At 38.5% G+C, this 226918-nt stretch overlaps 11 protein-coding genes across 22 annotated transcripts; 4 read left to right on the top strand and 7 right to left on the bottom strand.

Annotated features, from left to right (window-relative positions):
- Nucleotides 1–9394: 9394 nt before the first annotated feature.
- LOC117303598 (beta,beta-carotene 9',10'-oxygenase-like) lies at nt 9395–18298 on the bottom strand. Its single transcript, XM_033787805.1, has 10 exons — nt 18056–18298; nt 17167–17300; nt 16006–16275; nt 15284–15425; nt 14011–14184; nt 12974–13254; nt 12148–12250; nt 11701–11786; nt 10964–11075; nt 9395–9890 (listed from the first exon to the last, which is right to left on the bottom strand). Exons 1-10 carry the CDS (start codon nt 18282–18284, stop codon nt 9742–9744), a joined length of 1680 nt encoding a protein of 559 aa, XP_033643696.1. The 5' UTR covers nt 18285–18298; the 3' UTR covers nt 9395–9741.
- A 4097-nt stretch (nt 18299–22395) lies between these two features.
- Nucleotides 22396–79327, bottom strand: LOC117303684 (histone acetyltransferase KAT6B-like). 6 transcript variants are annotated; one of them, XM_033787948.1, is made up of 21 exons: nt 79242–79327; nt 75795–75874; nt 73969–74875; nt 62712–62829; nt 61778–61890; nt 58463–58541; nt 56904–57087; nt 51662–51727; nt 50148–51238; nt 42607–42770; nt 39237–39358; nt 38168–38240; nt 35809–36039; nt 35259–35352; nt 34000–34149; nt 32987–33071; nt 31407–31563; nt 30110–30811; nt 29345–29431; nt 27505–27679; nt 22396–27049 (listed from the first exon to the last, which is right to left on the bottom strand). In XM_033787948.1, the coding sequence occupies exons 3-21, from the start codon at nt 74530–74532 to the stop codon at nt 22782–22784; spliced, it is 8523 nt and encodes a 2840-aa protein (XP_033643839.1). In that variant the 5' UTR covers nt 74533–74875; nt 75795–75874; nt 79242–79327; the 3' UTR covers nt 22396–22781. The 6 variants fall into 6 exon arrangements, with proteins under 6 accessions (XP_033643839.1, XP_033643838.1, XP_033643841.1 ...); XM_033787947.1 differs by lacking the exon at nt 79242–79327 and adding an exon at nt 78937–79132; XM_033787950.1 differs by lacking the exon at nt 79242–79327 and adding an exon at nt 78937–79132 and having other exon boundaries at nt 29345–29428.
- Nucleotides 79328–82125: 2798 nt separating this feature from the next.
- On the bottom strand, nt 82126–93348 carry LOC117303683 (adenosine kinase-like). 2 transcript variants are annotated; one of them, XM_033787945.1, is made up of 10 exons: nt 93162–93348; nt 89453–89527; nt 88993–89125; nt 88317–88486; nt 87323–87428; nt 86300–86470; nt 85392–85427; nt 84961–85075; nt 84554–84640; nt 82126–83881 (listed from the first exon to the last, which is right to left on the bottom strand). In XM_033787945.1, the coding sequence occupies exons 1-10, from the start codon at nt 93200–93202 to the stop codon at nt 83757–83759; spliced, it is 1059 nt and encodes a 352-aa protein (XP_033643836.1). In that variant the 5' UTR covers nt 93203–93348; the 3' UTR covers nt 82126–83756. The 2 variants fall into 2 exon arrangements, with proteins under 2 accessions (XP_033643836.1, XP_033643837.1); XM_033787946.1 differs by lacking the exon at nt 93162–93348 and adding an exon at nt 90593–90761.
- A 173-nt stretch (nt 93349–93521) lies between these two features.
- On the top strand, nt 93522–97744 carry LOC117303682 (peroxisomal membrane protein 11B-like). 3 transcript variants are annotated; one of them, XM_033787942.1, is made up of 4 exons: nt 93522–93766; nt 95364–95498; nt 95824–95939; nt 96485–97744. In XM_033787942.1, the coding sequence occupies exons 2-4, from the start codon at nt 95425–95427 to the stop codon at nt 97069–97071; spliced, it is 777 nt and encodes a 258-aa protein (XP_033643833.1). In that variant the 5' UTR covers nt 93522–93766; nt 95364–95424; the 3' UTR covers nt 97072–97744. The 3 variants fall into 3 exon arrangements, with proteins under 3 accessions (XP_033643833.1, XP_033643834.1, XP_033643835.1); XM_033787943.1 differs by having other exon boundaries at nt 93522–93777; XM_033787944.1 differs by lacking the exon at nt 93522–93766 and adding an exon at nt 94432–94525.
- A 2359-nt stretch (nt 97745–100103) lies between these two features.
- LOC117303680 (autophagy protein 5-like) lies at nt 100104–107197 on the bottom strand. 2 transcript variants are annotated; one of them, XM_033787940.1, is made up of 9 exons: nt 107143–107197; nt 105792–105930; nt 105168–105295; nt 104513–104591; nt 103792–103954; nt 102970–103061; nt 102678–102789; nt 101839–101998; nt 100104–101309 (listed from the first exon to the last, which is right to left on the bottom strand). In XM_033787940.1, the coding sequence occupies exons 2-8, from the start codon at nt 105897–105899 to the stop codon at nt 101853–101855; spliced, it is 828 nt and encodes a 275-aa protein (XP_033643831.1). In that variant the 5' UTR covers nt 105900–105930; nt 107143–107197; the 3' UTR covers nt 100104–101309; nt 101839–101852. The 2 variants fall into 2 exon arrangements, with proteins under 2 accessions (XP_033643831.1, XP_033643832.1); XM_033787941.1 differs by having other exon boundaries at nt 107119–107182.
- A 656-nt stretch (nt 107198–107853) lies between these two features.
- On the top strand, nt 107854–114176 carry LOC117303609 (methylthioribose kinase-like). The gene is made up of 8 exons (XM_033787823.1): nt 107854–108676; nt 109699–109824; nt 110309–110438; nt 111333–111504; nt 111996–112233; nt 112562–112718; nt 113327–113429; nt 113946–114176. Exons 1-8 carry the CDS (start codon nt 108587–108589, stop codon nt 114100–114102), a joined length of 1173 nt encoding a protein of 390 aa, XP_033643714.1. The 5' UTR covers nt 107854–108586; the 3' UTR covers nt 114103–114176.
- A 2173-nt stretch (nt 114177–116349) lies between these two features.
- On the bottom strand, nt 116350–118280 carry LOC117304130 (39S ribosomal protein L54, mitochondrial-like). The gene is made up of 2 exons (XM_033788632.1): nt 118110–118280; nt 116350–116894 (listed from the first exon to the last, which is right to left on the bottom strand). Exons 1-2 carry the CDS (start codon nt 118276–118278, stop codon nt 116620–116622), a joined length of 444 nt encoding a protein of 147 aa, XP_033644523.1. The 5' UTR covers nt 118279–118280; the 3' UTR covers nt 116350–116619.
- A 138-nt stretch (nt 118281–118418) lies between these two features.
- LOC117304074 (spermatogenesis-associated protein 5-like protein 1) lies at nt 118419–124727 on the top strand. 2 transcript variants are annotated; one of them, XM_033788570.1, is made up of 9 exons: nt 118419–118615; nt 119138–120346; nt 120670–120987; nt 121371–121589; nt 122142–122297; nt 122647–122856; nt 122960–123283; nt 123761–123886; nt 124311–124727. In XM_033788570.1, the coding sequence occupies exons 2-9, from the start codon at nt 119138–119140 to the stop codon at nt 124464–124466; spliced, it is 2718 nt and encodes a 905-aa protein (XP_033644461.1). In that variant the 5' UTR covers nt 118419–118615; the 3' UTR covers nt 124467–124727. The 2 variants fall into 2 exon arrangements, with proteins under 2 accessions (XP_033644461.1, XP_033644460.1); XM_033788569.1 differs by having other exon boundaries at nt 118419–118625.
- A 5173-nt stretch (nt 124728–129900) lies between these two features.
- LOC117304071 (paladin-like) lies at nt 129901–177087 on the bottom strand. 2 transcript variants are annotated; one of them, XM_033788565.1, is made up of 19 exons: nt 176949–177087; nt 162831–163192; nt 158566–158745; nt 157894–158061; nt 149045–149284; nt 148458–148603; nt 147017–147128; nt 142341–142445; nt 141464–141559; nt 140612–140749; nt 139275–139391; nt 138115–138294; nt 137119–137172; nt 136079–136231; nt 134117–134266; nt 133260–133340; nt 132750–132890; nt 130872–131027; nt 129901–130054 (listed from the first exon to the last, which is right to left on the bottom strand). In XM_033788565.1, the coding sequence occupies exons 2-19, from the start codon at nt 163086–163088 to the stop codon at nt 129908–129910; spliced, it is 2622 nt and encodes an 873-aa protein (XP_033644456.1). In that variant the 5' UTR covers nt 163089–163192; nt 176949–177087; the 3' UTR covers nt 129901–129907. The 2 variants fall into 2 exon arrangements, with proteins under 2 accessions (XP_033644456.1, XP_033644457.1); XM_033788566.1 differs by having other exon boundaries at nt 162831–163114.
- A 181-nt stretch (nt 177088–177268) lies between these two features.
- Nucleotides 177269–186846, top strand: LOC117304102 (COP9 signalosome complex subunit 3-like). The gene is made up of 13 exons (XM_033788603.1): nt 177269–177483; nt 178215–178344; nt 178981–179099; nt 179604–179746; nt 180305–180379; nt 181171–181275; nt 181860–182000; nt 182942–183043; nt 183373–183444; nt 184196–184282; nt 184667–184780; nt 185587–185667; nt 186163–186846. The coding sequence occupies exons 1-13, from the start codon at nt 177429–177431 to the stop codon at nt 186217–186219; spliced, it is 1281 nt and encodes a 426-aa protein (XP_033644494.1). The 5' UTR covers nt 177269–177428; the 3' UTR covers nt 186220–186846.
- A 4196-nt stretch (nt 186847–191042) lies between these two features.
- LOC117304056 (coiled-coil domain-containing protein 33-like) lies at nt 191043–225944 on the bottom strand. Its single transcript, XM_033788542.1, has 23 exons — nt 225791–225944; nt 224805–224962; nt 223896–224037; nt 222127–222422; nt 221121–221255; nt 220468–220631; nt 220156–220304; nt 219519–219628; nt 218307–218506; nt 217633–217756; nt 216486–216618; nt 215331–215461; nt 211921–211992; nt 206935–207159; nt 199663–199829; nt 198650–198776; nt 196660–196789; nt 196380–196468; nt 195904–196087; nt 194936–195027; nt 194219–194305; nt 193026–193151; nt 191043–191640 (listed from the first exon to the last, which is right to left on the bottom strand). Exons 2-23 carry the CDS (start codon nt 224940–224942, stop codon nt 191566–191568), a joined length of 3096 nt encoding a protein of 1031 aa, XP_033644433.1. The 5' UTR covers nt 224943–224962; nt 225791–225944; the 3' UTR covers nt 191043–191565.
- Nucleotides 225945–226918: the final 974 nt, after the last annotated feature.

Below are 226918 nucleotides of genomic sequence, written 5' to 3'. Positions count from 1 at the left end.
CATTTTGAATCATCTGAAGCCAAGTGAGGCTTACAAAACCTTACCACAGATACTTGACCTATGATGTCGCCTCTGCAGCTAAAACAAGACCTCACCTCAGGGCCCAATTTCATAGAGCTGCTAAGCACAGAAACTTGCTTAGCATGAAATTTCTTCCTTGATAAAAACAGGATTACCAACATTAAATACCAGTAACGAGCAAAATGCAATAATGGAAATTTTGTTGGTAATCCTGTTTTTATCAAGGAAGAAATGTCATGCTAAGCAAATTTGTTTGTGCTTAGCATCTCTATAATATTGGGCCAAGGTCATGCATAAGATACATCAAATGGAGACAGAGACCTTTTGGCAAATACCCATTGCGCAAGCGCTAACTGCTGAATGAGGTGCATGCTGGTCCAGCTAGCGATCAAACTTGGGCGCTAGCTAGACTAGCATGCGCCTCATTGAGCGCCTACAGCGCGCGTACTACCAAGTATTTTGCGATAAGGTCTGTGTCATCTTCATTCAAGCTCCGCAATGCTATTTTCCCTGCTCAAATATTGGTCCTGCTAATGTACTGGTAGATTATGCCTCATCATCTGGAGATATCAATCTGTTGAAGACAAAAAGAAAGTTGCATGTCAATAGAAAAGCTAAAAGTTCGTTTGGAACTGTGGAGACAAAACGTTGGTTATTTCAAAGCTAAAAGTTCATTAGGGGAGCTGTTGAGATAAAACGTTGGTCATTTCATATTTACCCATATACGTTTACCTATTCCTTGACGTCTGCTGACCTCACACATCAAGGACATCAAGGAAGACTCGCCATCATCTGTAGTCTTGGTTCAAGACGTTTCTCGTTTTCCTTTCATGCACATCGCGTTGGTCGCGCTGTGCGTGAAAGCAAAACGAGAAACGTCTTGCACCAAGACTACATCGTCTGCTGGAGATCAGAAACCTCACACGTTGCCTCCTGAACCTGCTTGAAAGGATGAAGGGGGGTTAGTCTTATCTCTAGGCCAACTCTATCTTACCACTCATACATACCACTCATGATGCCATCTTTCATAAGGTTGTACACTACTCAAGAATATCCTTTTTTTCACCATCTTTTTTATTTTTTGGTCTCCTCAGAGTACAAAGCGCGCACTCGGCCGAAATTTTGTTCTTAGAGAAATCCACCACTCCCCCTTTTTTGAAACTCTAAACGGCGCTTTTACAAAACTAGATTGAAGTGGTATTTGACACTCATCATTTAAAAGTATTTATACTGTCTTCTACATTAAAATGTATGGGATTTGATGTGTAATTTATGCTTATATATAAAGTGAGCTACATTCAGAGTTTGATGTAATGCTGATATCGGGATTAAATACTTATTTATTGTCTAAATGATATATTTAATACACCTCAATCTAACATTAGTCATCAAATGAATGCATTTAAGTCTTTTGGACAGAAAGACTTTGAAAGCGATTATTTTTTAGTTTATTTCAGAACACAAGAACCTATAGGTTTTTGTGCCTATAGTAGGCCTACAAAGCGCGCACTCGGTCGAAATTTTGTTTTAAGTAAAATGTGTGTGTTTTACTCTAATCAGCGGTCTTATACACAACTAGGATCAAGCAGTATTTGACATTTTGTTGTCTTTTACATAAAACAGTTTTAAAACAAGTTAGCTATTTTACAATTTAAAGTTAGCTACATTCAGAATTTAATGTAATGCTTGATATCAGGTTTAAATAAGAATTTAGTAAGTCTAAATTATTTATTTAAAACTCCTCAATCAAACATTGACCACCAACTGAATGTTTTAAGAGAACATTTTGAAATCCAACCCCATTATGTAAACTTTTGCTTTGACTCTTAAAAATGTATTCTAATATATAAGCCGTTACAAAATTGAAGTTGAAGTAGTATTTGGTATCAAGTGATTTACAAATATTACGTTAGAATTACAATAGTCATGACAAGTAATCTTAAAATGACAACTGACGATTACAATATTTAAGTTGAAGTGGTATTTGGTACAAGTGATATACAACCATTACGATAGAATTACATAATCAAGACAATTAATTTTAAAATGACAACTAACGATTACAAAATTTAAGTTGAATAGGGCCACTGATTTTCCGCGATCGCGGAAAACGGACGGAATTCGCGGAATCCGCCCTTTGAAACGGAAAACGGGATTTCAGAAAATTTGATTTTTTTTTTTTTTTTTTTTTTTCTTAACGCCAAAACTATTGAAATTGCATTCTTTATTAAGATTCTTTTTGTTAAACTAAAAAGGCATCAGAAATCAGACCATTAAAAAGTTCGAGATCGTAACCGTGGATCATTCTGTTCTACTTCACACCACTCTCAATGTTTACACACATGATGTACACACGTTGTTAACATGGTTAAGCGAAGGGCATTATTCGCGGCACGTTTTAAACATTTTTTGTTCACCCAAATTGCATTTTCTCCCTCTCTTTTACCAACAATAATACACAAACTAGCTTACCTATGATCTATAAGAACACATACAATGTTTTTTCATCTCGGAAAGGTCTAAAATAAAACCGTAAACTGTCAACATTCTGTCGCCAAAGCGAAAACAAAATGGCTGACATTTTGTTTGTGGATGGAGAATGGTCACGTCCATAGACTTGTTCCCAAGTCTTTGATCATGCTGAAACAGCGCCCTCTTGTGGATACACTGCTGTCATTAGCCTACAATGTGGCTGATGCAGAGAATCAACTGCAGTTTTAGACTTGGAATCAAGTCTATCACATCATGTGCATTGATACTGCAGTCACAGTGCAACCTTTTTAGAACAGCAGTATACAAAATAATCCACAATTATAAAAAAAAAGTATTTTTTTGAAATTTGTCAGTTCAAATTAACATTTTACGAAGTCAACAGTGCAACTTATCTCAAATTGATTTTTATAAGTGTGTCCCTGGGTATTAAACAACCTTTTATCTAATTAAAAAAACATGAAACGGAATTTTTTGTGCCTGAAACGGAATTCATGTTTTTGCCAAACGGAATTTGCACTTTTCTGAAACGGAAAATCAGTGGCCCTAGTTGAAGTGGTATTTGGTACAAGTGCTTTATAAATATTACGTTAGACTTACATAATCATGACAATTAATCTAAAAATGACAACTGACGACTTAAAGTTTCAACACCGAAAATTTCCAGATGGACTAGTCTTCTAACTTTAAAACCATCATTGGCTTCGACCAATATGCAAATCAAGAAAGAGCCCAAGACAGTGTGAAATGCCATTGAAACTTAGTAAGGGACAACATCAACAAGTTTGTGTGAGATCTTGAAGTGGGTATGGGTGTACAACAGGGGAGGGACTCTGCAAGAGAACGGGTTAGATCTCCGTCTACCTTTTGCAGTCTTCTTTTTCTTGTTCTCTTTGTCTTGTCTCCATTTAGACAAACTTGGGGTATCCGACCGCCTTTTATTTTATTTGTTTGTAAAATTTTGCATCTCATTTTGATTGTCAAAAAGGATAACTTTCCGTATGGCACCACCACCTTTTCACTCATTTTTACAAAAAGGGATATCTCATTAAGGTAAATTAGATACTATGTTGTTCCATATCAAATGAAAAAGTTGTGGCGCCATGCGGAAACTTTTCCAAACTGGAAAAGGTCAGCAATCATTTGAATTGCTACCAGTTGCAATTTTTGCTCTTTGTTTTTTTTTTTTTTTTAACAAAAACACCATTGTGAATTTTTTTTTTTCCAAAATGTTACTCTTTGTATCCAATTGGTACTTTTTGAATCAAACGGATGCGTCTTGTGCCCACTAAAATGTACCTTTTTCGGCACTAGTTAGTGAAGTGACATGAAGAGGGGAGAATGGAGGAATTAGACCACACTCTAGCCAAACTGCATGATCTTTCCGGGGGTTTAATTGAAAAGTGGTCGGTCGGATACAGCAATTTGCCCCTACCTTGGTCCATTGGTGTCCTCTTGCTTCCAGATCCACAGACAATCAGCACACACAAACCACACAATCCATAGACACCTGCGTCTCTCCCTCTGCTGAATAGGGGAGCTGTTCACAAGCTGGTACCGCCTACTCAAAGTCAATTTCATTAAGAGTCAATTTATTAAGAGTCAACAAGCCCCTATCACCAATGCAATAGTTCAAGTTCAGGGGTGTACAACAGAGGCAATTTCTGTGTATTTGACCGAAGTCGGAGCTCAACCCGAAGTTGTCCACAGGGCCTGCTAAAGAAGGTCTCGAAAGTGAATTTTGTTCACATTTTCTGCAGTTTTATGCACCAAAAGATACTTCCTTCTGACAAAATGGAAGCTGAATTGCAGAAGGGTATGCTTATTGGCAAATGTTACAAGTTCAGTTCATCAAAAGAGCGGTGTCCAAATATCAAGAAGTGCTGTCTCTAATGCGTGGTGCTCCAGCGGTAGTCCAGTACTAAATGCCATGCGGTGTAAATCACGCACAGTGCTTCGAAAGCAGCGCCACATAAACTCCTGATTTGCATACAGCGTACAAACCCCCAATAACAGTTATGCAGGTTGCCGTATGCATCAATGCTTCGCCATTGTTCCTGTATAGTTTTGCGTGCGAATCATTTACTTGGGATTAAATACTTATGTAACAGTTCATACCAGGCTTTTATACTGCCTGTTGTCGCTATGCTGAAATGCAGAAAAACAGCTATTCCAACAACTTGTCCCACCTACTCCATTCTGGTGTTTTTCTCCAGCTAGGCCAATTTTAATCAATAATGTACAAGCATTCTTTTTAGAGGAAACGAGGCAGGAATAGGAAGATGAAAAAGTCTGAAGTGCAAAACCACGAAACTTGAACTCATTTTGACCACACTCAACTTGTATTTTTGACGACAGCTACGGACCGGATCAGTGCAGCAGAGGGGTGGGGAAGAGCCATGAGGAGCACTAGATTCTTGGGATGATGTTACAACTGCACATTATTCTTACTGTCTAATGTGATTGGTCTAAATGATGAATGGGTTGCGCTTGCAGCTGTTACCAATAACTGTTTCGGTCAATGGCCAGCGATCAACCAATGGCAAGCCCAACAGACACAGTTATTGGCGCGACCGCAAAAACGTAAAGCCCTGCTGTTTTGGGTGTGGCGGGATAGGGGTAGACGTTCTTAGGGGAAGGGGTTGCTGGAAAAAAAACTACCCATATTTAGCCGTTTGTTTAATGCGCTCTTCTTGTTTGGGTCAATAGACATTTTCCATGGTCAACCCCACTAAAACTCAATGGCATACCGTGCAAAATGCTAAATATTAATAAAAAAAATACACGAAAAATACTTAGAAGTCTCACAGCTTTTTACAGAGAAGGTGAAGTTATTCATGGACTCTTGAACTTTAATCCTCTGCTCAATTTAATTGGTGCGTTCGTTTAGCTTTCCTGGGTCGACCCGGTCTGTCTGCCCCCGGGGGTTCATAGTGACGTCATTGCAGGGGCTCACCCGGGTCAGCACCCTGCTTGTGGAGTGGGTCATAATATTGGGGCTGGCTCCAGGTGCGTGACGTCACCACGCGAGGGTGAGTGATCGTTCGATTAGCTCTTGTCAGGGGCTCACCCGAGTGAGCACTGCGGGGTAGACCCAGGGAAGCTAATCGGACGCACCCAATACGGGGAATTCCCTGGGCCCATCGAGTTACTCAAGCTCCAAATAAAAATAACGCTAAACCAGTGTAAATTCTCCAAACGTCCGAGCATAAATCTTGAAAAATGTCCCGCCGTATATGATTCACACCTAATTTTTCCCGTGGTTAAATCTGTCTTATATGGAATATTTTAATGGGCGCACCGATGACGTCACTAAGCACAAACCACGCCCCTATTGAGGCCAATGGGGACTGGCACCAATCGGTCTTAAAGACCCCATTGATTTAATTTGATACAGTTGTTATCTCGCCGGATAAAACACGTAAGCTTTCCATATCGGTGGTATGATTGGTCGATGGTGATGTTGGTCATTTTGGAAAGGCGGATAACAGGCACCGGTCTGATGGCCCAATGAGTTCAGTGGATAAAACCATGCCATGACGTAAAACTTCTGCTTTACTATTGTTCTGCTGCGAATAGACGTAGTTCGTCAGTTGGATACTACTGGTAATTGTCAAAGACCAGTCTTCTCACTTGGTGTATCTCAACATATGCACAAAATAAAAAACCTGTGAAAATTTTAGCTCAATTTGGTCGTCGAAGACTCGAAGTTGCGAGTTAACAATGAAAGGAAAAACACCCTGGTCACACGAAGTTGTGTGCTTTCAGATACTTGATTTCGACGACCTCAAATTCTAAATTTGAGGTCTCGAAACCAAATTGGTGGACAATTCTTTCTCGAAAACTACGTTACTTCAGAGGGAGCCGTTTCTCACAACGTATTATGCTATCAACCTCTCCCCATTACTCGTTACCAAGTCAGATTTAATGCTAATAATTATTTTGAGTACTTACCAATAGTGTAAAGGCCTTTAATAAAGAAACTTTAAATTGCGCAAAATCCACCTTTTAAATAAGGTGCTCAAAGCGCATAAACTTAAGGAGAGGAAAACATTGCTTAGCAAAAAGAGGTTTCCAGCCACTTAGCATACATTACCATTGCTGTGACTGGTTACCACAACCATTTATTGTTAGCAAGGGACTTTGCTAAGCAGAATTGATTGCTAAGCAGAAGTTTCTGATAAACAGTTTTATGAAATTGGGGCCAGTAGCTGCAACTACAAACTGTACTTTCGATCGCTTTACTTTCGATCGGTCCGAGGCTAAATCATTAAAATTGTTATTAATTTTCTTTAAAAAACGACAGTTATCAAGTCTGGTTTGGGTGCCTCATTTTATCCAATTCAAGGTCTTTACCAATGCTTGCACAAAATGGGAGTCAGGTGGTGCCCCATAATGTTACATAATAAACGCATATTCAACGGGATGTCTGTACACAAAAACATTGATGTACTTATTTCAAAACAATTAATTAACAAATTATCAGTTTTGATTTGCAAAACTAAAACTCGATGTTGGAAAACAGTGACCATTGTCCAGGCTCTGGCAGGCATTTCGTGTATCATGTTAGTTCATAATAGGGTGCGTTCGAATAGCTTCCCTGTGTCGACCCCTCGGTGCTCATTTGGGTGAGCCCCCGAAAAGAGCTAATCAAATGATCACTCGCCCTCTCGTGGTGACGTCATGCACCAGCCCCGAGTGGCCCGTTCTACAAGCAGGGCACTTGTTGGGGCTGACCCGGTGAGCCCCTGGAATGACGTCAAAGCTATTCGAACGTACTGGGGGCAGATCGGGGTCGACCCGGAGAAGCTATTCGAACGCACCCAAGAAGTTTGGATACTATTACTATTCAGACAAAGGCCAGTGTTCCACTCCCTTCACCCAGAATCATTGCTCCCCCATCCCAATTAAAAACAAATCACAGGTAAATTGTTTGGTACAGAACACCCCTCCTCCACAACTGTAAAGAACAAATAAGCACAAACAAACACCCCAAAGAAAGAAAACAACCAAACAAACAAACAAACAAACAAACAAACACACAAAAACTTCACTTGCTCCAAGAATTTCTTTATTTTAGAAAATCGTTATATAATAATATATCTTTCTGTGTACTTTAATTAAACAAGTAAATTGATACATTTAAAGATGACTGTTTTTACCCAGTAGTCTTTTTTTTTAAGTTTAACTTAATTCTAATTTACTATTGTCAACCTTTGGCAGATATAAAATTTGTATATCATTCTTTCTTTTATGAACAATGGAATCAAAAGTCAATTCTTAGAGTAACCAATTTTGTATACACCTTGATCAAGATGTTTCATACAAGACCATTATTATAAATATCTTTCAATAAATAACCTTTCTAAAAGATTTAGTAACAATAAAAAAATCGAAAACAAAATTAACTAGAAATATAATTATTCTCTACAATTTTCTCCACATTGGACAGAGATATCTTAATTGTATGAAATGTAGCCATGTAATAATAAAACTTCATGACAAGACTGACGCTTTACAAAAGCAGTCATTATCAAAAAGTTATGGTCAGAATTTATTCAAAATCATTATTCACATTCTCATACACAAAGGCAGTGGACACTATTGGTAATTACTCAAAATAATTACCAGCATAACACCTTTCTTGATTACAAGTAAAGGGGAGCTGTTGATAGTATAAAACATTGTGAGAGACGGCTCCCTCTGAAGTAGCATAGTTTTTGAGAAAGAAGTAACTTTCCACAAATTTGAGGTCTCGCAATCAAGCATCTGAAAGCCCACAACTTCGTGGTGACAGGGGAGTTTTTTCTTTCATTATTATCTCGCTACTTCGATGACTGATTTTCACAGGTTTTGTTATTTTATGCATATGTTGAGTTACAGCAAGTGATAAGACTGGTCATTGACAAACAGTGTCTTTAACAATGTAGAAAATAGAATTAGCTTTTGCAAACTGCTTACCAACCAACAGATGTAAATGCACAAAATAGTAAACGGCCAGACGTTTTGACCCTACCAAAGTCAGGTTAAAAAAAGAAAAATTTACAAAATAAATATATGTTTTATCTTAATAATAAGAATATGTGACAATCTCATTTAAACAAAATATAGAATCTTTTTTCATATTAAATTTTTTAGATGTGTTTAAATTTCACATTAAAAATATTATCAAGAAATTCCAAAATTAGTATTGTTTGAAGCTTTGCATGGTGTGGATTAATAGAAAGAAACTATAAATGAAAAGCAAACTTTCAGGTACAACCATGTGTAAATCTCTTTGGTGGGAGTGTTGGCTCTGAGAAGAGCCGGTGTGGTCTCGAAGTTGCGACGTTTACAGCAGAGTATACTGTCCAACACGTCAAGACCACACCGGCTCTTTTCAATAAGGCAACACTCCCACAAAAGAGATCCACAAATGGTTGTACCTCAAGTTTACTATTTTAATTTTTATAACACACCTCTTGTTTTTTCTGTATTCTGGTTGGCTGAAACAGTGCCCGGTTACAGCGCCCTCTCTTGACATGAACCGTGAACAGCACTACAAAACTTCCTTTCTTTTCCAGATTTCTGTTCTTATTTGACATTTAAGACCGAGCTGTGTTATAAAACACATATTGACTGGCATAATTCGGTAACTTGTGTACGTCTATTCCCCCTCGGGCCTGTGAGTGACCAGAAGAGGGGCCTATTTCCCGCGCGAAGAGGGGCCTATTTCCCTCGGCCTTGGGAAATAGGTCCCTCTTCTGGTCACTCAAAGTCCCTCAGGGAATAGACGTACACTACTTACCTCATTAACAGTCAATATGTGTATAATAGTTTCTTACAACTTTCAAAATGATTTATACTTTGACAAACTTGATTTCAAACAGTTGTTTTGGGGAGCTGAAACAACACACCCCGAGTGTACCTGTGGTCGAATGAGTTCCATACCAACATAACAATATGTTAATCATTTGAATACCGGAGCAACTTAAATGTAGCACAAAACCTAGACAAAATTTCATCAAACCTGTAAGCACAAAAACTTGCTAAGCACAAACAAATCTTGCTTAGCAAAAATTGGTTACCAGCCAGAATTCCATACAGTTGTCATTGCTACGACTGGCATCCAACTCATATCTTACTTAGCAAACACATTTTCTCAACAGTATTTTCGGCTTAACAGCTTTATGAAATTAGATCCTGGTAATTTCTTAACCTGAATACAACCGGAGTAAGGATTTCTCGTCTTTAGTTGGAGACGTACATGCCGTGGAAACCGAACGGAACCTCAGCCTTGATTTCTGCTCTTGCCACCTCCTTGAAGTCTCGAGCGTCCAACACTAGCAGAAAGGGGGACTTCCCCTCCCTGAGGTCATTCACTGCTGATAGCACTACCCCTGTTAAGCAGAACAACAATTTGGAAAAGTTTGCGGTAACACCATGTAATGACTATCTCTAAATGAGTTGGGGTGGTTCTGAAAAGAACAGTTTCAAATCGACATTTCGATCAGTATGCTCTGACCGTCTTCTGGAGAAAGCAACAACAGTATGGAAATTGTGTTAACCCTTGAGAAAGACACCTAATTCTCATCACGAGTTAAAAGACAGCAATTTTTCAATGTCTTTGAGTACAAAATATTGTACTTCCGCGACCCTGCAACGACGCAGCAGACATCAGCAGGATCGGTCTAAAAAGCTCATATGTAGGGCTATAATTAATTTTTGCATCCCATGAGGTTTGGGAAAAATACCTCTGCCATTTTTATTTATTGTAGCGGTCACCAGTAAACAAATTTTTTAGGCTTGAGGAGTTTGAAAGGCTCAAGAACAGTGTCCTTAGTACTAGACTACATCAAAGAGTTGGCTTTCCTTAAAATATATCGAATAGTCTAAATGTTCTCATTTTTGTTTTTAATGAGTTCACTGTTCAATATGGAAACGTAGACAATACTATCATCATGCTCTGTGTCATTGATGGGGGATGTAGAGCCCCCCCCCCCCCCCCAACCAATGCGATCTGATGCAGATTGCCACAGCTGCCGTGCCTGAGACTCGAGGGTCTACTTCCAGCTGACACACCCAGCCCAGGTGTTACAAAATCGGCCTTCTTGGTCTCTTCCAGGTATTACTGTGCTAAAGGTTCATTTCTGTGTTATTCACACACTTATATGTTTGGTTTGCGGTAACACCATGTGTGTATCTACTGATCCGGTAGAGTTTGTTCTTAAAGCACTGTCTTTCTTTATTTTACTACCGCGGAGTAGATTTATCGGATGTTCGAGATACTTCTCAGTTCTGAAAAGAACTGTCCTGCTTTTGAACTACTACCCAGGCGGAAGGTACAGAAATTGGCTGGGACTACTACTTTTGATTATAGGATTGTAATTAACTTCACTACTGCGGAGTCAGTTCTTGAATTGGTCGCAACGTTTCGACTAGCTTGCTCTAGTCATCGTCAGGAGACACTTACCATCATCCTCACTGGTCGAGTTGGGTGCATTGACGAAGATAGGCTCTGAGGGGCAGCATCCCTCCTCATGCCATCGCTGGGAAGTTGCAGTCCTTGTGTTCACTTTCATCAACTACAAGGAATATGGAATCAAAATACTACGGTTATCATTCAGAAAAAAAAGTACATCTCAAATTGTTCAGTATTTTTCGCAACTTGCTGAAATTGCGAACCTCTGTAAAGAACCTCAGGACCTTTTGGGAGTTAAGAGTGGTATATAAAACTGTTTATTATACTATTATTAATATCTATGTTTGAAACAGAATCAAAGTACAAGCTTGAAATTTCATCTTTGAGAGTGCAATTTGTTTTTTTTGCAAGTGAAACATCTTAAAGTCTTCAGAAAACTTTTAAAGGGACACAGAGGCTAAGGGCCAAGAGGCTAGTTCACGATTAAGGAAGGGACCTCTTTATATGTAGGATCCTTTAACTTCCATCCGAAAGCCTACTCCTAATAAAGAGGGTAACGGTAGGAGACACAATTAGATAGAGACAAGCATGGAGGCATATTCAAAAGGCAAATTCTTGTACAGAAATGCCTTATGCAACAGCAGAGTGGACTTCTGAACGGAAGTTAAAGTATAACAGAACATACAGACTGGGACAAAACAAGACAAACAAACAAAGCAAACGCTACTTAAACGAGCTAGGACCAGCTAAGACAAGGAGATAAATCATAACAAGAAAGTCATTCTTACCTCTAGATCGGTTCCTCCAATACCATAGAAGTATTGATATGGTTTTCCATTAAACTTCTCATAGTTGACTTTGGGGAACTCAATGGCTGCAAGTATGGAGAAAACCCAAACATTGAGACTATTCATAATTTTTACGAGAGATTATCTTACATCACAAAGTCTGGGGCCACTTCATCCATAACGTAGTTTTTTGAGAAAGAAGTAATTTTCCACTCAGACCTCAGAATTAGATTTGGAGGTGGTTTTTCTTCCACTATTATCTCTAACTTCAACATCCAGTTCAAACTTTCACAGGTTTGTTATTTTGTGCATATGTTGAGATACATTAAGTGAGAAGACTGGTCTTTGACAATTGGTGTCCAGTGTCTTTAAGGTTCAAAATGCACACAAAAAACTGGGCACTGACAAAAGTTAAAAGATTTGGAATTTATGGATTTTTTTACTCACTTTCATCAGATATTACTTCTGGAGTGCAATAGACTGTATCGTCGTCTCGCAGCACAGCAGTAGTCTTAGAGTTCTCTAGGGTGTTGAGATTAATCCCTGATTTCTAAACCAGAAAACAAAATCATTTTGAATGAAAAAAAAATAATTAAAAAATAACCCATAATTTTGTGCCGCAACCCTAAACTTTTTATTTGGCTCAAAAACAATTTTAAACATTTTGTAAATTAAAAATAATAAATTATTATGCAGTTTTTGCATATGTGGTGTTTTTGTTTGGTTCTTTTGTGTTTTAACTTATCGTTCATAAGTGTATGTGTAAATCATAGGTTTATCATTATATCCATATTTTTTAGTGTTCTGTTTTGAAGCTGTTTATCAATGTTTTGACATGTAAAATTTTCCATTGTTATCATTTTAAAGGATTTGGGTACTTTTTGAACCACAAAACACAATGTCCACAGATTTACATAAAACTTGCACCGTTTGAAGATAATGATAGTAGAAAGCGTACCTTAAAATATTAGTTGCTGAGGTGCTGCAGTTTTTGAGAAATGAGTAAAACAATGTCTTGAAAATACGTTTTTACATGCTAAAATAGTTAACGTCTCATGATCACTGAGACGAAAATTATTTTTTATGCTATTGTTTTACTCACTTCTCAAAAACTACAGCACCTCAGCAAGTATTTTTTTCAGGGGAGCTTTCTACCATCACTAACTTCAAACGGTGTAAGTTTAGTGTAAATCTGTAGACATTGTATGTTTTGTCCTAAAAAAGTACATAGACCCTTTAATGGACAAATAAATTCTAGATTTGAATTGAATACCTTTTCTTTCTCCACAGGCAGAACGAACCTTTTGGCAGTCCCCACTTCCGTCTCAACTCCTTTTCTCAGATTTTCAAGATTGATTGTCTGGACAATCTTCCCGTCCTCGTAGGTGGACAAATCAACCACCACATGACCGTCTTCCTCGTAGGCGTTGACTTGATGGAAACAGAAGAAGGGGTCGGCCACAAACTTTTGAGGGAGGAGCTCCCCCGTGTCCCATCTGGCGATGTGGAAACGAGCAGGTTTCTTTTCATCATACTGCATTACTTTTTGAAAGCCTACAAATTTTGGAAGGGGATTTTGCACAAAAAATGAAATGTGTGATAATTATTAAAGCCACTTTCAGTACAGAAAACAAAATAAAAGTTCACAGATTTACAAATAACTTACAGGGTTTACATAAGGTAATGGTGAAAGACTTCTCTTGAAATATTATTCTGTGAAATGCCTTACTCTTTGAGACAACATTAAAACAATATCAGTTCTCGATATCGAGAATATCAGATTAATTTTAAACACATTTCATGACACGCCGAAACGTGCGGAAACAAGGGAGGTTTTTTTCTTTTATTTTCTCCCGACTCCGATGACCGATTGAGCCTAAATTTTCACAGGTTTGTTATTTTATCTAGAAGTTGTGATACACGAAGTGTGGGCCTTGGACAATACTGTTTACCGAAAGTGTCCAATGGCTTTAAACAAGCAAGCGCTCGTACATTCAATTATATAAACAAACAGACAAACAAACAAACAAAGCAGGGCCAAATTTCATGGCTCTGCTTACAGAATCAGCGCTTACGGAACCAGGGAATTCTGTGCTTACGGCAAGCATATTTCACGGGTTAGCAGCGACTTTTGGCTTATGCGCGTGCGTACTTCGGTTTACTAGGCATTCTACGCTTACAAGGCTAGCGCAGAAATTCGGCGCTGGCACATAAGCGGGGCATCATGATTATAAGCGCAGAATTCGGCGGTAAGCAAAGCCATGAAATTGGGCCCAGGACCACTGGTCACAATAAAACAATCATTCAAACCTGTTTGGAATAACATATGCATCCGCATTCTGAGAAGGTTCAAAAAGAGAGGCTGTTCAAGGAACACGATGTAGTTGTCTGTCATAGAGAAGCTGTGATAGTAGGACGGGTATGTCTCGGTGGAAGGGATAGAGCACAGGATGGAAGCCTTACTCATTGGGTCTTCTGTCATACCTGTGGGTCAGATCAAAAATGAAACACTTTGAGAAGCTGTGATAGGACAACGGGTATGTCTCGGTGGAAGGGAAAGAGCACAGGATGGAAGCCTTACTCATTGGGTCTTCTGTCATACCTGTGGTTCAGATCAAAAATGAAACACTTTGAGAAGCTGTGATAGGACGACGGGTATGTCTCGGTGGAAGGGAAAGAGCACAGGATGGAAGCCTTACTCATTGGGTCTTCTGTCATACCTGTGGTTCAGATAAAAAATGAAACACTTTGAGAAGCTGTGATAGGACGACGGGTATGTCTCGGTGGAAGGGAAAGAGCACAGGATGGAAGCCTTACTCGTTGGGTCTTCTGTCATACCTGTGGTTCAGATAAAAAATGAAACACTTTGAGAAGCTGTGATAGGACGACGGGTATGTCTCGGTGGCAGGGAAAGAGCACAGGATGGAAGCCTTACTCGTTGGGTCTTCTGTCATACCTGTGGGTCAGATCAAAAATGAAACAGAAATCTCTGGATGACCATAAGATCACAATACAGAAGAGCTCCAATCAGTCTATCAAAGCCTCATCCTCTGTGGCTAGGTTCAAAACATCTTTAAACAATTTCGTTATTTCCCAGTAAGTATCGCTAATATTCTCCAGTAGTTTGTTCGTTTGTATGTCTGTCTGTCTGTCTACAGGGCCCAATTGCATGGCTCTGCTGTTCGCCGAACTCTGCACTTACAATCACGATTCCCCGCTTACGTGCAAGCGCAGAAATTTTTGCGCTAGCCTTGTAGGCGTAGAATGCCTAGTGACGTGGAGTACGCCTGCGCAGAAGTCAAAAATCGCCGCCAACTCGTGAAATACGCTTGCGTCCGTGCTGCCGATTCTGTGCTTACGGTAAGCAGAGCTATGAAATTGGGCCCAGTTTGTTTTGTCCTAAGCATTTTAACGTTTTTCATAATGTAAAGGCAATTATGTCAATCTTTCTGGTGAGGCGAGTTCTGTACTAGGTGCTCACGGAGCATAGAATATGTGTACAGTTTATTTTGTGAAACTTTCTTAATAATTTGATGTACCTAGTTCTGGTGCAGCTACCAGCAAGAAATTATTAACAATTTACCTGGCTCCGGTGGCGGTACCGTTATGATATTGTACATGGTCTTCTTTGCAAAGTGTGAGCCCATGTTGTACACAGTGCCATCTGGATCCATGTGTGGATGTGCAGTGGCTGTATGGACAGCCACAGTGTCTGCCAGGTTCACCTGGATTATAAAAAAAGCAAGATAAGATAAGAACTTTTACTACCGCTTTTATTTCTGACCCATTTCAACAAGAAACTTGCTAACGCTCGTATAAAACTTGTGCTCTCATTTTGCACAGTAGCTTTAAAAACATTTCTACCGAGTTATTTATCTCCTTTAGTTAAAGGAACACGTTGCCTTGGATCGGACGAGCGGGTCTATAAAAAGCGTTTGTAACCTTTTTAATAAAATGCATGGTTGGAAGTATGTTTTACAAGTAGAATACAATGATCCACACAAATTGCCACTAAATTACATGGTTTTCATTTTACTGTGCAAACTAACACGGTCGACGGTTAATGGGAGTCAAAAATTTGACTCCCATAAATGGCCAACCATATTAGTCGATGAGGTAAAAGGAAAACCGTGTAGTTTCGAGGCATGTTTGTGTGGATCATTTTGTTCTACTTTTACAACATCTTTCCACCCATATACATTTGACCGATCCAAGGCAACATTTTCCTTTAACAAAACTGGCAAACTTTGCCCATACGGGCACGCCTACCCACAGAAAAAAAAAATAAAAATAAAATAAAAATACCTTATCTAAAGTATCCAGGGTGCGTGGATCTATCTTCCGCAGTACACGCGACTCTGTCATTGCATAGCATTGATCTCCAACAAACGCCAAATTGACATTGCAATTATCAGAGTACTCCCGCTGGGGTTTGAATCGTGCCATGAAGCGACCTAGTAAGCTGAGGCACGGATCGGGGTGAGCCATCGTGCCAAACTCGGACACCACGATGCGGTTATGCTCCATGGCTTTAGTGTACGAATTGCTGCGCTGAAATTTACTCTGATAAGTCACCTGCGCATAGAATATCAAATTAAAAACACAAACATTTATTAATAATTATAATAGTAAAGACTTGTAATGCGAACAAATTCACCTCGCTTGGTGTTCAAGGCGCAGAACTTGCAAACACTGCATGACTTGCAAACACAAGGTTGTGGGTTCGAACCCTACCAAGCCCACCACTGGTTTCACAATGACTAGTATTGCTGTCTTTATAGTTACTGAATCACAATTTCGTGGCTGAATCATAATATATAATTTATGCAATTTATGCAATGCAGATGTCAGCGCTTGTATTGGCTGTTGCCAGCTTGGTGCTTATATCCCCTTGTGGGAGTTTGCTGGAGTCCGTTAACAAACAGGGAGACCATTTACGCAAACAAACAAACACCCCCAACAAGCGAACACAAATGAATACATTTAGGGCTTTTTTTTAGTTGTACATGTACTGTATGATCCAATTAAGTGTTTTTGCTGATTACTTTTTGCTCTGTTCATAATTTTTTAACATCTCTCTCTCTCTCTCTCTCTCTCTCTTTTTAGTCGACCTAGGTCGGAATCATGTTGAGGATTACCCATCCCTGTCTAATTCTCATTAGGTTGGGAAGAGCATGCAGCTGGAAGCACCCCGAAGTCCCTAGCAACTACAGCTCAGCTTCTGTCTTCCCCTGTTTCTCCTTCCATGTTTTGGTGACCAGGTGATAAGCTGATAGACTGGTTCTTTTGTGTTTGTCACCTGTGTAGACAGCCAACTAGCTGTCGCCTGCAAGCTGGCCATGGGGTAAAGAGCTGTAGCCCGTGTTATACCCCAGTAAGAGTGCCCTACATGTCTCAGACGATGCTGTTTTCTTTTTTACATAGACTATTCTGAATTTCTGAATGACCCTTTGATTGAGGTCTTACCTTTCCATTACTGATGTTGAATCTGGTAAGTAATGAAAGTCCATCAAACAGGTGATTATAGGTGTCATTTCCAACCTCAAATTTACCAGGGCCATTGCGAAGCAGGTCGCCATTTATCCAAGTTGGTACCGCCCCTGTCAACAAGGGAACAAAAACGACAAATCAAGTGTGGAGTTTTAAAGGGAAGGTACACGTTTGGTAATTACTCAAAACAAATATTAACTTAAAAACTGACTTGGTATTAACTAGCATTGGAGAGCTGTTGATAGTATAAAACATTGTGGGCAACGACTCCCTCTGAAGTAACGTAGTTTTTGAGAAAGAGGTCATTTCTCACTAAAATGATAAAAGACTTCTAGCTAGAATAGAAGTCTTTTATTCTTATCTGAAAGCACACAATTTCGTCCAACAAGGGTGCTTTTTCTTTCATCATTTTCTTGCAACTTCGATGACCAATTGAGCCCAAATTTTCACAGGCTTGTTATTATATGCTTATGATGGGATACACCAAGTGAGAAGACTGGTCTTTGACAATTACCAAACGTGTACCTTCCCTTTAGAGGCTGGGTACTTTTGGTGATTGCCAAACAAAGACCAATATCCTCAATTGGTCTATCACAAAATATAAATAAAATAGCAAAACCTGTGAACATTTGGGCTAAAGAATATTATTTTATTTTTTGGGATAACTTTCCGTATGGCGCCACCACCTTTTCACTCATTTTTACAAAAAGGGATATCTCATTGAGGTAAATCATTCGATATGAAATAATATAGTATCTAATTCACCTCAATGAGATATCACTTTTTGTAAACAAATTAGTGAAAAAGTGGTGGCGCCATACGGAAACTTTTCAAAAAAAAAGTCAAAGATCATCATGCATCAAACCTGTGATTGTTGTTGTCACTGCATCTGGTTGTTCTTCCACCGATTTATACATGACGCCTCTTGACCCGGCACCACTTGATGCGCACCGCACCATTTCATTTGGGATGTCCAAACTTTGACCACGATGAGCAGGCTGCTGGAACAACTTCTTAGAAACTGCAGCTGGTCGTCGGTGCCAAAGAAAACTTTGGGCACAGCCTCTTCCCTTTGCTACGGCGGCAGCAGCCATTTTGCGTGTGAAAAATGGTCACCCGGCCCATAACCCCACCTCCTGACCTCTGACCCATGTTATCATACACAGCCCCAGACAGTACGAACGTGATTACAAAGTAGTTCTTACTGAGTAATTTAGTACAGCCACATTTGAATGTTCTCACTTTTTTCTTGGGGATAGTTTTAAAAATAACTCAACTTCTCAACTCAAGCGCTACCAATTCGGTATTCTGCAGTTGGCTGCCTCCAAGTTGCCTGGAAAGTTACCTCGTGTGACAAGGCCCTAAGACCATTTTCAAAGTTGCTTTACAGCGATCTCACAGCAAATTTGAAGATAAAGAGTAAATTATAGGGTTAATCTTTGTATATTCACCAGGGGTATGGGAGTCCCGACATACATTGTGAAAACATTCGACCAAATTATTTTACCCACTCTTCCTTCCTCCATGGGCCCTCAAAGCGTGAAGTAGGCCTACTTTTCTTAAATCACAACAATTACTGCATGCATGCTCTAGACATGTCGCCCTGTTGTTGTGACGATCAGGGGATTTATTACTACTGGCTTTTGAGGTCGAAGTTTTTAACACCTTGGTGTTTCGACACCCCTCATGTGTTTCGTAACCCTAGCCCTTTAGTTAATAGACCCAACCCCATAGAGCCCCAATCTTCTACACTTTTTGTCATCCGAAAATAACGGACTGCCTATTGTTGGTTGGATAGCGGGATCGCAGTCCCCGTTTTGATTGATGTTGCCTCTGTGTTTTACACAGTTTGTAATTGACAGATTAAATGACACCAACAACCAACAAGAGAGAGGGGGTGGGGGGGGGGAGTTACTGATCATGCCATCGCTATAAATAAGCATGAAGGTAGCCCTCCATGCTATAAGTAAATAAAAAAATAGGCGTTGCCTTGGATCAGTCGATCTTTGGTCTGTGAAAAGCGTGTGTAACCATTTGTTATAAATTGCATACGATTAGAAAGATATTTTAAAAGTAGAATATAATGATCCAAGTGTCACTGAAATTGCGTGGTTTTCCTCTTACCTCGTTCGGCCACTAAGTGGCCGACCGTGTTTACCTCGTTAGTTCGCAAAGTAAAAGGAAAACCACGCAATGATTTCGAGGCAAATGTGTGTGGATCATTGTAAATTTGTATTCTACTTTTTTAAATTTAAAACATCTTTCCAATCATCTGTTTTTTTATACTAAACGGTTAACAGACGCTTTTTATAGACCAACTCGTCTGACTTAAGGCAACGTGTACCTTTGATAATAGCATGGAGGAAGCCTTGGCTGAAATGGGGGACCATATTGAAAATGGGTGTGAATAGACCTTTTCGCAAATACTGGGGCGCGCGCCTAAAGCCTGGAATTAGGTGCATTGTGGTCTAGCTGTATCCAAATTTAATCCATATCTATCCCACAATGCACCTCATTCAACAGTCTGCGCTTGCGCATTGGTATTTGTGATAAGGTCTATGAAAAAAAAATGGGCTTGGAATGACCATTTTATTGTTGGGGGGGGGGGGGTCACAAATCGGGGATAATCTAACTAGGTCATGTTATTTAGCCTTTTTTGAGCTGCAATGAGATTTTAGCAATGAACTAACGAATAAAAGAATAATAAAAACTAAGAAATAATTTCCAGACAATCTGTGGTATATTCTCAAAGTTTAATTTAATTCATCATATATACAGGAAAAAATTGAGTGACAGAGAGAAGATAGTCGCTGTACCTACTTATAAAGCCACCAGTAAGGTACAGGCATTTACAGAACACAAGGGTGTATTGATGTGAACAAAATAATTCCTGTGCAAAAAGAAATTAACATCAAGTGTAGTACACGTACAACAAAACCTTGAAAGAATTACTTATTAAAAAAAAAAACGAAAACCAACTTAAACCACTGAACTACAGATTGCAAAACACTCAAAATTAACAACAGTGTGAATAACATTTTCAATTATTATAACAAAACTAATCTTGATAAAAAGAATTGATCATAATTTATCATAAGTACAAATTGGTTGAATTTCCCAAATACAGTTACAAGATAATTATAATGCGTTGGTGGGGGGGGGGGGGGGGGGGGGGGTGAAATCTGAATCTTGTCTTTCAAAAAATACAAATTGTTTATTTGTTGTAATACAATCCATGAATTACCCATAAATTGCCACCCAATTAATAGGCACATTGACATGAGTTTACACTCAAAATGAATTTAGTTATTTTCTGAGAAGCTTGAATAAGTTTGTTGCAGTTGGTGGAACTGATACAGAATTTTATTTGAAAAAAAAACAAGAAAAAAAAAAAACATCAAAATTCAAAAGCAAATCTCGCTGACAGTGGAATTTTGCCACTTTGCATTCAATACTAGACCTGTACCATTAAAAAGGGGGGAATTTTTTTTTATTGGGTCGTTTATCTGCGACTGTTTAGTACAAAAATTATCACACAAATCTAAATAGTACACAACCACTCATAAAATGAAATTTAAATAATAAAAAACAGCTACCTCAAAAAATCTAAAAATGCAAACAAGCATGCAAGTTTTAAATGCAACGACGAAACTTCAAACTTTCTAAAACAACACTTAAGAGAAAGGAAAAAAATATTAGTCACTCTTTTCAAATATTCATCATGGATTCTACAGGAATCTATGAAATGTTTGTCATTTTGTACTAAGGCATCGGTGATCTATTCTTCCAAATGTAGTTTTTAGTCTACCCCTCTTCAAAAAATGTTCGGAAATTCAGTATGACCGTTTAGCGACTGTACACTTCACAACTTTTCTTTGACAGAATATTAACAGTGTAAATATGTACATGCTTGTTGACTGTGCAGTTAATAAACCGTTGTTATACCTCAAAGAAGAAAAAACTAAGCACACATAATATCAATGACTTCAAAATCTGTCAATAAAATAACGAAATTATTCATAAACACAGCGCAAAACCGTTTCCTGAATATCTTTTAATTTAGTTGATCTTTCCTTTTCAAGTTCTCTTAAAGAGCTGCAAAATAATAAATACATTTTCTTCGGAAAGGAAAAACTTTTAACTACCGTATCTCGCTGAGAAAAATACACCTGAAAAATGGTTCTTTCATATACAGACTACGATTTCTAGCCACACAATAAAGCCCATATATACATGCCTGAATAATAAACCACAACTGACGTACACAAAAAGTCCTGAACAATGTAACTGTAGAAAGTAGAGTACACAAATACTTCCTCCTACTCAAAAATTGAAATGAACACAATTTTTGTACAATAAATATATAATTATTATTATTATATATATATATATATATATATATATCTTTAGACGTTTACTATAATACAAGATCAGTTCAAAATCTCATGAAATCTCTGAGCAAGGGATGCATCTTGACCAGTTTGTTCTTAAAGCAACATACTATTGTACGGACTTCTCTCCTGTAAATTCCATGTGGTTCAAACACCCAATCTCACCAGACCTGGACCCAATTTCTTTCTAGAAATGTTTACAGATTTTTGAAAATTTGACTTGTCTCGTTCCAAAACATGTTGCTACAATTATTGTACCTTCACTAAGTGCAGGGTTTTATGGTCAAAATGGCACCACAACGTTCAGCAGTATGCTTTAAATAGCTTTAAAAGCAGAGCTTTGGCCTATGTTTTCTTTTTGGTAATTCCCGTTGAGGTACCATGAAAAGTTGGGTACCACAACTTTAAAGATATTTTAAAGGATTGGAAGAGGTGACAAAATAGTCAAAGACAGTGTTTATGTTTTGTGTGATCAACCACACATTAATTTATGCATGGAAAAAAAACGAACCTGTGAAAAAGTCAGACTTAATCGGTTGAGTGAGTCACCAGAAAGTTATTGAAAAACCATGCACAAATTTCAGCAAAACGTTTGGCTGTAACAACCCACAAGGGCTGATTGTGTTCGTATGGTTTTCAGACTTTTTTTGGAATGAGGAAATTTCTCACTAAAATAAAAAAAAGACTTCAGCTGAAGCCTTTTATTATGCATCTAAAAGCCGTCAGAGTTGTTCAACAAGTGTTTTTTCTTTCATTGTTCTCTTGCAACTTCAATGACCACTGGAGCCCAAATTATCATTGGTTTGTTATTTTATGCATGTGTTGGGATACACCAAGTGTGAATACTTGTCTTTGACAATTACCAAGCGTGTCCAGTTCCTTTAAAGCAAAGATAAAATACTGAACCTTGTGAATGGTCAGATGGATACTGTCCACATAACCATTTTAAGTTGTGTGAAAGTGTCCTTGAAAGGTTATTTGTTGTTGTTTCTTTTTTTGTCATGAGTGTGGCCAGTCATTTTAGCTGGAGAAGATAAAAGCACCAAGTTTGTACCGTTAAATTTACTCACTGGGCATTATAAAGTAAATTCTAGATTGTTGATCATTCTTAAATTGCAGTGCACTGTTTGAATCAAATGTTGCACCTTTCTCGTAAACTCTGAGATTTTTCGATGTGATTTTGAACATGGACTGTTTCTGTTACCGCCTCATCATTGCTTGACTGTGATTACCGATGTTGTAGCGTTGGTACACATGCTGTGGTGGTGTTGGGACGTTAACCATATGGACAGGGGGTGGCTCAATATACCCTTGGGCCGCCGCATTATGATATGCATTATGCATCACAGGCTGTGTGTGTCCAACGTAACCATTTAAGGTGGCCTGCTGTGTTGGATACCCCTGCATATAGTTGTAGTTGTGGTGTTGGGGTTGCTGGTGCTGTGGTTGCTGCTGCTGCTGCTGCCGCAGTGGGGGGTTCTGATGGGGCTGAAAAGTGTTCTTACAGACATGCTGCTGCATGACTGGCATGTTGCAGTGAGTACTTGAGTTGTGGGAGGGAGGGGTCGCCAGACGCGGAGGGTGGTTTGGGATATTCTGATTCTGCATCTGCGTATGCTGCTGATGTTGTTGCAGTTGATGAAGCTGCTGTTGGTGTTGCTGGGCTTGCGGCGTCGGCGGCGGCTGCTGGTGGTGGTGGTGGTACTGCTGCGACGGGTACTGCTGCTGGTGGTGAGGATAAGGAAACCGCTGCATTTGCAGTTGATGGTTCTCCATGGCGACATTTCTAAATCCGATCTGCTCATTCATCTGCCCGCCTATCTGCTGCAACTGCATCTGCTGCTGGTGCTGCTGGTGTTGCTGCTGCATAGGAGACCAGGCGTTTACCTGAGGGGGACGCATCTCCGACACTCTGTTGATTTGAGTGTTGGCGATGGGCGGAGTTTGCTTACGCTGCAGAGGCGGCGGCGGGGTCGTTGTGGCTATCAGTGGGGGTGTTGGGTTCTGTGGAGGGGTAAGATTAGCCGTGGGCTTCGGGGACCGTGGTAATGTTATTGGTGGATTGGGCATGATATCATTGGTCATCTTCTGCAGCATGGCTAAATTACAACTGGTGCTGGTAGACTTCCGTCGCTGTGAAGCCTGGCCGGCGTTGTACTGTCTGTTGGTCTTAAGGCTGTTGCGACGTGTGGGTGAATGACCAACATTTGCCTGCATACACGATGCCTGCTGTGCGGCCATTCCCGGAGAACACACCTGGGGGCTTCCCATTTGCGGACTGCATGCCTGATTGTTGATGGGCACCCCGTTCATTTGCGGGCTGCTACACACATTCTGAGAGTTGGCCATATTGGGGCTACACACCTGAGTATTACTCATTGTTGGGCTGCACACACTATTACTAATGGACATCACAGGGCTACACACTGAATTACTCATGGTAGGACTGCACACAGCATTTGTCATAGCTGGGCTGCATACTTGGACACTGTTGACGGCTGGACTCCGCGAAGGATTGTTCAAAACTGGACTCCGCACCTGAGTGTTCGCAAGGCCTGGACTGCAGGCCTGTACATTGCCCATAGCAGGGCTCAAGACTTGCTGCCCACTGTTAACCGCCGGACTGCATACAGTTGGACTCTGCATGCTGTTTACCTGTGGGCTCTGCATGCTGTTTACTTGCGGACTCTGCATGCTGTTTACTTGCGGACTCTGCATGCTGTTAACCTGTGGGCTGTGCATGCTGCTCATTTGTGGACTGTTCATATTGCCCACCACCGGATGAGGGCTCACACATGACATCTGTGGACTTACGTTCATCTGCGGACTGTTCATGCTGTTCACTTGATGTGGGCTTGGCAACTGTGGGCTCATGCTGGGTTGCATCTGTTGTGGGCTGACGTTTGAGCTGCACATTTGGGGACTGGCAATCATGTTAGGACTACACACTTGCTGCTGTTGATTAACCATACCGGGGCTACAGACTTGAGAGCTATTGCTGCTCATGCTAGGGCTACACGCTGGCTGCTGGTTTAAGCTGGGCTGCTGGTTTAAACTGGGCTGCTGGTTTAAACCGGGCTGCCCTGGCATCTGTGAGGTCCCCATGTTAGTGCCGGTCATGATTTGATTTCCCATCCCACTGTTTCCCCCAATCATCTCACTCTGTTCCACTTCGCAGATCTCTGCAATTTGCATGCAGGAGTTGCGGAACGGATGCTGAACATGCCTGCATGAAGGAAGAAGTTCGTGTTGTAACCTTCCCATTTGTTGCTCACAAGACAACTGGCGAGTCATATTCACGGCCTCGCCCTGAAGTCCATCTGGCAAGTTAGATGGCCCATGTGCTGTACTGTCTGTTTCCATAGGCATATTACCATATAGGGGATCTGAGGCTAGATCCGCGTCACTAGTTCTTGTGGCCATGCTGATAAGTTTCCCCGTTTCTTGCGTTAGCGTGTGAGTGTCTTGACTCAAAGCAGTCCCGTCTTCCTGTGGCAAAGGCATTAATGAGGATTTGTCACTTTCCATGTGATCCAACTGTCGAACAGATTCGTTGTTGTTCTGTTTCGGGATTTGGTTGTCAGTAAAAACACTTTCCGGTTCTGGTTGATTCTGAACAGGCAGTGGCTCTACAGGCTCACACAACTCAGAATAAGGAGATGTTTGGGATGGAGGATTCTGACTGGGGACTCCTTCAGCCAATATCCTCGGACACACTTCTTCAGAGACGTCCTCCGCAATTTGCCGTCCTCCGTGCTGGTCTTCCTCCAAGGGATGGGTCTCCTCAAGATCTGGCCGTTTCTGCTCAGCTGGTGGTAACTCCTGTTCCATGGGAATCTGCTCTTCGTCTTGTACATCATCCGCAACAAACTTGTCACTCTCCTCGTCGTCCTGATGTTCTTCATCATTAGGAAGAGGATTCTCCGCTTCAAACCTCTCATAGGAGCGCATCATGGCTTCTGTCTCTTCATCCTGTATGACGCTAACGTCCATGATAGATTCCACAGCTTCCGCAGTCTCTATCAACGTTGCCTCATCTTGCTTGCTACACTTAGGTGACCCTTCATCCTCAAATACACTGTCACTACCGTTTCGCTCTTTCTCCTCTGAAAGCTCCGAAAGACCGCTTACAGGCGCATCTGATATCTCTTTATTTTCAGTCAGGTCAATCTCATTTTCTTCCGCAGGTTCTTCATTTTCTGATTCCGCAGCTGGTTTAGCTGCAACTTCCTCTTCACTTTCACTGTTATCACTTTCCTTGTAAGGAACAGCTTCTGCTTCTGGAGACGGTTCCGCTCTAGCGTTGGTGTTTGTAAGATCAAACTTATTCAATTCAGTGTCTTCACCGAAAGCATCACTAGACTCATTAGAGAAGACACTCTTAAAAGATGCTACGCCATTTTCATCATGACTCTCTGACGATTTCCTCTCGTCGCAATTGTCTTCCAGATCGTTATCTAACACACTCGCTGCTTTTTTTATTGTATCACTCAAAGTCTGCTCTCGAATGTCTAGTCCGTCCGACAAATCAGAGTCTAAATCTGAGTCTTTCTCATCGTCAAGATCATCACTGACTTTGGCGGTGTGATTGAATGTATTAATCTCAACCACGTGGTTACTTTGCCTGTTCTTATCGAGGTCCGAATCCGAGTCACTGAGGGTGATGATGGGAGTGTCTTTGACGAGGCTATCCTCCTTGGGTGGAACTCCTCCGCGGAGAACCTCACAGGGGCTAGTCACCTCCTCACAGCCGTTTATTTTCGGACTGTCTTCAACGGTGTCATCTAGAATGTCATCATCGACAATGTCATCATCGACAGTGTCATCGTCGACAATGTCATCATCGACAGTGTCATCATCAACAATGTCATCATCGACAATGTCGTCATCATCATCATCATCCTCGTCCGTACTGCATTTTCCATCAACACAACGTCGCGTATTCTGCGGCAACATATAAAGGGACTCCCCTGTCGACACGGAACTCTTTGAGGAGGTTACAGTACTGTCACAATCATCATCCTGATCAGATTGGCTGGAGTCATCCGCGTCATTGCCATCCGATTCCGGGTTTCTCGGCACGGGCGGTGCCCGCCTCTTTTTGCCCTTCCAGGGCCAGCCACGCTGTTTTTTCTTTTTGCGTCGAGGAAGTGGCCTTATATTGTCCTGTAAGCCCCTCTTGACCCCCTTAGGCCACCCACGTTTTCCCGAGGCGGGGGTCACGGGCTCTTCGTTTTTTGGCAACGGTATTAAAGGTATTGTGCTCGCCTTAGATTGAGTTGTCACAGGCGCAGTCTTGTTTCGCTTTGTGTACTTTCGTGTGACGGGCCTGGGTCCTTCGTTGTTATTACTCTTGATTTTGTCAGCGGTGGTGCTGGTCGGCATCATAAAGTCGTCTTCTGAACCGATGTTGCCGTTTGGCTCAGCCTTCCGCCTTTGACGTTTCTTGTTGGTCTTCTTTCCATCAACTGAAACACAGGTACAAAAACTCAATGTTAAAATTCTTTAGTTTTAATTGGGATCCTTAATAAGATCCAAGGTCAATTAGAGATTTTCTGAACTTTCCTAAAAAATCTTTGGTGCATTCTTTCTTTTCTTTTTTTTCACTGGCAGACCTGCTCCACAAACATTCTTATTTGGTTGTATCCTTACACCGATACTGTGTAAGCACTGTATACTCGGTACTTTCCCGAGTTCTGTGAAAAAAATCAAGGCATTACTCAGGTGGGATTCAAACCCACGACCTTTGCCAATGTAGAGCAAAGGTACAAACTACTGGGGAAAAAATAGCCTGGGGTCATAAAAGAAGATTTAAGTCATATTCGCTCTTTTTAAAAAGTGCGCCATTCTGCTACGACGTCTCGGCGTTGCTACCAAGAAACGCCAAGAAAGTAAAACACCTCTGCTCTTTTGAAATGCCTACCTTTCAACTTAGTGGATGGGGTCTCTTTGGTTTTCTTGCTTTCTGCCTCACTGGGGGGCTCGTGCCGTCTTGGTCTCTTAGCGTCTGGTTCTTTCATGAGGGGATCGGTTATGATCGACTCTAGGACTGGGATCCGTCGTCGACGCTTCTTCCCATACTTCCTCCTCAAGTAAACCTGTAAAAGATATCAACAAAGCCTTTGGTTACGGTTTTTATTTTTGTTTAGATCAAGCTTCACTCAGAAAGAACTTCCCTGGCTTTTTATAAGCACATCAAACTGGGCCATATTTCATGGCTCTGCTTATCGCCCAAATTCTCGATGACAATCACCATTCTCTGGTCACTGTTCAAGCGTCGCTACTCTGCGCTAGCGGTGTAAGAAAAGAACGCCTAGTAACCTGAAGTTCACATGCGCACAAGCGAAAATTCCCTGCTAACCCGTGAAATACGCCTGACGTGAGCACAGAATTTCCTGCTACTGTAAGCGCCATATCTTTGCGGCCCTGATCAAATAATGATTAAAACACATGTAAGCCATGTTTGTGAGGAAAACACATGGGTTGATGGGGTGGTAGGGTGGGGGGGGGGGGGGGAGACAATAAAAGGTTAGAGGGGAGACAAGTAAATGGTGAGCTGTTTGCAAAAAACATAAGTAATGCACTTTGAACTTCAGGCTATGAAATGCCAGATATGTACAGAGAAATTTAAGTTAGCATGGATAGCATTTAGGTCAATTTGCCATTCACATTAGCATGATCATACACAAATACATAGAACCGAAGGGCTAGCAAAACAAGCAAACATCTTAAAGGCAGTGGACACTATTGGTAATTGCTCAAAATAATTATTAGCATAAAACCTTTCTTGGTGACGGGTAATGGGGAGAGGTTGATAGTATCAACAAAAATCATTGAAATCAACCATCTAAACGCACACAACTTCGTGTGACAAGGGTGTTTTTTCTTTCAATATTATCTCCCAACTTTGATGACCGATTGAGCTCAAATTTTCACAAGTTTGTTATTTTTATGCATATGTTGAGATACAGCAAGTGAGAAGACTGGTCTTTGACAACTACCAATAGTGTCCACTGTCTTTAAGGGTAAGTGCTGCATTGGATTTCGAAGAAGACATTCATTCCAACCGCATTATTTGCAGGAAAAAACATTGGACTACTAGAACTTCTCAAAATGTCACTACAATAGGTAGTCAACGATTCGTAAGAGAGAAAGAAAGAAGCAATCTCCAGGCACGTCAGGGCCCAACTTCATGGCTCTGCTTACCGTAAGCACAGAATCGGCGCTTAGGGAAGCAGGGAATTCTGTGCTTACTGCAAGCGTATTTCACGGGTTAGCGGCGAATTTTAGCTTCTGCGCACTTCACGTTACTAGGCATTCTACGCTTACAAGGCTAATGCAGAAATTCGGCGCTTGCACGTAAGCGGGGAATAGCGATCGTAAGCGCAGAATTCGGCGGTAAGCAGAGACATGAAATAGGGCCCTGCACTCAAAGGGCTCGTATTGGGGGTGGGGGTCCATACATGTAAGACCACAGGGCTTGTGGCCAAAATGTTTTTTTTACCAGAATTCTATATGAACCAGAATTCTATGGAGCGCCACTACAGCTCTGGCTGTATACTCCCCAGGGAGCTGAGAAAGTTATTGCAATGTTATTGGCCCAATGACCAGGGCACTAATGTAATGCGCATTGATATGGTTATTGTAAAATGCGCTTTATAAGAACTAGTTATTAATATAAGCAAAACAAACGAGAGGGACAGCTCCTCGTGTTGTCTGAAAACCTAAACAGGTGTTTTTTTCTCAGATGGGTTTGCTCTCACCTTTTCCTTTGTAAGTTCGGGCGGTGGTATGTCACAGCTATCACCCAAGACATCCGTTGAGCTCCGTTTCTCAAGACCCGTTAGCTGCTGACATGTGAGTGAGCAAGGAGTGAGCGTTAGGATTTTTGGTGTTGATGAAGTTAATAAAAGAGGCAGGCGTTAGAATGCGCTTCATGGAACAAAAGCTGAAGAAATTACAGTGCCTTTGTAAAATGTTGCCTGCGAAGTATTAAAGTAGGCTTGCAGGTTGATGGAAAGACTTGTATTATCAGAGACGAGGGTTACATGACTGCACAATCGATGCCATCTTATTTGGAATGATTTGGGGTTGAACAAAGAAAAAATTGACTAGAGCGGGATTTGAACCGATGACCCCCAGATTAACGTGCCGGCGCTCTATCAAACTGAGCTATCCAGCCCTAGTTCCGGCATGTTAACCAGAGGTCGTTGGTTCAAATTCTGGAATTCTGGAATTCATTGGAATTTCATGCTCGTTAGGAGAAGCACATTTATACATTCATGAGAAAAATTCAGGAAAAAGACAAAAGCAACCTGAACCATCAAGATAAAAGTCCCTCATCAATTTCTCTTAATAATCAATTTCTCTTAATTTCTAGTTATTTTCACATTTAATAATTTTCCTTCTTGCAGCCCCTTACAAAGAGTGGCTTTTAGCCTTGTTTGGGGAGAACTTGCATAAAAAAATATAAAATTATCCCAAAACATCACACAATTTTCCCCCCAGTTAATAACAGACTGACGTACCTTTGGTTTAATAGTATGCAAAGGCGCATCATCACTGTCTGTATCAGGTGATAACCTAGAGGAAGGGTTGACCTTCTGGCTCCGGTGACGACGATGGGCTTTAAGCCGCGACTTGGTCCGTGATTTACGATAGACCTTCATTTTGGACTTTCCCGGCGACGATCCCTCTGAGAGGAACGTCTTCTCGGAATCAGTCTTTGACTTAGACTTGCTAAGTTTGCTCTTCGACTTGTCTTTGCTTGACTTCAACTTGGACGACTTGAGCGATTTTTTCTTGCCTGACTTTGAATTTGATGTTGTCGACTTGCTGGTGGCTTCAGAGTCCTTCTCCGAGGTTTTCTCAGAGTGTGATTTCTTTGATTTCTTTGAGGAGGTGCTGCCGCTGGGAGACTTCAGCGACTTGTCCGATGACGTGGACGACTTCTTGGGCGTCAACAACTTGAACTTGGACGTCTTCTTCAGCTTGGACTGGGACGGCGGTGTCTTTGGTGGTGGGGATTTGGGCGGGAGAGCCAGGGTTGACTTCAACTGGGAGGGATCTGAGGTCTTGAGGGCGGCAACGTTCAAGCTACCTTTGAGAGGCGTCTTCAGGGGTCTGGGTGGACTCCTCATTAGTGTCTTCTGAGGAGATGACTTGGGAGAGAAGTCGAGACGTCGTCTCTCCTCATCAATGTCATTCACTAGAGCGCCCATCATTGCAACCTGTTGGCAAAATAACAACAACAGTGTCACTACTAATTTAACTTACAACATATTTGTATTTAAAACTGAAGATAAAGGTTTGAATTCTGCATATGCACTGGTATTCAGCTTTAAGATGCTCATGGCACAGGGACACATCAATAGATGTTTATGCAGTCCACATTAGGTTAGTTTTGACCAAAGCCAGTGATAGATCAAAATTAATATGATCGCGTAAAGCCTGCTTTATACTTCCTGCGAATGCCAATGCGAAGCGAATTGGACGTGAATTTGACATCACAACTATCCTTTCGCAGCGATATTCACAAGTGAGTTGAGCAGAGCTGAACTGCTGCGAATATTCGTTGCGAATTTTGTGACGTCAACATTCGCTTTGAATTCGCTTTCGCAGGAAGTATGACCCGGGCTTAAGTCATGCAGCGTGACTTTTTGTACACCATTTTTTTTTTTTTAAGACGGATTTATATTTGATGAATTGCGAGAAACCGCGAATCTACGAAAAATATGCATGCCTGATTCAAGAAGGCTCTGCAATTTGAATTTTTTGTTTAAAACAAACAAAAAAAGGATTGACAGTTAAGAAATTATCACACACCTCTCGTTTGACCTCTTTCTCTTCCTCCATGATGGCCATACCACTGACCACCAGGGGCGTCCATCTTAGACAGTCCTCCTCCAGCTCGATACGTCTACTCCGAACAACCTTGGCCTTGTGCTCATTAATTATCTTGTGCCTAAGCTTTAGTACAACCCTGTCCAAAAAAGTACATATCAAATTGAATACGATGGGACTATAAATCTTGAAAAGGTTTTTTAGCATAGAATAATCAGTTATAAAGCATTATAAGACAGGTCAGAAACTACAAAAAACTAAATAATTATTAGCATAAAACCTTATTTGGTAACGAGTAATGGGGAGAGGTTGATGGTATAAAACAATGTGAGAAATGGCTCCCTCTGGAGTAATGTAGTTTTCGAGAAAGAAGTAATTTTCCACGAATTTGATTTTGAGGCCTCGAAATCAAGCATCTGAAAGCACACAACTTCGTGTGACAAGGGTGTTTCTTCTTTCATTGTTATCTCGCAACTTCTATGACCGATTGAGCTCACAGGTTTGTTATTTTATGCACATGTTGAGATACACGAAGTGAGAAGACTGGTCTTTTACAATTACTAATAGTGTCTTTAAAGGAAAGGTACATATAACACTTGCAGATGCTTTTCACTTTCACTGACTCAATCAGGGTCAACTACAAGACTCATTTGACCTGACGCAACCTTCAAAGCTCTCTGATTTTGTTATGAAACCAGGAAGGTATTAATTGAGACTTGTACTTGAGAGTCACCAACTAATTTACTCGACTAGCCAGTAACTTTTGCTATGACTTAACAAAAAATGCAATTCCCAAGAGTCCTTCTTCACCTCAAAAAAACACACCCAGCTAATGAGCTGGTGGGAATGACCAGGCAAAAAAATAAGGGTTTGAAACTAAACAGCTATTCCACTCCGTTTGATGATGTTTTTGACTATAAATAAAACTACCAAACAGAAAAAATTCAAAATAAAATGTGGGTATTATGGTCGTTCTCATGATACTTGACTGCCCGCTTATAAACCATGGCTGCTAGTCGCACCGGGTGAGTTACTCTGTGTGCACATTTCAAAGCCCAAAGCCAACAGGACATTAAGTTTCAAAAGACTGAAAGTAACGAATGTTGACCATTGAAAACTGTTTTTGAGGCGACTTTTAGACTAATCTAACAGTGGCGTGTCATGGCCAAGCGGTCAAAAGCACTGGACTCGAGCTCTGGTGTTTTTATCAGCAGAGTGTGGGTCCATTTCCCAGTCGTGACACTTGTATCCTTTAAAAGCAAGACACTTAACCATTGCTTCGGATGGGATGTAAAGCGGCTGGTCCAGTTTGATCCACTTTAAAGCACCCAGTTCACTTATGACCAGGAGGTGGTTTGCCCTGGTGTTTCTGGCAGTGGCTGCTGAATGCTCGGCAGCACCCTGTTAATCCTCACAAGGTGCTACATAAATGGGTCCCATAATTATAAATAACAATGTAAACAAAATTAAAAGTCTGCAAATGAAAAAATTATAGTGCTTTGAGACGCCCGTAGATTATTAAGCACTATATGAAAACTCTATCTTATTTTTATTCATCCTACCTGTCATCCTTCTTGGTTACCATCTTAAGTGATTGTAGCGTTGATGCTATGTCGTGAGGACACATCCCTGTAGCTCGACTGATGCCTATAGTGATCATAAAAATAGTGTGTCAATTAATGGACTGAATTTTTAGTGGTAACCAGTAACAAAAAACATCCTATAGACTAAAAATCCAGGCGCGCACCGGGCGCACATGTATCGAGCACCGCGCCCCACTGCTGCGGTGTCTTCAACGCTATTTTGTGCACAAAAAGACACCGCAGTTGGTAATTTTTCAATAAAGGGCGCTACCAATTTTATTTCGTCGGATTTGTCTATTGATAAAGTTTCAAGGGGGTAATTCAAAACACTGTGGTCCAGTGGTAAGACTACAGGACTTGCAATCACAAGATTGTGGGTTCGATTGCTACCAAACTAACCACTGACTTCACAATGACTAGAATAGGTATTGTCCCCTAGTTATAAAATCACAAATTTTTGATTTGTGCAGTAATACATTTCTGGCACGGTGACTATGAGTACATGTAAATCAGGAGTTTGGGATTTGGCCTAGCCCTATAAATAACCCCAGTGATATCTTAATTGATTGACAATCTTTGTTTTCTTTCTTTCCAACATTTGTGGCATGTCACGGCCTAGCGGTTAAGAGAACCGGATTCAAGCTCTGGTGTTTCTGATCAGCAGAGTGTGGGTTTGAGTCCCGATTGAGTTCCGGTCGTGACACTTGTGTCCTTAAGCAAGACACCCAAGTTGGGGCTCAGGTAGTGCTTTCTGCTCTATCAGCCAGGCTTCTGATGGATGATACCCAACCCTACATCCGTATGGACTGTAAAGGTGAAAACCCTGTTTCAGCCCCTGGAGTAGGTGACAACAGCCCCTGGAAAAACAGTTGATTTTTTGCCCACACCTTGAAGTGCCCTTCAGGCCTTGTGTGTCTGGCGAATAGCATACAACAACAAAATAATGACTACCCCCACAATAGCCCTCCAGCCAACTTTCAAACATGACTTACTCTTGATGGTGATCTGTCTGTTATCTCCGTTCTTGTCCAGGAACTCTAAGATGACGCTACGCCAATAGGAGCAGTAGCTGACCCTCCCAAGGTCCGACAGGGGCTTCTCTGGGGTGCCTGGTTGACCCTCTTGTCTCGACAACAGATAACCTGATGATTTGGGGAGGAGGGGGGATGACGAACCAGTAAATGATTTGAGTTCTAATAATATGTGACCATCCACCACCAATGGGCTGTAAGGTCGCACTTGCACATTGCAGAGCCTATTAAATTGTTTGGGTTTTCAAGAAAACTTTGAGAAATCTGAATAAAAAAATATGTGGCTTTGAGAAATCATAACTTTGTCAAGAAATATCTGATTTAAATGTGGATGGTATCATTTTGAAGCTGATTACACACTCTCTCAAAAAATGCATTAATCCCATAACAGTGAAAGTGTCAACTTTACAGCCCATTGGTGGTGGATGATCACATATTGTCTATATCTGGGGGTTTTATTAAATAAATCATAACACAAACAAGAAATCAGTCTGTTGTTATTGAGGTTGAAATTTACGAGAGATGAGTTGTGTGATCCAGTGGTTAAAAATAGACGATGCAAGTCTTCACGTGTTAAAAAACAAACAAACAAACAACTCGAGCATAGACTATATTTTTCCATAAAATCAACTTTCCTTCCTAAAGTCTACTGACAAGAACTTCTTGAAAATAAAAAATACCAATACCCACAGCAACTTGTTATAATTACTATTTCGAACTTTGGCACTTTGGTACTGAGAAAGGTACAGCTGTGGTTAATTTACAGTGAATCTAGCTCAAATTTTCACAGGTTTGTTATTTTATGCATATGTTGAGATACACCAAGTGAGAAGACTGGTCTTTGACAATTACCAATAGTGTCCAGTGTCTTTAAACTTGCACAGTGTACAGGGGCACAAGTTGGGTTCAATATGGGGGCTAGCCCATACTTAAAAAGATACTTAGAAAGGTACGGCAGTGGTTTAATAGACCCTTCCCATGAAATATGTAAATTGCACATAGCGCCTGCGCACTAACAATTTGGTTGGCAAAATGAGGGAACATCGCGCTGTTTTGTACACGGCTAAAGGGTGCGTGATGCAGACGCGATTGCGCGTCTGCTTAGTGCACAACTCTATGGCGTTTGCCAACCAACAGGGTCTGTACGCATGCGTGAATGTAATTAGCATATTTTAGAAGGGGCCATTTACAGGGAAATGAGAGAAACCTTTGGTGCTTACTGAAATCAATGAGGAATCTTCCATATCCTTTCCGTTGGTACATCGGTAACGTCATGATGCAAGAGACATTGTACCTCTGCTGACAGTGCTTCTCCTGAACAGAGGGAAATAGAAAAAAAAAATGTTAGTTACAGCTAGTTACAGCCAAACTACTTTCTATCAAAATGCAAACGTGTAAAAAGACTTTGAGAATGTAGAATTAGCTGTTGCAAAATGCTTACCAACCAAAAGGACCTATGGTATAAATGCAAAAAATAGTCAATGGCCTGACAATTTGCCCTTAGCAGAGTTTCAGGTGTTTTTTTTTTTTTGTGTTTTTTTTTTTTGCTGTTTTTGTAAAACATTTGGAGTCAATTAAAATGAAAAAATATGACTCACTGCCTTATTAAATATTATGCATCGATCTGTTTTTAGTTCAAAATTATATTACCTGGAGTTGAACAAATTGAATTGAATTTGATTTAACTACATGTATGTAAGGCCAAGAATGGGTGTATTTTTTGTGGAAGCAAATCCAAGACGATAAATCAACAGCAACAAAAAAACTTACTTTAGAAAAGTAACCGACAAGGTGGCATCCTTTTGAATCGTTCTTGGTCAGGACGTAGAAGAGGAACGGCTCGACGTCGTAGTACAGAGTTTTGTGGTCGAGGAAAAGTTTCGCCAGAAGACACAGATTCTGACAGTATATCTTGCTGATGTTACCGTCCACTTCGAAGACAGAGATGTCGTTGTGACGATAGATCTCATTGGCCGGCGGGTGGTACCAACCACATTTTGCCTGGAAAAGAAAATCGTAAAAATGTTACAATGAAGTTTTTTTTTGTTTTTTTTTCCCCTGGAGGGGGAAATTTATTCAATGAAGTTACATCAACGAACAGGTCAAGGTTCAATAGGAGACTTTGGAACGCTAGGTGGCAGCAGACTTACCATGTAAGTTTCAATTGTTTACGTAGTTCTGAGCACGCGTACATTATCGAGAACAATGGAATTACCTGGTGAGTCTGCTGCCACCAAGTGTCCCAAAAGTCTCTCATTGATCGAATGCAACAATTTGAAGATTGACAGATTTGATATCACTTGTTTCCATGAAGGACATGCGATTTGTCCACACACATGTACAGTAATGTCTTACTCCATAATGTAGGTGCAAGTTCTATAAATAAAACCCTGACAAAGTTATATACAAAAATTGGTGGCCGTGCTACATAATCAAGAACAGCTGTTCTTTAAAGTGTACCTTCTAAAAATAACGAAAACTTTAAATTTTAGAAAATGGTTTGGGGTTGAACAAAGAAAACTGTCTAGACTTTGATTTGAACCATCGACCTCCGGATTAATAGTGCTGGCGCTCTACCAACTGAGCTATCTAGCCTATGTTGTTGGCCTCCCTTTTTTTGGTCAAATTTATAAAACAGAACAACTCCTTTCAAAGTTAAGGTTTTTGGAAGTAAACAGGAATAGCAACAATGTCCAAATGTTGGGGAGTGAAGTGGGACAATAGTCAAATACATCCCCCTTGGGTGTTTTATTCAAATGTCGGATTATAGGCTCATTCCATAACCTCCTTTGGACGGTCACTGTTCTAGTGTCCTTGTATAGACAATACATACTGTAATTAATTTGCCTTCCAAATAGGCTTAGAAGAACCAAGGGCACCTACAGTTGGCAGTACATGTGAAAGTGAAGGGCCTTGCTCTCGTGTTTAGCGGCATAACATAAGGCCTTGTTGTACATGTACAAATGCACTCTTTTAAATGCACTCTACAAGTGTTTAAGGTTCACCCAAACAGTTTGCCATTTGGTTTATGACTTGATCAAAATAACTTTGACTTCTTAGGACATAATAACTCCTTGATGTGCCTTCTTTGGTATTAGGCCAGGTTCCCCATATTATTTTGTATTGAATTGTATTAATTTTATTCCAAAAACGGAACAGTTGTTATTCATTTCAATTGTAAGATACTTGGACTTTACTATCTTAAAAATTGGTTTTTACTTAATAAATCTACAAGATATCACAATTCAAACAAATTAAATTTCAAGTAAGAGAACAGTCTTAATAGGTTTGAACTGAAGAGTAAATCTTGTACGCCCATCACATCATGTGTCATACATACTCTGGGTTCATACAAGGGGGTTGTGGTGCCCCTTGCGGCTCTCCCTCCCTTTTCTCGTTCAGCGTTTCGAAGCGGAAATATGTCACACTCTAAAGTTTGACAAAGACCACTGGCTGTCCATGGGAACACTAACACCTGCTAACTCACACTATACCCCCACTATAACCTCAATTTCCCTCCGACATCAGATAAATTTTTAAATTGCCGAGGGGGATAGGTATCCAGACAGTGGATATTAAAGGTATTGTACAGGATTGGTCCGGATCAAAAAAACGCCATTGTTAAATTTTTAGTCTGAGAGCAGACTGATTATTGAGTGAATATCACAAGAAAAGAAATTTTGGTAAAATATTTCACTCTAAAATGTGGGGGAAAATCCAGAAAATTGTATCTGAAAACATCAAGAAACTCAAGAGCTGATTTCGGTTGTTACAGCCTGAATTAAGGACAATGTGTTTACATGCTGAAAATTTTGCATGGTTTTCGCTATTTTGTCCTAACTCACACAATGAATTAAACCCACATTTTCGTTTCAGAGCCAACTCGACTCAGAAAAGATATTCACATGGTGTTACCGCAAATCTCTCTTAGTTTACTATATGGCCCTTTTCGAAACCACGGCTTCGGCTTTGGATTCGGCTTCAGGCTCCGTCCTCTCATCTGAAGCCCTGAACGCATAATATGCAAAGCAAGCGCAATTGTCAGAACAAACGCGGACCAAGTTAGCCTAAGCCGAATCTGGAGCCGAAGATTCCAAAAAGGGACATGATTCTTTGCGTTTTCACTTACCAGGTGTCTGACCAGGATACTCCTGCTCTTCATGTACTTCAGACAGAACTCACACAAGAACAGCTTTGGTAATCTGCAGCGATAAAAAAACAAATAATAATAAAATAATAATCTGTTTTTATGTGCCCCAGGGGTGGATTCCACAAAGAGTTCAGACTAGTCTTATCTCGAGTTAAGACAAGTTACTCGGACTAGCCATACGCTTTTTTTATCTCCTAGGACTAGTCCTAAGTTAGGACTAGTCCTAAGTTAGGACTAGTCCTAAGTTAGGACTAGTCCTAAGTTAGGACTAGTCCTAACTGTTTGTGAAATCGACCCCTGGTCACTTGGCCATTTAATTCATTCCTTAATGGGTCTATGTACTTTTTGTAGGACAAAAAACACAATGTCTACAGGTTTACACTAAACTTACACCGTTTGAAGATAATGATAGTAGAAAGCTTCCCTGAAAATATTACGTGCTGAGGTGCTGTAGTTTTGGGGTAATGAGTAAAACAATGTCATGAAAATAATTTTTGTGTCATGAGACCAAATTTTTTTAAAGCATTTACAAACAAATTTTCATTTCATTGTTTTACTCATTTCTCAAAAACTACAGCACCTCAGTAAGTAATATTTGAAGGGAAGCTTTCCACTATCATTATCTTCAAACCCTGTAAGTTTAATGTAAATCTATGGACATTTTGAAAAAGTACCCAAATCCTTTAAACCATGCAAAAATAGCATGTCACGTGTACAATATGTGACTGGTATCCTTCTCAATCTAGCTTAGCAGAAAACTGCCAAGCAATATTTTCTGCTGAAGCAGCTGTATGAAATGGGAAACTTTTGGACGGTTCTTTTTCACAGTTCTCGCCAGTAGTGCAAGTGCTCAGACCTACAAGGGCGCAAAACTGAGCATGCGCATGCACACTTAGAGTCACAAAAAAAGACCTTAATGTCTGCTGCCGGCAGCGTCTCAAAAGTCTTCCATTGGGCCCAGATATCTATTTGAAAAGTGAGTGTTCAACGTTTTTGCGTTTAGAGGTTGAACAGGAAAGCGTTTATTGTCCCACCACCTTCTTCTCACCTGGCGTATTCCTGAGGATAGGGTGACGAGTACCAGGTCTGGAGGTGGTATTGGCCAAACTCGATGCAGCTGGGTGAGCGACTCTGATGGTCAAGCTGCTGAGGCTCGGAGCTGCTCGTCTGCTGTAGGAGGCCAACCGAAAAAGAAAGAAAAAAACATGTTGCATCCAGGGGTGCTTCACCCATCCATGAAATCACGGCTAACTATTAAAGGGAAAGTACAGCTCATGTTTTGTTGAAATTTTTCTTTAGGTTTTTTTTTTCCAGAGCAACTCACGTCTGAGTGTTTCCTCATAACGTGCCCAAGAAAAATGCACTGATCTCACTCAGGATTTATTTGGGTTTATTGTGGCTTTGGAAAAGAGTGGTCTGTTGTTGGGATCTGCTTAACATCCTGCTGCATCCAACAACTACAGATCTTCTTTTTTTTTCTTTCTTTTCTTTTCAATTTTTTCTTTATATTTTTATGTTTGGCATTTTATGTGCAGGCTGCAAACATCTTATCTTCACAGAGAACAAATAAATCCTAAAATTGCTTACATTGATTGGTACAAAATGCAATAAAGTCATAGGTTCCATTCTGATGGTTTTTGTGTGTACCTTCCCTTTAAAGAGTGCCAATGGCACTAAGCCCAAGGTGGATTTCACAAAGAGAGTCATTTTCACTTAGGACAAGCCTCAAGTTTTTAGTAACTCCTGCCGTCGATTTCACAAAACTCTTCCTAACTTAAGACTAATCTTAGGACTCAGCACTGTAGCACGCAGACCTTAAGATTAATCCTTAGTTAGGACGAGTTACTCGTTTTAACTCGAGATAAGACGAGTCCCAACTCTTTGTGAGATCGACGGCAGGACTAGTCCTAAGTTAGGACTATCTTTGTGAAATCGACCTATGGAGTGCTAAGAACTCACTACAGACACAACAAACTAAATTACAACAGACACAAGGGCTGTCGCAAAGCTGCCAACATTTGCAACATGCAATCAGGGTGATTTTGTACACATCAGGGATATATTTAGAGTCTCATAATCAAAGGGGAAAAGTTCCCATTTTCAAAATCATTAATCAGACCATTGAAAGATTGGTTTATTTCCATGGCACTTTCTGCAGAATCAGGGAGATTTGGCGGCTTTTGCTTTCAAATAGTTAGCTTGCACTGCAAGTTTTTTTTTTTCATGGCACAGCAATCACATTACAAGAATGGTTAGAGTTTTTTATATTTTGTTTCCCACCTGTGAAAAATGAGTTCAGATCATCATGGTACGGTTATTTTTGAAACACTATGATGCTGTTAAAGGCCTAAAAAGTAAACGATTCAAACATCTTAATAATATTGCATAGATTTTTCTGTGTGTTTTGACTAATCCAACATGTCAAACGTAACCTTGATGAGGTAATTGAAACAAGAAAACTCAAGTCTTTTTTTTTTAAGCAAGAACAGTTTTTGCATCAAGCATTTGACCTTCAGGTGCCCTTTCATGTATTTTGAAAACAAATTAGTCATTTGCACTTTTGAAACTTCCTCCGTTTAATTTCTCCTTCGAAAAAAGTGTCATTCGTAATTTAGAAGGAGACACTAATTATTAAAACATTTTTTTTTGATGGAAACATCCTGCTTCAATAAGTAAACATACACCAACAACTGCAAATTTAAAAATGTCACGAAAGCATGCTGAAAAATGCATACTACACGCCCAAAAATCACAAATGTCAAAGCACTGCAAACTGCACATCTAACAAAACTCAACTAAAAAACACACACAAGCACCCAGCAAAATAAAATAACATGCAAGCCAGCCTTTACAGACCCTCTCAAAAGTTGAGAATAAAGATATAAGGAAAGAGACTTGAATTTATTAGGCTCTTCAAACTCGAAAAGAGCAAAGCTAATTTGATTAGTCTAATTGACTATAGCAGTTGGACGAGTCTTCCCCACTCCAAGTCGCCCACTTGATGTCGTCCATTGCCAACCTTCCCGTCCCCCCCACCCTCCACCCCCGCTCTCCAGAAAGACAATTAATAAATTCTGAAATTTAGAAATTTTCTATCATGCTCAGATTCTGAAAGGCAATCATTATGCCAAAAAAATGGTGAATAAATCTCCCTTAAGTATCAACAGTGAAAGGCCTATCCATGGCAAAACATAAAGACAAGCATACAATACTTTTGTGCAAATTGACTATCTGACTAATCAGTTGAAAAGAAGTTGTTTTTTTTGTTCTTCTTTCATGCAGCGTGCATTTATTATTTGCTTTTTTACACATGAAAACATGCAACAACACAAGTTTACATACATTTTTACCAAAAAGGAAAAAGCGCATTGCAGTTTTTAGAATAAGAAATACAAATTTTGTCTTCTTTTGTTTTCCTCTTTTCTTTTCTAAGAGCTAAGAAATAATATACTTTTAAGTTTCTTTAAAATCTTGATTCAAACTTTGGCAATGTCAAACCATTTATTGCCCTTACTGAAAGCAAACAAGTGTTATGGTTCTACAAAGCTCTAAACCAGAGTCAGATCTATAGCTCAAAAAGCTCAGAGCGTAGATTTATCAGAGAAGCTTATGCAGTGCTCATTTAACATAAAAAGTATGCCATGCATTCAAGTCAAACCGACTTCAGTATTTGACAACAAGTTTAAGTTTAAAGAGAAGAATCAACACTAACACAAATACAACATCAACAGGCACTCAGTGTGATTCAATCATCATGAATGGTAATAACACAACATGCACATCTGCTTTAAGTAGGTCATTTTGAAAATGCTGACAGTTTGATCTCAAGGATTGATTCAATTTTTAAAATAATCTTTAACCGGGCCCAATGTCACAGAGCTGCTTTTAAGCACAAGAGCTGAGGCCAAACAAAATGTACCATCTGTGACTGCTATCCTGCTCATTTCTGCTCAGCAGAAAATCATGAGGCAATTTGTTCTGCTCATGCAACTTTATGAAATTGGGCCCCAATGACAAGACAAATAAAATCAGCTTTTCAAAGAGTTTTGTTTGTACTGCATCAATTCACAGACAAGTACTTTCCAGGACTTGAATTTGGCCGTGTCTAACCTGACAGTTTCGTCAGTGGCTATGGCTTCTGAGAAGGGCTCAGCCAACAGCCACAGTCATAGCCGAAGTCACTTCATTAGGATTTGGCCATATTATCCGCACCAATACCCTTTATCCAGGAAGCCTCAAAGTTGTATGCATTTTTTTTCCTTTTTCTTTTCGAAATCGTTATCACCAAATCAATTAAATAAAACCCAACTGAGATCACACTTATCGCCTGACAGTTCAACACAAGTGATAGTGATCAAGTTGAAGAAGGAAAAAGAAAGAGAGAGGGAGAGAGAGAGAGGGTCGTAGGGTTGACTTACACCCGCTGTGGCTTGTTTGTAGTAGTCTGACATAATTACCATCAGGGCTCTCTCCTGCGCTTGCCGAAACATCTCCACGTCGCGGTCAGTGACGCCGCGCGGAAGCGACGGCTTCGGTGGGGCCGCAGCGGCTGTCGTCGTTGTCGCCGCCGAGACCGGGGAATCTGTGAGGTGGGTAAAGATCCAATAATTATTGATGAGCCCTTTGGGTTTGAGTGAGTGAGTGATGCATTATTGTATCATACAAAATATGGAAATGGGATACTTATGAAATAATCATGAGGAGCAGGCCTGTATGCTTTGTTTTTGAAAGGGCAAGGGCGCCAAGGCATTTTCTCCTTGGTGATAGGCACCCTATAAGGTAATTGTAAATTTCTACTGAAGCATTTCAAGGGCACCAAGGCAATGACCAGGGGGCATGGAGGCAATTGTCTTTGTTGGCTTTTGATATAGAATCGGTAGTATGGAGTTAATGTCACAGCAGCAGTATCACATGTACCTTTTACATGTTGGCCTTGGAAGTTTGGATCTTGGTTCGTTTTCTTGCAAAAAGCACTGATAATTGATTTATTCTCTGTGAGACATACAACCACACCGTAAATTACAATGCTACGTAAGCTTTGGCGACAATATATCGCGATATTCGATATAATCGCGATTAATTAAATTTGACATCATCAGTCTTCAAACTCCAAATGAAAGTTGTAGAAGAGACAGTCATAGCAAAAGAGAGGTGTTCTAATGACCTATTCTTCTGGTTTTACTCCAAACCTATGGGGTGCAAATGTCTCAGCTAGGAAATACATCGTGATATTGCGATATTTAATCGATATCGCGATATATCGATATTTCGATTAAAACCAAATCGATCCAATATCAAAATCGTTTCCAAATTCATATCGCGATATTCGATACGATCATGATATCGCCCAAGCTTAATGCTACGTTTGGTAAATTTTATCAAAACAGTAGTTAATGTAATGCACTTATTCAAAGCATATTTATTTATTTATTTACGTCAAGTTCCACATCCAACATCACAATCAGCTCAAATAGCAGGACTAACAGAAGGCGAAGAAGAAATGTTCAGAAATGCTCATGTAAAGCGCTCTGTCCTCCGTAGAGCACTATATAAATGCTTCATATTATTATTTATTATTATTATTATTAGGATTGGGAGGGAAAACCCACGCAATCAGGTAGGGATGGAAAACCTGATATGATGATTGGTCCCAATACAAATGTCCTTTTTTCGTAATTAGAAATGTCAATCTTTATTTCACTCACCTTTCAGATAATGCATTTTTTTAAATCAATCAATAATTGTTCACAAACACCCCGCAACGCAATGGACTAAATTTGAAACCCTAATTTCCTACGGTGTATACAACTTTAAAGTCCACTCATTGTGTCTTAAAGACTCTGGAAATCTATAACGAAAAAAAATACTGCACACAGAGAGGGCACACATGAGCAATGCGGGAGCACGGCAAACAGTTAGTGCGTAGGAAGCAGAAGAAAGAAAAAAGGGGAAGAAAAAGAATACAAAATGAATCATATCCCATTAAGGGGTAAAGCCTGATCTAAATTTAGATTCCAATACAGGACAGAAACGGCAACTCACCCTAAGCTTGTACGCTGTATACATTGTGTGTATGTATATTTAGAACATGCCAGGAAAGAGGGTTAAGTGAGACAGTGCATGCATGATTAGACCCATGGGAACAAGGAGATGTCAGAAAATGCACTTGAAGGATGTGGCACATACACACTGTACATGCTACAACTGTCCCAGCAAGGATTAGTATATAGACCTAATAGAGGGTTTAAAGGGAAGGTATATGTTTGGTTATCACTCTTAAAAATTAATGCCAATATAAACTTTTGGTAACATGTAGATGTAGAAGCCTAAATCAGCTTTTGATAGTAATAGTATAAAAAGCATTTTGAGAAACATTTCATTCACTTCAAAGTAGCGTGGTTAATTAAAAAGATACATGTATGAGTTTTTATGATCCCAAATTTGAATATGAGCAGCGGTTCTGCAGTAACGCTCGAGTATTCCTATTTTTGAGAATTTCTCCTTCATTGACATTATTCGCTCCAGATTTTCAGCGATATCTCAAAAACGAGACCATCTTCTGAAATGAAATTTTCACAAGCAAGTTTTATTGTAAACATCTACCTTTATGGATTAAAACAATAGATCTGTTCAAAAAATCAAAGGTATACTTTTTCCTTTAAAGGCAGTGGACACTATTGGTAATTACTCAAAATAAGTATCATCACAAAACCTTTCTTTATTACCAGTAATGGGGACAGGTTGATAGTATAAAACATTGTGAGAAACAGCTCCCTCTGAAGTGAAGTAGTTTTCGAGAAAGAAGTAATTGTACACGAATTTGATTTCGAGACCTCAAGTTTAGAACTTGAGGTCTCGAAATCAAGCATCAGAAAGCACACAACTTTGTGTGACAATGGTGTTTTTTTCTTTCATTATTATCTCGCAACTTCTACAACCGAATGAGCTCAAATTTTCACAGGTTTGTTATTTTATGCATATGTTGAGATACACCAAGTAAGAAGACTGGTCTTTGACAATTACCAAGAGTGTTCACTGTCTTTAACAGGGATGCTATTTTGGTCATGGGAAAAAAGGAGGAAAATTGTTTTGAGTAAAAGGACCAACTGACATATTTCAACGTTAGGCTTCAATAGACTTGTTAGACTATTTTAAAATCACAATTTTTCTGATACTTTCCCAAGGGCCCAAAAAATCACACTCAAGACGGAAGAAAATCATGCCTTCTTTAAGGAGAGGCGGATACACATCGTTTGGTATGCATCCAGGGTTATCATCAGGATTTTTTCAAACCTGTGGGGTTTCTAGGACTGTTGCATTATAATCCAACCGAGCTCATACAATGGTGAATTGAAACGGAGGCCGAATCATTAGGTTTAAACAGTACTGTATTGTATGTTAATGTCCCTTATTTCAGATGCTCTTATGCAAACAATCATATGCTGATTCACATACATGTAATGTATGACCTCCGGAAGACGATCCGAGCATAATGATCGAAACGTCGCGTTGAAACCAACGGTTCTTTTCAGAGCCACCCCAACTCATTAGAGATAGTCATTACATGGTGGTACCGCAAACCTTTCTATATCGTATTTCCACCATGCAAAGTTTCAAATCCTACTTAATAAAAATCTATAAAATGCTAATTGTTGATTAGAAATGTCATTGTATGTATGTAAGAATGCACTGTTTGGGTGCAAACACTCCTATTCTGATTCACATGTATGATTGAACAAATCTATAAAATGTTAATTGTTTATTGCAAATTCCATTGAATTTGTATGTATTTAAGCATACACTGTTTAGCTTACATTAAATTAATAAATGCATTGTGAAAGTCTGTGTTCCAGCATCTATGTTAATGATACGACAAAAGTTCTGCGAAAATATTGGACTGAAATTTTCTTTAAAGAGGGGCTCCAATTCAGTTTTGAGATGCAATCGTTTTCCAAAAGATGCGTATGAAAAGCAGAAAAGTCCATCTGAGAGCGAAATCTAGTACGAGTACGAGTTTGTGCATTTTTGTGCAGGAAGTTTTTCTTAAAGTTCATCCTGAATTTTTAAGATGAATCAAAAGGGATTTAGTTTGACCTTTTGACTGATGCACAAATTTCCTCTTTGGGATGTACAAACCTATTTGTTTTTATATCCAATGACGTCGGTCGACAGTCATGCTTCAAGATACACTCCGAAAGTGTATAAAACAAGAGGGCTTTTTTATCCTATTTTAACACGTGGCTAGAGATTTGTAATTTTCTATTCAACTTTCATTACGGCTCTATCTACTGGAAAAGGAGTGCAATTACAGAACTTAATTTGACATAGCAGTATTGTACAATATTGTTCCGTCCAAAAAACTGTATCAACACCTTTAACTGAGCAAGACTGTTTCAATGCAATGTCGGACCAATATGAGTCACCATTTGCTGATAATACAATTGCAGATTCTAAGCACTTGAAAAGAAAATTCTCACATTACAAAAGTCGAACAGACACAACTTTCTTAGTCATGATGTTGTACATTGTATTTCTGCAAATATGCCAGCTTCAAATCCCGATACTTGCCAAGAAGAGAAAACAAAATTCAGGTAATTAGTGGTACTTCCTTCTTGGGTTCACACATTTCATTTAAAGAAGACTGTTTACCATTTTCACTTTACGTTTCCCTGCCAAATTCCAATCTAAAGCAAGAAGCAACGGCTTAGCATTCTTTCCCAAGACAACATGGGTCAAGCAATAGAAATGCCAGTGCTGTTCTGCTGCCAACTTATTAGTGCTGAGCAAAAAAAACAATTTAACTGAAAATTGTTTGCGTTGGCAGATTTCTATGTAATCATGCACAGGTGTGTTATACTTAAGTAAATTGGCAAAATATCAGGCGACTTTAAGATCCCTTTAAGACACTAATCCTTCAATTTTGAAGAGTCTGGTCCATTACCCACTAATAGTTCACAAAAGGCTGAGGGTAAAATAAACGCATGATATTTCTTTTCCTCATTGAGTTGAACTTCAGGATTGCCCGAGGCAAAATTATAAAAGAAAACAACCTTAACTTGCGAGGAGTTCCCTTAACCCAAGAACAAGGTCAAAACACTTCTTGGAAATATGTGGGAAAGAGGGCAAGGGGAAAAACACTAATGTAAGAGGAATGAATCTAATGTGCCAATGCATCCAAAATAACATTGTACACAATTATTTATTCCATTTTCTTTATAGTGTGATATCCTAGTTTCTCAAAATCCATTTTAGAGGAATTTTTTCCCTAAATGCTTACAACTTTACAGAATTCCCCTACCAGAGATGTAGACAATTATTTATGCCATTCTCTTGGTATTATAAAATACTACAATTCTCAAAATCTTGTTGCTCGGTATTTTTTTCCAAATGCTGCGTACAAGTTAACATAAATTCCCAGCCACCCCCCCCCCTTTTTTTTCTTTCGTGAATGAAAAAAAATGTGTAAGTCCATCACGACATTGTACATAAATCAAAGTCTGGTGTTTGCAGATTTTCATTTTCCTTTTAATCAGGCATGATATTTGGTCTTTGAAGAAAAATAATTTTAATAAAACATTTTATCAAGTACAATAGCTGACCTACATATTGTACACATTGTGTCGACTTTCATGCACTTTTCAGGATATTATTTAATCACAATTTTCTGGGGTTTTTTTTCCCAGCAAAAAAATCAGACTTTAATACGAAGATTATCATGCCCATTTAAATGTAGACAGAAATACCTTCAAGAAAGTTCCCTCTTTCCCTAAATTCTTCAGATGATGAATGTAAGTTAATTGGGGCGCACTTTGCGACATAATTAAGGACATCGCGTTTAACCTCACTCAGAGTACATTCAGCATTGAGACCATACGTGTGATTAGGATCATTCCAAAGCAAAGTCCTTCACAGCAGCCTCGTTCAGAGGTTTTACAGAACATAGATCTATAGGAGACTTTCCAACGCTAGGTGGCAGCAGACATACCGGGTAAATTTCAATTGTTTACGTAGTTCTGAACATGCGCATAATTCTGAGAACAATGGATTTACCCGGTAAGTCTGCTGCCCTCTATCGTCCCAGAAAGTCTCCCATTGCCTGTGCCCTTTTCACACTACCGCGCCAATTCAAAGAACTAAAACCCCAGGAAACTCCTGGGGAATCTAACCCCACTGCCACATCATGTTTATTTCACACTTTTTAATGATGGGGTTCCTGGAGGAAAATGCACACTCAGGCCTTTCATAGAACTGCCAACGCAGAAAATATTGCTTAAGGAGTTTCTGCTTAGCAGAAATTAGCAGGAGACCAGTTATAAATTTTACATGTGACATATTCCGCGTTTAAATCCACTTTATCACTGCCTTTCTTTTCATCTCCCCCCACCCCCAGAAAAAAAAATTATTTAAAAAAATAAAAGTGTTCATCTTTTAATAAATGTTTACTCTCACATTGTAAACTTTGGGATTTCCATAAAATGTCAACTTTATGTATGATCATGGAGGAACTCCATGATTAACTGGTTTTCTCGATTATTATGTATTTTTATTTTATTTATTTTAGAGGCACCAAGATGAAGTTTTATTACCAAAAAATTGAAAATTTACAGGTCAATTATGAAACCCGTTTTAAAAACTCCAACACTTTCTCGGAAAATTGACATGGGAGATAGATCTACAAATATAATTGTACGTGAGTACAACCCCACCCCCCCCCCCACATATTGAACACGTACACAAACTTCATACGTCAGTTGATCCAACCACAGGTAAATTTCTCTTGACTATACAACACCTGCACTAACAACTGACCCTTGATACAATTTGCATGTTGGAATCAATTTAAACAAAATAAAAAACACATGGTTTGTGTGGAAGCTTTACTTTGTGTCAAGTCGGTACAAGTTCTTGTATCAAGTATCCTGTTTCCGCTTGATAAAAGTCACTTTTCTGCGAATTAGAGTTTTTATCGTGGATGACGTTTACTGTTTTGACTTCTGTTAACGTGTACCGCCACATGCAGCAAAAGTAATACGTTCTTCAGCCCAACTCGAACGTAAAGTGACCGGACATTCTCCTTCAAGTTTAACCTCTTTGCATTAGTCATCTTGTTTCGGTGAAATCTGCGCCGTCACAGAAGGGGTTAACTTTTGACATTTTTATCTCCAATTTGAAGCAATAAAATTGTCCGATTTGATTATGTGCTCGGTGTAGACTAAACCTGTGTTTAATTTTTTGCATCTGCATGGAATTTTGAACCTGCCAAAAACATGTGTGTAAAAAGTTTTTCTTGCTTTTGTGTGTGTTCCCAACAATTTCATGGAGTCTCATACCTTGATGTTAATTTTTTTTAAACTGTTGGTTAATAATTTTGCCAAGTGAAGTTCAAAGAACTGTGGAAGAACTTAACTATAAAAATAAATCAGCAATCAGCACTACAGATATTTTGTCAATTTACAGAATGCATGAAACAAAATCTATTGTTATGTCATGAATTAATGAAATCTGAAAGGAAAGAGGAAAACTGAAGAAAGTCGGGTACACTTTAGACATTGTTAAAGAATGAAATGTACAGAGAACTATTACTACAGGCTTAACAAAAAATGAAATGATACAGAAAGCATGGTGAGGAAACCAGCTTAGTATTCTGGGTTTAAGAAAGACACTGTTTCTTCAAGAAAGAATACTTTCAACAAAAGAAAACTCGGCCAGTTCAAACTTGAAGCACGTACACAAAGCAAATTGGTTTTTGAACAATGTTGAACATAACTCCCCAATGAGTGAATGATAAAACCACCTCAAGACAGAAAGCGAGGAAATCTACAAGCTACAAGAAGGGCAAGCTCTTAAACTACTCAAGCATGAAGAGATGATGGCACTAAGAGATGGGTTGGGTGGGATGATGGGTGTGTAAGGCGGAGTAGAGAAGCACACATCATGCAGAGATAATAAACTCTCTTACCAGATGACGGTTTACTGGATTTCTTAGTGCTGGTCGACGGCTTCGAGGATGTCACACTATCCGTTGGTGTCGACGTCCCCGATTTGCTTGACTTCTTCTTGACAGCAATTTGCCGTTGGACCGAGGCCACCGCCCCAACAGACCTGGTCTTCTTAGATCCCATTGCCGCCCGCGCTTTCTTCACAATCTTTGATGCGCTGGCCGACAGACCACCGCGCGATTTCAAAGACCCGTTTTTTTTATTGTTACTCCCGTTTGGGGAAACCTTGTCCACCGGCGTCTTACGCGGTCTCTTCTGCGGGCTGTAGATCGGCGGGAAACCGTACAGTCCACGCTTTCGAGGCTCCGTGGGAGCGGCGTAGAGATGGGACAAGCCGTCAAATAGACTCTTCAGCTGCGAGCTACCCGTGCGCATGATCTGCGAGTGTGGTGACGAGGAATTGGAGTGTGACTTGTCTTCAGCTGCCTGGGGTGTCTGCTGATGCTGCTGCTGCAGGTGCTGTTGGTGCTGCTGCTGCTGCTGGTGCATGGCAACACCGTTGAAGCTTGTCATGGGCGGTGGACAAGTCCTCTGCTTCCCGCCACTCGACAAAGTTTCCTCACGAATGGGAGCACAGACTTTCTCTTTGGTTTCTGCTTCTACTGGTTTCATTCCTCCACTCGGTCGTGACGATGGAGGTATGGGGTCGCTGTTAGACTTTTGCACAGGGCGGGGTTTGGGCGGGGGACTGATCGGATAGAAGCCCATGCTCGACTGCGAAGAGCTTCTGGACTTCCGCCGGTTGGTCGGCGTAAAGAAGCGACTCAATCCGTCGACGAGACCCTTGGGTTTGTACTTGGGGTCGTAGTAATGAGGCAGTGTCAGCACCGGGGGCTGATCTGGCTCCAATGTGGGCGTACAAAATGAATCTGGTGCCTCGGATACCTCAGTGGGTGCCTGAGGGTTGGGGTGTGTTTGAGACCTGTTGGGGGTCTTAGGGGTGTGGGTGGAACCCTTTCCCATTGATGTTGATGAGTAATTGCCGCCTAGCCTACGGTTCCCTGGCTTTGGGGGTCGCTTACCTGGGGGGCATCTTGGGCATTCAAAGAGCCTGCAGACATAACAGGAGAGGAATAATTGTTAATCTTGGTCAGTTTGACCTTTAAAAATCAAGTATTCATAATAATCAGACCCCAGAAGTTTATGTCAATATATCTTATCATCCAAGCTTGGAATTTCAAATTTGAAAGGGCAAGGCCATTTTGCTTTTGCAAAGGGCACTTCCATTGTAAAATCTGAAATTCTATGGGAAGGGGCACCAAGGCCAAGACCAGGGGCATCGCAGGCCTGATTATCCACCACAAATGGGAACGATCCACATTTCCCTTCTGACCAGAAATTCCAGCAACTTTTTAAAATTAGAAATGATAAAATCAAATCGGGCACAATTACTGCTCTTGTTGATTGATTTTTGTAACATCTTAAAATCGTTTGAAACAAATTTGAAAAGATCACTTTTTTTAAGAGTACTCACGACTTATGCAGCTTTGATTTGCCATTGGTGTTACCTGTACCATTACACCCTGGAAAGGAGCAGCCTCTGCAAGACAAAGAATAGAAATCCAATGATAAGAAGGTGGCTCTCACATTATAGACGAGGGCCCAATTTACACAAAGCCTGTAAGCACAAAAATTTGCTTAGCATGAAATTTCTTCCTTGGAAAAAAAAAAAAAACAAGATTACCAACCAAATTTTAATTTGTTGCATATTGCTTGCTACTGGCATTCAGTTGCTGTTTGCTTATCCTGGAAATCCTGTTTTTATTAAGGAAGAAATTTTATGCTAAGCAGAATTTTTGTGCTTACAGCCTTTATGAAATTGGGCCCTGTGGTTTAAATTAGTTTGACAAGTTTAACTGCTTAGGTTTGCTGTGGTTAATTGAAGGAAATCATTATCATACAAAAACATTTGAGTTTCATTTTCAAGGTGATATTTTTAGTTTACTGGTTTCACGTATATCTCCATCAGGAATGATATAAATAACGTAATTTTTGTAAAACTTGTCAAGAAAATGACATTGAGACTGTAGACTAATTATAATGCTGATGGCATTCAAATGCCCTAACAATGTCCAAAAGTGCTGAATAACCCTCCATTTAATTAGCACGTTCCTGATTCAGGGATGGCTTATTTCTGGTCTATAAGGCTGCATTTGGGTTCAAGGGAAAACTGTGTCATTGACATGTTTTGTATGGTTTGATTGTCTTTTGGCCAACATGTGAAGTGAAGTCTGTTTCATTCAGATTCAAGTCTGATAAGGGCTCAATTCCATTAAGCCTATAAGCACAAAAAATTGCTAAGCACAGAAAAGTTTTGCCTAACAGAAACAGGTAACATAAAGTTTTAACTATTGCAACTGATGCCCTACTCAATTTTTGCATAGAAATTTGCCAAGCAACATTTCTGCTTAACAGCTTTATGAAATTGGGCACTGGAACTGGTTTGCCCTGGTTTGAGCCATTGAATATGTGGCACAGTTTGCTGGTCTGATTCCAGTCAGCCCCAGTTTGAACCGGTTCTGATCTTGTCTGCTCCAGTACATGTATGTTCTTGAGACGTCTTGTTGATGAACAATTACACAGAACGGTTTGGCCTGGGCCCAATTTCATAAAGCTGTTAAGCGGGGAAACTACTGCTTAGCGAAATTCTTTGCCTAGCAAAAAATGGGTGGGGCACCAGTCACAACATTGTTAACTTTTATCCGGTAACCAGTTTCTGCTAAGCGAAGTTTGTTTTAGCTTGGCAAGGTTTTGTGCTTACAGGCTTTATGAAATTGGACCCTGGTGCTGGTCTTGTCAGATTTAGTTTGGGCTGATTCCATTCAGGTTTTGTCTCAATTCTATTCTCTCGTCAGGTACAAGTATGGTCCATTCTGATTATAAAAAAAAATGAAGTCTGAGGTAGTCTGGCTCCAGTCTTGCCTGGTTCCGGTCTGATCATGACTGTATGAATGCGGTTAATCTGGATTAGTCTTAATCGGTTTGGTTGTGATTGATTTTTAGGTGGTCGATTTCAGTCTACACAGGGTTTGATGGAGTCTGTTTCCAGTCTAGAACTAAGGAGTTTGGCGTGGTTTGGATTGATAAGGGTGAGTCTCTTAATAGATTTCCTGTGGTGTCAAGGTGAAGCAGACATATTAACGCTTGTAACAAGTATAAGATGTACAAAGACAGGTCCATTAATCTCTATTAGAAATCCACATTAAAGGGTCTATATAACTTTTGTAGGACAAAAAACACAATGTCCACAGATTTACACTAAACTTACACAGTTTGAAGATAATGATAGTAGAAAGCTTCCCTGAAAATATTACGTGCTGAGGTGCTGTAGTTTTGGGGAAATGAGTAAAACAATGTCATGAACGTATATTACAAACGTGTATTCATGACATTGTTTTACTCATTTCTCAAAAACTACAGCACTTCAGTAAGTAATATTTTCAGGGAAGCTTTCCACTATCATTATCTTCAAACCCTGTAAATCTATGGACATTTTGAAAAGGTACCCAAATCCTTTAAAGCCATTAATACATTTTCGGAACAGAACAAAAAAATAAAAGTTCACAGATTTACAGGGTTTACAGAAGGTGATGGTGAAAGACTTCTCTTGAAACATTATTCCATGAAATGCTTTACTTTTCGACAAAACATTAAAACAATCAATTGTTGATAGCGAGAATTACAGATTTATTTTAAACCCATGTCATGACACGGCGAAACGTGCGGAAACAAGGGTGGGTTTTCCCGTTATTTTCTCCCGACTCCGATGAGCGATTGAGCCTAAATTTGCACAGGTTTGTTATTTTATTTATAAGTTGTGATACATGAAATGTGGGCCTTGGACAATACTGTTTACCAAAAGTGTCCAATGGCTTTAAGTCAAGTCAAACATGACCGCGGTCCAAACGTTACATGACCGAGAGGAAAAGAAAAAAAACATCAATATGGGGGGTAATTAATGCCATATGAGTGGACAGTATATCAAAAGCAAACAAGTTGACCAGGATATGAGCTGACAGGGCGCGGATTATTATTTTGTAGTTTGATGAAGGACCCCGCTGCACAGTAGCACACCTTACACAAATGGCCTCCACTCTGCTGTCCCCATATCCTGAATGGCCGTTTACAGGAAATCATCCAATGTACAGTGGCCTCAGTTGTGGGCTGCCATTTTTATTATGAATCGTATCCTTCCAAGGACTACTACCACCTGCACGGTTTTGAAAAACCACTTCACGAATGGGTTCACTTTGGTGCTTCGCAGCGGGGACTAATGCCGCGCTGTGTTTGGAGGAAATGAGCGTTGCTAGTTCTGTCTAGCGCTTGGTTTAACGTTACGTAAGCACAGCAGCTCAGGCAAACACATTGGAATTTGGTGTGCAGGTCAGAGCCACAAAACCTTGTAGTCTGGAACACAGTGCCAACAAATTTGATGTCTGCGAGTAGCCGTCCAACCACTGTGCCGATTGCCGGATTACCCTTCGGAACCACTCAATTTGAAGCAGAGTTCTTCAGAATTCAATCATTTTATGATAACAGTGAGGTTTCGAATGTCGGAAGTCGTTCACTCTTTACGGTGTGTCCCCCACCCCCCCCCCCCCTTCGTTGTGGTTTTTTGTTGATTTTGCGGTAAGCCACTACTTCATCCCATCATTTGGAACTTACAGGAAAGAGCATATCAAATGCTTTCTAGTATGTCTGATAAACCGTAACGCCATGGTCAGATGAAATTTAATGAGTTTTACAGAGTACAAATGTTTACATTATGACGATTACTCTGTACGAGTGGACTCCATCCACAGACATCGAGCAACTGCCATGGGTGCCCCTTGCTTTAGTCATGGTACACTTTGTAAAGTTCCAACAGAATATGCACTTTCTCATGCATGTAGAAAGGCTCGTTTCCAGGTAAAAATTTGCTACGCCCGTTCAACAACAAGCTCAAGGACTGCACAACGTGCTTTGCCGAGTGTGTAAAATTGTAGCATCGATCCGCATAGCACATAATGTGACTTGGAAATATATGACCTTGATACAAAAAGGAACTTTCAATTGTGGCTTACTCAAGCATTTGCTTTTTGAATGCACTTTTTTTTGCATAAGTGGTAATACAATTAAGTTACATGAACGTAGACCATTTGTTTTTGTATTTTGTCTAATTATCTGACTCGCATGTTTTCTAATAATATTTGTCAAGGGAGAAAAAAACATTTTTCCTGTTGTTTTCAAGATGACTGTGAGATGATTTGAATGTTAGTCCATAGAATATTTACACATACCTGTTTGGGGGTCTCACCTAGTGATAGATCACAAAGATAAAGCATTCCCAATCCAGAACCCCCCACCAACGCGGACACCCACCTCATCGTGTCAAATTTAATTTGCCAGCAACGAGCGCCTTGCAATCAATTTAAAATCCAACAGAGAACCATCCTCACGAGAGAACTGCGGATGGTGAGACATTTCCATACACAAACCGAGTATCCATCATAACTCTACAGTGGGTGTGCGACCAAGCCCCCCCTGGCAGGAAACAACAGGCGAGGGCCTCACACTGAGTGATTGCCGAAGGAAGGCTGCGACGCTTTCAAGAAAAAAAAGTTTGGGTCTCTGCCCATCGCTTTTTTTTTTTTTGTAAGATCACAGGATCCCTTTTCATACAGGATGTCTGCTTCTTCCTGCATGTTCAATTGAGTGAAGTTGGCACAAATGAAGCTTTGATGCTGTGTGTTACGGATTGAACACCATTCAACTGCTGTGTGTTGGCAGACGTTGGTTTCGTAGCACGCATATTGACAGAAGATACCGAAGTAGGTCACACATATTATGAGGTTACAACGCAGTTTCTAGCAATAAAGTTTCAAATCTGGACATTTTTTTAAACGAGTGGAACATGATTTCCTATCTCTGACACAGATGTGTGCAGAAGCCCCAAAACAGGGTGCAACTTGCATCTTAATAAGGACTTTTAATTTCTGCTTAGTGAAGAAGAGTGAAGGGTGCAAGCTTAATGTTGTCCCACTTTCAAAAATTTTAACCATTTGTTTATTTTTCATGTGAAAAAGTTAACATTTTGGTCATACATATTTTAACGGATAGTACTGAATATTTAATCATAATCTGTCATCTTTGTGAAACTGTTCAGGCAAAAATGAAAAAAAAAAAAACTTGTAAGGACTCTGACCCACACTGTCCAGATTGTCTACCTTCGCTCATAACTTTTCAACATACATCGTTATAACAACCATGTATCCTAACATGACAAGCTTAAATTACCATCCTGCCCACAGTCTCAATGTCAGTCTATTAGCGGACTTCTTCCAGAAGGACGGTCTGCCAAAAACTGACACATCCCTAACACGACCTTGTCATGTCCCCACCATCCCGACCACCGAAGTGATTCACTTTTTTTTCTTTTTTTTTTTCCTCCAGCTCCGCAACCAGTGAACCCAAACCCCCATTTTTGATCTGGTGCAGCCTAATTTGATTGGGTTCACAGTGTGTCATAAGAGTCAACGACCTGTGGCAATCACAGAATACATTGGAGATGAGAGCTGTTAGGAAACGGACTGATGATTGAGATTTATATTTGATGCTCAATGAGGCCAGTGATTCAGCCCATGCTCCTACACTCTTGATACCTGTGAAGTGATTAAGTTGGCGTCTAACTTACCGACCTGATATATAATCGTTCACAAATATTGCTTCAAACTTACGTTCTTCGAGGGGCGGACTTAACAGACTGAAGCTTCAACCTGTTGGCTTTTCCCAGCTTGGACTGGTAGCTTCTCTTCAGGCCGATCGGTGCGCTCCCAGACGACGTCAACGACGAAGACGACAATGATAACGTCTTAATGGATTGCCACTTTCCAGTTTTACAAGGCTTACACTTCCACGGACCTACATTTGCCAGTCAAATCAGAAAGTGCAAATTAATTTATGAGAGAAAGAAATTTAAGATGGGCTTATTTACGAGGGGAAATTACTGAGGTTATTTAGACAATCAAATGTGGATGGACAAATAAACTTATATATACTATGTAACCTGAAATATCACATGTTTACAAAAAAGCTTCCTGCAGGCACAATTTAAAAACCTAACACCAAGTGAACAACATTTCAAGGACCTTAATTAAATTGAGCGTGCTTAGGCCAAACTTTAAAAACTTGGTTCAAGAATGCCCCCCAGTTTTGAAAAAAAACTGGGGAGAATTCCCTGTACAATAGGGTTGTGTCTCTTGGTTTTTGAGCATAGGCATCACTGGCTGAAGAAATATACTGCTAACCTAATCAGAACAGCAGCGTAAGGTATTATAGCACAAATGGTAAGCACGCTTACCCTAAAGTCGCAGCTTTAAACAGAAGTCAGTTTACTTTGATGAGCCAAAATTGTCAAAATATTTTGCCGACAACAGATGAGAAAAGTCACAACAAGGACAAAAACTCTATACATCATCAGCAAACGCTTCCTTGGGAGAAGTTGTGCATTGCATGCAGTTTCAGGATGTAAGGAAATCGTGCTAACTTAATTTTCGTGATGGCTTAGATATTTTATCTCAATTTGACCTACATCAGGGGATATTTCAGATTATCCTCCATATCAATGGCTTGTTTTCACAAATTTTGCTCGCTCAAAAAGAAAGACGCTTTAAAGAACTAGTGTTTATTCAGATTAAGTTATTGTTATTTTTCATAACTCAAAATTTGGTAAATTTTTAAAGGCTTTTTAACCAACAGACATCCTTCCTAAAAATGATTAAGCTCATTTGCAGCCGCGTTTCAATGAAAAAAACATCATCGGCTCAGAATTATAAGGTCGTTAGTGCAGTTTGCATGGATTTCATCAAAATGCAGATTGCATATTTTGGAGCTCCTGGTAGATAGAGTTTATCAACCAAGAGTGGTTTCCAAAGTAATTGTTGGCGAAAAGAATTTCTAAGAAAAACATTTACTTAAGTTTTTTTATTAATTTGTACACACTTGTACGCATTTTTTACTTAACGCCCTTTTGATTATTAGGAGTATGAAATTGCAATTGACGACGGTATAGCACTGAGCCAACGATATAACCTACAAGAACAAAATAACCCATGTACCTTCAGGGGAATACATATTTAAATTTTGATCTGCTTTTGGCTTTAACAATTACAGCCAAAGCTGGCAACTTGAACATTAATCACTATTTCAGCCTCCAGCCTCGGTTTGGTTACATTGATTTCAAAGGGAGAAAATAAATCAAGATGTCCCACCACCACGAAGGTATACTTATTCTTACCTTTGGGAACTCTTTTGAGTTGTGGTTTGACACAGCTCATGTGATGTCCTCTACCACACCATGCACATGAAATCAGCTCCTGTTTGGGAAAAACCAAATCAAATGTTTTTCAATAAATATATGTTCATTTTATTTTAAAACATTTCCAGTCGGTTTCAGGGGGGCAGTATCAATCTAGATCGCTTTGATAGAGTTCTGTATTTGCTAAAGAAGAGATTGATCAACGAAAACGGTGCACCTGAATAAAAAAAACATGTTTTAGGGGATAACACTTCAATTAAACAACTTTGAAAAATTATAAAAGTACATTTTTTGTGAGATTATCATTGATACAACATGAAAGTTTGGGTAAGTGGATTTCTTCATTCAAGCAATGTAACTTTCAAGATTTCCTGTTCCTAGTTTGTATGTATTTTCTGTTATTTTTATAAGAACTGTATAAAAGTATAAAAATGTTGGTTGCTGAATTGAATACAAATTAAAAAAATTAATTTTAAAAACGTTTAAAGTTTTCTTTTCTTCTTGTTTTTTTTGTATAAAACTGTTGGTTGCTGAACTGAAAAAAAATAAAATAATGGAAAAAATTAAAAATAATAAAAAAATAAAAATAAAAAAACTTTCAAGGATTTCTTTGTCTTCTCCTTTTTATCCTTAAGAAAACATTAAGTACATGTCTAAGCACTTAAATCTGTGAATTCCAAGATAGGATTAAGAGTCCAGTTCTTCAGGCTATTTCCCCAAGGTTATGTGAACCCTTTAGAGCCATGCATGTTTTGACATGCAGCATTTAATAGTACAGGGTGCAAGGTCCCTCCAATTACAAACCCATGGGTCAAGTTTGAACAGAGCACCCAGACAGATTGACTTAAAGGGAAGGTAGACATTTGGTAATTACTCAAAAGAAATATTAACTTAAAAACTGACTTGGTAACTAGCATTGGAGAGAGGATGATAGCATAAAACATTGTGGGTAACGACTCCCTCTGAAGTAACGTAGTTTTTGAGAAAGAGGTGAATTCTCGCTAAAATAATTAAAGACTTCTAGCTAGAAGTCTTTTATTCCTATCTGAAAGCAAACAAATTAGTCCAACAAGAGTGTTTTTTCTTTCATCATTTTCTCCCAACTCCGATGACCAATTGAGTTAAAATTTTAACAGGTTTGTTATTTTATGCATTGAGATACATTAAGTGAGAACACTGGTCTTTTACAATTACCAACAGTGTACCTTCCCTTTAAAGGGAAGGTAGACGTTTGTTTATCACTCTTTATAGCAATAACAATATTTGGTTTAAAGACACTGGACACTATTGGTTATTGTCAAAGAACAGTCTTCTCACTTGGTGTATCTCAACATATATGCATAAAATAATAAACCTGTGAAAATTTGAGCTCAATTGGTCGAAGAAGTTGCGAGATGATGAAAGAAAAAACACCCTTGTCTCATGAAGTTGTGTGCTTTCAGATGCTTGATTTCGAGACATCAAATTCTAAATCTGAGGTCTCAAAATCAAATTCACGGAAAACTCATCTTTCTTGAACACTACGTCACTTCAGAGGGAGCCGTTTCTCACAATGTTTTATACTATCAACAGCTCCGAATTACCCCATTACCAATTAAAGTTTTATGCTAATAATTATTTTGAGTAATTACCATTAGTGTCCACTGCCTTAAAAGGGAAGGTTTACTCCGGAGTAATGTGGTTATGAAAAAATCAGTTTGTATGGCCCAAAATTTTTATCTGAGAAGCCTTACTATAGCAAAGTAACGCTTATCAAATTTTTTATTCCTGTTTGCAGTGTTATGAGATTATTCTTCCTGCGTGGACATACATGTATTCTCGCCGGATTTTCGGCGATATCTAAAAGTGAATTGTTTCTTAAAACGCATTATACTATCGAAAGTTGGTGTAGGCTTCTACCCAATAGTTTTGATTGGCATTTTTTTAAGAGTGATTACCAAACAGAAACCTTCCTTTAGTTTAACATGTTTTTACTGTTCCTAGATGTACAAAAGTGCATCAGCTTGTATAAAACATTGCCTGGATTGTTTTGATACCTTGCCAAGTTATTACGTATTCCTTCCTCGTAACGACTCATTAACCAGGGTGTAGGAAATGAAAAATTTCCACTTAACAAGTTTACTGCTTGGTTAACTCTTCTAGTATTAGTATGCATGATGCATTGTGTTTTCCACTTGTTGTGCTGCATTAATTGTTTTTAATCAAAAACATAATGCAAATTATCTAATTTTTCCTTCCTGTTTTCTTAACGGCAAAGCATGAATCATCAAAATTTCGGGGAAATGTTGGGAAGGGCAATGGGGGGGGGGGGGTGAAGGTGGTGTGTGTATCCTCGGATATGAAAGTCTCCTGAATTCCGAAAAATCTACAGCGGGGTACTGGAGAAGCCTCCCGAATTCTGGAAAATTTATTTCGGGTAGAAGAATATACAGCAAGCAAGTTCTCAAAAGAACATATGAATCTACCCAGTAAGTAGATTACTTAATATAAATGGTGTTACCGCAAATCAAATTGATAGTTGATAGTTGATACCTCACCATGCAATGCCACAAATTCCATATCCTCAGATATGGTTATCTTGTACATTGTACATGTGTTGATCTAACGCCATCACCACCCACAGTCAATCTTGGTGCGCCATTTTGTGAGTCAGTTTCTCTATGCAGTATATTGTGCAGTGCGCATTTTAGGCAACATGCAAGCGTTTACACACTCATCGCATCTTTGCGTAAATGCAAATTGACTCCCAGAATGGCAGAGGAGGGGGCAGAAAAAAACTGTGTGTTACGCCAGAGCAAGAGATTTATAGTAACTTTCACACTGTATCTCTTATCCCCATGGAGAACAGTTTTGGGTAGGCCCCCTGGTAGTTTTTTTACCCAACGGTTCACCCGCCGCACGTTCACACTGCCAGCACCTATGTCCTTGGGCGTTTCTATGTCTTTGGATGTTTCTTTTGAATTTGGACTGCCTTTTTTTTTCAAATCGACGCAAATTTGCCACAACATTTCTGTACCCTGGCCAAAACCTTGGCTGTCTAAATGCACTATTCACCACATGCCCTTATCCCTGCAGGCTGACATAGTAGTCTTCATCATTCACTTGACCATTTGAATGCTTTTGGACATCATTCACACACAGTATTCTGAACAAAAACCACACAGTATGTCACATGTGAACAAAGAAGTACACAAAAAAAAACTCCCAAAACGTGGAGGACTCCATGAATTCGTCGGACCTGATGCCTTCAAGTGGGCCATCACCGACAACAGTCTTCTACAACACGGGACGTACCTGATCTCCCCTCTTGTCACAGATTGCACATGTTTTACAGGTGGCACACTGCCAATGGATTTGTCGGACCCTCTCCGTCAGCGCGGCCGAGTACTTCAGACAGGATGGGTGAGCTGGAGAGAGAGAGAGGGGGAGAGGAGACCGTATGCCTTACATTAACAAAGTGCTTCATTTGTCATAACAAGCGGCCAGCCATTGTGCTGCGTGAGTGTTATCACTGCATACAGTCCAAGGCGTTCCTAATTTGGCACCCTTGTACACTTAACGTCAGGTACTTGGCATTTGGATTTTTCTTATTCAATTGTCAATTCTGTATTATGAAGGCCATTTAATGCTGGCACTGAACATGTTTGTTACATGTCGCACATTTTCACGGCGACTGCATACATGTTACATACTGATGAACAAACACGGCACTGTGTCAAGTTGTGTACGAGTGGGCTAAACCTTTTGAAGATATTCTAGGACAATTTCAACTGACAAAACAAATAATATTGTCACATAATCATACAGTTGTCAAGAAATAATGATTAATGTACACTTGTAGGCCGACGTACAAATATGTGCACAAAACATGGATTAAGTAAGTTTTGCGCTTTCAAGTAAAAAATTTACTTTCAATTAAAAATTTTAAAAAATTAAAAGTCTGTTATTAAAATTGTCTTTAGATTTTACTTTCTGTTCAACAGTGACTTTTGGTTGACAAAAGAAAATTGTGTAAAATCCTAATTTCAATAAACACCAACTGACATGTAAAACAAGATGTGATTGCCACAACATTTGCAACATAATTATAGACTTCTTTCACATTTCCTGTTTTAAAATTTTAAAGCAGATAACTTGACTCTGATTCAGTGGATGAGCAGGTCCGAAAGCTTCTTAACACCTTAATATCCTTCTTTGTTGTCATAATCTTGGAAGGGGGGACTCTTACCGCTGTTTCCACAGTCCACGCAGGACAACAGCTGTTCGGGCTTGCCCTCCCTGTTACACTCAGCTGTCGCCTGGCAACAGCTGCACACGGCCATAGGAGGGGCAACTTGGCGGTCATCCTGTGATTATAGGGACAAGGAGACAAAGAGGGGGTGCAGAAGGAATGGGGAGAAAGAGATAAAAGAAACTTTTAATTGATGATCAGGGTACCAGAATAAATGAAGTTTTTTTAGTACAATAGGGTGTTGATTCGTTAAACCGACAACTGATCCGTCTGTTTTGACATATCAAGACCCTCCTTGCTTTGCTTTCGTGTACAACACTAATGGAAGGTCACTTTAAAAAGGTCCAGACAACAGGAGAACAAAGGGAAGTACTCGCTTAATGGTGTCCACAAATATGCTGTGTAAAAAGCAAAATTAAGTAACTACAAATAATAAATGATATTCAGCTTACTGCCTGTGTCACACAAAAACTGCACAAACGCGTTTCTAAGCACACTTCTAAATTGGGACAAGCCTATTATGTAATTCTGCTCAGGGTGATGAGCATCATGAATGTCCAATACATGTAAATACATCGAATTCCGTAGCTAGAGAATATCATGCATTTAACACAGTACAATACCTTTACAAACTAAGTACACTCAAACCTAAAGTGACTTTAATTTCCTTAACACTTTTAAAGTTCTGTTTTGATTTGTCCATGTCCCATTAAGCCATCAAATCATGACAGTTGACACTGTGATGTCTCAAGAGGCAACATGAACAGGGGTTGTACCTTGTACACTGCATGTTAAACATGACGTCTACATAGTGCGTGTTCATATAAAAGCGCAATCCCAGTATCCACCTCAACTACGTTGTATGTCGACCTTTTACCAATCTGTATGAATTTGTTTGCTCTCTCGCTCTTGTTTGTTTGCACGCCTGGATTGTTCAATGCATCAGCCTGTCCTCCTTCAACAAGAGCCGATCAAATAAAAACATTTGTCGCTTCATTTACAATGAAAGATATCGCTCCACAATTGTTGATTTTCTCCACGGGAGAGAAGTATTCACGAAAACCTAGACAATTGTGCTTGTCCAATGACGTGACATTTTTATTTTATTATATTTATTATATGAATGCTGGGACCCATCATAAGGTGACACCCTCTGTTGTATGAATACACATACCCGTCCCGGGCGTGTTCATGTATGCCTATGAATCATTTATAATAAAAGATGATTTTAATTCACTTTGAATACATCAGGAACACGTTTGTAAAGTGCTGTACTACATGTATTTGTCATGCACGGACAGAAAATGGTTGCAAGGACTAGTTGTCGCCAACACCTGTGGGTGCATGTGAGACCATCATTGCAGGTCAGATGCACTTGACACAACCCCTGTGTAACCTTGACTGAACTGTTGAAATAGCTGCATACTAATGCAGTGCCACTTCTTACGCCTGCTTCATTAAATAATATCATTGCAGACAAATTCAAAGTGCACTGCTGCACATTAATTATGCCCTTGTTAGTGTTTGTACATGTCGGCACATGTAATTATAAACGTACTGTCCCGTTACAATTTGCATTGGCTTAAAGAGTTCAAGTAGTATGGGATATATAGAACCAATGGATTAAATACATGTGGGTCAACATGTACTTAATCATCATTGATTTTTTGTGGGGGTTTAGTTTGCATCGTGGAATAATAACGTCGAAGAATTATGACTCAAGAGAAGAAAAGAAAAAAAAGAAAAAACCGCAGAAATGTTCAGAAATCCATCTAAATTGTCCAGGAAATTTCTTATTAACCCCCTGTGCAACCCCAGGCTACAAGGCTTGATTTCCTGTTCCTTTCTGAATTTAGATGGCCCATTTTAATCATGATCAATTTGACTCTCTCAATCTTTCTGGAGACAGCTAGACAAAATCTCTGGAGGACGACCAAAAAAAGTCACACTGCTGTAAAATAAAATGTGCAGTGTTTTGATGTACAATGTACAATGTATCACAGGTCATCCTGCGCACACTAATTTATTTCGGCTTTGGAGAGATACTGTGTTCATGATTTCAATCAATCAATTTTTTTTTTCCTGTGTGTGTGCGCTTGCTTGTGGCACAGACAACATCACCTTAAAGTGGATGTAATTAAAGTCAGGGTCATTCATACATGTATGTGAACACTGCAATGGAAAAGACAAATGCACTAGGACTTCATACACTGATAAGGACTACAAATTGTCCTAAGGTAAAGTGAAGCAGCCGTGTTTGACTAAATCTCGTTGGCCCGACGAGTGAGCATTTTATTAGTTTAAAGTAAACTCTGTCGGCGATGGTTTCTTCAGCAGACTGTTGACATTTTACTAGTCAATGGGTAGGCCTAAACGGTGTAATAACTGCACCTGGGAGTATAGACGGATTTAACCCCCTGAACAATCAGTCAGGCATCCAATGAATTGAATTGCCTCAGATCAAACCCCCCATTCTCAGGAGGACCGTGATTTGCCAAGTGGGTGCACGACATGATTAGCAACTCAATTTGCAACGACTGCTGATATACCAGCTCACACTATACAGGATGTATTACATTTCACTACAGGTGAAGTCGGCGAGGTTACGGCCTATAGGATGCCATTCACCCTCCTCAAACCTATAATTTGCCAGCGAGCTGAATGCTTTCCCACAGGGATGTACAGGGTCAACCCTCAGGTTCGGGAAAGCCTGAATTCCCCCCCCCCCCCCCATGCATGCTTCTCGCTCGACCTTTGAACTTGTGGCGAGGGCATGAAACAAATAGTCCCCATGGTTAATGATTAAATGATTGTCACAACATGTGTAGTTGGACACATAATACATGGCCCTTGTAAGAACATACACGTAGACCAGTGAACTTGAAACTGATAGCCTGTAGGTAATTGTGTACACAATATTCCTAGAAGGCCTCAGATCATCTGACATGAGAAATATCACAATTAACAAAACACCTTCACACTTTAGCAGGCCATTGCACACAAACTCCAACGTTAACTGAGCTAGACCCCCCTGTAAATATTTCTGTCTGAAATGTCATGTTTGATGAGAAATAAATAATCTAACTTCGCGTTTGGAGTTTATCGCTCAGTGAGCGTTTTATTCATTTTTATTTTGGCATCAATGCAATGCAAAATTTGTAATCGGTTTTTCACTATTCTCTTGTGACCCAGATGACCGATCGATCTCAAACTTCTACAGGTTTGTGAGTTTATGTATGGTGAATTACATAAAGTGCTTACACTGCCAGCAACTGTTTTGTTAGCAAAAACCAATTCTGTAATGTTCCTTTAAGTTTAATTCAAACCAGCTCTGAAGCTGGCATGATTTATTTCATACATTAGTTTACAGTGAAATAAATTTGTATCAATTTCAGTGTGTAAATTTTAAAATGTATTATTAATCTGTACATGTCATAGACAGGCAATGTAAAAACTCTGCTGTAGGTTTATTGAAAAACAAAAACACTAAAGTTGAGAACTAGATGTGTCGGCACAAGTACGTTCTAGTATTATAAACACACTGTAATTCCACGAATGACTACACAGTCCAATAACCCCACAAATAATATCAATTATTTGCGGCAACACATTGTAAGAGGATCCCGATTCCCCATTCTCCACAGAGTCACCACAGACAACATGTACCATACATGGTACATACATTACATGTACCATGTACTTACATGTACCATGTACGTACATGTACTATTCCATATACCTACATCTATACGTACATACATGTACCTGTTCATATGGCACCAAGTCCATGTACAAATACTACATAATGTGGTATACCATTTGCATGTACATAGCAGACCACTGTATCAGGTTACCACTCCAACACAAGAGTACCGGGTTTTTTTTCTCACTCTGTCTTTTCTTCACTGGTATTCCATCAACCAATATTCTTATTTCCAGACAACAAGAGGCCTGAACTGGGAAGAAATCCGACACCGAAACTAGAACTGGATTAAGCCCCCTCTGCAGACAACTGAAAATACCCTTTTGAAAAGAGTGCCAATTCATTACTCTGGCTGGCGGTGATCAAATGTATTGATTCTGACGTTGCAAATTTATAACAAAGATTAACAGCTTGTAATAAGTACATCAGGCATAAATTAAGCATCGTCGTGTGTGGGCCGCAATCACACCTAAACATCATAAATTATTTGGGGGTTTTAAACATTTAACTAGAGTGACAAGTGTTCATATTCTTCATACAAAATACAGTATGAGTTTAAACTGATCTTTCAAAAAAATCAAGATGCAATGGTTTAAAGACAGTGGACACTATTTTGGTAATTGTCAAAGATCAGTTTTCTCACTTGGTGTGTCTCAACATACACATGTACATGTATGCATATAATAACAAACCTGTAAAAATTTGAGCTCAATCGGCTGTCAAAGTTGCGAGATAAAACGACAAATAAATATTTGGCGGGGGGAACCAAGTTATTTTCCTTTAAAGACACTGGACACTATTGGTAATTGTCAGAGACCAGTCTTCTCACTTGCTGTATCTAAATGTATGCATAAAATAACAAACCTGTATAAATTTGAGCTCAATCGGTCGTCGAATTTGCGAGATTTCGAGACCTCAAATTCTAAATCCGAGGTCTCGAAATCAAATTCGTGTAAAATTACTTCTTTCTCGAAAACTACGCTACTTCAGAGGGAGCGGTTTCTCGCAATATTTTATACTATCAACAGCTCCCCATTACTCGTTAGCAAGTAACGCTTTATGCTAATAATTATTTTGAGTAATTACCAATAGTGTCCACTGCCTTTAAATATTGAATTGTTTTGTTTATATAACGCTGCGGTAAGATTCACTTCTGACCGGTGTGTGCTACGTACAAATTGTCCTAGGAGTAATTACACAATATAGTCTAATGCCCTTGAGTGTATTACACATACATAGTGGAAAGCCACGTTTTCTGAGAAGCAGCCATGTCGCGTCATCATCTGTTAAAATAATTGCATCTGGTTGTGATTAATTGGATGCACAAATAATTCGCTTGGGAAAATAGCTCAAATTCTCAAAGGGGCTGGCAGTACTTTGCAGTTGTTTTTCTCTTTTGTGTCGCAAGAGCTTTTTTTTTTTTAGTATAGCCATTTCAATGTTTACAGTATTCTTATGCTTTTGCATTGTACAAAGAATTTACAATTATAATAATCATCATGGAAAGTTCACTCAAATGTAAACATTGGATAATACACTGTATTTAAAAAGTATAACATGTGTAGTATTTAATTTGAGTACATTGTAATACAAATGTTAAAACTGTGTAGTGTGCACAAGATCATGGCTTTAGTACCAATCATGAAACCAAACAGAAGCTCTGAATGAAAAAAAGGGAAATAGTATTAAGCAGAGCTAAAAGCAATGGGGTTGACAGATTTTGGAACCAGAAGCAGAAAAGGCAGCAATAAAATGTATTTTTTTGTTGTTGAAAGCAGTGGAGTCACTTACCAAATGAGTACCAACAAACACGCCAAAACTTCGCATCAAAAATACGCTAAACTTTTCAAAGCAAAATTACTTTAAAACAAACAGTTACTTTTAATGTAATGCAATTTTGATTAGATTTCAAGACAGGACATTTATTATCTGTCTGACAGAAAAGGGTACATGTTTGTAAGTGATTGGTAAGTAGGCTCTTAAATACAGATTAATTGTTTTACATTCTTTGATAAGTAACCAAACTGCACAATGCTTTTTTTACGAGGAAATTGTTCAAATCAACTCGTTATTCTTTTTGTGTTATCTTTGTTGAACTGTTGACACCTTTCATAATGTGCAAACTGTGTACATCCTGCAGTACTGATATTGTCCAATTATTCTCCACCAAACCTTATATCCTGAACCATAATGAATATCTTCCAATAATAACAATGCTCTTGTCCTGTGCATAATGAATATCTTCCAATGTTCTCAATACAGAATATAAAGAGTGTGCTCGTCTTGATAAAAAAAAAAAAAAAAACATATTCTGAAAAGATTTATAATAACTTGTTCTAATTTTCCATACCACTAAAATGAATTACACCACGCACAAGTTTGTGTCCATTTTACCTAAAAGATTATTTTAAAAACACATCTAGATGTATGTTGGGTTCTGTACAGAATTTTTAAAGTTGAAATGTGGCAGAAACCAAAGGTATTTACAACGCGTAAATATAGGATGTTTGAAAGAGTCAAGATTTCTTATTTTGAAATCATTTTTATGAACTCGAGCTTACTTGAACAACTCACTTATGTTTCTACACTAGATATTAACAGAACATTTATGTATTTAATAATTCATTCTAAGGCCAAAGGTATTTAGCCAGCTACAGCTTACATGTATTTGTCACGTACAGTGTGCAGTAGATGTACATGTACAGTGTAGGCCTACATGTACATTTGTACATCCACCTAAAACCATGGGTATTAGGCTGTTTTTACGTGGATGAGGTGATCTGTTGATTTAGCAAAATAAAATTAATGCTGTGTTTACGGTAACCCGACCGACCTCGACTTTAACGGCCTTAAAAGCCTATAATCTCTTACATTTGGCATTAATAAAGAAAATGGATTATAAATTGTTAACATAACTGCGTGTACGTATCCACTATTCTTTTTGCTATTGATGCATTGAGGGCGAGTAAATAAACCAAGCGTTTCCCAATGAACCAATTCCGGACTCCAGCATTTGTATTTATCAATTGACCGTATTTTTTACTGCAACAGCGAATCAATTTTTTGCTTAGTATAGAAATTTGCCAAGCAGTATTTTCCTGCTAATTAGACAGCTTCATGAAACTGGGCCATGGTAGCTTGGCAGGTACATTGCATGTAAGCATAACTTTGTTGTGCTTAGCCACTTTGTGTGCTTCTATTAAGCAGCTCTGTTGAATTGGGCCCAGAGTACGTACATGTACTTGTAAGAACATGATATTAATTAAGAATCTTGTCTACCAAGAGTGTCCCTGAGTGGATCCTCTACACAGACTTAATACATACATAAATAACAATACTCATGGGGTATTCAAGGAGGTTACCCTCACAGGTAAGCATATTTCGATTAAGCATAATTTTGTTGTGCTTAGCCACTTTATGTGCTTCTATTAAGCAGCTCTATGAAATTGGGCCCAGAGTACACGAGCATGATAATTAAGAATCTTGTTTACCAAGAGTGTCCCTGTGTGTGGATCCTCTACACAGACTTTACACAATACTCGTGGGGTATTCAAGGAGATTACCCTCACAGGTAAGCATATTTCGATTAAGCATAATTTTGTTGTGCTTAGCCACTTCCAGTGCTTCTATAAAGCAGCTCTATAAAATTGAGTACACGAGCATGATAATTAAGAATCTTGTTTACCATGAGTGTCCCTGTGTGGATCCTCTACACATACTTTCAACGATACACATGGGGGTATGCAGGGGGAGGTTAACCCCCCTCAGGAGGTGTGGCCTTCAGACAAGGGCACCTGACCTGGTCAGTTCAACTCCTAGACAGGAAGTATCATTAAGCAGGTGGTCAACACATGGACATCGCCAATCAGAACATGTACATAAAAAGTATGGGAAATCCCTAAAGGTATTACAGGGCTGACAGGGTTTTGATACCTTTTGTAGATCAAGTTTTTGTTTTGGCCATGACATGAATCCCTACTCACTGTGGATGAAGATGTATGTTATAGAATTTACCTGTAGAAGTTTGAGCTTCATTTAGTCGTAAAGTTTTTCCACACAAAAAAAAGTGAAAATCACAGAGCCAATGTTTTCAGGAGTCGTGTAAAATTGTTGTACATTGTGTTACTCATTTCTCAAAAAGTACAGCACCTCAACAAGTAATATTCTTTTTAAAGGGAAGCTTTCCACCATCATTATCTTCAAACCGTGCAAGTTTAGTGTAACTCTGTGGACATGGGGTTTTGTGCCGTTAAAAAAAAAAAAGTAAAACAAAAATAATTAAAAAAAACCTTTTAACAGGATTGTACTGTTAGAGCCCTGACAACATAATGTACACATTATTGTAGTTGCAGATGATGTTTATGTTTTGTGTGATCAACCATAAAAACATGAAACTACAAACCTGTGAAAACATCTAAGCGTTATCCTTGTGTGTGAGTCAGGGGACACAATGTTTCTCACAATGTTTTATACTATCAACCTCTCCCCATTACTCGTTACCAAGAAAGGTTTTATGCCAATAATTATTTTGGGTAATTACCAATAGTGTCCACTGCCTTTAAATGTAATTTGCACATTCACGTACCTTGAATTAGATGCTCTGCTGGTCATCTCAAATTCTGTTTGATTTCTGTCTGATTGTTTGATTGTTTGTTGAACCTAATCATTGTTATTTCAACCTTTTAAATATATTCAAAGTATGCATGAGAATAAATAAAGCCTCCTTCATAAATAAATTAAGGTCGATTTTGATTTGAATGTATACAAAGCTTACTAATTTAATTGTACTAAACACGCACAACATCTTGAATCATGAAGCCCATCTGAAATCAATCCTTCTGCTAATAAAAAGAGGATGCTATCTCAACATGAGCTGCTATCAGATCCAAACTGTCAGTGATAGGCTTAGTTTTACCTGAAGATGGTTAACCATCCACTGTACACAAAGAAAGATGGAATGTGTCACACTTCCCCAGCCAAGGACTGTGAAGAAAGTGTATCAACTACATGTAAGTTTTAATAGTCGTGTTTCCGTTGGACTTTTTCTTCCACTACTACCTGGAAAGTTACCGTGACTGGCTTTGGTGTAACTCTACCGTGCGCTCCCACCTGGATCTCTTATTCTGCGACGTTTGCAAGATGAACTGATGGTCAACATTTCCATAAGGAAATTGGATTGTTTTTTTCATAACATGAAAGTTTTCAGGGAACAAAAGATTGATGCCGTAAAAAAACACCAATAACTTGTTTGGCCAAAGCTGCCTTTGAGTTGACGGGATGTTATTATACAATACAAGCGTCTCAACTAACAAGCACTGCACTTTGAGCAGAATTCCATGTTGTGTTTCTAAATACCCATGGACCACATGTAGTGACAACAACAATCTAATATTAGACTTCCAAAGAGGAATACCCATTGTAGTGTACTTGTGGTGGCTGTTGTTTGTGCCCCAGACAAAACTCCAGTGGCTTCGGGGCTGACATGGTTGACTCTACAACCACAAATCAAATACCATCCAGATAATAGTGGACACCTTTCCTATAGTAGTTACATGAAGGTTGATGGTGATAAATCGTTCAAACAATCTGGTTTATCTGGGACAGCCCTTAAATGTTCACACTTCCCAGCAGAGAGGGCAGTTTTCAGGTGATCAAGGCAATTGAACCTTTTCAGAAGCAGTTTGTATTTATTAAAATTGTTAACCCAGTCTTGACCTTAGAAACTGCATTTCTCTTTCAAGCTCCTATAGATGCAAGCTTTACATGAAATGAGTGCCAAAGTTGTATTACGTTTACATGAAATGATGAGTGATGGAAATCCCACGGTGTCACTGTCCATCAAAATCAGGCCAAATATGATTTCAACTACAACTACATTACACTGTACATGTAGGCCATAGAGTTATATAAGAATTAGAGGACGCACTGGCCTATATGAGCGCCCCGGCATGCACGCAGGCGGCCATTTTGTAAGTTGACAAAACTGGCATCCCACAGCGTGTGTTTGTGCGACCATTTTGTAAGTTGAACAAAACAGCATCGCGTAGCGTTTAATAAACACAAACTCCAACGTGTGTTTCATATTCAACACGCGTACAGAATGGCGCGCGCGTGTCTCCTTGCGGTCCCGTCGCTTTTGTGCACGAAGCATCACCCGTGCGCCCTCTAGTTCTTATATATATAACTCTATGATGTAGGCCTACTGTACATGTACACTACATTCACCCTTGGATGAATGGAATGCTACTTTATATGTACACCCTTGAATGGAATGCAAAGTTAAGAACAATCTTACATTATGAAACCCTTTGGCCAAGATTATTTCAATGATGAACAATAAAACCCCAATGGGGGGGCTACATTTTAGTGCTGTACACATGACTATAAAAATCTTGTTATTATAGCATCAAATGAGGATTTCATTATTTCAAATGAGAAGCAATGCAGGACACAAAATGTTAATCACAACCCTCTGGAAACCCTTTAGCCACGCTGATTTCAATGACAAACAACAAAAGGTCAACAGAAATTAGATATACGTACGTACACACAGAACTGCAGCAATAGCCGTGTAGCATTCATATTTTAAGTGAGAGATATTCATTATTTAAAATGGGATGCCAAGCGGGACAGTATAAACGGTATCTTTTGAGGGAGAAATGGGATACTTGACTTGAAGTGGAATTGCGGCTAGGACGTGTCAGATTGGTGCCGATACTCCGCATTCTGAAATTGCTAAGAGCACACATATTGCCGAGTCGTATGCCGTAATATGAAGTGTCAAATAAGTGCTTTGTTCAATCACGTGTTGAGTCAACCAAAATATGACACATTCAATTAGGGCCTTGTCTACTCATTTCAATCAAAGACCTCCTACCTTTAAAGGGAATACACAAATCTTTTTTTTTCTTTTCTTTTTACTTAGTTCTCATGTGTTTTTAACTTTTTAATGACATTTAACTGAGCATGATTGGTGACATCAATCAAAAGTGGGGCTGACGAGTCTCAGGAAAATTAGTATTTTAAGATTGTTCAATTTATTTAATTATTTCTTGTAAGCACAACTACCTTGTAACCTTTTGAAAGATAGAAAGATCTTGCATGGAAGACATTTTTTTAAACTTTTTATTTTGTTGTTTTTTTATATCAGTGACCAATGTCTGAACAAAATAATTTTGCTTTCTTGGGGTCAAAATATAAGCATAACCCCAGTCAGCGTCATATTAGGAAGTGCTTTAAAATTAAGTGATGACAGCGAAAGGTTTACCATGTCATTTGGCAAAAGTTATTCTATAAAAGGATAAATGACTCAAAAATCAGGCCTCAAAATAAACCATGACACCAACAGCAATTGCCGTGGTGCCCTGTGCTTTTGCCGAGGTGCCCTCTGCAAAGTTCCAGTACAAATTGACATTTTCCTTATAGAAGTGCCTCTTACCAGAGGTAAATTGCTGTGCCCCTTGAAGAGTGCAGTTCAAGGCCTGGAAAATGAGTTGAAAAATCTGAAATAAAGAATCTTAGTTTATTGCAATACTTTATGCTTCTTCTTACCTTTGAATTCACCGAGGTGCTACTACTCGCAGTTTCCTTAGAACGAGTGTTTCCACTCAGCGACTTTGGCATCTTGTAAATGCGACCATCTTTCAAAAGTTTGCCATTACTGGCCCCTTTTTTAGCGGCCAGCCGTATTTGTGACGTCAGCTCACCATGATCAATGTCCGCATGCGATTGGCGGATGTATCGCTCAATGCTCTTCAACGTCGATCCGCTATCGCCCAGATTGACGATGGCGTTCTGCATTAACTTGAGCATGTTTGAGTTTCTGTTTGGTAAGCTCGCGGCCAACGGGCCGCGCTTCTTCATTGTCCTCCCTACATCCGCGTCCCTAAAGGAGGCCACGCCCTTGTTGATCACCTTGGAAATATTGCCATCTTTGACGCTGAGGTCCAACTGCTCCAACACCAGAGTCTCACTCAATCCCCGGTTGGAGTGGACGACATGGCAGATGCGATCCTGTGAGGGCCTCTGCTTCTGCTTCTTGATTTTGGAGATGGCTTCCAGAATCCACTGCGTGTACTTCGGATTGGCGAGACAAGAGTCGCTATCCTTCACCATTATGCCCAGCCAGCTGTCACAAGCAGTTTCTGCTGGGGTGCATACTTTGGATCACTTTGCTACTTAGCTTTATAAAATCACATTGTTTGACAAGTCTGTAGTCAATTTTTTTTTTTACATTGTCAGGAAGTGTTTAATACACAAGGAGCTGAATACTTCCTGGTTGGGTGACCTTTGGTTTGACCTTTTGAATTGGTCAACAATAACACCAGTCCAATACAAGTTAGGATATTCCACTGGTGGCAAATGTACTGTGGCTAATCATACACTGCGGTTAAAAATCCTGTCTTTGTTGACATGTAAGTAGCTGATGACCTTGGCTTGGCTTGTTGCATGAACTGATCTGCCTCGGGAAAGATAAAAAGTGATATTTGATATTAACAGTGTAAATACTTTGCTGATGGAAAGACCGATAACAAAACCACAATGAAAATAGGGACATCCCAATGTAATTCAGGCCATTCAATGCTGCCAGCAGCCTTCACTTGCTTGCCCTCAAACTGTTAAAAATAAACAAATACCTGACTTTCTCAACTAGAAGAACCATTGAAACATGATGAAACAGTGTCAGAAATTGAACAAATCTGAATTCTTACCAGAACATAAAATGGTTTTCGCCTGTGTACAGGAAAATAACACGATGAAGCGACATCAATTAGAGATGTCCGTGGAAGCTTGCGAGATTTCTTACTGTTTACACCATTTGTTTATGTGTTGATGTTACAATACAAAGCAACTGGCCTCAAAAATAACCCACGGCACCCACAGCAATTGCTGTGGTGCCCTGTGCTTTTGCTGTGGTGCCCTCTGCAAGGTTCCAATAACAACTTACATTTTCCCCACATAGAAGTGACCCTTACCAGAGGAAAAATGTTGTGCCCCTTCTCGAGCGAAGTTCAAGGCCTGAAACATGATAAGTCTTCTATCAACTTCTTGTGTCTCAAAAGTCTCTTAATAAGGTTGTGATTGAGTACAACACACGTAAAACTTACATGTATAGTGTCTCTAGGCTTTGAGATGCTCAGAGCTACATGTAAGAACTTCAAACACTAAAGCCGGTTCATACTTCCTGTGAATGCGAATGCAGCGCAACGCATAATTCGCAACAAATAATTCGCAATGAATAATTTGCAACGAATAATTCGCATTACATGTAGTCGGCTTGTGCTCAACTCTTGTGAAACATTCGCTGCGAAAATAGCCCTGTGATGTCAAAACTCGCTTCGCATTGGCAGGAAGTATGAATCGGGCGTGACACTCACCTATACAAAGAATTGAGCTCAATATGAATTAACCTCAGTAGATGGTAAGTGTAGCTTTTCTATTTATCTTCAACAAAGTCCTGTCCATACAAAAAAAGAAAAGAAAATATTACTTATTAAAAACACGCAAAAGATATTAACACTATCAGCTGTAATGTAGTTGATCTTCAATCTTTCTTTCTCAAGAGTAAAAGAAATCAACGAATGAAAGGATAAAACTGTTTACCTTTTTCCCTTAACAGTTTGTTTTAGTGAAAATGCCCGCTGATAAATAAATGGACAAACTTTACATGACAAAAAATAGGACTCCGAGTGATATACTACTCATACTCATAAACCTTGTATCGTGCTGATTTGTCATACTTATTAATAATAATAATATGGCAAGGCTCCAATTCAACAACCACTTGTTTGTGCAGTATTTCAGGCTATTGCAACACAATGAATCATCTTCAATGAATAATTGCCACTATAGAAGATGACGGAAGAAAGATGAGACAAATCATGTGTTGCTTAATATGGCATGCTGAATGTAATCTGCCATGTGGAAGACAGTATAAATATAATGTAAATTGTTCATGTAAACTCATTTACATTGCACACGGTAAAATGTAAACATGATCTGTAGTGTACATATGTACACCATGATGTTTTATCACTTAAGCATGCAAGATCAATGGTACATGCATGTGTAGGCCTATATGCAAAGAACAGTCAGTGACATGTGCCAGCATGGTTAACTATTAAGCAAATGTCGCCCTCCAGAGTTGTAAGAGCTACATGTAGATTTACCTGTCACAGTGTTGAACAAATGTGCACGGCAACAGATGACTTTCGTCAAGCCAAGGCATAAAAATACAACATTTCTTGCAGGAGGTTTATGACGTGGAATTTAATATGTCAGATGTGTACACATGTTTACACCGAGCAATGCCCTTATGCCTAAGTCATGCCAGTGTCCACGGTCGGTCAAAGTGGTCAATCATACTGTCTTGACGCAAAAAGTTTAGTTCATTTTTCCAAGAACTCTGTGTGCTTCCCCCCCCCCCCCCGAAGTTCAAGGTCAATATGATGGGTACTTAACATGGCTGAAATTCTTGAGAAATTTGAAACCTGCATTATCTTGTCAAAGACACTCTGGTAATACGTTCCTACAAGAAAGAGGTCACTATACTGGTTCATGGTGGTAACTTGGCATGGAAATGATATGACAGATGACCTGTGATTGATGATGATAGTTTATGTTTTTATCTAAAATAGAAATTCTTCAGACAATTTGAGCTGCCACTTTATCCCATTAACCACCCAAATAATCTATTCGGAAAAAGATGTACACTTTGTACATTTGTTGAGCATGTACATGTATATAGGTTACGCTATCAATATGCCTCTCTTGTCTTCAGATTAAAAAAATGGAAAAGTGAGATGAAATCTTTGTAAACACATCACTTTTATTTCAAAATTGTTCTTTTTAGACTTCTCGTTCCTTGTGGATAATTTTGCAGTTCTTAAGAGGAAAGACTAGATGGTAACGAAAGAAACTTCTTTATTTAGTTTGATGACTGAAAACATGAATTTAATTTTAAGTGTAAACATTCCGTTTAGTTCAGTTTGACCAGTTCCAATCACAGAAAACCTAACTTGGTACGATTGAATGATGCATGTACCCACCGGACCATCTAACAAAGTTCAATTATTTTACGATTGGTTGGACGTAGTCGAAAGTTTTTTTTTAAAGATTTACTAACCAAAATTTCCAATTCCAAACCAAACAATAACAGGCGAGCAACCTATCTGAAAAGGAATGAAATATTACCCGGTACACATTATTAAATAAAAGCTAGGCTACAATAATAAGACATGCAGTGAGTCTGGAGGATATTTCAAAATTTAACCCCAACTTTGCAAAGGATTGATAGGTTTTTTGCCCAATAAGATTTGAATTTGTAAACATTGTATGGCGTGCAACTTTGAAGATCTTTGTACAATGCGTTGTATCAAAAATTGTATCAGAAAATACATAAATGTTTACAAAAGATAAAAGTAATTTGCAATACACATGAGGTACACATCATGATAAATATTATAAGCAAACCATGCTCCATCACAGGTTCATTATCTAGGCCGATACTGAACACATGGAGCTAGTATGGGTTTTAAAATCATCAACTGTGTACAAATATGTGGCTAGCTATCATTATCAAGTTACGTCAACTCCAAAGAGATCAAAAACTGCATAATAAAAGTACCGTATCGTAACTATGAATACGCAATGCCAATGGCTAGTCCCTACAAACTAAAACAAAAATTGCAAGTTACAAATCTTCACTGTCTAATTTCTACCTCCATGGTCTAACTCATATATATTCATAACCACGTAAAAACTATGCAGTAAAACTTTCCTTCTGTGTAAATTGTATGCTTGTTTGGGTTTGGTTAACGATGTGTTTTAACGCTAAGCTCAAGCCTATCGTACCGACAACAGAAAATCAATTATTGCCAGGACGATCACAGTGAAAACTGTTTCATAAACACAAGGTATGACCAATCCAATAATAATGTCAATAAATAATAAAATGATGTCAATTATTGGTGATTTTGTGTTCTCCTCTGTTTGATAAATCACACATTCATAAAACATGTTCAACATCATCCATGCCAAGATCATAATGCTACCCTCATACAGTATAGATACAAATCTCACCGAATTCATGCAGAAATCAAACATACACGTTACATTTGCAGTCGTGACTGTTGTTCATAATATCACTCACTCCATGCCATGCCAATGCAACCGATCAGTCAAAATATGGACTCCAACACTCAACAAATAATTTACAAAAATTGCATATCAATGTCAGGGAAATATTCACCTTTTTTGAAGGACTGAATAAATCAGCCTTGTTGTCCCTGATAATTCTATTGAATTTAACGACCGCCCCAGGCAACAAAGGTATGTTTGGGATCACCCCACTTAGCGAAAAACAAAGCAATGTTTTGGACGGTTCGATAAAATAATAAATGGTACTCAGTGTTGCGACGTGCACACACGTATTGGGGAATGACGATGTACAGTATATGGATGTACGTTTTACATGACGTACATGTACATACATACACTACTGAATGTGTGACAACTTACGGCAGACGACGATAAAATCGCTGACAGAAGGTTCCAAATCCAAGCATAATAACCGTCGCCATCTTACATCAAACCGAGTCATATTTACATGGTTGGTTCCAAATAAAGGGATTTTTTGAATTATAATTCTGAGAAGTAATAAATCTGCACTCAAGCATGAAAACGACAGAAAATTGATCAATCGCCCCTTGTAACTTTTGTCGATATGGGTAATTTGGCTATACGCCACTGCTTGCTAAACTTACAACACGAAAAGCAAGTATGGTAAGGAGAATTTAAACAAGATGAAACAAAAATAGACTTACCACACAATACAGGTACATTTCTAACAATTGAGGTTATTAAAATCCTCTTTTCTAAAACAATATTGTTCAAATTGTATAAACAAAAGTATGTATCATTCCCAAACTATGCAATTCAATAAAATACTATTAATTTCAGTATAAGTTCTTCTTACTATATTCCGTCCTAGATGAACCAACGTACGCCTACATCTTTTGTATTACGCAAGATGATTGGACAAGCATGGATCAAAAGATGATTTGATTGGCTTATTACATATTCTTGTGAAATCTGCGTTCACGTTTGATATCATGGTATTATCCCTTGAAGCTTCTTTTGAACCAAAGAAAAATAATATTATTTTGGAAAGATATTCGTTGAAATTAAAAATTTTTTAATCGGGTATAAAGCTAGCTGTCTTCGATTCTTGGCTCATCGTGTGGATAATTTTATCACGGGTGAACGCACATCTATAATATGGGACAAATAAACACAAAATTCCTGAAAGTGTATCCCAGTGCCATTCTTAAACCAACATATTATTTATGTTTCTACAATCCGGACCCGCTGGAAAATGATCGGCAATTCTTGGCAAGACAGTGAGGGGCGCTGTTTAAACAGAATAATAACAGTGACTGTTTTGCGCTCAAGCTGCGGTGTGAATAGTTTGATTTTGTTTGAACTTGAATAAGGAAGTTGTTAATTTTTCCCTCGTGGTAGGCCTACGCTATCAAGCCATAAGTAATTAATGCATTAATTACTTGCTAATTGGATTTGTTCCCGCATAGAGCATTGAAAACGGATGAGTTCTCTCTGAAATCTAATTTTACATTCCAGGTGATTTTGATTAGCCTATAAAGCTGGCATATAATAAATAATGAAGTGTTATTAAGTTTATTGTCCAAATTAACATGTTTATTTGCCCAGAATAACGGATATTTGGCACTAATTTTCGTTGCCGATAAAGCAAGAGTGTTGCCCGCCGGAATTGGAAGTTCGACTGTAAACTTTTTTTTTTCTCTCTTTTTTTTACTGCTCCATAATTATCTTCAGCTAAATTTGTATTGGGACTGGTGCAACCATTTCTAGAAATTGTGTCACAACTGTAATGTTGATTGACTATCGAGTTACTTTTGATTTTATATATCACTTTGGTCTAAACTTAATAGTCATGATGATACTAAAAGTCATGAATGCATCTTTTTCCTCCAAGAAATATAAATTGGCCTATAAGGAATAATTACGTTTGGTAAATTGGAACTCACTACCGTTTGTTTCAATCCATAATAATTATGCTATGTAACATATGGGACATATTAAAAAAATATGGTTGTTATCGTTTTTGAGATTTATATGCCGAAATCTGGAGTGGGGATTAGGTCCACCATGGAGGAAGGGGATCGAAGTGTCCATTCAAGAAGAAGAATCTGCAACTGGAATACACCGAGTAATCTCAGAGATAGGCCTACTGCAAATTATAACAATTTGATATCTTTTCCTATAACCGCGCAACCTTGTGAAAAGTTTGTCCAAATAATGCATTATATCCCCCCCCCCCCCAGAAAAAAGAAAAGAAAAAAAAAACTTCAAAAAAAAAAGGTGTTGTAAACAAAATATGTTTTGATTGTTTTTTTTAAATATTATTATTCCCGAAAGTGTTTATAACCAGCATTCAATATTTTGGTAGTTCATGCGTTGGAGGTAGACCATGGAGATAGAGTAGGCCTAAGGGCAGAGACTTACTCTGTATGGCTAGACCCATTAACTTATTATCAGTACGGTGCTTGCAATGAAAACTCACTCAAAAATATCCCTCCTATTATCGTAAAAAACAACTTGCAACCCGCCACTTGCCTCTGTCGAAGTGTCAATGGTTCTGATCTGGGCCCAATTTCATAGAGCTGCTAAGCACAAACATTGCCTATAGTATGACAATAATATTTTGCCTTGATAAAAACAGGGTTACCAACCAAATTTTCGGATGATTTTCAGGATAAGCAAAATACCAGCAACAAACAATATGCAACAATTTGAAATTTTGGTTGGTAATCCTATTCTCAAGGAAGACATTTCATGCTAAGCAATTATTTTGTTTTGCTTAGCAGCTCTACGAAATTGGGCCCAGTTTTCACAAGAGCGATAAGCTGACAACCAATCAACCTCAATTATTTGTTGAAAACTATACTTTGGTGGTCTTGTCGCTTTAGTTTTTTAAACTGGGGTATCATCACATGTGTCTGGGCTGAATGAGAAATTGATTCAAAAGAGGGCGCTATTGTACATTTTCGCCGTATTGAGAGTGCACCATCTTTTTTTTGTAGCATTTGGCAATCAATTCGAAATATTAAAAATTTCAAAAAGCTTCTTAAAAACCGAACAAATTTATTCTGTCAGCCTCTTGAAGACCAATATATTTTAAGGCAACCTTTAGGTTTCTTTTAATTTTGGCAGGTAAGCCGTTTGGAATTTTGTGCAATATACCCCCAGGAAAAAAAAAAACCAAATGTTTTTCCCCAGACCGACTTGCTGCCACTAGGCATTCCTTCCATTCCTAAGTCAAACAGGACCGTCTTTAGAGCTTAAATTGATCAAATCCACTCAAAAGTTTAAGCACAGAGCCCCTAGGTTGTGACAAATTGCATCCTAAAATGTCACTAATAAAAAGATTTTGAGGGCCTAGACTACGATAGTTTTAAAACAACAATGCATTTGGTATGATTGGATCCCACTAACCTATTTTTTTGTCAAATGTTGAGACAATACTGGTTTACAAATTTATTTTTTTCCCCCCAAAAAGTGTAGACAAATAGACAACCCTGCATTAACAAGTTGCTAAGGGAAAACACAGAGTTTCATTACCATTTAATTCAATTATAAAATTAAAAATCACAAGGGAAACTAACTGAGTTATTTTTAAGAAATGGTTTGGGGTTGGACAAAGAAAAATTGACAAAAGCGGTATCTGAAGCAACAACATCCGTCACATTAAACCAGAGGTCATTGGTTCAAATCCCGCCCAAGTAAATGTTTCCTTTGTTCGACATCAAACCATTTAGGTAATTTATTTCCAGAAGAATACATTCAAAGATTATAATCTACTCAACAACTTTAAGTTGTTTGATAATTGATTGAACATTCAAATTGTGTAAAATAGCATTCTGACAAAATAAAATATAAGTATCCATACAGGTGGTGTCTGCAAGTGAACAACAAAATGAACAACAAAAGGAACCCAAGTTTAGAGTAGAAGAGAAAGCTAGCTCAACATTATAAGCCAGTATAGACCGTATTGAATATGACATCACCATTCAAAAATCTGCCCTACAACATGGGGTTTGTGTGGCCTACTCTCCGAGGACTTGTTTCAACAGGGACAATAGGTCCTCACTAGTCGGTTCTTTGTTTTCATGGGTCCTCACTATAGTCATTTGTGTACAAAACCAAACGGGATTGCTTCAATACGGGAACAACAGAAAGTACATTAGGCGTCCTCTAACGTAATGGTCAAACACGACTGTGTGTATGCAATAGGTCCTCACTAGTCGGTTCTTTGTTTTCATGGGTCCTCACTAGTCATTTGTGTACAAAACCAATAGGGATTGCTTCAATACGGGAACAACAGAAAGGACAACAGGTGTTTGTGGGCATGTCTACTATTGATAATCGAGGACTTTAACAAAAGGGATCCGGGGAAAAAGTCACACCGGGGACAGTCCTCAGTAGATTTTGTGTACAAAACCAATGGGGACGTCTGAAAACCAAACTATGTCCAAACAATGGGAGAACGAAGAGAAGTCCTTGGTCTGCACCATACACATGCCTGTGTGAGTGTGTGCGTGTAGGTGTGCATGCAGGTGTCGTAGAAATCAAACCGGGAACGCTGCGTACTTCTTTGATGTACGCATTTTAACGCACATACTGTCTGCCCTACAAGTTGGCGAACTTCAAAGCAACAAAGGGATTATTCGATACACAATAAAAGGCAAGACTTTTATAAATCAAATGGCTTCCCAAAACTCATGCCAATCAATGCTGTAAAATAGAAACTGATTTTGCAAGGGGCAATGTAATATGGTAATGCACTGTTGAGATGTACCCCTGTATGCAAATAGGGTATGGTTATTTTATTTCCTCAACTGCCTCTATAAGCCAGAACACTGTTATCTACCCACAAAGTTCGACAACTGAACCAAACATGAATTTATATCGAAGCCCACCACCACGTAAATTTTAAAACAATTTTCAACATAATCTAAAGAACGGGAGACTTTTAGACGGTTCTTTATCACGGTAGTTCGCGCGCTCTGACTTATGCACGCAATACTGAGCCTGCGCGCGCACGCTCAGAGTCGCAAAAAAGTACCGATATGTCTGCTGCCACCGACATCTCAAAAGTCCCCTATTGATTGTTTTGGCAGTGCACCGGTCAATCTTGAAATGTATTTGACTCTTCTCATTACAACCTTGACAAATAGGAGAGGGGCTTTCCTAATTTTTTTAATAAACAATTTTTACGATGAATGTTGAGTGGATTTGAATTATTTGAAGTCAGCCTTTCCTTCGAATGAGACCCCTGATCTTTGAATGATGTAGCTTGCGGTGTAGTTGGCACATCGGACGCAATCTGAAATCTCTTTTCCTTGAACCATCTGTGCAAGGAATCCTAGAGATTAAGAATAGATTGGAAGAATGAATGTTATAGTTATGATAATATTACAGCATTTGTAAGGTGCGCCTTCCCGTAAAGCTTTCCGAGGTCTACTAATTTCCTTACATGAGGATAATAGTTATTTTTTAAACACATTTGGTTCATGGTAATAAATCCATGTGTGTATCTACTTGCCAAGTAGATTATGTTCTTTTGAGAATTTGTCTTGCCTTATATTCTACTACCTAGGAGCAGATTTTCGGGATTCGGGGGACTGAAAAGTTATTTTCATAACCAGGTTTTATAAACCTATTCAGTAAGGTAACTTCAGCCCAATGAATCTCAAAACTACATAAGAACTGTGGAATGGGCCATATTTTTTACCGCTTGAGGGCGCTATCAATCACTTCCGGGGGTATATTCATTCATACCCATAACTGTTATGAAAGATTGGAACACATTACCACCATAGACATCATATCCATCATGGACAATAAGACTTTTAAAGGAGCCGTTATAATCCACCTCTAAAGCAAATTGAAACTACGGCGCAACAAAAGTGACAGAACGCCTATTAATCTGTGCAGGGCGAATCGTGTATATCCTCGGAAGTGATAAAAAATACTATTTATAGCGCCCTCCACAGTCAAAAATAAGGCGCATTGCCCTACATGAAATTTGACCTACCTCCTACAAATGCATCACCGGCTCCATTGGTGTCTACGATTTCATCTGATGTCAACTTCAGTACCGGGTACTTCGTCACCTTACCATCTACATGCAAGAACAAACACAGTCTTGAAGAAGGTGTTTTTCCATTAACAGGCCTGGAATATCAGCTTTGTATTTTGAAATAGGGCACCCCATTGGAAAATCTTAAAGTCTTGGAAACTTTGTCAAAGCCAAGACATGGGGCATCAACGGCCATAAGCTCTTTGAGATATCTTGGAAACAATACTGTGACACTGTAAAGTTTGGGTAAACTTGTCTGTATCGACCAAACCGAACAGTCCACTTCTAAAGTGTCCACCATACCTCAAAAAGGTTACTGCCCTCCATGTAGTTTCAGGCCTGCATTAAGTAACAACACTCACCTTGTGCAACGATGGTGTCATCTGCACCTTGTGTGATGATCACAACGCGTTGGCGTTTTGTGTTCTTCTTTTCTAAGGCAGCTGTCTTGAGGGCAATCTCTTCAAGATCTTCTGTCTGTAACCAAATAAAAAAAATGGTATAAATTTATAATAACTCCAAGGGCAGCTTTTGATTTTTCTTGAAGGGCACAGCAATTTTTCTCTGGTAAGGGCACTTCTATGGGGGGAATATTAATTTGTATTAGAACCTTGCACAGGCCAACGCAGCACAAAGAGCATGATTTCTTTATATCTAACGAACAATTACAGTGTTGTTTTTTTTTGCAATTGTCTGAATTCCGTAAGAAGTCTGAAATTTCTTATCCCTGCAAACTGTGTCAGACCTCTACACACTGAGATAGTTCCTACACAAAATATTTTGTTGAACTCACCCCAAAGTCTTGTTCTTTGGCAAAGATTCCAAATTCCTAAAAAAAAAAAAGAAAATGGAAGAGAAAATTTAATAACAAACGAGCAGATAACAGCGACAACATTGACACAATTCCAAAGTTGTTTAAAAATATAGTTATGTCAAAACAAGCAATCTTGATTAATTTTGTTGTTTTACCCAGACTGTTTTGTTTGAGGTTTATTATTTTGATATCTGAAACAGAAAGGTTTAACCCCTTAAGGTTTCAAGCAGTATACCCTGCTTGTGTTCAGGAGAAAGACGAACAGCTGTCTCCTGAAGACGAGCAGAGTATACTGTTCGAAATGTCAAGACCAAACCGGCTCTTTTCAGAGCCAACGCTCACTCAAAAGAGAATTATTAAAGGGTAGTAGCCGCAAGTTTACAATTACTTATAGTTTATTCTTATCCATCACACCATGTAAAGCTTGGAACAAGACTCTTTGGTGTTGGATTGTGCGGAATTACGAAAAACTCTTGCTAAAACCCTTGTGGTCGAAAGATGATGTACTCCAAGGCCAGACTTACCATTTCATTTCCAAACAAGTAATCTACATAAGGCATACCCTCCATCTGTGGCTTCTTAAAGAACTGACAGATAAAGGGAGCTCAAGTGGGACTGGGACCAATGACCACCGGATTAACACACCGGCATTCTACCAACTAAGCTAGATAGCCCTATGATGGCAGTCAGAAGCCATACAACCATTAATTCAGGTATAGCCAAGGATCACTCATTTTGGCCCAACGACCAGGGCACTAATGTAGAGTGTGTTGATACTTTATGGTGAAATACACTATATAAGAACTAGTCATTATTTTATTAACCTGGGAAACGGCAGCCATGGGATAAATTTTTGAAAACCCCAGTGGACGAGATAGGAGACTTACCGTTTCATTTCCAAACAAGTAATCTACATAAGGCATAACCTCCATCTGTGGCTTCTTAAAGAATTGACAGATAAAGGGAGCTGACAGATTGGTCATGTAGACTTTGTTCTTCTCGTCGGCATGTTTTGCAATAGCCAGCATCGCCTCGGGAGACACGGTTAGATGAAATCCCTGAAAAGGCCAAAGGAAAAAAGGGTTAAGTTTCCGGTTAAAGAATTTGGGTACTTTTTGTAACACAAAACACAATGTCCACAGATTTACATGAAACTTACACCGTTTGAAGATATTGATGGTAGAAAGCGTACCTTAAAATAATAATGCTGAGGTGCTGTAGTTTTTGGAAATGAGTAAAACAATGTAATGAAAATCGTGTAACTGTGTTATAGCTGATGTTCAAATGTTGAGAATATGAGTTCTGAAAAGAACTGTCCTGTTTAGTTCTACCTTGGCGGGAGGTAGGAAATCACTAAGTGGATCGAGGGGACTCTTCGTTATTAACTTCAGGACGCGATCTTTGAGTGTAAATACCACAAGACCGCAGTTCTTGAAGCTCAGAATATTTACTGGACCCAAATAGAGGGGGCATGAGTGCATTTAAACTATTAAATACTCCCCATAATCCTCTTGAACATAAACGTTCACATCCTACTCAGGTGGAATTGGAACCCATAACCCCTGCATTGCATTCTAGACGAGGGCCTAACTTCATAGCTCTGCTTACCGCCGCCTTCTACGCTTGCGATTACCATTTTTTGCTTACAGGGTAAACACCAAATTTCTGTGCAGCGCTGTGTAAGCAAAGAATGCCTAGTAATGTGGAGTAGCATGCGCACAAGCAACGATTCACTGCTAACCTGTGAATCACGCTTGACGTAAATGAGAAATCCCTGCTTCTGTAAGCGTCTATTGTTTTTTACGGTAAGCAGAGCCATGAAATGGGGCCTGAGTCACAAAGTGTTGATGTTTACAAAGTCTCGGTGGTAATATGTATGCATGACTCATGAGAGTTCCTTTAATACTCACAGTATTGTAGAAATATTCAGCCTTTTCAATGAGTGCCCAGTTCTCTGGTTTGAGTAGATGATCGAGCTTGAAGTGGTTTGCTGCTGCTAAATTGGCAACAAGTGACCTGAAGGACAAAAACAAATGATCAAACTTTTTCATCTAAGACAAGAAATCTGTGTCTGTGATGCGATCTCCGTCATTCTGTACAAATGAAATGTACACGCCAATCAACGCAAACAAATCCACAGAGGAAAATCAAAACTGCATGCCTGGCGCGACTGTATTTTTATTATAAAGAATTGTGCACGAGGCATTGTCATTTTTATCTTTTGTGAGAGATCACCTAACATCACAATGCCATACGGCCACATCAAGGTCAGGGCTACACTACACCACCACAGGAACACATTGCCACCTACTCATGAGGCTGAAACAGGGTTTACCACCCTCTTCACAGTTTGAAAGGATGTTGGCCTCGGTATCATTTTAGCTGCATACCCCAAACAGTTTACGACTGGACGAACAATAACTCTTAAAGGCAGTGGACACTATTGGTAACTACTCAAAATAATTATTGGCATAAAACCTTTCTTGGTGACAAGTAATGGGGAGAGGTTGATGGTATAAAACATTGTGAGAAACGGCTCCCTCTGAAGTGCCATAGTTTTTGAGAAAGAAGTAATTTTCCACGAAATTGGTTTCGAGACCTCAGATTTAGAACTTGAGGTCTCGAAATCAACCATCTAAACACACAACTTGTGTGACAAGGGTTATTTTTTGTTTCATTGTTATCTTGCAACTTCGATGACCGATTGAGCTCAAATTTTCACAGGTTAGTTATTTTATGAATATGTTGAGATACACTAACTGTGAAGGATAGTCTTTGACAATTACCAATAGAGTCCACTGTCTTTAAAGGAGCAGTCAGTCAATTATCGTGTATACCCCGGAAGTTCTCAGAGGGCCCTCACGGGTCACAAATACAGTGGGTTGAAATACAAGAATTGCTCACCTGTTGTTGCCGGTGATTAGAGCGGCACATGTGCCTGTTGGCTGTTCAGCATTGACGAGGTACGCTGTACGGACTTTAGCTTCAGCCATCTTCTCTTTCATGTTCTTGGCGTATTCGTCCTCGCCGATACAACCAGAGAATACCGCCCTCTCTGGCTCCTCCAGAACCCACTAGAAATTAGACGAAAAGCAAAGGATCAAGTTGTGAGATTTATTCAGATTTCAGACTGATTTATTATAGTCTGCCCCACCCACCTTTGCAACTGTCCATCAACAGTGGCCACATAAGCGCTTTACACACTACTCAAATAATATTAATGGACCAGTTATCAGAAAACTAAACTGTACAATCAGTAGTCCCAGGTAGTGTTGACATGGCATGACAAGGGTCATTCGCACTTCAACTTATGTGTGTGTATGCCCTACCAGTCACTAAACAATGACTAGTTAAGTTAAGTTAAGCATTGGTCTTCAGTGCTAATGACACGACAGCAATTTAACTGGGGTCCCTTGCTTAATTTTTAGCATGGTTGTAAAAAATGAAGCAGTTATTGTCCAAAAGAACTTGGACACGAGATACATTTTGTAAAATTTTATGCTCCCGTTAAGCAAAGGACCCTTGCTAAATTGCTCTCGTGTGAACTTGACCAAAGAATGTTCAGCATCTTGGCACATACCTGAAGCACCCTCAAACTGTTTTGACAAGCACCGCCTGGAATGTACTCCACGTCAAATTTTTTTATCATCTCTTCGTATAACGGCAAGTGCTTCTCCTCCGCCAAGATTGCACAGTTGGCCTCCAAATCATACCTTAAACAAAAGATATTCAGAAATTAAGATAAAATAAAAGAGTGGGTGATTTAGTCTGGGTCAATAAGACATTTTTCATATTTTCTTTCATTATCCTCTTTCTTGCAACTTCAATGACCAATTGAGTCCAAATGTTCACAGGTTTGTTACTTGATGTATGTTATGATATAATCAAGTTAGAACCCAGGTCTTTGAAAATTACCAAAGGTTGTACGACGATGCCTTTTAGAGACATTTTCCATCCCTGGAAGTATGAAAGCCAACAGTCCGATCATTTTCTTCAATAAAAACCAAAATAAGCAGAGAAGAGGGAAAAACGTGACTCACTTGCTGAGGAAATCCTTGTCAGCTTTGGCTGAAATGTCCAAGAGCGGATTGCCGATTCCGAAGATAATACCTTCCCTGAACAAGAAAACAAAAAAGATTAACGTAAATCATTACAGTTACATTTAAAAGGGAAGTACATCTATTTTATTGCTTAAGGAAGAGTGCATAAATTCCTCATATAATTTTCAATAAATTTATACTTTGAAAAGTCACAAGTACAAACTGACCAGGTCCCAGTATGATGGCTTAGCTTACCGCCGAATTCTGCGCTTATGATCACCGTTCATCGCTTGCAGACAAGCGCCGAATTTCCACGCTAGCGGTGTTATTGGAGAATGTCTAATAATGTGGAGTATGCATGGGCACTCAACCAAAATTCCATGCTAACCTGTTAAATATGCTCGACGTAAGCACAGAATTCCCTGCTTACGCAAGTGCCTATATCTACGCTTATTTACAGTAAGCAGAGCCATGAAATTGGGCCCAGTACTCAGTAGCTGTCAAGAACTAAGTGTTAAAAATGTTTTGAATTTAAATAACCCAGTTAATCTCAATCTGAAAAGCTCAGATTATAAAATTTATCAACACAGAATCCTCCAAAGAAATACCAAACTAAACTCAAATAGTAGAAGTAAAAATACCACTTGAAAACAATTATACCACCCCACCCTAAGTTGCTAATTTCTGAGGTGTTACAGCATGGAGGTAGAACTTTAGAAGCATAGCTCCATAAGGGTTTTTGAGGTATGGCGGACGTGATAGGAGTGTACTGTTTGGTTTGGGTGTATGCACACAAATTTACCCAAACCTTATAGTGTTGTAGTGTTGTGTCCGCCATATCTCAAAAAGGCCTGTGGTAGAAGTATTGAAGTATTGAGGGAACAAGTCTCAGTTGTGGATGGAATGCTATACGGTGTTTGTGCATGGATTCTTTGCCAACAATAATTTGCAACTCTGTAAAGAGAATGTTTTCTCTATCCATGGAGGCTAGGTAGCCAGTCATTCTACCTCCATGGTCACAGCATGGAGTAAGTATTTGCTCCATGGTCACAACAACAAATCTCAACTCATAAAATAATTAATACAAGTCCAACAATCGCCATTAGCTGTATTAGCAGTGTAATTTCCACCTGTACGTACCTCGCCATTGCTAATCACTGCTTAAATGTAGCTTTAAGTCAAACAGAATAATGGTACCAATGTACAGTGTACACGTAGTAGTAGTTAGCCAACAATACACAAGCTGCACCACACACAGGAACTACCGGCACCTCCTACTCTCTTGGTCCCTCAGTTCTAAAAGGACACTTTCAACATTACACAGCAAATTACATGCAATCCCACAATGGACCAGTCCATTTGCTATCACCCCCCCCTTCCATGACCAGATGGGCTGTTTTGGGCTATACCATTTACACAACAGGTGTTTCCACTGATGAATTGGACTTTGATTAGGGCTTTATTTGCTTTATAAAAATTATCACAGGACCAGTGCTTTGACAATAAGTTTGTGTGCATATAATATGTAGAGTCTATTCAATTTGGGCATTCAATGCAAATGCAGATCAAAAGGTTTCCACCTCAGAACATTGCAATTAGGTAAGTAAAGTACAGCCATGCACAGAAGGTGCATAATAACGGGATTGAATGGTAACAATGTCAAACTTAACTGGACTGTTGGACCATGGAGGTCTACTCCATGGTGGACCTCCATGTTGGGACCATGGTTAGATTATTCAAAAACTTGACCCTGAAAAGTAAATAGAGTATATATACACTTCCACTTCTAGCATGATGGGAAACTGACCGTGTGACAGTTTTGACTATAATCAAACATGGGATGAGAGAAAAATCAAATGGACCTCATTGGGATTTGAACCCATGACACCTGACACTGAGCTATTGAGGCACAGCGGAATACCATGTGAACTTTGTTTACAATAAGTGTGACCTTGTGCATTCTTTAGGTATTATGGCAGGCAATATACTGCACTGGTCTTATGGGAGAGTTGACATTTTGTGTCATAATTTTCCACATAAATCAAAGAGTTATGAAAGTAAAAAGCTGGACAAGTTTTGAGATGTGCCCCCTTTCATCATATCAAAAGTTGATACAAATTAGACAATGCAATTTCCATCAAATATAAGATTTTGTGTTTTCTTCTATTAGGCTGTGTACAAATCATGCCTGCAGGAAGTCCAGGCTCTGTGGCTCTTTTGTAAAAAATATGTGATGTCACAGGTCACATCGTCTATACTTTCTCAGTATTGACTAAACAATAACACAACGAATGGAACTATACTATTTCTATGGTAACAGTGTACTTACAGTACATTTTGTCAAATTATAAACTGTTTGTTGAACAACTTTTTTTCTAAACATTTAGTTTACTTTTTTCCCCCCTAAAGAATACCAAACAAGTACTTTTGGGAAAACCTATAAATTTGATAATTTAAAATAACTATGCAAAGAAATATTTGCTTTCAACTGATTTAAGTTTGATCCTGTCTGAAATAAATAAAAAATATATAAAAAATAAACATTTTCCCCAAGATATTCTTTTAACATGTTATTTTTTTCAACAAGTTAGAAACATAATAAAATGTCACTGATGTCAACATAAAAATAATGCTAGGCCTAATTCTAAATCAAACTGTATTCATGAACGATCGCGCTGAAAATGAGCTCATAATGAATTTTCCTAAAGTGGGAAGGTAAAGTGGGCTCGCCTTTAGTTCCTCGAGACCTATAGGCTTTGTTGGTCCAGATCATATGTTAATTCGTGGTTGAACTCCAAGTCCAACTCCAACTGTCTAAACTCTAAAGCTCTCAGAGGTTCTCATTTACACACCTGGTTTCAGAGAAGCAATTATGGTTAAGCGCCTTGCTCACAACGAAAAAGGATACGAAAGTGAAATTAGATCCAAGTCCTATAATTATGATATTTGATTCAACCATCAATAATCATGGCCCATAGACAATGTCGTAAAAGCTGTTTAAAATTGCAGACAAGTCTGATTTTAAATAAAAGCAATTTTCTTTGCTCCTAATTAAGCATGCGTGGCACACCAGTCACACAAATTAACTTAATTTTGCCTTTGGCTGGTAACCTTTTTCCGGGTTATTGTAAACAACGTTTTTCCGTGCTTAGCATGTTTTTGTGCTAACTTTTTTAACACTGACTAATTTTGTTAATAGGCTTTTTAACATGAAATTGAAAGTGGGCTCCGAACTTGAGACCGATGCAGTGCTCCTACATGGCCTAACACACACACAACACACACACCAATGACTGTGTATCACAGGCTATTACAAAATTAGGAATAATTATATTAAACAACAATTATATTAAATTACAAAAACAATCGTGGTTGGTAAAGGGTTGGTTTGGAGGTAGAAATTTACAAACAAAATACACAATTTCATTTTGACTTTGACACAAAGCACACAATTCGCAAAATTCACAAAACCAATCTTTCCCCCTCTCTGCCAAGTCCGACCCTATCAAATCATCAAGTCAAGTCGAAGTTATACAAAATAATAAACTTCAAGTATTCTTCTACTCAAAAATTCACCGGGAGGAAATGTCGCTGTGAACAGTCATGTCACACAAACACCGGCTAGCCGTTTTGTCAGTAAAAAGTCATTGTTCAGCAGAGCGAGACAACAAAAAGCAGTGAAACTTTTTTTTGTTTTTTACAAACTCACGGTACATCCAACTTTGATCTTTTCGCTTGTGGTTCAGCCATATCACCAGAAGATGTTATCACTAAAAGGTAAACACGGTGTGTGTACGTGTATTACGTAACAAGTTGAACTGTGTCTGGTGATTTTGCGTGAATCGCGACTAAATTTGGACCCACACAAAAATAATGCCGCCGATTTGTGTGTAATCGAGTTAAACGGTAACCACGCCACGCGCGCTTTGCACGCATGCTGGCCATGCTTGAAAAGGTCACTTCCTAAAAAGTGGCAGACGACAGGGCGCCAGTCTAAATTTCTCTTTTTATTGTTTTATTTCCGCGTCGCGTGGTGGCGCTGTGACACATTGGCGGTCTCGTGGAAAAATCGGGGGGAAATGGGGATTGAAATGGGGGCGACACATTAATTTTGTTTGCAGGTACATGTAGTCTGCAGACGTATTAAACACTAAAAATATATGACTATAGGCTAGGGGTTAGAAGCAAGAATATACTTGCTGGCTGAGACTTCGGTGGTGTACGGTGGTGTTGATATTTACTCTCTGACTCTGTTCTGAGGACCCGATGAATATAAGAACTGTGTTTGTTGACACGGAGGCGCGACCGTCAATGGTTTGTATTACGTAATAACGGTATTCCCTCTTTGACTTAGTCTTTCTTTCTTTCTTGGTTTGAAACTTGGACAGTACTAGTAACTACTACCTAGGTGGGGACGCTACTCCAAGAACTATGCGGTTTCGTTGTTTCGCTATCGTCTCCCGTAACCGCATAGTTCGTTGCGATGCGGCCGTCGGGAGGAGGGTTACATTATCGCAACTACTAACTGTAGTATTTAGTAACCGCATAGTTCTAGAAGTAGGGGTAGGTGGGGACCGTCAGTCATTACGTAATAATAACAGTCCTACTGAAATTTCCAGTGCAAACTCTTGTGAATGTGATTGTGAAGTTAAAATTTTCTGTGTTCAAAGTAAAAATAGCAGACGACAATGACGGACGATGAAGGTCTAGACAAAGTTGTAAAAGTAAACACTAAACAGTAATGTGTATTTGTTTCCCAAAAAACAAAAATTCCATCATGGTTTTTAAATGCATGGTGATAGTGTCTACTTTCTAATTTCTTAAAGCATTGAGCAAAAATCTTGTTTATTGCTCCACGTCAGAGTAAAGAACATTGTCATTGAACCCCGTTTACAAACGTATTAAGACATTAAATGAGGGTTTGAGTCTTGTTTTTGTATTTGTAGGACATGTCAGAGTCCGCAGATTTACAACTTTGGCAGAAATCTTTCCTCAAAGAAATACTTGCTGATGAGGTGCTGTTCATTTTGAGAAATGAGTAACACAATGCACGTAATTAGGTTGCGTTTTAGGGTAGGAGACAACTTTTATTTTAGCATGTACAATGTATATTAGTGCTGCTGGTATACCAGTTCTCTTAGGCTAATAGATTCGTTCCGTAGCGGAAAGAACCTCATAGTTCTAGGAGTGGTATACCAGCATATCTTCAAAGAGTAAATCTGTGGACATTGTATTGTGTTTTATGTCCTTGTCCTACAAATTGTACGTAAACCCTTTAAATCAAATGGAGTTACAAATATAATGCGACCTTATCTAGGCTCATTCACTATCTTGGATTACATTTTTATTTGCTCTTTAAAAAAGATGCAAAAATTCTTGATAACAAATCTCTGTTGTATTGTAGTCAATGATGAATTACTGGACCAGTATTTTATGCATTGATATTGAACTTCTTGTAGCTTGTAAGTTGTGGCAGGACGGCTTTGTAGAGGTGCTGGGCCCAATTTCATAGCGCTGCTAAGCACACAAATTTGCTTAGCATTAAATTTCTTCCTTGATAAAAACAGGGTTACCAGCCAATTCCGTTTGTGGGATATTTCTTGATATTGGTATTCAGCTGCTGTTTGCTTGTCCTAAAAACCATGTGGGAATTTGATTGACATTCCTGTTTTTATCCAGGGAGAAATGTCATGCTAAGCTATGAAATTGGGCCCTGGTCACCTCTGTTGCTCCTCGCAACTCACTCACTGGCTTGGTATTTTTTAAAAGCTATTTTGCTTCTTTGTATCTTTATGTAATTGATTTGTATTGATATTTTTTATTTAGCCAGAGTACAGTCTAATAAAACTAATATGAAATTTGTGCATGACAATCCAAATGGAATGAAGGCTTATTCTGTGTTCTCTTTCAGTTCTTAGGTTAAGGTAGTTCTTCATCTAGGCTCGGAGGAAATTTGAAATCATCGAAAGACCATGATGTCGAAGGACTTAACTAAGAAGATCATCACGTTTAGTGGACAGACAGCTGGAAGGGACAAATTTTACAGGTACAAGTGCCTTATCATAAAGCTGTTTAGCAGAAAATACTGCTTAGAAAAGGTACAAGGTGCAACAATTTGAATTTTGTGGAAATTTGGCTGGTAACCAGTTTCAGGTAAGCAAAATTTGTCTGTACTTAGCAAATTGTTTTGCGGGGAACTTCTGAAGGGGCACTAAGGCCAAGAGCAGGGGCAACAAAGGCTCCTTGGTCTCCATAAGGTCTCCCATATGTGCTATCAAAAATTCTAGCTGCATGCCACAAAGGAAAGGTCTACAGTCACGCCGTGGAAGGGCTTCATAGTCCTGACACATTCTCATTTCTCTTTTTAACAGAACCTGTCAGTATGGTAGTAAGCTCCTATGGTGGTGTCTTGAACAGGGCAGCGGGGATCCAGACCTTATCAGGAAAGTCAAGACGCTGGAGAAAACAATCGGCACTAGTAGGAAATGTAGGTTTGGGACGTTGTGCCTCAAAATGAAATCACTCAAAGGGGCAGGGTTGGGGAGTGCTCCATTTTAAAGTTTAATATAATAAAATACATTTTCTGATAACCGTATGTGTTGGCCAGTAACATTTGTAGCCAGAAATATAACCTTCATAAGCTCTTCTGCATTATTATTATTGTATTTTGTATAATAATAAAAAAAGGAAAAGGAAAACTGGATAGCGGGATATTGTTGGCAATCTAGATCTGGATATATTCTCAACACTCTTACAAGAGCCAAAGGAGAAGAGAGCAGACAACGTAGAAACTTTCAGTTTAAGATGTGGGAGGAAAACCCCAAGAATTACTCCAGGGAAAACCCACGCACTCAAGTAGGGTCTGAAAACTCCATCTTCATAGTGCCCCCGATTGGATTCGAACCATGGTCCCAAAGGTGGAAGATGAGGCACTTACAGTTTTTTACACCAATCAGATTGCCCAGCGATACCAAGGTGTTCATGTGATAAAATAAGTCTTAACCAAATTTATTTTGTTAATATAATTTTCAGTGTTTCGCTTCGGAAAGAGTTTTGACGCAATCACCGCAGCAATGAAGACAATCCATTTACCGGACGTCTTCCTCAGCTTCACCATCACTCTCGCCAAACTCAACCAGTCAGTCTACCTCCTGATAGACCACACCCTGTGGGCGCATCGCATCGGTCTCGTCGAGGTCGACAGCAAGCGGCTCTCAAACCTCTCCACCCGATTCTGGCTGGCCACTCTCATCCTGAACCTGTCAAGGGATCTCTACGAACTCTCAAACGTGCTGAACGACGCGATGGCCCTCTACGCAAAGCGCGTCGGCGGCGGCGGGATCGGGAATCACTACACTTCCAACGGGGTAGATGGCCGAGACTCGCAGCATTTATCCACCAATAATAACAGTAGTCAGTTGGACTTTGTGATCCTTTGCCTTCAGCAAAACATGCCAGTCGTTCTGGATTTAGTGAAGAACACGGCTGATATATTCCTTCCGCTTTCAAGTCTTGGATATCTCCCAATTCCAGTTGGAGTCCAGGGACTTTGTGGCCTTATTAGCTCGCTTGTTGGACTGTCGACGGTGTGGGAGTCGACGCTCAAGATACAACCATAACATTGCTCTCTTTTTAGTTGAAGCATTTATATTAAATAAGAATATTTTAAATAATAATTGGATGTAAACTCATCAAAAATTTATTGTAAGGGAGCTTCTTAGGTCAGACATGTTCTAGGTGCGAAGAAGGTCCAATGGACCACTCCATAGATGCCCACTGGCAGGCCTGATACTTCACGGAGGTACTGAGAAAAAAATGCCTTGGTGCCCTTGCCCTTTCAAAAACGAAGCATACAGCCCCGCACTGGAATACTCTACTGATCCAAAATTTACGTTCCTACCGTTGCAACTTTTGAGACGCTCCCTAACATGAATGGTGTATTTATGTGTAGTTTTTTCATGGTGGTGGAAGACTAAATAATGTGAAGTTCAATTTTGTTTACTATGGTCTCAGCATTAAATATTCAAATACTTTTTAATTAATTTGTTTTATATTGAAACTCGGTGCAGTTAACGTTTTAAGGACTTTATTATCACATCCTGGGGCTGAATTCACAAAGAGCTTCAAGATTGAAGATCTTAAATGTGTATCAATCTTAATTGCTTAGCAAAATGTGTTGTCAGAACAGAAAACACTACGGCAAAACCGCGTAATGACGTGTCATGGCCTAGCGGTTATGATCAGCTGGATGTGGTTCAAGTCCCAGTCGTGACATAAATGTGTCCTTAAAGCAAGACACATAACCATGACGCTTCGTCCTTTCGGATGGGATGTAAAGCCATGATTGGTCCTGTGTGTTGTGTAACGCATGTAAAAGAACCCAGTGCAATTATCAAAAAAAAAATTCTTTTCATAAATCATCTCTACATTTTCCAAAGACCTGCCAATCCAACTATTAACTTATTCCTTTAACATAATTTATTTGGATATTATATTTAAAGGCAGTGGACACTATTGGTAATTGTCAAAGACTAGCCTTCACAGTTGGTGTATCTCAACATATGCATAAAATAACAAACCTGTGAAAATTTGAGCTCAATCGGTCATCGAACTTGGGAGATAATAATGAAAGAAAAAAACACCCTTGTCACACGAAGTTGTGTGCGTTTAGATGGTTGATTTCGAGACCTCAAATTCTAAACTTGAGGTCTCAAAATCAAATTCATGGAAAATTACTTCTTTCTCGAAAACTATGGCACTTCAGAGGGAGCCGTTTCTCACTATGTTGTATACTACCAACCTCTCCCCATTACTCATTACCAAGTAAGGTTTTATGCTAATAAATATTTTGAGCAATTACCAATAGTGTCCACTGCCTTTAGTATAATTTATTTATATATTATATTAAAAACAAATTAACAATTTATAGAAGCCTTTATCAGTGGCCTTGGTGCACTACAGTTTAATGTTCACATTCACTGTCGTCTTATGTGGCTGGTCTAGTTCCCAGTCTCAACTAATTTAGTTCCTTCAGGGGTATAAATGGGTACCTGGGAGGGTAGAGGTTTATATTGCGCATGAAAAAGCCTTTGGAGCGCCAAGGCAGCCCAAGGCTGTAAGGAAATTGTTTAAAAAGGAAAACATTCACCATCCGAGTAAACTTTATACATTATTGTTAATTTAATACAGTTATTCAAACTGGCTGGCTTATTGTTACATACATTATAATTGATATGTAGTTTATAATCATGACAAGTGGTGCATTGTTTGAGTAACAATAAGTAGTTAAAGCTCAGGCCTTTGAATTTTTTTTTTGAAGGGGCTCAGCATTTTTTCCTCCGGTAAGGGGCATTTCTAGTATGAGGAAAATGTTAATTTGTATTGGAACCAAAGAGCCATATAATATACATTGTTGGAACTTTGTAAAGGGCACCGCAGCAAAAGCACATGGTACCGTGGCAATTGCTGTCAAAAATTTGACTCCCATAAACGGCAGACCGTGTTTGTCGACGAGGTAAAAGGAAAACCACGCAATTTCGAGTGATACTTGTGTTGGTCATTATATTATACTTTTAAAATATCTTTCTAATCATATGCATTTTATAACAAACGGTTACAAACGCTTTTTATAGACCAACTCGTCCAATCCAAGGCAACGTGTTCCATTAAGCATTATAATCTCTGGTGTATATGGGTAAAACCAAAATCCCTGATGCATAATTAAAATCCTTTAACAGTTGTCTGCTAAATCATAAATTGTACTTGTGACATGGTAGTTTGGCTGGGTACCCTTATATCTGGTAAGGCTATGTTTGTTATGCATGGCTACATTTTCTGCTTGAGCAGCTCTATAAAATATTTTGCATATTTTGAAGCACCCGGTAAATAAGGTTTATTGATCAAGAATGGTCTTCAAAGTGTTTGTTTGGCAAAAACAACCTTTCAATTTCTAAATAAGACAGTTCATTTGTTGATTGTGGTTCATTTTTTCACATTTATATGCAATTTTTTATTTAATGACCTTTCAATGACTAGGAATATGAAGTTGCAGTTAATGACCCTATAGCTCCTAGCAGACGCTAGGTACATCAAAATACCACAATGCAATGTTCCATGGTTACCTATGCATGCAATACATCCTGGGTACCAGGCAACATCCCCAAATCGTTGACTATTGTCCCTTGCTCAAACTTGCTCCAAGTCTGTTCGCATGAGTGAATGTCATTAGCATTTTTTCATTTGAAAGGCTAATTAGCATTGTCAAGAATTTCTGTGCAGTCCTTGTGAGTTTTTGATCAAATAAATATATATATATATATTTGTATTTAAATGTAAATAAGCAAAATGAATCTGTCTGAGACAGTAAAGTTAAGTAACAGTTTGTATCTAGTGCATAGGTATGATTACCTACATCTTTATATTATATAGCACGATAGCAAATCAATAAATTTAAATCTTGGAAGCAATTTGTTATGATTTTCAAGCACTTGCCTCACACAACATAAAATAGGTTTTTTTACAACCCCTACGATATATATAGATATCATTTTAAAATATGTTGTAAGCTAGGTTTAAAGTAAATATTATCGCATTTTAAAATACATTTTAAGCAAAGCCTAACATTTCATAGAATGTAATATATTTTTTTATTGGGGGTGGGGGGGGGGGTAAAGTTTTTTACTCTTTAACTAGTCTGAGAAAGGTCACCCCCATTTCGTACAGCTGTTTGAAAGCAAGCAAAACCCCCTTAACACTATTACTGGAGTGGAGTGTTGATGTCAAGGGGTTTAGTTCCAACGAGATTGATCATTCAACAAGGTTTGTGTCTTGCAAAAAGGTTTATAGACTCTGCAAATTACCAGAAATCACCAGAATTCCTAAACTGCCGGTTTGGACATTATGAGAACTATCTCCTACTCCTGTTGATAACTGCTTTAATTCTTTCAAGAAAATTTAAATACTCAAAGGGAGGTTGAGAAATATTCTGAGTCAAGGAAAAACCTGAGGAATCACTTGCCTGAATGGTAAGCACAGAAACTGGTTACCAGCCAAAATTCCACAGTGTTGACATTGTTGCTGCAACTGGTGCCCCACTAATTTTTGCTTAGCAAAGAAATCTGCTAAGCACTACTCGATGCTGCTTTTAAAAGCTTTAAGGTTACAATTTACAAAGGGATTCCAGTCAAGTAAGCTGCACAATCCACATGGGTCTACAGAGACCAGTGTAAGAATTATTTACAAACTAACGCTAGAGTTTCATACACAAACTCCACTTCTCTCAGGAATAACAAGTTTACAAAAAACAATTTTGGTTCATAAAAGTGATAAATAAATTGCAATTCACGAAGAAGGAACATCATTGATTTTAGGAACATTGCAGTCTAAACTTCCAAGATGCGAAAACTGGAAAATTTGACGATAATTAGTGATTACTTGGAACTCATAAACGAAAAAGAGTTAAAGAGTGGTTATATTTGAACCAGGTACCAAATTTCACTAAAAGCACACAACTGGTTAAGCACAAAATAAGTTGCTTAGCAGGATATTACTGACCTAATCGGATATGGTCCCCGGCTAATTATTGCTTAGAACACAATCCAGTAAGCACAACTTCCTAGGCCAAGATTGTAACCAAAGATGTCCCTTCTTTAAAAAAAAAATAAATCTGAAAGCACAAGTATTACAGTTAACAATGCATTTATAATTAGTATAAATACCACATAGTGTACCTGTACAAGATACTACCCATGTCATCGGGTCAGTTCATTCTCAGAATTTCCTCGGCTCCCGGTGCAGTATGGAGCCTTTGCTAGCCCATTGACTCCTGGATGAAGAGAAGCAATTCATGTTGAGCTCTCTGCAAAAGAACACAAGTGTCATAACCAGGAATCGAACCAACATACTCCCTAAAAGCAATGAGAGCAGGGGCTTGCGTGTTAAAAAAGGTATTGAGAGGCAGTTGAATATTCCGACGGATTCAAAAGTTTAAGAAGGGAATGAAAGAGTAAGCGAGAAGGTCTTAACTGAGCGTTTAAAATTGGCAGGGCCATGGCTGTGTTGTAAAGGACAGAGCCAAAGGCGATGTCCGTTATCCGGGGGCCAGGACCGAGCAAGGTTTTAATGGATGCTTAAGAATGTTCAGGTGACCCCTTTTAACCAATAGGAATGCCTAAACTAGGGTATTTATTCATTCATTTATTAATGATTTACTCTTTGAAAATATATTTCCCATTAATGGTTTATTCTTTAAAAACACATTTCCCATGACTACCAAGGGTCGAACTGCAGGAAAATGCACAGAGAATAAAAAATGAATAAAGTCTATAAAATAAAAAAAACTTAGTTTTAAAAAAAATCAAAATTTGTAATCTGGTATCCCGTCTCACCATACGTTAGAAGTTCACATTTCATGACTGGAGACAGTTGCGGGGACTATGCAGATATGAAGGAAGTTGTCTGGATGACTAAGGTGCTCACTGAGCCATTGTACCGGGGTGTCCAATGGTGACTCAATCCCTTGTATTAAGACCTTGGTTTTACCTCCATCTATCAAGTAAAAATTGACATTTATAAATACCTCAGGCAGTTTGGCTGCTCCTATTGGTTGAGAGCGCGTCACGTGGGGGTGTTTAAACAGTTGATAATGACCAGCTGGAGCTGTTTATAACCGGTTGTGCCATAAAGGACCTCGCCTGCAGCTCCAAAAATTAATAACCATAAAAACTTAAATAGATGCTAAATGACTAGAAAAACTTTCTTGTTAAAGGGAAGGTATCGGTTAGGTTAGTGACTATTTTAGTGCTGTTATCCTGTTTTGTTCTGTAATCTTGTAACGGGCACATCCGCCACAAGCCTCGGCTTTTAGTATGAAGCCTCCATGTGATGTGAATGTGGAAATAAATGTTACATTGATTGATATTTTAAATTAATGTCGAACGGTAAAGAAGCCTACAGCAGCTTCTATTCTGATGTGATAGTAAAAGCATTTTGAGAAACATTTCACTTTGAAGTAATTGGTAAAATATCACTTTTTATCCCCCAAAATTTGAATCTGAGAAGCAAAACTGTTGTAACATTTATCACATTGGCATGTATTTCTATTAGGGACATATTCATCCCGGATTTTGGGCGATATCTTGAAAACAAAACCACCTTTTGAAATAAATAACAATCAAACAGTTAAGAAAATCCAAGGTAAAGTTTACTTTTAAGGACACGTTCCTACCTGTTCCGCTGAAACTCTCTGGAATCGCTTCCCCCAGAAGGTGTTTTAAGACGAGTGGTTCTCCCTGCTCCGTTACTGGCCGGAACAATTTCTGAATATATGTAACTTGTGGCTGCATAGCAAAAATAAAGTATGAGACACATAAGTTTATCAGGCCTTGAAATTAACCCTCGGCACCCACAGTAAGAACAAACTCTACCTGGCAAGCAGATACACACATGGTGTTACCACAAATACCTCACCATGCAGTGCCTTAAGTTATATGTACAGTAGTTTTTCTACACAACCTCACCTGGTAGATTTTGAATGGGACATACTTGAAAGGTTCATCGTTTAACCTCTCCATAAGACGGCGGTTTGTAGTCCAAAACTGGTCAAATTTATCTGCAAAGATGTCATTGAAAAAATGTAGAGATAACCAATTTAATCAGAAGATGACTTGCTCAGTCATAAGTTACCGCTTCAATTTTAATTCCTCAGCCTAAAGAGACATGCTGTTGTGTAGTTTAGTAAGAGACTACGAACACCCAAACACAACTCTGAATGAATGCGTATGGCACAGTGGAACAAGGCTACTTTTAATAGAGGTTGCCCTACAATTTAAGCCTTTCTTAAAGGGAAGGTACACGTTTGGTAATTGCCAAAGCTTCTCACTTGGTGTATCCCAACATAAGCATAAAATAACAAGCCTGTGACAATTTGAGCTAAAGTGGTCATTGAAGTTGCGCGAAAATGATGAGAGAAAAAAACATCCTTGTTGGACGAATTTGTATGCTTTCAGATAGGAATAAAAGACTGCCGGCTAGAAGTCTTTTATTATCTCAGTGAGAAATTACCTCTTTCTCAAAATCTATGCTACTTCAGAGGGAGCCGTTTCTCACAATGTTTTATACTATCAACAGCTCTCCAATGCTGATTACCAAGTCAGTTTTTAAGTTAATATTTGTTTTGAGTAATTACCAAACGTGTACCTTCCTTTTAAACAATTCGTCTCGTAGCCCCTTACCAAGAGTTAAAAACAGCAACAAAAAACCTGCCATAAAACATAAATCACAAAGTGAGAGAAGGGCTACCGAACAAGTATAAATTATTTGCCTTTAGTTCAGTTCCTTACCGTTTTGCAAGCCAGTCCAGAGTTGTTTGTGATCTTTCTTCTGCATGTTGTTGATGACGTGACTCCGATGTTTTAAGACATCTGCCTCTTTGAGACATGACATGTAGTGAGCCTCGACCACTTCTTTGCTTTTACAGTGAAGTATGTCCTCTTCTGGGAAGGTCTGTAAGTCAAAAAATAAAGGAGAAAAAAAATGTTTAAATATCACTGGAGCCTTTCAAATCTCTCCTCAAGACAACTGGGCCCAATTTCAAAGAGCTGCTAAGCACGCAAATTTGCTTAGCATGAAATTGTTTCCTTGATAAAAACAGGATTAGGCCTACCAACCGAATTTCCATTTTGTTGCTTTTCCTTGTTACTGGTATTCAGCTGTTGTATACTTATATCTTGAAAATCACGCAGAAATTTGGATGGGAAATCCTGTTTGCATCAAGGCAAACATTTCACGCTAAGCAAATTTTTGTGCTTAGCAAAATTGGACCCAGATCGAACACGCAACTAGGCTGTGGTTTGCAAGGTTTTTGTTTTCGTTCAATCATTAAGGTATTCGGTTTTGCTATACTACTTGTAATTAATAACTTTGTTAATCCGGGCGTTGTAGGTTCAAGTCCTGCTGTAGTCAATTTATCTTTGTCAGAGCAGAGATGAGTTCCCCATTGAAAACCTACATGTGATATGTGCTACATAAACAAATTTAATTGTTGTTATTATCTAAACTTACTTTGAAGTGAACCGTAACATTCCAAGGCATTGCTGTCCCATGAGCATACAGATCAAACAACACTCCTACAGGATAATGCCTGAAAAGTATACAACACAAGGTCATTAATAAAGGAACCAATTTGAACCAATTTGGTGTCCTTCCTTGCCTTCAACCTCAAGCACCCTGGTTCAAATCCTGTCAGAGCACTATGGAGATTGAGTTTTTAGTCCCTACCGGACTGCATGGGTTTTCCCTGGAACAGTTGGAACAATCTTCCTTCCATCCTTCCTTCCTCGATACACCAAGTGAAAGAAGTAGTCCCACCTGATTTTCTACCTTCCGTCCAGGTAGTAATTAAAAAGCAATACAGTTCTCTTCAGAACTGAGAAGTCTCTCAAATTCCGAAAAAGTCTGCTCAATGGTAGAAGAGAAGTCTCCCAAATTCCAAAAAAATCTACTCTGCGATAGTAGAATACATGATAGCAAGACAAGTTCTCATAGAACATCAGAGCTTTGGAAAGGACTGTGAACAACACAAACAGTGCTAAGACACATCGGTGTATGGGTAAAAAACAAAATTAACATTCTTTATTGTCTTCGGTACACATTACCATCTATTATACACATGGTGTTACTGCAAACCCAAATTACAAACTTAACTAGAACAACTTACCACTTGAGGGACTGCCCTTCATAGTCAAACCACATCTCATCTTCCTCCGTCTCATCTGTAAACTTCTTGAAATGTTTCTGGACTTTGTCCGTTACGAGCGTAATGTATGTTTGCCTTGAAATCAGCAGCTACATGGAAGGAAAGCAAATTGTGTTTATTACCTTCCAAGAGACCATAGCTGCGCCCATGAATGGCTTTTATCAAAATGCCCACGACAACTTTTCAGGGTTCTGCCTAGGTAGCGGTGGAAAAATGTTGCCCTGGAACAATTGCAAGATGGATCAGTAACATGGTACTGGTAGATCATATAAATAGACTCAAATCAAAGAAGAGCTCAAAATGAATGAAATTTTACATTTTACAGTTCGTTAAAAACCTTTGAAAAGGAAATTGCAAGTGTAATTTAAAAATTTGGAAATGTGTGGTTAGGGTTAGAGTTAGGGTTAGGGTTAGGGTAGGGTTAGCAGAGTGTAGCCCTGTATTCTATAGTTAATCCCATTTTTCCAGTGGTGTTTAATGGAAACACCGTTTGCAAAATGAAAATGGCCTTACCCTTTTAAAGATGAAAATCCAGGCCTGATTGTTTAAAATGGCTACCAAAAACGATACAAATCGAGAACTCACAAAAAAAGGGTCCGGTTGTTCAGATGTGACCTCATCACTTGCAAGGTTGAAGCAGATCGGGATACGTCCTTCCCAAACTTCTCGTAAAATCTCACGGTCGTCCGCCATATTGTTTGGCTATTATTTTTCAGTCGTCATTCTGTTGTAACAATAAAAATTAGCAAATTTAAAATGAAAAAATAAAACAAAAAGCAACCAAACCTATTCTGGCAATTAGTACAACATTTCTTTTTTAATGAATTCTTTTTACAGCAGGCTCTTGATTCAATACTGCAAAATTTAAGTAAACGAGCAATAGTTAGGCTATACTAATGTCCGAGACAAATGTTTGTGTATCCCACAGATTCAGTGACTTGCTATGATTTTCTATAATCCGATTCCAAAAATTGCCCAAATGCAGAGTTGGAAAATGTTTTACCACTAATGACCTGTTAGTTGCGATAACGTAACCCTCCGGCTACGCCATCGGGAGGAGGGTTACGTTATCGCAACTAATGACCTGTATGCCAGGACTGGGATTGTGCGGGGTTGTAACAAATACAATCAGCCTGAATGTTGGGAGCTGGCCAGGATCGTGATACACGCCCACCATGCCGGGGCTTAGCCCACCTTGTTGAGCTATCATATGGTGACAGTGATGAGACCGATGTTAAAAGCGGAGCCATTAACAGCTCAACAAGGTGGGCTAGCCGGGGCTGGGATTATGCACTGCAGGGTGGTCTTAACGCCGCCATATGTGGAGAACACTGCCAGCTACTTCTACTTCCACAGTCCCAGGTCCCCCAGTACTCCTAGAACTATGAGGTTCCTTCTGCTATTTGTTCCGCTATCGTCTCCCGTGAAGGGAGACGATAGCAAACAAACCTCATATAGTGGATCCCCTCACACTAGTTGTGCTATCGCGACGATAGCAGAACGAACCTCATCAAAAGTTGTAGGACTACGGACGCGGACTATCTATTTATTATACGATTTATTATAATGATCGTTATTAACAAGTTCAATTTTGATACAACACTAATTTCAATTGATGATTTATATATTTAATAATATTTAAATTTAATAATTAATTTGATTTATTAAAAAATATCATTTTTTAATTTCATCTTAGTTCAATTTTTATGACATTAATTTTTTTAAGCATTTTAATTTAATAAATTTTACACTTATTTATACAAAAATAAGTAAGTTTTATCATGATGATAGCTCCATGGTTTTATTCCGCTGCTCAAGTCGCCACAGAGAGAGAATTTACACCAATTCTACAGAACAAGATCATCATCTATCGTGACATAAAAAATAATGCTGAAAAAATGTGGTATTCTACCTCCGATCTGAAACTTCAACTCACCTCCTCTCAATCTCATATTGAAGCCGCCATTTTACTGAACCAACTACTGACAAACAGCGCCCTCTCAAGAAAGAAAATATGCAAGAGCTATTTTTTTATACATTTTAAATTTGTTTTGCCACGTGATCCAGAACACCGGTCAGGTGGCATGGTCTATACAACGTGCTTGGTCGTGTAAACAAGTTTCATACAAAACCTACACGTAGGCCTACATTTCTATACCTACCTCCATGGACGGCCGGACGTTGTTTACAACAAAAAAAGTAGTGATCAGTTGTAGAAGTTCAGCCAGGCATTAGGTCTAACAAGGTCTTTTGAGTTTATCAATTGAAAACTGAAGCAGTATACTATTAAAATAACCAAGCAAGGTAGGCGTATTTCCTTTCCAAACTCTTTTTGGGAGCTCGCACCTGAGGACAATTCTTTTAACTTTTGTTTTCGATCTTCGAGACCGTATCTGGATATATAGCATGGAGTTACTAGGTAGTACACCTTTCGAGTACAGAATGTTTATTTTTACAATGTACTACAGTCTAAAATTAAACATTTGACATGAAGCTTCATTCACACTCACAGTGGATAGGCCCTAATTTTATGGGGCAAACTTGGACTTTGATATCGGTTAGCAAACCTAACATTTACAATTGGTCTACCAAACAAAGAAATGAAGTCGAAAATATAACAATTATCGTCTAGCCAACACAGCACACAGCACCACAGAGCAGTGTGTTTCCTGTTTCCTTCCACCAATCTACCAGTAGGCAGACACAATGGTATTAACATAATTTTAAGTCGTCAAACAGAGGGGAATTTTATCGATGAGAAATTTTCTTCTGTGAAATATCTTTGCTTCATTAGTCACCATCATCACTTATGTACAATGTATGGATACAGTTTGGATAGTGAGTGGGAATATTACGCTAGAATGCATTGAAGGAATTTGACTTAAGTTTGTTAGTCGTTTATGGTCTACAAGAACTGAGATAATTTGGTGTGTGTAGTCAGAAACAAACAAATCTTTGCTTCATTAGTCACCATCATCACTTATGTACAATGTATGGATACAGTTTGGATAGTGAGTGGGAATATTACGCTAGAATGCATTGAAGGAATTTGACTTAAGTTTGTTAGTCGTTTATGGTCTACAAGAACTGAGATAATTTAGTGTGTGTAGTCAGAAACAAACTTGGAACATATTTTCTATTGTAGTCAGCTAGCTACGAGCATTTTGTCGGATGAATTTGTTTGAAGTCTTTTCACAGCAACAAATCACTTCAAGTTCAACACTGCTATAATTCCTACGAGTCTTAACTTCCCATGTCATTGTTGTAATACATGCTGATTTTTTGAGTGGACCTCCTGTTTCCTTGCGATGTACATTGTTCAAGGATTTTTATGGTGAATAAAGCTCCGTTTGTTTGCACCATTCGGGAATCTGACTAAAATGGATATGAGCAAAGAGGCGATTCAAAAGTTCCTCAATGGAACCTTCGGAAAGAAATGGGAAATGTCTTTCGATAATGGCAAGAAACAGGTATTTTGGTCTATTGACCTTTTGTTTTATGTAGATTTTCTATTTCCAAACCTGATCATGAGTGTTTGTTGCTGTCCCAGAAAAATTTCACTCATTTTTTACTCATTTTTACAAAAAGGTAAATCTCATTTGCTGGTTTAATTTAACTCTAATAATTAATTTATTTAGATGATTAAAAAGGTGTGTATTTCGCATAATATGTTGTATAAAGTACATTAACTGCCACAATAATTTAAATTTACGAGTAGACTGGGTGCCATCAAGTTTTAAAAGTTAAACGAGAACAATCCCAACTATTTAATGAGGTATATTAATTTGGGTTTTCACCTAATACACAAATGTGTGGTAGCACTGGCTACTCAGTACAGTACATTGTCAAAGACTAGCCTTCACAGTTGGTGTATCTAAACTCATGCATAAAATAACAAACCTGTGAAAGTTTGAGCTCAATCGGTAATCGAACTTGCGAGATAATAAGAAAAAGGAAAGAAAAAAACACCCTTGTCACACAAATTTGTGTGCGTTTAGATGGTTGATTTCGAGACCTCAAGTTCTAAATCTGAGGTCTAGAAATCAAATTCGTGGAAAATTACTTCTTTCCCCAAAACTATGGCACTTCAGAGGGAGCCGTTTCTCACAATGTTTTATACCATCAACCTCTCCCCATTACTCGTCACCAAGAAAGGTTTTATGCTAATAATTATTTTGAGTAATTACCAATAGTGTCCACTGCCTTTAAAAAGCTTTGTTGATTTTTGTTTCAGAGTTATATCTAAAAACATTTGAGAAATGTTATAAAACTAATGAAACCTGATACAATTTATTGTAATCTCCCTGGTTCAGTTCTTGTAGAGAAAAATTAAACAAATGAACTTCAAAAATTTCAGTTTTGAAAATCTATAGTCCCTTCTTATTAACAAAAAATAAACAGTATGCCTTCTCAGTAATGAAGACTATAGAAACAATTTTTTTTTGTGTTAAACTGTCATTTAAAAAGTTTTTAATTTGTCTTCTGTTGCCAGTTGTTCAGCTCTGACTGTAAAGTACAAAGTATAAGTGGTGGCTTTCTCAACAAAGTGTACCGACTCTTAAGGCAGGACCAGCCGGATAACTCTGTGATTATCAAGCATGCACCTCCATTCGTCAAAGTGTGTAATCTAATTTATTAGTTTATTAATAACGATATTTAACGAGGTAACCCATCCAGCACAGCTGATCATTTGGGGGCCATCACATTATATGAAAATACATCAAAGATACATTAATACAAAAATTTCAATGTCCATAGATTTATATTAAACTTACATGATTTGAAGATAATGATAGTAGAAAGCTTCCCTTAAAATATTACTTGCCGAGGTGCTGTAGGTTTTGAGAAATAAGTTATGTCATGAACATTATTTTAGCATGTACAACATACTTATAAATAACCAGTACTGGTATTTACGGGACTCTCCTGAAAAAATCGCTCTGTAATTTTCACTTTTTTGTTGTCAACTAATGAAGCTGAAACTTCTACATGTAAATTATTTACATACATCTTCATTCACAGTGAGTAGGAATTCAGGTCATGCATGGCCAAAAACAAAAGATAAAAAACTTTTAAGGAGATTTATGTTTTACGTTTTGCAGTTTCTTGGTCGAGAGCAACGTCTTGGAGCCGAGAGGGTCAACGTGGAATTCCTAGCCATGAGGAAATACCACCAGGTAGTCCCTGGATCAGTTCCTGAAATGTACTTCTACGACGAGGACACAAAATGCGGTAAGGCAGTAGACACTATTGGTAATTACTCAAAATAATTGTTAGCATAAAAGCGCACTTGGTACTGAGCAATGGAGAGCTGTTGATAGTATAAAACATTGTGAGAAACGGCTCCATCTGAAGTAACATTGTTTTTGAGAAAGAGGTAATTTCTCACTCTAACATTAAAAGACTTCAGGCCTGAAGCCTTTTATTGGGCATCTGAAGTACACAAATTTGTGCAACAAGGGTGTTTGGCTTTCTTTCACTATTCTCTTGCAACTTCGCTGACCAATCGAGTCAAAATTTTCACAGGTTTGTTATTTTATGCATATGTTGGGATATACCCAGTGGGAATACTGGTTTTTGACAATAGACCCTTAAAAGATGAACCTCAAATGCTTTACATAATACTTGTACAAGATTGTGTTGAATTTCACCACAAAGCTAATAGACCCTTCCCATGAAATATGTAAATTGCACATAGCGCGTGCGCACTAACGTTTTGGTTGGCAAATGAGAGAACATTGCGCTGTTTTGTACACGGCTAATGGGTGCGTGACGCAGACGCGATTGCGCGTCTGTTTAGTGCACAACTCTATGGCGTTTGCCAACCGAACAGGGTCTGTACGCATGGGTGAATGTAATTAGCATATTTCATGGGAAGGGTCCATTACCAAAGCTGTCTAATGCCATTTCCTCCTTAGATCCAATTCTCAAAAGTCATCAAAATAAAAACTGTTTAAAATGCCCTATGTTATACAGTAGGACTTTTAAAACCAAGATAACAACAAAGTAGAAAATATTCCCAAAGACCTTGATTCAATTCAGGGTTCGAAATACCCCAAAGTTTTGAAAAAATCCTAGGTAGGAGAACCCGACAGAAACCTTGTCCATTTTAAATATTCTTTTAAGTTGTCATGGAGGATCTAAGAAGTTATGAAATGATGAGTACACAATTGAGTCGTGGTCATCTACACATGGCCCTCGGCAAGGAGCTCGCGCTACTCATCGCCAGACTACATCGTGCCACTCACATCAAGACATTATCAACAGAGGACTTTCAAGAAATGGTATCAACATTCAGGTAGTGTGACTTGTAATGGAGTAATAATAATAAAGCAATAAATAGATACTTATTAAGTACCTTACACAGAGCCTCAAAGCGCTTTACCAAAAAGTAAGCATTAAAAGTAGGCCTACAACAAATAAAAAACCACAACAAAATATATTAAAAAACAGGTAAAAATGCCCATAAAAGACACCATAAAAGAAGAGACACCAATAAAGAAAATGGATTCAAAAAGGGGAGGGGTTACAAGCACTTACACCCTTACCCAAGCTCCTCAGCATCTGTCCATAAAAACAACACAGAAATAAAGAGCTACAAAAATATCTAAAATCACAAAGTAATTCCTTGTGAAAAAAATAACCAGGTGATTTTAAAAAACAATTAAAAAAAACAACACCCCGACAAACACCCCAACTGTTAGCAAACAACAAACAAACAAACGCCCCCAACAAACAGTTATTAAATTTTAAATCTTAATGGTTCTTTGCATTTGTTTATTTTAACAGAAACACTGAAATGGTGACTCTGAACTCCGACTTGACCTTTACCGGTGTGATTGACCCCAACGAGCCGACCAATCACTGCTCGGCAGAGTTGACTGACCTTGCTCGGAGTGTCCGTGATGACCAAGAGGTTCTTGAGTCGGTTCGGACACTTAATGATATTTTCACAGAGCAGAAAGAATGCCTTACCCATGGAGATCTTCATCTTGGGTCTGTAATGGTGGATGGATGCACACCTAAGGTAATGCGGCCCACTCAAAACCGTGGTCAAGTGGTTATACCGCAGGACTTGCAATCACAAGGTTGTAGGTTCGTAGGTTACAAGCTGATTTCACTATGACTATAATAAGAACTGTCGTCTAGTTACTGAATCACAGCTTCTTAATGTGTGCAATAATCATAGATGAGAGATTGGCCGTTGCCAGCTTGGTGTTTATTATGCATGAATCGTTTCTCAGCTTTCTGAGGGTTGGTGTCTAATCGTGAATGCTGAGGCCATCTAATAAGTCATACAATTGCTCATTTACAAGAAGAGTCAATTATTTGATCTTGGTTTATTCCTGTCAAAGGTGATTGATGCAGAGTTTGCTTCTGTGGGACCAGCAGGAGCTGACATTGGAATCGTACTTGCTAACTACCTCTTTTACTACGCTGCTAATCTGTTGTATCCTGAGAAGAACTATCCCACCTTCTGCCACCAAATTAGAGAGGCCATTATAACCACAGGTGAGCATTCATTTAAAGCACAAGGTTTTCATAAAGGTTGTATCTGATATGCCTGAAAGACTATGAGATGAAACTTCAACTCTTCATATAGAAAAGAAAGAAGGTTTTGCAGACCAAAACAATCCAAAGTCAACTGTAATGTATTATCACAGCCCATCAAATGGCATTATCAATTCCCTCTTTTGAATTGATGATTAAAGGCACTTGACACCTTTGGTAATTGTCAAAGACCAGTATTTTTACTTGGTGTCCCAACATATGCATAAAATAACAATGTGAACATTTGGACTTAATTGGTCATCAAAGTTGCAGGAGAATAATGAAAGAAAAAATACTCATGTTGCACACATGTTTGACTTTAAGATGTTTGACTTTAAGATGCCTAAAAATAGGCTTCAGGCCATACATGTATTTGAGCGAGAAATGACCCCTTTCTCATAATCTACGTTACTTCAGAAGGAGCCGTTTCTCACAATGTGTGATTCTATCAACAGCTCTCCATTGCAAATTACCAAGTCAGTTTTTATGCTAACAATTATTTTGAGTATTAACCAATAGTGTCCAGTGCCTTTAAGTAAGAAGTGTTTTGTATCTTCATTTTCTTTCAGTGGAAGTTTATTTCCTTGAAGCAAGGGACTATCTCAGTACGGAAGCCCTGTCTAGGCTGGTGTCCCAGACTGCAGGCTTCACTGGATGTCATATCATTAAATGGTAAGAGTTTATATAAAACATTTTGGGGGGTTGGGTACCACTCAGGAAGCGGAAGTTTGCAGAGATCGAAGCAATATTTAATATAGCCGTTTACGGGTAAGCTTGTCATAGCAGAAAAAATGTGCGTTAGCAAAAATATATTTCATAAATGACCGAGTAGATTGACAGCATGGTTAACAGTGTTTATGAAATAGAAACTGTGCAAAGGTCCACTCTGTGCTGTTAGCAGAAAATATCACTGTTCACATCAGGGCCAAACTTCATACACTCGTTTAGCAGAAAATACTGCTTAGCCAATTTTTTTGCTAGATGAAAAATGAGTTGGGTACCAGTTGCAACTATGTGAACTTTATGGAAAGTCAGCAAGTTTATAGCAATGAACCACAAAGTATTTGAAGAAAAGTGTTGTCCATATCCGTTAAACTCATGGTCAGAACTTGGTCCTGGAAATTTACAAACGCGCGAGACTTGCACAGTCAATGCTTATTTAATAATTGTTTCTTGGCTTGCTTTCAGGATGATTGGAATTGCCCAGTCGAAGGATCTCCAGGGTAAACCAAAAGCTGAGAAGATGTGTCTTAATATTGGAGTTCTGTTAACCAAAAGATATTGCAACATCACAACAACCAAGGACCTGCTTCACATCATCTTAGAAACAGAGAGTAAATCTTAAAAAGACATAAAGGCAGTGGACACTATTGGTAATTGTCAAAGACAAGCCTTCACAGTTGGTGTATCTCAACATATGCTTAAAATACCAAACCTGTGAAAATTTGAGCTCGAATGGTCATCGAACTTGTGAGATAATAATGAAAGAAAAAAAACACCCTTGTCACACGAAGTTGTGTGCGTTTAGATGGTTGATTTCGAGACCTCAAGTTCTAAATCTGAGGTCTCGAAATCAAATTCGTGGAAAATTATTTCTTTCTCGGAAACTATGGCACTTCAGAGGGAGCCGTTTCTCACAATGTTTTATACCATCAACCTTTCCCCATTACTCGTTACCAAGTAAGGTTTTGTGCTAATAATTATTTTGAGTACTTACCAATAGTGTCCATTGCCTTTAAAGGGACACGTTGCCTTTCAAGCTACTTTGAACAATGAAAACATTTTGTTCTGAAATATTGCAAGAGTAGAAAAGATTCACAAAAAGTATCTCTTGAAATTGTTTGTTTTTGGTGTAGTTTCAAGACAGAACACGGTCGGCTATTTTTAGGAACCAAAATATTTACTCCTCAAAATGGCAGGCTGTTAGTTCCGCTGGTTGTATTTCCAGAGGACAATTTTTGTTTTTTAACCACTACTCGCTAATTTCAAAACACTGTAAGGTTTTAGTGCATGCAAAAAAGGGGATAAGGATTAGTTCTACACAGAGACTTGAATGCACTGTGCCCCTTTGAATTAATTGTAAAAAATCCTTGGTACTTTGAAAAAAGGTTTAGACCAGTTTCCCCCAAATCAGTACAAATACCAGATCACAGGTCATTAGAAACTTTACAAACCCATTTATCGGTCAACCCTGAACATAAAGTGCAAACATTAAGTTGAACTTTTTATTATAATTTGTCTGCAAAATTTAGAGATTTTTTTAGTGAAAATTTTCTTTAAAAAGAAGAAATTAAGGTGAAAACATGATGAAAGGAACCACTTGTACAAAATTTCCATCAAAAGAACTATGTGTAGGTCATACTTTTCTTTTGGATCATAAAATGTGCTGTGCAACCCCTCTTTTCAGAGGGTTACTCTTAAAAACGTTTTTATGTGTGCATTAAATAGAGCAAAGATAATGGTTTGTAATTTGGAATATGTAAAAAATCAGTATAGAATGTATATTATATTTACACCATCTGGAGTAATTTTGTTTTTTTAACATTGTTATATAAACTTTTATAATAAACAATTTTTCTTGGAGCATGCGTAATATATGGAGCAAAGATTGAATTTATTTAAACAATTTATATTTATAAACAGTATACAATGTATCATAATTATATTTAGACCAGAGTACATGTATATATTTTATTTGGTAATTTAATTTTAACACTCTTTAAAATATAGATTTAATATTTTTGGGGGGCATGAATATTGCATGGAGCAAATATTGTTATTTTTTTGTAACTAAAATGAAAGTAATTTAAACAAATATTTAACCAGAATACAATGTATCGTATAGACCACAACCTATTATTTTGTTCATTTGATTTTAAGACTGTTAATTTTGTTGTTTTTTGTTTTTATGGTGAAGAGTGTGAGAACAACTTGTAGTTTTAATGTGCATTTTGTCAACTTTTCAACATTAGCATGAAGTTTTTTGTATTTTAGTAAACATTTGTGGAGTGTCACTGCCGTGTGGTCTAGTTCACCCGGCCCAAGCTAACTAGCTTGAAGTCCAGCCTTGTGATGTTAGTAAAAAATAAAATAACATATAATTCACCAAGCAGACATTTGGCGGAACGATTTTGCACTATAGGCAAAAAATTGTGGTAATATGACACTTTGTTTATATTTTTTTAATTTGTTTATTAAAATCTGCCTATATAGCAGCCCGACAGGCTGAATTATAATACAGATAAACAATGGTGTGCATGGTACTAATATTCAGGTAACGGTAGGTTTTGTTCAATATGACAATATTATTGTGGTGAGATTAATCAATAAAGTAGAGAAAAATGAAGGAAAAAATTAAAGTGGCTTGAAAACAATTTTTTTTTTAACATTGAGACAATTTTAACTATCGACTAGACACATTGAATCGAAGCATGACTATTTGAGGCGCGACTAGTCGAGAAGTAAAATGACTACAAGTTCCGCCAAAACTAACTCCCAAATTTTTCCATGAAACAGTCGCTCCACAGAGACCAACATTATGTGGTGTCCCTGGATGCTGATGCCGCACACCACAAACAGTTAACAGATTTTGTTTCCCAACAGAACACCCTGATGAGCCTCCATGTTTCAAAACCGATCTCTTCAAAGTTTGAATATCCATGGCAAACAATTCCCTAAACAGGCCTGCACGCTTCGGTCTTTGAAAGGGCAAGGGCAGCAAGCCATTTTCTCCTTGGTAAAGTGCACTCTATGAGGAAATTGTAAATTTCTATTATAGCATTTCAAGGAGGGCACCAAGGCAAAGACTAGGGGGCATGGAGGCAGTCGCCCTTGATGCCTCCGTGTGAAGTATCAGTCCTGCCTAAAACTTTTTCACCTTAGCGAGTCGATTGTTCCTCTTCATGTGCATCTCTCGTAGTTTCCTCCAGTACTGAGGTGAGTCTTGAGACATCTCCTCCAACTTCAACGGAGGTCCTATGTGAAGATCCCACAGCCAGTCTGGGTAGTCCTCATCGGGTCCGAGCTTTATGTCTTGCCCCTCCTTGAAGTAGTTGGAGCCGGAGCAGTGTGACACGAGGTATTCTGCGTCTGTGTTGACTTGCATTAACTCTTTGGGCTCAACTGACCTGCCTCTTCCTGTGTATGACAGAAGGAAAGAAGAAGTGAGGCTAATTCTTGTTGATATGACCTTATTTTGACACAAAATAAAGCTGTTGCCAATAACTGACTGTTCAATGTTGGCATTGAACTGACAGACACACGAGGAATGCAATATAAACACTTCTTCTGTTCTTATATATATTATAAGTACTATGTATACAAAGCAAAGCAATTCCAGATCCTTATTTATTGCCAATAAACAATAACTGGACGTTCCAATGTTGACATATATCTGAATTAATTATTGGAAGTATTAAATAATTAAATGCAAAATAAACCACAATAAAAACACCATGTTTTAATTGCAACTCGGGTAATTAATTGCAATTGTCTGCATTCAGTCTTATTTTAATTAATGAATAAAAAATTAAAATAATGATAAATAGTTGCTTTGCCTTTGACTTTTGGTTTGAATGTACCGTATTTTTGACTGCGAGAGCGCTCTGAATATTATTTTCATCACTTCCAGGGGTAATGTGTTCCAGTCTTTAATCAAATAAGGGAATAAATGGGTAGCGATGAGTGCTTACAGTTTACACGGCCGTTTAAAGCCGGCAGGGTCGAATTGCCGTGTAATCAAGGCCCGAGCCGAAGGCTCGGGCTATATGCGCACGGCAACGACCCTGCAAGGTTTTAAACTGACATTTAAAAATGAGTCATTACTCTTTTATTCGCATTCATAACTGCCCTTTTGTTAAAAAACGTTAAAAAAATACAATTACAGACACTTTGACAGTTGAAAATTTGAGGTTTGAAATATTTTTGTCAAAAACTTTGTGAATGAAGAGTCTGTTGCACATGGGTTGTGTGCACGCACACGCTTAGAAATAGATTATGCGCACGCTTAGAAGTAGATTACGCGCTGTTACTAATAGCTATGAATAGCGTTCCGCATGATAATCTTGCGCGCCTGACACGCGGAAGCTAGCCGGTTATAAACACTGGGGTCACTGGTCATTATCAACCGTTTAAACACCCCCACATGACGCGCTCTCCACCAATAGGAGTAGAGAAACTGTCTGGGGTATTTATGAATAACCGTTTTGGGTATGAATGAATAATGGTGAATACCCCCCAGAAAGTGATACAAATATGTTTAAGAGCGCCATCACGCGGTCAAAAATACGGCGCATTGAACTTTAAAATTAAATAAAAGTAGTAATGTTTTAAATTTAAAATCTACGTTTTTACCTGCTTTCTTTGCGAATGTAGCTGCCTGAATTTTGAAAACGACACCTTGACCAGCTGGATGTTGATATGGCAGACATGTTCGCTGAGAAATACTTGGGAAAAGGGTTGTTTTACTGATAATTTGTTGTCGCATGATGAAAGTACAAAACTTGTTCATGGAAGTCGCCATCTTGGAATAGCGCCCTCTTTAGTTTGAGAAACTCATTTACCTCTAGACTGGTGCCTATTTCGTTTGACTTGTAAAATGCAATCATGGAGTCTAGATCGATTTTAACATATTACCGCACACGTGTTTACTGATTATTCAAAACAACACTGACTGACCACTGAGTGTTGTAATCTCATCAACTCAAACTCTAGGTAAGGTGCCGCCAATGATGTAGATTTAGAGGATCTGTAACCATAACGACCAAGCGCCTTTGCATAGCTTCAATCAGTTCATAGTCTACAGGAGGAAGGACAGGTCAAATTAAGAATAAGGGCTACTTCGAAGACAACAAACTCTGGTGAAGTGCGGTAAAAAAAAAAACCCCCATATTTAAGTTTTTTTTTATTATGAATATTCAATATCCTGATCTGTTTGTATACTAAAATTTTAAATTGATTGAGTTGTGAATGAAATTGCCACTTGTGACTTTCACCAATATTCATCAATAAAAATAAACAACATAAGTTTAGCTTTTTCAGATATTAATAAAAATCAGATTGACAACAATATATGCTAGTTTTATTATAGTTACTTTTATCGGTTTTGGTTTTATAAATAAATTATACTATTACGACTTCTTCATACTAACTGAATTGTTTTTTATTATTACAATGATGTTTCAATCGAAACACAAGAAAATTTTGAGAACATCACATAATGATTCTGATTGCATTAACTTAAGCAGGGGGTTAATAACTTCATTTAAATCATTCCTTCGTTGAAAAGGAATAAATTTGCAACAAAAATCAACAGCGCCCAGTGGTCATTTTTATTAGCCTGATTTAGGTAATATAACTCTGATTATTAATTTTTTTCTCAGATGGTCAAGACTCAACATCGGTGCATCGACATGTCAATAATAAATTTAACATCAATGTTGGGGAGTAGCACTCAGCGCTGTTTTGTTGGTCCAACCGAGCTTGACAAGCTCGGAGTACCTCTGGGAAGCTGGTGTATTGTCCAACATGACGGTTATGAAAGCATCTGCTCGTTGTGGCTAAGGAACGATCTTCAAGATGGTTGGATAGAGGTTCAAGAAACCGTAACTGTGCACTCGGAGGAGTCCAGATCCCAGACATCAAAGACGAACTGCGTTACCGTTGAATCCATAAAGCTGATCCCAAAGCCGCCTCCGTCTCAAGGAATCAAAGTTTCCCTCATCACCGATTTTAAGAATCTAAGACATCTTCAGCAAGCATCGAGAGAGGCCGTGATTAGACAGCTCCGGCATCTCCTGGTGGGATACGCCGTTAGGAAAGGTTGTATGATATCGATCCAGTCGAGTTCCGGGTTTGCAGGTCCGAAGATTCTACACATTGCTGTTGATGAGTGTTTAGTGGAGAAGAATAATCAAACAGGCTTGGGACGAGCTTCAAATCAAAGAGAAAAGGGTGTTTCTTGTACCCAATCTGCGGAAGAAGAATCTGGTAACTCATTTGTAGGTGGTGATGGTGACGTACCTTTACCCCTTCTGTCCGATAACTTAAACAGGGCTGAAAACAACTCTACGAGTGAAGCATCTTCTGATAAACAGAGTACATCACCTGCCTTAGATCCGTCTTCATCGCCGATTCAAGATGCATCCTCTGACTTCTCTAAGTCGAAAACTATTCATGCCAAGGAACACTCTGCTTCACTCTCATCATTGTCGTCCAAAGCGACATCAGTCGATGAAGTCTCGAGTTCGAGGGTATCACATGATAGTACAGAGCTACCCCATGTTGATAGTTCATCATCCTATCCTTCAGGTGGCAGTTCATTTGTGCAGTTGATCACCGAGAAGACAAAAATCCACATTCAGAACATCTCTAGCACCGAATCAACGCAGCATTATTCAAATCGTCGCGGAGTTAAGGTCGGAGGTCTTGAGGAGGCGATGTCGTTACTCAAGAAACTCATCGAGTACCCCGCTGAATATCCAGAGTCACTGGGGAGACTCGGACTGATGCAGTCTCACGGGATTCTGTTGAGAGGACCTCCAGGATGCGGCAAGACGTCGTTGATGCAGTCTGTTGCTTCACAATGCAAGGTTCTTAAAACCCATTTTTTAAAAGTTATCTCGATTTTTCATCTTCTGTACAAAAAACACAGGCAAATCACATGGATGGGATTCAAACCAAGACATTGGCATTGCTAGAGCAGATGTCTGCTTGGTTCACATTGTGAAAAAAAAAAATGTTGCAAAATTATTCCAAAAAGCTTTGTGAAATTATGCAAAGAACAGGCCACAAAATAACCCCCAAAATAATTTTCGTCATAGAGTGCCCCCTCAAGAGTGAAGTTCAAGGCCTGAAATCAAATTTATTTGGTTAGCTTCCTTGGATGATTGATGTTTTTAAATGTATTTTTCAGGTGTGTCTCTTACAAATCAATGGAGCAGAAATATTCGGATCAAGTCCTGGAGAGAGTGAGACCAACCTACGCCAGGTGTTCGTTAAGGCCAAGACGATCGCCGAGACCCACCGCTGCATCCTCTTCATCGACGAGCTGGACGTACTCTGCCCCAAGAGGGACGGCGACGGAGGAACACACGAGGGCCGGGTCGTTGCCGAGCTCCTGATGCTAATGGATGAGGTCAGGGGTCAGAGTAAAGTGCTGGTTGTCGGGGCAACCAGCAGACCTAATGCGTTGGATCCAGCGCTGAGACGACCTGGAAGGTTTGACCAAGAGGTAAAGTCTAGGATTTGTGAGTTCATGAGAGAAAGTTTTTCTTAAAGGGTTTGGGTACTTTTTGTACGACACAAAACAAAAACTTCCACAGATTTATTTCAAACTTACACGGTTTAAAGATAATGATGATAGAAAGCTTCCCTTAAAATATTGCCGGATAAGAAATAAGCATGCGACCCTGTATTCAAGAAACTCCCATAAACTTTGTGGAGCACCTCATCAGCCTTTAGAATTCCTCCACGGAGTCCTTTTGTGTTCCCTTTTCTGTTTTGTTCTCGGTCTTCATAATCATCATCATATGAAATCATTTTGATGAAATTTATGTCAAATTATTTCTGTAAGAGAAAAGAAATCAAAAGCCACTCGTGTTGTTCATTTCCTAGGTTTTGGTAGGCATGCCTACCACATCACAGAGAGCATCCATATTAGAGTGCCATTGTCAGGGCATGCATCTTGCAGATAATGTGGATCTGAGTGAGTTGGCGAAGCAGTGCAATGGCTACAACGGGGCAGATCTTGCCTCGCTGTGCCAGCAGGCTATATTCAGAGCTCTAGGCCGAATCAGTCAAGATCAGGCAGACGGAGGTCTGTCCAACTCACTGGTAAGTCTAATCTGTGTTAAAGGCACTGGACACCTTTGGTAATTGTCAAATTCCGGAAATCTCACTTGGTGTATACCAACATATGCATAAAATAACAAACCTGTGACAATTTGGACTCGAGTGGTCATCGAAGTTGCACAAGAATAATGACAGAAAAAATACCCTGTGCTTTCAGATGCTTGATAAAAGGCTTCAGGGCTGAAGTTTTTTATTGTTTGAGTGAAAAATAACCTCTTTCCCCAAAACTTTCTCGTTCCAAGTAAGTTTTTATGCCAACAATTATTTTTAGTAATAACCAATAGTGTTCAATGCCTTTAAGGAGTAGAGATGATTTCTGGAAAACTTGAGTCCTGATGAAAATGCGGGCATAATTAAAACTATTATTTTTGCATACACTTCTAAACGATACAAATGGCTTACTTTTGTAAGAACTCTAGTTGGGTAGCTGTATAAAAAAAAAGGATACATAATTCACAAGGTTTTGCTAAAACCAGTGAATACCACAAACAAATGAGATTTATAAATAACGTTGTTTTATTTGATGGAATACAGGAATGCCCTACTGTGACTTTGGAGGATTTTATTGGTTCTCTGAGTCATGTGACACCCTCCCTTCATCGAGCAGCAGGGTCTATCTTGAAGGAGCTTCAGCCGGTGGGGTGGGATGCTATTGGTGGACTGACAGACGTCAAGTCACAACTCAAACAGGTATAGTTCTGTTTCAATTTTTATGTTCGAAGCATAAAAAAAACAAAAAACAAAAACAGAAGTGATGTTCGCAGAAGTGCATTTTTGGATGATCTTGGGGCGATTTTACAAATAGTTAGGACTCGTCCAAACTTAGGTCTAGTCCTAGGAGATAGTAAAAACTTAAGGCTAGTCCAAAGTTAGGACGAGTAACTCGTCTTAACACGAGATAAGACTAATCTTAACTCTTTGTGAAATTCATCCCTTATCTTCTAATTTCTGGCCTTAATAGTACTTTTTGTCATCAACAACAAAATCTGTGATTAACAAGAGCTTTACATGTTCCCTAAACATCAATCTGTTGTTTCAGGCGGTGGAGTGGCCGATGACACACTGGCAGAGCTTTGCTCGGCTTGGGGTCCGAGGCCCATCGGGGGTGTTGCTCTACGGACCGCCTGGTTGCTGTAAGACAACGCTGGCCCAGGCTGCTGCCACAGCGTGCAAGGCAACGTTCCTCTCACTCAGCTGTGCCGAGCTCTACTCTCCATTCGTTGGTAACTCGGAGAAAATCATTAGTGAGGTATGTCGGTAGAAAAACTAAAGTCAAGGCTCACCCTTGTCACTAATTCTAAAAATTATCTCAAGATATAATGACGATACAAATTGACTTTCACCCAACTCAGGTCTTCCGGAAGGCGAGGTTGACGACGCCCGCCATTGTCTTCCTGGATGAGTTAGACTCCTTGATAGGTGGGCGTGGCACCGAAAAAGGGCGCGGCCAATCAGAGCGCCTCCTTTCCTGCCTCCTAGTAGAGATGGATGGCATAGGTGTCCCGCCCGGTGAGGACACACCCACTGAGGGCGGGGCTGGTGATGGTAAAGCGGAGATGAATACACCAAGGGTGCTAGTTGTTGGTGCTAGTAACAGGATCGATTTGATTGATGGAGCATTGCTTAGGCCTGGGCGCTTCGACTGCTTGATCTACGTACCACCACCCGATAAACAAGTAAGTTATAAAACACTTTTGTTGTAAAGTGAGGTTTGCGGTAGCACTTGGTGTAAATCTCTTTTGAGTACTGTTTGTTCTGAAAAGATCAGTGGTTAACGACTCAACGTTTCCATCAGTATGATCTTAGTTTTACTCAAATCCTACTTTTCAAATCCTGCTTTTGTTTTAAATCGAATTTGTGACTACTCGTGTTGATGTTATTTGACGTTCATTACGGGACACAATGGAGTTATTTTCAAGCCCCCACAAAATTTAATATGAACAAGGTTGTCACATGATGTTAACTCTTTGTAATTCCAAATCAGTCCCTAATTGATCGTGTGGGTTTTCCTCCAACATCTAAAACTGAAACTTCCTTCCATGTCTCCTCTCATCATTGAAGTTCGTTTTTGTGCGAGTCCTTGGCTTTACAACCAGAATAAAGTGAAATGAAATGAATAAATGAAATGATTCTGAAATTGTTTTTACCTATAGGGAAGACTGGAGATATTGTCTGTGTACACACAGCGTATGCCACTAGATGAAGGCGTGTGTCTTGAGGATCTAGCTGACGTTACTCATATGTACACGGGAGCAGATTTAGAAGGGCTTTGTAGAGAGGTAACTATTATAAGAAATAGACTTTGTTTGTACATAGTGCATTACACACTAATAGTGTATATTTATAATGCGCCATGCCATGGGCAACAGTGTAGGCCAAATATCAATGTGCACGTATAATGGTCTACTATGCATGGGCTTTATGAAGCAAGCAATGGAACTCTCGCTTGCATCAAAAGATGATGGCACACGTGAATATATTGCTTTCCCAAAATTCAATGATGCAGAACTTAAGAGAAAAAAGAGGTCAAAACAAAAACTATGACATTTTTTCTTTATCCGAGGTGTCCACCCTGAATCCATGTTATATGTTTATACATGTAAATAATCAAATCATACTTCCAAAACATATCCCACAATACCTCCATATCTTCTACATACTTTTAAGACCTTTTTTTTTCATTTTCTATTTTTTGTCTTAAAGGCTGGCCTCTTGGCGCTTGAGGAGCACGGCTTGGACAATGTGGACTCCTGCTTCGTACAACAAAAACACTTTATAAGTGCCTTAGACTGGTGCCGTCCCTCTCTAACTGATGAACTAGTGGCTAGATATGGTAAAACAGAGTCAGATGCCAGTTGATCAATTGAAACATGTTGATGATATTGCTGGGTTCTTGTATAGCGCTTTATTTTTGGGTGTCATCTATGGGCATCAAAAAGCATCTTGTTCGAGTTTGTTTGGATAAGGTTCCCATAATTTCCAACCTCCCATAGGGGAAATGAACACCAATATCTCTCATAAAAGCATTGGGTTAACGTCGATGATTGTGAATTGCACAAATCAATTATGATTCATAATCATAATAGATGTTAAATTTGCATTGGAGATAAAGAATACTAGGAACGATAAAAGTACTGGGTTCTTATGCTGGCACTACACAACACGAAGGACCAACAGCTCCACATCACATCTGAAGGATGAAACTATGGGTGCGTTCGTTTAGCTTCCCTGGGTCTACCCCGCGGTGCTCACTCGGGTGAGCCCCTGACAAGAGCTAATCGAACAATCACACTCGCCCTCTCGTGGTGACGACATGCACCTTAGGTCACCCCCAAGTGACCACTCCACAAGCAGGGCACTGGGGGCTGACCGGGGTGAGCCCTGTCAGAGCTATTCAAATGTATTGGGGCAAACCGGGGTAGACCCAGGGAAGCTAAACGAACGCACCCAATAATAGATGAGTGTCTTGCTCAGTATAAATACACCAAAAAATTGAGTCTGGTGCACTAGTCCTCCTAGCCACGCGACTCTGTTAAAAACTCAACCTCTGAGAGCAACTTGTACGAACCTGCCGATAGTGACCGCAAATGGCTGTCAAATTAGTTTCTATTTTAAATGCACTGAACATGTAAATTTCATTTCTCTGTTGACAGACACGTCAAAGAAGCAACAACTTAATTTGCATACAAAATATCACAAAGACGCTGAATTTCATTTTGTGCTTTGGTCCGTTTTATTATTTGAAAACAATCAACTTCTAGTACAAACTCTCGGGTTTCGTGAATGGAAATAAACAGTTTGAAATGTTATTACTAAAATCTGAATTAAATTTGATCGTCATTATTTCAATTTGTTCAGTAATTATAAATGAATACAATAAAATGTTTACCACCGTCACCTTAACCTTCACCTTAACCAAATCTGAAGCATTTTCAAAAACTGTGTCATTTTTATCACAACTGTTTTTTCCCCTGTACCGAAGCATGATCCCAAGAGCTCCGTCTCCCCAGCTCCGGCTTAGACTTCTCGCGCTGTGTAAGCAGTGGAAACCAAGGAAGTATGAACCGGCCTTCAGAATTATACATTTCTGAAGCAGTGTTTATTTTGCACAAGGTGTTTGAACATCAGGGCCCAATTTCATAGAGCTGCTTAGCACAACAATTTTATACAAATTATACAAATTATCGAAATAGACTTCTCAAAATCGTCTCTTTTGTACGCCAAAAAGTAAATAAAAGCGACCCGCTTAGAATAACAAAACCCACAGCTATATTGGCAAAAATTGTTTAAAGGCAGTGGACACTATTGGTAATTGTCAAAGACTAGCCTTCACAGTTGGTGTATCTCAACATATGCATAAAATAACAAACCTGTGAAAATTTGAGCTCAATCGGTCATCAAAGTTGCGAGTTAATGAAAGAAGAAAACACCCTTGTCACATGAAGTTATGTGCGTTTAGATGGTTGATTTCGAGACCTCAAGTTCTAAACTTGAGGTCTCGAAATAAAATTCGTGGAAAATTACTTCTTTCTCCAAAACTATGGCACTTAAGCTGTTTCTCACAATGTTTTATACCACCAACCTCTCCCCATTACTTGTCACCAAGAAAGGTTTTATGCTAGTAATTATTTTGAGTAATTACCAATAGTGTCCACTGCCTTTAAAGGTTGGCACATGTACTCGTAACATTCCTTTGAATAATATGCCGTCATCCTTTCCCAATGCAACATTTTTTAGAGCAGATAAATATATAAAAAATCTTAGTATCTTTGACCACATGAGGGCGAATCAAATTTACATGATGCAAAATCAATTAATCTCTTTATAATTGTCGTTAATATTATTATTGTGGTATTTATTTGGCCATTGATACAAGAAAACAATATACAGGCAGTCAAATGAGACAACACTGTAATTGCAATGCAAGAAACTTGTAGTTAAAAAATACGGTCAAGGTCAAAGGTGAAGCGGAGAGACAACAAGAGAAACTCTTTCTTTAAATAACAACAAAATATCCAGTTAAATCAATGTGATTCATAACTGCTGTTGAGTGAGACGAGGTCCACAAATGCTTAACCGACAGCTAAGGTCCCAGCTGTAACAATGACTCCCTGAGCTACTTTGAAATATTGGTACACAATGCAGGGCATCAAAATGGCCGACATTCTAATTTTTGAGATCTGGGACTTATTTCATAGAGCTGCTTAAGAGCAGAAAATGTTGCTCAACAATGTCAGCTAAGCAGAAAAGAGCAGGATACCAGTCACAAAATTGTACATGTGACATGGTAGTTTATTAGCTGGTAAGCTTATTCTAGTAGGCACGAATACTTGTTATGCTTAGCTACTTGTTATGCTTAAGCAGCTCTATGAAATTGGGCCTGGCGATGAAATAAAAGGAGACCCATATAAGGGAATGTGTACTATACAGTCTGGTGCCTATACATGGCTTGATTTTCCACATGATGTCTGCAATGTGCCTAGGATATCAGTTCTATGAAAACACATTTTCTTTGAACAAAACAGAAACTTACACTTATACAATCAAATTAATTAGAAAAAAAAACATAATTTACATGGTATAAGATTTAAACTTATAGAAGAGATAAAAGTTATAATGCAATCAGTTTGTGTTGTTGCAAACAACTGACCTGGGCCAAATTTCATAAAGCTTTTTAGCAGAAAATACTTTAAGATGGAGGTAGATTTGTATCTCCTTTCATGCCTTTATAGAAACTTAGGTTTTCAAAGTATTAAAAAAAAAAAAAAAAAAAAAATCACTCCGCACTTCGCGGTAAAAATAAAAGCTCCGTCCCCAGATCTCAGATGATCTAAGGTACGCGCATACATAAGTTTACTCGCATGTACAAACTGTACTCATGCATTTTGGCAAGCAGATTCGGTGATCGTGTGAGAGCTTTGTGGTGAAATATTTGTTAGACATAAAGGTATTTTGAGCAAAAGTGATGTCATTGATTGTGCAGAGTTCAGGTATATTTTAAAGTATATGAACCATAGATTACTCTTCTAAAGATAAATATCGTTCATATTAGACTGTAGAAGTCTCACAATAATTGAAACATTGGGACCCGTAAATGTGCGCGAGTTTGTTTACCAAAGTGGTCAATCAAAAATGTTTGATTACGCGCACGACTTGCGCGAGTCTACACATACCCACTCAAAGAAATTCTCAAATTTGTATTAGATTGTATTATTAAATTTGTTCAATATAACTCGTAACATATCTAAGTTTGTGCGAACGGTGTGACGATAAAGAATTATTGCACTTCACAACAGTTTGTGATGCTCATGGCACATTGAAAATATAACATAATTAAATTATTCTGCAGTATTGTGGTTCACTTGGTGCAAACATACGTCATAAATCTATTCTTCATTTGTTTATAAATACATTCTCTCCATATAAAATACACTTCTTTTATACATAATAATTGTAGTGACTTTTTATTTTGAATCTTACTGTTTAGTACTAAAACAGTCGTATAAAGATAATACATTACGCTAGTTTGAGTTTCAATCTTACATATACATGTTTTCTTCATTTTATTTTTTACAAATAGGTGCATTTTTTTAATGTAATAACAAATATGTATCTACATAAATGATATCTATGATACAAATTAAAGTTGAAATCCAAGGTTTGACCAGATTATACTCTATTGAATTGTCCAAAACTCACAGAAAAGTGAGCAAAAAGTGATTCGCTCAAAACAGAGAAATTACAAATTGATTTACATTTGACAGACTTGAGATTGTTAGTTTAAAGACACTGGACACCTTTGGTTATTGTCAAAGACCAGGCTTCTCACTTTGTGTGTCTCAACAAATGCATAAAATAACAAACCTGTGAAAGTTTGAGCTCAATTGGTCGTCAAAGTTGTGAGATAATAATGAAAGAAAAAACACCCTTGTCAAAGAAAGTTGTGTGCTTTCAGATGCCTGATTTCGGACCACAAAACCTAATTCTGAGGTCTTAAAATCAAATTCGTGGAAAATTACATCTTTATTTTGAAAACTACGTTACTTCAGACTCAGAGGGAGCCGTTTCTCACATTGTTTTATACTATCAACAGCTCCTCATTACCCGTTACCAAGTAAGAATTTATGCTAATCATTATTTGGAGTAATTACCAATAGTGCCTTTAAGTCTGGTAAAGTAAGTTTGATATCAGACACTTGACACTCAAGTGAATGTCTGATAAAGTCTCCACAAAAAAAGTTGATCAGAGGCAGTATTCTAGATGTACATTTTAAAATATAAATCTATTCACATTTCTTTATTTTTGTCACAAATAAATTATTTTATGATACAATTTGTGTACAATTTTTTGTTTTCCTCTCCAAGTTTTCCCTTCTCCAAACAATTAATAATGCACGATAGAATGGCCGTTCAAGACACAGTGTGAAAAAAAGAAAACGTTTCACAAAACGGCTGAAAATCAATAAACGGCAAGCATATTCAACTGCTAGGAGGAGTTCACAAATATTTGGTTTGCCTTGGCACTATATTAACAGTGCCCGAACATAAACCAGACACTGTAAATTGCCACTTCTCAAACTGATATTTTGCAGCAAACACAACAAATAACGATCGGTACTTTCTCAAACTCAACCATCGTCAACAAATGATGACACCAAATGCGCGTGTGGCACATCACCCCAATCTATGCCACACCTTCTACGATGCCCACAGCCCTTGAGGAGCAGTGCTGTCTTGAAGACCTGATGGCAGCAAACGAGAAGGCAGTGAGATGCGCCCAATCATAGCCAAACATTTGAAGAGTAGATGATAGACTTGAAAGAAGAAGACCGTCAACAAATACAAAAACATCCGCCAAACACTTAAGCGCAAACTTCATAACACATTTCAACCTTCATATTACCAAATGATGGAAAAAATAAGAGTAGCAACAAGTGTCATATTTTCGGCAGGATTGTGGTGCAGTTGACTAACACAAATAATGCACAGTAATGCCGACATACATCTGTGTAAACAAATTACTGAAAGCATCTAAGCTATTTGGCCTCTCAACTCGGTCATTACGCACGGACGCATATCTCGAACAACAACCTTGCATTTTTTTTTTTTAAAGTGGCTAATGCTCTGTTTCTCTTGCAAGCCGTGGCTGAAAAAAAAAACACTCACTTAAAGCAGCAGCAAATCAAAATGACTGAAAGCTGAAATTCCGATAACTCTAATAGAAATCTAACATCCCTTGACCTTTCACCCCTTCACACACAATCATTTAGCTGCTCTGTGTTGACCTTTGACCTTTGACCTCAAACCACCGTCCCTCTGAAGTTGTGTTTTTTGTTCTTTTTCGTCCATCGTTGTCGCATGGAGCTCACAACCAGTATGTCCTCCTCATCCAGATCGTGAAAGTGCAGGTTGTCCAACGTTTCGTACACACCAATTTTACGGCCAGTCTGTATGTTGCAAAGTGTACGACACAGAAGATAAGCATTAAAGGATTTGGGTACTTTTTGTAGGACACAAAACACAATGTCCACAGATGTACATTAAACTTACACAGTTTGAAGATAATGATGGTAGAAAGCTTCCCTGAAAATATTACTAGCTGAGGTGCTGTAGTTTTTTGAGAAATTAGTAAAACAATGTCACAACAATAATTTTTGTCTCAGAAGGCGAAAATTATTTTAGCATGTATAACGGATTTACGCGACTCTTCAGAAAAACTCTGCTTGGCTCAAAAGGTCAGACCATTAACCTTTTATTGCATTTAAAAGTCCCATACCATAGGTCCTTTTGGTTGGTAAGCAGTTTGCAACAGCTACTTCTATTTTCAAAATAAAAACAAAAACCTAAACCAATAAAGACACTGGACACCTTTGGTAACTGTCAAAAACCAGTCTTCTCACTTGGTGTATCTCAACATATGCTTAAAATAAGAAACCTGTACAAATTTGAACTTAATTGGTCGTCAAAGTTGCGAGATAATAATGAAAGATAAAACACCCTTCTTGTCAACGAAGTTGTGGCTTTCAGATGCCTGGTTTCGCGACCTCAAAATCTAGTTCTGAGGTCTCAAAATCAATTTTGTAAAAATTACTTCTTTCTCGAAAACTACGTTACTTCAGAGGGAGCCGTTTCTCAAAATGTTTTATACTATCAACGGCTCCCCATTATTCGTTACCAAGTGAGTGTTTATGCTAACAATTATTTTGAGTAATAACCAATAGTGTCCACTTCCTTTAACTGTTTCCCTTGCTATTATTGACTTACATCCGTCATCCACTTTGAGAACTCTCTGTCCCAGTTGCTGGATCGTTCCAGATGCAAATAACAGTTGAACATGATAAGGTATATGTAACGCTCCAGATAGTTGAACGCCTGCTGCTTCAGACAAGCTGCCAATTCCTCATCTTTGGCCGACTTCATCTAGGGAGGCGGAGAGAAGTCGAGTAAGAGATGAAGATTTTGCAATGGCTCGCTCGAAAGAGAGAACAAGTAATTCTGAGAGGAACCAGGAACTCCTGTTTTGAATAGTTTGCTCTGTTTCAATATTGTGTTTGTATTTGTTTTTATTGTCAAAACCAATTACAGGAAAGGGAAAACAAAAATAAGACCTAAAAATTAACAGATAAAAACAACTAAATTTTAAGAATTGAAATTAGAAAAGATTAATTAATCAACAATTAAATAAGGAAATTCATACATATTGACATATAAAATACATAAAAAAAAACTTTAAAAAAACTATAAAAAAAAACCCCAAAAAACAATAAAAATGTATAATATATAACTGGTAGGGAAGATGTCCTTAGCGTTCGATCCTTACTGGATCTTCATCAGATCAGAGGCAAACACAAACATTTCCATTTATAGCAAAAGAGGAGCAGAGGATTAAGGGAAGGTATCTTGAAAAAAAAAAAAAAAAATTATAGCCAATCAGAGTTATTAACATATATAATATAAATAAATAAATAAGTAACAGGCTAAAACATGGAAATCTGATTATGTAATGAGTTGAATGAAGGTCCCCCCCCCAAAAAAAAAAAAACATCACAAGTTCCATGGAACCTGTTGTATAATGAAATTCTGGTTATAAATCGACAAATAACATATCATCAATCAATCAATATTTTATCAACATGCTATAAAAAATACATGAAACCTTTCCAAGTGTGAAAAACATGACACCTTTAATGTTTCAAAGGAACTCGGCAATGCTCCCACAAGGGGATATAAACGCCAAGCTGGCAAAAGCCGAGTCTCTCTCTTTAAGGTAATACATATTTTGCAAAGTATTCATTTGACAACACCTGTGCAAAATTTTCAAAAAAAGCTGTTAAGCAGAAAATATTGCTAAGCAATTTCTCTGCTAAGCAAAAATGAGTGGGCACCAGTTGCAACAAGGTAAATTCTATGGAATTTTGGCTGGTAACCCGTTATTGTTAAGCAACATTTTGCTCTGCTTAGCAATTTTTTATGGTTACAGGCTGAAATTGCACTCAGTAAACAAGTGTAAAGACAGACACCAAATTATTTTCATCTACGAATTTTAACTGCAGGTAAGCAAGATTTTTCTCTGCTTTGAAATGTTATTTGCTCACATACTTTACTACGAAATTTGGCCCAGCTAGTAAACGAGTGTAAAGAAAGACACCAACTTTTTTTCATCTAGACATTTTAATGTAGGCCATGTAGGAAGGCATTAAAAGTGTTTGTAAGTTCTGCCAAAATCCTGAAGTTAGGTACATATATGGGTTAAAGCCATTGGACCCTTTCGGTACAGAAAAAAAAGAAAAAGTTCACTGATTTACAAATAACTTATAGGGTTTACAGAAGGTAATGGAGAAAGACTTCTCTTGAAATATTATTCCATGAAATGCTTTACTTTTTGAGAAAACAGTAAAACAATATCAATTCTCGATATTGAGAATTACGGATTTACTTTAAACACTTGTCATGACACGGCGAAACGTGCGGGTACAAAGGGTGGGTTTTCCCGTTATTTTCTCCCGACTCCGATGACCGATTGAGCCTAAATTTTCATAGGTCTGTTATTTGATATAGAAGTTGTGAAACACGAAGTGTGGGCCTTAGACAAAACTGTTTACCGAAAGTGTCCAATGGCTTCAAACAATTCCTTTCTCTCACCTTATTGAAAGTTGAGAAGATAATTTCTCTGATGTGAAAGTGCATTGGGGTCATGGTCTCTGAGCACTTATCAAGCATAAGGTCAACCTCTCGCTTGACCTGTGACCCCGAAGGAAGTCGCCTCACCAGAGTCATCACGACCTTTTGAAAACAAAAGCCGAAACAAATAAAACACCAAGATTTATTTATTTGTTTCTTTATTTATTTGATTAATAATAACAATAATAATAGTAATAATCATAAATCTTATAAAGGTTCCTTTAATCAATTAATAGACAAGAACCCAATGGAGAGAAGATCAAGGAGGAGTTTCAGTTTTAGTTTCTGTGAGGGAGGAAAACCTCTCAGATATATTTCAGGGAAAACCCATGCAGTCGGGTCGGGACTGAAAACAAAGTCCACATAGTGCCCCCGGCAGGGATTCGAACCAGGGTCCTATAGAGGTGCAAGGCAGGGCATGACGCAATGAAAAGGGGGTGGGGACGTAAGGGAAACAAGGTTTTGACTCACGGCAAACTCCCCCTTTGTGAATTCTGCCTGTGGGATGCTTATTCTCTCCTGCTCTTCCAGTTTCACACCAACTGGGAAACCCTGTTAAATTAGAAAGAAAAATAAATATGACCATCCACCACCAATGGGCAGTAAAGTCGCACTCGCACATTGCAGAGCCTATTAAATTGTTTGGGTTTTCATGAAATCTTTGAGAAATCTGAATAAAAAAGTAGGTGGCTTTGAGAAATCATAACTTCGTCAAGAAAAGTCTGATTTAAATGTGGATGGTATCATTTTAAAGCCGATTACACACTCTCTCCAAAAATGCATTAAGCCCATACCAGTAAAAGTGTCAACTTTACAGCCCATTGGTGGTGGATGGTCACAAATATAAAAAGGAAATCCGCAATCTCATGGATGTTAATATTTCCATCGGGGATAAAGAATGATTATTGGTTTCATTTACAGTTATTTATGCATTATTTACTCTTTCACGGATGTGTATCTGGTCGGTGTAAGGATAAAAACCAGATTACATGAAATCAATCTCTGTTCAACAACTACAGTTTTCGAGAAAGAAGTAATTTTCCACGAATCTGATTTCGAGACCTCAAGTTTTGAACTTGAGGTCTCGAAATCAAGCATCAGAAAGCACACAACTTCGTGTTACAAGGGTGTTTTTTCTTTCATTATTATCTCGCAACTTCTACAATCGATTGAGCTCAAATTTTTTACAGGTTTGTTATTTTATGCATATGTTGAGATACACTAAGTGAGAAGACTGGTCTTTGACAATTACCAATAGTGTCCAGTGTCTTTAAATAAAAGACACAAAACAGAAACAAAAGTGTGGTTGTCCTGGAATTTGTACAAACCTTTTTATGCCAGATGACGAGACCTGCGGCCGCCATCGCAGTGGTCGTTCTCTCTTTGCCGCAATCACAGTTGAAGACCAGAGCTGGTCCATCTTCATCCGTGTAGATGTCTTTTAGATCTTTAATGATGTTTACTAAGCGATCAAACTCCTACAAAATAATAAAAAACAATAGGGTTTAAAAAAAAAAATTATTTTAAGTAAAACAACAACTCCAAAAATGTTTTCTTTTACCTTTCTGATGAAAGTGCTCAGTTACTTCCTGTGGTTAAGCACCTCCATGAAATTGGGTTATGTTTCTTTAAGTGCTGCTCTAAAAATCAGCAATTTTCTTGATGATGAAACTTTTTAGGATGGCAATACTACTGTGGGAAACGAATAAACTTTATAATCAGTGAGCCTCCTGTCCTGACTGAAACTAATAAGGGGTCTTGTCAAAACTCATCCTGGACAGACCACCGGACGAGGCTCATCCGATGTCAATTTGTTGTCGGACGGGCCATAGGATGGGAGTTCCAATGATACATTGTTTCACACGCTGAATAGTGTCTTCTCGTCCGATACACAGTGCCCCAAGGCACCCCACAGAGCGCTCTGCGGTTTCACTGGCTGATTAAACACTAAATAAACAAACCTGGGGTTTGAGTCTGGTCTGACTGTTTGGAGGTCACTGTAGTTTGGTGGAGTTTTAAACCCATTGTTTTTTTGAAGAGACATGTAGTTACTAGCGGTAATACTAGCCCAGTTTCTGAATACCCATAATGTGTCTAAGCTTGGGCGATATCGATTTATCTTATTCACGATATATCGCCGCCAATATATCGCGATATTCGATATAATCGCGATTAATGAAATTTGACATCATCAGTCTTCAAACTCCAAGTGAAAGTTGTAGAAGAGACAGTCATAGCTTAAGAGAGGTGTTCTAATGACCTATTCTTCTGGTTTTACTCCAAACCTATAGGGTGCAAGATGTCTCAGCTAGCAAATACATCGCGATGTTGAATCGATATTGCGATATATCGCGATTATCGCGATTATCGTGATATATCGTGATATATCGCGATATGTCGCGATATATCGATATTTCGATTAAAACCAAATCCATCCGATATCGAAATCGTTTCCAAATTAATATCGCGATATTCGATAATATCGTGATATCGCCCAAGCTTAAATGTGTCCCCTTCCTCCATTCTCCAGTTGATAGGTTTTCACTAAGCATTTGCTATAATAGCAAATCGTCTTGTTGACAGTCACTGTTGAAGCCAGGTGTGAGAGTCGGTGCTGGCGAAAAAGTCTGAAACTGCCATCCAGATCTTAGGAGGTTCATTGAAATGATGGCATGCCCACCTCTTTCTAAACACTGGGGTAATAGATTCCAAGGAGTTTTTAAAGAACAGTATCCTCAGCACCAGAGATGTAGATCAAAAGAGTTAACCTGTTTTATTTGTATAATAGATGTCAAATTTGCATCGGGATAAAGAATATTAATTTTGGTTTGTTTACCCATACACCGATGTGTGTACGCACTGTATACTCAGTACTTTCCCGAGTCCTGTGAAAAAAAATCACAGGCATATTACGCGGGTGTGATTCGAACCCACGACCCTTGCAATTCTAGGGCAGTGTCTTACCAACTAGACTACCGAGGTTGCCCGGTAGCTAGAGGTGGATCAAATCCTATATTTTGGCAGCGGGTACCGCAACAATATATTTTTATTTTGGAAATTTTGTTTTTCATTTTTTTTTCTAAATTCAGATGAAAGTCTGAAATTTCTCATCCCTGCGAAGCAATCTTTTCAGAATCTCGAACCTCTGATAAATCTACTCCAGTAGAATAAAGAAAGACGGTTCTCTAAGAACAAACTCTACCTGGCAAGTAGATACACACAGGATGTTACCGCACACCAAATATATATATCAATGTTGTTGCGTTTTTAAGACAGAAGAAAAATCTTACCAGTTCTGAAGGTGACCCTTCGCATTCTGCGGCTGTCAATCTGTAGTAGTGAAGTCCCGGTGAGATCTGCCTCTGCTTGTCGAACATTTCTCTGGATGTGAGAATGCTGGAAAACTCCTTCTGTAGTCTTGGTTCCGTGACGTCAACATAAACCTACCAGACACCAAAAAACACAACGAGTGTGATCAACAAGTTATACTGGATGAACTTTTTATGAATGCAGTTTTATTTGTTTGATCTAGAAAAGGGGAAATATTTCTGTTGACGTGAGAATGCTGGAAAACTCCTTCTGTAGTCATGGTTCAATGACGTCAACATAAACCTACCAGACACCGAAAAACACAGAGTGCGATCGACAAATCATACCGTATGAACTTGTTATTATAGCAGTTTTATCTGTATCAAATAGAAAAGTGCAAACCATGCCTCTGCGCACAACCACGATCATGGGTACACAGTTTTGGTTTCAATTTTATGAATAACAGTTTGAAAACCATTGATGGGTTACCTCAATGTTATTTAGACATCAAGTAACAATCGTGTAGAATTATGAAGAATACTAAGTCCTTGATGCTGTCAAATACAAGATCTGCAAAGAGTTACTCAACATTTTTATCGTAGGTTATTTGGTGGGTTTGTAACAAAAGGATATCCATGACTGTGGCTGTGCATTTCTACTTCCTGGGTCCAATTTCATAGCGCTGCTAAGCAAAAAAAATTGCTTAGCATGAAATGTTTGCCTTGATAAAAACAGGATTTCCCAACAAAATTGCTACGTGATTTTAAGATAAGCATACAACAGCTGAATACCAGTAACTATAGGAAATGCAACGAAATGGAAATGGTAGGCCTAATCCTGTTTTTATCAAAGAAAGAAATTTCAATGATGAGCAAATTTTTGTGCTTAGCAGCTCTATGAAATTGGGCCCTGATATATTGTGACATCCTCTGCTGTTTTTAAATATGAGCTGCCCCCTCACCCAATGAAAAGCTTGGCTCCTCAACCAAAATATTAAAAGAAATGAAATGAAATACCTCACCTGAAATGGTCTGTTCAACTTAACAAGCTCTTCTTTCAGCTGCAGTTCCTTTTCCTGAAACAGAAAGAGAAATGATTTTGTTGATAATAATAGTGGCTTCTTAGTGACGCTCATGGCGCTTCAACATTCCTTAAATCATCTCAGCTCCCTAGAGAGTATACAGCCTGTGCTGCCAAAGATGTAGCGCACTAAGCTAATCAATCACAAGAACCAACTCTGCCCTCACAAGTACCCATTTACCCCTGGGTGAAGAGAAGCTTATGGTCAAGTGTCCAGCAGCCGATTTCACAAAACGCTAGGATTAATCCTATCTCGATTTAGGACGAGTAACTCGTCCTAACTTAGGATTAATCTTATAGTTTGCATGCTACAGTGCAGGGCTGGGACTCGTCCTAAATCCTAAGATTAATCCTAAGTTAGGAAGAGTTTGGTGAAATCGACGGCTGCTCAAGGACACTCTGCTGAACAGAAACACCAGAGCGGTCCTCTTATCCGCTCGGCCACGACACCCCATGTTGCAAAAAAGGTCACATTCTTGTAATAGACCCATCTATTAGAATTATCACATTTTCCTAAGAATGACAACTTGTATGAAAACAAACCAAGAATATTATATCTCTAAACTTGTAATATTTTGGAGAAAACGTGTGGGGTCAATTTTCACCAAAGTTTCATCTCGGGATCACTTGATCCACAAATTATGACAGATTTGGATTGCTTATGCAATTCCCTTTCCAAAAACACAAATTCCAACCAATTTCAATTTGACCGAGTGTGTTATTGTTGTTTAAATGAAATTGTTGCGATGTCAGGGAGAATTTTATGGAGATAAATTTTTAAATTTCAGCTTGTTGAGTCAAAATCACCCCATAATCCAAATTTGAAGAACATTTTTTAATTTTTTTTTTTTTTTTGGGGGGGGGGGGGGGGGTGATTAGACAGGGAATGACCTTTTTTAATGTCAACTGAGAAATAAAATCCAACATGCGTGCTTACCTCAAGTTCTTTAACCGTAACTCCGGGTATGTACACATTATCCGACAGCGCTGTGAGTCGTCGCGGTGTGTATGTATACCCGTCACATTCTAGGACGAGCTCCCCTCTCAGTGTGAAGAAGTGAACTGAGGAATGGCCATGCTTCGCACTCATGAGCAGGTCGGTGATCTTCGACAAACCCTACATAGGAAACAGAATGATATTGTTGTGAATATCCTTGTTGTGTAATTCTAATCATGTTTTCTCAGGTCAAAATTCCAGTTGAACCTAGTTAAACTGGGTTTAACTGGAACTAGTTGAAAACCAGTTGATAAACTAGTTAAACAGAGTTAATACCAGTTGGTTTAATACGGAAAATGGACAGAAACCTAATGGTTTATAATTTCAACCTAGTTGAACTCAGTTAAACCTAGTCCAAACCAGTTGGTTAATATGGAAAATGGACGAGTTTGGTCACTATCCAGTTGAACCAGTTGACACCAGTTAACTAGGTTCAACTGGAATTTTGACCTGGGTTAATCTGTTAAATTTGCATTGGGATAAAGAATATTCATTTCTAATCATGTTTATTTCATAATTCTCAAAGTACCAGCATGCAATTTGTATGTATAAGATTCGTAAGCTAAGATTTGTTCCAAATGGTTCCCAAAATTGAAAACAAATTCATAAAAGTTTAGGAACTCCTGTTTTTATCCTCCAAACCTTTTTTTCCTGAAATAGAAGGGTGGTAGTGTTTCTTTTCAACAGTTTTTTTTCCCCTGGACTTATTTTGAGGGGTGATACACAGTTTCTAAGCTTTTTTTTGTGACTAAAAACATTTTGAGGAGTGGGCACTTTTTCCATTTATGGGAGTCACATTTTTGACTCCCATAAATGGCCGACCGTGTTAGTTCGCAGAGTAAAAGGAAAACCACGCACTTTCGAGGCAAATGTGTGTGGATCATTGTATTCTACTTTTAAAACACCTTTCTAACCATATGCATTTTATAACAAATGGTTACAAACGCTTTTCAAAGACCAACTCGACCGATCCAAGGCAACGTGTTCCTTTAAGAATACAGTATCTCCATGTACTGTACATCATCTACACAGTCGAATTTCCTAAAGGATGCTCAAGTTCACTGCCGGTAAACTTTATTAATTGCAGCGTATAATCTTACATCTCTTCCTGACTGCGCCATACCGAATACCGGCAGCCCAGGGACCCGTCTGAAGTTGGACGCTTTGACATCTCGCTGTGAGCTCAGTACATCCAGGCCGAGATACTCGTCTGCAACCTGAGTAAGAACACAAAGAAAAGATCGTCATGATCTACGGGGTATATGGAACGGCGCTATAGAAATCCTGTTATTATTATTATTATTATTATCATCAGTGTTGTAGCCACGGTGGGCGGTGCTGGGCGGGCCTGCCCAGGACTCTCAATTTGTGCCCAGCACTCTGAGAAAAATACATTATGCCGCCCAGCACAGCTTTCAAATATTGTCCACTATGCATTGATCTGATGAGACACAGCTAATGATAAGGAATGAGAAAGAACACAATCCAAAGGTCATTCAACTTATTGCATGGCCCCATGACACAAACAGTTTGGGAACCTGGCTCCACTTCAGCAATAATGGCCCCGTAATTATAAACATAAATAATTGTGTTGATCCCCTTGCCCTCAGTAGACTTCCAACAATTTTGATTCACTGCCCACCACTAAAACTGGTCTAGCCACAACCCTGATTATCATCATAACCCAAAATAAGTGTCAACAAAATCTTTAAAAAATAAAAAATAACAATAAATAAATATTTAAAAAAAAAATCATAAATTCAGCAGTTAAGAGAAAAGAGGCTGGCTCACTTTCCAACGGACCCCAAAATATCACTTTACAAATTACTGCTGAGCAAATTTTTGTAAGAAAACCAATGCCTGAGGATACATATGAGATGGCATTTCCGCTGGTAACCTTATTCTTGTATAAATAGGCAGGATATTTGGTCCTTGGAAACAAGCAGGATAATTATCATTCAGTGCAAAGGCAGTGGACACTATTGGTAATTACTCAAAACAATTATAAGAATAAAACCTTACTTGGTAACTAGTAATGGGGAGAGATTGATAGTTTAAAACAATGTGTGAAACGGCTCCTTCTGCAGTGACGTACATGTAGTTTTCGAGAAAGAAGTGATTTTCCGCGAATTTGATTTCGAGACCTCAGATTTAGAATTTGAGGTGCCGAAATCAAGCATCTGAAAGCACACAACTTTGTGTGACAAGGTGTTTTTTCCTTTCATTATTATCTCGCAACTTCGACGACCATTTGAGCTCAAATGTTCACAGGTTTGTTATTTCATGCATCTGTTGAGATAGACCATGTGAGAAGACTGGTCTTTGACAATTACCAATAGTGTCAAGTGTCTTTAAAAGACTTTTCAGGCCATTTTATCAGTTTTTCTGACTTTTCCAAGGAAAAATTGTTTCGTGCCAAGCTACCTTTCTCGCTTACCAGGTAACGATGCCCTCTGTTGATGAGACCAGCTGGATTGGTGAACACCTCTGACGAGTCGATGTCACCGAGGATACGATACACGACAGGGTGTTGCTGCATCCAGTTTTGAAACGACTGACAAAACATCTGTGCGTTCTGTGCACAAATGAGAAAATAACAAGCAATTAACCACAATGGACACTCACTCTGGAAATGTTTTATAATTGTTGGTTGAACGAAGACAAATTGACTTGAGCAGGGCCCAATTTCATAGCGCTGCTTAGCGGCCGATTTTGTGCTTACTGTGCAATTTCTTTTTCATAGCGCTACTAACCGTAAGCACACGAAAACGCATGCTAACCTTCCGGTGCACGAAAATAAATGACGTCACAATGCAAATCCACGGTAAACACGCAATACGGCCGCCCAATTTTTCTGCTAACCTGTGAAATACGCTTAGGCTTAAGCAAATTTTTCTGCTACAGTAAGCACGCAAATTTGCTTACCGTTAAGCAGCGCTATGAAATTGGGCCCATGACTTGAACCTGTGACCTACTCTACAAACTGACAAGCCTTGAACTCTGGGCCCAATTTCATAGAGCTGCTAAGCAAAAAAATTTTGCTAAGCATGGAATTTCTACCTTTGTAAAAACAGGATTACCAACCAAATTTCAATTTGTTGCATATTCCTTGTTACTGGTATTTAGCTGTTGTTTGCTCATCCTAAAAATCACATTGAAATTTGGTTGGTAATCCTGTTTTTATCAAGGAAGAAATTTCATGCTAAGCAAATTTATGTGCTTAGCAGCTCTATGAAATTGGGCCCTGGTGAGGGGAACCTGTACGAGGAAAATGTAAATTTGTATTTACCTGTTGATGAAGGTAGCTGTTGAAGATGAGCAGGTAACAGTATCGCTCAAGATACCTCAACATCTTCTTGAAGAAATAATCTCTGGCACTGCCTCCCTGTAACGTAACAAGAAACAAAGAGAAGATGGTTGAGTAGGAAAAGGTATATTGCCCCTCACAATTTGTCAAATGCCCTCAAAGAAAAAGGGAAATATGGCCGCCCTAGCAGCCCCTCCTCTCCCCCACTAGGGCCAGAAATGAACACTGAGCTGCAGGCCCCAGACCAGTGATTTGAGCTTCAACTCATTTTAGTTAAGGTCTTGTAAAATAAATGTTGGTCCGAAGATCCAGTAAAAAGATTGAGCTACAAGCCCTGCTGAGTCTTTTGGGTTCCCTACCCCCTTCCACTGGAAAGCAATACACCTCCCCAGACTCCTCGGATTTGGGTTGATGTACATCAATTGGACAACAATCCCGGCCAAAATGTTTGGGCCACGTGACAATAATGATTTTATAATAATAATAATAATAATAATAATAATAATAATAATAATAATAATAATAATAATAATAATAATAATAATAATAATAATAATAATAATAATAATAATAATAATAATAATAATAATAATAATAATAATAATAATAAAACCATTCTTATATAATAGTGCATATCACTGTGAGGTCCCTATGCGCTGTAAAAGGAAATCAACAATAATTGTACAAAGTAAACAGAGATGTTTTTAACAGGGTTTTGAATTGTTCTGATGTCTCAGCCTGTTTAACAACCTCTGGAAGACTGTTCCATAACTGCACTGCTGCATATTGGAAAGAGCGGGAACCGTACGACTTGGTTTTGATAACTGGGGGAGTCAGAAGGGATTTCTAATTGACTTACAGCTATCATGTAATCATCGTGTATGTGCTCCATCTTCATCTTATTCACGTAGATGTCTCGCCGGATGTTGCCCATGTCATCGGTAAGATCAATCAGAACATCAACCTAGAGATGGAAGAGAGAATGTTAACAAAACTTTAGGTCTTTAAAACTTGCTCTTACATCAACTTCCACAGAATGTTGACTAAAGCCCTATAGCCCTTACTGTATCTCTTATCCCTGTGGAATACAACCCTGGGATTTTGTTTACCCCACAGTTACTCTGGCGCACCTTCACACTGTGTCTCTATTCCACACGAATTTGTTTAATTGAACTTTCAACTGTTTTGATTTTAGCATCTCTGTTAACATAAAGGCACGAGATACGTTTGGTCATTCTCACATACATACACTTAAAGCTCAAATAACAAATCTTTGAAACAATTTGGGCTCAATTGGTCATTGAAGTTGCATGAAAATAATATTTGTGTGCTTTAAAGATGCCTGAGAAAAACTTCAGGCCTGAAACAATTAAAAATTTACCCGGTGTACAGTTTTTCCAAAACATCAACAACATAAAAACATCAACATCAAAAATAAAAAACTGATGTGCGTCTAATGCGAATCCCCTCTTCACATGCACGAGTCACCAAAAATCGTCAACGAAACATGCTGCATCAGGAAATGTTTGACTTTCCTTTCATTCAATTCAGCACTCAACATATTTTGACTCCAAAGTGTACATTTAGCATTTAAAGGTGCATATTACAGGACTGGCAACGAGAAAATAGAATTAGCTGTCGTAAATTGCTTTTCAACCAAAAGGACCTTACTTGTATGGTATCAATGCAAAAAAAAAAAAAAAACCCAAAACAAGTTAATGCCTTTTTGTTACAACCCTAGGTCTGATACTTTACGGAGGCAACGGAGGCGATTGCCTCCATCGTTGCCCCTTGTCATTGCCTTGGTGCCCTTGAAATGCTCTCAGTAGAAATTCGCGATTGCCTCCATCGTTGCCCCTTGTCATTGCCTTGGTGCCCTTGAAATGCTCTCAGTAGAAATTTACAATTTCCTCATAGGGTGCCCTTTGCCAAAGATAAATTGCCTTGGTGCCCCTGCCCTTTCAAAAACGAAGCATACAGCCCTGCAACCCTAACACAGTCTCTCTCAAAATAGGCTTTTACCTAGGGTCGAAAGGTCAGGCTATTAACTATTGTTTAGTTGTTCTACAAAACACGCGTTCCTGAAGCATTTCATACAGTGCTTCCTAAGTTACCTGCAAATACTCTCACTTGTGTGATAAGACACTTACGGGTTATGGAAATCTTAGCATTCAGAGCATCAGCAGTTTTGTGCGCCGGATAAAATGTTCACATGACATTGCAACAATAAACTACTATTTTCTCTTGCAACAACACTCTCCTATTTGCTCATTGCAACAACACACTGCTATTTGTTCTTTGCGACAATACATTTCTATTTGCTTCTTGAAATGTCTGAGTGGCGCACTGTAAACATCGGGTTAAGATCTCGCTCAACACAAACAACCATCTTAGTGTTAAACAGGGGCTGATACCAGGCCTGATACTTCACGGAGGCAACGAAGGCGATTGCCTCCATGCCTCCTGGTAAACGCCTTCGTGCTCTTGAAATGCTCCAGTAGAAATTAAAAATTTTCTCATAGAGTGCCCTTTACCAAGGATAAAATGCTTTGGTGCCCTTGCCCTTTCAAGAACGGAGCATACAGGTCTGGATTCAAATAAGGGCAGGGGATCTTGTCTTCCTGATGGACGATCAAAGTCCTGAGCTCTCAATTTCCCCAGATGATAGGGGCTTTGGGATGACGAAAACAAACCTAACTGCCTCATTTTCTATAAATAAAAAGGACACATACAGTATGGGTTTTGGGAAGAATGTTATTATTATTATTATTATTATTATTATTTATTCGGCCAGTGTCAAAAACAAATACATACAAGTAAAACAAAGGATAATAAGACTTCAAAAAAGGTAACTTAAATACAGGGTAACTAGCAACACAGTATGGGTTTTGGAAAGAAAACAATTATCAACTTCAAGTAACTGTACGTAGAAGTAACTGTTTGAGGTACATGTGCTTGAAGATAATATTATGGGAATAAAAGAGTAGACAACAAGGTTTTAAACGGCTGTGTAAAATAGGCAGACTCGTGGCCAAGTGATAACAATCGCACGGCCAAGACAATGCAAGGTTTTAAATGGACATTCATAAATACCTAATACCTAGGACAGTTTATCCATTCTGACTGGTCGAGAGTGCATCACGTGGGGGTGTTTGAACGGATGATATAACACCAGTAAAAAGTGTTGAAACATGGGCGTGACAAGCGAGCTTGCACCTGTGCTTATAAGACAGTTTCTTCATTCCTATTGGTAGAGAGTAACGGCTGGAACAGTTGTGCCACATCACGCAATACGCACGACATGCACAGCAATCTCCGTATAAGGAGTTCTTTACCCGAGGGCCTTACCATTTCATAGCTGGAGGGGTGTTGTGTTGAAAGAAATCATAGCAAAGTAAAATGAAAACCACGCAATTTCGAGGCAAACTTGTGTGGATCATTAAATTCTACTTTTAAATTATCTATCTAACCATTTGCATTTAATACAAACGGTTTAAAACGCTTTTCAACGACCAACTCGTCCGATCCAAGGCAACGCATTCCTTTAATTTTAATTATTTTTTATATTTTTGAAAACAGCATAAATTGGAATTGCATAAATTTCCGATTACTTTACAAATTTTCTACTTTCCCTTTAAGCGGAACGAAACTCATCCTTAGCAACGATATGAGAAATTGAGTGTAATTGCCTGGCATCACCATGGCAACAGCATGACTATAAATAGCAAATGATGTAACCTTTGTCCTCCCTATGGTCCATGAATGAGTACTTGTTGTTGGTTGATTTGATATATGTAACATTAGGATTAGATGCTGGCTCGATTGATCAACTTCAATTTGATTTTCATGAAAGGCTTAATTAATGTATGAAGAGATGATAATTGGTCGGCTCAAGACGATAGGCCAAAACAATTATTTTTTATATTTTTTTTTAGCATCTTCCCTTTTTGAAAAAAAGTAGAGGTTTTTTTGTTTTTATCAAAATTGCCAGCCGACACATTTTTCAGACAAATGGCTGGGATTTTCCTAGGATTGTTTTACAAATATCCCCTTTTTCACATTTAAAAGAATTGTAAAAAGTATTAAAAAAAAAAAAAAAAGGAATTAAAAAAGGGAGCAACCTCAAAAAAGGAAATAGGTCGGGATGTGGAACATGACAACATTTTTTTTATGATAAATAGTAAGACATTAACAATATTCATGTCTACGCACACCAAATGACATAAGGAAACACTACATACTGTAGCAACTGTACATTTCCCAAGGAGACATTTTACAACACTGTTGGAATTAGAAATAACAGTTTCCATCGCCATAGAAACGGCCTGGCTACCTTAATATACACTGATTACAAACATAGGCCGTCTGTGGCCTTGTGATGTAAGGAGATATCTAATAAAAAATATATACAAAAATTTGCACGTTCATATCGTTGAATGCATAATGAGGAACCATTAGGAGATCCACTGTCAAAATACCGCCATTTGCTTGAATTCCACGCTTGGGAGTTCCCCATTCCCATCAGTCAAAAATGTCTTTAAAAGCTTTTTTTTTTTTTTTGCAAGATGCGGAAAAAATTTCACCTTGGATGGACATGAGATATTGCCAGTCACCGTAATGTGGCATTAAACCTTGTATCGTTACATCATGCAGCATTAAAAGGTGGGGATGTAGATTGTTTTTTTGTCAACGCAATGATGATTAATAGGTGAAATTGTCTAGCAAGGAACAATAAAAAGTCTCATAAAAGTTTCACCCGATTACATGCGTCTACTTGGTGGGAGGAAAAAAAGAAAGAAAAAAAAACCTGTGACGATATTTTCACAAGTACATGTACGTTGAATCAATCCTTATTTAGCAAGATGACAGCGAGTACCAACCGCATCTCTAGCCGTAGCATTCACGACTGGACACCAACACTCCTGGATGAATCGATTCTCAGAACCACATTTTTTGGTTGTGACAAATTGTCCAAACCATATTAAAGGCGGCGGACACTATTGGTCAATTACTCAAAATAATTATCAGCATAAAACCTTACTTGGTAACGAGTAATGGGGAGAGGTTGTTAGTATAAAACGATGTGAGAAACGGCTCCCTCTGAAGTGACGTAGGTTTCGAGAAAGAAGCAATTTTCCACGAATTTGATTTCGAGACCTCAAGATTAGAATTTGAGGTCTCGAAATCAAGCATCTGAAAGCACACAACTTCGTGTGACAAGGGTGTTTTGGTCTTTCATAGTTATCTCGCAACTCCGACGACCAATTGAGCTCAAATGTTCACAGGTTTGTTGTTTTATGCATGATATGTTGAGATACACCAAGTGAGAAGACTGGTCTTTGACAATTACCAATAGTGTCCACTGTCTTTAATACAAAGGGAATCATTTCATAAAATCCTTTATACTACCAACAGCTGTTGGTAAATTTTTATAGTCATAGATTTTTTGAGTCTATTGCCAATTTATGACCCTACCTTTAAATAAATAAAATGAAATGAAAGATAAATTTTGAGACCAGAGTGATTGTTACATACCTCTTTTTTGATCTGGACTCCGTCTGGCAGTATAATACACAGCTTCTGCACTATCGGAAACTCCCCTTGCTCTAGGTTAGGATGATCCTCGTCTATGGGCGTGGCTGGTTCACTGTGTGAAGAACAAGGGCAAATAAAATACAACGGAAAGATTTGTTTCATTTTAGCATTCGAGAAAGACTCTGCTGGGGTCGAAAACATCTGGGCCAAATTTCACAGTGTTGCTTATTGGTAAGCAAATTTGTGTGCTTACTGTAGCAAAAAAATTTGCTTTAGCATTAGCATATTTCACAGGAAAAAATTGGGCGGCCATATTGCGTGTTTACCATGGATTTGCATTGCGACGTCATAGAAATTGCACAGTAAGCACAAAATCGGCTGCTAAGCAGCTCTATGACCATTACCTTTTTGGGGGGTTTTATTTTTAAAAAAATGTCAAGATGGGACATGTTGTAAAATACCAATTCAGAACATGACTTAACTATGATCCATTAATGTTTATCACACATAGGATAAAAAAAACGTTATAATATTGAGCATGATTTTTAATTTGTTGAACTGCTAGTAATAAAGTTTGTAGTCTATCTGTTATTTATTGGCTGTACTGTTTGTAGTCCCCTTTACTTTAAACTACTTCTAATTTCCCTGGTGACAAATACTTAAGTTTGATCTATAGTAACCATTTTTAATTTTAATCTTATAAAATAGTTTGAAGTTAGTTTAAGTGATACATAAACAAATCTTTCAAAACAGCCCCCCCAGCAAATTAATCCAACCCATGCTTATTTGAGTAGGATTTGAAACTTTTTTGATAATTTGATTGCACAATGGATCAGAGGGTCGCACGTCTGCGTCCCATATCCAGCGCTTTATTTTTTCCGTATTCCACTCGCGCTTGTGTGATAATACTGCTGCCCGCATTGTGACACTGTCTAGAAAATCCTGTTCTATCACCCCCATTCTGAAACAACTACACTGGCTCCCTATCTCTCAACGAAACATCTTCAAGCTGATGCTCATTGTCCCCAAAGCTCTAAATGGCAAGGCTCCCCACTATATTTCTGAACTGCTTCAAGTTTACACTCCATCAAGGAATCTTCGATCAAGTTCCATGCTTCTTCACATTGAACCCAAGCCTCGACACTCATGGGGTGACAGGTCTTTTTTTTCAGCCGCGCCACGCATCTGGAACTCTCTACCACTTAATCTTCGATCTTGTGTTTGTACCGCAAAATTCAAGTCTCTTCTCAAACTTATCTTATGTCACAGGTTTTCAATGACTAATTTTGTTGTGTCTGTTTTTCTTTGTGTTGTGTTTTGTTTTTGGTTTTACTGCGCCTTGAACACCCAGCAGGGTGGATATGTGCGCATTACAAGTCTTATTATTATTATTATTATTATTATTATTATTAACGTATATTATTGTTATTGATGTACTTACTATGCTTCCTCTGGGAAGCCTTGCTTATGTGCGAGTACCAGCATACCGAGTACCATCGCAAAGCTTGTACGACTGGCTCCCATGTGACCTATAAACATGATCCCCGGCGTTGATGTGTCTTGGTGGTCAAATAGAGAAGGAACATCCTGAGGAAAGAAAAGTTTATTGGTATAAATAACAATACTAATAGACAACTTATATAGTGTCTATCACTGTAAGGTCCTTATGCGCTTTAAACTTCTACAGGTTTGTCAATTTATGTATATGGTGGATTACGTAAAGTGCTTACACTGCCAGCAACTGTTTTGTTAGTAAAAACCAATTCTGTAATGTTCCTTAAGTTTACATTGTCGTGACTGGGGCCCCACTCATTATTTGCCTAGCAAAGAAATTTGTCAACCATCAGGCCTGGAATTACCCTTGTATTGGCCTTGGTGCCTCTTCAAAAATATCACAGAAACTTGAAGACAATCCAATGAAAGTGCCCCTTTCAAAATTTAAATGGCCTTGCCCTCTTTAAGATGAAATTCCAGGACTTAACCATTGCAGTAATTTTGACAAGAACAACAAAAGAATACTTTGGATACCTTCAAGACATCAAAGAAAGTGTCGATAATGTGTTCGTCTGGTGCCCCGTCCGACTTCATAGGCATCCTTAGGTATCTGGCGTTAGACTGTGAGACTGTGTGGACGGCGTACATCTCTCCAATGGTCTGGAGGTGCTCCTCGTATACTATCTGGTATTTATGAGGCTCGTTGGTGAACTCTTCTATGTCTTCGTAGAAGAAGAACTCATTGTTCTCGTCACGGAGAGCGTATTTGACAATCTAAAACGGTGAAAGGATCACATCAGTTATTAAACAAAAGTCTTTATATTATTAATAATGAAAATAACACCATTATAAAATGTCTCTTCAAAAGGATGCAAAGCGCTCAGTGAATGACCTAGAAAAACAACTACATACAATTTGTTGTGCAAATATGGCTTTCCATAGTTTTCCCAATCTCGGTTGGCAAAAACTCGAGCTGTGATATTGCAATAGAAAGGTATATTTTCAATTATTTTAAGAAAGACAAATTCTCCAGTGCAGAACAGAACCTTAATTTAATTAATAATTACAAAGAAATATACCAATTATGATTTATAGTTACAGGGGATGTACAAATTAATGAATTTAAGACTGATTCATACAACGACCATTCAAATTTATTAGCAAGTGCTGTAAAAAAACAAACTGGTTTGTCGTTAAAAAACACTCTCAATTAAAGGGGGAAAAAAACTCCTTATGTTTTATATGTTCGATGCATGATGGCAGCAGTGTGCATTGTGTAAAAGGCTGAACGCATGTTAATTAATAATTGTTCATTATAATTAATTTAAGAGCGTATTATACTAAGACTTCATTTCATCCAGCCCCAGATATAAATGCACTGCAGGGCTGTTTGCTTCGTTTTTCAAAGGGCAAGGGCACCAAGGCATTTTCTTCTTGGTAAAAAGCACCCTATGTAGAAATTGGTACTGGAGCATTTCAAGGGCACCAAGGCAATGACCAGGGGACACGGAGGCAAGCGCCTTCGTTGCCTCCGTGACGTATCAGGCCTGCACTGCCAAGGTTGTTTCCATTATCATTGAACAAAGATAATTTGTATTTTTTTCTATGATTTCACAAAAAAATCAAGAGAACAATGCTCCAGATCGTACAGTATGGGTTTGTTTTTTTAGATACGTTTGATTGCTTTCGTTAACAAATGTAACTAACCTGTGAAAATTTCTGTTTTTCAAAATGTCCATAGATTTACATTAAACTTACAGGGTTTGAAGATAATGATAGTGGAAAGCTTCCCTTCAAATATTACTTACTGAGGTGCTGTAGTTTTTGAGAAATTAGTAAAACAATGTCATGAAAATACGTTTGTAAATGATTAAAATACTTTTCGTCTCATGAGACAAAAATTATTTTCATGACATTGTTTTACTCATTTCCCAAAAACTACAGCACCTCAGCACGTAGTATTTTCAGGGAAGCTTTCTTATCATTATCTTCAAACAGTGTAAGTTTAGGGTAAATCTGTGGACATTGTGTTTTTTGTCCTCAAAATTTGAGCTCAATCGGTTGTCGAAGTTGCGAGATAAAAATGAAAGAAAAAAACCACCTTGGCACACAAAGTTGTGTGCTTTTAGATGCTTGATTTGTATCTGTATAAAATCCTACAATTTGTTAATCTTTATGTATAAATGTTGAATAATGTTTAATAAAATGAAAATAATCTGCATTATACAATAATACACACCAATTTTTATGGACACAAAGATTTGTTTTCAAAGGCCACAAACAGGTTAAAATTGACATATTTGTACTTTTTTTAAATTTTGTTTTAAAATCTGTCTTAATTTTTTTTAAGACAGATTTTAAAACAAAATTTTAGCAGACTAAACTAAAAATGTAAAAAAAAAAAAAAACATTTCAGAAGTTGCTCCAGCTGCAATTTTCATGGATCTGTGGAGCTACTCATTAACAATTCATAGCGTGTTCTGCATTCTCAGTGTTCATAGCGTGTTCTGCATTCTCAGTGTTCATAGCGTGTTCTGCATTCTCAGTGTTGATTATACCCAAGTGGCCAGCGTCCTTCATGAGGACAGACTGAACACTTAAAGGCACTGGACACGTTGGGTAATTGTCAACGACTAGTATTCTCACTTGGTGTATCCCATATGCATAAAATAACAATCCTGTAAAAATTAGGGACTCAATAGGTCTTTGAAGTTGCACGAGAATAATGAACGAAAAACACCCTTGTTGCACAATACATGTATGTGTGTGCTTTCAGATGCATAATAAAAGGCTTTAGTCGAAGCCTTTTATAATTATTTGAGAGAGATTTACCCACATGTATCAATGATTTGAGGCATTACCTCTTCCTCAAAAGACTACCACTTCAAACTGTGTTACTTCAGAGGGAGTCGTTTCTCACAATGTTTTATACTATCAACCTCTCCCCATTACTCGTTACCAAGTAAGGTATTATGCTAATTATTATTTTGAACAATTACCAATAGTGCCTTTAAGATAAAAGGAACTTCATCATACTGTACAGAAACCCCTCCTGAGAATACTCGCACAATTTATATTGGTTGTTTGGTCTTCTATGGTCCGCCACTTTAAAAGGGAGTTTCCACTCTGAAGGGGAGTTTTTGTCTCACTATTGGTTTTCCCAGCCAGTGTTCCTTTGTTTTTTGTTTCTAATTGTTATGCCTATAGTACACAAACCTCCCTGGAGGTTGTTCCTATCTATGAACAATGTGTCGCGTTGCTGAGTTACTCCCATTTGAAATTAGCCAATACATCATTTTTTTTCTGATAAACGAATTACAAGTAAAGTGATGTTTTCAACTACCATTTCGTGCAAAAGGATACAAATTAGACATAAGTATGATCACAAAATTGTTGTATTCATTTTTTTTTTTTTTTTTTACACATTAAACTATCTATAACTTAATAATTTATTGGGCGACATCTGACTCATTTTCACAGAGTGGGTCACATTTGGTATTGTCAAAGACCAGCATTCTCACTTGGAATATCCCAACATATGCGTAAAATAAAAAAATCTAAGTAAACAAATAAAACAAATTGAAAATGAATAAATTCAAAAATATTAAAATAAAAATATTATATATAGTTTGTTTAAATTATATTGTTTATCATTATTTAAATAAGAGTAAACAAATAAAATTGATGTGTCCCCCCCCCCGGACTGTTTGATCAATGTATCAACGGTTTTATTCTTATATGTGCAAGTTGTTACACATACAGCATGCAATTAAAACTTTGTAGTGTTGTACTACGACTGTTGAAATCAAACGCAAGTATTCCTCAGCTGGAGAATACTTTTGCCCATAAATAGTTAATTACTGCCGAGCAATCTGATTGCATTATCCTCCGGATGGAACGTGAAACCATAGGTTCAATTTTGTTGCGTAATGAACGTAAAATTACCCAGTATACTTATTGCCAAAAGACGGGGTTTTCGCCCCGTTGTTTCTAGCCGATTGCGCAGCATAACCTTGTCAACCCTTACAAGGTGTTATATTAATGAGTTTAATGGCTTCTGACAGGCACCCCCGAACAAAGATATTGACAAAATTGGGAGACCACCAACATAGGGCTAGATAAGATAACTCAGTTGGTAGAGCGCCGGCACGTTAAACCGGAGGTCGTTGGTTCAAATCCCGCTCTAGTCAATTTTTCTTTGTTCAATCCAAAATCATTTAAAATGTACCCAGTCAGTTTCCCTTGTGGTTTATTATTTGATTAATGAGTTTCATCATTCAAACATGTAGCTGTCGCTATAAATGAATTTGCGCATTGACACGCCTGACTGATATACATGTAGTAAATTAATGTACTATAATTATAATTTCAAATTAGTTTCTGGTTTCTCTTTCTTTTGAGAGTATTGTGGCCGAGTTTTGTGGCGCATGTCAGGTACTGTCGTAGTTATGACAAGAAGAACAAATACAACGATGGGAATGAAATCAAAAACCAAGAGGAAAACCACGACCAAGCAAAGCCTGCAGCATTGAGCTAAAGAATGTTTTAAAACTTGTTTTACATGCGAGTTGGCAAAGTGTAGATGTATGCTTTTGCCTGTTTATTGTTAATTTCTGTTTGCTTTCAACTATGCTTTTGTGTGTGTGTGTGTATTGATGCATGCTTTAACCCGTTCATTGTTAATTTCTGTTTTCCCGTTTATTTTAAATTGGAATGGTGTATTGTCAGCCTTTTTTTTTTTTTTTTTTTTTTTTTTACTTCATGGAACAAGAACAGCAACAAAATAAATGAAATATCGAATTTAAAATTCCCTGCTTGTGATATTTCATCCAGTTGTTATAATGACTTCTTTAAAATATATCAATGCCTGTTCTTCAGGATGTGTATGGATTCAACAGTCATGTAAAAATTACTTGACAGTTTTTGTTTTTGTTTTTTTTTCCCTCGGCAAATAGACCCTGTATTTAGCGATAACTTTCGCATGTGACCTTCATTGTATCTTTCTTTACTTTGTTACATTTGAATCAGCTCAGCAATAAGCTTGGTCCATACTTCCTGCTAATGTGAATGCGATAACAATTTTGACGTCACAAATTTGCAACGAATAATTCGTGTCAGTTGACTTGTGAGAAAACAGCCCTGTGAGCATCAAAATTCGTAGGAAGTATGAACCAGGCTTTAGGCCTACGCTGACAAAACCAATTTATTACCCTACCCTTAACCCTGTAACGATCATAGCGGCTGCAAGCGGCTTACACCGAAATGCTACGGCCGTTTCGGCAAGGTTTGACCCATTTATCAAATTAAAAATTAACCTACCAGATTTGACCTACTTAATTGACCTACTTATGCAACAGCAAGAGGTCAAAAAAAATAGCAATAGAACAATACAATTCTGTTTCTGAATAATTTTCACAACATTTTTGCTGAAAATAACCAAATCAAAAAGTACATTAGGTTAACAATGTCTGGTCATAAAATGGCTATGGTTGTACACAAATGAATGGTCTCTGAAGGGTTTAAACCTTAAAAGATAATTTGAAAATGAGTTTGAAAGAGTAACTATTTGTAGTCAACCATATTTCACTGCAAGGATGAAGAAAAATTTCAGGGTGAAACAACTTTAATGAAAACTAAAACACTAAGCTGCAATAAATAAGTCATTTTTTTTCCCCGACACATTTCGCTGTCCATCATGTCGGCCGCGAAAAACCTCAAAACAAGCCATGAAGAAAATTGCTTGCTCATGCATACACACTGCGACCAGCCCCCATACATCAGCAGTCTATTTACGCTTCCAGGCATGCTGGCCAATTTTGTATTTTTCACACCACTGCAGAATTTTACAAAATTGATTTATAACGGAGACAGCTTGGTTGGTTACCATGACATCAGGCGTTTTAAACCACACACTCGGAATTCGGTACAATTTGATGCAAATTGACGCAACTGCCTTTTTGCTTTGCTGTGGGGATGTTTTGCATAATTGCGCGCATAAATTGACTGGTTGCACACGCAGGTAAGTATATGCACATTGCATTACAGTATTTAATGATAACAGTTTACGAGTGTAGTGGTAAACTGTGACCCAAATAAAAATTGATAATCCCCTGCAAATACATGCAATGTCTAAAAGCTACATGACTGTCTCTACTAAACATACATTGTACTTGATCTTAAATTTTGTATTTAAAAAAAAATGTGTAAAAAAAAGAAGGGAAAAAAACGCTTTATGAAAACGAATATAAACGACGTTAAAAATGAGCAAAATTTGTCATAATCCACCCAAGGATGAGCACATCAAAAAACTATTCACATTTAGATTTGGGGATCATCATTGCTGAATTGCAATCTTGGGGAAACCTTTGCTGGGCGGCACATTATATTTTGCTCAGAATGCTGGGCAAAGTTATTTAGTTCTGGGCAGGCCCACCCAGCACCGCCCAGCACAGCACCGCCCACCGTGGCTACAATGATGGTGATGGCCTGTCCCTGCGGAGGGGCTTAGAGCATCACACTCAAGTTGAATAATTAGGTGACCGAGTCATCAGGGTGTGCTGGTTCGAATCCCGGTCGAGACACCTGTCTCCTTGAGCAAGACACTTAACTATAATTGCTTCTCTCCACCCAGGGGTAAAGGGTACTTGTGAGGGCAGAGGTGGTTCTTGTGATTGGTTTAGCTTAGTGTGTTACATACTTGGCAGCGCAGGCTGTATATTCCCAGGGGAGCTGAGATGGTTTAAGGAATTAAATAAACGGGGCAGTGACCAGGGGTAATAATGTTGGAGAACCATCATTGAGTGATGGACTTGAGTGCTATTTATGTAAAAACAACCACTATTATTATTATTATTATGGGAGCTTCTCAAAAGTCGGTCACATTCTTGGCGTAAAAAACATCAGAACGTTCCAGATGACCGTACCACGCGCTGAAGTACGGGATTATCCCTACACGAGAGTGATTACGTGCAAAGTAGTAGTTTGAAAGCTCCTTTGGAACATTCCGTCGATCCAGCAGAACGGGTAAGAGCACGCACTAGAATGTTTATCCCATTCCAATTAGAAAGCCCCTACTGTTCCGATATTTGAGACTCTCCTTTTTAAAGAGGGATTTCTCGGGGGTTGCTGTTCAAGATGCGAACCGGAAAGGTCTTTGGCAGGTCATTTTTCTTTGCAGTTCTAAGTACGGGACTCTGCACAAAAGGCAGTTTCTAAAAGGCAATTGATATCTTCAAATAAAACTAGTGGAGATGGAAAATTGCATTTTCCATTTATCGGCAGTTTGAAAAGACGGTGGAAGATTGAATTCTTTTCACTGGTAGTAATGTCTATTAGACTCTGAATGATGCACATTTATAAACGATGCATACACTACGACTGCGGGCATAGGTGTCCTATTAAGCAATTATTTTAAAAATAATAATAATAATAACAATAATAATAATAATAAGAATAAGAATAATACCCCCCCCCCCCTAGAAAGTATTAATGCACAAAGGAGATCTTAAAATCAGATGAAAAAAACCCTGATAAATCACACCACTGAATTTGGTGCTGGACTAAACAATCAGGAAGACCTTTATCATGGTGCAGCCATCTTGAATTTTTCCCATTGATGTCAATGTAACCAAACCGAGGCTGGAAAAAACAAAATAGTCTGGTTCCTTTTTGCAAAATGATTATTAGAATTTGTTGTTGTTATTCAATACGAGGAACATGACCAAGATGGAGACAGCATGATAATGGTCTATTTCCCTTGCCAAGTCAACATCAGGCAGCCTGTCTAGCTTTTATTATAACAGCCTCAACGCAAAAATTGACCATTCGAGCCCAACAAAATCGATACAGTTTACTATGTATTTTGTCATGTCAAGCTTGATTTGCCTTGTTGACCTACAGTACACATATTGAATATGTGCCAATAAGGGCCCCAATAAGGGACTCAATAGTGCCAAATATGTGCAGGAACATTTTCATTTTAAGTTCATTCATAAATAGTACGAGCTGAAAACGAAACGGTCAATGTTTTAAGGAGTTTAAGCTTGTGCTTGCATACATGTAGGTATAACCCTGAAAAAGATCCTGTTTAATTATATATCAGAAAAAAGACACTCATAGTCTGTGGCAGTGCGTGGGGGAGGAACTAATCAAGAATTTCATTTTATCTCTAATACCACATATTCTGTTTTACATATCATTTTGTTCCTTCTAGATGTAGTACTAAATTATGACTGCTGTTCAATTAATGCTGAATTTCTTTTCCCCTTTGTAATGCCGGTAATGTGCACTGAGTGCCTCTGCTTAATGGTTCTGAGATCTCTTAATCTCCATTATTTTGATTAGAATTAAGGTTGTTTAGACTATAAATAAATCATTTCCTACGAGAACATCTTGAAGATTACTTGTATTAATTTAAGAAGGAGCTGTTGTTAGCAAGGGAAGCTCTGCCAGTGCAAAATACAGGGTAAAATAAAGAAAATATCAAGTAATAAAAAACACAAGGGGAAGCTGACTCGGCAGATTTGAAAGAATTCGTGTTTGAACAAAGAAAAACTGACTGAGACTTGAATCAATGACCTCCGGATTAACGTCCCAGTGCTGTACCAACTGAGCTAGCCAGCCCTATGTTTATAGTTTGAAATGCTTTTAATGGTTTTATGCCTCTGAAGAAGGTCCGGTTTGGATCGAAAGCTAAGGCCATCTACCCTATTCATTATAATTTGAAATGCTTACATACGTTATGCGTGTAAATAGAACCTTGTTTAAAACACTAACAAGGTGTTAAAAAATTTGTCTCACAGTTCAAAATCTCATAATACAGAAATGTGTCAAAACCTCTTTGGGAATAAATAAAGACAAGGGCTTTGAGATGCTTGTGGGACTAAGGCTACACAAAATCAAGTCATTAAATTGTTTTTTCTTTGGTGTGTTTTAATGTGATCGAGAACATTTGAAAGATTTTTCTTCAAACTTTATGTTGGTCAGTGGGACTTTTTTTAAAGCCATTATACACTTTCGGTAAACAGTATTGTCCAAGTCCCACACTTCGTGTATCACAACTTATATATAAAATAACAATCCTGTAGAACTTAAGCCTCAATCGGACATCGGAGTCGGGAGAAAATAACAGGAAAACCCACTCCTGTTTTCGCGCGTTTCGCCGTGTCATGACATGTGTTTACAACAAATCCGTAATTCTCGCTAACGAGAATTTATATTGTTAATACCGTTTTCTCAAAAAGTAAAGCATTTCATGGACTAATATTTCAAGAGAAGTCTTTCACCATTACCTTCTGTAAACCCTGTAAATTATTTGTAAATCTGTGAATTTTTTTTTTTTTTCTGTACCGAAAGGGTCCAATGGCTTTAAGCTATAATCTTACCTCTTTCCGTAACGAGACCTCCACATTTGTAATGTCTTCCGTCGTCATCATACTAGTATTAATGTTCTCACACAGCGACTCCTTCAATCTCGGCGTGTAAGACACAAAGTCATCATTCTTCCTTAGGAATACCACAGGCTCTTCCCTGATGCAAATTACAATCAGTTCCTGATGGGTGCAAACACAAATAATGCAATTAAGAAATAAAATTGCTGTCTGCTGCTTTTAACATAAATAAGGGCCTCCATTGCTATAATACACGTAGTAGTTAATAATATTGAGTTTTTGAGTTTTATTCAATGAAATCACTGGGCCTGTAAAGACCTGGGCCTAATATCATGGCTCTACTTACCGTAAGCACAGATTCGGCACTTACGGAAGCAGGGAATTCTGTGCTTACGGCAAGCGTATTCCACGGGTTAGCGGCGAATTTGGGCTTCTGCGCGTGCGTACTCCACTTTATTAGGTATTCTACGCTTACAAGGCTAGCGCAGAAATTCAGCGCTTGCACGTAAGCGGGAAATCGTGTCCGTAAGCGCAGAATTCGGCGGTAAGCAGAGCCATGAAATTGGGCCCAGTGCCTGTCTTGATCCTTGCAGAAAAAAACAGGGGACCAGTCTACCGAGAGAGAAAAAAAAGAAGAACAAAAAAAACGTGATATGAATGACATACCGAGCAACCTTCCCGAGCAATGATGTCCATAGTTCTCTCAAGTCCAACACCTGTCGGTTGCCCCATGCCATACACCGCAAATCCGCCGCCGGCTTTCCGAAAGTTGGGGGCGCCATATTTTTCTGATGTCTGAAGCTTGTCGATGCCCTCAAACTGATCGGCCACCATGAAATACTTCTCCTAAATATAATGGAATGTAGAAAGTTTTGGTAAATTTTGCAGTTTTTAAGTTGTTATTGTGTTTTTGTTGGTGTTGGTTAGGGGGGGGGGGGCATAAGAATTCCATGTAGATACAAAGTGTGGACATGAGAACAAAAGAGGTCCACATAAGGAACAATTTTGAAACACTTTGTGGACTTCACACACCTCCACAAAAGGTTTTCACCAGTGTTGAAGAATAGTAATTTTCTTAAAAGCACAAAAAAGCGTAAGGAATGTCCAATTAGTGTACATGTATGTTACACAGAGCTGTATGGGGGAGGGGGAATTTTCAAATTATTCCTTCATGATTTTTACAGGTTAGTAACATTTAAAGTGATACATACATCCGTTACAAATTTTCGTATTTGTTTCATTTATTTAATTATTTATTTGCTTTATTTAATTTTTATTTTTTTTATTTTCATTATTATTTTTTTCTTTTCGCGGGAGCGAGTTGCACTGCAAAATCTCCTATTTCCTCTTGGAAAACAAATATATTTAAACAAATAAATAAATAAAAATAAAAAAATTAACCGATATAGTTAATAAAAAAAGAAAGTAAAAAAATAAACGAAAAATAATAATGATAGTTATAACTTATAGGCCCCTATAGTAATACAAAAAGAAAAGAGAAAAAAAGAAATAACAAACATATAGGCCTATGTAAAAAAGCATTTATAGAAACCCACTGCAAGTATGCCCATTTCAGAACAAAATTCAGAAGGGAAAAAAAACAATCAGATGAAAATGTTTCTCATGTCTCAATAAAACGTTGTACACAGCCTCCATTAACTTGATGAAAAATAAGCAAGAGCTAACTGTACAATATGAATAAATGAGTTACGTGTTGTACATCAGATACTGCTACTATCAGAAACAAATGATTTCACAATTGCAATGGAATAGAGCCTGCATTCATCGCTGTATGCACGTTTCAGCTCAATAACGCTATTTGTTGTCCGTCTCCCGGCGATTGTTAGCATCAAGGGCAAGCCGTGCTAGATTCAATTAAGGGACAGGGATTTGTGTTGCTGCCAGGATGTTAATTTTAATTTTAAATTGCTGTGCTTTGTTCGCCAGGCGTTTCTTTTCTTTTTTTGAAACCGTTTTAGAGCATGCCATTAATCTTGGCTCTCTTTATCTCTAAGACGACAGCTAAACACAGCATCCTCAGCCAACTTCCTGGGAGGATTTTGTGAAAATTAATGCAGATTGTTCACAATAAACTTATTCAAATGTAAACAACTTTATGTTGGTTGACTTTGTTGTTTTTTTCCAGTGAAGGCCAAGTTTCAAAAAGGGCCTGCAGCTCCGAGAAACGACCATTTAGATTAGGGCTCACACTAGCCCGGCATACAATGTCTAGTAAAAGACTGCTGTGGGCTAGTAAACACGACTTCTTGACTTGCCCTGCGGGTTACTAAAAACGGTGCAACCCACATGTACTTGTACAGCAAGTTTCCCTCCCTCACATTTATGACCACTCGGGGCATGAATTTTGGTGGAAATCCACAAGACTAGATAGACCACTGGGCTTATTGCTCAAAATATTAACTGGACCAGAATCAGGTAATTCCCCACTTACGTCAAGCGTATTTTACAAGAAGGCAGGGAATTTTGGTTTGTGAGGGTGCGAACTCCACCTTACTAAGCATTCTTCGTTTACTAACTACTGCAGAAATTTGGCGCTGGCACCGTAAGCGGAGAAGGGTTATCGTAAGCAGCAGTCTTTCGGGGTTAAGCAGAGCCAAGAAATTGGGCGGCTCTAGTGTAAAAATTTGATAAAAATGGGCTCTAGTGTAAAAATTTGTACTGTCCATAGAGTTTTAAGAACTAGAGGGCGCACGGGTGATGCTTCTTGCACAAACGCGACAGGACCGCAAGGAGACACGCGCGAACCATTCTGTACGCGCATTGATCATGAAGTTACACGTTTGAATTTGTGTTTATTGAACGCTACGCGATGCTGTTTTGTCAACTTACAAAATGGCCGCATAAACACACGCTGTGCAATGCCTGTCTTGGCAACTTAGAAAATGGCCGCCTGCGCGCATGCCGGGTCGCGTTTATAGGCCAGTGTGCCCTCTAGTTCTTATATAATACTCTATGGTACTGCCCAAATGTTGAGTCTACTAGTTCCTCTCAGAACCAATGATCAATCTGAAGAGATCTATGTACATTGTAACCCTATACAAGACAGAACATATGTCGCCGCAAATTTCTTATGTTTTTGTCTTACCACAATGCAAACCTTCAAGTCTTGTTTACTCAATACCTGCTTATTGATTGGCATACATCTATGTGCGACATCAGGTGAAAACACAGACTTAATTTCAGTGTTGGTAATTTATTTATTTAATTATTTATTTTTTGATGCAATTTTTAATTCATCTATCTAATTACATCCTGTAGGCCTACTGTAATTTACCACACAATTTAGCTTTTGTTGTACTACGGGTTGATTAAAAAAAAAAAAAAATTAATGAATGGATGAATGAATGAAAATCACATTTTACAAGCTACATAGTGTAATGCACGCCATACATTGTACCTTACAACTGAGGGCATGTACATTGTATTTCAGGTTCTATTTCACCACACAGTAAAGATATATCGCATAATAATAGATGTCTTGTGGTGAAATTTCAATGTATACTTTCGGGTACACGTACATATTCAATGTAAACTTTGTGAACTTCCCCACTAAGTAATATTACTGACAGTTCTTTGTAATGGACCCTTCCCATGAAATATGCTAATCACATTCACGCATGCGTACAGACCCTGTTGGTCGGCAAACGCCATAGAGTTGTGCACTTAGCAGACGCGCAATCGCGTCTGCGTCACGCAGCCATTAGTCGTGTACAAAACAGCGCGATGTTCCCTCATTTTGCCAACCAAAACGTTAGTGCGCACGCGCTTTGTGCAATTTACATATTTCATGGGAAGGGTCTATTAGCTTTGTGGTGAAATTCAACACAATCTTGTACAAGTATTATGTAAAGCATTTGAGGTTCATCTTTTTCTTCTTTCTATTTTTCCATGTGGTATTTTTCCTGTACAATACATAAATTTAAAACAAAATTGCGTACAGTTACACGTATTTCTGTAGTAAATAAATTATATGCAGTTGAACAGAAATTTCTCTAATTTCTGACCCTTACGCTTTAAGGGCTGATTTAATTAATTTGGAACACATGACCAGGCGGACCATCTTGAGCAATCAATTTTAAATTGAGTTACATTCAAATGTGTCAACTGCAGAATCATGTGTCACGACCGTACAGTAGCTTTGCGTATACTAGCTTTGCGTATACTTGATGGGTGTTGTAATACAGTTAGTCTGATGCGTACCAAGGTTATACGTGGGCCCAAAATAGGAAGACACAAATATGTGACAAACCTAACCAGTTGGATTGAGAAAATGGAATTAGCTGTTGCAAACTACATCCAACCAAAAGGAGTTCATAATATGTATTATAAGAATTAATGTTAAATTTGCATCCAGGATAAAGTTTATATTCATTTTGGTTTAACCCATATAAATACATCGATTTGTAATAGCACGTATATTCAGTACTTTTTTTAAATTCTGTGAAAAAAGATCACAGGCAATATAGGAATAGTTGTTCATTTAAGTAGTATTATGTGAAGGTGTGTTGCAGAATGAACTGACCTGTACAATCATGTCTTCAGGAAAGCCTCCCTTTATGCAACCCAAGATCACTTTCTGTTTCTCGGCGAGTAACTTTAACAGGAAAGGTCTCTGACAGGTAATTTTTCTTTCAGTTCAAGTATGGGACTCTGCACAAAAGGCAGTTTCTAAAAGGCAATTACTCGCTTCAAATCAAACTAGTGGAGATGGAAAATTGCATTTTCCATTTATCGGCAGTTTGAAAAGATGGTGGAAGATTGAATTGTTTTTTGTTTCAGCGCTTAGAAACCCTTTATTAAGCGCTCTGTAAGTGCATGTTATTATTATTGTGATTATTATTATTATTATCGATGCACATCGATAAGGAAAAAAATATAAATTAAAAGGTTGTGTTGCAAAATGAACTGACCTGTACAAGCATGTGTTCAGGGAAGCCGTCCTTTATGCAACCCAAGACCACTTTCTGTTTCTCGGCGAGTAACGTGCACTGAAACTCCTCAAAGCAATCCTTCGTGATGATGATAGGGGCGATGTCGTTACAGATGACATTGTGCCCTTTCCACTTGTCCTTGTTGCCTTCCATCCCGAAGGAGTTCTTGCGGTGGTTGTTGCCAAGCAGCTCCGGAGAGGGCGAACGGGAGGACGCGCTGCTCGCACCGGTCCCCATTCTAGGTGTTTGTACCACGCACTGACCTATAGTGAAAAATGGCCGGTTTCACTTTGCGAGTCAAAAAATAACCAAAAGCCGAAACAAGTCCAGCTCAAACCAACCTGATAAATATAATAGTCATACAAAAAAAAATATTTAGATAAATTAACACAATTCGTCTTGATTAAATACATACCTCAGGCAAACTTTTACGCACACATCTTGCTCAATATTGGCGGACACGTGAGTGAGCAGGCATGTATCGGTCTTGAAAGCAAATGAGCACCAATGCACTTTTCCCTTAGTAAAGGGCACCCTACGAGAAATTTGCAAGTTTCTACTGGAGATCTTCAAGGGCACCGAGGCAGTGACAAGGGGGCATGTAGGCAATCGCCTTTGTTGCCTACGTAAAGTATCAGGCCTGAGTGAGGCAAAGTTGTTCAGATGATGGTTTAGAAATAAGTCTTGAAGAGTTGTAGGCCGATCAGCTCATATGCATCAAATATTTGCCTGCTCACTGGCTTGAAGTGTCACTTCAAACTAATGGCCAAGTCACCAACATGTGTATCTTGCAAACTGTCATTTAAAAGACATGAATCCATAAGGGGCCTTGTCGAAATTCCCCAGCCGTTCCTCTGCAGAAAGTATGCAGCCATTCCGGCAAGTCTGTGTTGCCAAGGAGTGCAGACAGTGTGCAGACAGAACGGTCATGTGCGGCCAAGCGCAGCACAGTTAATAAGGTGCACTGGGTTGGCACTATTGTTGGAGTGTCAATAGGCTAATGAATAAACATGAGGCACTGAATATCTGTGACCAGTCTGCAGACCGTCCGGATAACCATAGAGTAAGGACAGAGGGATAACTATTCAACAAAAAGTAATCTTCAGTTGTTCTGAATCTGTTGATCTTTCCTTTAGAACTTTTGTGCAATGGTGCAGTTGATACATTTCCTTTTAGAACACGGTAAAGGATCAAGGGATGTCAATCAACTTTTCAGAAATGCCGGCAAATACACAGAGATGGATGTACTACTACTCCTACTAGGCCAATGATTAAGTTTCCCCTTCCACCTAGGGTTCTAGCCAGGCATTAAATAGCGTGTCGGGTCGACAAGTTATAACCAAATTCCGACACTCTTTTGATCATGCATGTTTTTTCTTTGCTTTTAAAAACTTAAACAAAAAACTTCTGTTGTGTTTTTCTGTAATCTATTTTTTTTATTTTTTTTCAATCCAAAACATTGTCGTGACGCACTAGCTTACCATCTCGCTCTCATAACATGCAGCGTCGAAAAAGCATTCAAGAAATAACGGGACCGTTATCATCATCATCAGCAGGCAGCATGAACTTCACGCACGCGTGGTATGATAGCGGCGAATTCACACGTGTTTTCGTTCATATTATTTAGGTACCAATCTCATCTCTTCTATCACATAAACCGTCGCACTCAAGATTTGCCTATAATGACGTCAGTGTAGGCAACCTTACCGCATGCATTAATACAGGTGCTTTCCCGCAGATTTTATAAGGCTTCATGACTTTCACGTTTGTGGGGGCATGCAGCGGCAAACATTTACTGATGATGTGCTACTTTTTCACCCCGGAAATCAGTGTTTGCATCTCTTTTGTATTTTAATAAACTGCAGTTTATAAAATGATGCGTTTTTCTCGAAAGTTGGAGAATAGTCTCATCTGTAAAATAGCATACATGTAGCTAGCTAAGCAAATATCAACGTCGTTCATCTAGGTCCAACAAATGGTTCATGTTGTTTCTTTTTAAATATCAAGTCGGTTTTAAAAAAATGTTGTTCTCTCCTTTATTAAAACCACCAGAATTTATTTTTTCATACACACGTTTTGCCCAGTGGAAATAGTTAATGGCACTGTCTTTCGTTTATATATATATATATATTTTGTTTAGTTTTTTTTCTCTTCAAATATCATTTACAACTTGCCTTTGACATGTGTCCTAATTTATAAGTTGTAATGTTATTGTTATTAATTCAGCCATATTTACAAACATAAAAACACAAATGGTAACAGCGTTATGCAAACATACAATACAATTACTAAGAAGCAGGTAAATTACCATGACTAGTCAGTTTAAATTAAGTAAAAAAAAAATATTTGGGTAAATAACCCTTGATATTTTGATCGGTTGCACACAGTATGAATTGTGATTTTAAATTAATTAATTAATGTGTTTAAAAAAAATACAAACATAGAAAATATCAACTTCAGACACCAGGCAGTCCTGTTCACCAACTACACGGATTAAAACTGACCTGGAGATTCCTTTCACACTAAAAAAAATTGTTTAAACCCAGAGACTAAAAATTTAATCCAGTTCCACACTAACACGGAGCAGCGCAAGATGTGTTCACACTACACATTTTTATAACTCGGAGATGTTTTTTCAGACATCGTGATGAAAAATAGATCATCGAAAAATCGTAAGTGCCGAGCGAGAGAGCAGCGGGAGCGGGGCCGTTTATGTTGACTTTGATGATGGAGTTGCACGTATACAGATTGATCTCCTCATTTGCAGTCGCCGCCGAAATTCTTTAAGTTTTACGATGAAGTTGACATCATCTATATTCCTTATGACAGCTAAATCTACTCTCATAACACAGAAAGAGAATAACGAAGAAAGGATCGGCTACTTCTAGTTCCCATTTTTGGACATAATCAAAACGCCACAACAGTCGACCACGTGAGTTAATCATACAGGATAACGCACGTGTTGTCGGAAGTAAGACAACTCGACAATTCGGACAACTCGTCAGTTTAGACAGCTCGACCATACAGGCAACGCGACGGTTCAGACAACTCGACTTTGAGATAACTCGTCGGTTTAGACAGCTCGAACGTACAGACAACGCGACGGTTCAGACAACTCAACTTTTAGACAACGCGATGGATGGCCAGAGATAAGTCGACGGTTGAACGGTCGACCTCCGTTTCGGTAAAAAAACTAATAAATTATGGCTTGACCTGTGGATATCCCTATTAGACGATTTACTGATATTTATATAACTGAATACACATTTATTAATTCTGCCCAAAAGATTGTTGCTGACGGTTTAAAAACCGTCCGTCGAGTTGTCCGAACGGTCGAGTTATCCAACGGGCGGGGAGGGCAGCCCAGTCGCATTCTCATGGGTAATAATGGCAAGCGGGAAGCGGCAACGATGCCGTCAACGACGGCGCAACTTGACATTTTCTGTCTTTTTTAAATGACAGAATTAAGTAAACCCTGGCTTGGATGAACAGCAAGTTAAGGATAATTATGTTACTGTGATTTAGTTTTGATGTTTTTTGAGTACTTTTGTGGGGAGTTTTGCGCCACCTATAAATAGTCAAAATACTATTATGAAGACATTAATGTTTTTGTTATGAAAGTCTAGCCAGCCACTGTCATAAAAACTCACAAACCAGGCGAGCGTTCACAATTTTATTAGGAATTAAGTCCGGGGAATTTGGTGATTCGTTTTTTTAACACCAAGATTTTCTTGGGCAGGGTTAAGTTTTACCGGGGTTTAGCCTGTTTTGGGTTCGGTCCCCCAAAATGATCTATCAAGACCATCTAAAAGTAAACCCAGAATTCAACCACAAGCCAGCCACTCCATGTCCAAAGTCGGCGGCGCCACAATTCCCTTAGATGTGCCGCAATTGTAAATACTTGGGTTCTTATCATACAAAATTGTTACACTTTGTTGTAACTTGATACAAAGTATAACAACGTTTCAACATTTTTGCTTTGTACGCCGCTCTGCCACATTATTGACCAGAATCATTGACTGAGACTCCTTATTATCATGTTGTTATTTAATTCTTGTTTTAACAACTTAACTGTAAAATTAACAAAATTCACTATTGAAATAACCATACTATCCTGAGTGTCATAAAAAAAAACGACAGGAAAAAACATCTGCCCCTCCAAAAAATAATATTAATAATATTACTTGTATGCAACGTCGGTACACTTATTCACGTAAATGCGGAAACGAATAACCGAAATTTACCCTTTTCCATAGTGACTTTGTTAAATGTGCAAGCTCAGCAGACTAATATCATTAGTAAAATAAAAAGACACTGAACGAACAAATTAAACAAACCCCCAAAATATAGTATTTTTGGCGGATGGGAGCAACTAAAAATAATAAATTAATAAAGCTTGCTGTTTCAAGATCAGAAGGCAGAATCTAAACTGCAACATTGTTTAACTTATAAAGAAGCGAAACAAAAATGTTTCGGGTCGACAGCTTTTTAATCCCGTAAGCCAATTTAAAGGTAAGGTAGCCTAAAGTCATGTTCCCAACGACAGTTCATAAACAACAACAAAAACAACAACAACAACAACAGCATCAACACATGGTTTTAACAAGGCTCAACAAAATGTTCTGACACTTTTGCATGTCGGCCACATGGTTGCAGGGTAGGCCTGCATAGCAAGTTTGTTATCAACACGAAAGTTCAACCAAGACCATTGTTTACGTCAGAGGGCCCCTCATTTAAATACACCGTTCCGACCGCAGACTCTGTGCGGCCAGCTACAGAGGCACAGTTGAATAACAAAGGACTCATGTTGATTCATATGGTAATGAAGCTCTCCAGCAAAACTCCAGGACGTTACTAGGGGGCTCTTTTGTTAGAAGGGGATTAAAAAGTCTGCAATATCCTGCAGACTAACTGCAGAAAGAACGGCTGGGGAATTTCGACAAGGCCCCTAAATGGAGGGAAAATGATGTACGTACATTCACTGATTTATGCGATGAAATTAAGACGAGCCTTAAGGTACAACGTCTTAGTACAGTAAAACAAATTTACATTAAGCAACGGTGGAACGCACTCTTGTAATTATTCAAAAGGGGATGGGAGGGAGGGGGCTGCTTTTAAAATGCAATTAACAATTTACATTAATAACTTACAAAACCACCTCACGACATCACACATATCTCTCTATTTGGACAAAAATCCTTCTAAATAATAAATTTGGAGTACATTTGTACATTTACCAAGGGTCATATCTCCCTGTGAAATAAATTATTTACTTTCAAGTGCACTTTAAAGCATTAGTGTAGCTCCTCAGGAACAGGAATCAAACATCTTGACGTTTATTACAGGCAAAATATTTTGCCGGATCAGTAATTGACTCTTCCCATTATGCTAATTACATTCACGCATGCTTACAGACCTTATTGGTTGGCAAACGCCATAGAGTTGTGCACTAAGCAGACGCGCAATCGCGTTTGCGCCACGCAGCCATTAGCCGTGTACAAAACAGCGCGATGTTCCCACATTTTGCCAACCAAACTGTTAGTGCGCACGCACTACGTGCAATTAATTATTTCATGGGAAGGATCTATTATACGTACGTACAGCATTTTGCCAGTAGCTTTTTACAATTATAGCCAAAACAGTGGTCAAGTCTTTTTCTCAGGTTTTCTTTATTGATTTATTAAACCTATCTAAATTTGATATTTCATGGCAAAACTTACTTCCCCAACAATATGATAGAAAAAAAACCATAAACTATATTTGAAAAAACACTAATGTATTTAAAGAAACGCAATCGTCCACACAGAAAACTAAAAACGGACTCCAAAGAGCACGCCCACTGGAAAATCTTATAAGTCTATGGGTAACTGTTGAAGGGGCACCAAGGCCAAAACCAGAAGGGCAACAGAGGCCTTGTCCTACGTAGCCTCTGTGGAATTCCAGGCCTGACACAACATTCACTTACATGGCTCGTAAAAACAGGGACTTCCACTGGAAAATCTTATAAGTCTATGGGTAACTTTTGAAGGGGCACCAAGGCCAAAACCAGAGGGGCAACTGGGGCCGTGTCCTACATCGCCTCAGTGTATACATGTTAATCCAGGCCTGACACAACAAACATGTACACCGCTCATACACTAAACAGTGAACCAACCTTCACCCACACAAGATTAGGACCGACACGAAGAAGTCAGCTCACAAGGTTGACATTTTCAGCAAATTTACGCCGAATGACAAATTTATTTGTTGCTGAGTCCTCTTGGCCAACACCATGGCAACCGTGAGATAGCTTTCTTCAGATTCCAAGGGTACGGCGTTAATGCTGCAAAGCGCAATCACTTACGATGCGTATATGGATGAGAAACTTTGACAGGGCTGTATGATTAAGTTGGCATTATGCTTCCTGTTTATTTGGTAGTGCAGTACATGTACATCATATTGTGTTACATGTATGACGTACAATATTGTGTGATTTTTCTGAGCTAACAATTTTAGGAATTTGGAGGGTTTTTTTTAGTATTGGGCCTGTCCTTAAAGGGAAGGTACCTGTTTCGTAATTACTCAAAACAAATATTAACTTAAAAACTGACTTGGTAACGAGCACTGCAGAAATGTTGATAGTATAAAACATCGTGGGAATCGACTCCCTCTGATTCGTAATGTAGTTTTTGAGAAAGAGGTAATTCCTATTTGAAGGCACACAAATTCGTCCAACAAGGGTGTTTTTTCTTTCATCATTTTCTCGCAACTTCGATGACCTATTGAGCTCAAATTTTCACAGGTTTGTTATTTTATGCACATGATGGGATACACCAAGTGAGAAGACTGGTCTTTGACAATAACCAAACGTGTACAGTCATGTATACACATGCACACAAATCATAAACTCAGAAGAGTTCAAGTTGGCAATAACAATACAGGCCTACAGTAAAGAAAAAGCGGTCCATGAAAAGCGTTTTAAACCATTTGTAATGAAATGCATGGTTAGAAAGATGTTTTTTTAGTAGAATTTAATGTTCCACAGAAACATGCCTCGAAATTGCATGGTTTTCCTTAAACGTCATGAAATACTATCAGCAATTCGAGAGAATACTGCATTGTTACGGAATCGCCAGGCATAGCATCAAGCCTCCAGGGACATTGTTATCATAGGGAACCGCTTCAAATATTCCCAGATAACCATGACAACCAACACACACAATTAGATAATATTTTGTCAGGTCAGAGAAATAATAATGAAAGAAAGGGTGTGTGAAGGGAACTTGCATATGGTAAAAAGAGGCTAGAAATAAACTCCCACAATTCCAAAATAATGATTTTTTTATTGAATATTGAACTTTGTTGCAGAAGTATCTCCCACACTTAAACCCTACAGAATTCCACAAAAGACAATCATTCTTCAGGCTTGTAAAAAAAAAACCAGCATTACATGTAGAGATATGCAGTTGGACATTCACAGATGTTCAACACAGTCACGCAAATCATTGGGCAACTAAATTTCAATTAAAATTCCTATAACTATTTTTGTAAAGCACACAAGCTTAGTGCAACAAGGGTGTTTTTTCTCTCATTGTATTTTGAGAAATTTGTAAAACAATTTCACAATTTTTGTTTATCTCAGTGAGACAAAAATACAACCATGGAGAAAGAACTTCCTCCATGGTACAACAGATTTTCACAACTCTCTTGAAAACACATGCTCTGTAATTTTCCTTTTTTCCCCTCAAAAACTTGATGACTAATGAAGCTGAAACTTCTACAGGTAAATTATATGACATGTGTTCACAGCGAGTAGGGATTCATGTCATGGCCAAAAGCTTGATCTACAAAAGGTATCAAAACCCTTTAAGGGCTAGCATTTCCCCCTTCCCGTCACTCAAGCATTCTTCTTCGATGGAAATTATCCAGATCAGAACATCTCAGATGTCACTCTCTTGGTGTTAAAATTTAAGAGTATCGGCGGCGGTACCGGTTATAGGCTTAAAATCTCACGCTTAGTGACACAGCCACTGCACAATACCAAGACAAGAGACAAATCTCCGATGTGAATACAGGAGGCCAACTGACGCACGAATGCAGGCGGTGATGTTTCCAAAAGATTAATATACAATATGAAGAAAAAATGGGCGGGAGTTTTTAATTTAAGACAAGAGACAAATCTCCTGCTGTCCATGACGTTAATATAGGAGGAGGCCAACTGACGCACGAATGTGACAGGCGGTGATGTTTCCAAAAGATTAATATACAATATGAAGAAAAAATGGGCGGGAGTTTTTAATTTAATACGAGAGACAAATCTCCTGAGTTCGATGATGTGAATATAGGAGACGGCCAACTGACGCCTGAATGTGACAGGCGGTGATGTTTCCAAAAGATTAATATACAATATGAAGAAAAAATGGGCGGGAGTTTTTAATTTAATACAAGAGACAAATCTCCTGAGTTCGATGATGTGAATATAGGAGACGGCCAACTGACGCACGAATGTGACAGGCGGTGATGTTTCCAAAAGATTAATATACAATATGAAGAAAAAATGGGCGGGAGTTTTTAATTTAATACAAGAGACAAATCTCCTGATGTCGATGATGTGAATATAGGAGACGGCCAACTGACCACGAATGTGACAGGCGGTGATGTTTCCAAAAGATTAATGTACAATATGAAGAAAAAATGGGCGGGAGTTTTTAATTTAATACAAGAGACAAATCTCCTGATGTCGATGATGTGAATATAGGAGACGGCCAACTGACGCACGAATGTGACAGGCGGTGATATTTCCAAAAGATTATATACAATTACTGTATGAAGAAAAAAAAGGGCGGGAGTTTTTAATTTATTTTTTTGTATTTTGGTGACAAACACTTTGAAAATCCTAAATCCACTTGAAGTCAAAGCACACAAAAAACACAACCAAAAATTTAAATTTTTACAAAATGAATGAAAATTTACACAGGTAACATGACTTTTTAAAATTTGATTTTATGTGAGTAATATTCACGTTTCATAATACAGACATGTCAACAAATTGGTTTGCGGTAACACCAATGCACTTGCCAGTTAGTGTGTTACCGCAAACCAAACATATTGATACCTCACCATGCAATGACTCAAATCCTATTTAAATACACGTGTTAAAGGCAGTTAATATAGGTTATTACTAAAAATAATTATAGGCAATGTGTAAAACCTTTCGTGGTAAAGAGTAATGGGGAGAGGTTAATGGTATAAAACATTGTGAGAAACGGCTCCCTCTGAAGTAATGTAGTTTTTCCAGAAAGAAGTAATTTTCCACGAATTTGATTTCGAGACCTCAGGTTTAGAATTCGAGGTCTCGTAATCAAACATCTGAACGCACACAACTTTGTGTGATCAGGGTGTTTCTTCTTTCATTCCTTCATTTGGAAGGTTAGAATGCCTTTTTGTGAGCTTACGGTTAATAATAATAATAATAATAAGACTTGTAATGCGCACGTATCCACCCTGCTGGGTGTTCAAGGCGCAGAAAAACCAACAACAAACAAAAACAAAACAAAACAAAGAAAAACAGACACAACAAAATTAGTCCTTGAAAAACTGTGACATAAGATAAGTTTTGAGAAGAGATTTGAATGTTGTGGTACAAAGACAAGATCTAAGATTAAGTGGTAGAGAGTTCCAGATGCGTGGCGCAGCCTGAAGAATAAGACCTGTCACCCCATGAGTGTTGAGACTTGGGTTCAATGAGAAGAAGCATGGAACTTGATCGAAGATTTCTTGATGGAGTGTAAACTTGAAGCGCTATGAAATGGAAAATTGCACAGTAAGCACAAAATTGGCTGCTAAGCAGCCCTATGAAATTGGGCCCTGTTTTTGGCTTTAAGCAAGGGACCACTGTTAAAATTTATGTTGTGTGAGTAGCACTTTACAACAGTATACAATGAGACATTAATAATTTGTTTCACTATGCATAGCCTATAGTTACCTTGAAGTAAAATTAATAGTATCACAACTAGGAACATGTTGTAGCTACGCAAATGTACACATCGTCAATCATAATTATTAACAATGCACATCAATGCAGAAAAAAAACAGCCACTGTTTATTTCCATCATCTGCACTAAACACTTAAAAATCAATACTTTTTTTTTACAAAAACACTCCGCAAGAGTTGCAAGGTTACACCTTCCCTTAAGAGCAAAGCTATTCCATAAAAAAATGTTGTAAGCTAGACAGAAAAAAAGAGAGTAATTTACCGACTGTGTGATCAGCTTTTTTTCAATCAAGACGCATAGCGTCCTCCTTCAGCGAAAGAGACTCCAACGCATCGAGAACTCAAAGAGGCGATTTATTTCTACGCAAAAGCCTTCACTCCGAAGGATATTTGCGTTGTCTAGCGCTAAACCAATGACCTTTGGAACTCTCTCATGAGGTTGGAGGAGATCTCGCTACCTCTGCAACGCTCAAGAAAATAATCTCTACCCGCCCTATGCTGTTTTTGCCTCTCCCTCTGTTGCTATTTGGTTAATCAGACTTCTTGTGTACTTTTTGACAACTCTGTTTTATCATGGCGTTTTTTTTTATTGTTGGTGTATTGCCAGTGATTACTATGATTTTTATCAGTTAATAACTTAGCTACACGACAACGCAAAACGCAGATAGGTGAATATTAAACATAGTGCAATTATTGGCAGATTGTTCATGCATAATGAAACGTGCATAGTTAAGCTTCTAATACATGTATGTAGGCATTACCGTGGCGACAGAAGATAGTCAACGAGCTTAGTTTCAGATTGGCTGTTAAAAATCCAGAGTTTGATAAAAAATTGTTTAAATACATAATGTAGCTTTACTAAAATAAAATATTTTAATAAAATAAAAGATTAGTATACTCAGACCATTAATAAAAAATATAAAATTATTTCCTGGTTGTTCAGAAGATACATTTAAAACCTAGAGGAACCACAAGCTTAATGCTACGTTTTTTAAAGGCAGTGGACACTATCGGTAATTACTCAAAATAATGACTAGCATGGTGACGAGTAATGGGGAGAGGTTGATGGTAAAAAACATTGTGAGAAACGGCTCCCTCTGAAGTGCCATAGTTTTCGAGAAAGAAGTAATTTTTCACGAATTTGATTTTGAGACCTCAGATTTAGAACTTGATGTCTCGAAATAAACCATCTAAACGCACATAACTTTGTGTGACATTATTATCTTGCAAGTTCGATGACCGATTGAGCTCAAATTTTCACAGGTTTGTTATTTTATGCATATGTTGAGATACACCAACTGTGAAGGCTAGTCTTTGACAAATTACCAATAGTGTTCACTGCCTTTAAACGGTTAGGGCACCAAGATGTTTTCTTCATGGAAAAGGGCACCTCTACGAGGTAAATTGTTAATTTGACACGTAGGGCAATTGAGGCAATTGAAGTACTAGATTTATGTTTTTGTTTTATTTCCATTTTTTGTTGTGGTTGTTGTAGTTTTTTTATATAGTAATTGAAGGCAGGCCTGATACTTCACGGAGGCAAAGGAGGCTGTTGCCTCCGTTGCCCCTTGCCATTGCCTTGGTGCCCTTGAAATGCTCCAGTAGAAACTTACAATTTCCTTTGCCAAAGATAAAATACCTTGGTGCCCTTGCCCTTTCAAAAACGAAGCATACAGCCCTGTAAAGGTTTGTTGTTTTCATAACAAAAATCTCAACAAATCAAGTCAAGTTTTAAGATCATTTTGAAAACCAAATTACACAGGGTGGAACTGCCAACATTATTTGTAACCCATTGGAAAGACCATTGCACTTGCAGTTTGAAGTTTGCAAATTGTATTTTTTTGACCCAGTTAAAAGAAGAGCCCACACTTTGCAATGAACTGGCCTACTTTTACTCCCTGAATACTGATCCCAATCATAGTCTTGAGATGGGCAAATTCTTTCAGCAGCTTAAAAAAATATAGCGCTTGGAGAGAAAAGCTATGAAATTTATGAAATTAAGGGCACCCGTGTAACGGTCTGAATTGGTGGGAATGAAAGGTGTACACTGTCATCTTGGCTTTTATGTGCTGTGTGCAGTGTGTATTGGTAAAAACACAATATCAACCTCTACCCTCGCAGGTACCCATTTATTCCCCTGGGTGAAGAGAAGCAATTATAGTAAAGTATCTTGCTCAAGGACACAAGTGTCACGACCAGGATTCGAACCCACACTCCGGTGAAAACGCACCAGAACTTGAATTCGATGCTCTTAACCACTCGGCCATGACACTCTACATTAGATAGCTTAATTTTAATAACATCTATTATAAGTAGAAAGCTTCCCTTAAAATATTACTTACTGAGACTTTGCTGTAGTTTTTGAGAAATAATGAAGAAGAAAAAAAAGTCACAAAATAATTTTCGGCTCAGTGAGACTAAAAATTATTATTTAGCAAGTAATATTGATTTTCATGACATTGTTTTACAAATTACTCAAAAACTACAGCACCTCAGCAAGCATTATTTGAAGGGAAGCTTTCTATATCATTATCTTCAAACTGTGTAAGTTAAATGTAAAATCTGTGGGCATTGTGTTTTGTGTTACAAAAAGTACCCCAATCCTTTAAATGTAGAAATTCAAGGCATAAATAGTACACGTATTTCAATGGGAGTTAAGTTTCCGAGTGGATAAGAGCATCGAACTCAAGCTCTGATGCTTCTGTTCAGCAGAGTGTGGGTTCGAATCCCGGTCGTGACACTTGTGTCCCTGAGCAAGACACTTAACTATAATTGCTTCTCTCCACCCATGGGTAAATGGGTACCTGTGAGGGCAGAGATGGTTCTTGTGATTGATTTAGCCGAGTAGCGCATATTAATGTTGAACAGGCTGCATACTCCCCACCAGGGAGCTGAGATAGTTTAAGGAGTGAATTAAGGCCCAGTGACCAGGGGTAATAATGTGAAGCGCTTTGGGACGCCCTCCGGGTGTGAAAAGCGCTATATGAGTGTAAAAAAAAATTTGTATCAATAATTCAACGAGTGTGTGTGTATCACCAGAAAACCTGGTGGCCAGAGGAACTTTTCCCAAGATAATTCTGACCATATTTGCTCATAAAAAATTTGATTGGCATTAATTCTTTGAACTATGCAGCTCTCTTGAACTAGGACACAGATCTTTTTTCGGATTTTTTTTTATAGGGCGCCACCACTAACTTATTCATTCGAATCACATCCTAGTATAAAAAAATAAACCAAGTAGGGGCTAAAATAGTCGGAGTCCTATCAATTTTTCTATTACAGTTAACCAGCAAAATAATGTGGCAGTAAACTCTGCCAACAGTCAAAAACCCCTTTAAAATAAAAAAGTCAGTCTTCCATGTCTTCTTCGACTTAAATTAAAATAAAAAGGACATACATTAAGGCCTCTAGATTTTTATCTTGATCCAAACTAACTAAGCCGCATAAAATAAACAGGGTAACGGAAAGTTATCCCATTATACAACTGTTACACGCTGTGACAGGGTCTATGGCGTTTTGTACACCCGAGGGGGAAAATGGCACTCGAGGCGAAGCTGAGGGTGCCATTTGCCATTTGTCATTGTTTAATTTTGCCATTTGCCATTTGTCATTGTTTAATAAGCAGACGAACAAGAAACAATTCCCTCGAACCCGCGGTTGTTTCGTACACAGCGCTGGAAATCGACCAACGCTGGGAACGATCAAGGTGATGTACACCAAAATTTGCTTAGCATGACATTTGTTCCTTGATAAAAACAGGAATGACATCCAAATTTCCAGTCTTTGCATGTTGCTTCGGACTGGTATTCAGCTATTGTTTGCTAGTCCTGAAAATCACGTGGAAATTTGGTTAGTAATCCTTTTTTTATCAAGGCAAAAAATGTCATGCTAAGCAAATTTTTGTGCTTAGCAGCTCTATGAAATTGGGCCCTGGTAGGACGTCCAACCTGGGCTACTATTTCTACATGCTCAAAGCAGAAACCGACGGACCAGCATGACCGTCACCACATGGATCATTGGATGGTAAATTCCAAAATCGATCCAGCCAAAAGAGAAAGCAAATCGCTCGGGCTTAAAAAAGTTTGTAGCAATGAATTTTTTACCAAGAATTAAAATGCACTCACCTCACTAATCCGAAGAATCACAAATCACATATTTTGGTTCAAGCTTTTCATCAAAAACAAGATGAGATGCTTCGACAAAAAAGGCAGGAAAGGTTCGTAGGATCCGAAGCCCATAAAATATAAACAGCGTGCGAGTCGCGTCGAGAGATCGAGGAGTGTGACACAACGACTGTTGAATTTGCAAATTGTTGTTGTTGCCTGTCATAAAATGGTTACGGATTGTTTACAGCCACAGGTGGACAAGGGAGGGCGCTATTTCAGACACCGTTAATAAACTAATTTTGTAATGACCAAATCGCCCCACCGACTTTGCATCGACTATCATGTACAGTTGTTATAATGGGGCGATCGTTCTTTGAGGAAAAGTCCACAATAAACCCCGACTGTGTGAAATAATTATTTGGTTGACGTCTCTGTGACCCGATTTATTGTTTTTCAAAGTCAATTTTTGTTTTCGTTTCTTGATCAAAGGTTTTCAAAATGGCCTCACAGGTGGAGGGATTCGTTAATTCCGTAGTCACACTTTCTACAGAAGGTGAGTTGTCACTTTTTTGTGGTGTGTGTGAATAATGTTTAGAAAATGGCAGTTCAACCAGTTTCGTGATAAACTTCAGTGGCATCAGAAGTAGATGATCAGTCATATTGTTGTTTTATTTCAAAATTAACAACACTATTAATCAAATTTCTGTTTCTGTTTGCAGTTCCGTTTCCCCGTTGTTTATTTATTGCCATGATTACGGGGTTCTTGTTTTACAACTTTATTCTGTAATAAAATAATAAGTACCTTTTTGTTTGTTGCGTTCGTATTTTGTGACTGTGATCTGAGCATGGTGAGCGTCGGTTTACACCCCTTTTTAGGCAGAGTTTGGCACTTACTATAATAAAATAAATAAATAGAAAAATAAACAAATCACTTGCTACTATTACTAGTCTACAGTACACTAGCTTAGCTTTAAACTATTTTAACTGAATGTACAGGGTAGAGAGAGCCAGTCTTTTGACTTTTAAATTGTTACAAAATTAAAACTACTGTTAGTGTTAGGCCTGCCTGTATAGTAGTGTACTACTACTATAACGAAACACTCTGATCTGTCTATGTTTTTTTGAGAAGTGGAGTTAAACAAACACACAATAATGTTATTATTTTGTATATTTTGTTAATAATTCCATAATCAATTTAATAATGATAGACTAAACTTTGTAATGAATTTTCTATTCCCTATCTGTCTATCGATTGTCAATGTATTTTTGTTCTTGCTCATTTAGGAAACTTTGCACAACTTTGTGAGGAGATCAATAAGAGTTTGGAACTCTTGAAGAAGAATGCGTCCAATCTGGATATGATTCTAGAGACGCTGGATCCACAGCTTCACTCGCTGGGTGTCCTCGCTGTTCTGTAAGATTTGGGATTCTCCTTTAAAGCTGGGGGGAAGGGGCAAATTTAAATTGTCCAGCAGCCAATTTCACTAAACGCTAGGATTAATCCTCAAGTTAGGACGAGTAACCTGTCCTAACTTAGGATGGGTTCAATGCGCCCAACGTGTTTGGATATAGAACTTTACTCGTCCTAAGTCCTAAGATTAATCCTAAGTTAGGAAGATTTTGGTGAAATTGATGACAGGGCACTCAGGTAAACTCTCCTTGGTAAAGGCACCCTATTGTAAATTTCTACTGCATACTTTTAAGGGCATGAAAGCAATGACCAGAGGGCATGGAGGCAATCGCCTTTGTTACCTCCGTGAAGAATCAAGCCGAAGGGGGGGGGATGAGCAGAGCAGCCAACTCTCGATACTGCAGAAAGTTGAGCCAACTTGGAAATCTCCCGAATCGTCAAAACTTTTCCCCTGTTAATATTATGTTGAATGTAATTCTAAAAAATCTCCCTGGTTGGTGTACAAAGCCTCACTGATTCACTCAGAAAAATCAGAAAAATCTTTTCATTCTCTATGCACATTTTTGTGCATCAATCAATAGTGTTACAAACTTTTCATTCTCTCCGCAAATTTTTTTTCTGTTTTTGTCCTTTCTCTAGAAATGTCAAGTTCACTTTACCATCTGGCTCTGCTCCGGACTTTGAAACTCTCTTCTCACAGACTCAGCTGTTCTTCAGCATGTGCAACGGTGAACAGGTTCGCTTTGCAACAGATAGCTGTAAGTAATAGCCCAAACCAGGGCCCAATTTTGTAGAGCTGCTTACCACAAAAATTTGCTTAGCAGGGAATTTTTGCCTTGATAAAAACAGGATTACCAACCAAATTTCCACATGATTTTCAGGATAAAAAGCAAACAACAGCTGAAAACCAGTAACAAGCATTATGCAACAAAATACTTTGAGTAGTTACCAATAGAGTACAGTGCCTTTAATAACCAGGCAGCTCTTTTCAGAACTAAGTAGTCTCCTAAATTCTTAAAGTTTATTGGAAGGAGTTTGTTTCTTTTGTACTTGGTCTGGATTATCTTGAGATTGGAGTGAGGGGGAGGGGGGGGGTGGGTTGGAATCTGCATCTGTATCTGTATCAGTACGCTGCAGAAACCAAAACTGGCATAAATGCAACGGGTGATAGAGAGGGTGTACGTGTAGATTGTTTATTCGGAGGGGAATATTAATGACTATTTGATAAATCTACTACATTGACATGACATTTGTTTCATCAGATGCTAGTCTTGCCCACCAGCTGACGAGAGTTCTGATCGAGAAGAAACAGTACCTTAGAGGGATTGAGATCATGTGCAAGGCAGTCAATAAGATACAGATGCACGCTGCGCAACTTACATCAATCCATGCTGACCTCTGTCAGGTAAGGGACCTTGAATAGACCTCTGCCTCCATCTTGGTCTTGTTCCTTGTATCGAATAACAATAATGAAAGCTAATAATCATTTTGAAAATAGGAACCAGATTTTTTTGTTCTTCCAATCTCGGTTTGGTTACATTGATATCAGTGTGAAAAATTCAAGATGGCTGCACCATGAAAAAGGTATATTCTAACTGGAACCACTTGATGATGTCCAGGTTCAGTTTTGTGGTCTTGTTTGAATTTTGTGAACTGTACCCAAAGTCGGACAAAGTTGGGCCAGACATTCTTTGTCATAAGACTTAAAGCATTTTGGGGATATGATTGGCAGCATATTAATAATAATAATAATAATAATAATAATTCAAAGCGTAATAATTCAAACGTAACCCCACATATTCCTTGCAGGAAAATACTAAATGTTGTCGTGCCTCAAGCATCACTGAGTGACGGATATGAGCTCTACATAAGAAGCCATTACTATTTCAGGAATTTTCACATACGACAAATCTCATCCCTGTCGTATTCTAACTCTGGATTTGATCTCTTGCTTCCTTTTCAGCTTTGTCTGCTAGCTAAATGTATGAAACCTGTTCTACCCTTCCTGGACGTTGACATCACTGAAATCAGTAAAGAGGTAATAAATTCGTCATCTTATTGTTTTAGAATATTTAGTGGGCGGGGAGCAGAAGGTTCTGCTAAAATATTGTGTAAACGTTATTTCAACAATTTTGTGACATTCATATTTAGTGCAATATTCAGTTAAATAATTTTAACCTTCCTACTCTTATTTATATATTTGGTTTGCGGTAACACCATGTGTGTATCTACTTGCCAGGTAGAGTTTGTTCTTTAGAGAACTGTCTTTTTTTATTCTACTACCTGGGAGTAGACGTATCGGATGTGCGGGAGACTTCTCAATTCTGTGGGCTGGGTTTCAGGGGACATTCTTTGTGGCAGGACGGCTTTGTAGAGGTGTTGGTCACCTGTTCCTCCTCGCCACTCACTGGCTTGGTATTTTTAAGCTATTTTGATTCATCGTTTCTTTGTGTATCGATTTGTATATCTATTTTTATGCCATTGTAAAGTCTAATAAAACTAAACTAAACTGTAAAGAACTGTCCTGCTTTTTAACTACTACCTAGGCAGAAGGTATAGAAAATTGGCTGGACTACTTCTTTAGCTTTAATATAGGATCGTAATTAATTGCACTTCCTACTCTTGTATTAACATTATCCAGTGATTGATTGATTGTCACGGCCGGTCGAGTGGTCACGGCCGGTCGAGTGGTCACTGGACTTGAGCTCTGGTGTTTTATATTTACTTTCTCAGTCCTAAGTTCTGTTTTGTGGATTGTACTTTTTAATAAATTTTAGTGTGGAGTGTAATAAAAAATAAATAAAATAAATAAATTTGATTTGTTGACAGGGTGGTCTCTTCGAGTCGACTAATTTCCTGTGCTATTATTACTATGGTGGTATGATATACTCGGCTCTCAAGAACTGGGCGAGGGCCGTTTATTTCTTTGAAGTGGTAAACATTTGATTTTTTAGAATTCAGTGTTACTCTCTTTTTAATATATTTTTATAGACGGCCTTAACATTTCTGGGTGCAATTTCATGTATTTAATTTTTGTTTTTCTCTATTTTTTTTTTTTTTGGGGGGGGGGAGGGGGGAGGGGGGTTGGGTAAGTGCAAGAGAGTGACTGCATAATGAAATGTTCAGATTAATCTTTGCACCAAGAGGTAAATTAACATGTTTGATGAATACCCCAGAACACAGAAGGAGCAAGATCACATTGCGGGGTCACCAACTATGAATTCTCTACCTATCTGATTCCAGAATGCCTCGTTACTTGATCAGTTTAAATGACTTTTCAAAACCCATTTTCTGCAAATAAATAGTTTAGAGCCTTTGAGAAAGACACTGCTAGGGTAAAAACGTTAGCCCATTAATTTTTTGTTGCATTTGTACCATATATGTAGGTCCTTTTCGTTGGTAAGCAGTTTGTAACGCCTAATTCAATCTTCTAGTTTCGGATTTCTGTTTTTTTCCCCCTAATCTTTAGGCAAAGCCGCTCTATAAATATTATTACGATTTGTGTATTTCCCACTCAGGCTATTACCACACCCAGTATGGCAGTCAGTCACATCATGCTAGAAGCCTATAAGAAGTTCATTGTAGTCTCTCTCATCCACCATGGGAAGGTTACGGTTTTACCCAAGTACACATCGCAGGTTGTTAGTCGCTTTATCAAGGTAGGCTTCCACACAGTTTATAATAATAATAATAATAATATGACACTTGTAAAGCGCAAACATATCCACCTAACAAGTAGGCGCTCAAGGCGCGACAAAGAAAAACGATGAACAAAAACAAGTTTACAGGCAGTCAGTAGACAATTAGGCCTTAAGGCTTGATATTACTGCAGCGATAACGAGAACAATAACGATAACAACGCAAAGAGAACACATTCTATTATGTTGGTTGAATGAGCTTGTGCGTATTGTGCGTGGAGCGATTCAACCAATACAATGCGTTCTCTTTGCGTCGTGATCGTTTTGTTTTCGTTATCACTGCAGTGTGACTTGGCCTTTATACCTCAAGGAGGCAATAAAGACCGTCGCCTCCATGCCCCTTGGCACTGCCTAGATGCCCCTTTAAATGCTCCAGTAGTGTATTGGGTGTATTCGTTTAGCTTCCCTGAATCGACCCCGGTCTGCCCCCGTTGCGTTCAAATAGCTTTGACATCATTCCAGGGGCTCACCCGGGTCAGCCCCCAGTGCCCTGCTTGTAGAGTGGGTCACTTGGGGGTGACCTGATGTGCATGACAACACACGAGATTGGGAGTGTGTTCGTTCGATTAACTCTTGTCAGGGGCTCACCCGAGTGAGCAACCCAGGGAAGCTAATCGAACGCACCCATTGTTTTGCGCATGGAATTACAGACAATAAATACACACTCTGTGCAAAGGAGCTGCTATTACTTGAAAGCTATTGACCTCGCTAAAATTGTATGGAAATGGCCAAACCAAAATGTCTTCTGACATCACATGATTAGAAAAAGATTCACAGAGCAAGAATTTTCTGCAGGCACTGAGAGTACATGGCCCACTTAAACAAAAAAGTAGTTCATTGTATGAAGATGATAGTTGCGATTGAAAATAATTTTAACATTGGGTTTCTTTTCTTTTTTGCAGCCGCTGAGCCAGCCCTACCACGAGCTGGCCAATGCGTATAATACCAACAACCCACAGGAAATAAGAAACGTCATTCTCAAACACTCTGAGCAATTCACAAGGGTAAGACATTGTTGAGTAGGCGACTTGGACTCATCAGATAGTGCCCTGTAGAGACACATTCCTAGTTCTAGGTGTCAGTTAGCCTGAACATCTGATGTCACACTTAGAGACTCGTGAATAACGCCAGAGAGTGGCCTCTAACCTAGGTCAATCCCGGTCCATAATCACCCGTCCAAAGTCAGCAGGCTTTGTGCTCGCACGCTTTTCTGATCACAGTTTTTTTTAACATACCTGCCATTGTACCTGTTAACATTAGCTGTTAATCGGACTTGGTCCTTCTTGAGGTTAGTTTGTGATAACGGTCATTACTCGTTTTCTTCCTTGTATAGGAGCAGAACATGGGATTGGTTAAACAAGTCGTGACGTCAATGTATGGCAAGAATATTCAAAGACTTACAAAGGTAGGAGGAATTGTGCTCTTGAAATAAATTGAGAAAATTGTTGAGTACAGACAGGATTGATGGACTGGATATTTTGAAAGTTAAGTTAACTTACAATAACAAACAATGATTTTGTTTTCTATATGAAAGCTCACTCCCTTAGTGAAGGCATTTTGTGGTCATTGGAGATCTTAAAAAAAAACTTTTGTTATTGACAGCAGAGTTCATTTGAACTAAAACTCTCAATTCATTCATTCCATCGACTTCTACCGGACATTTTGTGATGGATTTCCAAATGCTCCTGTCCAGCATGCAATTACCTATTTTCCTCAAGTCAGGTTGGAGTATTCACATAGTTGGTTGATTTATGTCTTGACAGGTCAGGGGTGGATTTCACTAAGAGTTGAGACTAGTCTTTTTCGAGTTGGAACAAGTTACTTGCTAGCATTAAGTTTTGAAAACCTCACTAAGAGACCTGGGGTCGATTTGACAAAGAGTAAAGACTAGTCTTATCTTGAGTTAGGACGAGTAAGAGTTACTCGTCCCAACTTAGGACTAGCCATACTTTTGTAATATCTTGCAGGACTAGTCCTAAGTTACGACTAGTCCTAACTCTTTGTGAAATCGACCCCTGGGACTGGGCCTAAGTTAGGATTATCGACTACAGCCACATCACCAAATCTGACACCATTTGATATGTACTTCTCAAACTTTAAAACTTTTCTTATCCAGTACTAAATGTTAACATCTGTATTTGTTTGTGTTACTGTAGACTTTTTTGACGTTATCGCTGAGTGACATAGCAAGAAGGGTTCATCTTACATCAGCCAAAGAAGCAGAACTTCATGTTCTGTCCATGGTAAGGTTACTCTTTTAACTTGGTCTTATAACTTGTCTATAAAGCATCACAAAACGCTCAGACATTGCTAGTATGGTTCATTTCTTTAAATCAAGTTTTGTCAGTAAACATTTAAAAAAAAATCACATGAATTAGAAAAATTAGTTTTGTCTTTTGAAATTGTGATTCTAGTTTAATACTACATTGAAAAATTGCATATCTGAACATGACCTCTATGTGCGAATGGAAGTAGGTCATACCTTGCTGCTATTTGTGGCCGCTATGGGCATATTGCTGAAGCCACCTGTGGCCGCTGTGGTCCGTAAAGGGTTTATAAAGATTATTAGAAATTAGTATAAATCAATTAAGTAATCAAATATTGTTATCAACATTTTTTTCAATCAGATTGAGGAAGGACAGATCTATGCCAGCATCAGCAAAAAAGACGGAATGGTCAGTTTCCATGACAACCCGGAAAAATACGATAATCCATCGTTACTGAAACACTTGGAAGGAGAGGTAGGTTTATAAAATCATTTCTTGAAAATTCTTTATGTGTGAATTTATGCCATAATCAACTTGGCCCTCTCATGGCCAAACAGCTTTACTTGAAAAGTTTTGTTTCTTATAGAAGATTATTTATGGGTAATTAATAGTTTTAAAAGCATTATATGTATGGGTATAGGAATTTAAAATCTATTGCGTCCGCTTCAACACTTTCATTACATTCTATTGCAAAACTCAACAATTTTTGTTTCTTATATAAGATCATTAATTGGTAAATTGAGTTTTAAAGGCAGTGGACACTATTGGTTATTACTCAAAATAATTATTATCATAAAACCTTTCTTCATTACGAGTAATGGGGAGAGGATGATAGTATAAAACATTGTGGGAAACAGCTCCCTCTGAAGTAACATATATTTCAAGAAAGAAGTAATTTTCCACGAATTTGATTTCGAGACCTCAGATTTAAAATTTGAGGTCTCGAAATCAAGCATCTGAAAGCACACAACTTCAGGTGACCATGGTGCGACAAAGGTGTTTTTTTCTGTTATTAATATCTCGCAACTTCAACGACCGATTTGAGCTCAAATTTTCTAGTGCAAGGGCAGAACTCTATTTCTTGTGTTATGTCTTGGCGGAATGGTTAAAGACAGACTCAATCTCTAGGGTTTTTGATCATCAGAGTTTGGGTTTGAGTCCCCGTCATAGCATACTGTACCATTTCTTTAAGCAGCAAGACTTAAAATGTTCTGAGTTTTGATCATGAGTTTTTCTATAAGAGTTTTGATTGAGTTTAAAAAAAAATATTTTTCTTGAAGATGCGAGAATGCATCTTACTTGATGAGAAGCTACGCCAGATGGAGCAAGAAATTTCAGTCACGCCACAATTCATACAGAAGGTATGTCTCTCATTACAAATATTGGATAGTGGTACTATATCAGAAATGAAACCCTGTAAAAAATAGCCTGTACAGTAAATAAAGTAATTGATCATTTATTTTTTCTTGTGTCAGCGCAAATTTCCTTTTCCCTTAGTGACGCAATGAAATTTGCATCGCAGTAAGCATTCGCAGGAAGTATGAACCAGGCACCAAGCATTTTTTTACACTGACAAATAACATGTAGCATCGTGTTTTCATTACTACTGTTAATGTGAAGTAAAAAACAGTCGATAAGTATACCCAGTTGAAAAGAGAATTCCCGAAGGAGACCTGTTGTTTTTTCTTCTGTGTTTTGTCCTTGGTCTACATAATGGAATATAAGCACACACTGGACTGCAGTGTTGACAAGTTTTAGCAAAGAAATATATTAGATTAGTTGGTCGTTTATTTATTTATTTCACTTACATGTAGCATGTTCTTATTAATATTGGTGTGATATTTTCTCTTATGCAGAGTATGGGTATTAGAGAAGATGATGATGTTGCAGTGTTTGCCAGCGGCAGCAAATAAAACCACCTTTATCAACCTACATGTACTCATGGGCAGAAGGCCAGTGCAGTGGGAGGAAGTATGGACATTGGAACGACCAACCTTCAAGAACCTGCCCCTTGGAATAACACCATATATCACCATGGTTAGATTGCGGGACTTGCAATCACAAGGTTGTAGGTTCAAATCCCTTAAGCTAACTGCCGATTTCACAATGGCTAGAATAAGTATTGCTGTCTAGTTACGGAATCACAATTCCTTGGTTTGTGCAATTCATAAACATAGACGCTTTGCACAGTCGTCATTGTCTGCTATACATCACAAATTTTAGTTGGGAATCCAAGTTTGTGGTGGGGTGGGGGTTTTGCAACTTTTGCTCATTTAACATGTGATGTAGCATGAGCTAAGTAGCATATGTGGAAGATGTTATACTGGATTAGTAAGGATAACAAATGTTCAATTTTAGTCTGAAAGTTAACTGAACATTATGAAGTTTGCACAATTTTTCTGTGAAATAATGCCTTCCGTAATAAAGTCATATTCGAGAAAACTGTCTGGAAACAGCTGATGTTGGTTGTTACAACCAATGGGTGCGTTCGATTAGCTTCCCTGGGTCTGGCCCGCGGTGCTCACTCGTGTGAGCCCCTGACAAGAGCTAGACGAACGATCACTCACCCTTGTAGCGACGTCATGCACCTGGGGCCAGCCACCAAGTGACCCACTCCACACGCAGGGCACTGGGGGCTGACCCGGGTGAGCCCCTGGAATGACATCAAAGCTATTCGAACGCACCGAGGGAAGACCGGGGTCGACCCAGGGAAGCTAAACGAACGCACCCAATATAAAGTCTATATGTTTACTTGCTGAACAGTGTGCATTGTTTTCACTGGTTCACAGCGTATCAAACCCACATTTTCATGTATCTCAACAATTGATTACACAAAACATGAACACTTAGGCAACTAGTTGCATTAGTGTTCTATGAAATAACTTTCAATCTCATGCAGAACACTGAACACATCTTATCTATAAAACTATACTTTGATTGTACAGAACTAGTAAAAATAAACATTTTTATTTGAATCCCAAACTTCAGTTTTACGTTTCAATTATTTTGAGCTGTTTCAGCTCCTAAGACCGAATTGACTGTGAATCTCCGTGTGAAATGAATGGGAGGTCAAAGGTACATGTGTGAACATGCGGTCAGGCTGGTATCTGGCATTATTCACGAGCCTCAAAGTGTGACGCCAAACATTCAGGCTACACAAGGTAGATCATCATACAAAATTTAGACAGACTTAACGATGACCGTGAGCGAACAAAATACTAACAAATGTATTACCATGGTATACATCATTTGAATTTTACAGAATTTTAAGGCTTTTTATTGCACAATTTCAGTTGAGATTCTTGTAAGGCAAATTACAATATTTACAGTTTGAACATAATTTACAGAATTAGACGTTAATTTATAGTACTTTGGTGATGTGTACATATTATTACAAATATTCACAAAATAAAAGAAAAGCATTTGGTCCCTGGGCGCAGTTATACAACTGCAAAAGTCAATACTGACAAAAAGGTCGTACGAGGATCCAAATTTTAGTAATAAAATTACATAATTTTACAACTTGAAAATCCCTTTATTCAAGAAGCTTTGGGGAACAGTATCCTGATAGCTAGAGAAGTAGATTTAAGAGCAGGATTTATAATAAGAAAATAATGACAACTTTCCACAAGAAATAAAAAAAGAACGAAATCAAACAAAAGTCTAAAATTTCTCATCCTTCCTCCAACATAATTATGGTATTGATGAAACAATAAAAGAAAGCAAAGTCTAACCTGTTATTGTGGTTACAAGAATATGCACCGCACAGAACGTCGACCTAGCAACAAAATCGGGCTAGTTTGAATATTACTAAAGGGACAGTTTTACAACTCTAAAACACTTGATTTGAAAACAACTTCAAACCTGAACTGAACCCCTATAAATAAGCCCACTCTTCTCTTACCTCTTCAGTCTCCTGATGACTAGAGCAAGCTAGTCGAAATGTTGAGACCAATTCAGAACTGACTACGCGGCAGTACAGTTAATACGATCCTATAAGCTAAAGTAGTATTCCAACCTACTCTCTATACCATCCGCCCTGGTAATAGTTAAAAAGCAGGACAGTTCTTTTCAGAACTGAGAAGTCTCCCGAACCTCCGATTATCTACTCCCCGGCAGTAGAATAAAGCAAGACAGTTCCCTAAGAACAACTCTACCTGGCAAGACGATACACACATGGTGTTACCGCAAACCAAATATACATTAATACCTCACCATTCAATGCCTCAAATCCTATATAACTTCAAACCTATCTAAAAACCTTTCACAAAGTGCAGCCGTGTCCAAAGGCTATTTTATGCACACAATTTGCCATTTCGGGAGTTGAATTGCATGTAAACAAGGTGTAGCAGTGCCCAAAATTTGTTTCCAATACAAGGGTTTGCCTACAAAGAAAATAGTGGTTAAGGGTTGAGTAGACATTTCAGGCTATTTAATAACAATCTTACTGTATATTCTGAGGGCAACAAAATTGGAAATTTTATTTTGTCTGATTTGTGTAAAGTTTGCACTTTTCAAGACAACTGCTGGGCAATCAGAAAGCCAAGAACTAAAGTTTTTCTTGAAAGAGTAGCCCTTTTTTCAGTCACATATTCACAGATTATTTCAGGTAGTCTTTCTTTAAAACGAAGATTTTTAAGTAAACTCCTTCGAAACAACACAATGGACTGCCATACTTTTAAGAATTTTGGTAAGAAAAAAATTACTTAAAATAAAAGTAAGGGAAATAAAGTACAGAATCATGTACAGTAGTAGTGTTCTACACTTCCTATACCCTTAAAGTCAGAAATTAATTCTAGGACCCGCCATTGAATAAAGTAACTAGAAAACAATACAAAAAGCCGATGCACTGAAAACAACAAAACCAACTCAATAATAAATTATCTAGACAAACTTCAAAAATGAGAAAATAGAATAAACCGTTTCAAACGGCTTTCCAACAAAAAGGACCTATGTTATAAATGCAAAGAATTCGTAAATGGCCTGACGTTTTCGACCCTAGCAGAGTCTTTCACCATTAACTTTCAACCCTAGCCAAGAAAGACACTGCTAGGGTCGAAACATCACGCCATTAACTATTGTTTTGCAAACTACAAAAAGATAGAATTTCATGCTTCAATCGCACACTTAAGTGTCCGAGACAGCTTTGGAAAATAAATACTTTCAAAATATAACTTTAAAATAACAAAATTGTAAAATACCAAGTGCTACAAGTACTCGTAGTTTTAAATCTATCACCGCACATCTCAGAAGGAGAAAATTTATCAGTAAATAGTTTTTTTAGAGAGCAAAACTACCACAGCACGTACCAAACCCTAAAAAGAGACAACTTTAATCTCTAAAAAATGTGACACAAAAAGTGTACCGAGTAAACGCTTTTAAAGGAACATTACAGAATGGTTTCGCTAGCAAAAAAGCTGCTGGCAGTGTAAGCACTTTATGTAATCCACCATATACATAAACTGACAAACCTCTAGAAGTTCGAGATTTAAAAACATGTTAACTTTGAAAATGTCAGTTCATGTAATGACCTTTTTGCTTGAGTGTATGCATGCCTGTATGTTTCGTGTTTTAAAAGAGCACGGCCTTTTTCTTCTCAGTATTAAAAGGGCACCCTAAGAGGAAATTATAAATTTCTACTATAGCATTTCAAGGGCACCAAGGCAATGACATGGGGGCATGGAGGCAATCGCCTTCATTGCCTCAGTGAATTATCAGGCCTGTGGATGTAAGTCAGATCTAGCAGCCGCTATAGGCATTATGGAACAAGCCGTTTCCTACGGTCTCTAAAGAGTTTTATGTTGTGTTTTAAATGTATTAGCCCAAATACGACATGGTTACTTTTTTAGGACTGGTTTCCTGTTTTATTAAGGCAATGGTGTCCCTCCACTAATCGATTGAGAGTGAGTTGGGAAGAGACAATGAAATCCCCGACAGATGCCACAAATGGGCCTGGTCACCGATTAATGACCCTGTAAAGATTAATGACCTCTTCTTTATCTAAAGCTAATGACTGAGAAGTGGTCTATAAGCCATGGTCATAAAAACGGCCCAGTCATGTGACCTGTACTTTGATAGGTACAAGCTAACCAGTACTTCTTTTTGAGTGGCTATAACAAATAATATGAATAGAAAAGATTAAAAATCAAGTAATAAACCACCATTTCCCTTGTGGTTTATTACTTAATTTTTGAAATACAAAGTGGCATCTCTTAATGTGATCCCTCTGCTGCAGCTTCCCAGGTTGTATCGTAAGCTTGGGTGTGATCCCTGGATACATGGCGGTTACCAGTTGAATGACTTCTGACTGGCAACCCGAAATAAAGATACTGACAAAATAGGGAGACCGCCAAGATAGGGTTAGAAAGCACAGTTGGTGGAGCACATAAATCCAGGGGGTGGCGGATTCAAGTGCCGCTGTAGTTAAAGACACAGGACATTATTGGTATTTGTCAAAGACCAGTCTTCTCACTTGCTGTATCTCAACATATGCATAAAATAACAAACCTGTGAAAATTTGAGCTCAATCAGTCGTCGAAGTTGCGAGATAAGAATGAAAGTATGCTTCAGATGCTTGATTTCAGATGCTTGATTTCGAGACCTCAAGTCTGAGGTCTCGAAATCAAATTTGTGGAAAATTACTTCTTTCTCAAAAACTACTTCACTCCAGAGGGAGCCGTTTCTCAGAATGTTTTATACTATCAACCTCTCCCCATTACTCGTTACCAAGTAAGGTTTTATGCTAATAATTATTTTGAGTAATATCCAATAGTGTCCACTGCCTTTAATTATTCTTTGTTCAAACCAGAATGATAATGTATCTGTAAAAATATTGTGTCAGAGTAAAGTTCTTAAGGCATTTCTTGAAAACTTTTGATTTTGCCTCCATACTTTTTGTTGGTAGTGATCACTGGCACCTTAATCTGGAGGTCGTTGTTTGAAGACCTGCTCCCAAAACTTTGTCTTCGTTTTACCAAAAACTATTTAAAAGTTTTACCCAGTCAGTTTCCCCCTGTGGTTTAAAACATAAATAAGAGACTTCATAGTTTAAGGACAGCTACAGATAAGCCGCGCCATTTACGCACAAAAATACGGTAAATACAAAAGCATCCCGCGCAAAAACCATAACATTACTCTTATTTCAAAAGACTGACCATTAAGAGTTGTTGATTTTATCAACAAATGCCAATTATTTTCTTGTAAACTCTTTTTATTTCACTTTGAGATGTGTAGGTATTCTCTGGACTTTAAGCCCTTTATCAGTAGAAACGATGTGGGATATTGGGTGAGTTTTGCCTCAACGCCTTGTAACTGAGGTCCATGTCTTCCTCACTCTGTGGATTGAAATGCAAAAACACACAATTAGTATTCTACTATATTCATTTTCTTTTGACAGAACTTGGGAAAGTCCTGAATATACAGTGCTAACACACATCGGTGTATAAGGGTAAAACCAAAATGAATATTCTTTTTCTTGGTGCAAATTAACCATCTGTATTTTCCAACTAACTACAAATTTTTCATATGTTTTACTTTTATAATAATATTTTGTGATGAGTTGGTTTGTCGGAAAATATCAGAATGGAGAAACAACCCTTAACAGGCCAACAAGAGTTAACTTATAAAAAAAGAAATAATAATTATATATGCCAAAATACGTTATTTTGTATTAGCAACTTCTTTCTTAATAAATAACATCATAAAGGGGTTTAAGATTAGCATTGTAAAACAATGTGCCTATTTATTTTCAATAAACAACTCAACAAATTACCTGGGTCATCAAACTACATGCACTAATTTTGCTTTTCAGATTGCGTCACAATTAAAAATATTAATCATTTATTGATTAATACCGCAACCATTCCATACAATGTAAACAAACTCATAACAATAAAAAAAATAGTTAAATAAACACGAAAAGACAATGATTACAAAGCTAAAATCACAATAAAAAACACAAATAAATTGGTAAAAGCTAGGAAACGCCACAATCCATGAAAAAATTATTAGACAAGACCCTTGCAGAACTCCACATACAAGATCATGTTTAAAATTTACATAAGGAGTACAACAAAGCGGTTAAAAGTTTTTTTTTAAATTGCAGTAAATATATTAAAAGTTCTCACGAGAGCAAAAATAAAAGCAAAACGCACAAATTAGTAAAAAGCTTGTTTAAAAAGATGAGTTTTAAGTACTGATTTTAAAAAACAGTACTTGAAAAATCACACTAAAAGTACTGAAATTTAGGACAAAATTACCCTCAACATCATGCACAACTTAACATCTTACTTAAAAATTTGTGCATGAATCAACACAAAACAACAAACTTAAAAGATGTTACTTTTGAATTGGGGATAGAGAATATAATATAATATAATATGTCTTAAAATTCAGTGTATTCTTTATATCCTTCCTTTTATTGAATTGTTGCTTTACCCGCTTCTAACACATAGGATTTGAACTGCCTCTAACCATCGGGCTAGCTCGGGGGTCTAGTGGGAAGACATCTGCTCTAGAAATGCATCGGCCATGGGTTCCAAATTCCACCCCTGTGATTTCCCTGTGGATTTTATTCACAGAATTTGGGAAAGTACTGAGTACACAGTGATTAATACACATTGGTGTAAGGGTCAAAACAAACTGTAAACAGTAAACTTTATTATGAGAAAAATAAGAAACTTTGCAATCCTCGTTGCCAAGCATTACCATGACTACTCACGTAATTGTAGCCTCTGTCTCTATGCAACGGTGGTAGCGCCCTCTGGTTGTAACTATGGTGTTGTTCACCCATGCGTAATCGTAAGCCTTCCTTCTGTTTGCCCCATTCACGCGCCTTCTCCGTCAACTATAGAAGAAGAAATAAATACATCAGACCACAATGATGGAAAATCAAAATTACAAAGTTTTCAGTAATGCCTTAAAGGCTGACTTTACGCACTGGACTAACAATTTTTGTTTACTTAGATACAGTAAGCCTATGCGAAATTAAGCCACTGCGATGTGTATATAAAACATGAGGCAAACAATGTTAGTTCCGGGATTTCAGTCAAGCAAAGGAAACTTCATTTCCGGTAAGAAAATCAGACTGGTTTTAAGAACATGTGTTTATTTATTTTTTTATTATTTTTTTTGTTTTTTTTGGGGGGGGGGGTGTGGGCCAAGACCAGGACAATGGAGGTTACTGACAAAGGAACAATAGATCAACCACTCTGTGATTATAAGGAAGGAAATTCGCCAACTGCACTTAATTAACATTGTTTTTCACTTCATTTCACTGGAACTGTCACTAAAAAAAAAAAAAAAAAAAAAAAAAAAAAAAAAAAGAGAAAATAATCTGGTCAGCTAAGCAAATAAGTTGCAGGACTGTTACAAATGACCTCTACCTGGCAAATAGAAAGCTAGAAAGGCAGGCCTTGACAAATTCACTCTGAATTAGCATAAGCTTAAAAACAATTCTCAGCAAAACAGGAAAGCGGTGCATTTACAAATTTATTGAATGTGCTTTCACAAAGTTTTGGAAATGGGAGTTTAACACAAATCGTGAAGATCACAGATTTACATAAAATTTACACGGTCTAATGATGATGATAGTAGAAAACATCCCTTGAAATATTTCTGTCTGAAATGTCATATTTGATGAGAAATAAATAATCTAATTTCGCGTTTGGAGTTTATCGCTCAGTGAACGTTTTATTCATTTTTGTTTTGGCATCCATGCAATGCAAAATTTGTAATCGGTTTTTCACTATTCTCTCGTGACCCAGATGGCCAATCGATCTCAAACTTATACAGGTAAGTTTTTTGTATATGGTGGATTACATAAAGTGCATACACTGCCAGCAACTTTTTTGTAAGTTAAAACCAATTCTGTAATGTTCCTTTAATATTAAGATTCCTGACTGGTTGACCCACCTCTCTCTCCAGAGACTGCACCCTACTCTTTGCCTTCTCAAGCTGCAGGTGCAGCATTAGTTTCTCTCCTTCGTTGTTTTTTGAGGTCTGTAAAACATAATCGGATAGGTGGGTATAATTAACACTGTGTGACTGCAGAAATGGGTGACAAGGTTCGCCTTATAATTTCCATAAAATACATATAGTGACACAGCGAACCAAACATACATTGATACCCCACAATGCCTTTAAAACCAAGGGTACACCTTTGGTAATTGTCAAAGACCAGTCTTCTCACTTGGTGTATCTCAACATATGCATAAAATATCAAACCTGTGAAAATTTGAGCTCAATTGGTCATCAAAGTTGCGAGATAATAATGAAAGAAAAAACACCCTTGTCACATGAAGTTGTGTGCTTTCAGATGCTTGATTTTGAGACCTCAAATTCTAAACTTGAGGTCTTGAAATCGAATTCGTGGAAAAACACTTCTTTCTCGAAAACTATGTCACTTCAGAGGGAGCCGTTCTTCACAATGTTTTATACTATCAACCTCTCTCCATTGCTCGTTACCAAGTAAGGTTTTATGCTAATAATTATTTTGAGTAATTACCAAACGTGTACCTTCCCTTTAAAACCCACAATAAAAATCATCCTGATTTTCTGAAGGCAAAACAATTTCAAATCCGATTAAAATAGGAAGAATAAAATGTTGCTCAAGACAATGTTGTGCCTTACCTTGGAGGCTGAGTCGGCCCGTATTTGTTCAATTTGTGCCTTGAGTTTAGAGTTCTCAGATGCAATCTGTTCTACCTGCTGCCTCCTCGCATCTAAATAAAGAAAAGAAGATGGACATAAAATAGTCAGAACTCGAAATAACCCTGGTCACCCACAGCTATTGCTGTGGTGCCTTGTGGTTTTGTTGTGGTGCCTTGTGGTTTTGTTGTGGTGCCTTGTGGTTTTGTTGTGGTGCCTTGTGGTTTTGTTGTGGTGCCTTGTGGTTTTGTTGTGCCTTGTGGTTTTGTTGTGGTGCCCTTTATGGTGCCTTGTGGTTTTGTTGTGGTGCCCTTTGCAAAGCTCCATTACAAATTGACGTTTTCCTCATAGAAGTGCCCCTGCCAAGAGGGAAATTGCTGTGCCCCTTCAAGAGGGCAGTTCAAGGCCTTAACAAATTATCATTCTTTTTGTCAAAAGTGATGAATCTTAAGCATACATGTATTTTGAGCCCTTTTCAAGAAATAACAGCTGGATGTAAGCATTGTAACAAACAATTATAACACTCATCCTCTACCACCCTTTATCTAAAGATCCCTATTTCATAGGGCTGCTTATTTCTGCTAAGCAAGAATAAGCAGGATACCAGTCACAAATTGCACTTGAGACATGGTAGTTTGGCTGGTAACCTTATCCTGGTAAGCATACTTGTGTTGTGGTTAGCTACAATTTGTGCATAACCAGCTCTATGAAATTGGCCCAATTCCTATTGCATATAGCTGTTAAGCAGAAAATACTGCTTGACAAGTGTCTTTGCTAAGCAACAATTGAGTCCGCCACTTAATGTAAATTGGGTTGGTAATTTGATTCTACTAAGCGATACTGTTCTGTGTTTAGAGAGCTTTTGTGCTTAAAGGCTTTATGAAATTTTGCAACAACAAAAGAATTGGAAAAAAAAAAAGTCTGAAAAGTGTGAATTTGAAGACGTGTACCTTCTTGCTTGTCATTCCTTGGTCGTTTACTCATCAATAGTTTCTCCATCTTCTCCAAAGCCTTTTCTTGCTCTCGACACGTCCTCTCTAGTTTCTTAATCTTCACCTGTTTCTCTTGTAACGCTCGTCCCTGATCCGAGGCAGAGTGTTGCTGATTCAGGTACAGCTGCTCACGGTCATTCTGCTGTTTGGGACAAAGACAACAATTTGGACAGAATTTATTGAACAGTTTGGAAAAACTTAGCAAATGTATATACATTTTACCTATTGAAAAAGTTTGACAAATGAAAAAAAAACTTACAAATTTACCAATTTTGACAAAGTTAAATATTTGGACAAATTGAACAACTTGGACAAATGAAAAAAGTAAAAAATTGATGAAATTAACAATTGTAAAAAATTAAAAAATTTTGACAAATTTAACAAGTTTGACAAATTAAAAATACTGGAAGTAATGAACAATCTCTTTTATTTACCTTGATCATGTCATTTTGAAGCTGAAGAAGTTTGTCTCGGTAGTTTGTCGTCTCCGATACTTGCCTTGCAAGTTTCTGTCTTATGACCACTGCGAATATGAAAATGAAAAACCAACAATAAGAAACACAGTAGGTTCCAATTACACAACATCTAACCCTAAACAGGTTCCACTTTGAAAACGTGCGCATAGTTGACAAATGTTTGCATTGTTAGCTGAGTGGAACACACCCCCCGGCCCTGATTTTCTCCTCTCTCTTTTAAACACAAGGAAATTCTTACTGTATTTCTCCAGGAGTTCTGCCTTTGTGACTTCATCCAAGTCGTCTGCACCAACCATTGCTTTAGCTGAATCTTCATACATATTGATGCGTTGACGTAACTTGCTGTTATCAGTTTCAAGCCGGGCGATCTGAAAGACGAAACAAATATACACATTTAATAGATGGAAATTTGCATCGAGATCAAGAATATTCATTTTGGTTTTACCCTATTACCCAATTCTGACTGGTCCACGAAAAATACAAAAGTAGAGCAAGTTTGTGGCATCACAGAGCTGGGTCCAATTTCATAGAGCTGTTAAGCACAAAAATTTGCTTAGCATAAAATTTCTTCCCTGATAAAAAAAGGATTACCAACCAAATTTCCATTTGTGGCATATTGCTTGTTACTTGTATTCAGCTGTTGTTTGCTTAGCCTTAAAATCATGTGGAAATTTGGTTGGTAATCCTGTTTTTATCAAGGAAGAAATTTCATGCTAAGCAAATTTTTGTGCTTAACAACCCTTGATTGAAAATAGGAGAATGTTTGAGGAATTTAAAAAAAGAACGAGACAAAATGAACCAGTGCCAATCTTTCATTATATTAGTTTTAAGAGATATGAAAACCAAGTGGAATACATGTACATTCTACTTTAATACGTTTGCTGATGCTTCCTGCAAAATCGTTGAGTAAGGTAAAACGTTCATACATGTAGGTCTTACGACGTTGTATATTCAACACTTAATACTCACAAACTATGGATGCAGAAGGATTTTTCTACCAATTTTTCTATCCCTTACAAATGACAGCTAATTACAACTGCAATCCCATTATCAAGCATTTCCACAGAACAGAGTAGAGTTTCTATGGTAACAACTGTTTGCTTTCATAATGCCCAGGTTGTCATAGCAACATTAGACTGTACACAACGGTGCCTTCTCACATGTGTAATGTACAGACCAAATAAGGAGTAGGCAACCGGTATGCTTAATTACGTTACACGCAGTACTTCACGGTTCTACTTCACTTGTCTAATGGACATTTAATGACACAAAAAAGATTGTACGATTTCATACAAAGGATGTACCAGGAAGTAATAAATCCATGTTAGTAATGGATTGATGATAATTTGCGTACGTAACTAATTACATTTAGCAATCTAATCATCCATACTTGCAGCTGAGAAGCTGAATTGCAAAGAACGCGGCTTCAACGCCTTTGAGCCGCAGGCAGGCCTGATACTTCACTGGGGGCAACAAAGAGCGATTGCCTCCATGTCCCTCCTGGTCAATGCCTTTGTGCCCTTGAAATTCTCAAGTAGAAACTAACAATTTCCCCCTTGGGTGCCCTTTCCCATGTTTACCAAGGAGAAATGCTTTTGGCGGACAACCACAAAAGAACAAAAGCGTTTGATTTGTCCACAGGAAAGAAAACCAAAGGGCACATAACAAAATATGTGATGTTTGAGGGAACCAATGCACGACTTTTACTCTAATAATGGCCCAAGTGGGAACTTGAAAATTTGTCCACAGAAAAGAAAACCAAAGGGCCCACAGAAAAAACTTTGTGATGTTTGAGGGAACCAATCCACAACTTTACTCTAATAATGGCCAAAGTGGCAACCAGGACCACAGTGGTGACAGGCGAACGCTTTGCACACTAGCCACCAACAATAAAAATTAATGTTAAGCACAAAAAGTGAATTTCAATTTAGGATATTGCTGTACCTGTATTGACCCAATTCACCTGACATCATCATCAGAATAATCTTTGATGCGCCATTTTGGTGGTCCATGTCAACGTGTGTTATTCAGTGAAGTGAAAATTTTAGGCGACGCGGCCTTTACACGTCAACCTATTGACCACCAACATGGTAAGCGTGGCATCAGTCAACGCGTGTGACGCGCGTGCAAGGGGTCAATACATAGTTTTTTATCCGTTATTTTCTGCATTCGCTGTTGGATAAAATAAAAAATTAAATAAATATGTATATATAAATAAAAAATCTGACCTGTTCTTGCATGTGAACAATCTCCTCCCCCATCCTCTTGAGTGCTTCTCTATAACTATTGATCTCTTTCTGCTGAGCGTCCATTAAGCTCAAGGTGTATTTGTCTGTTCCATCCGTTGGGGCTGAACTGTGTATGAGAAGGTGGTAAAGATTGGTTTAAAGGCACTGGACACTATTGGTAATTACTCAAAATAATTGTTAGCATAAAAACTTACTCGGTAACGAGCAATGGAAAGCTGTTGATAGTATAAAACATTGTGAGAAACGACTCCGCTGAAGTAACATATTTTTCTAGAAAGAAGTAACTAAAATATTTGGATTGAATAAGAGAACCCAGCTGAGGTCGTGAAATCAAGCATCTGAAAGCACACAACTTCGTGCAACAAGGGTGTTTTTTTCCCCTATTTTTCTCTCGCAACTTCGATGACCAATTGAGTTCAAATGTTCACAGGTTTTATGCATATGTTGAGATACACCAAGTGAGAAGACTGGTTTTTGACAATAACCAAAGGTGTTCAGTGTCTTTAAAGATGGGTAACAATCAAGTACTGCTAATAGACAGCTTGCATGGGCTGCCATCTTTGATGAATCGTGCATTGGCTGCCATCTTTGATGAATCGTGCATTTGCTGCCATCTTTGATGAATCGTGCACGCATGAAAGGCTATGATTGGCCATGATTGGCCGAGAGTCGTGCACAGCATGTACACGCGTGCACATTTCCATTGTTTTTACATCAAAGTTGTTGGGAAATGACATTATACCTCATCAACAGCTGCAGTGCTTCTCACCAAGTCGGGGCCCAATTTCCTGGCTCTGCTTACCGTAAGCAAAGAATCAATGCTTGCGGAAGCAGGGAATTCTGCACTTAAGCCAAGCGTATTTTTGTTTTTGCCTATGTGTACTCCACATTACTAGGCAGTCTTCGCTTACATAGCTAGCGCAGAAATTCAAAATAATAAACAAATAATAAACAATCAATGAGATTGTTTTCTCCGTTTAACAACAACTTACTTTGGCTTGGATTTCTTGTCTCGAAATTGGTAGAGATCCGGGCTTGGTGGCAGTCTGGTCGGGATCAAACCGTTATCAGAATTCCTGGTCGGAGCGTGACGTCCTTTATGTGATGGCAACAAGTTCTGAATGGCATCGTGGGATGGCAGCTCATCATCACTGATGACCTTGAGAGGAGAGGACGACAAGGAAAAAAAACCATAAAATAATTATCGAGGGGGGAAAAAAAATAATATAAGAGAAAATGACCATCGTCATAAAATGAACATCAACTATTTATAATGGCTCTCTTAAGATCAAACATGGATGTTGGGTTATTAAATAATTCAATATTTGCTTTATTTTTCACCAACCTCCCTTTCTTCGTAAGGAGCTGTGACAGTGTAGAGAGCTCCAGTGAGAGTACATTGTTTGTTATTATTTATTTACACTATTGACCAATACAAAAATGGCATCACTGAAAATTGATTTATATATTTTTTTCAATTTCATTCGGGGGGGGGGGGGTTGTTAAAAATGAATGGCACATATAATTAACCCAGTGCCTTGAACACCCAGCAGGGTGGATACGTGCGCATTACAAGTCTTATTATTATTATTATAATTATTATTATAAGTGCCGTTGCACCAACCTACATTGTTATAAAGTCAGCACTTGGCCTCAGGCTCACATTCCTTTACCCAGTTATTCCAAAAGTCTGTGAAAAGGCTTAAACCGTGTTCCCATGGGACTTTTTCTTCTGCCACACAACGCAGAAAGTTATCGTGGCTGCCTTCCTACCTGGGCTATTCCGCGACCACGCTTTCCGGCGTGGTCGTGGACAGCGCAGAGCCGTTTCTGTTAAGCTGCCCTATCAAGTTGCTGCGCGACCTCTTTTGGCCTGTTATAGTTTTGACATCACGATGGTGGTAAGTTGACAGGGAGGTCAAATTACCATGTTTGCATTCCCCAATGGATTTAATTTTGTCATTCTACAGAAAAGTTGTGGTACTTTATATATAAAAACAAAGTCCAATGGGAACATGGCATAAATTATTTGCTTATTTCGAGGAACACTGGGTTCATACAATCATTTATGGCGATACATGTTTAAAATCTGGGCAACTAAAACCTCCTGGGGGGCAAGTTGAACATAAAGTTTACTAGCCCGGTGGGCTACTTAAAAAAAGTTTTTAAAGGCATAAGGCCTACGGTAGCCTATACATACATTTATATACCAATGATCTGTTTTTAAATGATAATTTGAAACAGGTAGGATCTATATGGTCTACCATTTTATAGTGACAAGCCAACAAGACCAGGTAGTTTGTCATTTCACGGGAGTCCATCACCCTTTTCACTGGTCCACATTTAAAATAAAATAGGGTTACTTTTCAGCAATGTATAAGCATGGAGGAATAAGCCAGTTGTGTTGGACCGCTTGGAGCAAATTTTGACAGCCTGTCCTCTGGTGTTTTTCAGGGAGAACACTTTGTTTTGATTGATCTGTTTATTGACCAATCAACTTTCCACAGTGATCAATATCTTCAGCAATTATCACAACAGGATTTGATCAAACAAACCTTTACTGTAGACCAATAAATCTATAATGGCTATCTGACAGTCTATACATAAATGGTCCATGATGTCTTACTACAATCAATACACTACAATGGCTGCCCGTCTGGACTTTGTTCCCTTGAAGCCAGCACAGTTTAGCAAAGGCCCAATGTTGGTCAACCAATACAGAGGTCTGATTTGAGCTGAATTAATTATTCATAGTCCATGATGAATACCAGACTGTGTTTGGACTAGAAGTAAACATACAGGGCTGAGATTTTTTATTTTATGTGTTTTCAAGTCGTTTACTTTATTCAAGCGGATATTAAAGTTGACTTTAATCAAAAGTCTGTAAATGCTCGTTGAAGGTAAATCAGAGATTTTTAAAAATTAACTGGAGTGTTTGTGCAGACTTCCTTTGTATAGGTAAATAAAGTGAGGGCAATATGATAGTTAGCAATGTAATTAATCCTGCAATAAAATGGTTAATTGCCTCACGTTTCGACCCTGGTTGAGTTTTTCTCAAAAGGCCAAGTGACAGCACAACACAAACCTACAAGTATGCTCAGGCCCGATATTTCATGAAGTCACCGAAGGAGATTGTCTCCATATGCCCCATGGTCATTGCCTTGGTGCCCTTGGAATGCTCAAGTAGAAATTTACAATTTCCTCATAGAGTACCCTTTACCAAGGAGAAAAGGGTCGCACTAAATACCGACAACTCACGACCCCTCACGACAACTCACGACAACAACTTGTAAATGCACTTTAACAGAACATTTAAACATAGTCAGCCGGTAAATATATGCACAAGAGTCATATGCACCCAAATCACTTTCAAACTGTTGAAAAAATTGTACTGTTAAGTGTACAAAAAGTGTTTTTTACTCCGAATTTAGTAACGAACAGAAATATCTGCCATGTTGTCTTTCGACGTACTTGGACGATTCCAAGTGCCTTGGTGTCCTTCCTCTTTCAAAAAATGAAGCATGGGAGAGGGGCAGAATGCAGTCAGTAAAGGCAATTAATCATTTAATCTTCCCTGCAAGTTAAGAAACAAATTTGACAGAAGGTTAGTTTCCATATCGAACCTTCTCCTTCCGCCCATTGAAACTGATGTTTCAATGATTTTGTTACTTTCTTTTGTTACGTTATTTTTTACTGCTTGAGGTCGAGCGTAAACCAAATTCATGCGATTCCAAACAATTAAAACAAACTATTTTTCCATCATCAACATACAATTTCAACAATCTTTAATAACAAACTTTTAAAAACTGCCTTGGCCAAATTTCATCGAGCTGCTTTTACGCAGAATTAAAAGCAGATTTTGCTTAACAACTTCCTGCTAAGCAAAGATCGGCATGAAACTAGGCCAAGACAGTGCCTAGAGATGGAGATGTCTACACTTTCTGTATCCTGCCACCACTTTTTCACTCATTTTATCACTATTTTATTTCATAACGAATGAAAAAGTGGTGGCAGAATTCGGAAACATTTCCAAATTGGGCCCTGAACATGTACTTTTGTATGCACAATGAAATTCTTTATAAATGATAAACTTACCTCAGATGTAAATGGCCTGTAATATGCAAATGCCATTTTGTCAGAATTCTCGTACTTTGTGAGTATAGAAATCAACTAAAGAGTTCCACAGACCAAAAAGCTGCTTCCAAAATCCTCCAAAATTTCACATTATCCCATGAGTTTTACAAAAGGAAGTGAAATTGTTTATCCTTTGCAGCTGTGTTAACTCCTCAATACTGAAGCTACACCAGTCATTTCTTAAGTAGCGACAAATGGTTCAAGAGAATTTCAAGAATCAAACAACGTCTGTTCAGAGCTAAAAAAACCTCTTCTGTAGATGTGAGTACAAGGTATTCAAGTTCCTCTTCTAATGATGTGAATATAAGGACTGTAAGGTGTCTGAGGGAGGGTTTCAAGTATTGGAGTACTGCATGAAGATTCAGACGAGACAGCAACGGGGAAAAAAACACTATGGTTGTAAAGAATTGCCAGCTCCTCCTCTTCTGTAGATGTGAATATAAGGTGTCCTAGGGTTTCAAGAAAAACGGCACGAAGATTCAAACAAGACAGCAAGAAAAACACACCATGACTGAAGTAGCGTTGCTGTATGAGGCACAGATGAACTTCAGATTACAACCATCCACCATTCAGTGCCTAAACACAAACATATTCAACAGGTGCCTTATCTAAGTGGTGCACTCCAGACTCTAATCAGACCCCAGCAATGGTTCCCTTAACAGCAACCTGAAGTCCTGAACGGCTTGTGATATTTGTGTCACTCAATGTCACATCATCTTGACACAACCCCAGTTGATAACCCCCAGGTGATACACAACAATCCACATAGAGCAAGCCGATTAAACACCGCAATGAACCGCTTGCAGTCCAATTCCAAACCTGTCCACAGAACCCCAACAACCTGTCGATGTCAATTTCCCACATCCAGTCTGTCAGCAAGCCCTATATCCCTATCAAAGTCAAGCATGTTGATGTCGGTACAATGTAATGTTCTGTTTACCATTTACCGCAAAATTCTACAATCCATCAAAGTAGAAGGCTGATTTGGCCGCCGGTTAATTTACACAGTCTCCCTGCACAATTAACAACTTGATGTATACAGAAACTGAACTCCATCGTAGCCCAATACAGCATGAGTGCAGCATACCAAGTCCCACACTGTATAAACCTAATGGTATAGGCAACCAATGCATTGTGTGCCACTGAGTGTAAGAGAGCACAGAACAATGCAAGCAATGAAGCTGAGGTCATAAGCAGTCAACCCTAACAGCTTGGTGTCTCCTAGCAACCACTATGGCATGGGGGGGGGGGGCTGCAGTGAGTATTGCTCCACGGTAGACACTGTAGAACAAGAGCCAGTACTACTGACACACAAACACACACACACTTGATGTACAGTTTATAGAGGAAACTGAAGGATAGTAACTTGTACTAATCATAATGGACTCTCTGCATGGATGCGAGGATCAATTTTCTAACTGGCATAATCCATAAAATAAAATAAAGTAGAATTTTTGAAAATTTTCAGACTGGCTGTTGAAAGACTGTGTATGTAGTGTAGTACTACAAGAACCAAGACACATTCTGTTGTACGGCCAGCGGAAACTAAAGATTGTTACTTCTACTCATGATAATAAGTCTGTCTGCATTGTTGCGGCTCAATTTTCTAATTGACATAATCCATAAAAAAATAAAGTAGCTAGAAATACAAATTTTCCGACTGGCTGTTGAAAGTGTTGAAAGACCGAAGTTACAATGTACTGCAGTTTACATGTAGAACAAGACTTGAGTAAGTTAAGTTAACTTACGTGGGTAAGTTAACTTGCGGTCAGACACAAACTAAGGATAGTAACTTATTCTAATAGCAATGGCCTCTCTGCTTGGATGCAGCTTAGTTTTCCAATTGACATAATCCACAAACAAAATAAGTAGAAAATAAAAATTTTTGAATATTTTCAGACTGGCTGTTGAAAGACTGTATAAAAGCGCCAACACACATGTTGATTTACGGCCAGCAAATACTAAGGATAAACTTATTCTAATGATAATGGTCTCTCTGCATGGATGCAGCTCAATTTTCTTGACGACTAATCCATAAGATAATACAGAAGCCATCAAAATTGTTTATAATTTCAAACTGGCTGTTGAAAAACTATAGCAAAATATATTTCAGTTGAGAGAGAATTTTGGAGGTTTAGAGCAAGTACCAAAACTACACCAGGTGATCAGAAAGCGGAGTTTTTGAGCTTACAGGCTTTATGAATTTGTGCCCTGGGCGGCGGGTCTTAATTGCATTATTTACTTATATTCAGTATTTCTTCTTTAACCTGGGTGAACCTTTCAGTGTAGAATACTTGTTTTCAAAGGGGCCCAGATTTTTTGACGAGGAGAACAAAAAAGGCAAAAACTTGACCTGGCAACATAATTGCATTAAGACACAAAACTACAACTGAAAAATGTTCTTGAAATGTTAAAACCTTTTGTTTTCAGTTATGAAAGGCCTACACGGATAAACTAGAAACACACAGCAAGAGTCCTATATACAACTTACACGTGTTCAATCCTGACCGCAACTTTAGAACAGCTATGTAACCATAGTAACATCATATACAAAGCTATATTGATTATTATGATTATTATGCAGCGCTCTTGTAGTGTCAGTCAACACATCCACCCCAGGCGACAATATAAACACAATTACTACATCTCATATCCCAAGATAGAAGTTATCAAGATAATGGAAAATCATTAATGTGATGTGTAAGTAATTATCCAATATACGGTCAGGATGCATCAAAGGTAGGGTTGACTTTGGTAAAGACCCCCCCCCTCCCCACCACCATCCCAAAAATAAATAGACAAACAAATACATAAACTATCAAAATAAAATAATAAAATAACATTATTGTATTCAGGAATGAACTTGTTTTGTGTGTCAACCATGCAATTTTGAACGAGGGGTAAAATGGTTAGACAATTTCACGAATAACAATCTGAGAAAAATTTCATGAAGAAAAAATTTCCAATCAAAATTCCTTTGAATCACTCTCTCTGAAACCAAATTCATTTGAAAGGAATCATTTCGCACAATGTCCTACAACTACATTGTCAACAGATGGAGTGCTTCTAAGGCCGTGTCCGTAACGATGACTTCGGCTACAGCTACGTCTAGATCAGCGCGTCTACCAGTGTTGAAGAATAGGCAGACGCGCGCGATCTAGCCGTAGCTCTAGCAGAAGTCGCCGTTTCGGACACGGCCTAACCATGTAATGTCGTCAACGTTTGGAGTAATTACCAAAAGTATACCCTTCCCCAATTATGAACTTGAGAGAGCCAGAGCTATTTGGAAAAAATATGAAAATGACAAAAGAAACAATAAAATGGCATCAGCTATGACACAGCGCTAAGGAAGGAGAAATTACCATTAGTTTTATCACATTTAACATTAAAAAAAGGCTCCAGGCATACATTTGGTAAACACTCTTAAAATTAATGCCAATAAAACAAAATGTTATAGAAGCCTACTAAAGTATTTTGAGAAGCATTTCATTTTGAAGTACTGTGGTTATGAAAGATATCAGTTTCTTCCCCAAATTTATATCTGAGGAGCGTTTCTGTCGCACATACTCAGATTGTGAACTTCCTATTAGGAATTTTTGGCGATAATCTCGTGAATAACCACCTTTTGAAATGAATGTATTGGTTATTGTAAAATGCGCTATACAAGAAGTAGTTATCATCATTATTAGTATTAAATTCAAGCCCTGCTTCACAATATGTGACGCTATCAAGTAAAATTTGTCATTTTGTCGATCCAGGTAATTTGAAATTTTTTTCCATAATTTGAAAAGAGCATAATTCATGCTTTAATATTGTGTAGATACCACTTTTGGTTCAAAAGTTGTGAAAGTAGAAACAACAAGAGATGAGAGAGAATGAATCTGTGAAATAGGGATTTTAAGACGAGTTGTTCGGTGGACATAAATCGGCACATTCTAACCTCTTTTGGATTTTGTTATTTCAGGAAGGATAACCAAATACATGTAATAAAAGATATAATTCGGCATCCAAAAATTCGGCATACAAAAAATTCAACCCTGTTGGCTCGTTTAATGCTGATATTTCAGAAAAACGACTCATTTAGCCTGATCGCATCACATAATAAAAAAAAAATCAAAGTAGTAACTGACCTTATATCGTCTTGGTTTCTGTTGCCTTGGTGGGTACAGAGGCACGGGTAGAGGGGTGCTAGCAGGCATCGGTGGTGAGGGCGTGGCCCTCGGAGGAGGGGATGGTGTAGGTGAGGGTGAGATGGGTACAACTGTTGGCTCGGGGGACTTCACCTCATGCTCCAGGAAGGTTGGTAGAGTCGGCAGAGTCTGCAGATCGCTGGCAGTAGCCAGAGAATCTGGTTTCTGTGGATCAACATTTTGAGTGGTTTCCGTCATTGTTGGAATGAAATTTGGGATAAAAAGAATCCAGTTCTCTAAAGACACTCTGCTGAAAATCAGGTCTTCAGTATGAAACTCAAACTAAGTCTTTAGTGTGACGCCAACAAGCTAAATCTACGAATTGACCGTGAATGGTAGTTCCAATGCATGCAACCGAAATCTTTGGGAATGAAAAGCGTGGATCAAAAGAATCCACTTGGCTTGGTTGTCTCGATGTGTTACAAAAACTATGTCTTTAGTCTGACGCCAACAAGCTAACTCTACTAAATGACCGTGAATGATGGAACCAACGCGTGCAACCAAAAATAAGTCATTATATGAGTCATCAGCAATCTTAGAAAAAACATATACTTGAACGTAATGTAACTTTTATTGCCCTCTTAATGAGCGAGCCTTGACAAAAATTGCTTATTCAACCGACCATTATTTTGTCAAATTCCGTCAAAATATTTTTGGAGGAATAAAGCGAACTACATTGTACATGTTCGTGAGAAAAAGATAATCACAATAAAATCACAGCTGAAGTTTTTCATAAAAACCCCGTGCAAAGTTGGCAAATTTCCAGTGTTGTTTTTTTTGTCGACTGATCACAATCGTAAAAATGGATAAAAAACAAGTGCTTGTTATTGGAGTCAGAGAGCAAAGTGCATGGCAGGAACAACAGCATGAAACTGGAGCCGAGGTTTCGTCACGGGAAATTTATCCCAACATCAAGGTGAGTGTGATTATTCTGATGAGGTGCAAAGCTCGGGAAATATTGATGTTTTTTTCTTTCTTTTATGAGTTGATGAGGTTGCCAACGATGCGGATATAAACGTACACCTAAATTGCCAAGTAATGAGGTTCTATTGTCAGCAAGAAATTGCACAATATTCCATCTGCATGATATTTGTTTTTGGTGTCCTCACAATTCCTTCTTTTTTTGTTGTTGAACTCTCGTTTAAATACCACCAATCAAAAAAGGCAGGATGCACTTTTGGTAATTGTCAAAGACCAGTGTCCTCACTTGGGCCCAATTTCATAGCGCTGCTTTAGCACAAAATTTTGCTTAAGCAAATAAATCCTGGCTTTATAAAATCAGATTACCGGCCAAGACTCCACTCAATTGTTATGCTAAGTAAACAACAGCTAAATACCAGTCACAAGCAATGTATATGCCATGAAATTTTGGCCAGTTTATAACATGTGTAAAATAAGCTAGCTATTTTCGTGCTTAAGCAAAATTTTTGAAGCTCTAGGTGTATCCCAACATTTCAAGCGTAAAATGTGAAAGCCTGTGAAAAGTTGGGCTCAATTGGTCACCAAAGAAAAAATACACCCTCATTGCATTAGAATTGTGTGCTTTCAGATGACTGAGAAAAGGCTTTATGTCTGCATCCCTTCTTAGATTCAAATTTTTGGGAGTGAAAAATTACCCCATTCTGTAAAACTACATCACTTTAAAGGGTGTTGTTTTTAACAATGTTTTTTTTTTGTAACATCAACGGCTCCCCAGTGCTTCTTACCAAGTTAGTATTTATGGCCATTCATTTTTGGAGTACAAATGTGTACCTCCCTTGAAAGTAAAGAATCACCCATCTCAAAAGAAAAAAACACAACTTTACACTGTAGATGCTTATCAAGAGATATAAGAATTTTAGGTTGAACAAAGACAAATTTACTAGAGTGGCATCCCCTTAAGGTGATGTCCTCTCCTGCCGCTTTTCAGGTTGTATAATAAACTTGGGTCAATCCCTGGCTATGCAGCCTTTACAGGTTGATTTACTTCTGACTAGCACCCATGAACAAACATTTTAACAATACAGGAAGACGGTCAACATTTGGGCTAGATAGCTCAGTTGGTAAAGCGCCGACACATTAATCCAGAGGTCACAGGCTCAAATCCCGCGCTAGTAAAACTTTCTTTGCTCGACCAAAATTTAGTTAAAACTTACCCAGTCAGTTTCCCTAGTGATTTATTACTTGACAATAAAAATGTTACACTTATTGCATGTTTCCAATTGAGTTTTGAAGGTAAAGCCAATGGCGATGCTCATTGTGTAGCATATAATTGTGATGCTACGCTAGTGAAGCAGACGTGGAAAATGTCCACTATAAAAACATGTCGACTTGACATCCACGCTAAGAGTTGTTGCCAAGGCAATAATTACTGCGGCTGTTTAATCACAATAAAATTGATATTACAAATTTAAATAAGCATAAGCGAAGCAATTAGAGATAAGTCTATTTCAAGGTTGAATGAGTAGGCCTTGAATTTCATTCTTAAAGGGGCACAGCCATTTTCCTCTCGCAAAGGGCACTTCTATGAGGACAATTTTAATTTGTGTTGGAACTTTGCTTAAGTAGCTCTATGAAATTGGGCCCTGATCAAGGATACTTTATGTGCACATTAAAAAAAAAACTGTTCATTTATTTTAATCCCATCAAAATCCCAATAAAATTTTAGGACGTAGCGTTTTTAGGATATCACCAAAAGTAGGGAGCAGTTACATGTATGTCCACGCAGGAAGAGTCATCCGTAATTGATACACGATTTGAGAAGTTTGGCACACAGAAAAAACTCTGATTGATTTGTTTTTGAATCCCTCTCTCTTAAACCACATTCCTTTAAAGGGAACTGTGTCTCAAACTGTTGTACATTCAACAGTGCAGTGCTATAAATAATATTATATAGTAAAGGTTTGCGGTTACACCATGTATAATCTCTAAATGTCTTTACCAAGTAAGTTATTATGGTCATTAATTTTTGGAGTAATTACCAAAGTAGGATTTGAAACTTTCCATGGTGGAAGTATAACTAAGAGAGGTTTTGCGATAACACCATGTGAATATCTCTTTTAGAGTGGTGTTGGTTCTAAATAAAACCCGGTTGTTTTCAACTCAACGACTTGATCTGCATTCTCCTGAAGACGATCAGAGTATACTTATCGAAACGTTGAGTTGTCAACCGGTTCTTTTCAGAACCAACACTTCTCAAAAATATATATTCACATGGTGTTACCGCAAACCTTTCTTAGTAATTACCAGAGGTGTAAGGATACGCCTTGAATCATGTTTGCCAACAGCAAACAAGACAGGAACCGCACACTGCCAAGGTAACGCTATTTTTAGTAGCAGAGAGTATAAGCCGTCAAGTATAATGTCAACGATGAGAAGTTCATTTAATAATCGAATAGTGGCTCATTATTAGAAAAGGATTGATATTACTAAGCGGTTGCCGAGGGAACAGCGGTGAGTCAAGGGCAAACATAAGATACCGACTGGCGTGAGAGACACCTGTAGAACGTCAAGATGTCACGCAGCGTCTGTAGGTTTACATAGGCTAGCGGCGCCGTGTGTACAACAACCTAGACTCCCCGACTGCGAAGCATTGATTCCGTTTGCTAGGCATCAACAATGAAAAGTACCTGACTTTTGACTAAAAGGGGGCTCATTGTATTCGGACTGGGCGGTTTGGGGTATAAAAAGAGTTTGCTATGAATTGAATTTTTACATGTGAAATTAACAAATGAAATATGGTTGGAAAGTTTTTCTTACAAGAATTTCAAATTGTTATTAAATTGTTTTAATATTTTTTTATATCAAACCACAAGGGTTGTATGGCTTCTGACTGGCACCCCTGAACAAAGATATTGACAAAATAGGGACACCGCCAATATAGGGCTAGATAGCTCAGTTGGTAGAGCGCCGACACGTTAATCCGGAGGTCGTTGGTTTGAATCCCACTCTAGTCAATTCTTTGTTCAAGCCCCAAAATCATTAATATTTTTTTAATACCTTAATTTATTTGTTTCAATCTTTTTCTATAGTCATTTTATTTTAAAAGTTACTTTATTATTTCTTTGTTTGGTTTGCTGGTACTGTCAATAGGTCTTTCTTTGTACAGTACTTTATAATCATACAACCAAGATATTAAATGTCAATTAATATGTACATGAAAAAATACCCAGTGAGTCAAAACAAAAACACATGTTTACTTTAATATCAAATAACAGCCCCTTGACATTAAAGGCAGTGGACACTATTGGTAATCGTCAAAGACTAGCCTTCACAGTTGGTGTATCTCAACATATGCATAAAATAACAAACCTGTGAAAATTCGAGCTCAATCGGTCTTCGAACTTGCGAGATAATAATGAAAGAAAAAAACCCACCCATGTCACACGAAGTTGTGTGCGTTTAGCTGGTTGATTTCGAGACCTCAAGTTCTAAATCTGAGGTCTCGAAATCAAATTCGTGGAAAATTACCTCTTTCTCGAAAACTATGGCCCTTCAGAGGGAGCCGTTTCTCACAATGTGTTATACAATCAACCTCTCCCCATTACTCGTCACCAAGAAAGGTTTTATGCTAAAAATTATTTTGAGTAATTATCAATAGTGTCCACTGCCTTCAAATATTTGATACGACTATCATTTTTTTGGTAAAGCAATTTTTTTCTTCTTCTATTTGATGCACTGTTACAACTAGAAAATTTCTTCAAATTAGGTAAATTTAGAAAACACACTGAGAAATATTGGTTAAAATTGTCAGGGACGAAATGTTAAAGGTGCTAACGCACTCATTATGATTTTGCAATTCAAAATAACAAATATAGAAAGGTAACAAAAAAAAATTAATACTACTCTTTTGTTTACATTTTTATAATCACACAAGCATGTTCCTTAAATTCCCACTTAGTGCCTTAATTAACCTCTTTAAAAAACCTCCCTTAATTAAAGACTTACCGTTGACGTAATGAGCCGAATCACTATCGACACCCAAGGTGTTTTGGCCTCTCTTGATTTCAGACCGCTTCCCTGTACGGCAACAAAACAAAATATCCGTCACTGAAATACATCATGAAAACCACGAACGTAGAAGTATCAAACTAAGAATGTTTCTCCACTAGAAGAAGTAGACAGACAATTTGAGAGTGTGAAACGGTAGCCGGTGTGCGAAGGTTGTTGTACGGTTAGCGTAATCATCACATCGGGTCGTTGGGTTCAGTGGGAGCTCATTCTCCATGCGTGGGAATTCAACCGGAACGACATGAATGGACTTTAAATGTATTTATCTTTTCCCCCGAGGAAACGTCGCATTGGAGTAAGAGAGGAGACAATAAGTGGAAGTCGTATTCCGAACTACCAAAGAACCATACTGCACTGTTTTTTCTCTTAAAGGCACTGGACACTGTTGGTAATCACTCAAAATTATTGTTAGCATAAAACTTACTTATTGAGCAATGGGCAATTGGTAATGAGCAATCGAGAGCTGTTGATAGTATAAAACCGTGACATTGTGAAAAAACGGCTCCCTCTGAAGTAACGCAGTTTTTTAGGTAATTTCACACACAAATATTTGAAAAATTCAGCTGAAGCCTTTTATTAAACATCTGAAAGCACACAAACTAATGCAACTATGGTGTTTTTTCTTTCATTATTTTATTGAAAATTCGATGACTAATTAACCCCAAATTTTCACATGTTGAGATACACCAAGTGAGAATACTGGTCTTTGATAATTAGGCCGAGTAAACAAAGAAACATGTTTAGCGTCCGGGTTTCAAAAAAAAGGGAAGGAGGAGGGGCTTTTTTATTTTTTATTTACAAGATGACGGACATTCTTTTTAAAATTTCAAATATCCATTGTTTTTGCTACTGTTAAAGTTCAAACACAAAAAACATAAACGAAAGGGCCTTTTTTAAAAAAATTTAATAAATGGCTGCCAGACACATTTTTTAAGACAAACGGCTGGACTATTTAAAAAAAAAAAAAAATCTTGCTGAGACCATTAAAATATATCCCTTTTTTCCGTTTACAAAAAAAAATACAAATAAAATACACAAAATGTTTTTGGCGTATCAGACCAAAATCGGGCTTATCATGAAATGAGCATTGACGAGATGATGTTTTGAGAGTGATAACGTAACATGGCTTTTCGCAAATCTCTCAGAAAAGCCCTGGATAAGGGCATTCAAAATGATTGTTTTTTTACACAATTGAAATCTTTTTATAGTCAAATGACTCGATTTCCCTTTTCTTTGAAAGCACTTTAAGTGAATTTCAGCAAAGTTTACGACTTGACATATTCGTTCAAGCAGGTCTTTTAATAATTATTTTGAGTAATTGCCAATAGTGTCCACTGCCTTTAAACTGAAACTTCCTTCTTTGTCTTCTCTCCATGAGTTCATTGGCTAGTACAGTGAATATGATCATGTTATCTTTGTCTGAAAATCCTTGGCTTCACACCAAGAATTAATCAATAAACTCATTCCAATCACCTGTGCACAAAACAACCTTCATTACCCGTTACCATACGATGGTACGTTATGGGGTTGGTAGTGTGATTAATTTTGCTCATAATCAATCCCGCTGTGGCATATAAACAGCGAGGGAAATTTTTTAACGGAAATGGAGAAGAGTGCTTAGGGGTCAAAGCAACACAGTCAATCCTTAATTCATTTTATAGCATAGACCTTTTCGCAAATACTGGGGCGAGCGCGTAAAGCTTGGAATTAGGTGCATTGTGGTCTAGCTGGTATACAAATTTGATCCATATCTATCCCACAATGCACCTCATTCAACAGTCTGCGCTTGCGCATTGGTATTTGCGATAAGGTCTATGCTGTGCATCTGTATCTTGTCATCTGCTGCCCTCTGCCGTGTTGGCTTTGACCCAATTCACGCTAACTATGTAGTTTTTACGTGCAATTTGAAACCCGAGATGGAGAGCATGGCAGACAGGAGCCGTGTGATGTTCGTTCAAGGGATCAATGGACCTTTTGTTTTTTTGACATCACATACGCAAACATTGCCGACCAGTGGTTGGCAAGAGCACAGGCAGTCTTCACTGAGACAAAAATACAACAATCTAAAACTGACTACATAAGGCCACATAAAATAAACAAAATTGTTGATCGTCCACGCCAAACCGTTCAAAACCCCCCAACCCCATTTTTTTTCCTTCTTTTTTTCCCCCCATGTCTGGATATCTCTTTATACTTTTACTGCCCAGATTTTTCAGCTGATATTTTTTTCAAAATGTACAGGTTTTAAAAGATGTTTAAAGAAGGTTTTTATTCATGTTGGCAAAGCAAGAACAATTCTGCAAATATTTACTTGGGCTACACTGTGTTTAGTTGTTTGAAAAAGTTTACAGAAAATGTCATCTAGGAGTTAAATTTGTTTGACAAAACTATTGAAAACATCAAAAACACACAAACCCTCTGTTTTATAGTGATTGTGATGATTTCTTTATTATTCTTGATTTCATATTTGGCATGTCAACAAAACTTATAAAAAAAACAATAAAAAAAACACTCCCTCCCTCCCCCATCCACAAAAAAAAGGACGATCAACAATTTTTTTGTATGTGGCCTAATAACACAATCAAAATCAACGGAAAAATAAACAACCATCTAAAACTGCATGACTACACTACACAGTGATGCTACAAAAAACACCATATTGATGAGAAATCAATTGTGCTACCCCCCAAAAAAATAATAGTCTTCACAAAAAAAAGGTTTGAAATGTTTAGGCCTTATAGAAGATCCTCGGCGATAAACTGGTTAAAGAGAATTTAATAAAGAGAACATTTAATATTTTGCCGCGGGGGGATAAGAGCAGGGTAACACAAAAATGTCAAAATGGAATGTGAGAAGCTTTACCATTTACATCTGCGGTGAGCATGAAAACAAAAATGAAATGGTAAAAGGAAATGATTAAAATATTACAACCAGCAAAGAACCAGCACTTAGGGAAGCGGAAATTCTGCGCTTACGTCAAACAAATTTTACGGGTATAGCAGGGAATTTTTGTTGTGCGGGTGCGAACTCCACGTTACTAGGCATGACTCCCTTACTTAGCCAGGGCAGAATTCAGCACTTGCACAGTAAGTGGAAAATGGCGATCGTAAGCGTAGAATTCGGCAGTAAGCAGAGCCATGAATTATGGTGGCCGTGGTATGACCATAGAGAATTTCTTTATGGTATGACTCCCTCATACGAAAAATATGGGTTAAATACACACCATGTTATGCATTTCCTCGGTATGCTTGATTTTAATGCCGAATATAGTAATCAAATAAAAAAACTACTGTACAGAAAATTTAAGGAAATAATAAAAAAAAACTTGAATACAATTTGAGTTTTACCTGGAGTGGTAAGCTGATCCGTATTCCCAGTCTTCCTCGATCACTTCTTAGGGCTTGGTACACCCGGGTATCAAGAAGCTGAGCACAGTACGCTGATGGGGTGTGAAGTGCCCAGGAGTCACCCATAAAGGCTGTAAGGGGTGCAATGTTAAAACATTAAGATTAAGGAGGCAACTCGGATATCAAGAAGCTGAGCACAGTACGCTGATGGGGTGTGTAGTGCCCAGGAGTCACCCATAAAGGCTGTAAGGGGTGCAATGGTAGAACATTAAGATTAAGGAGGCAACTCGGATATCAAGAAGCTGAGCACAGTACGCTGATGGGGTGTGTAGTGCCCAGGAGTCACCCATAAAGGCTGTAAGGGGTGCAATGGTAGAACATTAAGATTAAGGAGGCAGCTCGGATATCAAGAAGCTGAGCACAGTACGCTGATGGGGTGTGAAGTGCCCAGGAGTCACCCATAAAGGCTGTAAGGGGTATACAAAGGTACAACATTAAAATTTGCATGAAGATGTGATCAAAAAGCTGACCATGCACCTTTACAGGGTAATTACCCAGTAGTCGCCCATAAAGGCTAAATTGGGTGTAGGGTAGAACAAGATCAAGGATTTAATAGATGTTAAATTTGAATCGGGGGGTAAAGAATATTAATATTTTTGGTTTGTACACCGATGTGTATAGCACTGTATACTCAGTACTTCCCCCCCCCCCCCCCCCCCCCGAGTCTTGTGAAAAAAATCACAGGCATTTTATTCGGGTGGGATTCGAACCCACGACCTTTGCAATTCTAGAGCAGTGTCATACCAACTACACCACCGAGATTGCCCGGTAGCTAGAGGCAGTTCGAATCCTATGTTTTAGCAGCGGGTACTGCAAACGATTTAATAGATGTTGAATTTGCATCGGGGATAAAGAATATTAAGATCAAGGATGGGAACAAAAGAAGCTGACCAAAGTCCAGGATAAATAATACCCAAGAGTCACCCATAAAGGTCGAGGGGTGTACTTTTACAGGGGGATGTCACACACACCCCGGAGTGGTAATACCCATCAGTCACCCCATAAAGGCTTAGTGGGGTTCAAAGGCAGAACATGATCAAAGATGTTTGTTTAATAAAAATGAGTTCCAAGAAATTTCACGAGAAATAACCTCACCGTTTGTTGCAGGATAGAACTGCAGTGCGAGAGCGGCAATGTCAGTAAAGAGTGACGCTAGCTCCCTGGGTTGAGTGAAGAGGAATGAATGATGCCATGTAGGCTGCTCCTCTGGGTGACCAACCAAGCTCACCTGTAGAAGACAGACAGACAAACAGACATCTTCGGTAGGCTTTCTCTACATTCTGACACCCCTAAGTTCCCAAAACCCAATATTCCGACAACCTTATGTTCTGACAACCCTATGTTCTGACAACCCTAAATTCCAACCCCCCCCCCCTTGTAATTTACATGCTAGGTTTCGGGTTAGGGTTAGGGTTGGGTAAGGGTAAGGGTTAGGGTTAGGGTTAGGGTTAGGGTTAGGGTTAGGGTTAGGGTTAGGGTTAGGGTTAGGGTTAGGGTTAGGGTTAGGGTTAGGGTTAGGGTTAGGGTTAGGGTTAGGGTTAGGGTTGGGTAAGAAAAATACACTCGGTGTGTCGGAAAATAGGTGTGCCAGAACATAGGGTGTCGAAACATAGGGGTGGCAAAATATAGGTGTGTAAACCTTCCCCAGGTGTCATCTATGATCCCTTGCTTTTTGTTAAACAATGTCAGAACACTCCACGTAAGTACATTTTCTACCTAAAAATCACCCCACAATATCTATCTTGTAAGCCCAGACAGACAGAGGTTAGTCTATGCAGAAACAATTCGAACAATAATGACTTTATAGCAAACAGTTTTATTCAGAAATGAGAACACAATAGGGGGCCACTACTCTTACTGTACGCAGCCACCTTTACATAAGAAAGTTACAGGGTTCTGCCATTGTTGTTCTGTCGATCCTCTTTTTGAGTTCTTCTGTGAAGTACAACTAGAACCGAGGAAACCTTAAGAGGTAGCATTGGTCCATTGTGTAAATGACCTTGTAGTAAACTATTCCTTTTCTTTTGATAACTGGCCCGAAAACGCAGCCAGGTGTACATCAATAAAGAATAATAGCATTTAGAAGACTCTCCTATTCATGTTGACTCTTGGTGCAGAACATGTTAACAAAAAGGTACCGCTGGGCTCCACCAGAACCACTCTCCGTCGTTCTATCAATTATTATTATTAAGCCAAGGCTATGTGGACCCTGAAACCGGACCCGAAGGGTGCGTGCGCTTACCTGTGGTTGGCTATTCTTGGTCCCCAGTTGGGGTAAGAGGAACGATGAGGGGTGCGGATCGGGAAACTCCACTGTTAAGGGAACCACATTCTGAGCTTGAAGATTATGCTCAGCCGTCTGCTGTCTGGGGTACAGTGAGGATAAATGAGAGAAATGTAAGGATTTGAAGAAGTTCAACTATACACTTGATAGAGTTCTATCATTTTTTTATTATTATCTGTAGCCATAGATCCTTGGCATTTGAATATAATCACTTGGTGAGATCTGGCCGTTCTATTTCCTGAGGTGAAGCAGAGTGAAATTAACTCTACGGGCATTTGATTCAATGGTCCACAACCAAAAACCTAAAACCTCACTCAAAATTACAAACTTGTTTTACTCAAGTGGTGTTTGAAGCTTTGCATGGTGTGGAAAATGAGAATTAACTAAAAATAGTAAACTATTGTGGACAATGTGCATCCCTCAAGCTTTATTTAAAGTGCATCACTACCAGCAGTCCGGCTTTCTTCTAAAGACAAGCAGAGTATACTGTTCAAAACATCAAGACCACACAGGCTCTATTCAGAGCCAAAACTCCTCCAAGAGAGATTTTAGACATGGCTGTACCCACAAGTTTACTGTTTATAGTTGATTCTGATCGTGTTTTGCTTAAAGTTTGATAAAGTCTTACTAACCTATAAGTGAAGAGGTCTGGAAGCAGTCTGGCTACAGCTATGAGAGGCCCGATGGGATTGGCTAAAGATTCCTCCACCCCTAGCAACAGCACTTCCAACCCATGGAAGCCCAATGCATCTTGGGATTGAAGCAAACTATCGTCCAATCGCAGCAGCCGAGACTTTCTCCTCAGAATCGAGACAAAAAGGTGGGTCTCGTCCTAAACAAGCAAAATAAGAATATATAAATCTCTCTCCAATTATTTTCAACAAACAAATCACAAGAGCACCCTGTTCATCAGAGTGTGGGTTCGAGTCCCTGTCGTGACACTTGTCTCCTTGAGCAAGACGCTCAACTATAATTGCTTCTCTCCACCCAGGGGTAAAAGGGTACTTGTGAGGCCAGAGATGGTTCTTGTGATTGGTTTAGGCGAGAAGCGCATATTTGTTGCAGAGGCTGTATACTCCCCATGATTAAAGGCCCAGTGGCCAGGGGTAAAAATGTTGGAAGCGCTTTGAGACGCACTTTGGGTGTGAAAGCGCTAAATAAAAACTGGTTATTACTATTATTTCCTATATTAAGTAAGCCACTTTTTGCCTCCTTATTCTTCTTGCAAATGTTGTAATCAACTAATGAGAAAAAAGGAACACTTTTAGTATTAAGTAGGATTTGAAACTTTGCATGGTGGGAGTATAATTAGGTGAGGTTTGCGGTAGCATCATGTCTAAATCTCTTTTGATTAGTGTTGGTTCTAAAAAGAACCGGAGGTTGCCAACTCAACGTTTCAACCAGTATGCTTTATCCTAGAGACGATCAGAGCATACTGATCGAAATGTTGAGTTGTAAAACCATCGGTTCTTTTTAAAGCCAATACTACTCCAAAGAGAAATACACATGGTGCTACTGCAAACCTCACATTTGAGCTCAATTGGTTGTCGAAGGTGTGAGATAATAATGAAAGAAAAACCACCCTGGTCACACGAAGTTGTGTGCTTTCAGATGCTTGATTTCGAGACCTCAAAATCTAATTCGAAGGTCTCAAAATCAAATCGTGAAAAATCACTTCTTCCTCGAAAACTATGTTACTTCAGAGGGAGCCATTTCTCACAATGTTTTATACTATCAACAGCTCCCCATTAATCGTTACCAAGTAATGTTTTATGCTAATAATTATTTTGAGTTATTACCAATAGTGTCCACTGCCTTTAAATAACTGGAAATATTGAACTAACCTGAACAAGATCCAGATGGTATTGATGGAAGGGCTGAAGTTGATAAACTGGAAGTTTGTATTCAATCACTGGAGATCTAGTCGGCTCATGGATCACTTGAAGAGTGACTTCTGATTGATACAAAGACAAGAAAAATTAAGTAATAATCTACAAGGAAAACCAACCGGGTAATAATTTAAAAAAATTGGGGTGACCAAAGGAAAACCCATTTGAGTGAGACTTGAACCTTTGGCCTCCTGTTTAATGGCCGGCACTCATGAAACAGAGCTATCTAGCGCGGCCTCCCTATTTTGTCAATATCTTTTTTCGGGTGCCAGTCAGAAAATAAATTCCAGGCGGAATTCCATGGTTCTGTAAGCGCCAATTCTTTGCTTATAGTAAGCATAGCCATGGAATTAGGCTCTAGACCAAAATTCATAGAGCTGCTTAAGCAAACAATATTGATCAACAAGTTTCTGCTATTTTGCTTTACAAGTTTTCTGCTAAGCAAAATCTTCCAGGATACCAGTCAAAGATTGTACATGCGCGTTGGCATTTTTGGTTGGTAACCAAATTCTGGTAAGCATAATTTTAAAGTGCTCAGCTACTTTTTGTGCTTAAGCAGCTCTATGGAATTGGGGCCTAGATGGGTACTCACCATGCACCGTCTGGTCCCCAGACTCCTCCTCCAATGGGACAGTAATAGTGATAGCTTCTTCCCATGTAGGGTTCATGCTAGCTGAGTGAGCTGCGTGTGTAGTACACAGAAAGGACTGGGTTTCCTCACTGGATGAATCGTCAACGATCCTAAACATAGATCAGAAAGAAGGAAAAAAAGTTATACTTTTGGAAGGTCGGTATGCTTTTGCAAGGATCCAAAAAGCCTCCAAATCAGGCAATTCTTGGAAATACCCTACCCTATTTTGGGGGCCAATTACGCCAACATAAACTATATTTGTTTATTCCTTACCCAGCTACATACGCCCTTGGCGTTGAGCCATCTGGTAAACGAGGTAGATCCGTAGCAGCATGGATGATCATCACCAATTCTTCCTTGCCTGGTTTTGATACATGGTTCTGACGCAGGAGTTCCGATCCTCGGCGTGGATTTCTGTCCTTTCTGGGCTGCCCGGCCTAAAAAATAAAAATAAAACAGTTCATCTGCAATTATTGCCTCGGCAAAGTATCAGCCATGTTTCCCATTCCATTATTACACTGTATTTAAATTCCTTAAAGGCGGTGGACACTTTTGGTAATTACTCAAAATAATTATTAGCATTAAACCTTACTTGGTAACGAGTAATGGGGAACTGTTGATAGTATAAAACATTGTGAGAAACGGCTCGGCTGAAGTGAAGTATTTTTCGAGAAAGAAGTAGTTTTCCCCAAATTTGATTTCGAGACCTCAGAATTAGATTTTGAGGTCACGAAATCAATCATCTAAAAGCACACAACTTTGTGTGACAAGGGTGTTTTTTGTTTCATTATTATCTCACAACTTCAATGACCGATTGACCTCAAATATTCACAGGTTTGTTATTTTATGCATATATGTTAAGATACAGCAAGTGAGAAGTAACTATTTCTTGCAATTTCAGTTCAAGAAAGTTTCATCAACCTTACCACTCTTGGAGGGTTCTTTGTAGGTACAGACAATGTCTTTGGCCTCAGTAAGGGTGGTGAGTCCTCGACTGGTACCACTGGGTGAGGATCAGCGCCTTCTGGTGGAACCTCAAGGGGTGGAGACTCTGGTGGTGGCTGCTTGCATTAAATGAGAATAACATTCCAGTTATGAGTTTTTAAGATCAAGAAAATCAAAAGCAATTTATACTTCCAGGTAAAGTCATTTTGCCAGAATTTTGAAACATGGTGTCCAAGTTTGCTGAAAATGTAAACAATGTCCCCTGTTGATTCTACTGTAACAATTGCAATATTTTAATACACTTTTTAAAATCAATCTAAGCTTCTCATATCAACACTCCTCCCCCCCCCCCCAAACCCCTCTTACTTTTTGACTGTCTGTGACAATGCTGTCAACTTTGGACAGCGTCTAAAAAAACACTGAAGATTTAGAGAGGTTTGCGGCAACACCATGTAAATATGAGTAGCGTTGGTTCTGAAAAGAACCGTTGGTTGACAACTCAGAACCAACACTACTCAAAAGAGATCTTCACATGGTCTTACCGCAAACCTCTCTTAGTTATACTTCCCCTATACTACTTAGTTTAATATACTACTAAAAGACACTGGACACTATTGGTAATTGTCACAGACCAGTCTCCTCACTTGGTGAATCTCAACATATGCATAAAATAACAAACCTGTGAAAACTTGAACTCAATTGGCTGTTGAAGTTGCAACATAATAATGAAAGAAAAAACACCCTTGTCACACGAAGTTGTGTGCCTTCAGATGCTTGATTTCGAGACCTCAAAGTCTAACTCTGAGGTCTCAAAATCAAATTCGTGGAAAATTACTTCTTTCTCGAAAACTATTCCACTTCCGAGGGAGCTGTTTCACACAATGTTTTATACTATCAACAGCTCCCCATTACTTGTTACCAAGTAATTATTTTGAGTAATTACCAATAGTTTCCAGTACCTCTTGTGTAATTTGACAATTGACAAACCTCAGGCTCCGGTTCCTCATCCGCCATTTTAAGACTCAGCGAGTAGTTCAGTCGACCTCCGAGCACCACAAGCCCATCTTCATTGAGAGCCCTCCTAAGGTTGAGGGTTCCCCTGTACCTATACAGGGTCTCTCCTTCCTGGGCTTGCTGCTTGACGAAGGGGGTGCTCGTACGAGGGTAGACGGTGAATGTTGCCTGGCCGATATTCGGGTTTTTATCGTCATGGCTGTCGTTTTCGGTGTAGGAGAAGACTTGGACAAGGAGGACGATGTCATGTTTGGCGGGGGAGCAAAGCCCTGAATAATAAAAAATAACATCAGGCCGTTAAAGGAAAGGTAAACGTTTGGTAATTACTACAAAAAAATATTAACTTAAAAACTGACTTGGTAACAAGCATTGGAGAGCCGTAGTATAAAACATTGTGAGAAACGGCTCCATCTGAAGTAGCATAAATTTTGAGAAAGAGGCAACTTCTCACTAAAATAATAAAAGACTTCTAGCCAGAAGTCTTTTATTCCTATCTGAAAGCACATAAATTTGTCCAACAAGGGTGTTTTTTCTCTCATAATTTTCTTGCAACTTTGATGACCAATTTAGCTCAAATTTTCCCAGGTTATTATTTTATGCTTATGTTGGATTACACCAAGTGAGAAGACTTGTCTTTGACAATTACCAAACCTGTACCTTCCCTTTAACTATTTGTTGCATTTTGGTTGGTAAGTTGTTTGCAATCAGCTAATTCTTTTTTTCTCAATGATAATAATAATTACAACAATTATAGAGTACTTAACACACAAATATCTAAGCGTTTCAACCAGGGCCCAATTTCGTAAAGCCTGTAAGTACAAGAACCCGCTAAATACAGAGCATTATTGCTTAGCAGAAACAGGTTTCCAGCCAAAATTACATTAGGTTTCGTCCACTGTTGTGGCTGGTGCCGGACTCAACTTTTGCCTAGCAAAGAAATTTGTCAAGCAGTATTTGTTGCTTCGTCCAAAGTATTGACCCCTTGCACGCGCGTCACACGCGGCGACTGTGCCACGCTTACCATTTTGGTGGTCAATAGGTTTATGTGTAAACGCTTCGCCGCCTAAAATGTGCACTTAGCTGAATAACGCACAAATGACATTGCCCACCAGTATGGTGCATCCAATATATTCCGCTGATGGCATCAGGTGAATTGGGTCAATTGGAGACTTTCTGGGACGATAGAGGGCAGCAGACTTACCGGGTAAATCCATTGTTCTCAGAAATATGCGCATGTTCAGAACTACGTAAACAATGGAAATTTACCCGGTATGTCTGCTGCCGCCTAGCGTTGGAAAGTCTCCTATTGGAGCTATTGAGCGAAAAAGCATGATATCCGTGGCATGTCCTGGTGTGGGTCTCAGGGATAGCTGGAAATGAGCACTGTATTCTCAGTTTATCTTTCCAAGCATCCTCTCAACTCGCCCCATACATCACTCGCACTTAGTCATATGGCCATCGCTCAATTCTCATATTCTTCACCCTCACTCTGGAACAACTTGTGGCACAACATCAGAACGGCTCCAAACAAGAACATTTTCAAACATCTGCTGAAAACTTACCTGTTCACTCATTTATTTTTGTAAAGCGCTTCGGGACTGTTGTGTGAAGCGCCATATAGACCTAAGTGCTGTTTAATATTATTATCATTATTATATAATTATATGACAAAGACTTTATGTAACACGAAGGCCATCCTTTGATAATACAATGATGTTTTTGAAAGAAGAGTTTTGACTTACCTTTCGGAAGGTGGAATGTAAAGCAGTTGTCTGTGAACTTTTGCGGCAGGTTTTTGTTTGTGTCTGTTACATCAACTGTGCTGGTTACTGTGGAAAGGCCCTCTATTGACAGGTCTTCATCATCATCAGGCCAAACTTTCACCTTTCCAAAAAAAAAAAGTTGGACAGAAGTTTTAGCCTAAAATATAGAAAATTGATTTTGTAAATTGACACTTTGTCCTCTTCACTGAAAAAAAGAAGGAAAGTATGGTATAAATAATGGTCTTTTTGGGTCTCACAGGGGAAATAACGGGTTTTTGAATGCGATTTTTGTTTCTTCAAAGGCAGTGTATACTTTTGGTAACTGTCAAAGACCAATATTCTCAACTTGGTGTATCACAACATAGATGCATAAATTAACAAACCTGTGAAAATTTGGGCTCAATTGTTCATCAAAGTTGCAAGAAAAGCCCTAAGTGGAAACCCAAGCAATCAGCAAGGGACTTAAAACCCAATCCTTGCAAGACTCCGGTCTGAAGTGGGATTCGAATCAGGGTCAACACTAACAGAGGTTAAGTCAGAGTAAGAAACCACTGTTCAAGAAATCCAATCAATAACTTACGGTGGTCGTGTTGGCACAGAGGTATCATTCCTCAGACCTGGTTCAAATTATGCCGAGGGCACTACATGGATTGGGTTTTTCCAGTCCCTGTCTGACTGCGTAGGTTTTCCTTGGAACACTCTCTGGAGTTTTCCTTCCAACATCTTAAACGAAAAACTTCCTTCCTTGTCTTCTCTCCATGGGGTTATTGGCTAGTTCATTGATTAAGTTTGCTTTTGTGAGAGTCCTTGGCTTTACAGCCAAAATAAGTGCAATGAAAATGAAAATTACTTGATTTTTTTTTTAATAATGTGGGAAAATGTACAGACCTTTTTCAGCAAGGCTTTCGCCTCCTGTGCTTTGCACTGTATAGATAACTTCAAGTAGTAACTGCCAGGTACGTTGAACGTGCAGTCCCGCGACACAAACTTGAACAGAATGGCTCTTTCCTCAATCTTTAACACCATTGTTATTTACATTCTACAACCTGGAATAAACAAGATGCTCAATATTCTACTTGAGCTTGACTTTGAGGCATGGCAAGGTGGAATATTTTTATTTTATCTACTGCACAAAGTATTAAAGGTGCAGTGGCATCACATGATGGGGTACTCCTATACTTAGTATTACATTACAGCGTTAATATTTAAACGAAGTCTGTGGTCTATAGTCTATTATTATAAACACTACACCAGCACTTTGTTTTGAATTGGTGTGCTCCCAGAATAAATATTTTAATTTGGAAAAATTTCCGTATTGCGCCACCATTTTTTCATTCGATATGAAATAATATAGTAGTTATCTAATTTATTCAACACAATGAGATATCCCTTTTTGTAAAAATGAGTGAAAAAGTGGTGGCGCCATACAGAAAGTTACCCTTTATTATTTCTACACACAGCCAGAACAGAAAACACACTGCTGACCACTGCACTGAACTGATTGCATGCTAAACTAAACTTCATACTTTTTAATCATACCACGGTTCTGCTTTGAAATTGACCCTGTTCACCACAAAACTGTATAATAAATAATATAACATAGGCTTAGATAAATCTGTGGTTATCTAACGTTCAGCAAAAGTAGCCCCCCCCCCCCCCCCCGTCCTGCCCCTAGTAGAATGCCCAGGCCTTGCGTGCCCGTTGTTTGGCAACGTCACCGCTGAACGGCTGAACACAGCGCACACACTGTCCTCTGCATTCACACAGCATGCAGCAATGCATTGAAAATAACACACGGTTTGATATAGAGCCAGAGGACACTGATTTACAACAATCACAGCAGACCACTCAAAACACTTCGTAAAACAACTTACCTAAAGCATTTCCCGTGACAAGAATCATATGTATGGTGTGTCAAGACATTAATGATGTTGTCAATTAATGTTCAAGCCGACAAGCAACCACAATTTACAGCAAAACTTCGACAACTTTGATGATAAAAAGTTCACATTGAGCGCTCGCTGCTGTCAGAAGAAAAGCTAACCACACACGTCACTAGAGGGCGCTATGCACGCCGTTTACTTGAGTCTTTTGCAAACGTTTACTTTACACATACGACTACGAGGCCAATGCCCCGGGCCCGATTTCATTGAGCTGCTTATAAAAGAATCGGAGCAAGCACATAAAACTTGCTTACCAGAATAAGGTTACGAGCCAAACTACCATGCGACATGTACAATTTTCGGCTGGTTTCCTGTTAACTTACCACTAATACATAGTGGACCCTGTGGCTAGCTGGGTTCAAATTCCATAAAGCCCGTAGCACAACTTACTAAGCACAACAAACTTGCTTAGCAGGGAAACGAGGTAACTTCCAGCCAAAATCCATGCAGTTTACAATTTAGCATATGAAGTTGGTGCCTCTATTTCTATTTTGGCTTAGCAAAGAGCAAAATGTGCTTAGCAGTGTAATTTCTGCTCAGCAGCTTTCTGAAACAATGACCGTAAGACTGGTTAGATGGAGTCCTGTTAGAATACGCCCCTTGTCATTAATTATTATTCATTACTTTCATAACTCTATCTATTCTATCATTTATTTTGACAATAGATGGCTCGGCTCATTAATTATCGAATTGTCACGTTTTACAATCATCATGAATAAATAATTAAGTCCTTTTATGGCGTGACTCAACTATACTTGCATTTTTAAGCCAATGTAAAACCCATTTACGTTCACTTACAGCAAACCTTTATTTTATTGTTCTTTTTTTAAGTACTATCCGAGTCCAGTGAAGGGTGTAATTGTTTTTGTTAGGGTCTGGCTCTGGACCGCAATCACTGGCCAGAAGCCACAAAAACCAACACACACAGCAGGACTAGGGGCGAGAATGCTGGCGGCAACGTGGTAAATGGCGCCCCCATACGGGACAAGACGGACTTGAACTCTGTTATGCCAGCTGCCTTTGTAAAACAAGATAGTATAGTTTTTACTGGAGTGTTGT

Source organism: Asterias rubens, chromosome 20 (assembly GCF_902459465.1).
Source record: "Asterias rubens chromosome 20, eAstRub1.3, whole genome shotgun sequence".
Taxonomy (NCBI): Eukaryota; Metazoa; Echinodermata; class Asteroidea; order Forcipulatida; family Asteriidae; genus Asterias; species Asterias rubens.
The sequence above is the reverse complement of the archived record's forward strand: the minus strand, read 5'-3'. Positions and strand labels throughout refer to the sequence as shown.

What these genes read in the sequence shown, in the direction of transcription:
- LOC117303683 (XM_033787945.1), bottom strand. Translation starts at nt 93,202, where the DNA reads ATGGCTGAACCACAAGCGAAAAGATCAAAGTTGGATGTACC. An exon ending in GACAAGGATTTCCTCAGCAA is followed by an intron (nt 89,126 to 89,452) that starts GTGAGTCACGTT and finishes CTTTTGTTTAAG; the next exon opens with GTATGATTTGGAGGCCAACT. An exon ending in CTGAATATTTCTACAATACT is followed by an intron (nt 86,471 to 87,322) that starts GTGAGTATTAAA and finishes TGGCCTTTTCAG; the next exon opens with GGATTTCATCTAACCGTGTC.
- LOC117304130 (XM_033788632.1), bottom strand. Translation starts at nt 118,278, where the DNA reads ATGGCGACTTCCATGAACAAGTTTTGTACTTTCATCATGCGACAACAA. An exon ending in TACATTCGCAAAGAAAGCAG is followed by an intron (nt 116,895 to 118,109) that starts GTAAAAACGTAG and finishes TGTCATACACAG; the next exon opens with GAAGAGGCAGGTCAGTTGAG.
- LOC117303682 (XM_033787942.1), top strand. Translation starts at nt 95,425, where the DNA reads ATGATGTCGAAGGACTTAACTAAGAAGATCATCACGTTTAGTGGACAG. An exon ending in GGAAGGGACAAATTTTACAG is followed by an intron (nt 95,499 to 95,823) that starts GTACAAGTGCCT and finishes TCTTTTTAACAG; the next exon opens with AACCTGTCAGTATGGTAGTA. An exon ending in AATCGGCACTAGTAGGAAAT is followed by an intron (nt 95,940 to 96,484) that starts GTAGGTTTGGGA and finishes TATAATTTTCAG; the next exon opens with TGTTTCGCTTCGGAAAGAGT.
- LOC117304074 (XM_033788570.1), top strand. Translation starts at nt 119,138, where the DNA reads ATGGTCAAGACTCAACATCGGTGCATCGACATGTCAATAATAAATTTA. An exon ending in GAGGTCTGTCCAACTCACTG is followed by an intron (nt 121,590 to 122,141) that starts GTAAGTCTAATC and finishes GATGGAATACAG; the next exon opens with GAATGCCCTACTGTGACTTT. An exon ending in TAGAAGGGCTTTGTAGAGAG is followed by an intron (nt 123,887 to 124,310) that starts GTAACTATTATA and finishes TTTGTCTTAAAG; the next exon opens with GCTGGCCTCTTGGCGCTTGA.
- LOC117303598 (XM_033787805.1), bottom strand. Translation starts at nt 18,284, where the DNA reads ATGGCTGCTGCCGCCGTAGCAAAGGGAAGAGGCTGTGCCCAAAGTTTT. An exon ending in TCAACATCAGTAATGGAAAG is followed by an intron (nt 16,276 to 17,166) that starts GTAAGACCTCAA and finishes TTCTATGCGCAG; the next exon opens with GTGACTTATCAGAGTAAATT. An exon ending in GGTACCGCCACCGGAGCCAG is followed by an intron (nt 14,185 to 15,283) that starts GTAAATTGTTAA and finishes TCTGACCCACAG; the next exon opens with GTATGACAGAAGACCCAATG.
- LOC117304056 (XM_033788542.1), bottom strand. Translation starts at nt 224,942, where the DNA reads ATGGTGTTAAAGATTGAGGAAAGAGCCATTCTGTTCAAGTTTGTGTCG. An exon ending in ATGAGGAACCGGAGCCTGAG is followed by an intron (nt 221,256 to 222,126) that starts GTTTGTCAATTG and finishes TAATGCAAGCAG; the next exon opens with CCACCACCAGAGTCTCCACC. An exon ending in CCAGACCTCTTCACTTATAG is followed by an intron (nt 217,757 to 218,306) that starts GTTAGTAAGACT and finishes ACTGTACCCCAG; the next exon opens with ACAGCAGACGGCTGAGCATA.
- LOC117304071 (XM_033788565.1), bottom strand. Translation starts at nt 163,088, where the DNA reads ATGGGGACCGGTGCGAGCAGCGCGTCCTCCCGTTCGCCCTCTCCGGAG. An exon ending in ACAGCTACCTTCATCAACAG is followed by an intron (nt 140,750 to 141,463) that starts GTAAATACAAAT and finishes ATTTGTGCACAG; the next exon opens with AACGCACAGATGTTTTGTCA. An exon ending in TCACAAAGGGGGAGTTTGCC is followed by an intron (nt 132,891 to 133,259) that starts GTGAGTCAAAAC and finishes TGTTTTCAAAAG; the next exon opens with GTCGTGATGACTCTGGTGAG.
- LOC117303609 (XM_033787823.1), top strand. Translation starts at nt 108,587, where the DNA reads ATGGATATGAGCAAAGAGGCGATTCAAAAGTTCCTCAATGGAACCTTC. An exon ending in ATGCACCTCCATTCGTCAAA is followed by an intron (nt 109,825 to 110,308) that starts GTGTGTAATCTA and finishes TACGTTTTGCAG; the next exon opens with TTTCTTGGTCGAGAGCAACG. An exon ending in TGGATGGATGCACACCTAAG is followed by an intron (nt 112,234 to 112,561) that starts GTAATGCGGCCC and finishes TTCCTGTCAAAG; the next exon opens with GTGATTGATGCAGAGTTTGC.
- LOC117303684 (XM_033787948.1), bottom strand. Translation starts at nt 74,532, where the DNA reads ATGGTGAAGGATAGCGACTCTTGTCTCGCCAATCCGAAGTACACGCAG. An exon ending in ACTCAAAAGAGTTCCCAAAG is followed by an intron (nt 57,088 to 58,462) that starts GTAAGAATAAGT and finishes TGGCAAATGTAG; the next exon opens with GTCCGTGGAAGTGTAAGCCT. An exon ending in AGAAAGAGGTCAAACGAGAG is followed by an intron (nt 30,812 to 31,406) that starts GTGTGTGATAAT and finishes TTTTGCCAACAG; the next exon opens with GTTGCAATGATGGGCGCTCT.
- LOC117304102 (XM_033788603.1), top strand. Translation starts at nt 177,429, where the DNA reads ATGGCCTCACAGGTGGAGGGATTCGTTAATTCCGTAGTCACACTTTCT. An exon ending in TCCATGCTGACCTCTGTCAG is followed by an intron (nt 179,747 to 180,304) that starts GTAAGGGACCTT and finishes CTTCCTTTTCAG; the next exon opens with CTTTGTCTGCTAGCTAAATG. An exon ending in CCGTTTATTTCTTTGAAGTG is followed by an intron (nt 181,276 to 181,859) that starts GTAAACATTTGA and finishes TTTCCCACTCAG; the next exon opens with GCTATTACCACACCCAGTAT.
- LOC117303680 (XM_033787940.1), bottom strand. Translation starts at nt 105,899, where the DNA reads ATGGCGGACGACCGTGAGATTTTACGAGAAGTTTGGGAAGGACGTATC. An exon ending in AACAACCGGACCCTTTTTTT is followed by an intron (nt 105,296 to 105,791) that starts GTGAGTTCTCGA and finishes CCTTCCATGTAG; the next exon opens with CTGCTGATTTCAAGGCAAAC. An exon ending in TCCCATTCAAAATCTACCAG is followed by an intron (nt 102,790 to 102,969) that starts GTGAGGTTGTGT and finishes TTTGCTATGCAG; the next exon opens with CCACAAGTTACATATATTCA.